The following is a 271,431-nucleotide window of genomic DNA, read 5'->3' as shown; positions in this document are numbered from 1 at the left end:
GTTTTGTCAATTTATAAAATGGCCGCCTGCGCGCATGCCGGAGTGCGTATATAGGCCAGTGCGCCCTCTAGTTATTGTATATAACTCTTTGGATTTGACTCGGTGTGCATTATTAATAATGAAGACAGAGATAGCCACAGTCTACAAACTGAGCAAGTCTTGTGTTAATTCAACTTGCAGAAAGCTATAATTCTTCTATTGAACATGTTGAATAAAACTAAGAGCAAGTTCGAGTGTGCACAATGGTTAACTAAAGGTTGACCATTGTGACTCGAACCCAGGCTGGTTGACCATTGGTTGACTACTGCGGTCGACCATTTGGAACCAGCCTCGAGCCCATGGTTTCTTCACTGGTCCCAACAGCATGTTCCATTCTAACATGTGTTAAGTGCAGAAGGGAACCAGCGACACTTTAGCGAAAAGGTGGAAGGTTGACTAGACTACCAACGAGTCGTTCGGGTGAGTACGTCACTGCGCATGTGCGTTGCTAGTCTGTGGTCGACAACTGGTGGACTAAATGTGCGCACTCGAAATTGCTCTAAATTGTCAGCTAAGATACGATTTCATATGTACCTGGTATCTGGCTTAGTTTTGCTAATTTTTTACACATACTGACCTGTATAGTTAAACTTTTGTTCATCTCATTAAATAATTGTGCGACAGATCATTGCAGTGTGTGCTGACCCAGAACCCCCCTTGAGTGTATTTGTTTATATTTTATTTCAAAGGCATTAAAAGTACTGGTAAGGAATTTTGCAGTTTGCAGTACCTGCTGCAAAAACAAAGGATTCAAATTGCCTCTTGCCTACGGGCAATTACAGTGGTCCAGTTGGTTTGACATTGCTCTAGAACTGCAAGGATTGTGGGTGCTAATCCCACCCTTGTAATATGCCTGTGTTTTTTTTGTCTTCACACAACTCTAAGCAAGTACTGTGTCTACAGTGCAAACACACATCTGTGTATTTGGGTAAAACCAAAATGAATATTCTTTATACCCGATGCAAATTTATTGGCTATGAGAAAACAAAACTGTTACTAAAGAGGGAGCCGTTTCTCACAATGTTTTATTCTATCAACAGCTCTCCATTGCTTGTTACCAAGTAAGTTTTTTATGCTAACAATTATTTTGAGTAATTAGGAATTTTCCAGTGTCTTTAAGATCAAAGATATTGTGTTGTCATGAGAACTCTTTTCAAGTTACAAGATTGAACAAAACAACGGGGGAAAATAAACAAAACCAGACATTTTTTTTCAAAGCAGTTTTCTTCAAATTTCTTTATTCTTCCACAATCATACACTTATAAACGCACTGATTTTCTTGAGTGCTAATTCTAATGTTTTGACAAGACCAAGGACCTGATCTTTACCCTGTATTTACACCGTTCTTAAATTGAACATAAATAACTTTAATTCATACTGAACTATATTCTAATTATATATTATTTGGAACGGTCTTTGCATCAAATGTTTTTTTTCATAATTTTTTTCAATAAAAAAGCAGTTTCAGTGTTATCAATTTAAAACCTTGTAGGGATGTGCGATAAAGGACCTAAAATCTTGTCTCCTACTCTTTTGTTCCCTTATTGTAAACCATTTCCAAGATCAGAACATCATGGTCTCTTATAACCCTGGAAACATTCTTCACCTGATGTAATTTGATTTATTTCTATACTTGTGTTCCTGAGAAAGATCAACCCGTTCATTTTCTTTGCACTTATTATTGTGATTGCATAATATTATTTTATTTTATTTATTTTTGTTTGTGAAGCGAAGGACTCACATAAAAGAGAACTTAATCACTGTACTGGCCAAGAATCCAATCATGAGAAGACAACACAGGAAGTTTCAGTTTTAGAAACCCCAGTTCATACTTCCAACCAATGCGAATGCGATAGGAATTTTGGCATCACAGAAATGTTTTCACTGTGAATGTTTCGCAGGAGTTGAGCTCATTTCAACTGAAGTGAATTATCCGTTGCGAAATTTGTGATGTCGAAATTCGTATTGCATTTGCATTCGAAGGAAGTATGTACCGGGCTTAATATTGATGGGAAAAAAAACTCATGCAGTCAGGTTTGGACTGAACACCAAATCCTTGTGACCCGGGGACGAATCGGGGTCCTAGAGGTACACATAGAAGCCGTGAGAGTACACAGACCCGACCGGACCCTGCATCTCGATTTACTTTCCCTTGTTCCTGCCGACAAAGGCATCCATAGCTCCCCAAACGTTGAAGAATTTCTCAATTTCCAAGAAGCAGTTGACTGGTAAAAATCTGAAAGATAAAGGCCGTCATCAGGAGAGAATGATTCAAACTCCTAAGCACACTTTGGGGAAAATTTCAATTTATTCATAAGATGCTGTTAAAAATCCTCCCATAATGGACACAATATCCAAACCATTTTCTCAAGACATTGGACACTATTGGTAATTACTAAAAATAACTGTTAGCATAAAAACCTAATTGGTAATGAGCAATGGAGAGCTGTTGATAGTATATAACACTGTGAGAAACGGCTCTCTCTGAAGTATCGAAGTATTTGAAGTAATTTCTCACTCAAATATATCTGAAAGCACACAAAATTGTGCAAGAATGTTTTTTTTTCTTTTTTCATTATTCTCTTACAACTTTAAAAAAACCAATGGAGCCAAAATACTCACAGAAAAACACATTATGCTGACTTGTAAATATTTTTATGACATTGGCCCCTGGTGGCAGCAAGACATCGATACTTACGGTTGCAATCCAAGAACGAAATACATCAGTCGAGGCAAGAACAAAACTTCCTGGTTGGTCTGCACAGCATGTAAGATGCGTTCAGCGACATATTCAGGTTCAAGGGATTGCATTATTATGTCATTGCTAAAAGAAAAAAAGAGGAAATGCTAGTGTTCAAATCAGAGCCCTCCATGAAGTGATTACTCTTTGCTATGGTGCGTCAAGGCTGAAACAGGTCTCTTGCGGTCTTTTATTGAGAGAGTTTGCAACAGCTTGCGATTTGTGTAAAATAGACAAACACAGGGTGCCAGAATATGAGAGTCTGCCCATTATGTTTTGCTGAATTAGCAAACAGAAGTGAATTCATGAATCCACTATTTTTGTTTTTTTATAACTAATTTGTTTGGAAAAATATCTGTATCCTGCCAGTACTTTTCATTCGTTATGATAAAAACCTAAGTTACTCAAATGGGGTAAAAATAAGTGGCATGATACAGAAACTTTGTCATTTGTTTTAATTAAAACAGTGTTAAGGAACAATGAAACTTACTCTACTTTGACCCCCTCAAACATCCCTGTGTTGATGAGGTAAGGATTGACGACCGTAAACTGAACATTATCCACTCCTTCCATCTTGACTTCTCGCATAGCAGCATTATGGATGTTGAGAGCAGCACTCTTACTGGCCGAGTAGTCTGCCATCTTGGGTAGACCTTGATAGGCAGCGACGCTAGCTAGGGTCACTACGTGGCCGTGGTTACGCTTCATCATGTCTGGAAGGAAGGCCTTCAGAGTCTAGATTCCGAAATACAAAGTTTAGGATTGATATAAGGATATAAGGAGTAGAGACAAGGTCTTGACCTGTGTACTAAAACCGGCCTTTTTAAACCAGCAGGGTCGTGTCCATGCAATAAAAGGCGAGGTCATTTACTGCACGGCCATTACCCTTCAAGGTTTGAAACAACTTTTATTGCCATTCAGAGATGCCCTTTTTGTTGTAATAGTGTGGGAAAATCTGTATAAATTCTCTGTGATTTTTCAAATCCTGTCGCGTTCTCGAGCTCCATTTTGCTAATGGTCAAAATGCACGTGAGGCTCAACGGTTGTGAACATGCAACCTCCAGATAAAATAAAATGTGTCGGCGCTCTACAACCTGAGCTATGTAGCCCTAATAGAAGTTTCAGTTTAGACCAGCTGTCGATTTCACCAAACTCTTCCTAACTTAGTGTTAAATAACCTTAGGACTTAGGACGAGTTAAGTTCGGTACACCATACTAGTTAGGATGCATTGAACCCATCCTAGGTTAGGACGAGTTACTTGTCCTAATTCGACATAGGATTAATCCTAGCATTTCGTGAAATCGGCTCCTGAAACCATCAGTAGGTACTTCTGTCATTAACAAATAAACTTCAGAAGGTTCCAAGGAAAATATCTAATAAACGGAACTCTGGAAGGTACATGTAGGCCTACTATACATACCGTGCTAACACACATCGGTGTATGGTTAAAACCAAAATTAATAAGATTACAGAAGATAAATATTTACCCAGACATGAGCCATGGCGTTCACTGCCATCGTCTTAGTGAATTGTTCTTCAGTCAAGTCTAATAGTGTCCGGCCAATGACGATACCAGCATTGTTGACCAGCATAGAAATTTCTCCTATATCTTGCTTGACCTTTGAAGAGAAGAATGGAAAGTTTATCAAAAAGAAACCATGTTTCACTTTTTTTTATTATGGATATGTTTACAAATAAATGCACCTAATAATAAATTAATAATAACTGAATGTAATAGCGTCTCACACAAATGTCCCGAAGTGCTTTGAACTAAAACAATTTTGGGCCGTCAACCCAAATCAACTCTCACCAGGGGCATGCTGCCACCTACTCTTGGAGCTAAAACAGGATTATCCCCTTTGAAGCCCGTATCAGTATGGGTATCATCTACTAGGAGCCTGGCCGGTAGAGCAACTACCTTCCCAACTTTTTTTACAAAGGGCACAAGTCAACCGGGATTCGAACCAATACTCTGCCGCTGACAACACCCTGGAGCTAATAGGTCCAGTGCCCTAGACCAGTCTATTTTTACTGCCGTCGATTTCACCAAACTCTTCCTAACTTAAGATTATTCTTAGGACTTCAGAGTTCAGTTCCGTATCCAAAGACGTGGGAGGCATTGAACCCATCCTAAGTTAGGACAGGTTACTCGTCCTAACTCGAGATAGGATTAATCCTAGTGTTTCTTGAAATCGGCTGCTTGCCCCTTTATCCTAGTAAGAATAACTGTGTTGTGCTTATTAGCTTATTTTTTGTACTGCAGCTTTATGAAACTGGGCTATGATTACTGACCTGCCTTGCAGCTTGCTTGACATCTTCATTCTTGGAGACATCTACTCTGTAGCAACTGACTTTCCCTCCTGCATCCTTGATCATTTGTGCAGTCTCTTGGTTGCCTTGGCGATTTACATCCCACAACACTAAAGTACTCCCTAAACAAAACATCAAACAAAATATACATTCAAGACCGAATCCTTGGCTGTGTACAATGAAGTTTCCCAAAGAAACAAAAACAAAGTAGCAATTAAAGGTAAATATATTGTGAGTCTGTTAATGCCATTGTGTCCCCCTGAACACACTGGCTAACGTTAACACATTATAACAAATTCATAGAGACATAATGTGGATTTGAATCCTGGCATGGTCAGTTCAAGTCAGTTGTGACACTTGTTTCCCTGAGCAAGGCACTTGCTCCAAGCCAAATTTCTGAAAAACGCGAGGTCAAACAAACCCGCGCGACAAAGGAATCGTGACGTCAGTGGCGGCTATTTGATGTGGAAAATAGCGCCCTCAGTTTGCCAAAGCTGGAGAACTGTGTTCAAACCCAATTAGGGGAAAATCGTCACTGGCGTCATAGGGGTCATTATAACAGTTTTGACTCTCGGCTGAAAAAGCCGCGCGGCCGGGTGAATTTTTGACTCGAGTTGTTGATTACTAAATGCATATTTTGAGAGTAAAATGGTTATTAACCGGTATCTACGATGTCTATTTGGCCACAAAAAGGTAATAGTTGAAATATTGAGATCATCCTTTATTGGCTGTTTAAGGAACATGGGCTTATCAATTGGCTCACGACAGCATTTTATGAACTGGTTAAAAACTTTGTTCAGTCAACATGTCAGAGAGACATTCATAGATAGTGGTCCAGTGGTTAGACTGCATGACTGACAAAGTCATTGTCAATTCTACACTTAGACAACAAACAAAACAACACCAGCACATGCATAGTTGCAATGATCGTAAACTTCCATCCTTCCTGTGACCGTCGGGAGGATGGAAGGTCACTACTCCTTAAACTATATGAAGTTTGTTCTTCCATCATCTCCAACAGCACAGTAACGGAACAAAGTTCTAAGTTTATGAGTAGAGGGTTACAGTCATCGCAACAACACCATGCTATACCTTTCTCAGAGAACTTGAGAGCCATGAGACGCCCAATACCGCTTCCAGCACCAGTCACAAGAACAACTTCACCCTCCAGAGATTTCTTCCGAGACGGAAGAAGCCACTTTATCCAAGACCAGACCAAAATGCCAAGGAGTTTCACAGTCAACCACAGGACACCTAGGACCACGTTCATGTTGGCTGATAGAGATGTAACCACTCAAGTTGGCTGGTTCTTAAAGATCTCTGCTACTCTAGGCTAGGACAGATTTGATCTGGAAAAGAAAGTATTCAGACCTTTTTGAAAAAGAAAACTATGCCTTCAGTATGGCGCCACCACTTTTTCACTAAATTTTACAAAAAGGGATATCTCATTGAGGTAAATTAGATACTATATTATTTCATATTTTTCATCGAATGAAAAAGTGGTGGCGCCATACAGAAACTTTTCTCATGGAAATAATGTGAGAAATGATCGTGTGTAGCATATTATAAATGCAAACACATCATGACTCTCTAGGCTTAACAAAATAGCATTCTGCAACAAAAGTTTTTTTTTTCTTAAACAGAGTTGCAGTTTTGCACATATTATATGTTCATTTCAACCTTTGGATAACTTTCCGTATGTTTTCACTCATTTTTAGAAAAAGGGATATCTCATTGAGGTAAATTAGATTATTTCATATCGAATGAAAAAGTGGTGGCGTCATACGGAAACTTTTCCGAGAATATAATTCTCACCGTAATGGCGTCCGCAACTCCGGCTGTCTACTGAGTTCCGACTGAACAGTTACATGTATGTGTGTCCTCAGTGGCATAAAGATGTGCACCCTTCCCTTTTGTCCGGTGTTTTTTATCGTAATCTTCATCGTACATCACAAAATCCCTCTGATAAAGACGTGAATGGCAGCGCGCAACGAAAACACATGATTGTGTGTGTTGAGTTGACCCCTAGGTAGAATGGCCATTTAAAACATGAATATTCATATGACCTTTGAGAAGCTCCCGGATGTATCTCCCTCTTTTACACACGGGCAAAATGGCGGAAGGGTATGGAAAGATTGTTATACTTATTAAATCCATCCTAATCTCAAGAATCGTTCAATTAATCGTGTATTTTAACATTTAATAAGAAAGATATAATAATGGACCTTTTAATTTATTTATATTTGTGGAATGTTGTTTAGGGAAATATACTTTTTGAGCAGGAAGAAGGGACACTTTAGCATTGGAGTTTACCACACTGCACCACAGCACACAAACGGGTCCATCATCGTTCCATTTGTCACGATGATTTTTTTTAGAGCTATCTGATAGAAAAACCTGATTCTTATGTTACCATCTTTACCAAGTTTTACATAAAAAATAAGTGTGTTCTTTCTATTAAATAAAGCTGTAAATTTGCCAATTGTCAAACGAAATATGTTGGATGTTTTGTTGTTAAAATTTAAATACAAATTACAAATTCTGTCTTCACAGTCAAAAAGTGGGTAATCCACGCATATGAAGAAGTTAATTTCGTCAGTCAGTATCGAAACGAACGGCGCAGAATGAACATGCTGGACATGTACATTGACTGTTAGTGTTTATGAATGGTTTTAGTTACTGAGAAATTATAGATGGGCCTACCGTGAAACTAACTGAGACTTGAGAGAGTAGGCCTATCGATTGTATTTGTTGGTAAGGTTTTTTTTCACAGAACAAGTCAACAGCACAATTCCTTTTGATTGATTTTGAAAATGTGACTTCTTTTTCTCAAGTTGATCATCATGATTATTCACAAATCATGCATTTTATTTGAAATATTGGAAAACTCTCTGTATCTTGTCAATGTCACCACTTTTTTGCTCATTTTTACAAAAAGGAATAGGCTATCTCAATCGCTTTCATTTTTAAGTGAATAAATTAAATATAATATAGGCCTACCATTACATTATTTTTATTTCATAGAATAAAAAAGTGGTTGGCCTAGCAAGATACAGAAAGTTGAAACTATGCTGCGCGGTAATCACATTCTATTTAAAATTACAACCTCGAACTTGCACAAAATAAAGAAAAGAACGATAAGCCTTTATGCATTGACGTCATCCAGCCGCCATCTTTGAGGTCAAACGGTGACGAAACAATCGAAACGCACATAGATTGGACAATGAACAACCTCCTTTTGACCTCAAGGCGAGGGCGCCGTACTGATATGATGTCATGTGCATCTGGTCTATAGTGTGTATTTTCATCTCATTTAAAAAAAAAAACTTCCGAGCCACATACTTTATTCTATTAATCAGAACCGGAAAACGCAAAGTTTTTGATATCTAAAAATTAAATGTTGAGACTTCATCATGTAGCGACAAGTAAATTTTTAAAAATAATAGTAAATAAAAGAAGAAATGTCTTTATTTTTGGGGGAAGATAAACAAACTGTAAGATCTAAAGATCTAAACCGTTTTGCTCTACCAAAAAAAAAAATTGTTTTTCTTTAAAAACTTAATTTAATATACTGGCCGTTATAGTACAATGTAGGCTTGATCCCCTGCAATGTAAAACAAGTTCGAATATGATGATTTATGTGTATGTCCTTGAACTTAAATATTGCATTTGTATTGTATTCCTTTACCACATTGAGTGTTGCTCCAGTTGGAGCCTATCCATTTTCTCATCAAAATCGCATGTTCTGGATTTCTTCTTAATCTTAGTTTTGGCTTACGTTAAAATTTTGGTTATTACACATGTGTTTGTTATTGTTTGTATTTAAGGCCATAGGCTTACATTTTAATTTTGGTTATTAAAAATGTGTTTGTTATTGTTTGTATTTAGGGCCATAGGCTTACGTTTTAATTTTGGTTATTAAACATGTGTTTGTTATTGTTTGTATTTAGGGCCATAGGCTTACATTTTAATTTTAGTTATTAAACATGTGTTTGTTATTGTTTTTATTTAGGGCCATAGGCTTACATTTTAATTTTAGTTATTAAACATGTGTTTGTTATTGTTTGTATTTAGGGCCATAGGCTTACATTTTAATTTTAGTTATTAAACATGTGTTTGTTATTGTTTGTATTTAGGGCCATAGGCTTACATTTTAATTTTGGTTATTAAACATGTGTTTGTTATTGTTTGTATTTAGGGCCATAGGCTTACATTTTAATTTTGTTAGTGCGCTTCATAACTTTTCATTAGTTGTATTATTATTTTCTTAACAGTGCTCCTACTAAGCTGCCCACTCAACCCGAGACCCTCTTGAAGAAGAGGAAGCGGGCCCAAACCGAGAAGGCACGGAGGGCCCAGATCAGGCTTCTCAAGAAAAAGGTAACTTTTCCTGTTATTTAAAGGGTTTGGGTACTTTTTGTATCACAAACACAAACAACAAAACACAAACTTGCATTAAACATGGTTTAACGATGAGGATGGTAAAAAGTTGTCCTTAAAAAATATTACTTGCTGAGGTGCTGTAGTTTTTGAGAAATGAGTAAAACAACTTCACTAAAATAATTGTTGTCTCAATGAGACGAAAATTATTTAAGGGTACATGTACATGTAAAAGGGATTCACCTATACTCTCATGAAAACACTTGCACTTTTTTCCCGACTTCTACAGATACATTATATTATTTACATCTCACTGTGATTAGGGATTCATGTCATGGCCAAGAACAGGCCTGTATGCTTCGTTTTTGAAGGGGCAAGAGCACCAAGGCATTTTCTCTTTGGCAAAGGGCACCCGATGAGGAAATTTAAAAATTTTTACTGGAGCATTTCAAGGGCACCAAGGCAATGGCAAGAGGCAATCAGGCCTGCAAGAACTTGATCTACGAAAGGTATCAAAACCCTTTAACACAATTTTGCATCCTGGCTACTATGGCAGGATATATCAACTACATAACTTAATTCAAAGATCCAATATGAAATTGTTGTATTTCACAAATCAAACTATAACTTCAATGTGGGAAATCAAGTGAATCAAATAAGTTGTTTTGTAACTTACAAATTTGCTTTTCACAGAGAAATGCTACCAAGAGAAAGACTATCTTCAAGCGTGCTGAGCAGTACGTCAAGGAGTACAGGAAGAAGGAACGTGACACCATCAGACTGAAGCGCATGGCCAGAAAGCATGACAACTTCTACGTTCCTGACGAGCCCAGACTCGGATTTGTCGTCAGAATCCGTGGGTGAGTAAAACTAAAATTAGGAGATGGGAGACTTTTCTTTTGCGATATGCTTCAATACTGCGATTGTTTCTTACATGTAAAATGAGAAAAACAAGTTTTGTTTAGTGAGTGCTTGATTCACACAATTTGACCTTCTGTGTAATATATATCAATAAAGATGTACACATTGAGTAAGTATATGCACCTTTATTTCCTTCACACCTTAGTATTAACGGTGTGAGCCCAAGAGTGCGTAAGATCCTTCAGCTTCTTCGTCTGCGCCAGATCCACAATGGAACCTTCATCCGTCTCAACAAGGCAACAATCCAGATGCTGCGTCTTGTAGAACCCTACATTGCCTGGGGGTAAGTAGCTTCAATTTATTGACCTAAAAGCAAAAGTTTGTTGACACTGTCATGCAAATAATGTATGCGTATAATAGTGCAATTGTGACGATGGACCCTTTTCATGAAATATTGCACAAAGCACGTGCACTAACATGCTTAACTGGCAAAAATGAGAGAACATCGCGCTGATTAGTATATGGGTAATGGGTGCGTGACGCAGACCTGTTGTGCATCTGCTCAGTGCACAACTCTATTGGGTATTGCCAACCAATAGGTTTGTACGCATGTTAATAGGAATTACAGCATGTTCATGGAAAGGGTCCATTGTTCCATGAGGTTAGATTTGGAATGTTCCATTTTGCCTAATTGTGGAACGGCTGACCGTGTATTTTTTTAACAATTCTACAAATCAGGTTGGAGCTTGGACATTTGTAATACAACCCAATGCAAGAACACAAAATCTTAAATTTTTATGGAGATAGCATCTTCTGGTTTTTATCAGCTAATGATATGAAGAAAGGATGCAAACATTGCCATCTCGAAGCTTGTTCAGCTGAGCTATAAATGGCTCTTTAATTTTTGTGGAAATTCTTACTCAAAATGTAAAGTTTCTAACAAGACTTGTGTAGTATTTTGTCTGCCAGAAAGGCTGTATAAATGTACAGGGTCTCTCTACAGGCAATTATCATTTAAAATGTTTTGTGTGATATGGCACAAAATGCCAGACTGATTGAAAGGGTAGTTTGTCGTAAACCTATTTTAGGACCTGGGGTCGATTTCACAAAGAGTTGGGACTAGTCCTAACTTGGGACTAGTCGTAGGAGATATGAAAAACCTAAGGCTAGTCCTAAGTTACTCGAGATAAGACTAGTCTTAACTCTTTGTGAAATCCACCCCTGGTTCCGGGGGCTAAAATTGAGTCCTCTAAATCGTGGATTAAGGCAGGCTCTGACACGTGACTAGACTGCAGCGCTATATAAAGTTACTGGAGATGACAAGTCAATTTGGGTGGCTGGAGTTGGGAGCCATTAGTTGGGTATTTTTACTCCTGTCATAAAAATGAGGTCATTGAAAAACACTTTGTATGTTTTTGCATTCTTGACTCGGGTACTCTTCGGTAATATTTTCCTGCAAGTTGAAATTTCAAGCCATTCCACTGCATTATCAACGCACAGCGCGTGACTTCCAATAAAGCACTGCAATGATGTTTCAGTGTCATCTGTGGTCGTCAGCGGAAGGAGATCAATCCCAAGTTATGCATCATGGGTGGGATGGGGGGATTTAATCATGTTCCCCTTAATCTCAATATGCATACCTACATACCAGGGGGCTATTTCATAACGCCTGCAAGCACAAAAAATTGCGAGGCACAGGCAAGTATTGCTTAACAGAAACAAATTAACAGCCGAGCAATTGTGAAGCAACATATACTGCTTGAAAAATGTTCTTTCCAAACACAAATTGCGTGGGACACCAGCCCTATTATCGCAATTTTAATGTAATTTGGGCTGGTACCCTGATTCTGCTAAGCAATACTACTCTGTGTTTAAAGCAAGTTTTTGTGCTTACAGGCTTTATGAAGTTGGGAATAGAGGCAAAAGACCCTTCCCATGAAATATGTAAATTGCACATAGCGCGTGCGCACTAACATTTTGGTTGGCAAAATGAGGGAACATCGCGCTGTTTTGTTCACGGCTAATGGGTGCATGACGCAGACGCGATTGCGCGCTTGCTAAGTGCACAACTCTATGGCGTTTGCCAACCAACAGGGTCTGTGCGCATGCGTGAATGTGATTAGCATATTTCATGGGAAGGGTCCATTGCCTCCATGCAGTGTCATTGGCCCTTGTTATCCTTCAACATGTAAACTTTTTCAGGCCTTGAAATACACTCTTGAATGAGCACAACAATTTAACTCTGGTAAAGGGGCAACTTCTAGGAGGATAATGTTAATTCGTATTAGAGCTTTGCAAAGGGCACAAAGCAAAATCACAGTGCAACACAGCAATTGCTGAGGGTGCGTATTTTGAGGCCGGTACATGCACCATACTCGTTGTTTTTTTGTGCAGTATCATCACAAATCAGTGTACAACTAAAATCAAACTGCTTTATTCCCAATAGACCAAATCGAGTAACCCCTTTGTTGCTACGAATAAAAGGTGTCCATAATGCACGACAGACCAAATGCACGTCTAAAAGCGTACATCAACGAAGTACACAGCATTCCTGGTTTGATCATAGTTCAAGAGTATTATGCTCTATATCTATGGGTTTGATTTCTATGACGCGTGCTCACACAGACTCCATGTTGTGGGACAGGTATTTGAATGGTAACACCATTACCGTCACGGTCAATCTGGAGTGCGTTTTGGCGATCCCAACCAAAGCCCAACCAACTCAACAAGTCGGTTACCGGTTAGTCTGAACAGCATCGTCACTGTGCTCAACCGAATACGCGAAAACGCTCAACCGATAACCAATGTTTCTGGTGGGGGTCGCCAAAATGCACTCCTGAGCGATTCGCAATAAGTTCACTCCATGTCCAGCGTTGCTCCAACCAGGCTTTGCAAATTTGTTGTCCTTTGGTATGTCGAGTTTGTTTCTGTGTGTCCTTGTATGGCACTTCACTACAAGCCTTGGCTTCTAGAAGATGTCTCCGTACTTATTTTGTCTGATATTTTTCACACTTATTTTGTCTGATATCAAATTCCCGCATTTGAATTGTTCAATTTTTCTTTTTTCAGGATAGTATTGCAATTAATGTGAGTTTGTTTTTTAATTTAATAGGTACCCCAATTTGAAGTCTGTGCGTGAGCTGATCTACAAGCGTGGATTCGGCAAAGTCCAGATGAGGCGTGTACCAATCACCTCAAACGACGTCGTTGAGGGAACACTAGGTATGTTCTAACTTCAATGATTTTGTTCATCCTTGACTGGTAACTTTTTCCTGGTTAGCAGAAAAATTGGGCGGCCATATTGCGTGTTAACCATGGATTTGCATTGTGATGTCATTTATTTGTGCGGTAAGCACTGGAAGGTTAGTATGCCTTTTCGTGTGCTTGCGGTTAGCAGCACAAAATCGGCTGCTAAGCAGCACTATTAAATTGGGCCCTGGTCGCTAGGACTATAAGAGGACAACAAAACAAAGAAATTCAAAAGAATGAAGAATTACCCTTTCAATTTCCCTTGTGGTTTACATTGATATCTCAACAAAATAGTTTTAAGAGACATGTCTTTTATCAACACACAGCTCGTGACTTCCAATAAAGCACCGCAATGATGTATCAGTGTCATCTGTGGTCGTTAGCGGAAGGAGATCAATCCCAAGTTATGCATCATGGGTGGGATGTGGGGATTTAATCATGTTCCCCTTAATCTCAATATGCATACCTACATACCAGCGCGCTATTTCATAATGCTGCTTGAGAACAAAAAGTACCTAAGCACAGCAACAATATGCTTAGTACAATTTAATTGTCTGGAAAACACTAAATCTTGAGTAACTATAACAATATTCGAAAATTACTCTTTAAAAATGCAACTTGTTAGGCAACTGAATTATTTTGTTATCAATTTTGTTATTTCAGGCAAGTGGGGCATCATCTGTGTCGAAGATCTCATCCACGAGATCTTCACCACAGGTCCCCGATTCAAGTACGCCAACAACTTCCTCTGGCCCTTCAAGCTCAGCAGTCCCCGTGGTGGCTACCGCAAGAAGGGAAACCACTACGTCGAGGGCGGTGACTACGGCAACAGAGAGGACAAGATCAATGACTTCATCCGTCACATGAATTGAGTCCGACTTTAAGAAGACCACAGGGAGAAGAGGAGGAGTTTCTCGGCACAATAGAGAGTGTCCATCTTGAAGCGTTCAAAGAAGGGTCACTGTTAGGCCGTGTCTGAATTGACAGTTGTGGCTGCGGCTTTTGCTAATGGTTCCAAAGTGATCCCATAGCAGCAGCCATAGCCACTTTATTCGGAGACGGCTTTTACTTTGAAGATACTAATGAAAATGCCTGTTTTCAATCACTATAAAATTAGTGACACAGTCAAATGTGATATAAATGTGGACAATACTGGTTCAGAAGCCCAATAAAAAAACCAACATCTTACTATAAATGGAAATGGATTGTGTTTTGTTTTATTTATTGTTTTCTTCGGTTTCTTTTGCATGTTTTTAGGTCTGATTTGGCACAGGTTTTTTCTAATGGTTAAAGAAAATGGTAGAGAAAATGTGCCATGTGTTAAATAAAATAAAGATGACTTTTTAGATGAAAACATCGGGTTGGAATGCTCAGTTGGTATAATCGGGAGGTCTTTGGTTCAAGACTTTTACATAATGGCAGGCCGATTTCACAAAGATCTAAGATTGATCGTAACTGCGAATCAATCGTAGGTGCTTAGTAAAACGTGATGTTTCAACACAAATCACTATGGTGAAACTGAAAATTTGTATAGGGATGAATTTTATTGCTTTGTGAAATCGGCTCCAGGTGTCAAATTTCCTTTGCCTATTGACCCCTTGCACGCGGGTCATACGCGGCGACTTGTGCCACGCTCACCATGTTCGTGGGCAAGTTAGGTTTACGTGTATTAACGCCGCGTCATGTAAAAACGCGCAGCATACTCTGCATGTAAAATAACCAGAATCTCAGACTTGAAATCAAGTCTATCTATATACTCGATGGTGAATCCAACATGGAATCCTCCCGTTTCATTACACGGCGTGAACCAACGTATAGGGGGACATCACTCAACGACATCAGGTGATTAGGATGGCCTCCAAATTCCTGTATCCTTTAACCTGAGCATGTTCTAACTCCCTCTACCATTTCCTCAGTTTTGATCCCTATTTTACTCGGTTCTAATTACATTTGAAGAATACCAGAGCTATTTGGTGTCAGCTGTAGCCTAATAATAAGTCTAGGAAAGTATTTTTTTTCCCCAAATGATGGTAATTAGTGAAGACGTATTGCGTTACCTTTTAAGGATATTTTGGCATTTCAGTTTGACCTTTAAACGGGTCATCATTTGTTTTGACATCTTAACCCTTGATTGTGTTTACATCTAACAGCTGTGCTGTTAACCCCCACCCACTCCCGCTTCCCGGAGAAAGATGGCGTGAAATAATAATTTGAATTGTTTACTGCTAAAGAACAATTTAATAAGGTCCGATAATACCAGGGCACCACATTTGGAGTTCGGTCCACAGTATATTAAATTATGGGGTTTTCCTACTTTAAAAAGTTGATATAAATTAAATGGTCATGTATCACCGTTTATTATTTTCAACACGGAACAAAGGGACATTCGAAAACCCCTTACCCACTGGTTCGGTCTCTGAGAGGTGCAAGATCAAAGTAAGTTGACCTCTTTAAGACCAAGGGGATCGCAGGAATTTACCTTGTGACAGGCCTCCCCGTTATAACCACAGAGGGAAAATGGCAGTGTCCGTGTTTTTAGAACCACACATGTCCGCGGTAACTGAGGTGCAATGCCAAAGTAAGTTGACCTTTTAGGCAGGGGACCAGGAACCCTATACCCTGGATGGCCCCCACTATTTTTCTACAACGGGAAAGTGACATTACCCGTTGAAGAACCATGTCCGCAGGTTCGCGGTATCAGAAGTGTGCAAGTAGGACGACCTTGTTTTAAGAATGAGGAGGGGACTGAATGATGTTACCTTGAGCCTGTCCCTGATCTCTTCCCATCCCAGGAGCCTGACCTTTAAGAAAGTTGCGTTTAGTCGGTGAACCTTTTTGAAGCCAAAGCTTCATAACTGCGTCGGCTAGCCTGTCAGAAGGTCTGTACATAACAAAATAGTATACGGTCCTACAATAATTATAAGCCGAAGCCCACGATGTATTGACAAAATTTCAAGTAAAATCATCATTGCACTTGAGCTAACGCTTTCTCGATGGTCTGACATTATACCAATTTATTGACCGACTGAACTTTTCCAGAAAAGTAAAACAACTCACAGGAAATGTTAATTCATCGGGATGCTTTCAAAAGACGCTTAAAGGCAAGTTAAGTATTGTTTTGGTCAACATAAGTTTGATCTGTTCCCTACCATTCAAAAAGTCAAAATTTTACCCTCCTAAAATGTGTTGACTATCACCCCACCAAAAAGTTAGAAGACTCGGTCGTTGGCACAGGTTCATATCCTCTGATATATTTATAGCTAGAAACCACCTGGGTATAATGTTCGAGCGCTCAATAATTCTGAACAGGGCTGTATTTCTTATTGATATCAGGAAGACTAAATTATCATGGTATACCTTGATAATTTAGTGCATGCATGCCTACTAAAGCCATCACAATGGATGGGTTGCAATACGCGTCATTGACCACCTTTTTGGATGTGTTTTACTCGTGAAAAGTGCAAGAGAGTTGCATTGCTTAGACATACTACTCTCTGGGCTTTAATTGGACTTCATCACTATGCCGTCATCTTAGGTCAAACTATAAGGAAATAAACGTCAAGACGAGTTCACGTTAGCCTGAACATCTCACGTCACACTTCAAGGCTCGTGAATTACGCCACAGAGTGGCCTAGGTCAATCCCCGTCCATAATCACCTTTCACCTACATTCATAATAATACGCAGACGGCCGAAAGTGCATCTGCCAAACGTCACCTTGGACCAATCAAACAGAAAACACAAGTCCAATGAAATCGCTGTCCACTGAAATCTGGTGGCACCATTTGACGTGGCGCCCACTACACTGACGTCAAAAAATGCATCATGAGGTCCGTGATATAGCAACATTTAGCTTGAAGAGATATTTGCTTGAGGAACCCTCCTTGCTAATCCGCAATGCCTGATAAAACACATACAAGTCGGACTTCTTAAGCCCGGTTTATACTCTCTGCAAATGCAAATGCGATACGAGTTTTGACATGACATGGCTGTTTTCACAGAAGTTCAACACAGTTCAATTGTTGCGAATTCGTTGCGCGGTGACGTCAAAATTCGGCATTCGCATGAAGTATTAACCGGACTTTAGTGTTGCTACCCCCACCCACCCAAACATAGGGTGCGTTCGTTTAGCTTCCCTGGGTTGACCCCGGTGTGTAACGTTTTTTTTCCCAGGACAAAAGTGTGCAGATAATTACCCACGTTCGTCCTAGAAAAAACCTGCCACACACCGGCGTCGAAATTGGATAAGACCACTGGTTCCTTCCCTTTCTTTATTGAGCCAAGCGGATCAAACCTCATCGCATTGACATTCGCAAAAAGTATGAACCGGGCTTTAACTTTGCTACACCCACCCACCCCTATATCTGCTCGCGGTTGTTTCAATTGGATGAGACCATTGTCTTGGGCCAATACTAATGAGACCACATGCTTGTGTTCATTCCCTTTCTTTATTAAACCAAGCAGATCAACGACCCTGCCCTTCTGTCCCTCCAAGGTCCATTTATCAAGAAATGCTAAGCCCTAGGTGTTGCAGTTGTCGATTGGCGGATATGGTTGGATTTAATGAAAGGACGCTCGAGCTCGTCTGCTCGTCCAAGATAATGGATCGGAGAAGCTCAACACAAGTTTACTGACCACTGTCATCGAGTGGGGGAATAAGCTAGCTCGATCCATGGGTAGGCCTATCCGTGGGTAGACTTTGCACAATGAAATATGTAGGGTCGAGAGACTCAGTTCACGACGGGCAGTAAAGTCTGCTCCTAACTCGTGAGTGAGAACAAAGAATTCTGATTCGTCAAATCAATTACTTTAGGTCTTTCAAAGAATTCTGATTCGTCAATTCAATGACTTTAGGTCTTTCATGAATCAGTGGAATATCGTGTGCGCTGTGTTTTTCAGGTAGTTGCACAAAGGAAAAGTTCTGATTCGTCAGGTAGTTGCACAAAGGAAAAGTTGTAGCATTTTAATTACTTTAAAAAGATATCTGCAATATTATTTTGTAAGAAACTACTTCAACCATCCAATCTACTTGTTTTATCCGCTGTTTAAAATAATTGTTAAAGCTATGAGTTGGATTTAATAGTAGGGCGCTGTTGATTGTCTGGTCATGCAAGATAACGGATCAGAGAAGCTTGAGATGCAAGTTTACTGACCAGTGTCATCGAGAGGTGGTAGGCCCTACGTTGGGTAGACTTGATGACAAGTCGTTAGGCGCTGCCTATTTGTCTTCCTTTCATGCAACAGTCACAGTGCGATTATACACATGCAACAGTCGTAGGTAGCGCGAGGCGACTCACACACACATACTGGGATCGAGGGTGTGTGTATCGTCCCCGCAGCTACACCGCGCTGTAACTACACACCGCGCTTAACAATTACCGTCTTGACTTCAAGACTGTGCGTGGGGTGACTTTGCGCAATGTGGGATCGAGTCTCTGTTCATGGGCAGTGAAGTCTGCTCCTTACCAGTTAGAACAAAGCACTCTGATTTATCAACTACACTCAGTCATGGGGGGTAGCTGTGTGTTGGTCAGGTAGTTACAGAAAAGTCAGAGTATGACTGATGTATCATAATTATTATGATATTATACAAGTTAAAATCAAAGTTATGACTCTGTATAAAATACGCAGTCATATAATGACTTGTATGCCTCATTGAATGGCATAAGTCATTATTTTTAGCCCATAGTATGATTTAGTATATATGTCATAATTATAATTTGTGCCAATTAAGTCATATATTAATAACAAAGTAAGGCATCATTTTGAGATATAAGTCATGAATATGACTTGTTCTTAGTCATAATTGTGACTTGTTCGAAATAAAAATGACATGTAGGCCTATTAAGTCAACAATGAGATGTCAGTCATAATTATGACTTATTTCCCTTTTCTAAAAGGCAGTGGACACTATTGGTAATATTACTCAAAATAATTATTAGCATAAAACTTTATATTGAGTAAGAGATGGGGAGAGGTTGATAGTATAAAACATTGTGAGTAACGGCTCCCTCTATGAAGTGACATAGTTTTCGAGAAAGGAGTTATTTTCCACGAATTTGATTTTGAGACCCCATATTTAGAATTTGAGGTCTCGAAATCAACCATCTAAAAGCACACAACTATGCTTGACAAGGGTTTTTTCTTTCATCGCTATATCTAGCAACTTCGACGACCAATTGAGCTCAAATTTTCACAGGTTTGTTATTTCATGCATATGTTGATATCCATCAAGTGAGAAGACTGATCTTTGAAAATTACCAATAGTAATGTCCAGTGTCTTTAACGCTCCGTAAAAACTGCCGAAAAGTTACCCAATTGATCACTTCAATTCATTTACAGCTTATTATATCCATACTTTAATACACTTCTTTGTAGAAATTCATTGAATCATCTCGTACACTATTTCTCGCATTCCCACGTGATAAGAATTTCAAAGGCACTGGACACTAATTTGTTATAATGTCAAATACCAGTATTCTCACGTATGGTGTATCACAATTTTATGCATATAAATAATAAACTTGTGAAAATTTTGACTCACTTTATTGGTCGTCGAAGTTAAAAGAGATTTATAAAAGAAAAATTAACCCTTGTTGCACCACTTCAGCTGAAGTCTTTTGTTATTAACTTAGTTAGTAAGAAATAACCTCTTTCAAAACTACCTTACTTCGTGGAGCCGTTTCTCACAATGTCCTATATGTTTATGCTCGTTTACAAAGTAATTGCTAACAATTATTTTGAGTAATTACCAATAGTGTTCGGTGCCTTTAAAACACTCAAATCCCAAAACATTTACTGACTCCCAAACGTCGACCACGAACTGACAGCAAAAACACCGGGCCCTCTATTCACCGACCTCCATGTGTCAGTTCAGATGACAGGAACGTAAGATGATGAAAATTTTGATATACAATATAAAGGAAACATACGTGAATACAGCCCTTAGGCGAACATGACGCTAACTAATGGAAACACCCGCATCAAAGCTCCCTCTGAACCGTTCTGAATGTATATGGAGAATAATAGGAGCTGCTCCATGGGAAATTAAAAAGGATATGTTTCGTTATAACTGGAACCCTTTTTAAAATCAATAGTTTACAAATTTTAGGTAAGGTCACTACTAATGTACATTCAAAAAAGGGGGGAGGGGAAAGGGACAGTTCATCAGCGCTTGCCCTGTTTTGCATTAGGTATACTCCCTTTTATTATTTTTGTATGTTAGTTTCGCTTTTTGGCCTTTGAGAAAAAGCCCATACCTGGGTCAAACGTGAGGGAATGAAACAAGTTTGAGTTTCACTAACATCCAGTGTGTTGCAATGAAATCACGAAAACATGTTTACGGTTGTGAGCATTGTTTCAGGTCAAAATGATTTCATAAAACAAGACTCGTTACATCTTGTTGAAGACGGATGTACCCACTGTTAATCTGACACTCTGTGGTGGATTGACAATCATACATTGGGCACCACACATGAATGATTACGTCAATTTTATTTGTAACTATAGCACAACTTTTGAACATTCACGTAAACCATTACGTGAACTTGGGACACGTCGCGAATAATGACATATTTACTTACGGGGATATTCCGTTGGCTGGGGCACAAATCGTGAATCATTGCGTACGTATTTAAGGAAGTTCGGTGTCCCGATAAAGCCGTTACAGGCAAACCATCTTAAACCTCTGTGCTCCTAAAGTGCAACACATTTTGCACACTATCTTAAGGAACCACACACACACATGGCGAGCCCGTATGTCCTAAATATGGGTTATCGCATACATACTATGGTTGGACATACATTAAGAAAGATCATTCAATTAGTTTGAATCTCTACTTTGTTAAAACTCATCGAGGTCCAGACTTTGATCTAGACACCGATTATAAACTAAAGCCCAAGTAAAGATGTTTTAGTCTGCGCTAGAACTGGGCCAATGAAGTGCAATCTCATTGGTACATTCTATCCTTAATTAGGCTGGTTTACTAAAATTATCCAATCCGGAATCTCCCAATTAAGATTGAATGTATTGCAGGAGACCTTTAAGCCACTATAGAAGCCCCTGGCACGGGTGAGTGGACGGGTTACCATCACACTGTAACGGTTTATCAACGATGGAGCCGATATAGGAAACTGTCAGTTCATCTAATTCGCAAAGCGGTATAGCTGGGTTTAATTAATTGACAGAATGTACAATCTTCTTTATTGCCATAACAATGCTTTAAAAAAAGACAAGTTAAAGTTTCAATTCCTACTGTTTTTCTAACTGCTGGTCCTCGCAAGACTCGAGTCTTAGGTTTAATAGTCTGTTATATTTCCTGATGTATTTTTCCTTTGTAAGTTATAACAATAATTTGTAAGTTATAACAATTTTAATAACCGTATATAAAGCACCAAATTGCCAAAGGATACAGGGCGATGAAAAAGAGAAACAAATATTTTGTTTAAATTTCCGAGTAACATTGGAATTGTATTTTTGTTGGAGGAGGCCTACAAGGGGAATAAATGGAGCTGTATATAGTTCCACACAAACGAACAAAAGTATAAATCGCCATTAAAATTGAATTTTATTAAGTAAAAAAATAATATACCTTTCAAAAATGCTTTCTGCAAATTTTTGTGGGTCTATTCGATTAAATGTGTACAAAATGCGGTTCTTGGTCTCGACATAGAGCATGGGTGTCTCGGTCACTGACTATTGTCTTAAACAACAACGCTAGCTCCCCCCCCCCCCCCGTCACACTCGAGTAACGCCCAGGTCAGAATTGACCCGGTTCCGGGTTCTGGCAGAAATAAATGCATTGTCAGGTTTTACCTAAAAGTTTTCCCGGTCATTTTCGGCAAAGAAACCGTCATGTTTCTTGCAAAATTAAAAGCTCATCAAATTCACAGGCACTGGTAGTTACTCGAAATAAGTGTTAGTATAAAAACTTACCTGGTGACGGAGCAATGGACTATGGGCTGTTGATATATAGAATAAAACACTGTGAGAAACAGCTTTAAAGTAGCGTACATTTTGAAGAAGAGATTCTTTCTCACTCAAATATTAAAAGACTTCAGGCCTAAAGCCCTTTTTTAGGCAAACAGAAGTGCAACAAGGGTGTTTTTCTTTCGTTATTCTCTTGCAACGTCGATGCCCAATTGGGCCAAAATTTTCACACAAGTTTGTTATTTAATATGCATAGACCTACCATAGGGTACACAAATGGGAATACTGGTCTAAAACAGTTACAGAACGTGTCCAGCAAGCCGTTTAATTCACCAAACTCTTCATGACTTAGGATTAATAATAGGAAGGACGAGTTTGTATGTTCCTCATTCATACGTTAGGACGCATTGACTTCATTTCAGCTAGAACGAGTTGTCCTAATTCGAGATTATAAAAAAAATTATTATGACTAATCCGAACATTTCGTAAAATCGGCTGCAGTGCCTAAAGTTTGAGGAGACATGGTCTTGGGGAAACCACGTCTTAAAATTTGATCAGGATCGCCGGTACATGGAAACGTCACTAGTACAATCCGCGTCTAACAGTCCTAAACCCACCTTTACCCTTTCATCAGTGAAGCCAGAAATACTCGGCAATGGATCAGTTGTGGAATTTGAGAAAGTTCAATTCAAGTTTGTTATTAAACCATGGTGGTAATCGTAAGAGATTCTGGGTGTGAAAGATCACGTCTCGCTCGATTTAGAAATGCCATCGTAAATTATCATATTATACATGTTTTATATATTAATTTACTTGAACACAGGCGGCCCACATGTGCGCGGCCCCAAGTTAAGTTACAGGAAAAAGTGTGGCAGGAATCTCTGTCGCGATCAGAGGAGCCGGGGTTCCATGCAGGTCTGGCGTCACTGGACAACCTTTACTCTCGCTCCCAGGCATTGTCAGGGGACCCTGTTTAAGCTTCGAAGTTGCAAAGAGATTGACAACAAGTGAACCTGAACATTTCCTGCGCATCAAAGTCTGTTTTTCGATGACATGCGTTTTCTGAACCATGGAAATTGTTGCTAACTACACAAACAGACCGACCACCAAATTTAAGTATACCGCTTTGTTTCGGGGGTGTTCGCTTGATATTTTAAGCACATTTTGCTTTTGTTTGTCCCCACTGTTGTGCCCCCACCCCCCCTCCCGCCATCTTGGTCTGGTTCATGCGTGCCTTATTGTCTGAATGGAGTGTTGATAGATATACGTTGTATTATTGACGGCGCCTTTCTGACACCATTTTGCTCGATAATTAGGCATCCCTTTCAAAATTGTTGAGACTATGAGCGGGCTCATATGCACCTTTAAATCTCACGTGCACATAATTCCCATTTCAACCTGAATCATCAACACTGAATCAATCCACAGAAATTACACATACAGAAACATAGCACCTTACGTGCTGAAAGGAAGCGTTTAGGTTTAAGGTTTAAGGTTTAAGGTTTCTGTAGTCTATAATGATGAGGAAGAACAGTCTTACAATCCAACAATGTTGTGATGTGTCAGTCACAAAGCAACACAGCCTAATATAAATACCCATATTAACGCATCCGGCGTGTTGAGATAAATTTAAGTTTCATTACATGAATTGGAATTCTCGAAGGTGACTGTGAGTGACTGCCAATATTTTTTAGCCAGAGAAAAGACACAGGCTGAGAGGCAATGTGTATGCCGATAAAGTGACTGAGAAACATGACAGCCAGGGCCAATTTTGGAATCCATTTTGAAGGACCTCAGAGATAACGGGTGCTTGATATAAGGTGACTGAAAAACTGCAATAGCCAGAGATAAGTGACTTGAAATCCTCTTTGAAAGACACTAGCGACAACGTGTGCTGAAGAGAGCCAGATTCAACTATGGACTCCATTTTGAAAAACACAGGAGAGAGATTGACAACGTGTGCTGATTAGCGAAGTAAACGACCAGGTTGACAGCTCCCTTTCTAAAATAGTACCTATATTAACGTATCCGGCGTGTTAAGATTTATTAAATGAATTGGAAGTCTCTAAGGTGACTGAGTGACTTCAATAGCCAGAGCCTGGATGTAGAGCTATAACCTGGAATCCATTTTGAAAGACGCAACGTGTGCAGATAATTAGCGAAGTTCACGAGCAGGTTACCGAACTATATTCTAGATGAACTGATGACCAGTAAAACAGAGATGACAGGCAAAACGGAAGGACCATGAGCCCCCTTTACTTACTGTATAAGGATGTTCACATAGTGGTCACACGGTCGAACTGTTTCCCCCTCCCATCACCTCATCATGCTGCGAGAGTTCGACCTCGCAGAGAGTTCAATCTCGCAGAGTGTCCATACAGACTAAAAGAGAGAGGAGGTTTATGAACACAGTGTTCAAACGGGACGCCCCCGGATCGAGGCCGTATCTTACTTGCGAATTAAAACCTCCCTCTGGAACAGCGCCAAATCATTGGTTCCAATCTATGTATAGAACAGCTCCAGGACACACTACACTACTACTAGAAGAAATCGAACAAAATGTGAAGTTTCTCCGAACTGCAAGCTGGACTTTGATTTTATAAACGGTAAAAGGGTAAGTGATATTTATTTTCTCGCAATAATGTTTGAATGTATAATTGGATTTCAGGCAATGCATGATATCAAATAATTGCCGATTTTTAAAATTTGTATTCAGTTTGTATTTCGCTTCTTTGTTGACTTGTAAACATAAGGCTAGACTTGTGACATTTTGGTTTTCACCTCTGACTTTATTTTGGGGGGATTTGCTGTTATCATTGTAGGACGTGAGCTTTCAACCGCGGAAGGAGAAATGATCGAGTGCAAGATGAACTTAAAGAAACCCTCGATCCAAATAAAAAATGTAATCTAAAAATACAATTAACTACCTCAGTAACAGTCGAAAAGCTCAACCATTCATTTGTTAAATGGAGAAAATTACAAGGCAACCTCTCTCATGGTGTAAGTCCAATTCATTGTTCTGCTCATTATGTGAAGCGTAACAGCCACACACATCCCACCCCCATAGTAAAACAATTGATTTAATTGAGTTGCCTGTTACTTTGTGTAAGCTTATTGACGTGACATATTGGAATGATGTTCAACATTTCTTGTCGGTTTATTTGCAACACTTAAAGGCAGTGGACACTATTGGTAATTGTCAAAGACTAGCCTTCACAGTTGGTGTATCTCAACATAAGCATAAAATAACAAACCTGGGAAAGTTTGAGCTCAAACGGTCATCGAACTTGCGAGATAATAATGAAAGAAAAAACACCAATGTCACACGAAGTTGTGTGCGTTTAGATGGTTGATTTCGAGACCTCAAGTTCTAAATCGGAGGTCTTGAAATCAAATTCGTGGAAAATTACTTCTTTCTCGAAAACTAGGGCACTTCAGAGGGAGCCGTTTCTCACAATGTTTTATACCATCAACCTCTCCCCATTACTCGTCACCAAGAAAGGTTTTATGCTTATAATTATTTTGAGTAATTACCAATAGTGTCCACTGCCTTTAAAGGAACTGGAAACGTTTGGTAATCGTCAAAGACCAGCATTTTCACTTGGTGTATCCAAACTTAGTATGCATAAAATAGCAAAACTGTGAAAATGTTGGTCATCGCATTTGCAAGAGAATAATATCAGAGTAAAGACAGAATAACACCCTTGTTGCACTTATGTGTGTGCTTTCAGATGCATAATAAAGGGCTTCAGCTGAAGTCTTTTACCATTTGAGTGAGAATTTACCTCTTTTTCCATAAACTATGCTGCTTGAGAGTTCAACCAAACAAACTGTAATAAAGGTTACAAAAAAATGCTCGTATACTTGCGTCATTCTTTACTTACACACGCAACCTTACCGGGTGAGGTCTAAAGTGAACAAAGAAACACGTTGTTGGGTCCTACTGTCCCATTATGTAATAACATCTATAGCCTATATACATTATGCGATGGATGTGAATTTTTCTTGCATGTTTTTTAATTTAAGCCAATAAAACCTGAGTATTGCAACTGCAGCAGAGTCAATCTCTGTAAGTATAGTTTTTGACTGGTATTCTGCTCATTACTGCTTAGCAGAAATTTATAGGCAATACTATTATCTGCATTGAAGCAGAGAATAGCTTAGAAAGCTGTTTAAAAGTAACTCTATGAAACTGAGCCCAGCTTGTTAAATTGCATACAGACGGATAACATTACTGACATTTTTAGCTCTCAAAATGGGGCAGACATAACGGAAATTTATAGGAGTGTTTGCCCTAATGTTATCAGAGGCAAAAGTCTGGTCTCACCCAGCCCCGGACAAGTCGTCGAGGAGAAATCCCTTGAGCTGGGGGGGGGGGGGGGGTCTGACTTCTTACAAGGGTTATAAATGGTCGGTGAGCCCTGTTTAGTTCAAGGATTTATCAATGCTTTGATTATAAGGAGTGACGGTGCTGTGTGTGTCAAGGACCGCCATGCAGTCATGTACTGTAACAACTCCTGGGTTTAGAATTGACCCGGATTATCGGTTGACCTGGATTCCCAGTAGCAAAGTAGCTAAGCACATTGAACAACTTTGTGCTTACCAGAACAGGGTTTCAAGCAAAAATACCATGTCACGTGTTCAATTTAGAACATTTGTGTCTTTTTGCGACGGAACATTCATATAAGAGAAATTTGAATGAGTCAAGTGTTCGGCCGGGCGAAGTGGCTATTAAATCCTAAATCTTAACAAACGTAAACATTCATACTAAAATATCCGACAACAGAAGCCCGGGTGTCTGTAAAATAAGCCCCCAAAAAATGGATCGATTTGAACAGAACCAAATGTTGGTTCCGTTCTGGTGTACTCTAATGAAATAAATGCTTCTGCCAGAGTTTATCTTATGCAGTCTGGCGACCACCTGACGGGGACATTAAGGCACTGGCCATAATTAATGTAGTATTCTCACTTTTGTATTCAGCATAATGCAGAAAATAACAAATCTGTGAAAACTCGAAGTTGCAAGATAAATTATTATGAAAAAAAACCTTCTTGAACAAATTGTGTGTGCTTTCAGATGCATAATACAAAACTTCAGCTGAAGTTTTATTTTTTTGAGTGAAAAAATACATCCTTTTCTTAAAAACTAAGCTAATTCAAACGCAACGGTTTCACACAAAGTTTACACTATCAACAGTTTTTCATTGGACGTTTGTGCTAACAATGTTTTAAGTAGTTTTACAAATAGCGTCTTGTGCCTTTAAGTTTAACTTTACAATATTTTAAGACATCGTCTGCTAAAACTATATGGTCATTAGGTACAACTGTGTATGAGTTTGACACAATTCCTATAATTATATATATATTAGCATATATTAATTTGTTGAGCTCCTAGTAATTGTGTGTGCTTTCAGATGCATAATACAAAACTTCAGCTGAAGTTTTATTTTTTTGAGTGAAAAAATACATCCTTTTCTTAAAAACTAAGCTAATTCAAACGCAACGGTTTCACACAAAGTTTACACTATCAACAGTTTTTCATTGGACGTTTGTGCTAACAATGTTTTAAGTAGTTTTACAAATAGCGTCTTGTGCCTTTAAGTTTAACTTTACAATATTTTAAGACATCGTCTGCTAAAACTATATGGTCATTAGGTACAACTGTGTATGAGTTTGACACAATTCCTATAATTATATATATATTAGCATATATTAATTTGTTGAGCTCCTAGTAATTGTGTGTGCTTTCAGATGCATAATACAAAACTTCAGCTGAAGTTTTATTTTTTTGAGTGAAAAAATACATCCTTTTCTTAAAAACTAAGCTAATTCAAACGCAACGGTTTCACACAAAGTTTACACTATCAACAGTTTTTCATTGGACGTTTGTGCTAACAATGTTTTAAGTAGTTTTACAAATAGCGTCTTGTGCCTTTAAGTTTAACTTTACAATATTTTAAGACATCGTCTGCTAAAACTATATGGTCATTAGGTACAACTGTGTATGAGTTTGACACAATTCCTATAATTATATATATATTAGCATATATTAATTTGTTGAGCTCCTAGTAATTGGGGTCCATTGATCAACAGAGGTCGTCAAAGTATTGTTTGGCATAAAGAAACATTAATCTTAAAGTCAAACAGAGATTTTCACGTGTATGTGAATTTTACATTAATGACATTTTGATCACTACAGAATATGAAATTTACATTTAGCCATAGTTAAGATAAGATAAGAACTTAATTATCATACACTGTGGAATTAAAACTAGCCTTGATTAAAACAGTAATAAACAGATATATTAAAATATTAATTAAGAGCAGTTCTGAGCATTCGACAGTGTGTACACTGCGAAATGACGAACAGAGGACATAATTTAAAAAAAGTTCAAATATAACAACAGTTATTTGCAATTTGTTTTCAACTTCTCTTTTTGCGATAGAAGCAGGGCTGCTGGGTCTATTTTTGATACATAAGGGCAAGGTCAACCTGCCTTAGAATATTATGAAAGTTCAATGCGTCAGGTGCATGATAGCATTTTCTCCATGATGATCACACCAAGACATGTAAAGGGTACACTTCAAATTTGATTTATTCATCTTGAAGGAGGTCGTTAGAGATGAACGCTATAAGCGAAAGCCAATTAACAGCCCCAACCAAATTCGAAAATCTGTTGATGTGTGTTTTCCCCTCAAGGACAAAGTTTCTCATGAGTACCAAATCTCATAACGGCAATACGGTAATAGGTTTGGTTTGAAGTTCTTAAACCTTTACGGTGTTTCTTCCTTTTGTTTCCTCTTTAGGACTTCCTTCAAGATGAATACATCACCTTTGAAGTGTTTCCTGACCCTCTTACTGGTAACAGAACTGACCATCACTACCACTGGTAACCAAGGTGAAAGGCATCTTGCAACGCGGTACAATCTCGGTGCAGAGTGCCAGTATATCCACTCTGAACTAAAGTACACATGCGCAGAGGGATCTGGTATCAGTGTTATTCCAGAGCCATGTTGTATACCACAAGTCCGACATTTTGAGATTGTTGGTAACACGATAGCGATCCTCAGAAAACGGGAGTTCAGTAGACACTTCTCAAACTTAAATACAATGGACCTGAGGGATAACATGATAAACCGTATCCACCAGGGTGCGTTCCATGGCATGACGAAACTGAAAACCTTGGACCTGAGTGAAAACGAGCTGACAACCCTGGATAATTGGAGTTTCAAGGGACTGACGTCACTTAAAACCCTAAATCTTGCCAATAACAAGATAACCAGTTTAAACCAGTTGGTTTTTAGTGGTCTACAAGGGCTAACGATGCTGAAACTCGACAACAACAGACTCAATGTTCTCGAGGAAGAGGTTTTCGAATCGCTGGGGAATCTTGTCGGCCTTCAGCTCAATGAGAATCAGATCAGTCACTTAGAAAGCGAAAGCTTTAGCGGACTTCGTCGACTTGAGACCCTGTCTTTGGCAAAGAATCGCATACAGGTTGTACCGGATATTCTGGATGAGATGCCATCGCTGAGAGAGTTGATTCTCAGCAATAATCCACTCGTATGCGACTGCCGAGTCATACCTCTGCGTAGGTGGTTGCTTACCTCCCGACACAACAACGGGCTGGATGATGGTGGGATCTTGTGTGCGTGGCCGCTGAGATTCAGGGGTAGGCATCTGTCCATGTTCAGTAGCAGGGCTCTGTGTCCACTGCCTCAACAACCACTCACATTGTCACCAAGGACTCGTTCCAGTATGACACAGAGACCCAGACCGGGCCAAGGGGTTTTCAACGCAGGTGACCGTTCCAGACCCGGGGAAGGAAGTTCCATACCCGGTGAAGAAGAACCGTACCATACCGTGAGCATGGATCAGTATCCAGCCGGGAAGACAACAGTGATCCCAACCGTCCCAACACACCGGCAGAAGGGATCCACCATCCCAAGTGTCGGCTTCCCAGCAACACTTACAGCACCAGCATCTGAGAAAACAGATTGGATGTTCTTCGACAACGTGCCGGATTCTCCAGACATTCTCCCTCCCCTTCCAACAAGTCAAATTTTTTTGCCACACAACCCAGCGATAACATTAACACCACAGTTGGGCGTTGGTTCAGGAGTGGCAACCCCGAATCCAAGACAGACTTTGCAACCTGGAGTGCCAGAGGGTAGACCTCCTGTAAATGAGCATCCACTGTTCCCAGGGAACGGTGCTGCACATCCATCAGGACCTGCTGTAGACGCACGCCCACATCACCCTTCTGCATCCCAGGGACCTCATCCGGGCAACCCAGTGGTACCTACATCTGTGTATCAGACAACAGGAAACCCAAATGTGACCTCGAATGACACCACCGGAACTACAATGTACCCAACTCTGCTTGATGTTGTACCTGGCAATTCAGATGCTACAATAACAATGCCACCGTCAGTAACCAGCAACAATTCCCATCAGTTCACAACAAGAGACGGTGGTTTGGGATCCGTTGATCCAATCAGTGGAGCTGGAGGCAGCTCTTCAAGTGCGGAATTACCTAACACCCCACCGATAACGTACGGCGTACCTGGTCAAAGTGTGGTGCTGCTTTGTGCTACCGATGAGCTGGTCTCAAAACCCCGCGTAAAATGGATGCGTCCTGACGGTGAGTTCATCACGGGCGTTAACAGCCGCTTCAGAGTCGATGAGGATGGATCACTATGGATTAAACCGGTACGGGAGAGCGATGTTGGGAGTTACCGATGCATCATCAGACACCGGGAGAGCTCTAGGGTCGTCCTAGTCCGCCTCAGGGCAGCTTGTCCGTGTTCACGCTCCGCATCAATGGATGAACAGTTCACGGAGGACTTGTTGTCTCCCGTGCCGTACCCGCTCCCGCCGTTCAAATGCTCCTGGACACCGTTGGTGATTGCGGTAGTGACCACCTTCCAAGGTACCATTGTTGCGTGCGCCATTTTGTTCTGCGTCTGGTATACTCGATGTTACCGTCGTCAAACCTTCAAGATTCGCATCGAGGACGCGGAGAAACGCGACAGCAAACGGCTACGGAATAGCGATATATCTGTTCTGAGACGCTGCTCGAACCCCACAATCTCAACCAGTCAGCTGTCATCAAGAACAACAAGCTACGATCAGGGATCTGCTCTTCAAGTAGACTGCAGCGCCCTCAACCCATCGTCTGACGAACGCACCAGCAACACTCTCAGCGACTATATGAACACATACGTCTGCCAACAGATGCGTCGACATCAGCTGCCGGTACCAGACTACGTTGACCTGGATCCGGACTCGAGGGATCTCGATGATACTTTATACTCCAGTCTCCAGCGGCGAGATTTTGGCAATCGTAGGCGGAGGTTCGTTACTGGGTGACAGTGTCAAGAACTGTCTTCGGACTTTGGATCGGTATTCCTCTTCTATGAGAAGACTGTGTCCCAACCTTGTTCCCAGTGGTGTACGATCTCTATGCGTCATTTTCTTTTCGTTCCCAGAATACATTGCTCGATCGTAAGAAACGTACATAGCCGGCGATTACTGCGCACTGCCTATGGTTGCGAGGCGCACTTTCGGTCGTCTGCAAAAAAAATTGTAGGTGAAAGGTGATTATGGACGGACATTGACCTAGGCTTGAGACCACTCTCTTGCGTAGTTTACGAGCCTCGAAGTTGGACGTCACATGTTCAGGCTACCAGACTTTAAGCATTTTAGTCTACATTAATAACCATATAGCCTTAGCATACATAAAGCTCATACGTGTCAGCATCGATGCAAGTCATGCGATCAGATTGTATTGACCATGAGTCAATTCAATACAGGGGCAAACAAAATAAGTACGGTTGATTAAATGGAAGCTGGCTCTTTCAAAACGATGGATTGCAATAGGCGTCAACGGCCGCCATCTTTGATGAATTGTGCACGCATGAAGAGCTGAGAGTCACTTGCAGTGCGTACACACGTGCACTTTTCCATTGTTTTGCACCAAAGATGGCGGTCGATGACGCGCATTGCAACCCATCTATAAGACAGTAAATTTATAATATTATTAACGTGCAATGAGGGTCATATAGTGAGTTGTTTACAAAAAACAGTGGCACCCCTGTATGACCATTTCACAAAAGTATTATACGATGATGTAGACGAAGTTTGATGTTACAATATGTCTCGCAGACGAAACTTAGTGATTATTGAAATGGAGCCAACATGACTGTGCATTTTCCTGACTTGTCGACACTGCGAGATAAAAATTTGTCTTGCAATTACTATACTTAAAGCAAGAACTGTGTGATAACAGCTGAACAAATTTGAAGGTGCGAAGGCTGCTATATCAATTCTTTGTAATAATTAGATTAAATCGATCGGTGCCTTTTACATAAATATTTATGAATTGGGATGTTAACCACTGAGAAAGGCGGGTTTTGACTACCATTTTCCAGTTGTTGCATATTAATATGTGCTTCTTTTGCATGCATGATTTGACATGGGTCTAGCTTTGCTAAAACGACTGACGGTACGTTGTATATCGAATGTTTAACAACCTTTTGACTGAACTATACTTTGAGTCAATATTGCTCAAACTAATAGATGTTAAATTTGCATCGGGGATAAAGAGCAATAATTTAGGTCTTTACCATAGAGCTTTTATATAGCTCTATGGTTTTTACCCATACACCCATGTGTGTAAGCACTGTATACACAGTACTTTCCCGAGTCCTGTGAAACAAAAATTTGACAAGCATATTACTCGGTGGGATTTGAACCCACCTGGCTACCGGGCAATCTCGGTAGTCTAGTTGGTAAGACACTACTCTGGAATTGCAAGGGTTATGGGTTCGAATCCCACCCGAGTAATATGCCTATGATATTTTTTCCACAGGACTCGGGAAAGTACTGAGTTTACAGTGCTAACAAACATCGGTGTATGGGTAAAAAAACAAAGTTAATGTGCTCAAACTGTTTACCAAAAATGACTGGTTTACTTAATATAAACTTGTTAACATATTACACCACTATAAAGCTTACACAGTACTTTCCCGAGTCCTGTGAAACAAAAATTTGACAAGCATATTACTCGGTGGGATTTGAACCCACCTGGCTACCGGGCAATCTCGGTAGTCTAGTTGGTAAGACACTACTCTGGAATTGCAAGGGTTATGGGTTCGAATCCCACCCGAGTAATATGCCTATGATATTTTTTCCACAGGACTCGGGAAAGTACTGAGTTTACAGTGCTAACAAACATCGGTGTATGGGTAAAAAAACAAAGTTAATGTGCTCAAACTGTTTACCAAAAATGACTGGTTTACTTAATATAAACTTGTTAACATATTACACCACTATAAAGCTTACATATATGCACAAAAGGGTTGCAATTCTAATCTTGAATGCCCTCACAAGATTTTGAGAAAGATATTGCGGCACTTTGTCGACTTTCATATCATTTTGTACTGTATCGCCCACCGTTGACCGATTTTCGGTGGCTCGAGTTAAAAGGGGTGACCTACAAATTAACTTCCCTTAAATGCCCTATACTCAGTGACTTAAATTGACTGTGAGCTGGGTTTGGAAATAAAATAGGTGGAAGGATATCCCACAATCTCACATTTCACTTAACTTTGAGGCGCACAAACTGTAGGAAGCAGCTGTAGCGTACAGCGGGCCCATCCGTTTTTGCCCAAACAGGGACCTAGAGGTGCGTATAGCCGTTTTTAAATTTACATAATTGTGTATTACCCTCACGCCTATGTGAAAAACACTGTGTAGAAAACCCATCCACACTTTTCCAGGAGAACTGTGAACAAATAAGTCCCATTGCATAACAATAATTCGGAGCTGGCTGCTAAGGTTGGAACCTGCCTCCGGCTATTATGCAAGCTCGGGTGGTCTGTAGTGAAACACCTGCCCAAGATTGACAAGGGCGTGGGTTCGAATCCAGATACGTGTGGATTTGTTTTCTAACAGGTCTGAGGAAAAACATACTTTACAGCAACAGTGCCAGTTCCGGTGCCCCCCCAAATATATTTATATAGGTTTTAAAGTTAGGACGATTTAGAATAACCGTTAATTTATGCTGACACGATGTAAACTGTATGAATAAGAAACAACATCAGTTTTATCATGATGAGAGTGTTTTGTATTATAATTAGTTGGAGTCGCAAGTGCAACAGTCCGTGAATTTCAATGATTTTTCTAATTTGAAGGAAAATGCGGGCATGCTTGTGAAATACTGATATTATTTTACTGTAGTCCCTGTTCTGAAATGTAGTTGTTCATGGGCCGAATCTGTAAGTGAAATAACTTGATGGTGGTGAAACACTATTAGGCAGTTGGTTTATGTTTTCTTTTTTGTAAACAATATAAAATGCAAATTTACTCTTCCGACCAGTTTGGATCAAATAAGAAAAGATAGTGAAAAGTGAAAACAAAAACCACATAAAAACACACTATGGAAAAAAAATAAAGTAAAATAAATAATAACAAAAACAATAAATAAATGCATACAAAATAAATGAAATGAGACAACAAAGTCGGCCTAAAATAGGCCTCCCGTTAAAAAATAAAATCAGATTCGAGCTGTTGAATTTGACGTGACATAAAAGGAAGTTTGATAAATTATCACATTAATTGTTTTCCCCCTCTGAGCGGGCATCGATAATTCGAGGGAATTCAATTGCTTAAACATTTTGTAGCAGCGAAACAGTCCTGAAATAAAGGAAACCTTTCAGTTGGTACAAAAAGTCCCATGCTAGAAAATAATTATTGTGATAAAACTAGCACATGTACGTTCATTACAAAAACGCGGGATGCGCAACAGAATATAATGTTATATATTAAAATCATAATTCGTTGAAATACTTATCATAGCCTAACCCACTTAAAGACACTTTTGGTAATTGTCAAAGACCAGTCTTCTTACTTGGTGTATCTCAACATATGCACGAATAACAAACCTGTAAAAATGTGAACTCATATGGAAGTCGAAGCTGCGAGATAATAATGGAAGTAAAAACAACACTTGCCATCACACGAAGTTGTGTGCTTTCAGATGCTTGATTTCGGGACCAATCTAATTCTGAGGTCTCGAAATCAAATTCGTGGAAAATTACTTCTTTCTCGAAAACTACGTCACTTCCGAGGGAGCCGTTTCTTACACTGTGTTATACTATCAACAGCTCTCCATTACACCTTACCAAGTAAGTTTTGATGCTAACAATAGTATTTCGTGTAATTACCAATAGTGTCCACTGCCTTTAAGGGAAGCTGTCATTTAATGAAACTATATAAGCAGAAGACGACACCTTGAATGGCGGTTCACACAGACTATGATTAACAATATTGTTCTTATTTATGACCATGAGAATTTCAACTTATGATCTTGTCATAGCACGCGATCCTTGTTAGGCGCACGTACACCCATGTGGGTGTGTTAGGGGGTACGAGAGATGAAGCCTAATTTAAAGGCACGTTGGTTGTCAAAGACCAGTCTTCTCACTTGGTTTATCGCAACATAATTATGCATAAAATAACAAGCCTGTACAAATTTCAGCTCATCGAAGTTTCAAGAAATACGAAAGAAAAAAAAAACCTTGTACAAATTAAATTTGTGTGTTTTCATGTAGAAATAAAAGGCTTCAGCTGAAAATATCTCTTTCTAAAAAATACGTTACATCAGAGTGAGTTGTTTCTCACAATGTGTTATACTATCAGCAGCTAACTCTCCATTGCTCGTTACCAAGTATTCTTTGAGTAGTTACCAAACGTTAACACTCGTGCCTTTTGAAGCTGGCAAAAATAGTCGTGTTCATGTTTTTGTGTGATCAACCATAATACATACAAATAATAGTGTGTGAAAGTTTGGTTTATTGAGTTGTGTTATGGGAGAAAATATTTAAAATATTCAGCAATTAATCACATTGTCCCATAATCTTTGGTTAATATAACAATGAAAATCAGCTGTTGTGCTTTTTTTTAATTTTTTTTTTATCGCATATTTTTCGCAAATACAACTTCATTTCAAAGTGAAACATTTCACCGAAAATTGGTTGTAGTCAATTAAATTCATAACATAAGTTTCTGGCTAAAATAATTAACCCATGACTCTTCAACCATGGAGGTGCTTCAACCCTGTATAATCAATAACACATTTTAAAGAAGTTCCTGTCGGCGTTTGGGCGTTGTGACGTCATATTAATGTCCAACCCAATATCAATCACGTACCCAAGAATGAGCGCAACCCCGCAAACTTTGCTTTGCCGTTAACTTAATGAGAGGGGACGACCAATACCCGATGAATATACTTAACTAGGCTGTACCCATTTTGTTGTTGCCTCGAATCGCGTCAGCTGTTCCGTTGAGTGATTGGTTAATCTCCGGTTGACGTCATCAGCTATCACCCCAGCCCTGTTATCACTCAACGGTCCATTGCGTGTAATGAAGGAACCGGTTTTGGGAATCCCCCTGGGGACGCCATAAATAGCTCGTGACGTAATCAGACCGGGATAGTGGTTTTCCAGGGAGTACTCGAGTATATTGACAAGCTTTTCAACTTACTACTGTCAGAAAACATGCAATCATATTTCCCCCAAATGGATTTGTGATTGTGTGATATATCTGGTATGTTTGATCATAATAATAAGTAATTGGTCTTTGCTCAATGGTTTTATGACATTGTGGTTTTGAGAAAGAGGTAATTTCTCACTCAAACAAGAAGGCTTCAGCCTTTTATTAGGCATCTGAAAGCACACAAATTTGTACAACAAGGTTTTTTTCTTCTTTCATTATTCTCCTGCAACTACAATAATAATGTTCACAGATTTGTCATTTTCTTCAATGTTGGGACACACCAACTAGGAATACTGGTCTTGGATAATAATTGATGACAAATAAAGGTGTCAAGTGACACAAATAAATAAATGAAAGAACAAATAAAGCACAAAACTACAGCCACACTTTTTTTTTACAAAGTTATTTATTACTATTGCTACTTTTTGTAATGAGCTGAAAAAACGAATATTTTCAAGTCATCTACCATCAGTCTCATACTGAAAATAAACGCATTTATTTTTATTCATGCAATATTTCCTATGCAGACTGAAAGAACTACGGTATAAAAATCACACAAATAAAAAAAAATAGCAAACACATTACAAGTAAAGATACAAATATTATAGTTAAATAGTGAGGACGGAACGTGCAAGGGATAACGTTTATAATTGCAAAAAATGTACATATAATATTTAATTAAAAAATGTTGAAGAAAAAACCTTATTCTACAAGTTTTGCATTAATGGAAACCCAATCATGGTTTGGAAAATACCTACTATTATTAACTTCAACGTATGGGGAGTGCATAACCTTAAGATTACAAATTTATGTGATGGAGATTTTCACATAACCTGTGAAAATTTGAGCTCAATTGGTCGTCAAAGTTGCGAGATATGAAGGAAATAAAAAACATCCTTGCCACACAAAGTTGTGTGCTTTCAGATGCTTGATTTCGAGACCTCAATTTCTAAACTTGAGGTCTCGAAATCAAATTCGTGAAAATCAGAGGGAGCCGTTTCTCACAATGTTTTATACTATCAACCTCTCCCCGTTGCTTATTACCAAGTGAGGTTTTATGCTAAGAATTATTCTGAGTAATTACCAATAGTGTCAACTGCCTTTAACTCCTACTCACAAATTAGACAGAAAACTGCTGAGTATTGCATAAAAATAGTAAACTGATGGAAAAAATTACAAGTTTAAAGACTAATAAATTTTTTTGAGAGAGAGTGAGCATTTGGACCAACTTTCCTTTTCTTTTATAAGCAGAGAAACAAACCTAAACGGCAAACTCTACAGTGTACCTGCCTAAGCAAAGGTACTGCCTTTTTATGTTATTTTATTTAAAAAAAGTAGTTTTGTTGATTTTATAAACAAAATATTGTGACAACTATTTGGTGTTAGCGACTTTGGAACAAAACACAAAAATGTATTAATTGGTTGGCACAAATCTGCCTTTTGTATTAAAACAATAACAACTCTACAACCCCGACTCTAATGTCCACTGCGTGTCTTATATTTGACCACACTTTGCATAAATGTAAACATTGTCACACCCATTTCAGATAGGCGTGCAGAACTAAATAGATTCGGAGCGACTCTAGGTCGACCCAAATAAATTTTGGTTTCAGACAGACAAACTTAACATAACATTTACATTGTCTCGGCTCGTCACAAGATCAGCGTCTGAAACTAAGGAGCTCCAGAGTTATCCAGATTGACTTCATCAGCTAATCCTTTGACTTCTAGCGCATCCAGTCGCTCCTAACTGATTTGAATGTCGAACCTTTCATGTACTTAATCCAGAATTTGGTTTGGGGCAACTCTAGAGCGCCTGTCTGAAACGGGTTTTACTTTAGTATTTCCAGTGCTACTCTGATTGATAAGGACATCTATTACAGTTGAATTAAAACGGAATTGATGTTTATAAATATTTGGGGAAGTCCCTTAATAATGTAGCTGTGTGTAGTAAGCTAAGATTCTTATTAAGACTGCTTATTTTTGTAAAATAAAGTTTTAAACATAGAGCTATAGTTAACAGATTCACTTAGCAGGAGGGGCAGTCAAGTTGATTAATTGGGAAAGTCCACCGCTAATAATGTAGCTGTGTGTAGATAGGTAAGATTTCCAGCTAATTAATGTTTCATAACCTTTTTAAACATAAGCCTCCGATTACTAGATTGGCTTAGCGTGAGGGGCAGTCAAGCTGTTTGCATGAACATTCCGTCACAATATCCACCGGCAGTGTCACTGTTTCTCCGTCCTCGCACATAAGCTCATAGTGGTCCACCTCGAACGCTTTGGGTCGACAGCACCCGCAGGAGCTATTCCAGAACTCGTTGCCATCGCTATCGAAACCACCGAAGGATGCGTGAGACTCACAGCGTCCTTGACATTGAGGGAGGAAGACCGGAGTAGGGGTTGAGCAGCCGTCTTTGCTGATGGTGATTGCATCCTCGGACATGATCGGTGAACATTTCTCGATGATATGAGATGGTGCAGCTGTGAGAAGGAAAGTTTAAGAAATAATCAGTCGAATGGTCACGCACACCAAATTCATGTTCTGGTGGCTGAGGCATGGGAGCATGGATTTGAAACCCGGTCATGACACCTGTGTCCTTGAGCAAAACCTTTACAACAACTTCTTCATGAGTTTCTTTTTGACTGATTTGTTATTGTTCATAAAACATGTGGAGAGCTTTTCAGTGTAAGAAAGTGCGCACTTGATGGATACTTACTTGTTATGACAACCTCTGGTGACGTCGATTCCACCGTAGTGACGACAGGCTCCGGCGTCGTGACGCATCCATTACTCACGCTCTTACAACACTTCACTCGAATGGAGTAATCAAAACAAAATGGTGGCAAGCCTGTCTGGTCGGCATGGAGACAGATGAGTCCCTCATCGGGGGTACAAACCAATTTCTGATGCGTCATGTTTGCGTGTAAGTTGTGGTCACTCTTGAGGGCGCACAGTATCTCTGTAGGCTCCTCACAGATATCGTAGTTATCGCGGAATGTCGAGATCAGTTCAAACTCTCCGATTGGGCCAACTTTGAATTCGTCGTCATCGAGCCATGGGCTCCATTCACAGACCTCTGTGTAGGTCGGCTTGCAAGCTGATGATAAAGATAAACACATCAATAAATAATGAATCTAAGTGACTAGCAAGACATGACAACTATAAGCATTATACATTTAAATTTTTGCCATTGTTTATTAGAAAAACCAACCCCTCTCCCCTCGCTTTTTCAGCGACAAGTTAACAAGTTATATCTCTTACGTGTTGTTGGTGCTTGGGTGGATGGGAGGGGACGTGTTGTGGGTTTCTTTGTAGTTGACTCCGCTTGGGAAGTGGTAGGCTCCTCAGCTATATATAGAAACAAGACATACATTTGGATTGAATATGGGTGATTGTCATAATAACATCATGTGCATTTCTACTTCTAGTTAATAAGCTGTGTTTCTGTGTAATGATATGTATTTTTTAATATTTTATATAATTATTGAGAGACGACGTCATGTAATTTCTAGTTTTGGATTCAATAAAGTTGTTGTAATCAGCACTGTGATGTTATTGAATTCTAAAACATAGTATTCAAACTCCCTCTAGCTAGATTAAAGATTAAGATTAAAAACATTTATTGTCATGATCAATTAGTAAAGGAGACCACAATACATACAAGAAAGGTATAGCAAAAATAGACACCAAGAATAAATTACAATTTACAGATATATACAAAATACAAAGATATAAAGATATGTGGAGCATGTTAAAAGTACAACATTTATAATAAGAGAAACAGGCAGTCTCGGATGGTCAAGTTGGTATGAAACAGCTCTAGAATTAGAAAGGTCATGGGTTCGAATCCAACCCGAGTAATATGCCTGTGATTTCTTTCACAGAACTCTGGAAAGAACTGAGTATACAGGGCAAACACCCATCGGTGTGTTCATGGTATATGGGTAAACCCCTGGGCCCAATTTCATAGAGCTGCTAAGCACAAACATTTGCTAAACATGAAATTTCTTCCTTGATAAAAACAGGATTACCAACCAAATTTCCGTTTGTTGCATGTTACTTTCTTACTGGTATACAGCTGTTGTTTGCTTGCCCTGAAAATCACGTGGAAATTTGGTTGGCATTCTTGTTTATATCAAGGGAGAAATTTCATGCCTATCAAATTGTTGTGCTCTGCAGCGCTGTGAAGTTGGGCCTTGAATGAATATTCTTTATCCCCCGAGGCAAATTTAACATCTTGTTATACCTGTAGTAACTTCATTTTCAGTGGTTGACTCACCAGTTGTTGATTCCTGAGGGAGTGTGGACTCAGAAAGAGTAGTTGATTCTTGAATTTCAGTGACCGTCCGCGTGGTTGACTCAGCTATTCTTCTTGTGGTGCTGGAAACCGGTTCTGTGGTCGGTTGAACCGTCGTGGGCGACACAGGTTTTGTGGTGTACACCGGCTCTGTTGTGAGAACAGGCTTTATCGTCGGAACGGCCGTTGTAGGCTGTGGTTTGGTTGTGGGTTTAGTCGTTGATTCAGCGGCGATAGTGGTGACCGGAGAACAGGGTACCGTCACGTCATGGCAACACTGTACACGGATCATGTAGTCGAAGCAAAATGGCGGGAAATCTGTCTGTTCCGAATGGAGGCATACCAGACCTTCTGTGACGTCGCAGGTCACTTCCTAGAGATTGCAAAGAGAGAAATAAGGAGCGTAAAAAACTTAAATCACAAAACTTAATGTACAGGACAAACAAACAAAGCAAAATCTACCTATACGATCTATGCAGGGCGGAGCAAGAACTTAGGTAAATCATAATTCAAAACTCATAGATGGGATGAAAAGAGGAGAGGCAATAGAATTTACATAAATATGGTTTCGTTTTTATTCTTGCCAATCCTGTATTACACCTTTAAAAGGAAGGTACTGGTGTACTTTTGTTAATCACGATTAAAATAACGGCACTAAAACATTACTTGGCTAGAAGTAAATCAGCTTAAAAAGCATTGAGATTAAAAGCATTTTAGGAATTATTCCACTTTGAAGTGATGTAAACAATTTGTGTGAGTTTTATTCAACACATTTCTCAAACACAACAGTACTTTAAGGAAGTAATACTTTAAGGGAAGCTTTCTTACATCAATATCTTGAAACCAGGTAAAGTGTAAAGTAAATCTGTGGACATTTGTGTTTGTGTCGTACAGAAAGTATGCACATAAATGTAATCCCTTTAATACTGTGGTTTTTACTACATGTGTTTTGATTCAACATATATTATATCTGTTTACTTGTACTTTTGTCATATTTTTTGATCTTATTTTTGACCCTTTAATGACTTTTCTATTTGTGGTTTAATGATAGTTGTTATTAATGGAAAGCACCTGGGAACATTTTTAATGGATTTTGATAAAAGGGTTTTACTATCATTATTACTAATATTATTATTATTAATAGTTTTATGGACTTTAGTTTTATGGCCTTACCTGACCGGTCTCATTGGAGTGAACTCCTGGCCGACTCTTCAAGACGCATTCTATCTTACTCGGCATGTCACAGATGTCATAATCCTCACGGTATGTTGAGATCAGCTCAAACTCTCCCATTGGTCCAACCTTGATGTCATCATCCAGCCACGGTGACCAATCACAAATGGTCTCCACAGTCTCAATACATTCTGGTGAAAAGAAGTGAAAAATCAATGGTTGCTGATTTTGCAAGGTTTTGGATTTGCTATTGTTTACACAGTTGTGCGGTTTTAATAGCGTTTGAGTGCAAGCTCCTTTTTTTAAGCGATAGTTATATTTTTAGTGTTGTCAGGGGTCTTGTTATACTTTGGTACAACTTTGACAGCCCCAGTACAAATTGAAATCATTGTGTATATGTTTGAATATTTATAATAAAATAAATATAAAATGTTAGGGCCTTTTTTTCCCTTTCTATACAAAATGGTCACCCGACATATTTTTTAAGATGACCGGCTGGGCTATTTTTCAAAAGTTGATGTTTTTGTCTGAGAGAAGTAATTTGGCATTAAAGGCAGTGGACACTATTGGTAATTACTCAAAATAACTATTAGCAAAAAACTTACTTGGTAACGAGTAATGGGGAGAGGTTGGTAGTATAAAACATTGTGAGAAACGGCTCCCTCTGAAGTGGAGTAGTTTTCAAGAAAGAAGTATTTTTCCACGAATTTGATTTCGAGACCTCAAGTTTAGAATTTGAGGTCTCGAAATCAAGCATCTGAAAGCACACAAATTCGTGTGACAAGGGTGTTTTTTTCTTTCATAGTTATCTCGCAACTCCGACGACCAATCGAGCTCAAATTTTCACAGGTTTGTTATTTTATGCATATGTTGAGATACAGCAGGTGAGAAGACTGGCCTATTTACCAATAGTGTCCACTGGCTTTAAAGCTTGCTAAAAATCAGAGGCTAGAGACAAGCTGTTTAGTTACCCGTAGTAGTGGACTGCAAGGTAGTGCTCTCCGCTGTCGTAGACTCCGGAGGCGTGGTCATTCTCTTAGTGGTAGGCAAGGGAGCTTCCGTACTACCACAAGGAATAAACACACTCTCACAGCACTCAAACCGCACGCTGTAGTCATAACACTCAAACGGCTGAATCTGTCCGTTGTTGAAATCTTGACAGACGAGACCAATATTCGGGAGACAGATGAGATCCTGACCGACCTCGCCGGCGCTGATGCTGTGGTTGGAGCTCAGCACGCACTCAATGTTTTCTGGGCTCTCGCAGATTTCTCCCGGATGGGCGTCTTGGAGGTCTCTGATGAGCTCGAACTCCCCGTGTACGCTGTCACTGTCATCGTAGAATGGGGTCCATTCGCAGCGGTATTCATGATGCGGGACACACACTGTTTGAAAGGATAATAATTGGGCATTCAATGAGAAAAATGAATCTCAACTTACACTGTTTGGCGTTCAAATTAATCAAGAAATCACAGGTAATTTAAATGATGTTGTTCACAAGGAAACAAGAAATGCAGTGTCTAGATGTTGATTTACTAATGTTAGTCTTTAGAAGCTACAACTGTACAATGTATATGAATCAAATGGATATGTGATATAATTTTTTTTGTTACAGATAATTATGACTGATATTATTATTTAGAAAAAATGAGATGTCATTAAAGGCGCTTGACACATTTGGTAATTGTCAAAGTATTGTCACAGCAAATTCTTTTTTTTTTATTGTATTCTCACTCGGTGTATCCTTACATAATATGCATGAAACAATAAGTATTTGATGGGTTTTGCACAATGGTCATCCAGGTTGTAAGAGAATAATAAAAGAAAACACCCTTGTTGCACAAATTAGTGAACTCTCATAGATGTCTAATAAAAGGGTTCAGGCCTGAAGTTTGTTAATATTTAAGTAAGAAATTATCTCTTTTTAAAAAACTAGGTTACTCTAGAGGAAGTCGTTTCTCACAGTATTTTACACAATCACCAGCCTTCCTTTGCTCCTACAAAGTACATGTAAGATTTTATGCTAATTTTATTTTGGGAGTAACTACCAATAGTGCCCGCCAATGCCTTTAAGGGAATAACTGATGTACTTTTGACTTTACACTTCAATGTAAATACTTGCCTGTGGTCTGTTGAACTTCCGTTGTAGATGGGACGGTAGTTGTTGGTGGGACAGTGGTGGTCTCCTGCTCAAGGGTGGTAGATTCCATCGTTGTGCTCTCAGCCGGAAGAGTTGACAACTCTGTCGTACTCTCTTCCGGTACGGTTGACGCAATTGTCGTGGAAGGAGACTCAGTGGAACCGCAGACTACCCGCTTCTGTTGGCAGCATTGGATGCGTATCGCGTAATCGAGACATACTTGAGCTTCAGAGTTGTAACACGTCAAACCCAGGTGCGTAGAGCAAAGAACATCCTGCGTGGTCATGTTGTAGGAGATGCTGTGATCTCTGGCGAGGACACACTCGATAGCTTCCGGGATTTGGCAGACGTCGTCGTAGAGACCGGAGTTGACGAAGTCTTGGATCAGCTCGAATTCGTAACTTGGATTGAGTGTTACGCCGCTTACGTCGTCATCAAGATACTGACTCCACTGGCAGGTCTTGTGGACCCCAGGGACACATTCTGCAAGGAAACCAACATTTAGGAGTTTATTAAGTAGACATTATGAAAAATGTGAGTATTTTAAAGGGGTAGATTGATAAGTTTGTGGTATTGACTAAGCCTGGGTGACTAGCTTGACTAGTGTCAACGTTGCAACTGTTGATTGCTAAGTTGAGTCGCGAGTACCATTTTTCGACTACTTGGTTAATTGTGTTGCCGAATCATGATACAAAATTAGTCGAGACTACCTACTTGGTGAACCAATCGAGTCTCTCACGACTAATCACAACAACATAATTTAGTTACATTACACAATCAGACATCAGTGAGACAATCCCTCAATCCTTTTAGCGTGAATTTTACTATATTCTACTATATTTACTGAAATAAAATTAAACATAGTAGCGACTAGTGAAAAAGTCGTGACTATTTGAGAACAACTAGTTGAGTAAAACTAAAATTGACTAGTAGCCCAGGCCTAGTACTGAAACTTTCACCAAGATAGGGTTTTCAACTTACCGGTTGTTCCGGGCAAAAGTTCCGTTGTGCTTTCGATGACTTCCGCAGTGGTCGGTGATTCCGTTGTTGATTCTACGGTAGTTGCTTCATCAGGAGTGCTTTCTGCTGTTGTGTACTCTACCGTTGTGACCCCGGTTGTTGACGCCTGAGTGGATTCTATCGTGGTGACCTCTTGTGTTGATTCAGCAGTAGTGGATTCTGGGGGAGTTGATTCGACAGTTGTGGACTCTGGCGGGGTAGACTCCACAGTTGTTGATTCTGGTGGAGTGGATTCCACAGTTGTTGATCTAGGTGGAGTTGACTTGATTGTTGTGGGTTCAGTTGGTGGAAGTGTTGTGGTTAACTTTGTAGTTGATGGTGGAGTGGATTCAACAGTTGTGGACTCTGGCTGAGTAGACTCAACTGTTGTGGACTCTGGCGGAGTGGACTCGACTGTTGTTGATTCTGGTGGAGTGGACTCGACAGTTGTTGATCTAGGTGGAGTTGACTTGATTGTTGTGGGTTCAGTTGGTGGAAGTGTTGTGGTTAACTTTGTAGTTGATGGTGAAGTGGATTCAACAGTTGTGGACTCTGGCTGAGTAGACTCAACTGTTGTAGACTCTGGCGGAGTGGACTCGACTGTTGTTGATTCTGGTGGAGTGGACTCGACAGTTGTAGGTTGTGGAGGAGTAGATTTTACTGTTGTTGGTTCAGGTTTTGTAGTGGGTGGTAGGGTGGATTTAACAGTAGTTGACTCCGGTTGGGTGGACTCGACAGTTGTTGACTCTGGTGGGGTTGACTCAACAGTTGTGGATTCCGGAACTGGTCGTGTTGTGGATGTTTTACGAGTTGTAGATTCAACGACTGTAGTTGCTGGAGGTTGAGTAGACTCAACTGTTGTGGACTCTGGTTGGGTGGATTCAACTGTAGTGGATTCTGGTGGAGTGGACTCCACAGTTGTTGACTCTGGTGGAGTGGATTCCACAGTTGTTGATCTAGGTGGAGTGGACTTGACTGTTGTGGGTTCAGTTGGTGGAAGTGTTGTGGTTGTTGGTATGGTGGATTTCACAGTCGTTGATTCTGGGGGAGTTGATTCAACTGTTGTTGATTCTGGCGGTGTGGACTCAACAGTTGTGGATTCCTTCGGAGGGGTGGGTGTGGTTGTTGGTGGAAGTGTTGTGGTTAACATTGTAGTTGGTGGTTGGGTGGATTTCACAGTCGTTGACTCAGGTGAAGTCGACTCAACAGTTGTGGACTCTGGTTGAGTGGATTCAACAGTCGTTGATTCTGGTACAGTAGACTCAACCGTTGTGGACTCTGGCGGAGACGTTGTGTACTTAGCTTCTTGAGTTGTTGGCGGTGGAGTAGTTGTAACTGTTGTTGATTCTGGTGGTGGTTGAGTCGTTGACTCTTTAGGAGTGGTTGCCTTAGTTGTGGGTTCTGGCTGAGTCGTTGGAACAGTAGTTGTTCTTACAGGCGTTGTAGGAATAACAGTAGCTACGGGTAAAACATGAAAACCTTTTGGTTAGTATGAAACTTTGGAATTAAAAAAGGATTTATGATCAAGATTTTGTAGAAGTAATCGAAGAAGAGGAGTTACCCTTTTCTTTCTTAAATGCAGAGATGCCAACATTGAATTGTAAAAAAGAGTAGCATCTCCCAAAAGTTAAGGGCGAGCGCAGCTTGGGCTCCCTAAACCGATCTTTCTATTACTCTCTACAATGCTAATTAGCTCATTTTCAGGCATTGTTGTGAAATAACAATTACCTCTGTATACACTAACAGAACAGCTACAAATCTTTATAATGGCCAGTGAAAAAAAAAAAAAAAAAAAAAAAAAAAAAAAAAATCCCTCATCTTCTGACTTTGTTTCAAAAATAAATGTAACATAACAAAGGGTAGCCTTACTTAAATGTTTTTGTTTTAATGATCAGAAATGCAACAACAAACTATTGGTAGAGAGAAGAAAAAAAAAAGGAAAAAAAAGAAGAAAAAAAAAACGTGTCCGGATTTAGGGCAAAAAATACGTGTCCGTATTTTGGGCATTGTCTGGACATCGGCGCTACAATTACTAGTAAGAAAACATGGAAACTGTCTAGCTTAGATCTCACAGGCCACTCAGTTGAAGGTATTTTTGTTCAGAAGGTCTCCTTTTTTGTCGCCATTATTTCATACTTTTTGTGCCAAGCTTCGCTAATTTATTCCTCCATGGATGAAGTACATGTACAGACAGCGTGGGCACAATAATAATGGATACGTGAGGAATGAGGTTACTGTGACACGTTAGCTCACACACAACCTCATTCCCCACGCACGTGTGCACTATTCCCCCATCGTGAAATAGAGATCAATGGGTACGAACTTGCAGCAATGCACTAGCGTAAAAATACTCATCCGGCCAGCCAGCGGGGGATCAGAGGGCACGCAACGACCATGTTCGAGTGAATTCGCCGCTATTATTCAACACTGCTTTCTAAAATTAAAAGTGTTTTTTCTTTTCTGTTACAATTATTTGGATATTTTTCTTAATTTTTATTTCCACTTAATAGTTGATTCGTTGTTTGCATGTATTGTACGATTGAATAAAATTATATTGGGCGGCTTGTTTAGCGTGTTTTATTGAGTATTATCGTAGCGTCGTAGTCACGGCTCGAAATCGTATTTGCTACGCCCAAATCGTGTATGTTGGTATCTCTGCAAATGTTTTAGGGAGGAATGCAGAATAACCAAGCGGTAACTGGGGGCTGAACATCTTGTTTCTACATGCTGTACCTAAGAAGACCTTTTGTCCCAAATACAACTTGACCTTCAGCATCGTTGGTTATGGTATATTTTCTGTATTCTACTTATTTGTTTGTTTTTTATTGCTTACTCTTTTTTTTTTTTTTTTTTGTCTGGTTCATCTTCTTGTACACAGATTCGCTCCTTTGTAATAGTGTTTTTTTTTAAGTTATTTTTTATACTTACGACATGGAATGCAATTTCCACTGCCGTCATCCATTGATCCTTCATTGCAGAAGCAGCCAGAGACAGGATCCTGGTCACATAGATGTGGTTCTTTGTCCCAGGGAAAGCAACTGGTGTAGATGTCATCCGGGCAAGTGCACTCTCTGTAGTGAAGCTCATCACTCATGCAGTCAAATGCTGATGAGGTTAAACAAGAACAGCTTGTATTTAAGTAGGATTTAATACTTGGCAGAAGACGATCAGACCATACTGATCAAAATGCGAACGGTTTTTTTCAGAACCACCCCAACTCATTTAGGGATAGTCATTAAACATGGTGTTACCCCAAACCTTTCCATATAGTCTGTATTTAATGTTAAGTTTTTAATTATTCATGCAAGTCGCCAGACACCTGAAGGCCACTTCATGGTGTGGGCTACAATCAACTTTTCTTTCAAGGGGCCGTTGCCACCTACTCCTTGGGCTGAAACAGGGTTACCCCCTTTACAGTCCATACGGATGTAGGCTTGGGTATCATCAATAGGAAGCCTGGCTGGTAGAGCAGAAAAGAAAGCACTCCGTCCCCAATTTCATGGCAAAGTAATAATTTTTTTCACCATCATAAAAATCAGGGCCCATTTCTTGGCTCTGCTTATGGTAAGCATAGAATCAACACTTGAGGACGCAAGGAATTCTGCGCTTACGTCAAGCGTATTTTACAGGTTTGCAGGGAATGTCGGCTCGTGCACTTGCGTACTCTCTGTTACATAAAATCGACACTTGAGGACGCAAGGAATTTTGGCTCGCCCACTTGCATACTCCCTGTTACAAGGCATTCTGCGCTTACACAGCTAGCGCAGAAATTTGGCGCTTGCCTTAAAAGCAGAGATTGCTGATCGTAAGTGCAGAATTTCGGCGTTAAGGAGAGCCATGAAATTTGACCCCAAAGTCTTGCTCTGTTTGTTTGACAATGGACAACACAAAGATGGCGACAACAATTTTTAGTGTCACATCACCTCGAAAACACTTTTAAGAACTTACGACAAAAGTCGTCTTCCCTCCAGTCCATGCAGACACCGTTTGCGGCACACTCGGTGACGTAGGCTTCAAAATCCCAGCAGTCTACTTGATTGGCAAAGCAGCCATTGTAAAGACAGTTCTTGTGAAACATCTCCGGATCTACCACATGGTGGCAGTCACTGAATAAATCTTCATACAATTTGTCGCACCTGTGGTTAAAAAAATTAAAAACATTTTGAAACTCTAAATCAATAATTCTGTTCATAAAACATTTAATTCATGATCTCTATTCTCTTAACAATGCTTTTGTGTGTTTGTATTTGATGTATGCCTTTACCAGTTAATGCATAATTGATATTTTCTTAAAAATGCTTTTGTGTGTGTTTATTGATTTAACTCGTTTATTGTTAATTTCAATTTCATTTAAAACTTGGTGTCAACCTTTTTTTAAAGTTTTTTTATTGCAATAAAATAAACAGTTTTGATTGCAGTTACAAAGACAAGCACACTAGGTTGTTTGCAATTATATTATAATATAAGTGTGAACAATGAATGTTAAATAACAAACAACGCTACAAAATCCACATGATTATATTCAAAAATATAAGAAGATAGGAAGATAGAAGTAACACCCCACACTAGTAGTGTAGTTAGTCGCAAGTAAACATCTAAGAATCCGGGTACTTATCTTCTATTTCTAGCATTAGTGCCAAATGCTATTGATATTCCTATCAAACAGTCTAGATTGTAGGATGGAGGAAAACATGCACCAATGCGCAATTTCATAATAATAATAATAATATTATTAATAATAATAATAATTTATTCATTAATTATGCGCAAGTTTCATAAAAAATATGCACAGATGCGCATTACAACAATATACAGATATTAACAATAATTTAAACAGATCTAAAAATGGTAATTACACTGAAAATTACGAGAACACAGAGCTGCTTAAGCATGATAACATTGCTAAGCACAAAAAAATTGTCTTACCAGGATAGGGTTTCCAGCCATACTATCATGTCACATGCACAACTTGTGACTGGCATCCTGCTCATTTCCTAGCAACGAACTATTAAGCAACATTTTCTGCTTAATCAACTCTTTGAAACAGACCGATCCATTTAGCTCTGCCCATAGCATATTGACCAATCACAACGCAAGGAAGGTCGACAAATAAGGTCTGACATGCGTGCGCGTATGCTTGGCGCGTGCGGCAGATTGTGCATAAAGGCATTGGAGAGGCTCACGTGTTCTTGCTCACACGTGCGTCGTGGGCGGAGCCTACTGGATCGGTGTATTGTGCCCAGCAGGCAAGGAAGGAGTTGTACTTACCATTCCACCACATCAGGGCCAGGTATGCACTCAGTAGGTTCAGCTTCATCACAGCCACACTCAGAAGGGATAGACGGCGGAGCAAGCCAATCACAGCAGGTGCCGTTCTCCTCGCAAGTTGGCTCGGGATTACCACAATTACCTGCAGGACGGAGACAGTATTTGATTGTAATTTTGGTTTTACCCATATACACACCGATGTGTGTAAGCACTCAGTACTTTCCCGGTACTTAAGCCTCGAGCATCTTCGTTTGATCGGCCATGCTCTTCGGAGACCTGAGGTGCCTCTCGCTACTTTCGTAAATCCACAAAACCAGCCATCTGAACCCTTTCAACAGGGTGGAAGCCTCCGCTGCACCTACATATCACAGCTTATAGACGACCTCAACGCCATCGGCCTACAACACGATCAAGCTGTTCAAGCTTCCCTGGATCGGCCTGGATGGCAGAGACGAATTTCTAACATTGGACAAACCCGTGGTCACAACGTCTCGAGCAGAGTTCGGCTCGAGTAGCGTCAACTATATATAAGCCTCGAGCAACATAGCTTTCTTTACATTCAGTGCTTTTCCAGGTATATCATCATTTGCTCTTTGCATATTACATCATATTTTCATTTTGGTTAATAAAGCGTTGCTGTTGTTGTTTGTTAGTTATTTTGTTCCTGTTCGTATGTCTTCTGTTTGTCCGTTTATCTTGTCTCTGTCTGACCACGAGCTGATTACTACAAGCCTCGCCTTATCGAACTGGCCTCCATACTGTTCATTTGCTTTGACTGTATAAACCAAATACTACTCTGTTTGCTGTTACCTTGTACATGCACTCTGTAATGCTGTGTGTTTGACAGTCTGGAAATATTAGTGAATTATTTATTTATTTATTTATTTCCTTTATTTACCCAGGGTAAGCCAAATCAGTAAAAAATAACTGGTTTCCATTTGGACCCTGCAAACAAACTAACATATTAAAAGCAAACATAAAATCGCGTGAGAAAAAATTACGATATAAAAATTACGTACAAAATATTTAAGAATGTTACGGAAAATTAAAAGCAATATTAACAAAAATAAGAAAAAACTAAAAAATATGATAAGAGTAAATTTTATAAACTGTCACAGAACTGAATTGAATTATTTTGATATCAGCAGGTAACTTACCGCATAGTCCCTCCGTATTATTATAGTAGATTACTTTAGGCACCTCAACCTTAAAGTAGTGTAGATCCACAGGGAGGTAGCGCACCTGTAGACCGATACTAGGTGCATCAAACAGCATGTACAGACCAGCTATCTCCACTGTGAAGGAGTCGAAGGTAAGCACTGGAGGGGTGTAGCGATCACCGTTTATAATCACCTCATATTCCTGATTGGTCAGAAAGGAAAATCAAAATTATTTCAAAATTTAAGTTCAGATAGATGGTCTGCATACTTGTACAATTCGAGGCAGAGGTCACCCTAAGCTGCGCTGGATAGACAATGTGACAAAGTGGAGTGGTAGAAGTGTAGGAGAGCTGAGAAGAGCAGCGATTGAAAGAAAACAGGTAATGGCAGGGACTCCAGGAGTGCGCCCCCCCATTACAATTTGAGGTTGAGGCGGCCACAAACGCAAGTCTTTGCCAAATGATGATGATGACGATGATGTATGATACATCTCCATACATTAGCTGAGCTTCTGTCTTCCCCAATTTCTCATTCCATGTTTTGGTGACCAGGTGACAAGCTGAGAAACAGGTTCTTTGGTGGTTCTGTATGAGTGCCCTGTGAGTCTCAGACAATGATGTTGTATTTTTTTGTTGTATTTTAGTGGATAGTTTTGGCTCAAGATGAACAAAAGCTTACCCCTAAGTCATTCTTCTCAGCGAGCATCCTGATCTGATGTCCATCGTAGATAACCTCCACCTCCCTTGGGCAGGTCGTCCCGGGGAAACTGTCACACTCTACGTTGTGTAGGAGGACAGTGAATTGGGGCGGGTTACTCTTGTCCTGGGCAAGGACGTAGGTACAGAGTCCCTGGTGGTCAAACTCCACACCGTTGAAGTCAAAGTAATGTGGATCACCATATCCCCAACAATCACCTGAATAAAAGAGAGACGGATTTTTATTTATTTATTTTTTGTTTGCTTTTGTTTTTGCTGTCATTTCTTTCATTTTGTTTTTGTCAGGCAGAGGAGAGAAGGAATTAAAGCCAGTATACACTTTCAGAACAGAACAAAAATTAAAAGTTCACAGATTTACAAATAACTTACTGTAATACATTACTGTAATACGTAATTTGCACAAAGTGTGTGCACACTAACATTTTGGTTGGCAAAAATGAGGGAACATCGCAGTGTTTTGTACACGGGTATTGGGTGCGTGAGGACGGGATTGTGTGTCTGCTTTTAGCACAAATCTGTGGTGTTTGCCAATCAACAGGGTCTGTGCATACATGTATGCGTGAATGTAATTAGCATGTTTCATAAAAGGGGTCCCTTGGGATTGAGACAGAAAGTAGTGATACTTACAGATTTCTGCAGGCGTTGTTGGCTGCGGTGGGTGTGTAGTGGTTGAGGCTCTGGTTGATGGAGGCAGGGTGGTGGGATTATGTTTGACGTGTGTTGTCATTGTTGGCTCCTATTATGTAAGGTAAGAAAAAGGTTATATTCAGTTAGCGGTAACACAATGTTTATAATCTACTTTGCTGAGAATATTGGTTCATAGTCATTACGAAAAATAACACTTTGAAATTGCAATCAATAATTTTTTGAGAGTTGGACTTTTTAAAGTCATTTAAAATTAATGTCTAGTACATGACTTGCTGATCACAAGTTACCGCTTACATGTGAATTCCTCAGACTATAGAGACAGTTGCTATATCAAATGGTTCGGGATAAGCTTTTGCATAGCAACCTCCAGATGAGCAAACCCTGGTGCCATTGTGTCATACCATTCAGAATTGTGTGTGGGTGTTCACCGTCTCTTACATAACTCGCAAAAAAAATGTCTCGACTCATGTGACTTAGAAACTGACTGTATAGTCTGAAGAATTCAAATTTAAGTGGTAACTTATGATCAAACATGTCATTGTACCGGACAATATTGAAATCTAACACGCAAATGGCTTATTTGTGGATGTATGGAAATACCTGGGATGTCGGCTGGACAGTGCTGGGCAAGAGGGTTGTTGGAACTTCTTTACACTCCTCCACGCATTCGTCGTTCTCTAGTATGGTGCCCGGTGGGCATGCGCATCCTTCTACACAGGTGTCTACGCACAGACCATTAGGGAGGGCAAAGGGGGTGTTCTCGCAAGAAGACTCGCAGACTGGGATGCAAGGCTCATAGGTCAGGCAACCCTCACACTGAATTGCTGTAATGGATCAGAATAAAAAATTAGCGATACAAAGGATAGTAGCACCTTGGACACTTTTAAAGACAGATTGCAATTGAAGTTGTTTCAAACAGCTTTTCTGTATTTTTTTTTTCTTTCCTGTGTTTCCCTTCTTCTTATTGTTCCCTCTTACCTCTGATGTTTTTTTTTCTTTTCATGCGCTTTAAGCACCTTATTGAGTTGACATCGTGCAATATATTAATATTAATATTATTATTACTATTAAGAACACCGGACTCAAGCTCTGGTGTTTCTGAACAGCAGAGTGTGGGTTTGAGTCCCAGTCAGTACACCTGTGTCCATATAAGCGAGACAGTTCACCATGATGCTTCGTATTTCAGAAGGGATGTAAAGCCTTTGGTCCTGTGTGTTGTGTATCGCACATAAAAGAACCAAGTGCACTTATCAAAAAGAGAAGGGGTTCGCCCCGGTATTCCTGGTTTGATTGGCAGCATATTGCCCCACAGCACCTTGGTAAACCATTACATGGTGCTATGTAAAAGGAGTGGGTCTCAGGAAAATACTGTATGTCACAGGGCATTGAGTGTCACTGAGTGACGGATATGAGTGCTATATGGAAGTGTCGTGGCCGAGCGGTTAAGAGAACCGAATTCAAACTCTGGTGTTTCTAATCAGCAGAGTGTGGGTTTGAATCCCCAGCCATGACACTTGTGTCCTTAAGCAAGACACTTAACCATTGCTTCGTCCTTCGGATGGGACGTAAAGCCGTTGGTCTCATGTGTTGTGTAACGCATGTAAAAGAACCCAGTGCAGTTATCGAAAAAGAGAAGGGGGTTCGCCCCGGTGTTCCTTGCTGTGGCTGCTTAATGCGCCGTAGCACCTTGTAAGCCCTTATAAAGTGCCAACTAATTGGGTCTCAAAATTCATCACTGCAATAATCTATCTTTCTGAAAGTTTGCATACACTCAGCGCCTTGAGTACCTTGTTTGGTAGATACGTGTCCTATATAAGACTTTGATATTATAAGAAGCCACTGTTATTGAATCCTTTGGTTTTGGAACTATTTTATTAGTTTAATCCTACATGTATACAACAATTTGTAAATGATTAAGTCAGTAATGTTTATATCGTTACACCTGGTACTTACGACAAAGTTCTTGCGACCTCCATTTGATGGGTACGCCAAACTCGTTGCACTTCTGTGCATAAGTGGCGATGGCGGTGCACATGCATTCACAGTCGCCTCCAGAATCACATCCACAGGAATCAAAGACGCACTTGTTGAAGTACGATGTAGGTGGGACATACTGGTGGCACCGTGCAAAGAGGTCAGAGTTAATGATGCTGCATCTCTTCTGGGCCCAGGTTTTTCGGTGTGGGTTCTCTACGCAGGGGTCCGTGATGGGACTTGGCTTGCCGCAGTAGTCATGCACCTGGATGAAGAGTTGGTTAGGAAAGGTAGTTAAAGGGAAGGTATACATTTGGTTATCACAACTGAACGGCAATAAACACTTTTGATTGGAAGCTTACAGCATCTTTCACTGGTCAAAAGCTTTTTGAGAAGCATCTCACTTTGAAATCAAGTGGTTATGTTAAAAGATATCAGTTTTTATGTCTCAATATTTGAATCTGTAAAACATTAATGCAGTAAAGCTTCTAATGTAAGATAGTGAATTCCTTTATGGGATTATTCATCCTACATGCATATAATCGCTCCAAATTTTCAGCAATATTTCAAATATGAGACTTTTTTGAAATGTTAGTTTGATTGTATACATTTACATTTATATGATTAAAGCAATCGAAACGATTCAAAAAACTATGTATACTTTGACTTTAATCAGTGCATTAATAATTCTCTTCGTGAAATGTAATAAAGGTATGATAGGATTCAGGCATGCAACTGCCCGTTGAAAAAAAAAGAGGAACATTTTCAAAGGCACAACGCAAGTGCGGAGCGAGGCAGCCGAAACGTCACCGTGGTCAAGTGGTTAGACTGTAGGACTTGCAATCACAAGGTTGTGAGTTCGAATCTCCCAGCCAACTGCTGATTTTCACAATGACTAGAATAAATATTGACATCTAGTTACTGAATCACAATTTCTTGATTTGTGCAATTCATGATCATAGACGTGAAACCAATGTTTGTATGAGAGAGATTGGCTGTTGCCAGCTTGGTGTTCATATCCCCTTGTGGGAGTTTGCCGAGTTCCCTGCATGGGAAGATCATCTAAACAAACAAACAAACAAACATGATACCCACAACGGTACCCTAGAAAATGTTGAGGTTTATTATGCTTTTAGGTGCATTGTTAGCATGTACTAGGCTTATTTTACATGATTGTAGGTGTACACTATTGTTGCCAGGCATATATTAGGCTAAAAAAAAACAAAAAACGCGGAATTCCGCGGAAGAGTTGCATGCCTGAGGATTGGAAGGGATAACAAATGAGAAAAAAAGAGACAAACTACTGCCCTCTTAGGCAGTCAATAATACTGTTCTTATATTTACCTTCCAGCTGTTACCGAAGTCATTAGGGTCAACAAGAGGAATACCACCCCCTGGGGGTAAGAAGTCATCCTCCTGCATGTCATTGTAGTTTCCACAAAGACCACCAACCTACACCAAAAAAAACAAGACACTTACAATGTATTGTGAGGCCGCAAAAAAAAAAAAAAAAAATGCCACATCATTCCTCTTAATTTTAATGGTACATGTACATTTTTTTTTATTTATTTGTCCTTTGGAATCAAAGCAACCAATCAGTGGAGGTATTTATTGAGTTGAATCTTTCCAGAAAATATTGCATTTAGTTTAAAAAATCTGTTAACACAATTGAATGTTTTGGTAACATCCCGCTGCCATGTCAATGGGAAACTTTTCTAGGGCCACCAAGGCCAACACCAGGGGAAATGAAGGCCATGCTTTCTTTTGACTGCGTGTACTTCCAGGCTTTGCATGTACTCTTTGCTTTGATTTCTCCAAGTTGAATATTTTCTACTTACACTGTTGAAGTGTTGACCGGTAACCTTCACTTCGATTCTTGTCGCTCGATCCCAGATGAGTGTCACTCCGATACGGGTGTGTACCAAGATATATAAGCCGGACTCAGTAATGGTGAATTCAGTCAGTCCACCGATACCAGTATCAACTTGAATTGGGCTACCACGGACTAGACGAACTTTCTCTTGTTCGGGACCGGTTCCTATACATTCAGGGATGAGATTTGACGAATTTTTAAAAATTCTGAAGAAAAAAAATGGCTTGTAGGCCCAGAATCTACAGCTCCGAAAGAATACAGATTTTGGGCTTCACCAGAAATACAAAACTACACCAAGGTTGTGTAGGTCTCGAGACTGGTTTTTGAACATTTGAATGGTCTCGCTTTGAGACCAGATTTTTGATTATGTAACACATGAAAGTAATTGGAAGGAGGTTAAGGAATGAGATTTGACAAAATGTTGAAACCCCTAATTCTAGATCCTGAACCTCCCATACGCTACAAATCAGGGGTACTATAAACTCCGTGCAATCACCAGAAATACAAAACTACAGGTTTGGACACAATGTGGACCGTCTCCTCCTTTTACCTCTCTCAAGAAAACTCTAAGACTCAAGCAGAATTCAGGAAAAACCACGTACAAGGTACTCAAGTATTGTTTGAAGCTTTGCATGGTGTGGAGAAATAAGAAGAAACAATAAATAACTAGTGAACTTGCGGGTACAACCATGTGTTGGCTCTGAAAAGAGCCGGTTTGGTCTCGACGTTTCGAACAGTATACTCTGCTCGTCTTCAGGAGAAAGGTACTGAAGGCACTGAGTATATACAAACTTTCAGGAAGATAGGCTATTGCAGTGATGAATGTTTATTTCTGATGTATATTTACCTATGGACATTGTGATAGCTTTAGTACAGGTCACACCACCGGATCCACATGGTACATTAGCAACCAGGATATGGAACTGCCTAGCCTCCGGATAGTGGCTGTTGGTAGCGAGGACATAGTCACATTCACCCTGGAAGTCGTACTTCTTCCCATCAAACGTCTGGTAGTGAGGGTCACCCCAGGCTATGCAGCTCCCTTTTAAAAAAAGAGATGAACAAGTTATTTAATTGATTTACTTGTCTACGGTTGCATGTGGCCACAGCTTCTGAAAATTTTAACCCAATTGGTTAGAGAATAATGAAAAAAAACAAAAACACCCTGGTTGCACAAGTATGTTTGCTTTCAGATGCCCAATACAATGCCAGCCGTCGATTTCACAAAACTCTTCCTAACTTAAGACTAATCTTAGGACTTAGGACGAGTCCCATCCCTGCACTGTAGCATGCGGACCTTAATATTAATCCTAAGTTAAGACGAGTTACTCGTCCTAACTCGAGATAAGACGAGTCCTAACTCTTTGTGAAATCGACCCCTGATGCAGTAAATAAAGAAACCAGAATATATAATGTCAAACGATTTGTAATTTACGTAACAAAATAAATCATCAAAGATCAACTTGGAAAAGAAAGTGGGCAGGCATGTAGCCTAAACGAACGAAAGTCTCTACATACCTTCACAATACTGATTGTCACATTTCATGTCTCCGTTCTCACAGGTGCTGTTTATGGGGGATTATTGACAAACAGAAAAAAAGAGATTTAATAATTTAATAAACAGAACGTTACGGGCAGAAAACAACTTGTAAAGTTTGCTTTTTTAAGTAGCCAACCGGGGGTCATAAACTCTGAGTTTAACTTCCAAGGAAATTTTAGTTTTAGATTTTAAACATGTACATGTATTGTCATAAATGTATCTTTCTGATGCATTATTGGTAGCAATCACAACCAGTGTAAAAGGCAAATAAAGTTATACTCAAACAAACTACAATAAATTATCACATTTAAAAAATGCATATTTCACATCTTAATCTTCTTAAGAAATATGCGCATTTTAAACAAGTCGTTTGCACAGTTTATAGTAGCCCACTTGGCAAGTTGAGAGGTGGTGTTTAATAGTCTGTAGCAGTGTTTACTAGGCAATGTACGCCAGGCTAGTGTTTAGAGCGGCTCTGATAAAGTGGATAGCACAGTTTATAGTAGCCAACAGGGCAAGTTGAGAGGTTGTGTTAACTAGTCTGTAGCAGTTTTTACCAGACAATGTATGCCGGGCTAGTGTTAAGGGCGAGCCCTGACGCCACCAATATTAATAATTTAATTCGTCCGCTTACCAAACTTCACACCCGCATTTCACTTCCTCATGAGGGGCATATACTTCTCCTTTGTAGTAGCACGGACACTCAGCGATGGCCGTACAGACGCCGTCGTGTAACACATATCCAGCGTTTGTGTCACACTCACAGGCAGGTTGGCATTCACCGTTAAACGGGGGAGGGTTGTGGAAGTTCTTGCATGTCGGCTGGCAGGCAAGAGGGAGGGAACACTCACTGTAGAACTGGTGTGGTGGGCAGGTGATTGGCGGGCAGGTGACATCATCACACTGCCAGGTACCACTGGTACAGGAGCTGCAGTGAGAAGTGGTTAAGTGAAAATGACAGAACTAAGTATACAGTGCTAACACACATTGAAGTATATAGGTAAATCCAAAATTAATATTCTTTATCCCGATGCAAGTTTAACATCAATTAAATTTTTAATTTGGTTCTTTACCAATACACCGAAAAAGAAAAAAAAAATAATATTCTTTATCCCCAATGCAAATTTAACATCTATTATATCAATTAAATTGTTGCAGTACCCGCTGCTAAAAAATAGGATTAGCTACTGGGCAATCTCAGAAGTCTAGTTGGTACGAAACTGCCCTAGAATTGCAACGGTCGGGGGTTCAAACCCCACCGAGTAAAATTACTGTAATTTTTTTTCACAGAGTCTACAGTGCTAACATTGGTGTATATGGGTAAAACCAAACTGAATATTCTTTATCCCCATGATGAAACTACTAAAAATGACAACTTTGCTTGTTTCATAAAAAGTTATGAAGGTATTGCATAATTCCTATGATGATGCCCATGCCTAAATCCTTCTGGACTGTGAAGGGGATAAACCCTGTTTCAGCTCTAGAAGTAGGTGGCAAAGTGTCCCTGGTAACTTAATTAGGGTCAACAGTCCAAATCGGATATGGGTCCAGGCCTCGAAATAACCCTAAGCACCCATAGCAATTGCCGTGGTGCCCTGTGCTTTTCACTGTGGTGCCCTGTGCAAGGTTCCTGTACAAATTTACATTTTCCTCATAGGTGAGGTGCCCCCTGTCAGAAAGAAATTGATGTGGCCCTTCAAGAGTGAAGTTCAAGGCCAACAGTCCGAAAGTGTAGCCCTCACCTTGTAAGGTCCAACCGGACTTGTTACATTAGTAATATCTAATAAGTTTTTTTTTAAACGCCTAGGCTGAAGAGCAAAAAATACTCACCATGTCCCACAACCCTCGTCGATGAGCTCGCCATTTGCAAACCATTCATGATTGTTCTCACACGGACACTGGGATTCAGGGATGCAGTTTCCCCCAGGCCCAAGCACCTTGCCGTTATCACAGTGGCATCCCTCAACGCAAACATCGCGACAGGTGGCACCGTTAGCAATCGCATGAATGGATTGGCAGGATGCGCCACAAGAGGGCGCACACTCTGAATAGGACATGCCATCAAAGTCACACGTGATATCTGCAACAGTCAAAACATACATTATTGTCAAACCACATACATTTCTGGAAATAAGTTCCTATTCAAGTTCATTTTGTGTAACCCATCATGTATACAATATAACGTGTAGAAGAAGTCCCAAGTTTTCATGCCCTTGTAAACATGTAGATTAAAAAAAAAACTACATACCACATTCTGAAATAGACTTCCTCCAATCCTTTAGTACAACACCCTTTTGTCTACAGTCGGAGGCGTACTGGCTGAACATAGGACAGTTGTCATCGTGTCCGTTGCCTTTACACACATCATAACGGCAATCCTCTACGTATGGAGCTGGGTCCAGAACTCTGTGACAAGCTGTAGTTGGAATAGTCGCAACAATTTAACGGTAATTTAATGGCTTGGTTCTAATTGAAAAACAATGTGAAATGTTTGATTGGGGAGGCCTTAGTTCATGTACCTACATGTATAGTCTCATTACTAGTGACATGAGAAGGGAAGAGTACACAACCAGCAGGGTGGATATGTGGGCATTACACATCTTTATTATTATTATTATTATTATTATTATTATTATTATTACTATCATTATTATTATTATTATTATTATCATTATTATTATTACTTTTATCAACACTGACTCACCTTGAAAAACCGGTTCATTGTATAGCTTGGAGCACTGCTCATTAGCGATGATTTGTCTCTGTGAGAACATGGCGCACACATCCTGTGGTTCCTCAATGGGGGGTAGATCGGGACAGGTATCCCCCGGGAAGGAGGCTTTCCAACTGTTCCCAAAAACTATGGGAGAGCTAACTCTCTCGCCTTCGATAATAAAAAATAAAAATAAAACATTAATTGAAATTGATCCCTGCTTTGACCTTCAGTAATTGAATCCAAGTTATTCAAACCTTAATCCGAGTTGGTCAAACATTATCCAAGCTAAACAGAATTTTAATACAAATTTTAATCCGAGCTAGTCAAACTTTAATCCAGGATAATCAAATTGTCATCCAAGTTAGACAAATTTTAATCCAAGCTAGTCAAGTTTGAATCCAGGAAAGTCAAGTTGTAATCAAAGTTAGTTCAATTTTAATCCGCGCTAGTCAAACTTGAATCCAAGATAATCAAATTTTCATCCAAGTTACACAAATTTTAATCAAAGTTAGTGAAACTTTAATCCAAGTTATTGAAATTTTAATCAAAGTTACTAAATTTGTTATTCGCATAAGTTAAACTAACCCTCGGGCGTCATGAAGTCATCGGCTTGGTGCTTGTTGAATGTTCCACACAAGCCGCAAGTTCTGTTAAACTTTGTTGGGGGAGCAACAACCTCTACACGGCTGTTTCCATCCCAACGGACGACCAAACCATTGCCGAGGGAGACCTTTATCAATCAATAAAGAAAATTGTTTATCTTAGAAGTAAACAGGAGTACTTGCATGGGAGAGTGTTATGAGTGGGAATGACCTGCGCACAGTAGTTGTACTGGCGTCATGCGATGTGATACACAAATTACGCACAGTGAATGCTGGTGGGTCATGCGATGTGATTACACACATTTAGATGGGTGAGTTGACGGCGTCTTTTTCAGAGTGAATAATGCAACTTGGAATAAGGTGAGAATACCAAAAAGACAAACTATTAACTTACCACTGTGATCAATGAGGTCGGCTTATCCACCATGATTCCATTCCCAACGTATGGCAGTGTATCAACATCCTCACCGTTGGCCGCAACGCGGTGGTTCTTAAACAGCGTGACGTACTCTTCGTTGTTTCTCACCGTTATTTTATTGGTGCACGTTGCGCCGTGGTGATGACACGGGGCGTTCTCAGCGATGACTTCAAATGTGTCCACGTCGTTCCAGCAGTCTTTGATGAGGTGGTACGCGCACTCGCCCATGAAGTCGTAGCGTTTGTCATCGAACGTCTTGTAGTGTGGGTCACCAGTAGCCCAGCACACAGCTTTAATCAAAGTAATTCATCAATGTTAAATGAACAAGTAATGTTTATTACTTTATTTAATTACACACCCAACAGCACCTGTCTTGTACACACAACACCTTGCATTGTGGGGCACCAGTGGCCCAGCAAACAGCTTCAATCAAAGTAATCAATGTTATAAAAAAGAAGCAATTTTTTGTTTTGTTTTACTTTATCACACATCCCGCAGCATAACTGGTGCTAACTTAACGCATGAATTAAATACTTACTCTCGCATACTTTATCTGTGCATGTCCATTTTCCACCATCACAAGTGCTAGGAGTAAAAAATGACAAATACAGAGTTTATTAAACTTTATCAGAGGGTGTAATAATAGTAGTCTGGGAAACACAATGGTTTTGCAAAATTATTATTATTATTACAATCTAGATGAGCCCTTTATAGACAACAAAAGTATAATAAAAATAATAATAAAAATAATAATAATAATAATAATAATAATAACAAATTCTTGTATGGTGCATTTCACAATAACTGCAACAATGCGCTTTACATTAGTGCCCTGGTCATAGGGCCAATAACATCCCTTTTAATGTATAGCTGTGTTTCTAAAAAAAAAAGATGGGATTTCAAGCCTTGGACCGATTTCAAAAAGAGCTAAGATTGACCTTCATAGCAAATCAATCGTAGTTGCTAAGTAAGTGTCATGTCACAATACAAACCACTATGGCGATACTGACAATTAGTCTTGCGATGGATTTTATTGCTTTGTGAAATCGAACCCTGATGTAAAACTAAATCTGAGAAACTTTACCACTGATTGCATCCGTCGGATATTGTTGATCCTGTCTCGTACTCGACCCCATTGCTAACACAGGGACAGTCGTCTTCTTTAACGCAGTGACCATCGCTGTTAAGGTAGCGGTCAGAGGGACACTGGCAGCCTTCGATACACCCCACAGATCTCTCTTCTTCACAGTCACCTACTGCTGAGCCACACATCTGGGTGCAGGTTGTACCGCAGGAATGATAGACGGTGTCCGCTGAGCATGTCCAGGCTTTAAATGCAAAGAAGAAGTATGGACAGATTTTAAAGGGTTTGTACAACACAAAAGCCCACAGATTTACATTGGAATGACAGACGATGTTGGCTAAGCAAGTCCAGGCTAAAGAGGACGAACGGAAAGATTTTCAAACGTGTTGACATTATTAAGACGTTTTGAGATAAAGTGGAGACAAGTTACACTAACAGATTTGGGTAACTTTGCCTGTAGACCTATACACCAAACAGTGCACTCCTATCTCCTATAGCATTCTCCTATAGGGTCTCCACCGGGAAATAGGGCCTCCAACGTATCTCAAAAAGGAATGGTAAAACTTCTAAGATCAGTATCGGCACTAATTTCTGAGATAACACACTAGATCATCGGACTCACAAGAAAACAGTGAAAAACTGTTAAGTTGGACTTGCAAGATGCTTTGGAACTCAAATTAAACAGCTAACGAATTAAAAATAAGTAGTAAGTTTTAGAAAAAAATGTGCTTGGAAAACACCAGGTTGCCGAATGACTTGTTGCCCATTGATTAGACAACTGGACTCTGGCCAGTGTTAAAGTAGATATTTTAAAGAAAGGAAATAGCATTAACACAGTATTATTACTTACGGCATAACTCATTTGATCTCCAGTCAAGTGTGACGCCATTATGTGAGCATTCTTGGGCGTACGCGGTCATACTGTTACAGGAACACTCCTCCTGTCCGTTCATACAGTTACACATGTCTCTCTGACAGGCCGTTATGTATGGTGTCACATCAATGACCTAGGAGTGAAAATAAATTACAAACAATGTGAATATTTCATTACGAGTTTTGTGTATTGAAAACCAATTCAAACATTCCATTGCATGGTTTGTGTATGGTGGGGTAGACCAGGGCTTGATTTCACAAAGCAATAACAGTTATTGTAAGAACAAATTGTCAGCATTACCTGACACAAATTGTCAGTGGTTTGACTTTTTATGATATCACACTTTACTTAGCAACTTTGTTTGATTAGCAGTTAAGATCAATCTTGTAACACATTGTAAATATCTAAGGGTTGGGGCCTAGCGTGTAGATAGCACTTAAATGGGATTTGAGGCATTGCATGGTGAGGTACCAATTGGTTTGCGGTAACACCATCCATGAGTGTATCTACTTGTCACTGAGCCACTTAAATAATTCCTTAAACCATCTCAGCTCTAGTGGGAGTATACAGCCTGTGCAACAAACATGCACTACTGAGCTAAATCAATCACAAGAACCATCTCTGCCCTCGAAGGTACCCATTTACCCCTGGGTGGAGAGAAGCAGATAATAGTTGAGTGTCTTGCTCAGGGACACAAGTGTCAAGATCGGGACAATCTTCTCCAGCATATTTCAACCCAAGGTGGCTCTGACAACTCGCTACGTAGATGGAGTAAAAACTTACCGAGTGACAACTTGTAAAACGAGCATCATCTTCTAGTGCTTTACAGGTAGCCTTGACAAAGTGGCCATGGTCAATAAAGTCTTTGTAGAAGTGAACGAGATGAGGCGGGATGAAGATCTGAGTGCAGAGGGTTGTAGGCGCTGGCACATCATCACAATCCTCGTCTGAATGTCATAAGAAAACGAGAAATTGAATAGATGGTCTGGGTATTTGCATTGCCTATAGCTACTAGGTAATCTCAGTTGTCTAGTCAGCAAGACACTGCTCTAGAATAGCAAAGGTCATGGGTTGAAATCCCACCCGAGTAATTTGCCTGTGATCTTTTGTTCACAGAGCTTGGGAAAGTTTTGAGTAGGTATACAGTGCTAAACAAACATTGGTGTATATTTGGTCAAACCAAAATAAGATTAGATTTGTTGATAGCTAATCCTTTAACTAAAAATGTATCCCCTTCCACCTCAACCCAAAATCTGACCACTGCTTTTGCTTTAAAAGGTCACTCTCTTAGGTATACAGAACATTCACATGACATGTCTACACAGAACAGTCTTGTGTCTACAGGACACTCTACAGAACAGTCTCAAGTCGTGCTACAGAACTGTCACCAGCCTCAGTATGGTAAACAGTAAGCCCAATGTAGGCCTAATATACAGTGATCCATTAAACAAATTTAAAATTAAGTTATCTCCTCTTTATAAGTAAATTACAATACCTTCTTTCCATGACAGACCAAAGTCATAGGCATTGTCATAAGTCCTGCCACCAGGTCCCTTGAACTCATCATCAGGGTTATCATTGTACACTCCACACAGTCCGCATGTATGCTGTCTCAGATCATCCGATGTGATGTAAACCGTCAGTGCTTCGTCTCCATCAAAAACAACCTTATACCCTAGACCGCTAGTCACCATGATGCTGTCTCCGACCCTCTCAATCACAAGACCATCTAAGGTTGTCGGTAGATCGAGGCTCGACGACCCGTGTCCGACAACGAGCCCTGGGCGTAGGTAGACCGGTGTTGTAGCATCGCCGTTTAGGATGACCACAGTTCTGTTGCACACGTTGCCCGATCCCGGGTTGAAACACTCAAAGTCGTTTTGGATTGAGACGCGGAAGGTGAACGATGTACAGTCCATGGCGAGGGTGTAACGACACGCACCGTGGAAGTTGTAGATTTTACCATCGAATGTTTTGAAGTGGGACTGCGACCACGCTGAACAGTGGGGAGCTATTGGGTTTCCAGGTTGATCTGATATTGCTGTATGAGGAAAAAGGGGAAATTTTTTTACCTGTGATCTGATACAGTACACTACATAAAGCCTGTAAGCACAAAAACTTGCTAAGCACAAAACAGTTTTGTTTGAAGCAGAAACTGGTTGCCAGGCAAAATTACATTATTATTTTTATTAAGTTTACAATGTTGCAACCCACTGGTGGTTGGGAGGAGGGTTACGTCATCGCAACTACAACAACTGCTTGCTAAGCAAAGAAATGTCAAGCAGAATTAACACAAGCCATGGTCAAGTGGCTAGACCGCAGGACATGCATTTGCAAACAAGGTTGGGGGTTCGAATCCCCAAGCTAACTGCTGATTTCACAATGACTAGAACCAATATTGTCGTCTAGTTACTTACTGTTCAAATCAAAACTTATTGATTTGTGCAATTCATAATCATACATAGCATTAAACCAATATTTGTATGAGAGAAATGCGACAGAAAAACAACAGTGAGTGAGTACCTAGCAGACAATTGCATTTTATGAAGATGTTTTTTTAATCTAAAAACTGATCAAAAAAGACAACACCAGCATTATGAATGTATATTGAGTGTACGTGGAAAGTTTTGGTTGTGTAGTAATACTAATAGTACGCAATGGAAACTTTAGAATAGTAAATTAGTTATTGATTGATGGCTAGGCTTAAACGCCATGTCAATGGTCGTAACACTTTCACCTATCCACGCTGAATTTTAAGAACGTATAGCGTTAAGGAGGCCCAAAATTTAAATATTAGTTCCCTATGGTTAACTATGATGAGGCTCGCGGGGGAAGCCTTGTTATTATACTCGTTTCTAGAAGTAGATTCAGCTAGCCTTGGCCACACAATTATTGACAGTGACACAAAAGCAGTCACTGTCATGTTATTTTTATTGTTGTTAGGTAATGCGATCGCCAGCTACGCCGTCGGCAGGAGGGTTAGTTACATGTACGTTATAATTTTGTACATGTTATACTTATCGCAACTAATTGTAATGTTATTGTTAGGATGTTTCCTGTTTCTGAATCAACTTACAAGTTACAGAGTAACTCTCTGACAGCATTTCTAATCATGATTTCAACGAGACTGCCATACTTTTCACAACTTTTCACAACTTTTAACATTATAGATAGGTTCTTGTTTACATTCTTCAATGAATATCGAGACTGTACACATCGAGAAAGGATACTATACCATGATGAATAAACCACTTGAGGGCGCTACATAAGTTTGAAAGACGCACACTCTTCCCATCCCACCAGCTTTAGCCCTGATGTACCTGCCAAAGCCACCGCCGCATGTGCCTTGAATACAGGCTAGTTTTCCGCCGGGAAAATGAAATTCCAAATCATTGTTTACTTCCGCAGCTTAGCCTAACAGCCACACAAACTTTCGGCTCCCAACCAGATGAAGCCCGGTAAGTTGCACCATGGTGGAGGAAGAAATTTCCTCAATGGTTGCACCATAAATAATTAGCTACATGTATAAAAGATGTTAATAGATGTTAAATTTTGCATCGGGGAAAAAAGTAGGCCTTGAACGTTTCTAAAGCGCTGGTCACACGACACCAATTAACTGGGGTCCCTTGCTTAATTTTTAGCATGGTTGTAATGTTTAAGAAGATTTTACAAGAGAACTTGTATACAAGAGAACTTGTATAGCAGAAAACGTTTCTTGTCCTTTTCACACACGAAGTATCAGCAAGGGACCCTTGCTAAATTTGCTCTCGTGTGAAGGGAAGGGGCTAAAAAAAGACTCCAAAGGTATTTGCAGCGAGTTAGCAATGCAACCGGTGACGTCAACTTGTGGAAAACCTTGATCGTGCAGTAGCTCTACACCAGACGCGCGTGTGACGTTTTGACTACAAATAATATGAGATCCGTTACGTCAAATCACCCATAAACATAGATCTAAAAAGGAGTTATCAAGAAAAGATAGCATAAAATAAAAACATCATAAAACATTTACAGCAGACCCTATAGACCTAAACCAAAATAGCTGACAAGCGCAACTTCAAAGATAAGTGGGGCAATGGCCAGCGCAACTTGCATGCCTAAGCTTCAATCACGCGTGCTCTGCATGATATTGCACCCACGCATTATTTCAAGTGTCTATCGATGATAAATAAAATAATAACAGGCCAAGTATGCAACCAATAATTGACAAACGCAGGTTCCAGTCAACCACAGCTCAACTTTAACCGAATCATCTCACAGGACTTATGGCCTACCGACCCACCTTGCCAAGAGTTATTTAGTGTAACAGCTTTTTAAACTTGCTATCGGAAAAACTTGGACGTCTAAAGAGCTTTCGGATTTGTTTTTCATGAAGAAGAGTAGAGTAAACTTTATGGAAACGGTGAGACCAAACCGGCTCTTTTAAATGTCAATACTCCCCCAACAAAGAAGAGAATTATTAAAATAACTGTTGTACCCGCAGGTTAGCATGAATTACGAATTAAAGTGTCCCTTTTCTCGACCAAAGTTCCGGACAGTTAACAAAAACTCAACATGTGACGTCATTCGTGGTCGTTTTTTATGTTCTCTATAGCAACGACATGGCTTGTTTTTTTCCCAATCTCGTTCAACAATAGACTTTAGTGATGATGACGTCAAAGTTTGTTTACCAACTTGCAGACGATTGGGAAAAGCATTGTCCGTGTAGAACTGCCAGAAATGCAGTTGGCCTACCCAAATACAGCACTTAAGTGTTGCACTAGAAACCATGACGTCAAAATGCCCCCCCCCCCCCCCCATTCCGAAACGGTCACCCCAAATGGTGAGGTAAACGAAGAGATATAATTTGCTGGGAGTTGTGCACAGCGCGTCACACGCGTGCGCGTTTCTATTAATTGTTCACCAACGATGGTGGCCAGTGCAATAATTGCACTGGCCACCATCGAATATCCAACATAAGATTTCGTGACTTGTTTTCGGATTTCTCAATTTAAGACAATACTTATTATTGTCTTAAATTGAGAAATCCGAAAACAAATCACGAAATTATCTTATGTTGGAAGAAAAAGAATATGATTGCATAAATAAATGTGGCCCAATAACGTTTCGACGACTCTGACCGTTTTTTTTATATAAATATAATTATTAACACCATGTGTGTACTTTTATTTTATTGTTTTTAACCAATAATTGCTCTGTTCCAATGTGCTAACCCAACCCTTAATTTATGTTTGACGCGGAGGGCAATACAATTTTAAACATAATTCTTATCACAATAAGCTTACGTTTCGTTTTGTAAAGCAGTTTGTGCAACGGCTCCTTATTATTTTCTTAATATAAAAGAAAAATGAAGAAGAAACAAGAGAAGGTAACGGAGGAACACCATAATTTTTTTCTTCGTTTCTGCGGGTGGGATTCTGGCTTATTATAGATTTGTTGCATGTCTGAAATGTCTACATACATTAATACAAATCTGGTTTAATACCTGAGAGTAAACCTTGTCGAGAAAAAATGTAACATTGAGTTCTGTCCATTATCAAAATAATAAATGACATTTTGATGAGCGTTTCCATTAAAACTATGGGAAATAATATGAAGTTTTGCAAAAAAAAATAAAAAAATGCTCAACCCTGCTGCGGGCATGCATCATTATTCTTAAAAGGGACACGGTGGTGGACTCATTTCAGCAACAACAAAATGTTAGTTGTACTCAATGTCACGGTTCGGGTTCCCTTCTCGTGGACTAACATACCCAAGCTTCTTAACAAACAATGAGTAGGGGTGGGGGGGGGGGGCACGATATAAGACATGTTCCTGTTTTCGTTTGTGCGGGGTGTGATTCTAGTTTGAGTATACGAGTAACTTACCCAAGCTTCTGTAGCTGATGGGGAGAGTGTCTCTCCTATATCGATGATGATGATCGTCATTCTCTCCACCAAGGTGGGCGCTCCTTCTATACACTGGTTGGATTACATCCCTCTTCATGTCTTCAGCTGAAACAAAGATTGAAATAATGGATCGTGAATCTTTTAATGATCCTCTACTTGAAATTATTATAAACCGTTGCCCGACGCCACAAGTTGACACCTTTCGAATCTAATCGAAGAAGATGCGTTTAAATTGAACGTTTTTTTAGAGCTCCCGTTTTCTGCAAACTTGCGGGGTATTTTCAACTAGTTCTGATGCTTTGTATTATTATTCTTTTTAGAATGTTTTACGTCCTAAGTTATTAAGCTGCGAATCCTGCGATATAGTAAGAAAGGCTCCGTTAAGCAAAACGTTTAAGTTAATTTCATTTTTTACGAAATAATGATACATTCAAATTTTACCGCGTGAATCACAAGATTTGGGGCAAATCGTTAAAATGTGTTTTTCGGGACCGCATCTTCTCGGCCAGTTGGTGGGGAACTGAGCTTCCTCCCCGGCCCAACAGTCTATTTCCCGGGGGCATTCGCATGCTAGCAGCCGATCCTTTCACACTTGGATCGTACCCCTGATCTTCCCCGGCAAATGGGCATACTCTGGAATAGGGGTAAGTGGTAAGGTGTCATGGCCGAGCGGTTAAGGGCACCGAATTCAAACTCTGGTGTTTCTGATCTGCAGCAGAGTGTCGGTTCGAATTCCCAGCCATGACACTTGTGCCCAGCCAGACACTTAAATATTGGTTCGTCCTTTGAATGGGACGTCAAGCCGTGGTCCCATGACAGTGAAACGAATGTAAAATAACCCAGTACACTTATCGAAAACAGAAGGGATTCGCCCGGTGTTCTTGGTTGTGGCTGCTTCATGGGCCTTAGCACCTTGTAAACCCCTATGAAGTGAGAAATAATTGGTTCTCGGAATTCATCACTGCAATAACCTATCTTTCTAAAAGTGTTGTTATATACTCAACGCCTTGAGTACCTTGTTTGGTAGATCGTGCGTTAAAGGCAGTGGACACTATTGGTAATTGTCAAAAACTAGCCTTCACTGTTGGTGTATCTCAACATATGCATAAAATAACAAACCTGTGAAAATTTGAGCTCAATCGGTTATCAAAGTTGCAAGATAATAATGAAAGAAGAAAACACCCTTGTCACACCAAGTTGTGTGCGTTTAGATGGTTGATTTCGAGAAGTTCTTAACTTGAGGTCTCGAAATCAAATTCGTGGAAAATTACTTCTTTCTCCAAAACTATGGCACTTCAGAGGGAGCTGTTTCTCACAATGTTTTATACCATCAACCTCTCCCCATTACTCGTCCCCAAGAAAGGTTTTATGCTAATAATTATTTTGAGTAATTACCAATAGTGTCCACTGCCTTTAAATGAGACTTCGATATCATCAAAAACCCGGGGTGTGTTCTCGAAACGTGCTACCGAATCCCGTGGCCATTGCCTGGCTGTGGGGTAAGTCCTCGCTAGGCTGTTTTCCACGGGATTTTCCAAGGATTTAGTGTACTCTTTGTTTTATATCTGACAACCCCCCCCCCCTCTCAAAGTTCCTGGGTCTAGAGGAAACACAAATTCTACTCTCTCTTTGGAATAAAAAGAGTGACTGACACATTGTTTTTGAATTGTTGTTGCGAGGGCCTTCGTAAGACTCGAGTAACTGATACTTGACTGACCAAAATTGTATCCAAATAATGGCAGCCCTAATAAAATTTTACTAATTTATCCGGAAATTAATCGCTTTTTATTTTGCGTATGTATATATTGACGACGTAATCAACTGCTAAATATTGTTAAGTGTTTTAGCCTTGGGTCATTGATTATTTTCGTCGTGGTCATGACAAAAAAAATCCTTTATTTATACGCATACCATGTTTGCCATAAAACCAGCCGATAAGAACGAACATACGTCAAGAACATCTGTCTGTGACGTCAAAAAAACAACCGGAAAATACGTCATTGTTATCGCCATTTTTAAGGCGCATGGTCCGGGTATGTCGTCGGTAGATAACTTTTAAGATTGATGTCAGTGGATGGCTCGAGATACCGGGTTGTCAAGTAATCGATGTGATTTTATTTGCAGTCAATATTAAACGGATTAAAAAAGAAGAAGATGTTTCGTAAGTTTACAGGTACAGATTATAACTAATTTGTTGATCTGTCGTCTGGCTTTGTTGGCAGAGAGCAGTTTCACGTAAACCCGGAAGTCTTGGGTTCGAATGCAAATCATTTACCTAGTGAGGACATGAATAACTAAAAACATTGAGGTTATAGATTCAAATGCTATCAGTTTGTCGTCTAGCTTTGTTGGTAAAGTTACTTCACCCTAACCCGGCTATAGGTCCTACATATTGGTATATCAGTAACAAACTGCGAAAACCAAACACACATAACACCTAATGTCGTAATTTACAAGGTGCTACGGCGGGGCATTCAGAAGCCTGACAGCTGGAAGAGCGGGCGAACCCTTCTCTTTTCGAAAAGTACACTGGTTTTTGTTTAAAGTGCGTTACACAATACACGGGACCAACGGCTTTACGTCCCATCCGAAGGACGAAGCAATGGTTCAGTGTCTTGCTTAATAACACAAGTGTCACGGCTGGGGATTCGAACCCACACTCTGCTGATCAGAAACTTCAGAGTTTGAATGCAGTGCTCTTAACCGCAGCTCGGCTATACGACAATTCCACAACTTTCAGCCAACCATAGCCTTGCACTCATGCACGTGTCATCAAAAATGGTGGTCAATGACGTCATAATTATGCCACCCTTCTATAGAGGGGGCGAGGCAGAGGTCTGGGGTGATTTACCCGGATCCCCTTGCGTAATATCAACAAGCGCTAATCCGGAATTACATGTATTTATCTCTTGATAGCAAACACTAAAAACGGATTAAAATTTCCCTTCTGGGCACCAGGATTACTGAGCATTGAGCAACATCATTTAATACATGACTTTTGTTTCTTTCTCCCCACCTAAGCGAATGCATTAATAGCTAAATCTCAAGTTCGAGTAGGAGAAATTCATCAAATGTTGATTCTTGTATAAAACATAATAAGTTGTTACTGAAAATATTGGTCGGGAAAATTAATTATATTAAAAATTAATAATGTTTATTTGTATATAATATAATTATAATTGTAAAAAACAAAAAAAAAAACAAAAAAACAACAACAACAACCAATTGGGGGTTGGGATAGAGGGAAGATATGACGGTGATGGTGTATTGGGGTAATATTTTTATATATAGTATGAAATGTTTAACTTAACGGGAAAAAACAAGTAATTTTACCTTCATTAAAAGATTCCGTGTAGCTCGGATAGTGCCAATGAGTCCTGAAAAAAAAAATCAAATCAGTTTTATTCACAAATTTAGTAGGCAGAAGAACAAAATGAGGTTAAGAGTGGCTCACAAACTTAGATATGAGTTGGACAACAGTTTATTATTTTGTTTTCCGAATATAATGCAAAGAATAAAACACTGAAAAGGGTTATTTTGGCGCTGTTTTTCTTAATAGCAACATTAAATGCAATGTCCGTACTTTATGTCACCTAACATTGCGCTATACAGTATATTTTTTCACGATTTTACATGTTGGTGCTTTAAAGGCACTCCCTCTGAAGTAACTTTTTGAGAAAGAAGTAATGTTCCACAAAATGAATTGGATTTAGAGAAGACTGGTCTTTGACAATTACCAAATGTGTCCAGTGTCTTAATGTTATAGCTTTCTTGTTGTAAAGAGCCTGAGAGCATTTTGCGCTATATATATATAAAAGTGTTTTATTAATGAAATTAACCTGTCTTTAAACTCAGATATGCCGTCGAAGTCACCAAAAATAGTGGGGATGTTTCGCTTTGGTCAGTCCTGTTTTGTTCTCACGAGATCAAAGCTATTAAAGGCAGTGGACAGGTATTGGTAATTACTCAAAGTAATTATCATCATAAAACCTTTCTTGATTACGATATGAGGAGAGGTTGATGGTATAATACATTGTGAGAAACAGCTCCCTCTGAAGTGACGCAGTTTTCGAGAAAGAAGTAATTTTAGACGAATTTGATTTCGATACCTCAAGTTTAGAATTTGAGGTCTCGAAATCAAGCATCAGAAAGCACACAACTTCGTGCGACAAGGGTGTTTTTCTTTCATTATTATCTCGCAAACTCGACGACCGATTGAGCTCAAATTTTCACAGGTTTGTTATTTTATGCATTATGTTGAGACACACCAAGTGAGAAGACTGGTCTTTGACAGTTACCAATAGTGTCCTCTGTCTGTAAACAGTGTGTAGCTCTCTGCTAAAAAAACATAGCGACCGAGGCAAACATAACAAGGACATTATAACCATCTTTACTACCATGTTATGTGCATAAATGTGCACATTGTTGTTTGCAACTTCAAGTGTATGGGCACACCCTTTAGAGCATGGTATGTTTGAAGAAGAATGCCACCCATCAGATCTGACAACGATTGATCAACTATTGTAAAGTGATAACATAGCCGTGAATGTAAATCAGTCTCAGTCATATCCAATTTTAATATGTCAACGTATTCATTGACAGATTACTATTACTGATTATATCGTATTGAATGATACGCTTAAAGGCCATGGGTACTATAGTAATTACTCAAAATATATTATTTGTTAACATAACCATACTTTGTAAAAAAAATAAAAAAGAAAGTAGTTTTTGATTAAGAAGTAATTTCTCACTAAAGTATATTAATTGAATTCGAGAGCTCAGCCTGAGGTCTCGAATTCAGGCATCTGAAAACACACAACTTGTGCGACGATGGCGTTTGTTCTTACATTGTTCTTACGCAACTGAGACGACTAATTGAGTTCACATTTTTCACAGATTTCTTATTTTATGCATATGTTGAGATATATACACCATGTGAAAAGACGGGTCTTTGACAACTACCAAAGGTATCGGGTGCCTTTAACAAAATACCGCGTTGAGGACGTGTTGTATGCAAAGTGCGTGTTGTATGGAACAATATAAAGCAATATTTAACAAGAAAGGTATGAAGGTATGTATTTATTACCAACAACCAACAAAAGGGTTATTGTCACCCAAGTAAGTGGGGGTATTGACAGAGCACTTATGATCCTCCCACGGATATTGCACTGGGTAAATATCAAAGGTTCACAGGGTGGAAGGGGTGCAGACTCATCTGAAAATGGGTATCTGTGGGTATAAATTTAAGGTATGTCACTTGAGTAAATTGTGATGGGTTCATCGGATGTATGATGTGCAGATTGTACTGTAGGTATTGATGGGTATAACTTGAGTGTTCGTCACTTGAAGTGTCACTTTGAAGATCTGGCTTTTGAGATAGGCCTACCGTTGGTTATAGTCTACTTTTGCAGGGATATTTTCTGGGAAAAATGTTCCTTGTCGAGGTTGAGCTGAGTTATTATTATATACTTATTGTTTTTTGTTTTCTCATAATAATTAAAAACTTAATAAAGGGATGTATAATAATAATAATGTCAATCGATAGGTCGCATTAATTCACCAATGATACTGTGTATTGAAAGAGTGTAGGAATTAAGAAAGGCGTTAAGGTAAACATTAATGTGAAATTGCAAGAAGAAAACAATTGTAAAGAAAATAGAAGAAAACAATATCACTACGACAGATTTGATCAGACAAATTGCAATCACTTTATATGGACCAGAAAGGGCTAAAACATGGTGGAAAAATTAAAGGCCTACTTTAATAGCCCCGAATCAAAATGATCGGACCTGCTTATTCAACAATATTTGCTTAAAGGGTCTATGTACTTTTTGTTGGACAAAAAAAACAAAATGACCACAGCTTTACACTAAACTTACACAGTGTGAAGATACTGATAGTAGATAGCTTCCCTGAAAATATTACTTGCTGAGGTGCTGTAGTTTTTGAGAAATTAATAACTACTGAAATGAGTATTGAGCTTTCGATGGGAATGTCATCATAAGACTTGGTCTTTGAATCTGTAATACTACCCATATCGGTTGGGCAGACCTTTGGAATAGTCTCAGTGACGACCGACATAAGGAAACATTTTACCCAATGATTGGGCGTGTCTAAAATGGGGGGGGGAGGAGGAGGTCACCACGAGGCATATTATAATTATGTGTGACAGGCCGATGATGTTCTCTGCTCGATTATGCTACTCTCACACTAAGGAGAATATGCTAGCGATGTGCTTACGAACGGAAATATTTAACAATCGCCCAAACTTCGCAACATTCGCCACAAATTCACTACGGTCACAAGTCATTCTCCACCTCCTTACGAAGATCGGTCACTTTATGTTGCTCTCACACGGCGAATATGCTAGCGAATATGCTATCGGAAGGACATATTTGACATCGCTCAAACTTCGCAGCATTCGCCGTGTCTTCGTAAGCGTTGGTAATACATTCGGAACGTTCACAAATTATTCCCCACCTCCTTACGTCGATCGCTCAATTTACAAACCGGTTTGATAGTTTCAGCGAATGTTGCGAAGACGGTCATTCGGCGTGATTTTCGTAAACATTGGTAACGTTGGTAAAGCGTGCGTAAGCGTTGGCAAACTTCGTAAAGGCAATGGCAAGCGTTGGTAAGCATTCGTAATATACTCGTGAGATATTGGTAAGGAGAGGGCAGACCGAGGACGATCGAGGGGTGAGACCGATACGAAAATATTCACTATCCAACCGCCATTTTGGACGAATTCTACGCGCAGTTCAAATATTCATGTCAAATATGTCCTTCCATTCGCCATTCTGTGAGAGCGGCAATACGAAGCGCTTCCGTACATTCAGCGAACGTTGTGAAGACGGTAATTTGCCGTCGATTTGCGTAAGCATGGTAAGCCATTGGTAAGCCATTGGTACTGTTGGTATTAAAAGCGTACGTATTATGCGTAAGATATTGGCAAGGAGAGGTTTAAGGATGACTGAGGGCATATTCACGATCAAATCGCAACTTTTGCGCGAATTCATCGCGAATTTCTAGCATTCTTATTCGCAAAATATTCGCCGAAGTGTGAGAGTAGCATTAAGATTTGACAAAACCATGGGGGACGTCACTAACAAATAACTAAGTATACAAGTATGAAGCTTTGCATGGTGTGAATCATAAAAATAAACTATAAGCAATAGGAAACTTGCGGATGTAGCCATGTAATATAAAATCAAGGAGAGTGTTGGCTCTAAAACGAGTCAGTTTGGTCTCAACGTTTTGAATAGTATATTTTTGAAAATTATATAATAAATTATCAAAAAGAAATTAAAGAAAACAGCAGAGGAAAGTAAAATGTAAAGCAGCATTACTTATAATGTCTTTGTTAGGTGATGATTTAATAGAAACTGATGGCCCCTAGAGTATTTATAGAGTAGATATGCTTTCCAAACAATACCCAATACATTTTATTCTGAATTCCAGTTTACTGCTGGATAAAGAACTTACGAAATACATCGTGGAAAACCGAATAGATGTGATAAACGCTTATGTAGGTCTCAGCCACTCAGCGTTTATAAATAAACTAACTTAGTAGCGGTAACATAGTCAAGCTAATCGTGGTTCAAGTCCAATACAAAAATTTAACGAGTTAATTCAAGAAACCTACCATCCATCCGTTACGGAGATAAAAGACACCGTGGTCCACAAGAACAAGAGGCCGTGTATAAGCCGGCACCCCCCGGCCAAAGCCATCGTGTAAACGCGGTGAAATTGACAAGCTCCCGGTCTTTTGGCAAACCATACGCTTCCGACGGAAGATGAGCACACCACTCACAATGAACGACTAAGACCGAATGGCTTGCCCCTTGGTATCCCAATATCAGCTTAAGGTTTCAGTAATAGATAAGGCCCTCCCTAAAAAATGTACTGCATGCAGGGTCCGGCAGGGTGCTTTACTAATTCATGGGACTATTCTATAAAACACAGAGGGCAAAGGTCTAAAGTTAACTACGAAAATAGGGGTTCGTTTGCTTAGATCTTTTCAGCAGGCCGCACCTCTAACTGGGTAAGTTCGGTATGATATACGGGGTGTAATTTACACAGATTTGAGGACCACTCAAGTTTTCCTAAGTTAACTTACGGCGCCTTTTTATTGACATAATCCCTGTAAATATGCTTTATGTAATTACGACGCATATCATGACAGCAACGTGAATATCCAGTTATTCACTTTAAAAACACTGAACCCTATTGATAATTTTTAGCACTTACTTGGTAACGATGGACAGCTGTTATAGCATAAAACATTTCGAGAAACAACTTCTTCTTACACGTAGTTTTTTAGAAAGACGTACTTAATATCTAAGCAAAAAGTGAATTGAAAAAGATAACGTAGCTGAATTCAAGGCATCTCAAAGCAATAACTTCTACAACCAATTGAGTCGAAATTCCCACAGGTTTGTTTATTTGATGCATACGTTGAGATACACCAAGTGAGAATACTAAAGACTTGTGAACTTTCAATGTCATGAAGTGTTAATTGTATGCCTTTGTGATCAATAAATCAAGTCGAAATCTGAAATTATATCTAGAAGTAATTGTAAACTTATAAAAAAATAAATTTAAAAAAATCCATTGCATTTTATTTTCTAACCAGCCAACTTTACTTTGCCTGTCAACGTGCCATTGACTCAATCCATAGTAACCATGTCACTGGGCAAACCATTGGTAAATGTCAGATCCGCTATGTACACTTGTGGTATCAGATTTCGTCTGATTTTTAGTGGGGGGATTAGACAACCATGAGATAACAAGAGAAGTTGTAAATATTAACTCAGCATCATCATTGGCGGTGTAGCTACCATGGAAGTCATTGAGGCGAATGCGAGGCTGGTACAGACCAAAGCGAGGGTGTGAACAGCCTAATTGCCATTGTAGGGAGCATATTTCTTTTACCATACCATCACACACTGAATTTCAACTAAGTAAACGAACAACAATATAAGGTATAGGTCTGCATTGGTGCACCTGACAAAATATGATGTGTAATCAACCATTATTATACAAAACATGTAATAACAAATCTGAGAGAAATTTGCGTAAAATACTTTGTGTAAGTCAGAGAAAAGAGTGAACAATTACACAACATTTTCACCATGATTTTATTCATTTTTTTCCACGAAACATTTTATTAAAATCCGAATATGACTTTATTAGAGGGAATTTTTAGGCAGAAAAATATCTTGTAGCAGTACAAACTTCATAGTAACGTAAACTTTCCATATCTGTGTCTTGTTTGGCCCGAGGTGATGCAGCGTATTCAATATCGTATTTGGTACATCGTAGCGTATTGAATTCACTGTATACGGGCTGCGAATCTTCGTATGAAATAAATTGCGAAGTCAAGGGCACAACCGACAACATCCGGGTTTTATAGACTGGTATCTTGCGTTAATCACGAGCCTCAAAGTGTGACGTCAGACGTTCGGGCTACGTTTAAACGTGCATTTTTAGTGTCTTTTAGTGGTTTATCTTATACATGTATTTATATTCATTGTCGTCTTATTTTATAATGTTCCTATGTACCCCGTGGTGGTGCAATTTGATGTATTTTTTTCTCTGCAATTTGTATCAATATTTTTACCTTGTAATGCCACATTATTCAGCTTCGTGCTGCCAGTTTTTTTTATTATGAAATTAATGAAAATGAAAATGAAAACTAGCCCGATAATCTGACGTCACACTTCGAACCGCGTTATTTGCGCCATGGATCTGTCATAGACCTTTATCACACTGTCACCATCTTGGCCATGTTCCCTGTTTCCATGTTAACATTCATTGCGCAAACATGGCACCAGACTATTATTTCGTCCAGCCCCAGTTGAGTTAACAATGAGTTGAAATTGATTAAAATCAAGATGGCCACACCGTCTGTAAGGTCTATAAACCCTCGTCCATGACCATCTTTGACCTAGCATGCTTTCAAATGGCATGCGTCAGCATTCATCTGGAGATTTGCAGTTAAACTCGACGTTCATTTGTAAACATATAAAGCCAACACATGGGCCTATATTATACCCTTTTCCTCACGGCTAAGGGCAAAGGGACCAGTACGTAGAAACGTGATCTGATTGTGAAAGCAAAGAGGGCGCTGACAATGTGAACAGCGCAGAGCCGTATAACAAGCAACATTAATGCGCCTAGCATTTTTGAAAATAACGTTTTGGCGGTCTTGAAATGTTTTGTTTTCAATTGTTGAAGTGTTGTTGAAGTAAAACAAGTAAATGAAAGAACGTACTAAATCCTACAAGAAATACACGCAGTATCTCGTAGAACTATAGTATTGGCCGAAACGTCTTTGTGGTGATTTAAACATCAAGTTCTACGGACAAACATTGGCGTGCATATTTTGACCGGTATAATAAGTGCATTTACCGACGAATCAGCAGTGATTCAAGTTATCAACTCTTGCAAGCTTAAAGCCAGTGGACACTATTGGTAAATGTCACAGACCAGTGTTCTCACTTGCTGCATCTCAACATATGCATAAAATAACAAACCTGTGAAAATTTGAGCTCGATTGGTCGTCGGAGCTGCGAGATAACTGTGAAAGAAAAATACACTCTTGTCACACGAAGTTGTGTGCTTTCAGATGCTTGATTTCGAGACCTCAAATTCTAAACTTAGTAAAAAAAAAAAAAATCGAGACCTCAGAATGAGATTTAGAGGCCCCGAATTCATTTACGCTGTCTTTGGATTCTAACGATTAGTTCAACGACTAGATTGTTTCAGGAAACATTTCTACCAGTATTTTTTTATATAATAATTTCAGTTATTCTACTTTCCAGTAATACATAGAACTATATACATTCTGGTATTTATTGAGAATAGTCTGAACTATAAACATAAAGCTATTTAACGAAGGAAAATAACCTCATCTTGAAAATATTACACCAATTCAAAAATCGACAACATCACAGATATTTTTATAAGGGTGAATGCAACATTGATAAAAAATTAGGAAAATAATTTGTTCAAACAAATCCACTGATATTTCTTGTCCATAAAAAAATATTGCCAATCCTCTATAAAGACTGTTTTTTTTATCTAATAAATTACCAAAGAAAAGAAAGTGTGTTCACAACAAGTATCAACCAAAAACACAACTTTATGACGTTGTACAAGGGTGAATTTAATGTAAATTTGTAAACATTTTTACAAACACTCGTAAAATTCTTTTTTTTTGATGTTTTTTTTAATTCAATTCCGTTAAAAGTTAGGCAATCCTCTAAAAACGGTTTGGATTATTTAAAGGCAGTGGACACTATTGGTAATTGTCAAAGACTAGCCTTCACAGTTGGTGTATTTTAACATATGCATAAAATAACAAACCTGTGAAAATTTGAGCTCAATCGGTCAAAGTTGCGAGATAATAATGAAAGAAGAAAACACCCTTGTCACACGAAGTTGTGTGCGTTTAGATGGTTGATTTCGAGACCTCAAGTCTCTTGAGGTCTCGAAATCAAATTCGTGGAAAATTACTTCTTTCTCCAAAACTATGGCACTTCAGAGGGAGCTGTTTCTCACAGTGTTTTATACCACCAACCTCTCCCCATTACTTGTCACCAAGAAAGGTTTTATGCTAATAATTATTTTGAGTAATTACCAATAGTGTCCACTGCCTTTAACATTAATATCAAAGAAAATAACGTTTTTTTATTGTTGTTTTTTAAGGGAATGTTGTTATTCATCTCTCAAAACTAATGACAATGTAAACTTTGTGTATGACGTTTACAGCAGCTTTCGACAATATCAAAGCATTCTGTAACCTCACATTGATGGTTTACCTACTTTGCACACAGATGTTTCCATCATTTTGTTATTATAAGCGTTAGTAAGGTGTGAACTGTGGATCGAAATCATTAATACATGGCTCAGTGAATTTCAAATCAACGTCAACCTTGGAGTGAAAAGTCACAAACCAGCTGGGCTGAGGTGGAGTTGTGATGTCATGGGTCACGGTAGAATCTGGCAGCCCTTTGACTGCCACTTCGAAGCGACCGTTATCGTAAGTAATCACGACTGGTACTCCGATAAAGTTTACGCTACTCTTAGTCTGCACGGTTGCCCAATCTTGAGAGGAAGAATTCCTTTTTAAGATGTAAACAGATGTAGTGCCCAGGTCTGCATAAAGTAATTAAAATTAATAATAATAGTAAATAATCGATTTTTATATATAGTGCTTTACCACAGCTCGAAGGGCGTCTCAAAGCGCTCCCACCATTATTACCCCCTGCCGTCGATTTCACCAAACTCTTCCTAACTTAGGATTAATCTTAGGACTTAGGATGAGTTAAGTTCCGTATCCAAAGACGTAGGACGCATTGAACCCGTCCTAAGTCAGGACGGGTTACTCGTCCTTACTCGAGATAGGATTAATCCTAGCGTTTCGTGAAATCGGCTTCTGGTCATATCATTGTTTAATAAAATTTAATGTCCAAAAGAAAAATAATAAGGGTCGTGAAGTAATTTGACACAGTTACAGGAACGCGTTGCCTTAGATCGGACTAGTTTGCTATAAAAAGCGTCTGTAACCGTTTGTTATAAAATGCATTTTGGTTGGAAAGATGTTTTAAAAGTAGAATACAACGATCCACACAAATTTGCCTCGAAATTGCGTGGTTTTCCTTTTACTTTGCGAACTAACGCGGTCGGCCATTGGAACACGTTGCCTTGGATCGGACGAGTTGGTCTATAAAAAGCGTTTGAAACAGTTTGTTATGAAATGCATATTGTTAGAAAGATGATTTAAAAGTAGAATATGATGATCCACACAAGTATCACTCAAAACTGTACGGTTTTCTTTTTAGGTCGCGAACTATCACGGTCGGCCATTTATGGGAGTCAACATTTTGACTCCCATAAATGGCCGACCGTGTTATTGGACGAGGTAAAACGAAAACCACGCAATTTCGAGGCATATTTGTGTAGATCACTGTTTTCTACTTGTACAACTTTCGAACCATATTAATTTGATAACAAACGGTTACAAAACGCTTTTTAAAGACCAACTCGACCGATCCAAGGCAACGTGTTCCTTTAATATGGGAGTCAACAATTTGACTCCCATAAATGGCCGACCGTGCTAGTCGACGAGGTAGAAGGAAAACCGTTCAATTTCGAGGCATGTTTGTGTAGATCTTTGTATTCTACTTTTAAAACATCTTTCTACCCATATGCATTTTATAATAAACGGTTGCAAACGCTTTTCAAAGACCAACTCGACCCAAGGCAATGTGTTCCTTTAATGGCCATTATAGCAAAAGCTGAAACTTGTTCGTTCTCCCAAAAAACCATTTCGTTCCTTCCACCGAAATATTAATTAACTAATATAGCCTACATAATCGTTCACCAAAGAGCAAGCTCGAGTTTGCACATTTCAGTCCACCCGTGACTGACCAATAAAATAAGTTAAAATAAATGTAATTAGATTAAATCAAATTAAATCAAATTAATTTCAGTTCAATTCACTTCAATTCAATTCAAATCAAATCAATTCAATTCAATTCAATTCAATTTAGTTCAATGTAGATTTGTTTTTCATGTTGACAATGACAGTTAAACATACAGTTTAAACGAATAACAATGAGTATAATTATGAACAGATGGATGCCGATTAATGCAACAATAAAATGTTTAGACGCACGAACGACTTGCTTGGAAGTCTACTAGTCAACCATCGGTACACGTCATTTAGCACTCCATTGCCTTCTGCGTTTTCGCTATAGAGTCACTCGTTCCTTAGCATGGATCAGGCTGTCGGGACCACAGCAAAAAAACATGGAACTCTCGAGCTAGGTCATGGCTGCCTGTTAAATAGGGTGTACCATCAACATTTATTTTGAGCGCACAGTGAAGTAGTTATATTTTTGTAGGGTGTGTCATCATATCTGTACTTACCCACTGTGTACAAAGCTTCATCAATACCAGGACCATTTGGAGAAAACATCACATATATATATACTCTAGTGTTGACTGTAAAATCTAGTTGTATTGGTGACGTCATCGGGAGCTGAAGCTCTGCTTTGCCCTTACCCCAATATGTAAATTGAGGAGGACAGAGTGAGGTTACACCAACTGTTGTTTCTGAAATAAAGGGACACTTATTTAAACTCCCGCGAGTCGAGAAATTGAAAATAAACCAGTCAAAGGGACAGGTACAAAAAATCGAAGAGCTAAACAAAACACGGAAATTATTTCGGTCTCTCGAAAAAAAATTAAGCTCATGGAAGAGTCAACTATTCCTCAAAAGAATACTTAGTTCCCAACTTCCCTCGATTTTTTTTTCTTCTACACGAAATGTTATTTCATATACCTTGAAACAATATTTTGAGGTAACGAAATAGTATTTCGAGGAAACAAAATGATTTCGAGGGACGGAAATCAGATTGTGAGGGTACGAGTTAACATTTCGTGGGGACGGAGAATAATTATGTCAAGGGAAAGAGATGAATTCAACTTGTTTAATTAAAGTCACCTGGAAATAGAATTTTTTTCTTTCAAACATAAGAGTATATGCTTACGAACAATAAAACAATTTTTTTAGTAATTGTTTGTCACGATTTATATGTTTAAAAAATATGTAAAGTTGTTTGGGGGGCTGACTCCGCCTACCCCTTTTGTGACGTCAATCGAGGCAGACTTTGCCTGCAATGCGTATAGTAAACACACGTGCAAAGTACATGTACGTCCAAGTCGTGAGTTGGTACATTTCAAAAAGTGTTTTTCTGCATTCAGCAGCAATACACCTGGTCGGCATTGCCGGAAAAAAATAAAATTGTTTTGAAACGTACAAACTCACGACTTGGTCCGTACATGTACTTTGCAACTGTGTTTACTCTACGCATTACAGGCAAAGTCTGCCTCGATTGACGTCACGAACAGCGCCCTCTCGGGTCGGGTCTACTCTTAAATTTGTAAATAACATAAGGACTGATATTTTAAAACCTTAGTTAAGTGTTTATTCACATTCCACTCATCAAACACATATATTAGTGACAAAAGCTTTATTTTGAAAAAAAAAACACTTCCAGGTGACTTTAATATTTCTTCGTTTTGGTTTTAACCCATATACACCGATGGGTATTAGCACTGTATACCTCCCTGAGTTATGTGAAAAAACAGGCATTACTTAGGTTGCATTCGAACCCACAACCTTTGCCAACCCAGAGCAGTGTCTTACCAACTAGACCACCGAGATTGCCCGGTAGATACCTATTCCTGTAGCGGGTACCTCGCTCAGGTTTCAATTGTTGTTAACATGAAGGAGATTCCCAGTCATTGGGTGCGTTCGTTTAGCTTCCCTGGGTCGACCCCGGTTTGCCCCAGTACGTTCGATGAGCTTTGACGGGGCTCACCCGGGTCAGCCCCCAGTGCCCTGCTTGTGGAGTGGGCCACTTGGGGGTAACCTAAGGTGCATGCCGTCACCACGAGGGGACGAGTGTGATCGTTCGATTAGCTCTTGTAAGGGGCTCACCGGAGTGAGCACTGCGGGGTCGACCCAGGGAAGGAATTCACAAGGCAAAAAAAGAAGAAGCGATGTTCAGAGATAAGGCCGAATTAAGCAACCTTCGTAAATCAAACACAGTCGTCCGGTTGTCAAACTTAAAAATAATTTTCGAATATTAAAAAAAAAAAAAAAAAAAAAAACACGCGTAATGGTGACCCCTTATACTTTTAATCTGTGTTCTTCTTTAAAAAAAAATACTTAAAGGCACTGTACACTATTGGTAATTACTCAAAATAATTGTTAACATAAAAGCTTTCTTGGTACCGAGCAATGGAGAGCTGCTGATAGTATAAAACATTGTTAGAAAGTGCTCCCTCTGAAGTGACATAGTTTTTGAGAAATAAAATAAAACAGAACTTCAGCTGATGAAGCCTTTTATTATGCATCTGAAAGCACACACATTAATTTTTTTGGCCAACATTGATCTCTTCCAAATTTGATAACCATTTGAGCCAATGTGTTCACAGGTTTGTTAGTTTATGCATGTTGGGATACACCGAGAATACTGATCTTTGACAATTACCAACTGCGTCCAGTGTCTTAAACACAAAACTGTTATCTACCAACCAATAATATTGTATTTCTTCCTGTAAATATCTGTCCCCTGCCATTTAATTGAAGACGAAGACAATAAAGACAGAATAACTTACCCTGTATGAGTGACTCTCTGCGACAGGTTGATCTGAAACTGGAGAATGCCCTTTTCTGCAAAGCCGACAAGTTTTCTCCATCAACTGCAGAGATCATTGTAGAACACATTTCTCCATTCAGGGGCAGGACGTAGAAAATCACGGCCAGAGTGAGTGCCAGAATAAGCGAAACAATATCACGCGAAATTTTCTTCACTATCAAATCCATGCTTGGTAAAGAAGTCACCCAAACCGAAGAGATAAAAAATGAGGAATACAAGCACGAGATGCGCTGGCGGTTTCTTACTCTGGTGTGCTGAGAACTACCTTTTCAGTTGTCTCGAAAAAGATCGCAGCTAGCCATATCAATATCAACTGTTATCATAATATACAATACACAGGTTTTAAATTGGAGTACTGCGCATGCGTGAACCTGTCCCGTCTTGGAAGGCGCGATCACAATTGTCAAAATGCCGGGCGATTTAATAATAATAATAATAATATTTATTCGGGCAATAACACTTACAAGCACATGTACATACATTAAAAATATCTAAGAAAATAAGTAAAACAACAGTGGGGTGCCCAGGAGAGCATAAAAGTTTAAAAAAATAACTGTCGCCAAAAGGCGTATGTCTCCTAAAACCCTAAAAAATACATTAAGGCAAGAGGGGGCATATAAAAAAGCACAGAAGATAATACAAATCACTAAACAATTTAAAAAGGCAAACAAGCATAGACATACACAGATAAACACACATAAAATGGTATACGTAAAAAAAGCAAGTCTATACATCAAAATGGTTAAAGAGCAATACAACAAAATTCCGATAAGGGGACACATATGTACACATTTGTACAGCAGGAATAGACAAACACGTGACTCTCCAGGCTAAACCGTGTTTTGTCATGTATTCTAGCATTGTAGACAATAATATGGACAACGCAAGAAGGTTGCGCATGCTGCTTGTGGGTGCAATTATTAGTTGCTGTGCATCATGTAGTCCTACATGGGCCTACATCAACATTTCACATTTTTGCTAGCTATCCGGCAAAATAACAAAAGTTACGGCTACTGATTGTAAATAAATATATTGTTGTTTAAAATAATACAATATACACAATTTTTTTTTAAACTAAAATCATGCAGCACATTTACATTGTATTTTTCTTCCTTAAAGACCTGCTTGAACGAAAATGTCAAGTCGTGAAGTTCGCTGAATTCTATTTAAAATGTTTTCAATGAATAAGGAAATCGAGTCATATGATTATAAATAGATTTTGATTGTGTACAAAAACAATCATTTCGAATACCCTTATCCAGCGGCGTAATCACTCTCAAAACGTCATAGTTTGGAGCTCCAATTTGTTAAGCCGCTTTATGCAGCGTGGAGGTATAACAAAGCAAACTCCCACAAATGACGTCTATCAATGGCGTTTTTAGTTTTTCAAAACCTTTAGGTTGGGGCCTGATTTTTTAATCGATAATTACGAAAAATTCAGAAGTGTACACATATCACAATTACATAAAAATGGTCAACAAGTGCATTATAAACAAGTTAAAATACCATTTCCGTTAAAAACATTCCGCTCGGGTAGCTGTTTAAACATGAACCATCAAGCTCCATTTAATGCGACCAATACTTGATAGCAATTTTATGGACCCATTTTATGGGGTCTCGAGACCTTTATACCACGACAGGTAAAAACCATAGGTTCAAATCCCACCCGAGTAATATGTATTTTGATTTGTTTTCCACACATAACTCGGGAATTCACTAAGTATTTAGTGCTAGGTAAAACCAAAACCAATATTATTTAACATCTTTTGCACATAAATCAGTTACAATCATGATTTTATAATTAGTCTAGTTGGACAAAGACATTTTCCGAAATTATAATATTTTACAATCAATGTGCCTCGTCAAAGAGGCCTTCAGAAAAATTGACGCTGGTTCGTGATTGCGTCTGTCACTAACGTAATATTTAAACTATTTCTTCACCCAGCAAAAGAAACCATAGAAACGTCTCCGACCATCCAAGGAAGGAAGAGTGGAGACTTGTTTTAGTCGCTTATATCTAACCTTCTCGGTGAAAGCATCAAGGTTGAACCTGACGTTTCATCTAATTGATAGGTTGAAAACCAGACAATAACCAGCAGAAACAACAACTAGTGCTGATTTAATAACAAAGGAAACCATGGACACGACCCTTCAATGCCAGGAAAGAAGAGTGGTGGTTTTGGGGCCGTTTATTTTAACCTTCTTGATGACAACGTCAGGGCAATGCGTGCTTGACGTTTCACCTAATGTATCGTTAAAACCTGTCAGTTACCAGCAGAAACAACTGATGATGTCGCTAACCTAAATGATTTCAGTTATTGTTTCGCAAAAAAATCCGTACAACCATGGTCACGTCTACGACCATGCCATGAAGGGAGAGAGTGGTTGTTGTGTTTTTTTCAAGCCGAGTATTATAACTTTCTCGGAGATATCATCAAGGTTGGACTTGACAGTTGGTATTTTTTAGGTTGAAAATCTGCCATTAAATTACCAGCAGAAACAAGTAACGATGAGAGACGCCGGGGCCGTCGAGGCTGACGCTTACTTAAATGATTTCCAATTTATTTGGAATGGAGAGCAGTAGTTACTGAACCACCTATTGTAACTTGCCTCTGTTTGTGTAAAGCGCATTTGGCTAAACACTGTTTAGACCCTGGCTTTAATGCAAGTATGAATGACAGTTTAAGGGAATACAAAAGACGCTGCTGTGGTTCAATTTTTGCGGGAAAAGATCAAATATTAAAAGCAGTTATCTTTTAGGCCTATTTGTTCCCTCCAAATGTTATTTTATTCCCTCAAAATATTATTCATTGTATCGAAACAGTATGTTTTTCCAATCGCGCATTCAGGTCATCACCGTGAATGACAGTCAACTCGCCCGCAGCAAAGTCGCCCCTGCAAAGTCGCCTAATACAAAGTCGCCCATAGCAAAGTCGCCCCCTCACTTAAAAAGTCGCCCCTCTCAAAGTGGCCCCTACAAAGTCGCTCAGACAGAGTCGCCCCCAACAAAGTCACCCCGTGTATGAGTAACGGTACAAAATCGTCTACCACTGTACCTTACGTTGTTCATTTTATCTGTAGTTCACCTTGACAAAAAAAAAAAAACGTATGATATCAACATAATGTTTTATTGCAATCAGTTTGTTTACGCCAATCAGTTTTGGCAGCGCTACCTTATACTTGCAGGAAACTATACAAGGACCAAATTACCTGGTTAATATAAGTTAGTTTATTTCTGCGACTGCGCCAGCTTCGGTTGGTTTCCTTTTTAATTTGTTTGTCTTAAGTAATTATGTGTTTGTTGTAAACTCAATGGAACAGCTCTTCATTTGTATATTGTTTTAAGATTGTTTTAAGCAATAAAGTTCCATTTGAAAAGTCAAAGTCTTTCTTTCTTTCTTTCTTTCTTTCTTTTTTTTTTTTGGGGGGGGGCATTTGTGTTTCTCTCCACTGATTTTCAGCAGCATCATTTGGCACTCTTACATTATTAAGTTGTTCGGACTGGACGTAAAGCTGTAGGTCCCGTGTGTTGTTATAAAACTGTCAATGCATGTAATTAACAGACCCTATTCTGGTAAACACTTATCACAAATAGAAGGGGTTTGCCTGGGTGTGTCTGGCAGTGATCTTCAATGATGAAGGTTGCACTAGAAAGGAAGAAAAGACGTGACCAGTTCATCAGTGATGCAGTTTCTCAATTATGTCAAGCCTCAATGAAATAATTCCAAGTTAAAACAAATAACAGGCAGATTAAAACCGAATCAACTCAACAAAGATAGTGAGATGCTTCATGCAGATACAATGCTACCACTCATCTAATGCTCAAAGTTAAGCAACATTCCTGACAGAATACATAAACAAACTGATTAAATAGTATGTGCTTTATTTACGATTATACAATATTGTGCCGAAATATTTATTACAATCAGAGTGAAAAATTTGTACTTAAATAACTTTGTAATTGAACCCATAATTTTCTGTAAAAAGAAAAAAAAAAAAAAAAACCCAGAAAATCAAACTGTCTTGAAGTGATTGCATTGTTTGATATCTCAAGATATTGGAGGAATGCTCAAGCAGGATTTGACGAATCTAGTTTATATTTATTTATTACGTACGTAATTAGGAAAACAAACTCATTGCATGATGCTATCGGACACCAATCAACTCTCCATTTTTAAGCAAATAATTATATTAAAATTCATCAATAAACCAGCTGCAGCTCTACCGGCTACCGAACTGGAATTGTACAGCTGTGGAATAGGGGTTAGAGCCACTATATTGTGAAATGAACCACGTGGTTTCCAGTTGGCTTTTTCTGTAGACTTGTACAATGGCTGTAAGATAAACCCTGGTTGTTTATTTGGATAAATAGAGTAGGGTATAAGGAACTCACAACATGAAGCTACATGGTCTTACACGCTAATTTAAATTTTACAGCAGAAAACATTCGGAGTTGTTTTATGGTGTCAATTGAAGTTATATAAAATTATTATAAACTCTACAAAGAGACAATGTGGGCTCATTTAAAAACACTTGTTTGTAAATGATTCTTGCCATTTGAAATAAGCTCACTTACACTGTCGAACAACATCTTTGAACACTTTCAATGGAAACAAAAACCCAATTTGTTTAATCCAGTTTTTCTCTCTGCGAAATATTTGATCATGCCGTTTGAGCCCGTTGTCTTAGAACTACCAACAAATTACTTTTACATAATTTTGATTATTGCAATATTATTGCTGAATAAATATACAAATATTGTACTAATTAATAAAGTAAGACTAATTGATAAATATATTTGTGGTGTTTAACTGGTCTGGACGCCTCTAGTTTGTCAAACACCAGCATTCTCACTTGATATGTCCCAACATTTGCAACAAATAACAAATCTGTGAACATAAGTTTGGACTAAGTTGGTCATTGAAGCTGAAAGATATAAATGTAAGAAAAACACACTTGTTAAAAAGATTTGAGTGCTTTCAGATGCCTAGATTGAATGAGAAATTACCTTTTTCTCAATGTTACTTCAGAGGGAGCAAATACTCACAATGTTTTTTGTTTGTTTATTACCAATTAAGTTTTTAGCTAACAATTATTTTAAGTAATTACCAAAACTGTCCAGTGCCTTTAACAAGGAAACAAACGTTCAGTTATGGAAACTACACGAATCCAGCAGTGGCAAGATCGCAGATATTTACAAAGGTAAACCTTGCATTATTACACAAATCAATTCACATACTGGTTAAAAGTCATTTTCCAATCCTATAAAGACAATTGTTGATTGTTTAGCAACAAATTATCGTACAAGAATGACAAATTAAGTGCAACATTGCTGGTTTTAACACAACCCATTGACGAGGTAACGTCGTTTGTTTCACCCGATAGTTGGTAACGTGAAAAAAGATAATCTCAATAATTCATTCTGATCTATAGACGATGTGACCTCTGACGTCACTCGACAACCATAAAATTATTCGCGCGCATACCGCCGGGCAAAACCTTTGTGTTTTGGCAGCCAACTAGAAAGTGTATGCAATCGTACCATGACTACGCGTCTTTTTGCCCGGCGAAACATGACGTATACAGTGTTTTGTCAACAGAGGGCGGTTTGAATGTAAACGTAGGTACATTAACTGACAATTTCACCAGTACAATAAGTGTCAAAACTACCGACTCATCAGCAGTGATTCAGGTTTTCAATACAGTATACAAATGTTGCACGCTGTGACGGGGTCCATGGCGTTTTGTCGAGGGGAAAATGGCACCCGAGGCGAAGCCGGAGTACCAGTTGCCCCCGAGGGTGTACTAAATCCATGGACCCCAAATCACAGCGTTCAACAATTGTTTTGATTACCTTGGTAACATGTATATTCCTCTTCTCAAAGTTCTGTTGTCATAATCAAACATTATTTACGACGTGTACATGCATAGTTTAATAAGCAGACAAACAGTTGTTCAAAATACGAAAAAAAAATATTCACTGTTCCCCCGAACCCGCGGCCGTTTCGTACTATGCTGTTAATCGACCAAAGCTGGGAACGATCAAGGTAATGTACACCGGTTAAAAACAAAACCCATACCCGCCGCGCTGTGCAGCCATGTTGCATTATGCAATTGTTGCACGCTGTGACGGGGTCCATGGCGTTTTGTATACTCGGGGGGGGGGGGAAATGGCACCCGAGGCGAAGTGCCATTTCCCCTCGAGGGTGTACAAAAGAAAAGATTGTCACTTTGCAACAAGTACGAGACGTGATAGCGGTTTCTTGTGTTTGTGTCTTTATATTTATATTTAGGTAGGTACGTTCTCAGTTGCCTCAAAAAACAGCGCGGTGCCCATATCACTCGTTATTGCAACAGACGGGTTATACAGTTCGTAGTTCGAAGAGTACGCGCGATACGCCCCGTTTGAAATTAACAGTTTTAAAATGGCGGCGGTTTGTACAGCAGGAATTGGCGAACGAATTTCTGGGTGAAAACGTCAAGGTTGGGCCTGGAAATTATTAAAATTAATTACACGTTTAAAACCTGCCCTTTACCAACAGAAAAAAACTAATTTTGAAAGGTGCCCGTGCACAAGCGGCAGCCGTCAACCAAATTGATTTCAATTATCTAAAGCAAGACCCTGTTATGGAATGACAAAAGAAACCATGGAAACGTTCCCACGTATTCTAACAGGTATGGGCTTGATTAATCAATTTACTTACGGGTTGAAGACTTTCCAGCAGAATCAACTTACTTCGAGAGGCTTGCCTTGGATATCACGCGACACTGGACACTTTTTAGTGGCAGTTACTAAAAATTGTTGTTATCATACAAATTAACGTATAGTACTAAGCAATGGCGAGCTGTTGAGATAATAATATAACACATTGTGATAAACGAGTCCCTCTGAAGTAAAGCAGTTTAAAAAAAAAAGATGTAATCTCCAGTTATATTAAAAGACTACAGGCCTGAAGTTTTTTATTAGGTATCCGAAAGCACAACAACTATACCAAAAATGGTAGTTTTCTGTCACTATTCTCTTGCATCTTCGATGAACAATTGTCATGAGTATATTTTCACAGACTTCTTATTTTATGTGGGATACGGTGTGGGTGAAACTGCAGGGCCTTTGACAACTAAGGTGTCAATACCAGTGGATGATGCAAGTAACATTAATTTCAATATCATTCATACCAGTGGATGATGCAAGTAACATTAATTTCAATATAATTAATTTAAGCTACATACATACCCATCCTAACAAATTACGGTTCGCCAAACAATACGTTAAAAAAAAAAAAAAAAAAACGGCCTCAGGGATCAGTGTCATAATCATAACTTAATTTGTGGGTACCAGTTATCGGAAAATTTTACTAATAATTAGACTGTTACTCTTAGTCCACCTTACCCCCCCCCCCCCCCCATACGTGCGTGCACTAAATTCAGGGGTGTCTTGGCCGGGCGGATAAGAGCACCAAACTCTGGTGTTTCTGTTAATAATAATAATAACAATAGTATACAGCACTTAGAGAGCGCACAGAATCTGACAAAGAAAAATGCCATTCAGCATAGAGTGGGTTCGAATTCCGGTCGTGACACTTGTGTCCCTGAGCAAGATACTTAACCACAATTGCTTCTCTCCACCCAGGGGTGAATGTGTACCTGTGAGGGCAGAGGTGGTTCTGGTGATTGATTTAGCTTACATTTAGCGGCACACTCCCCAATGATTATTATCATATTATGAAAATTCTAATGCAATATTTTGTAATAACTGGGAAAATACATTCTAATACTGAACTTGCATCCTTGTGGAGAAATGTTGTGTTCTTTTTATTGTACCTGTAGCTGTAATTTCCCCATAAACCTTGAACACAAAATTTCTTTTGGAGCATCCCAGTCTTTAGAATTCCCCTACGGTGTTCTCATATTTTCCTTTTTTTTTGGTCATTGTTCTCCAGAAGGTACCGACAATAAAAATAGCGACCTCTGTCGTCGTACCTTTGCACCCTTGAACCAGGAGCCATTCCAAACGTCGGCGTTTTTCCACGTACCGCATCTCTTTGGAACTCCCTGCCTGGTTCATGTTTCCCTCCATCCTACAATCTTAGACTCAAAGACAATGGACACTGGTAATTGTCAAAGACCGGTTTTCTCACTTGGTGTATCTCAATATTATGCATAAAATAACAAACCTATGAAAATTTGAGTTCAATCGGTCGTCGAAGTTGGGAGATAATAATGCAAAAAAAAACACCCTTGACACACGAAGTTGTGCGCTTTCAGATGCTTGAATCTGAATCTGAGGTCTTTAACTCAAATTCGTGGAGAATTACTCCTTTCTCTAAAACTACATTACTTCAGAGGGACAATGTTTTTTACTATCAACCTATCCCCATTATTTTGAGTAATTACCAATAGTGTCCACTGCCTTTAAGAGAAATATTAGTCCATACCTTCAGTTCCTCCCATACAAAATAATGGATCTTGCATAAAAAAAAACCCAGCAAAACTTTGTAGCCTTAATACTCACCCTCTTTGGGTTCGTACTCAAGGTATAGTTTTATCGACGTTATTAGGATGTAATGTTTTACCTCATTTCTTGGGAATTGTAGGCCTGCATGTGTGTAAAGCCTTTATTTAAAATTATAAGCCCTTTCTTAATGACCTTGTGCGGCTTTGGTTGATCCTTTCACATTTCATGTATTTAAACAGATATTCGTTCATTTATTTAACCACAGGATGACGATTATGGATTGTTCTTCATCCTCGAAAGCAGCTGTAGCGGTTGGCCGGGCATTTTTGGGCAAACTTAAACGAATTGTAGACATCTTTTCAGAATGTCCACGCCTTTCTGATTACCAAAACCAGTATTCTCACTCGATGTAGTGACATAATGCATTATGTTTTTCCTTTCATTAATCTATTTTGCAACTTGAATGACCAATGGAGTCCACCTTATAATTTGTTGCAAGAGTAAAAAAAAAAAAAAAAAACACCCTGTTCCTTGTTGCACGAATTAACTGTGTGTTTTCAGAAGCCTAATAAAAACTTTTCAGGCCTGAAGTATTTGAATATCTGGGGTGAGAATATTTTTTTGTCTCATTAAACTACGTATTTCGGAGAGAGCCAGTTTTCACAATGTTTTATATTATCTTGCTCCTGAATGAGTAAGATTTTATGCTAACATTTATTTTTGATTAGTGTCCAGTGCCTTTAAAAAGAAACAATAACACCGCGTTCTTAGTGCACGCCAGCCCTCTGGAATCTGATTTTTTTTTTGTATCGCCATTGATGATGGAAAGCAGACCAAGCATAAAAAGGGCGCCCCCATACATGCTGTTCAATCTAGGCGGATAATAATACCACGTATAGTCTCCTCCCGTGCATAATCCACAGCGCAACGTACCCCATCATTAAAACCCGACTGGAGGCAGAGTCTATACGTGCCTCTCATTTTGCCGATCGATTTCTTTGACAATAGGTCGTTGCTCTAAAGAAGACTGGTTATAGCATTGCCGGGCTGCAGCTGCACCATCCAGTGCTGTGCACAAATTCCTCATACCATAGAGATGCTCATACATTTATAGAGATGCAATGAACACGTACACATCGTATGAGCAATCGTAGAGGCAGGCATCACTGTACATGTACACGAAGGAACGAACAGCAAATGCACATGTTTAATGGATCCGTCGGTGTTGACAGCTGGCCGTAAGGGATGTGAGAGCTACAGCACACACTACATCATCATGGGTTTCACCACGATATCAGAAGACCTTCGCTTTGGATACTGAATTCCCAGGATTGATGTACTGGGCTTATATCCTATAGCACTGTAGCATGATGTATAGAACTGCAAATCAGACGCTTGCAATGGCACTGTGATGCTCTTCACTTCAAAGAAACCTTATTTTGTTCACAGTACCATTCAGTGAATGAAATACCTTTTAAGAAACTGCAGTTGTCACTGTTGTTGTAGAAGGATACATACAAGATGAGTTCAGGGGACTACAAGCAGGTAAAATCATTTAAATATTTGGTTCAGAATTGAGTAATATTTCTTTGTATATCGTTTATATTTTTTGGATGGAATTGAGGCAGGGAGCACAGCGGGTTCTCACGCAAAATCCGCACACCAGAATCACTGCACACCTGGTCTCAATTTCATAGGTGGGAAAAAAAAAATAGGAAACACGTTTTGTTAAAGGCAGTTGTTGACACTATTGGTGACTACTCAAAATAATTGTAAGTATAAAAACTTACTTGACAATGAGCAATGGAGAGCTGTTAATAGTAGGCCTATGAAACATGGTAGAAACGGCTCCCTCTGAAATAACGTAGTTGTTGAGAAAGAAGTATTTTTCGCACTGAAACATTTGATTTGATTTCGAGACCTCACCTGAGGTATTGAATTCAATCATCTGAAACCACACAACTTGTGCGACTAGTGTTTTTGTTCTTTCATTATTCTCTACCTCGTTACCTCGACGACAAACTGAGTTCAAAATTGCACAGGTTTGTTATTTTATGCATAAAATATGTTGAGATACACCAAGTGATAAGACTGATCCTTGTTGACAATGACAGGTTTATTGCGTACAGCCTGTAGGCCTATACGAAACTGCTAAGCACTGAGAAAACAATTGTATAACCGAAACTGAGTATTAAGGCATTGTACACGTTTGGTAATTGTCTAAGACCAGTCTTCTCACTTGGTGTATCCCACCATAAACATAAAATACCAAGCCTGTGAAAAATTGGGCTCAATCGGTCATCGAATTTGCGAGAAAATGATGGAAGAAAAAACACCCTTGTTGGACGAATTTGTGTGCTTTCAGATAGGACATTTTAGTGAGAAATTACCACTGTCTAAAAAACTACGTTACTTCAGAGGGAGTCTTTTCCCACAATGTTTTATACTATCAACAACTCTCCAATGCTCATTACCAAGTCAGTTGTTCAGTTAATATTTGTTTTGAGTAGTTACCAAACGTGTACCTTCCCTTTAACAAATATTCCGAAAACTAAAGGTTTATTATACTGTTGCAACTGGTGTCCCACTCATTTTTTTGTTAAGCAAGTTGAGCAATTGCTTAGCAGGGCTTTCTGCTGAGCAGCTTTGTGAAACTGGGCACAGGATACCAATACAAAAATGTACGTGTTACATGATAGTTTGGCTGGTAAACTTATTCTGGTAAGCATTTTTGTATGTATACTATTTTATATTTCCTTTTCACTTTTGTAACTCTGATCACCCCCGAATTTCATGTATTTAGTTCGTGCAGTTGTAATTGTAAAACTAGAATGAATGAATAGATAAATATATAAATAAATAAAAGCAATTGAGTACAACAGGTTGTATTACATAACACTACCTGTTTATAATTACAAATACGATTCGTAATTGGTTTGATATCGATTGATTAATTAGAGAACGCAATGTGCGTTAATGAAACTACTGGTTAAGTTCTTTTTTAATTGTTTGCTTTCGCAAAGTGGGTTGCGTTATACATTGGTTGTGCAGCACCACACAGTACTGAGCTAGCTGGATAATACAGGCACTGGGCGGATTTCACAAAGGTAGTCCTAACTTAGGACTAGTCCTAGGCAATGCTAAGAGATAGGACTAGTCCTAAGTTAGGACCAGTAACTCATCCTAACTTAGGACTGGTCCTATCTCTTAGCATTGCCTAGGACTAGTTCTAAGTTAGGACTACCTTTGTGAAATCCACCCCTGGACACATTAGTTTGTAATTATCAAAGACCAGTATTAGCACCTAGTTTATCACAACACATGCATACAATACCAAATCTGTGAACATTTTGACTCAATTGGTCATCGAAGTTGAAATCAATTATTTATTCGTGTGCTATCAGATACCTACCCAAAGCTTTAACTTTTATTTATTTATTTATTTATTTATTTTTTATTTAAGTGAGAATTACCTCGAAAAGCACACAGAACGAACGCTTTTGCGCACACGGTTTAAGAAAACCCATGCAAGTAACTGAAAACATATCCACATGCAAGGCATCAGTCCAAGGTAGGACTCAAACCGAGGTCCACATAAATGCAGGGAAATAATCTGAGCCAACCTGGGACCAATTTCACAGAGCTGCTAAGCACAAAATTTGCTTAACATGCAATTTCTTCGTTTGATGAAAACAGGATTACCAACCAAATTTCATTTGTTGCGTATTGCTTGCTACTGCATGGTATATTGAGCTGTCGTTTGCTTATCCTGAAAATCACGTGGAAATTTGGTTGGTAATCTTGTTTTTATCAAGGCAAAAATTCATGCTAAGCAAGTTGTTGTACTTAGCAGCTCTATGAAATTGGGCCCAGGTGTGGCAACTCTCTCAACACAGCTCAAGTCCGTTCCCTTTCACGTGATTAGGGAAATAGGAATCTCATTCCCATAGGCCACAAAGTAAAACCATAACAGAGTAAAGAGTTATTATTTCTTTTTTAACTGTCGATATCACATTTCTTGTAGCTCGAATAAAGGCATCAAATTATATTACATGCCACGAGGTCACCCGAGCGGAAAGAAATTGTACCGAGCTCGCCCACGCGTGTCTGCCCCCTCGCGCGCGCGCCGTATTGCCCGATGGGTGTGAAGCAGGTTTGTCAGCCCGGGTGAACCAAAGACCCTCACAGCGCCGTTCTACATTATTATGAACACCTGCGGGTTGTTAGAAGGCTCAATGAGTTTCACATTAGTACAGGCGAATGAATATTGGACGGAATTATGATTTATGAAAAATGAAAAAATAAAAATAAACTAAATTTTGGTGGCGGGCTTAGTGAGGCTATCATCAGCACACAGGGAAATTAAGGCAAAGATCCAAATTTCATTGAGCTGCTGAAGCACGAAAAGTAGCTTAGCTAAACGCAATTTTGCTAACCAGAATGAGCCGGTTTGAGACTGGTTTTCTGCTTATTTTTTTAGCAAATCTTTCCGCTTAAGCAGCTCTGTGGAGCTAAGCCAAGGGGCACCAGGCGAGGGCCCAATTACAATGAGTTACTGAAGCACAACAAGTGCTTACCAGAATGAGCCAGACAGTTTAATGAGACAGGTTTTCTGCTTGTTTTCCCTACACACAAACATTTCCGCTTAAGCAGCAGCCCTGTGAGGGCCCAATTTGCCACTGAAGCACTAAATTACAAGTAGCTCAGCACAACACAATTTTGCTTATCAGAATGATCCGGCCAGTCTAAGAGACCAAACAAAAAAGTCTTAAGCAAATATTTCCGCTTAAAGGAACTCTGTGGAGCTAAGCCCCAGGCAAAAAAGTCTCCCGAATTATTTTCTGAGAACAGTTTACGCTGCATGAGGAAATTCGTGAGTTCGACCATGTAGGACTGTGGTCAATTTCCGGTCCTCTGCTTACACGGTTTTGAGAGGTTCACCTTTAAAAAGTACACCTGTAGCTGTGGGCTAAACACGTGAATGGCTGCAGGCTCGTATTCAGAATTTTAAGTAGACGCATAATCATTATTTATTTTGTCAAATGCTTACCTACACATCTAGTCCACAAGTTTGGTCCTTGTTGGGCTGAAGTTTCGACAAATTCATCATATTAACAGTGCTAACGAAGTATTTTATTTGAACAAAACTCAATGCGCTTTACAATAGAAACCATACAAACACAAGTAAGATATTATTAACAAATTATTATAGACAAATCGGTAAAAAATTAAATAAATGCATTTGCGCTGTAACATATTTTCACTTGAACTTACCCGCCAATTTGGAATATCATTTCAGGGCCGTGGTAAATGCCATTCGTGACCAATACAAATCACCTACTTTCATGCATGGCTAATCAACAACAAGCTCTTGTTTTCGCTGCGAGTGTTTGCAAAAGTTGTACACAGCTCAACCCTTGCTATTTTTCGTTGCAAATTTGAACTCAAATTGTCATTTTCAAAGATCACGAGTAATTACGTTGAAAAGTTGTTTCCTCCAGAAGACGATCAGAGCATACTCATCGAAACGTCGAGTTGAAACCAACGTTTTTTTTCAGAACCACCTCAACTCATTAGTGATAGTCATTACATGGTGTTACCGCAAACCTTTCCATATTGTATTTCCACCATGCAAAGTTTCAAATCCTACTTAGTAATTAAGTTGTTGATCACCACCCAATACCCCGTGACAAATTAAATTGTTGATCAACTAACAACACCGTGAGAAAGAAGTACACGCCATCGAAGACGATTAAATTAAGATATGTAATCTAGCTATTTACTTCTGTCGGTCTCTCTTTATAGTTTCCAATTACACCCCTCTGACATTACAAGCTGATAATGGTTGGCTGCACATCGACGCTTGAGGGCTAATAATACACTACATTAATCATATTAATATTATCAAGGTCATTGGGGCATAGATTAAGAGGGTATTATTGATTTTAAGATTTATTACTTTGAGAAGCCTCGTTAAATTCTGCATTGCGTTTAAACCATATTCTTAACTATTACACAAAATAATGCACGTACGATTGTACACACATCGCGCTTATAATTTATATAACTTTTTTTAAACAGTAGTCGTTGAATTTGACAAGTTGTTCTTCAAATTATTGCATGGTATGATTGTTGAAGAAGGAGAAAAACAATAAAGATAGAACAAATATTTTCAGTTCAGACTGAATGCAAATTCTTAATTTGTAAAAAACTGTTTACACATCTGCTAACCAACAGCAACTCTTTCTAATTATAACATATTTTGGTGTTTCCTTTTGATATTTAATGTTACATAGTATTTTTGCTGCAAGCTGTTTTTATAAGTTTGTGGTACATTTAGGTTTAGTCTATACTTTTCGGTTCAGACACACTTTCGGGTTACTTTCTCAAAAGTTTATACTGATATTCACTCTAATCAACTCTAATCAATTGGAACTGGGAAAATCACTTGTTTCAATTAATTTGACTGAATTTCAGTCTAAAACTTTAAAAGAGATTAAGGTTTGTGCTACATTTTGGCTTGTGCTATGTCGGTATATGCTTGACTACTTTACACCGTGATCAAAAATGCACTATGGAATCACTTGTTATTTATCGAAATTCAACGTCTCAACTATTTTGCGTAAACACATTGCAGCCAAATACTAAATCAGACACTTAATACCCCTAATCACATGACGTCAAACACACATAATTCACTGCTCAATTCTGAGAAGCAACTATTATCCTCCCCACAATGTTGCAGATATTTTTAAACGAGCTTCCTGATCAGACGAGAAAAATACGAACAAACACAGGATTTGATTATGTGAACAACAATACTGTCTGAGACTTAGGCTCCGATCTTCCATCAGTAAATTCTCAAAGAGAATAAAAAAAAAACCGCTCGAGGTATTGAGATCAGTGCCCTGCAAACTGATACTGATGTTGTTGTTTTTAAAGCATATTTCTAAAGGCTAATTTTAACGGCACTTGACACCTTTGGTATTTATCAAAGACCAGTTTTCTTATTAAAGGCAGTGGACACGATTGGTAATTGTCAAAGACTAGCCTTCACAGTGAAAATTTGAGCTCGATCGGTCATCGAACTTGCGAGATAATAATGAAAGAAGAAAAAACACCATTGTCACACGAAGTTGTGTGCGTTTAGATGGTTGATTTCGAGACCTCAAATTCTAAATCTGAGGTCTCGAAATCAAATTCAGAGGGAGCCGTTTCTCACAATGTTTTATACCATCAACCTCTCCACATTACTCGTCACCAAGAAATGTTTTATGCTAATAATTATTTTGAGTAATTACCAATAGTGTCCACTGCCTTTAAGTGTATCCCAACATATGCATAAAAAAAAATCTGCGAAATGTCGACTCAATCGGTCTTGACGTTACAAGAGAATAATGAACGAGAAAACACCTTTGTTGCACAAATGCATCATGAAACGGCTTCAGGCCTGAAGTATTTTATTATTCGAGTGAGGGAGAAATTAAAAAACCTATACGTTACTTCTGAGGGGAGCCGTCTGTCAAAATATGTTTTTCCATCAACAGCTCTCCATCGCTCTTTTACCAAGTAAGTTTTTTTGATAACGATGTTTGAATAATAACCATTGTCCAGACCTTTAATCAAAATGTTTAGCATATAGTTAATCGCCCCCCCCCTTTTTTTAGACAAGCTTAAAGGCAGTGGACACTATTGGTAATTACTAAAAATAATTATCATCATAAAACCTTACTTGGTAACGAGTAATGGGGAGGGGTTGATAGTCGCCCATTTAAAGCCATTATACACTTTCGGTAAACAGTATTGGCCAAGTCCCACACTTCGTGTATCACAACTTATATTATATAAAACAACAAACCTGTGAAAATTTAGGCTCAATCGGTCATCGGAGTCGGGAGAAAATAACGGGAAAACCCACTCTTGTTTCCGCGCGTTTCGCCGTGTCATGACATGTGTTTAAAATAAATCCGTAATTCTCGCTAACGAGAATTTATATTGTTTTACCGTTTTCTCAAAAAGTAAAGCATTTCATGGACTAATATTTCAAGAGAAGTCTTTCACCATTACCTTCTATAAACCCTGTAAATTATTTGTAAATCTGTGAAAATTGTTTTTTTCTGCCGAAAGGGTCCAATGGCTTTAACGTCTTCTTAAACGAGCTTGCTTAATGACATTTGACCTTGTTGCCCTAGGTGACCATGATGATGGAGAATCCATCTTTTGATGGGTTTTCTGACGTACGAAGTGACAGGAGGACACACCATAGGATGAAACCATTCGTACTCGTCAGTCTTTTACTCTTGGCCGTAGTGGGCGTAGCTGTAGCATTGGCCGTTATTCTCACAGGTAAGCTCATTGATTAAGTACACTGGACGCAAATAGTTATTAGTCAGAATATTGTAAGCGTAAAAACTTACTTGGTAACGAGCAACTGAGCGTTGTTGATGGTATAAAACATTGTGATAAACGGCTCCCTCTGAAGTAACGTTGTTTTACAGAAAGAATTTCTCACTTAAATGTTAAAATACTTCAGCTGAAGCATTTTATTCAAACCCGAAAGCACACACATTTGTACAAGTGTTTTTTTTTTCCAGTTTTCAAAGATGTGTGTATGTGTTGGGACGCACCAAGTGAGAATACTGGTCTTTCAGAACCTTTAAAGACACATACAGATTGGTACGAATTAATCGAAAAGGGTTTCCCTTCAAACATCCCCATGCATTTGTTGGGGATACAACAGGTGAGAATACTGGTCTTTGAAAATATTATCAGGTGTCCTGTGCCTTTAATGACTGTATAAAGACATAATACAATTCATTAGCCGTTGGCCATATCTATGCGTAAAGAGTCGCACTGTCGTATAAGGGCTGCCACTCTAGTGTCGAGTCGCTCATAAATATACATATGCATACCTTACAGGTATTATTAGCATTGTAGGTACATGTATATGCCTCAACGTATCTTGAGATATATACATAGAAAAACAAAACTACGCAAAATATGTAACTGTCAAGAGCCATGCTCTTTACACAGTTCATGAAAGACACGATTAGTAAGCTGTCATGTATCGCCCATGGCAGGTTTGTTAAGTGGCGTCCGGAACCAGACTATGTTACGTATGTATAACACGTAACCTAATGCTCTGGACTAGTCCGGTAACTGTTTAAGGCACTGGACATGTTTGGAAACTGTCAAAAACCCAGCTTCATCACTTGCTGTATCCCAACATATGCAGGAAATAACAAAGCTGTGAAAAGTTTTACTCAATGTATTGGTCATCGACGTTGCAAGGAAATAATGAGAAAGAAAAACACCCTTGCTGTTTACATGTGTGCTTTCAGATGCCTATACAAAGCTTCGGGTCTGAAGTCTTTTAATATTTTGAGTGTAAAAATCATCACCTCTTCCTCAAAAAACAATTCAGTGGGAGCCGTTTATCACAATGTTTTATACTATCAACTGCCCCCCCCCCCATTACCAAGTAAGTTGTTATGCTAACAATTATTTTGAGTAATTACCCATAGTGTTCAGTGCCTTTAATGCAATTTGACACAGGCGATGCGAAGTGGAGTGGAGAGAGTATACCCGGGGAAAAGGTCAGGTGAATTTTGGAATAAGTTGGAACCTGAGCTTGTGAATTAAAATGTCACTGGTGAGAGATATTTATAACTGATTTTATCCGCATGACCAACGTGTACAATATACAAAGTAAATCCGTATCTGAAGTATACAGTCGGCAAAGCTTTCTTATTCAAATTTCATCAAACTAAACTTTTTAAGGATGGCAATGAAGACGTTTCAATCTTAGACGTGTGTGCGGCACCATAATGTAGCCTGGGCCCTAAATGTAGCCCGGACCTAAATGTATGGTGCCGCACAGACGTGTGAGGAAAACCCTTTATGGAAAACCCACTTAGACATGTGGGGACTGAAACCCCAATCCACATGCAAGGCTTCGGTCCGGGTAACGAACCAGGGTCCACAGAGGTAAAAGGTAGAGCGACGCTCTGATTCGGTTTTGTGTACACAACAAAATATGTCCAAATATTGGGAGAGCAAAGATACTCGAATACTTAGCTTTGATCTGAGCCAACACTCCCCTAAAAGAGATTCACCCAATGTGCTGGTACCTTTAAGGTATAATTTACCCTGATCAACACACTGAAACAACTTCAAACATCTCTTGAGACTTAACGGTGTTGATAAAGGTTGACTGATTCGAAATGGGGCATTCCTGTATGATGTTGTGTTTCGATGTTGGGGAATATTTACTTTTTTTGTAATGAGAAGTATGCAGGACTTTACTGCAACTGTTTTTGATTATTATTGAATGTTTTAATTTGCAGGAGACAAAGAGGAAGATATAGTCCCAGGTAAGATGACTTCTTAAAACAACTTGTTTAATTAACAGTTATTTCGGCATTAAGCTAGCGTTGATTTTGTTAAACAGGGAACACGCAGACAGTCATGCAGAGTTCTTGGATTGCATGATTACATTAAACACACTTTCCTAAATAATATTGTTTTTGTTCAAACATCCATCTCATGATTTCCATAAAAATGATTATCTATGTTATACTCATGGGTAAAAAATATTGATAATGGTGAAGAAAAAAACCCTTGCTCAAGAACATAAATGTCGCGACCAACCATGTCAAGATTCTTTTCTCTACCCTAGACCGCTTCAGCACGAAAACCCTCCAAACTTTCACTGTAAATAACTCGTTAATTCATTCTCGGTTCGATTTTTCCCCCCTAAACTCAACCCCACCACAGAGGCTGTGACAATACTCGGGAATCTGCACATTTCAAACCGCGATTATCACACGAAATACGCCGATAAAAAGTCCCATGAGTTTGCGAGGTTTGAACAGGAGGTTGTTGATGCTGTAAGTATTGTTTGTGTTTATGTAATGGGAGACTTTGGAACGCTAGGTGGCAGCAGACTTACCAGGTAAATTTCCATTGTTTACCTTGTTCTGAGCCTGCGCACATTATCGAGAACAATGGATTTTACCTGGTAAGTCTGCTGCCACCAAGCGTCTCAAAAGTCTTTTATTGTTCAGGCAATGAATTCGTTTGGTAATTGTCATAATTGCCACTGGGTGTCTTCCACGATGAATAACTTAACAAGTCTGTGAAACGATCGAACTGTTCCACAACCAAATGTAAACTTTCCCTTCAAAGGTAAAATACAGTATCGCTGAACTAAGTTCATACGTCAGTGTTTCAACTTTGTGTGACTCAACATACACATAAAACATCAAAATTGTGAACATTTATGAAGCGCTTTTAAAAATAGGCATCCATATCACAGAACCCTTCATTTTGTAGGATATTGTATAGGGCGCGTAAGAACTCTTTTTGTAATTATAACAGTCTTTGATGTTAATTAAAATCAAATTTCCATCGGATCGTTCACATAGCGTGTTTGAGATTAAATCTCGTCCAAAAGTTATGAGAATTGCAATCTGTGAGTTGAATGGCCGTTTGATCAAGCACTCATACGTTTGTAATGACTAATTTACGGACTGTATCATTCCCATGTTTCAATAAAACATTTATTACAATTAATACGGACTTGCATGAACAGGAAAAAGCACCATTGTCTGGCTTCTACAAGAGCTGTTGTATTCCTATCGATTACAAAAAGCATTGACGACCATTTGTATCAAAATGGTCGACATAAATTATATAGTATTAACAATTACCAGAAGGCAGTTAAAGGCAGTGGGCACTACTGTAAGTTACCCAAAACAATTATTTGAGACCTCAGATTTAGATTTTGAGGTCTCGAAATCAAGCATCTGAAAGCACACAACTTCGTGTGACCATGGTGCGACAAGGGTGTTTTTTTTCTGTCAATAATATCTCGCAACTTCGACGACCAATTGAGTTCAAACTTTCTCAGGTTTGTTATTTTATGCATATGTTGAGATATACCAAGTGAGAAGACTAGTCTTTGACAATTAACAATAATAATGATCAACAACAACCACCGCATTTCTATAGCCCCTAACACCTTCAAAAGAAAGTCTCTAAACATTAGTGTCCAATGTCTTTAATTTATCACAGGCTGTCGTAATTCTGAAGTTCATACTACAACATTTTGTTTGTCCCCCTGTGAACTGTCATCATCTAAATCACGAGAAATCACTGCACTCAACTAATTATTATTATTTTTCTGCCGAGTTAAATAATTACTAAAGCTGAGTTTATATTTTTTTATTTGAAGATGGACCGAGTCTACAACAAAAGTTTATTTAAAAACATTTACGTCAGAACGAGCGTCACGGAAATAAAGTAAGTATTCCAAATGTATTCTTCATATTGAAAAATTGTAAATTGTGTTTTTCGTCCTATACTTTTCGTGTACATGTTGCACATTATTAAAATTATAAGCCGTCCCCTACCCTTCAACCTATTTCTAAAGCGCCGTGTTTCACAGGTCAACTTGTGTACAGGATGGACACTTCGGCAGCACAGGGAGTTGTAAATATCTTACTGTCCCAATAAATTTATAGGAAATTTGATAAGTGAATGTTCTTTTTTCTTAGGAGATTGTCTCGTAAGCCACGGTCATTACCACACTCTTCAGTTCGTGTTTAGAAGTATAACTTAGAAAGGTATATGGGGAGAAACTTGTTAATGTAGTATATAATCGCCATCCCCCCCAAAAAATCCTGCATTTTTTTTTTAAGATTCCCTTTTTTTCCATCAATTTAGACGAAGACAACATTCCTCATTGAAAATCACTTTACGGCAGTGGCACTGATGTAAACAGAAGAAAACAGATACATATATATATATATACGGCACTCATGTTATGCTCATTGATACGGTTTTATTGTGAAATGCGCTATATAAAAACTTGTTCTAATAATTATAGGGGAAGGGGATGTAGACCCAGTAGAGCACAACAACTTAAATCGATATTCTAATAACTTCATATTTTCAGGAGAGGAAGTGTTATCGTTGACTTCTCCATTAACCTTGAAATCCCTCACGTCTTATTCGACATGAAGACATCTGAGACGAAGGAGGTTTCTGCTCTGGAGTATAACGAAGCCTACGTGCATCTCGTCAAGGCCATCGATGGAAATAAACTGGGCGATTTCAGCATTATTGAATTCAGCCTCTCGTTTGATTCGGGTAGGCACTAGTAATTAATTTAATTTGCTTTGCTTTATTACTAATTGTGGCATCGAAGCTTTTCATCGTATTCGTTTTCTTATTGTGACTTTCATGTATTTAATTGTTTCATGATTGTTATGCGCTTTGGTACATTGTATGGAGTAAGTGCATAATGAATCAATGCACTGTTTGTTTTATAATTATTATGGAAATGCAATATATCAACCGCTTCAGGTGATGCATCTGGTGTCACTCTCATCCAGGGTGTATATTATGGTACACTTCCAAATGTGTCCAGTTCATTTAATGCATGACTTGAGTTTCGTTAACAGTGACAGTGATATAACGGGACTCGAACCCACACACCGAAAGGCAAGAGATTGAGTCCGATGCCTTTCTATCCACTCGGCCATGACATGCCACCAAAATAGATTTACTAAAGCGTTGTAAAAGCCATTATATACTTTCGGTAAAAAAAAAGAAAAAAAAAAGTTCACAGATTTACAAATAATTTACAGGGTTTACAGAAGGTAATGGTGAAAGACTTCTCTTGAAATATTGTTCCATGAAATGCTCTACTTTTTGAGAAAACATTAAAACAATATCAATTCTCGTTAGCGAGAATTACGGATTTATTTGAAACACATGTCATGACACGGCGAAACGTGCGGAAACAGTGGTGGGTTTTCCTGTTATTTTCTCCCGACTCCGATGACCGATTGATCCTAAGTGTTTACAGGTTTGTTATTTTATATATAAGTTGTGATACACGAAGTGTAGGCCTTGGACAATACTGTTTAACGAAAGTGTCAGATGGCTTTAAGTACTATATTAATTGAACTGGGTCCACTTTTACAAGTTTTTATTTTTTCCTTCTTGTTGAATACACAGCCGGGACTCAAATCTCAAAACCAATACAAGAACAACCAGAGCTCGAGTCCGGTTCCCTTATCCACTCGGCCATACAAATGGGTTTATTAAAGCACATTTTAAATAATTAATTTTACATTTTGTCCCCATGTTTTCCTTTCTTTACATTTGAACTTACAGCCAGTTTGAGCTTCGTGCCAATTACCATGTCACCAGTTACGAGAACGTTGGATCCAAGTATATCATTTACAGAGGTATCAACACCTCAAGCTCTGGAAAAGGGTAGGTCGACTTGAATCATTTAATTGGACAGTTTTATTAAAGGAACACGTTGCCTTGGATCGGTCGAGTTGGTCTTTGAAAAGCGTCCTGTATTCGTTTGTTATAAAATCGATATGGTTAGAAAGATGTTGTAAAAGTAGAATACAATGATCTACACAAATATGCCTCGAAATTGCGTAGTTTTCGTTTTACCTCGTCGACAAACACGGTCGGCCATTTATGGGAGTCAAAACATTGACTCCCATAAATGGCCGACCTAGTTAGTTCGCGACGTAAAATGAAAACCGTGCAATTTTGAGTGATACTTGTGTGGATAATTATATTCTACTGTTAAAACATCTTTCTAACCATATCGATTTTATAACAAACGAATACAGGACGCTTTTCATAGACCAACTCGTCCAATCCAAGGCAACGTGTTCCTTTAACTACAAGATATTTAAAGGCAGTGGACACTATTGGTAATTACTCAAAATAATTATTGGCATAAAACCTTACTTGGTGACGAGTAATGGGGAGAGGTTGATGGTATACAACATTTTGAGAAAAGGCTCCCTCTGAAGTGCCATAGTTTTCGAGAAAGAAGTAATTTTCCACGAATTTGATTTTGAGACCTCAAATTTAGAACTTGAGGTCTCGAAATCAACCATCTAAACGCACACAACTTTATGTGACAAGGGTTATTTTTCTTTCATTATTATCTCGCAACTTTGATGACCGATTGAGCTCAAATTTTCACAGGTTTGTTATTGTATGCATAGGTTGAGAAACACAAACGGTGAAGGCTAGTCTTTGACAATAACCAATAGTGTCCACTGCCTTTAAAGGGAAGGCCCGTTTAGTAATCACACTAAACTGATGGCTATACAAACTAAGCCGAGATTCGATTACAGCAGCTTTCGATAGTATAAAGCGTTTTAAGAATCATTCCAATTCGAAGCAGTGGTGTTATTGGAAAATGTGTCTTGTATTTTCCAATGTTGAAATCTGAGAAACATTCCAGAAAATAGGTTTCTCAGATTGTGTTCTATGCGGATAAATCCCATGCATGGACACAACCGCTCTGGATTATCAACGATATCTCAAAACGCTACCACCTTTGGTAATGACATTTGTCAGCATTTAGTGCATTGTGTAATATCCATGAGTAAAACAGTCGAAGAGTTCTAAAATTAAAAGGTATACTTTGCCTTAACAATCAAACGGTTCAACAAACTAAAAGCATACGTTCCCTTTAAAGCAATTTTGTTTTTACGAAACCTGATTCTGAAGGATTTACAGCTTCAAATAACACGCCTATCTTTTTAATACCGCTTTTGAGCTTTTTATGTCTTCTTCTATGGTCACCTTGCCAGTTAGTTGTCAGAGGAGCGTTTAAATTCATGCAGCCTTCTGTCTTTCAAAGTTGCGTCAACAGTACTAAATTATTGTCTTAAAGGCACCGGACACCCTTTGGTAATTATTGTCAAAGACCAGTATTCTCACTTGGTTTATCTCAACATGCATACATTTTAAAACCTGTGAAAATCTCATCAGAGTTACAAGAGACCAATGAATGAGAATACACAATTGTTGCACTTGTGTGCTTTCAGATGCACAATAAAAGGCTTCGGCTGAAGTATTTTATTTTTGAGTGAGAAATTACCTCTTTCTCAAAACCTACGTAACTTTACATGGAGCCGTTTCTAATAATGTTTTATACTATCAACAGCTCTCCATTGCTTGTTACCAAGTAAGTTGTCAATTTGTTTGAGTAGTTACCAATAGTGTCCAGTGCCTTTAAAGTGGAATTTTCATATCTTGTCATTATTCAGATGCCTGTGATGATATCCCATGTTTAAATGGAGGTACGTGCGTCCCAGAGCCAGAAACACCGCCGTACTTCGCGTGCAAATGCCCCGAGGAATTCGACGGCAACACCTGCCAAAACCGTTAGTATTCCTCATGATTTATCTATTTCTCTCATATCAAATTTATTTTATTTGTGTTAAGACGTGCTCCTGGCTGTGCCATGGAGATCTTCGATGGAGGAACCAGTGAGCAGTTTCAACCAATATCAGGGCTGCCAATATGCATTTGGTACAATTTTGTGTTAAAACATCTGTCAGAAAATTGTATAAATCGACGGGTTGTTTGCTATTGTTCACATTTCGTCACAGAATTGAACCTAAAACGTAAAAAGCTGCCCGCTCTTGGACAAAAAAACGTCATAATTGGCCAGGATGCCGGGTCCAATGGTACTTGACAATTTCCCGGGTCATGCTGACCCCGAAACGGGTTAACCAAATGGGTTTTGACTCGGTTCTGCATTCTTTTACACAATTTTGGGTCCGTTTGAAGCACAATTCTGTTTTAACAGACAGAAGTTTCTGGTCCTATATCGGACCTGGCTTCGGGGTCATTTCCTTCCCCGGATTTGTTAAGGATTTCTTATTCTACGTAATAGGGCTCCTTCGTCTTAACGACGGGCCACGTGGTTCATAAAGGTTCGTGTTTCATGTCATTTTATTCCACATTTCATTTAGTCCATAATTTATGTATAAATACGCATTTTTTGACATATTTATACCCATGATTGAACAGTTTTGTATTGCTGTGAGTTCGTTATTGTTCTTGGACATTTTCAACATTTTTGCCAAAGATTGTTTTATTTATTTGTAAATATTTTAATAATTTCCCTCTCTTTGTATAATTTTTCCTTGGATGCGAAGTCCGTCTTTTTGAAATGTTTCAAATCCACGTTTCGAGTTGAAATGTTTTACAGGGTGGAGTGGTGTTATACATTAATATGGTAGCTGTGTGAAAAAAGGTCATGGAAATAAATTATATTCAGGACAAAATGGAAATATTTTGTAGTATTGACCTTAAGAACCACAACCAAAGATAGACATTATTATGGGGAAAAAAGTATACCTGTCGATTTCATAAGTGGTGCATAAGGATTAGCTAAGTGTATGTTCAGTAACATAATTGTGATTGTTAAGATTTGAAGGGTTTGATACAATGTTGTAAGCCAAGTTGTTGGCCAGCGCATGAATCCAATTCTCACTGTAAATGAAGGTGTATGAATGCAATAATTATAATTGACCTGTAGAGGTTCCAGCTTTATTGGTTGTCAAGTTTTTTTGAAAAACAAAACACTACAGCACCACAGCAAGCAATGTTTTAAGAAAAGTTCCTATCCACAGTTATCTTTAAACCGAGTAAAGTTAATTGTGAATCTATGGACGTTTGTGTTTTGTGTCGTGTAAACATAACCAAACTCTTTGAATCGATTTGAGACTGTATAGTAAAATGGGTAGTTATTTATAACACCTTATTAGTTGTCTGGTTAAAATATTAGTCATTCAATTTATCTGTCTACGTTTTCGCACGACAGATGGTATTCACACATTAAAATCCTTGATAGTAATATAGTTCGTTTTATAATTGAGATTAATCGCTAAATTAATGTACGTTTCTCTCTAACAGATTTGTTTTCGAGAAATGGTTTGCTTTTTTGAGAAATGTTTTTATTTTTTTTATTTTTTTCTCAACAAACAATACTAATTAATAGCTAATTTGCCGCGATAAGTCCCAGGCTAAAACTAAAAAAAAAACGGGGGAAATTGAATTACTCAAAACCTTTTTTGAAACTGAAGAAAAAGAGAACAAGAAAAAAAGTAAGATTTGTAAAACATTGATTTATCGAGAAAATAAACGTGTGACAACAAATGTTGTTCTTTATAACAACAACAATACATAATTATGTCTGTGTTCAGAATAATTTAACCCGAAAGGGTATACATATATAACGATACAAAGTATTCATTACGACTGTTTAAAGGCACTGGACAATTATCCTGGTAACTTTTTAACTTAATTGTTAGCATAACAACTTAATTGGTACGAGCAATATAACCCCTCTGAAGTAACGTAGTTTTTGAAAAAGTGGTAATTGAAGGCAGTGGACACTATTGGTAATTGTCAAAACTCAAAGACCAGTCTTCTCACTTGGTGTGTCTCAACATATGCATACACTGTAAAAACGCTGGGTAAAAATAATTGGGTAAACATTTTTTTACCAACGTTTGGTGAATATTGATCACTTTGTTGGTACAATTTGAAAATATTTAACCAACTCATATGCGTTGAGTTGGTCAACGCTTAAACTACCATTAGTTGGGTAACTGTATCTATTTATTGGGTAACTAGTTTAAGCCCAACTGAGATGGTTGATGCCACCCTAGATGTTGGGACTTTGGGGAAAATTGACACCATCTCTTGGTGAAAATATTTTGCCGTTATTTATTGACCAACAGATGGTCTACTGTTCTCCATCCTATTGGGTGAAATGCCTATAGGTTTAAATTACCCAACCGAGATGGTTGATGCCACCCTACTTGTTGGGACTGTGGAACAAATCTATACCATCTCTTGGTGAAAATAATTGGCCGTTATTTATTGACCAACGGATGATCTGTTGTTCTCCATCCTATTGGGTGAACTGTAGACTTAGGCCTACCCAACAACCGAGATGGTTAATGCATCCTTACTTGTTTGGGAGTGTGGAACAAACTTACACCATCTGTTGGTGAAAATGGCCGTTATTTATTGACCAACGGATCTCCATTCTATTGGGTGAACTGTCTGTTGGTTCATATAACCCAACCGAAATGGCCTCCCAAGTTGTTGGGATAGACTTACAACATTATTATGTGAGACTAAAATCTATAAGTAATATAATAATAATCAAAGCACTTATTATTAGCGTTCTTATGCAAAGGTATCGCAACGCTTTACATTAATGTATTATAATGATTGTGGTAATTACATTTTATAGTGCGGCCACGATAACTTGGATGTGTTCCAAAAAATAAGTAAATATCTTCTCTACGAGATGGGAAAATCTCGAATTTTTGCACTTTTTAAGTGTTTTTTTTAACCATCAGATTGGGAGACTGCAGTGGAAAATTCCAATGCCATCACACAGCGTGCCAAACAAAGCGCGCGACGCGCTTTGCCGCCGACTAGCTGGTGTTAAAAATAAAAGCAAAGCCGTACGTATAATGTACTTGTGTAGCACTAGTAGAATGGAGGCGGTCATGGTGGACAAGTCAGTTGGTGAGTTACTAGAATCATGGGGAGTAGGACATCTGTTGAATGTTTTTGAAGGTATGTATCAGCTGAAATCATAATCTAGTATTGAAATCTCAGGCTTACCGTAACACTAGCACTGGGCTTTTTCTGATATAACGTGTAATAAAGCCTGTCACAATCAGCCGCGTTTGCCCCAGTGTGTGCTACTACGGTGTAGTATGTAGGTATTCGTTACTGTGTAGAATGTGTAGAACGAAAGCAAGCATGATCTCCACACAGTGGGCAGTACAGTGCAGTGCCGCCATTGGATGATTCAGATAGTGAGTGTAACAATGTCAGACTGCCATAATGGCCATTCTCTGATGGGGAAAAAGTTAATTCAATCTGATAAGTGATATTGGTTTTATTCTTCTGTTCTGTTTTCCTTGATTTAACCACGGTTTATCACCCATCAGTCACTCAGGACAGGGTTCTTTTTGGTTTGTTTGGAGGAGGGGGTTGGGGTTGGTGGTGGGGACATTCCCCTTTATTTTCAAAATTAAATTGTCCAGTTCAGACAATTTTCATGAAATTTGGTACAACTGTGCCTTCCACCTTATTCTATATAAATCATTCATCCCTAACTTTTAGTGCTGTTGAACAAAATCTTAAGATGACCAATATTACTAATAATGAAATGTTACTCCAACTGTCCTAAGCGTTATAATAATATGGGCCAAGGTAAATTTTTTGCCCATTTCGTGTTGTAAAAAATAGTAATTTTGGGTAAAGTAATTTGGGTAAAGCAATTTTTACCAATTTTTGGTGAATATTGATAACTTTGTTGGTACAATTTTTTGAAAATATTTACCCAACTCATCTGCATTGAGTTGGTCAACTAAATTAAACTACCATTTGTTGGAAACTGTATTGGGTAACTAGTTTAAGCCCAACTGAGATGGTTGATGCCACTCTAGTTGTTGGGACTTTGGAGAAAATTTACACCATCTCTTGGTGAAAATAACTGGCCGTTATTTATTGACCAACAGATGGTCTACTGTTCTCCATCCTATTGGGTGAACTGTCTATAGGTTTACATTACCCAACCGAGATGGTTGATGCCACCCTAGTTGTTGGGACTTTGGGAAAAACTTACACCATCTCTTGGTAGAAATATTTTGCTATTATTTATTGACCAACGGATGGTCTGTTGTTATCCACTTTATAAGTAAAAAATATCAACCCAAGTTAGTGTATGTTCATAATTTTGTCCTACATAAGTAGGCCTATCTTTTTATGTAATTTTTGTACGTTTTGTGGCCAAATTACATACAACTTGGCAGATATGTTTGATTTGACAATTTAAACAAATGACTATCCAAACTGTTTTTCTTATTCAGGGGTCGGGGTAAAAATAATCTTTTCCCTTTTTTGTAAATAAAATATGTAGGCCCCTATGCCTATTTTCAGAGATTCAAAATTCACCAAGGCTACAGTTTGGGTTTACAAAAAAAATAAAAATGAAAATCCCATTTCTACACCCTTCCTAAACATGAAAAGTATTCCTTTCATACTTAATGTTAGTTGTTCCTAAATCAAAATCAAACTTAAGCAGTTCCTCGTCCCTACCTGCATCCCTTTTCATGTCCACATGGTGGATTTTTATTTTTTCAGTTTCTATTTTTTTTTAAATGTCTAAAAATGAACAATTCCACATTTGAAAACATCAAATTGAGCGAAACCTTTGATTTGGTCATGTTTCCAACAACACTGTAGCCAATGAAAGATGTAAATCAGGTGGTCAAAACATCTTGAAAAAAATAATCAAAATGGGTTTCTTCCTTCCTTTTGCCAAAAAACCTGGGACTAGAAAGTGTTTTGTAATTTTAAGTGCAGCAAACATTTTTAGTTCGTAAATTTGCTAAGAAAAACATTTATGTTCATTTTACAGAGAATCAGATAGACAAAGCAGCTTTGGAGTTGCTTGACGAGGCATCAATACAAGAACTGATACCAAAGATTGGCACCCGACTCAAATTTCTAAGAGGTTGGAGATCGGAAGTAAGTTGTGTCTAGCTATCTTCCATCCATTAACTGGTCGCTATAACATGGGTTTCACATGCTTTAGGTGTCTTATCACAATTGATGGAAACATTGAGATATTTTTCAGCCATCTAAAGTACATTCACAACATTTCTACAAACTCTCAAACAAAAATAGTTTGTAGCCAAGATGGTTGTGAGGAAACTTTCTCTTATTGTTCGTCCTTTAAGAGACACTTACAATCCAAGCATAAAGAGGGTATTTCACATGTAAATGAGCCTGATGAAGTCGATGATGCCATACCTGTTCATGTTTCTATGCCTGCAAGTACTAGTGAAAGTACAAACACCACCAATGACAGTGAGGATCAATAAAGTTGTGAATCAATCAAAAAAATAATGCGCTTGTCTATTGACACTTTTTCCATGTTTCACATTACAGTTGAGAAGAATAATTTAGCACTTCTAGTTCTGCCGGTACTACTTGGAGGAAGGGCTAAAGGCAAGTCTGGTGGACGGTGTGCTTTAGCACAGAGCTTGACATCTTTCATCCACCTCAAACCGGTAAATTGGATATAATTGAAGGTTTTCAACAGTTGCTAAAGTTAACAATTAATTTGTAAAGTGAAGCAAGGCAAGGCGATGCAAAGAAAGTTGAGCCATAGCACTAGCATAGCATAGCATAGCAGGCAAGGCAAAACAAAAATAGTATAAAGATCAAACATTTACGGATTAGTTTAAACCTAAACATTTACTAAAAGTATACAAAAGGTTCAAACTAGTACATATCCTCCTGGGTTTATTTTCACCTTAGAATTTTTTTTTTCTGTTTTGAGTAGAATGTTACGGCTTGTTCCAGTTGCATAAAACTAATGAACATGAACAAAATCACTGATAACACCGAAACCTTATTTTGCTGTTTTCTCAAAAATATGTTTAGCTAACTAGCTTGATAAAATATTCACTAAGTTATTGTGTGTTTCTTGAAAACTGGACTATTGGAATGAATATACTTCTCCAAAACCAATGATGTATCATACCTTTAAATATCAAATCAATAATTGTTAAACTGAAGTGTAAGTTGTGTCGCAACCTTCCTTAAAGATTCACAATAGATTAATTTAACTGCTTAAATAAATTTGGTTTTATATTTTCTTCAAGGTTACAACCAACATCGAGCAGTATCTGGGGAACATCAGTGAGAAGGACAAACCACAGCCCTACATACTTGGCCTCTTTACTGGGAACAAGTTGCTGCCAAGCCAGACATTTGTGGTAATTGAAAGGCGTGCAGTGGAGTCTTCTTCATTGCTTGATGCAGTAGACATTGCTTTTAAGGCGCATTATGTGCTAAATCTCAGTTATCAAGTGTCTGTTAAGGCAGTCTAGGAATTTTTGCAGTGTGTTGTTTACAACCTGCCAGGAACCGCTCGCCCAGCAGTGCGCGATATCAGAGCTTTTCTGATGAATCACACAAAAAATTCTGCTCAAAAGTAATGAAAAGCACTTCTTTGGTTTTCAAAGACTAATGGACGCCAAATTTCTGTAATTTTCAAGTTCCTTGTTCTCTAAAAATGTTCAGTTATCTCAGGAATAATTTATCAGGCTGATTTAAATCTAAACGTTTACCAACTTCAGTAGTCTGATGTTTTCAATCAGTTTTTTTTTTTAAGATTCAGGATCATTTAAGTTTCAGGATCTCATGACAAATATATAAGTTAAATTCATTACAAGTTTGTTTTCATTTTTTGTTTTTTATACATCAGTTTAAAAAAATAATGGACCCCAAATTTCTGTAGTCTTGTTCTCCAAAAATGTTACTGGTTCTATAAAGATGGGTATGATGTCGCAAAAGTTGGATTGCTCATATAAGCTTCAATTTGGTATTATACAAATAACATTGTTTGGAGGATTGTTAGATGATATTAGTTCCCCAAGGAAGTTGACAAACTACCAAGTACTTCATCAACTTCCAACCCATAAAAACATGTTATTATTATTTTTATTATACCTCATACATATTCAGTGACAATAACAACGTCGTGTTTATCACTACTGGTTCGAACATTCTTTAGCAAAACAACATTGTAAAAACTCATCCAATTCAGTCACTGTATACTGCTCCACAACTTTCACTTCAGTATTTGTTTAATACCAAAGTAGTGCAAGCTAACTTGAATTACTTTTTGAAATGATAAAGCATCTTTATTATCCTAGTAAGCCTATTTCCATAATTTATAACAAAATGCTTGGAAAATGCTTTTTTTTGCAAGTGTACATGGCCAAAAACACTAGCATTACTTCCTTTAGAGGATATGATAGTCTTTACAGTATGAGCATGCGCACTTGCCACATCCAATCTTTTTCACAAATATTAAATCATCTCAGGAATAATTTATCAGAATGATTTAAATTTAAAGTTTTACAAACTTCAATAATCTGCTGCAATTAGTTTGTTTCTGATGATGTACCAATCATTTGAGTGTAAGGATCTCATACCAGTATAATAGTTAATTGTTGTCATGTTTATCAAAAGAGTGTATCATTATAGTTTGTTTAAAAGGCAGATTTTCTGTGCTAGCAAAGTAAGTGAGAAATCCTTCATTACCTGAAGTGTGTACACGCACAAGTAGAATAGTCTTTGCTAACCCATAATTATGCTTACACAGGCATAGAATATTCGTCTAGTGTAATTGCCAGTATTTTGATTAATGACGGTAAGCAGTGTCATTAAATTGGGCTCTGTCTTCACAGTTAATCTAATCGATGGCATAAGATTCCTCATATATATGCAAGTAGTTTTAAACTGAACAGGTATGTTTTTACTCTTGCCTGCTTTGTTCGTTTGTACAGAGAAGGATTTTATCCAAATTGGTTTGGTGTTTAAGAGCTCGAGATTGACCATATATTTTGTTATCAAAGAAAGTTATTATGTATAATTTTGTTAAAAAATGTCATACAAGACTTATTAAAACTCTTGTAAATGATGGCTTTCATGTTTAACTGTCTCTATTCTGTTGCCCCCTTTTTGTAGGTAAGGTTTACAGACCAACGTTTGTCTTAGGTGCATCATAAATACCAATTAATGGATAACAATTTTACTTGTATGCTAAATTGATTGGTAAATAAATTACCAACAAGAAGTTATTGTTTGTCTATTCACGGGTACTACTGAAAATCAAAGATCATTTATTGGGAGAAAATATATAAAACACATTCAGTAACCATTTTACTAAGGCAATAATTACCATGAATTGGTTAAATTGGTTAAAACCATTTATTAGTAAAAGAGATTTAACCAACTATTGGATTAGTTTTCTAATTTACCAATACTTGGTGTAACTATATTTACCCAATGATTGTGTAATAATGCAAATATAACCAACTCTTGGGTGAATACAAAAAACCAACAAAGTAGTAAATTTATAACCATCTGTTGGTAACTTCGATTTAACCAACTAGTGGAGTTCATTTTAAAGACCAACAATGGTGTAATTACATTTACCCAATATTTGTGTAAGGCAAATGTAACCAACTTTTGGGTGAATAAAAACGACCAACAAAACAGTAAATTAAATTTAACCAACCAAAGACCAATTATTGGTGTAATTTAATTTACCCAATAATTTTGTAATACAAATGTTACCAATTCTTGGGTGAATCAAAACGACCAACAAAATGGTAAACTAAATTTAACCAACCAAATTTAACCAACCAAATTAAATTTACCAATGGTTGTGTAATTCAAATTTAACCAACTCTTGGGTGAATAAAATACAACCAACGAAATAGTGAATTAAATTTGACCAACTGCAGGGCAATTGTAAGTAACCAATTATTGGGATAAACTGTTTTTCCCAATTAATGTTAAACTGCAACACCCAACCTCGATGGGTAACCAAAGACCAATTGCGTGGGCAGTTGGTATGCTTCCCAACATTGGTCTATGGGTTGGTCTCTCATTGCCCAATTTTTTTAAGAGTGTAAAACCTGAGAAAATTTGAGCTCAATCGGTTATCGAACTTGCAAGATAATAATGAAATAAAAAATAACCCTTGTCACACGAAGTTGTGTGCGTTTAGACGGTTGATTTTGAGACCTCAAGTTCTAAATCTGAGGTCTCGAAATCAAATTCGTGAAAAATTACTTCTTTCTCGAAAACTATGTCACTTCAGAGAGAGCCGTTTCTCACAATGTTTTATACCATCAACCTCTCCCCATTACTCGTCACCAAGAATGGTTTTATGCTAATAATTATTTTGAGTAATTACCAATAGTGTCCACTGCCTTTAAGTGAGAATACTGGTCTTTGTCCAGTGTCTTTAAGTCATAAAAAGGAAGCTGCACCAACATCTAAGAAAAATTCAAAAGCTTTAAGATTCATCTGTCACATCTACTCACACTGAATACTTCATCGATAGGCTCTTCGATTACTCTCCTACAAAAACACAAAAGTACTTGTCACGTTACATAAAAACGGCGGGAAGTTCTCCATTCTTTTTAGTGCTTGAATCAACCCGCTTGTAAACGTTGACAACGCAGTACACTCTAATGGGTTCATAACATGTCATTCCCGTATTGGGTGACACCTTTTGGAAAGCTCTTCTTATGGTGTGTGTTATGTTATTGTTTTTATGTACCAAAGACCTAACATGCATTGATGCAACTTCCTTTCAGTGCAGCTACTTTAAAATGACCACCATGGTTCGCATTGGTTTAACAGACCATCTTAGAGTGGCACGTTGCCTTGGATCGGACGAGTTGGTCTATAAACATATAAAAGTTTGAGTTGGTCTATAAAATGCATTTATGTTAGAAAGATGTTGTAAAAGTAGAATACAATGATCTACATAAATTTGCCTCGAAATTACGGGATATTCCTTTTACTTAGCGAACTAACACGGCCGGCCATTAATGGATAGCCGACCGTGTTCTCGATGATGTAAAATGAAAAACGTGCAATTTCGAGGCATGTTTGTGTGGATCATTGTATTCTACTTTTACATCATCTTTTTACCCATTTGCATTTTATAACAAACGACGGTTACAAACGCTTTTTAAAGACCAACTCGTCCGATCCAAAGCAACGTGCTCCTTTAATTTATATCGATACAGAACATCAATAGTTCACCATTATGCTGCCAAAGTTACATGAACGTTTAATATGTAGGTGCCGCGGATTTACCAGACATGCTGTTTGAAATTGTGCATTGGTTGACGCAGGGGTGCAATGGCACAAATCTATGTGACTATTATACCGGTCATTGCTCTATGAATATACCATTTAAATTTTGCTTACAAAAATAGTGACCTTGTTCATTCCAGATTACTTCAGGCAGGCTAACCACACTGGACATAATAATAAAGGAAATTGTACATTCATTTTGTATCTTAATTACTGCATAAAATCAAAAGATCCAACAAAATCCACCCCATCCAGCTGAACTATGTTTTGAGATGTGCAACAATAACAAAGTTGCTATACAACCAGACAGGGCGATCTCCAGAAAAGATTAGTAATAATATTGATATCTTCTCTAAAGCCATTGGACACTTTCGGTAAACAGTATTGTCCAAGGCCCACACTTCGTGTATCACAACTTATATATAAAGCAACAAATCTGTGAAAATTTAGGCTCAATCGGTCATCAGAGTCGGGAGAAAATAACGGGAAAACCCACTCTTGTTTCCGCACGTTTCGCCGTGTCAGGACATGTGTTTAAAATAAATCCGTAATCCTCAATATCGAGAATTGATACTGTTTTAGTGTTTTCTCAAAAAGTAAAGCATTTCATGGAATAATATTTCAAGAGAAGTCTTTCACCATTACCTTCTGTAAACCCTGTAAATTATTTGTAAATCTGTGAACTTTTTCTGTACCGAAAGTGTATAATGGCTTTAATATTGAACCTACAGGCAATACAGCATCCGTGGCTCTGTGTTGAACATTGTGAATGTCAGAGATTTAAATTCCGTACCATAGTGTGATAATAATCACGTAGGCTCAACCTTTATTGTGTAGTACATTGGTATGTCGTATGGGGAAGAATAACACGAGCATAGAGGTTCTCCTGGTAGGCTATAGTTGAAAACGTTAATGCCCCACAGAGTTCTAACATGGGACACAGCGGTACAAATTATAACACTCTAAGGCCGTGTCCGCATCAACAGAAATGTATATCCCATCAGCTACAACCATGGAGCTAAAGCTCCATGGTTGTAGCTGCTTTATAAAGGTGTTATACTGAATTGGTTGAACTTGCAATAGTCGCAGACGGTGGTCATGTTTTGGGTGAAATAACAGACCTGTAAAATTAATGGGCTTGCATAGTCCGTCGTTTGAGTCAGTAGTGAAAACCAAGTGCAATTTTCAGCCAAAATCAGCTAATTGTAATTTTTTAATTATATATATATATATAATTATATTAACACGATGAACAAGCTCCAAACACTTTATAATGCAAAATGTGACTTGAAAAGAGAACGGGATAAATAACACAATAAAATCCATGAAACAAAAACGTGATATTTTACCAAAACAATTTAAGAAGACGTTTACTCCTTTGAGTTCTTATTTCGTAGTTTTTTTTTAAAAATGGTTTGGGTTGGGCTTAATCCTTTCCTTGGTTTCACTTTAATGGCATTACTCTCAATATGAACAAAGTCGATATCCACGAACGAGACATAATTTATTCAGTTACTATGGAAGGCAGCAGACTTCCTGATATTATTCTCGTAACGATGTAATCAACATCTATAAAATAACCAGAATTTTCACCGGGAAATATTGCCATATTGATTAGGCCATACAATGGACTAGACAGTTTATCGCATGAACAAAAACAAGCCTCTCATATGATGTGCCACGCCTTTATTATAAACACTCATTATAGTAAAATATGCTAGCGTGGACTTCCTACCGTTTTTTTTATTTTTTTTTATTTATTAATGCCATTGGAGTTGTGAATCATAATCTCTATCTTCTCAAACTGTTACCAATGTGGTTACAAATAAAGACACAATCTGCACCAATAGTTCACTATAGACTCCTCATGATAAAGTGATGTTATAAAAGGACAATAATATTTTAACATCGCAGCCACGGGTTTTGCACTGTACACTGTCAATTTCTAGCTTGAGCGGGAGACTAAGTTGCAATGCTTTTTAATAATCCCCCAACGGAGGAGGTACGCACTTACAGCGTTATAATAGTATAATGTATGGAATTCGGGTTTTCTTTCCCTTTTTGAAACAATCCCCCAAGAAGAAACATGTGCGTAACGGCAATATTAGAAACGTAGTCTCAACTCAAGACAGGAATTGGGATTATTACAGAACAAAACCCACTCTCTGCGGTGTAAATAAATGCAACCCGGTGACACATTAAACCGATACTAGACTATACATTATAGATGACCCCTTGTATCTGTGCATCGCTCATCGAGGTCACTGACTCGACTGGTCATAACTGGTCAACAGAGGGCGTTTGGAAGATAAACACCAACTGCATTATACTCGATACATTATTATTGTAAAAATGAGACATTGTTGTAGTTCAGGAACATGTCAGTACATGTGGTAAAAGTTCCCAAAGGAGTGCAATTGCATGAAGGATGTCTGGGTTAAAAAGATTCAGCCTCTACAACATCGATGATCCCAATTTGGAACACATTATTGTCATCGAAGTGATACATGTGTAAAGCATTATTCATAAATACCCCATACAGTTTATCTACTCCTATTGTTGGAGAGCGCGTCACGTGTGGTGTTTAAACGGTTGATAATGACCAGTGTTTATGACCGGCTGGCTTCTGCGTGTCAGGCTCAGGCCTGTATCACCCGGCAATACGACCCTGCCGGCTTTAAACGGCCGTGTAAGAACGCGTCGCTACCCTTTTATTCCCTTATTCAATATTTTGCTCTTTTGTTTTCTTTTTGTGAAGTTCTCAATGTAGTCAATGGTGTTAATTATTTCAACAACTCTCATGACCTTATTCGTATTGTACGATATTAACGTAATTTTGTAAATTTTAGATTCTGTTTTAATTCGGAAATTATGTTGAATATAATACAAAACGAAGGCGCTGGCAACAAATTGAAGCGAACAATGACGAAATCTAAATAATGTAATGGTTTTTGTACACGCACAGAGCTCTTCGGGCAGTTCTGAGCTCAGATCGCTCAAAATAAGATTTGTATCAATCTTAGGTCTAATCGGTGAGCATAGTGTGTTGTCACAGTACAAATCACCATGGTAACACTGATATCTAATCAAAGGATCGCAGTGCTACAACCTCGAGCCCTGGGTCCATATAGATCGTGCAAATCTCGCGCTTATCCGAACATGTTTGCAATTTGGTTCTTCGTGCGGTTCCAAATGTTCGAAATGCGACATTCCAGGCTATTTGTTTTGTCATAATTTTAAATTATATGCATTGATGGTTGCTAAAAACTGTTTACCTTGTTTGACGTAATTAGCCTAAGGTCTCAACATGTTTTTAAATTGCAAGTATTTACTTGAATATCATTACTAACAAGGTTTCTCCCGTTTAATCATTAATCTGTTTGTGGATCGTCACATAATCACGACTGCTGTGCTGTTCTTTTTCTTTCTCAAATTTACATATGTTTTTTAACTTTGTAAATTAGTGGATTTAGTATAATAATTGCACAACACGATCAAACCTTAGAATTGAACCGAAAACGGGTCCCATGGGACTTGACCAATTTTTGGGTCAGGGAACCTGGAATCTGTGGCAGAATAACCCAGAAATCGGTCAAGATGACGCAAAATCAAAAAGCTTTGCTAACCACTTTGTTGGTCAGGACAATCCGGCGAAGGGTCATCCTTCCCTGTACGCGGAATCCGGGTCAAGTTTAGCCCGTGAGTTTTTATAGAGTGTATTAAATAGTTTCCGTGTCCACGAAGTTTACTCTGTGTTTACATGACATACGTCTGTAGAGTTTAAAACCTTCGTCGTGGTAACTTGTTGTTTTCAAGAACAGTAGTATTTTGGACTTGAGGCTATGTATGGTGTTGGTTGGTTTGCGGTAACACAACTTGTGGATCTACTTTCCCGCTAGATTTTGTTCTTTAGAGAACTGTATTATTGCTTTATAATGTACTCGGCGGTATAGTTCTCCGAAGAACAAAATCTTCATCGCAAGTAGGTAATGTTACCGCAAACCAAATAAGAATACCAGTATTTTTCTGGCAGTTAACTCAAGACTTTAATTACTCTAGATCCACAGACACTGTGCGACGCACACCCTTGCCAACATAACAGCACTTGCATCGGTGGGCAGTACTATTACGAGTGTATCTGTGCACCGGGCTACGCAGGGCTGAGTTGTGAAACGAGTAAGGCCCTTGAAGTGTTTCAAATTAATTACCGGTCCAAAATTGTGCACGTCACGCGCCTTTCAGTGTTGGCACTGTTTGTTGCGCTTTGATCATTATGTAAAATGTCCTTAAACGTCAATCATACGATGCATGCGTTCATCTATTACAGTAAATGATGAAGTTTATTGGTTGTTAATTACGTCATCGATCCTTGACCTTGCACTGCCTTGCACACAACTTTCCGTACATCACTCTATCACTACGCTTACACCTCATTCACTAATCACGCATATTCAATTCAATTTAAGAATACATTTATTTCCACACTCTCATAAATATTGTGTCCATCCCATCTCGCTCTATCTTTGCTCGTCATTTTTGTTTCACATCATCTGTAATCTTTATTTGCCTTGCTTTAAACATGGTTAGGTCGAGGTATCTTACCTCACTTTTCACCTCTCGGACCCCGGTTCGGCTCACCGGTTTGAACCTTGCAAAAGCCCAGTGACTAAGCTCGCTTTTTGTTTAACGTCATTGGCTTCACAGCAATGAAATGTAATGAAATGAATGTTGATTGTCATGTTGTGTACGGGTGTTCTGTATTTGTATGTAGTTGATTAAAAATAATCACAGCAGCATTCAAGGTTACTTTCAGTCCAATGCTCCGTTGCACCAAGAGCTAAGATTTATCTTAAGATGTGTGTCGGTTTTAACTGCTAAGCAAAGTCCGATGACACAATACAAATCACTATGGAGATACTGACAACTCATCTTAAGTTGAATCTTACTGCTTTGTGAAATCCAGCCCTAGAGCAATACCATCTGCTCAGATTGTGAATCTATGGCTCTTTTCTAAACAACGGCTTCGGCACAGGATACGGCTCGGGCTAGCTTGGCCCCGCGATTGTTTTGACAGTCTACGCGTGCTTTGCGTATACGCGCTCTTGGTTTCAGACAAGAGAACGGAGCCTGAAGCCGAATCCAAAGCCGAAGCCGTGGATTGGAAAAGGGCATATTCTGCTTTTGATGACATGTTGTAAACTTGCTAAATACATTAGCCTTTGTATGTACATTGCAGCTATAAGTAAGATATCGCAAATTGATGTGTTTTGTGTTGTCCTGTGTACATGTATGCGTATTCAGACTATTGGCTCTGCAGTAGCCAACATTTTCCTCTTCAATTTCATAGTATTTTAAACTGGCGTTATGTTACAACAACGCAACCCCATGGGACTTTTTATAAGAACATGTTTTGTGGTCAACTGAAAACATTGTTAGGATGTCGCTTACTTCATATGGATCTTTCAAATTGTACCTTTTATTGTAAATTGTTGTCGTAGGTTAAATATTATTGTCAATATCTGAAATAAGGCGACATTAAGCAAACATTCGACAAAAGCTTCATAGTGTATGGATCAAATTCGAGCGAAGCTCACATACACTGAATGAAACATTAATAAAGAAGACCACTTAAAAGTTATGTAATTTATTTATTTTTCAATTTATTTACCTAACTGTTTCTTATGTATTGTATTGTATTTTGTGTATAAAATAACAAACACATTAATAACCCTTTTGTCGGGGGGGGGGGGTCCGGTTTAGGGGATACAACATTGCAGTCAAAGAAGTTATTCCTTATTTGCCAATCAAACTGATATTTTAAAAGAATATAATTTGATCAACATTTGCATATTTCGTTATTTACAGCCCAAATACCTCTTTGTGATACGACGCCTTGCCATCATGGCGGCACATGCTACGGTGATACGTACTTCTTCAACTGCGCATGCACCTCTGGATGGGGTGGCAAATACTGTGAAAACGGTAAACGTATACCCTTCAAGTTGTTTCTTTTGGATTTTACAACTTTTAGATTTTCGTTGAAACTGTGGCATTTTTAAGGCTCTGTTTATTATAGAAACATGTTTCTTCCACTTCTCAAAAATCTTATAAGACCCAATATAAAAATATAAATCAGATTGTGAACAATTTAACAGATGTTAATTTGCATCGGGATAGAGAATAACACTAATTTAGTTTTGTCTAAACATCGATATTTGAAAAACACTATTGCAAATAAAAAATATACTTTTCGGAGTCATGCACTCTACAATAACAACACACATATTATTCGGGTTGGATTCGAATCCACGCCCTTTGCCATTCTGGAACAGATGTCTTGCCACTTGACCGCCGAGATTGCCCGGTAGCTATGGTTCAGACACAATGCCAGGATTCAAACTACCTCAAACTCGGGTTATTACTTTGTATGCTGTGCTTCGGTGTACGGATAAAACCAAATAATGCTTATTATAATTTACTACCACCACCACTTTTTATTTCAAAGACTTTAAAGGATTTGGGTACTTTTTCAAAATGTCCATAGATTTACATTAAACTTACAGGGTTTGAAGATAATGATAGTGGAAAGCTTCCCTTCAAATATTACTTACTGAGGTGCTGTAGTTTTTAAAAAATGAGTAAAACAATGTCATGAAAATACGTTTGTTAATGATTAAAATAATTTTCGTCTCATGAGACGAAAATTATTTTCATGACATTGTTTAACTCATTTCCCAAAAACTACAGCACCTCAGCACGTAGTATTTTCAAGGAAGCTTTCTACTATCATTGTCTTCAAACTGTGTAAGTTTAGTGTAAATCTGTGAACATTGTGTTTTTTGTCCTACAAAAGTTACATAGACTCTTTAACTCATAAAAACGAAATATGTCATGTCATTGGCATGTTGTTGTTATTTATACAATATAAGAGTTACACTCTATAATTGGAAACACCAGTTTTTATTTGATTCTACACATGTTAGTTTGTTGGTAAATAATTACCATGACAGCTCGAATGAATGAACTTTCCCGAAAATCGATGAAGTGAAATCCGTTCTGACGACACAACGTCGAAACAAACAAAGAAATAAACAATTGTTTCACCAGGTGGCTGTTTTATGATACATTGATTTATAGAGTTCAATCATCCGCCTTTGTTTTGGTGACGTAAGTAACTTGCTCTCTCTTCTTGGAAACCATTATGCAAAATTCAGGTTTTCCTGGACATCAACTCATTCAATTTATCACTTGTTTAACTCAGTTTTGTTTAAAAAAAACAAGCGCCCCTTCCAATGCACCAGCACCTAACAGTCAAACAGAATAGTATACAAGTCTTAAGGTTGTAAAGGTACGTTTACTAATTGTCAAAGACCAGTTTTCTTACTTGGTGTATAACAAGTCTGTGAAAATTTTGACTCAATTGCTCATTAAAGTTGCAAGGGAATATTTAAAGGAAAAACACCCTTGCTTCACAAATTTGTGTGCCTTCAGTAAAAGCATTTTAAAATACTAAAGGTCTGAAGCCTTTAAATTTTGAGCAAATAATTCCCCTCTTCCTCAAAAACTACGTTACTTTAGAGGGAGCCATTTCTCATAATGTTTTATACTATCAACAGCTCTCCATTGCTCGTAACCAAATCAGGTTTTTGTTCATGCGAACAATTATTTGAGTAACTACCAATAGTGTCCAATGCCTTCGAGCATTTACTGGTCCAGTAAGATCATTCAAAGTCATTGGGTTGCAAACGTCATTCATTTTCGCAAAGGCCTAAAGCAAGAAGCTGTCAACCATTAAAATCACATCAAATAATCGGGCAGTAGAAATCCAACTGAAGAATTTTGAAAATGTAGTCCTGAGTAAAGGAAATAGAGTGACTGAAACAAACTTGAATGATTCGAAATCAAGAGTGCAAGCAACTCGAAATTTAATGCAATGAATTGAAAACACGTGCGTGTGTGCGGCACCATAATGTAACCCGAGCCCTAAATGTAGCCTGACCTAAATGTAGCCCCAAACATGTACCTCAATGTAGCCCGGACCTAAATGTAGCCCCAAACTTGTACCTAGATGTATCCCGGACCTAAATGCGTGCAAACTATTAAATTCAAGACCTACTATGAACAAGTATAAAGAAAACAACAACGATGCAAATTTATGTTAGAAGGTCTTCATGAATGCGTCATTTGAAGGACCAAATTCCTTCCTCAGTAGCGATCATCAGCTTCCCGAGCATTCATTGTACCAGATGGTCAATCCATATTACAGACGCCAAGTTCAGAGTTAAAGGCACTGGACACTATAAGTAATTATTCAAAATAATTGTTAGCATAAGAACTCACTTCAGAGTTCATAGTATACGATGTGAGAAACGGCTCCCTCTGAAGTAACGTAGTTTTTGAAAAAGAGGTAAATTCCAACTAAAATAATGTTTAAGACTTCAGGCATTTGAAGCCCCTTAATTAATATGCATCTGAAAGCACACAAAGTTTATTTCTTTCATTATTCTATTAAAACTTCGATGACCAATTGAGTCCAAATTTTAACAGGTTTGTTGTTTTATGCAAATGTTGGGATACACCAAGTGGGCCAAAGAGTACTAGTCTTTGACATTATCAAACGTGTCCAGCCAATTTCACGAAAAAAAAACTTGGATTATAAATCCTTTCTCGATTTAGGACAAGTATCTTGGCCAAACTGAGGATGAGTTCAAGAAGCCTAACGTCTTCCGATACGGAACCTAACTCATCCTAAGTCCTAAGTTTAATGGTAGGAAGACTAGTTTGGTGAAATCGACGGCAGTGCCTTTAAGCTTGTGTGTGCCAAGTCAGACAAGCCACGTAATCAACCTCAACCTCAAGCCCTGATGACAGTCGTTAGAAGAAGACTAGAGAAAAACAAAAGTCCAATCTGCATCTGAAGTATTCCTCTTGAAGTATCATGTTTCAATTGGCCATTCCCGTCTTGTCTCTTCTCCCCTACAGCCGTGTTGAGCAACCCGTGTAGTAGCAACCCCTGTCAACATGGTGGACTATGCGCATCGGGTAGCGTCCGTGACGAGGACTACTACACATGTATCTGCCCACCCAATTACGGAGGTCTTAACTGCGAAAACCAGATACCACGTAATATTGACATATTATGTATTTCCTGTTTCGAATTTAAAATGTAGTCTACAGCTGTGGTTATGAAAAATCAAGTAATTGTACGCTTCTATCTAAATTTCCTGGGTCGGAAATGAGCCGGATTCCGGTGTGGCGGTTTCAACTTTCCGCTGTGTTCAGTTTTCCGAATGACCAAAATACGGTAGCATTACGTCATGCGATGCCTGCGCACAGCAAGTGAAAGTAGTCCATTTTTAGTGCCGTATTGAGTCATCCGTTACCCTCCGGTAGCTGTCATGGCGGCGTCCACGAGTCGAGTACAACTAGCGGCAAACGCGTGGATCGTATGAGTTGTTTTTTATGCAAGCAGAGTGTGACTTGCCTAAAGTTGTACCCATGAATACATGTAAAGATGGGGCAAGAGATTATGTGACTACACAGAAAAGAATCGTAATTATAAACAATTTGGGGTCACTGCTGAGAGAACTACAGTACTCGCCAGGGTACTCGCGGCGGTATCTGACAGGTCACCCGGAAAACTGAACACGCCGGAAGGCTTAAACCGTTCGAACAACGTGCTGATATGTCCGACTACGTCACCCGGAAAACTGAACACGGCGGAAGACTGAAACCGCCACACCGGGTCAGGTCTGATCCTTTTTGGATCAGTATGACCCGACATGGTGTGTCAATGACCCGGTATCAAAGACAATTTTCCATTTTTGTAATCGTCTCTGGGTCAGCTAGGCCTACTGGGATCTGTACTCAGGGTTTTGACCCAATATATTTTAAAGTGACGCGGAAGTTTTAAGATTGTGCGTTTGGCCGTTAAATTATTATTATTTATGGGTTGTTATTTTTGTTATGTATCATTCAGTGAACGATTTAAAAACGGTTCATAATTCATACTCCATTTCTGTATCAATATTTGTTTTGCAAAATTGCTGGACGAAACCGTTCCCTGATATCGCTTTGTCAAAACCTTTTCTGAATCCTAAAACTTAAATGTCCACATTGTTATTTCAGCATGTGACAGTAGTCCGTGCCAACATGGCGGCACGTGTATCTCCCTGACGACCATCTCGTCCTACCAGTGCGCATGCCCAGGACAGTACTACGGAACCAACTGCGAAAGCCGTATGTATACTTTGTTTGATGATGGTTTAAATTATTACCCTTAAACACTGTAGGATATTTCATCGTTTTGTTCTAGATCATGTCTGTGATTTTCTGTCAGTTAATCCTGTCATGTTTTGTGTTGTCTTCATTTAAAGGCACTGGTCACCTTTGGTGATTGTATCACAACTTGGTGTCCAACATATTATATGCGTAAAATAACAAACCTGTAAACATTTGTACTCAATTGGTCATCGAATTTGCAAAAGAATAATGAAACTGCAAATGTGTGTGCTTTCAGATGCCCTAGAAAAGGGCCTCAGGTATGAAGTTTTTTTAACGTTTGAATGAGAAATTACCTTGTTCTCAAAAACAATATTATTTCAGAGGGAGCCGTTTCTCCCTATGTGTTATACTATCAACAACTCCTTATTGCTCGTTACCGGGAAAGTTGTTATGATGATGATGTGTTGAACAATTGCCAGCAGCTTCCAATGCCCTTGAAGTATATATGCTGTTACTTAACTTCCTTACTTTATACGAAATTGTATTTATAGTTTGGTTTTGTCATTCTGAGATTCGAGCGAAAATCATAAGTGAAAATAATAAGAAGTAGATAATTATGGCAAGATGAAAAAGTGCGTTGCCTTTTAGGGCTGTTTCTGTTTCTAACAGATTAACCCTGGGTTTTTCCGGTAATACTTGGCGAGTCTATCACGATGTGATTATAACATCTCCATTATATTTATTTGCCATGGAAACGTAGACGCCTCCAGGCAATCTATGTCATGATCCATCATGTATAAAACAGAGTAATGTGGTCTAACACTGGCTTAAGAGGCAGGTGTGCTCGTTCGTGTGCAAGATAACTCTAGCTTCGAGTTAGGAAACATAATCCGACAAGACGTCAATACTTGCCCTCTCAACTACTTAAAAGTGTTTAGCTCATTATTTTTCCAACCACCGGGAAAGAGGGAGGGAAGAGGGATGTTGCTAAGAGGCGGGAACTCTGCAGATGATATCAGAGTATTCTTAAAGGCACTGGACACTATTGGTAATTGTCAAAGACCAGTATTCTCACTTGGTGTATCCCAACATGCATAAAATAACTAACCTGTGTGAAAGTTTGGAATAACTAGTAATCGAAGTTGCAAGAGAACAATGAACGACAAAGACACCATTGTTGCACAATTAAGTTGTGTGCTTTCAGATGCATAATAAAAGGCTTCAGCTGAAGTATTTTATTATTCTAATGAGACATTACCTCTTTCTCAAAAACTATGTTTCTTCAGAGCTGTTTCTCACGATGCTTTATTACTATCAACAGCTCTCCTTTGCTCGTTATTAAGTAAGTTCATATGCTAGCAATTATTTTGGGTAATTACAAACAGTGTCCAGTGTCTTTAAGAGTATTTGGCTCGTTTGTCAACCACCTGGGAAGGGAAGCGAAGGGAAGGGAATGGAAGGGGAGGGATCGAGGATGTTGGTGAAAGGCAGCATTTTGTTCTCAGCGTTTGAGAGGCAATTAACATGCATGTTGCATGTTATGCCATGGGTGGTTGGTATCAGGTTGCAACAACCAATAATAACCATTTCCTCAATGGTGCTATTCGCTACAATGTTGACTGGTTATCATTTTAGTCAAATGCACTGTTTAAACCAATGGTAACTGCCAAAGACAAGTATTTTCACTTGGTGTATCCCAACATAAATAACAAATAATTATGTAAACATTTGGACTGATGCATTGTCCGGGTTATCTCTAGACTTGATTCAAGTCCCGTTCTCGTGCGAGAGGTCCCTAAGCATGTTGTGCCAACTATCAAATAGGTCGTATAGAAGTGCGTCCTCGTCGTCAATGTAGCTATTCCGTGGATGACGGCCGCGCAAAAGTTTTCTGACGTTAGGCGATGGGACCGAAAATAAAAGGGTATTGAGACTTGAGTCACGTCTAGGTTAACTCAGGCCCGGACATTTTAATGCTGGCCTATAGACGATGTGACCTCTGACGTCACACGAAAACCATAACATGATTCGCGCGCATACCGCCGGGCAAAACCTTTGTGTTTTGGCAGCCAGCTAGAAAGTGTATGCAATCTTACCATGACTACGTGTCTTTTTGCCCGGCGAAACATGACGTATACAGTGTTCTGTCAACAGAGGGCGGTTTAAATGTAAACATAGGTCACATTGCCTATAGGTCAGCCTCAAAATAATTATTATGTTCTGTTTTCCATTGCAGAGTGTATTGACATACCCATCCTGCAGTGCAGACCATTTGTCCCATACAACAAGACCATCTCACCCAATCCTTTCCAACTAGCCGGTGACACCGACGAGCTCCTTGCGTTCTTTGACCTATCCTACCAGTTCTTGACCCCTGCCTGCCACCCGGACGCTCAGCGGGTCCTCTGTACGATCTTCAACCCAATGTGCACGGACTCGGACCAGGCGTCGATACTGGACTATCACCTACCTTGCCGGTCTGTGTGCAGGGATGTCCATGACTCGTGCCTTGCTAACCTGCCCCAGCAGTTGCTCGAAGAATTCGAAGTCTTCGGTAACTTTTGTTTTTCGCTCCCGGAGTCGTTGGATGAGAGTGTGTGCTTCAAATCGTCGCAAGAGGGCGCCTCGTTATATGGTAGGTTGACCATAGACCTAACTCGCAAATACTCGGTACGTGCGCTGGAGTGCATTTTGGCGACCCCAACCTAAGCTAAACCGAGTCAACAAGTCGTTTACCAATTGGTCTGAACAGCATCGTCATTGCGCAACCGAACATGCTAAACCCTGGAGTGCGTTTTGGCGACCCCAACCAAAGCCAAACCGATTCAACAAGTCGTTTACCGGTTCCGCGCTCGACCGAACATGCGAAAACGCTCCACCGATGACAAATGTGGTTGGGGTCACCAAAACGCACTCCCGTAGGGGGAGGAGTTGAATGTGGTGCTTGCTGGTGTAGCTAGTGTTCAAGTTTGATCCCTAGCTAGACCAGCATGCACCTCATTCAACAGTTAGCGCTTGCGCAATGTGTATTCGCTAGAGGTAAAATATTATACCTTTGCGGTCGTAACAAACTTCATAACTGTTTGGGTTGAATCGGTCATCGGTTAATCCCTGGCCAATTTCCGAACAGTTAATGGTTGCAGCCGTGACAACGCACCCCTCATCGAAAATATTCGGTAAACGCGCGTAAGGAGTAGAATTAAGTTTGATAGCTAGCTTGACCAGCATGCATCTCATTAAAGAGTAAGCGCTTGCGCAACGGATGTTGGTGAAAAGGTCCATTTCAGTTTGTAGTATTCAAATCAATAACGTTGTTGGCGGCATTGTCTGCCAGCGGCCCCTGTCTATAATCGTTGGCGCCCTAAACGTATAGCCCCCATCCAGGGCACAACTTCATACGTAGGCAGAAAATGAATTGTTTGATGGCTTTTTGCTGAGCAAAAGTGTAAAACAATTGTACACGTTGCATAGTATTTTGACTGATAATCGTTCCCTGAAAAGCAAAATATGGTGGCTTAATAGCTACTTTTGTGTTTGCTCTATAAAAATTGGGCATGGACCCGGCCTGCTTACGCCCCAAAAGTAGCTAAGCACAACATATGTGCTGACCAGAATCTTGTATTGTGTTTTTCATTGTATATTAGGTTACCAGCATACATGCAATTTTTCATGTACCGTCTTCGACTGGTATCCTGCTCCTTTTTGCTTAGCAGAACATCACCAAACATAATGTCACGACCGGCACTCGAACCCACACTCTAAGCTGGTGTTCCTATCCGCTCGGCCACGACACGTCTTTAATACATATAAAATGCAACGTATGTCTAGTTAGTGGTTCAAAACGTAATGTCCCGTTGCATACAAACTTATTTGGTAACAAGCAATGGAGAGCTGTTAGTATAATGTCTCCCTCTAAAGTAACGTACTATTCGAGTTTTCAACTAACACTTTTTAATTTTTTTATTTGATTCTCACAATTAGATTTTAAGGGTTCCGAAATCAAGCATCTGAAAGCATACAACTGCTTGAGACATGGGTGTATTTGCTTCCATTAATATCTCGCAACTTCGGTGACCTTTTGAGTTCAAATTTTCACAGGCTTTTCATTTTGTGCATGTTGTTGAGATACACCAGGTTATAAGACTGGTGTTTGACAATTACCAAAAGTGTCCAGTGTCTTCAATATTTACATAATTATTAACCATCAGATCCAGCTGGTTGTCGGTCATCACCGTGTGAGAATGGCGGAGTTTGTCTGGAGCTGAACGGGGCGATTCAATGCCGCTGCCCCGTAGGGTACGGTGGGCAGAACTGCGCCTACGGTAAGGCACCCGTATTTAATACTGTGTAGAACTTTGGGGAAAACAAGTGTTCATTATAATAAAGGCAGTGGACACTATTGGTAATGACTCAAAATAATTATCAGCATAAAACCTCACTTGGTAACGAGTAATGGGGAGAGGTTGATAGTATAAAACATTGTGAGAGACGGCTCCCTATGAAGTGACATAGTTTTCGAGAAAGAAGAAATTTTCTACGAATTTGATTTCGAGACCTCAAGTTTAGAATTCGAGGTCTCGAAATCAAGCATACTATGAAAGCACACAACTTCGTGTGACAAGGGTGCTTTTTATTTCATTCATATCTCGCACTTCGACGACCAATTGAGCTCAAATTTTCACAGGTTTGTTATTTTGTGCATATGTTTAGATACACCAAGTGTTAGGACATCTTTGACAATTACCAATAGTGTCCATTGTCTTTAATATTTCACTCGACTTTTCTGAAGGTCCGTACCATGGAGTAGATTTCGGATTTTTTGAGACTTCCCTGAAAAGAATTGTCTTTTTTTTTAACCACTAGGCCTACCTGAGCCGAAGGTAGGCTGGTGTTAGATGCAATTTTGTCCGCCATGCAATACTGTACCTTCCGGACACTTTTGCATATGCAATCGTGTCCGGGGCTATGCAAAAACCGTCCGGTGAACATGTACATGACTGTATGGGCTGACACAACTGCACATGCAAATGTGTCCGGGCGGACACAATTGCATTATGCAGCAGTGTCCGGGCGGACACGATTGCATATGCAAAACCGTCCGGCGGACATTATTGCATATACAATAATGTCCTCCGGATAGTATTGCACAGAGACATAATTACATGCGACACCAGGACAACTACGCTTTATCAAAAAATCATTAGTTACTTCACTACCGTGGAGTGAGTTCTCGCTGGTCTTAAACCATTTAGCCATTGGACCGCCCAGCCACCTAAAGCGATACACTGTATTATGCGGTAGGAGGAAACCTCGCTATAGCTTTTGTTTGTAGAAAATAAGAAACATCAAAATAAAACTAGGTAGTCAATAGTATGCCTACGCATTGGTGAATCCATCTAGTTGTTTATAGATCATTATTCATTTTTCTCTTCACAGTTGACTTGACGAAGCTAATGATGATGAAATAATTTAGCACTTACCCAACAAAACGCTTATTAGTAAACACAAAGAAAACTGTATTTATCATTCATGGTGATATTGTCGAAAACTTATGCCTTCGCAAATAATCAGCATTGAGCCAGATAAAAGCCTTGACAAGCTATTGTATCCATTTTATCATTATACAAAAATAATCGCCATAAATATTACGGTTTTTTTTTTTATTGTTCCCCAATGAGGACTTGTACAAATATTACCGAAAGGGTAAAAGATTGTGCGTTTAATTATAAATAATAAGCCTTGGCTACCTTTAAAAAATTTGAATTACGATTTCAGTAAAGTTACTGCAAGAATCTTGAAAAGAAAAACAAAATTATTTCGGCAAACTCGGGCGGAACAGGGACTAGAGGGTTAAAAGCTAACTGTTGATTTCACTATATGTTGTTTTACAGAACTGCCCAATCCATGTTCACCGAATCCATGTTTGAACGGCGGTGAATGTAAAGTCGGCGTTGGTTCCCTGGTACCTCGGTTTACATGCGAGTGCCCCGTCGGATACCAACCGCCTTTTTGTGACTCCTAACCTTCGGAGGTAATTAGTGATCACTATTATTTTTTTATTTTTTATTAATTGTTTTTTTCGTCCACGCAGATGTGCTCATTTTCGGTATACCTTAATACAGACAAGGACTAATTAAAGTTGCAGACAGTTTTGATTTCAGGATGATATCTAATTGTGTTTTGAAAGCTTGAATGTTCAATTGTGACTTTAAACATTGTGGGTAAATGGCTTGTACACAGCGCTTGCACATTATTCTGGAGTTCGCAGGTTCAAAGTTATTTTATTTATATGTGCTCTGAAATACATAGTTTCATGGGTTTGAACCCCACAAACTCGTCCGTAGGGCTCGTGAACAACAACAACATTTCAAATAATTTATAGAAAAACGAATGAGTTTTAAACCGTCAGTTTGACGCAGCCAAAGCCGGAGCGAGATCCAGAACCCAAAGCCGAGTATTGGAATGGCCAAAAATCAAAGCTAAGTCTTTTATTTTTTATTTTTTAGATCAAAAACAATAATATTGGATTAAGGTAACGAGAGTATACAGCGCTTATACTATTGTCTTTTTGTTGTGGATTGGACAATTTAAAATTCTCTCATGTACACTTTAATTATGATGGACAATGATTTTTAAAAATTTGTGTTTATTGTTTTTGTTCCTCCATTGTGTTCATTTGTAATGTTTTGGATTGTCTGTGTTTTGTGTATTTGTGAGTATTTTCTATAATACTTTATATAATTATTGACAGACGGTGTCATGTATAGTTTCCAAAATTCGGAATAAAAAGGGAAACAAAGTCAACATAATTAAGTTGAGCAATAAGCTAATCCATAAAGCACTTTGTGTTTAATTTTTTCTATCAGAGTTTATAACGAGCTGCTTCCTTCCATGGTGCTGTTAATGGTATCGACATGGGGCGTCGTAGCCCCTTTGTTGTCCGATGACGTCACGACATCTCAACGCCAATTGCCTGCCTTTCTGTCACAATGTGTTTGCTTGTGTGCCCGTCCTGTGCTGCATGCCGACAAAATAGTCTGGTCCCATTTCGTTATCCGCAGGGATAGGGACAGGTGTATGTATACACACGCAGGCCTACGTCGGATTTAACGTCGAATCTACAGAATCACGAATGCCATGTGAAGCAATGCGTCAAAGGTGATTATGAACGTGGACCCAACGGCAGCTCTCTGGCGGAATTCACAAGCCTCGAAGTGTGACGTCATAGTTCAGGCTACTAACAAAATCTCTTGTATTTAAAGGGTCTGTGTACTTTTTGTAGGACAAAAATTACAGTGTCCACAAGTTTGTATATACTCAGCGCCTTGAGTACCTTGTTTGGTAGATACGTGCGCTATATAAGACTTCGTTATTATTATTATTATTATTTACTCTACACTTACTCAGTTTGAAGATAATGATAGTAGAAAGCTTCCCTGAAAATATTGGTTGCTGAGGTGCTGTAGTTTTGGGGAAATGAGTAAAACAATGTCATGAAAATAATTTTGGTGTCAGTGATCATGAGACGAAAATTAGCATGTACAATCGTGTTATCATGACATTGTTTTACTCATTTCTCAAAAACTACAGCACCTCAGCAAGTAATATTTTTAGGGAAGCTTTCTACTATCATTATCTTCAAACTGTGTAAGTTTAGTGTAAATCTGTGGGTATTGTGTTTTGTGTTACAAAAAGTACCCAAATCCTTTAAATGCCGTATTGTTTGACCGCGTAAGGGCGGTGGTTGATTATTGAAAGGTTTGCGGTAACACCATGTAAAGACAATCTCTAAAATGAGTTAATAATTTTGGGGGATAATCATCCTTACTCGCATATAATAGCTGAATTGCGAAGGACACGGCTACCTCGTGTTCGAGAAGCAGGCATGCGAGGGCGCTTTTGGCTACATCAACCCATTATTACCACGGAGCACGGCCAAAGATCTAAAGTGTTTGATTGTTTCCCGAGGGAGGAAAACCGGATGGTCTGAAAAACTCTCGTGGCACAGCAGAGAACCAACGCACAACTCAATTCACATATATGGCCCCGGCCGGGAATCGAACCGGGGTCACCCTGGCTTGACGCACAAGCCAACCATGCCTAATTGGTTCTGATTAGAATTGTTGGTTTCAACTCGACATTTCGATCAGTATACTCTGATCGTCTTCTGGAGAAGAGGAAAGACCATCAAGTCGAGCCTCTTAGAGGCATCAGTATGATTTGATGAATCAGTCCAGTCAAGGGTCGGTGTTAGTTGGTATTTTACATTGTACTAAAACATCCACAAAATTGATGATCGTCAAATCGTTTATAATTGTGTCAAAATCCGAGCCGTATTTAATATTTATTAATATAACGTGTGTACTATTATAATTACCTTTTAACATAATTGTTCAACTCTTGATGTATTCGTAATTAATGTAATAATTAGCCTTTCAGAACAATGGATTGCCTTTACTGTATTATTATTATTATTATTATTATTTCATTTTATCACAGCATGCAAAAGAAAGATCTCATTTTCCTTTGTGCCGGTAACTCCTCGAGCCGGGCTACGTCCCGTAGCCTTAGATCTCAAGGGTCTTTCTCAGGATCCTCGCTGTTCCCAAAAGCGCTGCCTTTTGTAATAGATCTACCCTCACATTTGTCCCTATTTCATCTAGATGTTTCCCCAGTGCTTTGGGAATGGTGCCAAGTGCTCCAACCACCACGGGGACTACTTTTACCTTTACCTGCCAAATCTTACGAAGTTCCCTGGCCAGGTCCTGGTACTTCTCGATCTTTTCCATCTCCTTCGAAGCTACCCTTATATCACCTGGCACCGCTATGTCAATGAGATGACACATCTTCTTCGTCTTATCTAATAGCACAACATCCGGACGCCTATGTTGTATAACATGATCGGTCTGAATGTTAAAGTCCCATAGGATCTTGACCTGGTCGTTCTCTACAACTTTCTCCGGAACATGGTCGTACCATTTCGCAAGTACTTTGACACCATACTTCTTACACAGATCCCAGTGAATCACCTTGGCCAGCTTGTCATGTCTTCCTTTGTACTCCGTCTGGGCCATCTTACTGCATTCGCTAATAATATGAAATACAGTCTCCTCTGCTTTATTGCACATTCTACACATAGGAGAGACGTTTGCTTTCTCTATCCTTGCCTTCATTACATTTGTCCTTAGAGACTGGTCTTGCGCCGCAGTAATCAAGCCCTCTGTTTCCTTCTTTAGTTCTCCACTCTTTAACCAATTCCATGACTTGCTGCTGGCCACTTCCTCAGTACACCTCAAGAACCGGCCATGAAGTGGTTTGTTCCTCCAATCCTGATGTCTTTCCTCCTTCCTTTCCCTCTTGTACTCTTTCGGCCCAACTTCGTCTGCCCTCGTGTACCTTTGTGCAACTTTCAACAAGCTCTCCTCGGTCCTCCTGACATGACAATGCAAGCTTCTGCGCTCGATGTTAACACTGTCCGCCACGCTAAGCAACCCCCTTCCGCCCTCTGACCTCGGAAGATAGAGTCTACTAACATTTGACCGCGGGTGTAGCATGCCATGCATGGTCATTAGTTTTCTTGTCCTCCTGTCAGTGACATCTAGATCTTCCTTAGTCCACTCGACAATACCCGCACTGTACCTCATCAAAGACACGGCCCATGTGTTAATCGCCTTAATCATGTTCCCCCCGTTTAGTTTAGACTTCAAACATTTCTTTACACGCCTGATGTATTCTGCCTTCAGCCTTACCTTTGATTCCTTGTGAAGGACATGGTCCGATTCAAGTACACCAAGATACCGATAACTCTCCTCCTCACCCAAAGCCCTCAACTGTGCACCATCTGGCAGAGCAATGCCATCGGAATGTACCCTCTTCCCCCTCTTCATGGTCATTGAAGCACATTTCTCCAGACCGAACTGCATCCCAATGTCATCACTGAAAATCCTGACGGTCTGCACCAAAGAGTCGATCTCGGCCTCATTCTTCGCAAACAACTTCAAATCGTCCATAAAAAGCAGATGGTTGATCTTACATCCGTCCTTCTTCATTACATAACCTGCACTCACCTTCCTTAGAATCATCGACAGGGGCATCATCGCAAGAACAAACAGCAGCGGAGACAGAGAGTCACCTTGGAAAATACCTCTTCTTATGCATACCTTGCCCAGATTATCATCGTTGGCTGTCAGATTTGTTCGCCACGTCTTCATGCTCTCACCTAAAAGACGTTTTACTGCATCAGCCACTCCAACCATATCCAGACATTCCATTATCCATGTGTGCGATACCATGTCATACGCCTTCTTGTAGTCAATCCACGCCATTGCCAAATTAGTCTTTCTGCTCCTGCAGTCCTTCAGTACAGCCTTATCGATGATAAGTTGATCCTTCGTACCTCTGGACCGCTTCTTACAGCCTTTCTGCTCCTCTGGAAACAACTGCTGGTCATCCATATGGCGATATAGGTCTTCTGCAATCATACTGGTCAAGAGTAATTATTATTATTATTATTATTATTATTATTATTATTATTATTATTATTATTATTATTATTATTATTATTATTATTATTATTATTATTATTATTATTATTATTATTATTATTATTATTATTATTATTATTATTATTATTATTATTATTATTATTATTATTATTATTATTATTATTATTATTAGACCGTATGCATTGACGTCACCATGCCGTCATCTTTGAGGCAAAAAGACGAGCGCACTGAATGGCCCAATGAGTAACCTTAGACCTTTCCATGGCAACGTCACAGCCCGGGTTTTGGCTAGCCGAGGTTCGAAAATTATGGAAATACACGGATACAAAACATAATCAGATATAAACCACAGTTGTTATCAATGACACACACACATTAGAAAAACAAGTGTTGAATTATTTGTAGGAAACAAAGTTACTCATCATTGGATGTATTTTAATTAATATCGAAAGTTTGCATTTTTTTTTTATTTGTGGTCCCAAATTATGTTCACACATTGGATAAGGTGCTTACATTATCCATCCACAGCCCACCCAACAAGCGCGGTTTACTTGTGAACTAAAATATAAAGGTCTGTTTCGACCTCTGGCCGAGTGCGCCCTGTTCAAATGACGTCATGTGTATAAGGTCTATATTGGGTGCGTTCGTTTAGCTCCCCTGGGTCTACCCCGGTGTGTGGAGGTTTTTTTTCCAGGACGGACTTGTGCAGATAATTACCCACGTTCGTCCTGGGGAAAAAACCCACCACACACCGGGGTAGACCCAGGGGAGCTAAACGAACGCACCCATTATTTATGACAAGTTGTGAATACTTACGAGAACAAAAAAATTGTTTGAACTTATCTTTGCATAGAATGTTCCTGTGTACAGCAATCATGTTTTCAGCCAATTTTAAATAATGCTATTTGCTGCTATACCCAGTTGATGTTTATGAACATGTACATGCGACCAAAGTTTTCAAAATAACTGTTCGAATACATGCAAGCTGCACATTCTATGGTGAGTTTCTTCGTAATGTTGATAGGCTATATGTCGTACTAATGCTAAGGTATACTATACAAACTCCCGGGTCAGAATTGATCCAACTTTCGGTCCCGGGGGGGGGGGGGGGGGCAGACTCATTTATGGGTCTGTTTGGCCAGGAATCCGTGTCAATGTGACCAGAAATTTGGTTAAAAGCGGGGATTTTGACTCGGACTCACATTGGCACGGATACCGGGTCAAACTGACCAAGAAATGGGTCTGGCTCCCTGGGACCCAAATCCGGGTAAATTCTGACCAGGGAGTTTTTTGTTTAGAGTGTACCGGCAGCAGGTTACGTTTGATGTTTGAAACACTGTGCACAAAATGTAAGCTCCTACAACAGTTTGTAACGGAGGCCAGTCAAGAGCAGGGCCCAAGCTGGGGATTGGAAACTGGGCAATAATTAAAGCTTAAAGTAGTCTGGTATTTTTTTATTCTGAGAACAAGGACATAAGGCCTATAAAACATTCAGGGAACGAGACCAATCTGGCGTCAGCATCTGTACCACCTAGACTATGTTAAAAAAGACAAAGGTGTCCGAACGGTAAATAAACAGTTCTTATTACTGAAATATTTGTTTTGGTAGCTATTATAATAGTTTTTTGGGCAATTCAAATATCTTTTACATTGTGAAGAAATCTTTGTATATATTATAACATTGTTAAAGTACAAACAAAAAATATTAAATCTGTAAATAGGTATGTACATCATATTAAATTGACTCTTATTGACACAATGCATTGATATGTATGTATGTATCTTTATTACGTATGAATAAAATGAGTAGTGTCCGATGGTTCAATAAAAAATAAGTAAAAGGTCTATGTTTTGGGGGAAAATTAAGAAAGTCTGACCCCAGGGGTTGATTACACAAGGGGTTAAGACTAGTCTTATCTCGAGTTAGAACGAGTTACTCGTCCTAACCTAGGAATACGCTAAACTTTTAATAACTTCTACATAATCATAGGACCAGTCCCATAGTATCTTTGTAAAATCGACCCCTGAACAACATCGTGCAATTTGTGAAATTATTAGGCGGGCAGAGAAAAACCTACTTAAAATCAAACAATGATGTTTGTACCATCACCACTCCCAAATAACACCTTTAACTTTCCTGTTCCTGTTTTTCGGCCTTTAGTCCTGTGGTTTTTTTACTTCTACGTACAAACAAAACCACCGTCTCCTTTTCTGAGTTATGATTACGTGTGTTAATTTACAAACATCTCCGAAGGAAATGAAGAACGGATATGCATCATTCACCGGGCTGGGTTGAGTTGCACCACGACTGCTCCCGGTGGTTAGAGCGCTTGGGCACGGTAGCATTCATCGGGTTTACACGGTGCTATACTTTAAAGGCACTGGACACCTTCGGTAATTTGTCAAAGACCAGTATTCTCACTTTAAATTATGCATACAATAACAAATCTGTGAACAGTTTGAACTTATAATGGTCGTCGAAGTTGCAATAGAGTTATGAAAGAAAACACATCCTTGTTGCACACATGTTTGCTTTCAGATGCCTAATATTTGAAGGCATCAGGCCTAAAGCCTTTTTAATATAAAGATGAGAGTTCATCTCTAACTATAGTTATTTCAGAGGAACCATTTTCACAATGTTTTACTATCAGTAGGTCTGCATTGTCCGTGTACCACTAAGTTGTTTGTGCTTCAAACACTTATTGAGTAATTACCAAGTGTCCAGTGGCTTTAAAGGGGTGTGACATTTTTGCTAACAAATATAAATTGCCACTTAATTAAAACAACACTGTCTTTTGCCATGCAACTTTTAGGACAGATTTCCTGTTGACTTTTAACTACATCGTCATCCGTTTTGTTGGTCAGTAATTAGAAGGGCAGATGACCGTCAATATTTGTATTTCAATTACGAAACTTAATGGTTGAACAGCCTGGAAAAACATATTATATACCTGTCATATTGGCATTGCTATAAATCAAGACAACTTGATGGACTTACAAAACTGATCATGACATATTGGTATACTGGCTGCCCATTCATTAACAGGCTTGCATAAACTAGTAAGTTACAATGTATTGCATGGAACCTCCATGCTTATTTACCTAACGAAACCCAACCAATAACCTTATGGACGAACCACACAAATATTGATGTTCAAAACCTATTTGTGTACAATTCAGCGTGAATCTATCCACTTCAGCAGCAGAAATATTGATCTTTTTAAAATTGCTTTATTTTGATTTCTGTGTCCCCTATCGACACACAGGTGATGGGTTCTGTCGTTAAGGTTAAAAGGTTCCACACTGGCGACTAACGTGTGACATCCATCAATTAGAAAGAATTGATTCGGGGAAGTTCAATTTAAAGGGAATGTTTTCGAATTATTATTAGGGTTAAAGGGACACTTAAATTGTTCTTCTAAAAACCGGTAAAGTCCATTCCAACCCCGTCTTTTAAAGGTTTTCCTTTGAAAGTAATTTTTTGTGACCGAAACATTGTCTGATGGGTGCATTTTTTAGGCTCCGTGAAACTCGTCATTGTCCATTTCGATGACTAAATATAAAATAGTTTGATGGCCCCTGAATTTTTGACTGACCCAGCTGAAGGTCAAAAACGCATCATAATATGGATGAGGATGACGCTTCGTGTTCTGAGGTCACTACGCAGGGTTAAAGGCACTGGATAGTAAAACACATTGTGAGAAACCACTCCCTCTGAAGTTACGTAGTTTTTGAGAAAGGGGTAGTTCCTCACTAACATAATAAAATACACGATTTTGTGCAACAAGCGTAGGGTGTTTCTTGCGATATTTCTTGCAACTTCGGTGACCAATTAGGTCAAAATTGTCATATAATTTTGTTATGCATAATGTTGGCCTACAGCTGCAGCAAGTGAGAATACTGGTCTTTGACAAATTACCAAAGTTGCCAGTCGCTGTGCCTTAAAGTAACTTTCTGGTTTCAAGGCGGCTGTGCAGCACAAAGAATGCCGCCGCCCCCCCTCCCAATTGGAAATGGTTAGTTATGGGTTCTCAGTCATGTTAACGAAAACAGCACGAATCGTTGGTGGTTATTGTTTCGTTTATTAGAATCATTTATAAGTCTTAAATAAGGTAAGTGACAGGGAAGTGATTAATTATGCTTAAAAATGAGACAAACATAGTTATGTAGATAATAAGGCCTATACTTGATCATAAAGATAAGCAAAGCAATAGGGTACTATACAGGATTGGTCTGACAAAATAGTTGCATGCAGTGTTCACGTGGTTGTGTGATCAACCATATTTACATGACTTAACAAACATGTGACAAATTGTGTTTATGTGTTTAGTCTGTTGGGTGACTCAGGAGAAAATACTGAAAAAACACACTCAACTTATTTTCAGCACTTGTTTTCTTAAGGTTCCCGGAAACAGTTTACATTTCAAAGAAATGTTTCTCTGGATTAGACTTCTGTAACATTTTAGACTAAACAATGATATTTGTTATCCTTACAAATCATGTATAATCTTTATATTCAGATTTGTTCAGTGTGGCATACTTTTTCATTGCAACAAACACAACACAATGTTGAAATTATTTCAGCTGTTTTGTTAACTTCGTATTTTATGAGAATACTGGTCTTTGACAATTACCAAAGGTGCCCGTGCCTTTAATCTTCGGACTTAGGACGAGCAAAGTTCCGTATCTGAAGACGTTAGGGCGCATTGAAGCCACCCTAAGTTATGACGAGTTACTCGTCCTACCTCGAGATAGGTTAATATTGACGTTTCGTGAAATCGGCTGCTGGGTCCAATAAGTTCTAGCTTATACACGAAGTGCAACTAACATATTGCGTGTGAATGGTTTAGTTTAAAGGCACTTGTGACAAGTGACGAGTACCTGGACTTCAGGGAAGCGATAACCTGTTGTCTGCCGAAGTCTGTCTATTCCTATTATTCGCTGCTGGGATCCGACGATACTTCTTTCTGTCCATGGAAGCTGTGACGTCATTGACAACGGTGGCGGCGCCCTGCATTTCCGGATCGGTGGACACGGCGACATCTGCAAGCGAATGAGGGCGTGCTCGCCCTGTAATATGATTCAGATTATCATACATTTTTTCTTGTAAAAAAAAAGGTGTTTATGTTTATGTTATGAATAATCCCGGTACATATTTTTTGCGAATGCGATACGAATTCTGACGTCACAAATTCGGAACACGTAGCTCACAATGGCTGAGCCCAAACAAAACATTCACTGCGAGAGCAGCTGTGGCGTCAAAAATCGCTACGCATTCGCTTTCGCCGGAAGGATGAACCGATACTTGACGGTATTTTTCAGTCGAGTGTCAAGAGTTGCCGAGTACTCAAATGTCCGAGAGTCACTCGAGGGGAAGCACTTCGACCATCGAGTAGGCCTTACGAGTACACAGGTGAACCGATCGTGAAGAGTACTGAGATTGGGACTCGTTCGTTTGATTGTAAACCCGTAAGGAAATCGCACGTTTTCTAAATACCTGACGGAGCTCAAACCCCAAAACCGTGTTTTCGTAAACGACCTACGTGTACATTTAAGGAGATTAATAAAGTGCCCTTTATTTCTAGAGAATGTTGAAAGAACTCCAAAGTAATTTATTGGAATATTGTTTCTGTCAAAGCTGCACCTTTTGTGGATGAATCTTCAATGTGTAACTGTGTCATTCTATAGTGCGTCACGTCTAGACAAAGTTTATTCTTGTCACTTCAATATGAGTCAGATACATTTACACTAGAAAACAAAAATAATATAGAAGGACAAAATCGTCAAACAGGCGCCGGTTTGCGTATAAAGGTTTGTTAACCTTTTAATTCTTAAAGATTCGGCTTGCAGAAAGGTTTCTGCAATTTTATTGAGTAGTGCTAGTTATGAAAAATAGTGTGTAGTTTATTTGAGTAGTGTTGGTTTTGAGAAGTCACACATATTGATATATTCAAATGGTATTACCCCAAACGTGATTAGTCCAACATGCAACGTTTTAAAGGCACTGTACACCTTACTTGGTGTGTCCCATCATAAGCATAAAATAACAAGCATGTGAAAATTTGGGCTCAATTGGTCATCGAAGTTGCAAGCAAATGATGAAAGAAAGAATACCCTTGTTTGACGAATTGTTGTGCTTTTAGATAGGGAATAAAAGACTTCTAGCCAGAAGTCTTTTATTATTTTAGTGAGAAATTGCCTCTTTCTCAAAAACTACGTTTTTTTAGAGGGAGTCGTTTCTCACAATGTTTTATACCGTCAACAGCTCTCCAATGCTCGTTACCAAGTCAGTTTTTAAGTTAATATTTGTTTTGAGTAATTACCAAACGTGTACATTTCCTTTAAATCCTAAAAGATTTGTTGTATACATACCTCGTAGATTATTGGGCCTTGTGCACAGCGGTCTGGAAAGAGCAAAATCGGCAGCTGAAGTATTAGTCCCCCTTGAAGAAAAAAAGGTAAATTCTAAAATTGAACCATGAAACTAAATAAATTTAGTTACTTGAAAGAATGTCATTGTTTTATATGATTTTATAGAGATAAGCAAAACACAACAACAACACCAAAATGATATAATTTACATTGTGTGAAGGAAAGAACTATAAAAAGCAGTGCGTTGTGTTGAGTTGTGGGCATAACTTGGTCCCTATTCTTGTTTTGCCTCTCTGGTTTTTGATCATGTGAATAATGAAAATCTTACTCGAAACGTCTCATGTGGTGCTGAGGTGATAATCATTTTAATAGTAGGGTGACTACCCCCCCCCCCCCACCAACCACCCCATTCATTTAACTATGGGGTTCGCACAACTCTGTTTAGCTGTTTAACGTTTTTGTTATACTTCTTCTGCCAGAAATCTTGCATTTTATAATCCACACCATTCAGTAATGTTTCATGTATTCTCTATTCGGTCAGTATTATGTAATGTAGAAAGTTTGCGGTCACATCATGTGTAAATGATTATCTTTTAAATGATTTGGGGTGGTTCTGGAAAGAAACATAAGTTTCAACTCCACGTTTCGATCAGTTTACTCTGATCGTCTTCTGAAAAAAAAAAAAAAAAAAAAAAAAAAAAAGTGTTTTTTTCATAAGGAACCTACCTATCGAACCACGTTGGCTTGACAGTCAGTTTAACTTGATCTGCTAGTTCTTTGATCATACTTGCAACCCGCTCGGCGTTGTATCCACGGACGGTTTTACCGTCTACTTCGATAATCTCATCTCCTATAAGAAACACATGTAAAAAAAAAAAAAAAACAATTGTTTGTTTTGGCCTAAGCTTGGTCCATACTTAGTGCGAATGCGTATTATATGCGATATGAATTGATAATTCGGAACATTCACATCAAATAAGCAGATGACTGACAGCTACGTTTTTGTTTTAAGAATTGGCAGAAATGATTCAAGAAGTATAAACAGCCTTTATAAACCCCGATAATTTAATTTGTTTGGCAAAAGCAGTACCACAACCCGTTTTGTTGTTGTATTTATATATGTTACTTCGCAAATAAAAAGTTTGAAAAGCTTTGGACGGGTGCTTTAATTCATAGAGACGTTTATACAGAACTCTAAATTCGTGTGCTTTCCTGAGCAGTTTGTAGACAGACAACTGTCAGCTAACTTTAATTCGTTGGTAACAAAGCCAACAAGCTGTTGTGCTTGGCCACATTTGTGCTTAGGCAGCTCTCTGAAAGGAGCCCAAGGTTGAATTTTTAGCTGTGTGATAAGCAAGTGTGATAACCACAGTTGACAAAACCTTGCGTACCAAACATTTTGTAACAGGCAGCCATTATTCGTAGAAGTTTTTATTGTCCTCTCTAAATGCAAAAGAGTGAAAAAGCACTCTTTGAAGAGCCATGAGGTACAACTCTTTTCCGAGTGGTCTTCCACTATTTTAGATAGTTTGCATCTTATTGATTTTTCACTCTATCTTGGAGTGAAACCACTCTGAAAGAGTGAAATAACCACCACTCTTCTTTTTTTTTGTAGAGCAATATGAGTGACAACTCGAAATGTAAAGAGTGGTGTACACTATTTTACATTTAGAGAGTTGCAAGTGGTGTCCCACTCATTTTTTGCTGAGGAAAGACAAAATTAAAGCAGTATTTTCTTTCTAACAGTTTGATGCTATAGTATAAAAATGTCCCAGATCTTTCCGAATCATGGTCTGGTACCCAGAGCGGCATACCTGGTCTAAGTGTTCCTTTCTTAGAAGCTGGTCCGTCAGAAAACACCCTGGCTATCACAATGGATTCTGCCTCGTTACGGATTGTGATTCCAATTCCTGAAACAAATAACAAAATCACACTACTGAATTGACTTAGGGGCCGTCTTTGATGTAGTCAGAGTGCACGGTTAAGTTGAAGTTAGATCCAGGGCCCACTTTCATAGAGCTGCTAAGCACAATAATTTGCTTAGCATTCAATTTCTTCCTTTATAAAAACAGGATTACCAACCGAATTTCCACGTGATTTTCAGGATAAGCAAACAACATCTGAATACCACGAGTACCAAGCAATATGCACCGAATGGAAATTCAGATGGTAATCTTGTTTCTATCAAGAAAGAAATTTCATGCTAAGCAAATTTGCCTGCTTAGCAGCTCTATGAAATTGGACCCAGGTCCTTAAGGAGATAGACACCTCCCATTCAGCTGCAGGCTTGATATAAATTGCCTCAGGAAATTCATTGATCCCATAGCCTTATGGGTACCCATTAAAGGGTTCAGATAATAACATAAGCAAATGTTGCCAAACTTGAACTTTAGCCTTTGGTTTAGTTGACCATCAATCCCCCAATCTCTAAGACATGGGAAAAGTAGATGCAATACTGAAGGTATAGGGTCTATAGAGGTGGCGCATGTAAACAAATAAAATTAAAATAATAATAATCGGAGTGAAACGTAGCTATCCCGTTTTTTTCCGGGGTTTATTCCTTCATTACCACAAGTATAGACACCGCACTTGTACCGAGCAGTTATTGAGTGTGACGTCATCGCAAATAAGTACATTATCTATTGAAAAATTACTTAATCATTTTACACTTGGCGCCCTGTAAAGGAACCCAATGGAAATAAATATAATTTTTTTTTTTTTTTTTGCTTGTTTGTTTGTTTGGGGGGGGGGGGGGTGGGGGGTATTTTTGGATTGTGCAGTATTTCTATCTCGTCTACTATTTTGTTTATCTTATTTCATTGTCTTCTCTCCTGTTATTTTGTTTGTATTTGTTTGCATTGTTCTTACTGTATTTTCAAAATAATTTAATCAATTAATCAATCATGCTTTAAGTAACTTTCAAACAAAAAATAATGTTCGTGCCACTCACCGTCACCATAATCTGGATCCTTAGTGAAAGACAGCCTTCTATGGTTGTGTTTACGGTATTTATTAGCAACCACCGATGTCCTAGTCTTCAGCTCTTTCATGAAGTCATGCCGACTCTTCCTCTCAGCCACAGCCAGTTGAATCTGCGTCAGCCAATCCCTCTGCCCAAAACTAGCCCTTAGGTCGAACACTCCCTGCTTAGTGCAAATAGTGAAGTGAATATGTTTCCGTCCCTTGTCGATATTTGACATGGATGAGATTTCATCCAGTGGTAGTCTGTACATGGTGTTCCTTTTCTCGGAGCGTTCCGTGGTGACCCTTCCACGGCTAGCGTCCCGCCGTGGATCGGCGCGGAAGATGGTCAGGGTATCGTTGGTGAGGACGCAGAATCGCGATCTCCACGTGTAGATCACACCATGTGACTCCTTGTCCAGAACCCCTTCCTTCAGTACGGTCATGCCAGCATCTGAAGTAGATCGAGTCAGTGTGTCCTGATCTCCGATGACGGGGAGGACACTTACACCACCAATGCGAGTCGAACACATTATTCCAAACCGGCCCTAAATCTCAAAGATTTGACTCAAAATACACGCCAATTATCTTTACACGAATAAGTTTCAACAGTTCAAAGGAATGGACTCGTGAAACAGCAATTACAAACAGCCACAGCTGAAGTCAATTACACCTATTAGAAATGTAATCCTTCTACCAGTATTCAGCAGTTAAAAATAATGTATGCTCAAAACAGCAACTACGATCATGCACAACTGAAGTGTACTCAAACCACTGAAACTATTAAAATCAAAGTAATAAATCCTCAACGAACCGTTCCAGATGGGTGCTAGTCGCAAACACTGTGCCCAGAACCAAGTTCCTAATGACAGGCAAACGTAGACTAACGCAATACGGTTCGGGTGTAACTAGTAAACCTTATCATATTCAAGCAGCCACAGTTCAGAATTTAACTCAGGAAAAATCTCACTGTGGTTCTTTCCTATGATAAGTAGCGACTTATAGTATTTGCTGAACGCCACAAAATCAAGCCGAGAGCAAAACAGTGTCCGATGCGGAAAACCAAAGAGTAAAATCCGTTGCTAAAGTGTTATAGTAAGCCTCATCCGCACGATTGAGAGAAAGTGGTTTTCCTTTTAGAGAAGAACTGAGAACCAACTAATGAACTCTTCAAGTAGCAGTCCTGTTTTCGTCTATCAAGCACACAGTAAAACCCACAACAGGATCTAACGATTACCGGAGAATTACTCCTGAAAGACGTCAACCCTGTACCGTTAGCAGGAGCATTTTGACGGCAGGGTGGGTGGGGAAGTCTTGCTAATCAGGAATGTCCCCAGCAGATCTTTCAGCTCGAGTCTATGACTAATCCACTAGACCAATCGGTAAGGGACGAATCATTACCCACTTCCTGTTAGTTTGTGTGACCCCCAACCCTTGACTGATCCTTGCCAATAAACACATGTTGTAGGATTAAGCCCCTTTCACACGAGAGCAATTTAGCAAGAGTCCCTTGCTCAATTGTAGCATGGTTGTAAAACTTTACAAAATCTACTCTGTGTGAAAGGACAACAATTTGTTCTACTGTCATGTCTCTTGCAGAATATTGTCAAACAGGGCTAATTTTACAACCATACCAACATTAAGCAAGGGACCCCAGTGAAATCGCTGTAGTGTGAATAGCACTTTAACTATAATACTCTATCGGTTTACCAGAGGGGTTCTATACTCTGGTGTTACCAATTCAAAAGATTGAATTTGCCGCCATCTTGGTGAATAGTGCACGTGTTAGAGGCTATTGGCTGGGTCGTCCACTTTTCCATCGTTTTACATCAACGATGGTGGCCATTGACGTCATGTGCAATCCTTACCCCCTCCCCTTTCTACACCTCCATCGGAGAGTGTTTTGAAGTTTGAATCGCATTGTTCAAAGGGTTAACACACTATGTAAGATTGGCACTACAAATAACACAATAGTATACACATATTATTGACTGGCAATGAGGTATAACTAGTGTGACCTATTTTCCTGAGGCCGGAGGCCGCTTGAAATTGGCCCCTCTTCTGGTAACTCACAGGTCCGGGGGGGGGGGTAGACGTACACTTATTACCGAGTTATGCCAGTCAATATGTGTGTTATAACACACAGCTCGGTCTTAAAAATATGGAATAATACGTAACTCAATCTGGAAATGAAAGAAAGTGTTGTAGTTGCTGTCCACGGTTCAAGTCAAGAGAGGCCGCTGTAACCGGGCACTTTTTTCAAAGACTAGTGCCCGCTCGAGAACTAGTTCCCGCGAAACACGCGCGCGCGATCACTAGACTAATTAGTTCATCCCACGTGACCGTGTTTCAGCCAACCATAACACAGAACAAGCATAACCTACGAAATAAACCATGGTTGAAAATCACTTTTTAAATGAATTTGAATGAAATGCTTAAAAAATAACAATACACAACAACAACAACTTATTTTGATCCCGCAAGTTAGAAATCCAGTGTTCGAAACCAATGAAAATATATGACGGGATTTTTCACTAGTTTTGTTGGTGGATCCAATAACAAACTAAGCTAAAACTTTAACAGGTTTGTTAATCCATGTATAGCTGGGACATAACACACAAGGTATGGATACCGACTGGTCTTTTATATAATGTGCTTTGTAAACAAGTCTCACCGCTCGAAGCGGAGATAAAGCGACTTAAAGGCAGTGGACACTAATGGTAGTTACTCAAAATAATTATTGGCATAACAACTTTCTTGATAACAAGTAATGGATAGCTGTTGATATTATTAAACATTGTGAAAAACGGCTCCCTCTAAAGTTACGTAGTTTTCTCGAGAAAGAAGTAATTTTCCATTAATTTGATTTCGAGACCCCCGAATTAGATTTCGAGGGATCGACATCAAGCATCTGCAAGCACACAACCTCGCCTGACAAGGGTGTTCTCTCGCAACTTCGATGAGCAATGGGAGACTTTGGAACACTAACTCCTTTAGTGAGACCCAACAATAGCAGAGTTAAATGATATGATAGTTTTGAGTTTATAGAGCTTCTTAAAGGCAGTGGACACTATTGGTAATTGTCAAAGACTAGCCTTCACAGTTGGTGTATCTCAACATATGCATAAAATAATAAACCTGTGAAAATTTGAGCTCAATCGGTCAACGAACTTGCGAGATAATAATGAAAAAAATACAAAAAACACCCATGTCACACGAATTTGTGTGCGTTTAGATGGTTGATTTCGAGACCTCAAGTTCAAAATTATCAAGAATCAGGCCTCGTTGGGATTAAACCACTATTTGAAAACCTCTTCACCACACTTTGATTCCCTTAGTTATTGATATCCTAGACTAGCCTAATCCATAAATTGATATAAGGAGGGCATGTCCCAAATAATGTTGTTTTGAGGGGCTGATTTGTCTTCCCTTCATTTATTCAACTGTTTCTCAAATTGGAAAGCAATGGGGAGTTACAGAAGTTGATGTCATAGACTAGCACTAATCGATATAACATAAGGGCTGCCAGGTCAAATATTGATGTCATTAAACCATTATAGACAGTATTTCAAAAATTTCAACTGTTTCACTGCAGGGGGGCTTTAACTCCGGGCTTCGAACCATTTTTTCCGTATTGTTATTGTTTAACTTCATGTATTTTCTTGTACCTTTATTATTGCACAAATGGAAACAAAACAACCAAACTACTACACACCAAAACAAACCAACAAACTAACACACAAATAACCCCAACAAACTTCCCAAACAACCAAACAAACAAACAAACAAACAAACAGACAAACAAAAAATAAAAAATAGAGAACCAATAATAACACAAACAACCAACAACAAACACTACAAAAAATAAACGAACAAACTCGCAAATTTACAGCTCCACCCCATATTGCCACTCCAACTTGATACAAGTACACCCCAGAGCCAAATGCAGCTATTCCGCAGCCACAAGATACAACCCCAAAGATAACTTGGAGAACACCCAGACACATCCCGCAACCATGGGGATATTTAGAGTTAATCGCCATCTTGCTTCGGACGAAAGTATCTTATCTCCACCCGACGCTTCGGTAACACAATTTTGACTATGGAAATAGAATTGGCTGTTACAATTATGCTTACCAACCAAAAGGACCACGAATGCAAAATAAACAGTTAAAAGCCTGACGTTTTGAGCCTGGGCAAGTCTTTCTCGAAGGCCAAAGAGAAAGACTCTGCTAGGGTTGAAACGCCAGGCTATAATTTTTTTTTTTTTTTTTAAATGCTTTAAAAGGGTACAATCGAGTATTTCAGTGTCAAAGCTTTGGAATGAACGGAGATCGATTCAGCCACAACTGGCTAATAATTTGCTTTTCCCGACTAGAGTTTGACATCATTTTTGTTCAGCTATTTAGTTGGGTCTCACTAAAGGAGTTTGTGTTTGATAATTTTTTTCCCCATTTTTGGTTGGCAGAGAAAACAAAAAATAACATAAAATGGTAAATGAAATATAAAAATATGTCCTGTGTAAGCCCCCCCCCCCAATAAAGTTTAAACAATAAAATAATAACTAAATAAATATCTGACTTAGGCTGACTAACTAAATAATTATCTGACTAATAAACTAAATAAATAAATCAAATTTTATCAACCTAAGAAATAAAACAAGTATAACACGATAAAACATCTTTATAGAATATCCCTCAAAAGTAAGCATGAGATCAAAAGTGCCGCCCGGGTTTTTGTTTAATAACGATTGTTGCCTTTTCATTAAACGAATGGATACCCTATGTAACGTAGTGTCAACACTGACAATGTCAATTACTTTCCCAAACACATAACAAGAACCGATAAATAATGATATCACATCAAACAATTAATGAAAGGTGGGGACACTGATAAGCTTTGATAGTTGCGGCTGTGACATGTGCGAAGGCTGCAACCACATGAATATAAAGTAAGACTAATTGGAATTATCAACCTGCATGTGTTGTCATCTAATTTGAATTATCAATTTGACAGTAAGCTTAAATAATATTGGGAGTTTTTAACGCAAAAACCTCTTACCTTGTTGGATGTGCAACGAAAAAAGAAAAAAAAAAAAAACACTTTCAAAACTTCACTTCATTGCAGATTTTCCTGATTTATGTGAAATTAAAGTTCACGTTACATTGGTGCCAAGCGAAAACAAACAAACAAACTGACATGGTGTCAGCAGAATTGATTAAATTTCGTTTACGTATAAACAGTAGCTACTAATTAATTTGTGTCTAAATGAATCATTGTGTGTTTGGGCACATAAGCATGAAGCTTATTTAAAACATAATGTGATCTCAACACCTGGCGAATGAAATAACATACATTTTCACGTTAAAGAAACATTACAGAATTGGCAAGGGAAAACAACTCCTCTAAGACCACAGATTTACCTAAAACTTCAAAAGTCTAATGATGATCTAAATGATAGTAGAACAAAATCCTTGACATATTTTTGCCTGAAATGTCATATTTGATGAGGAATAAGTAAAGATAATTTCCCGTTTTGAGTTTATCGCTTTGTTTTAATCGATGTCATGAAAAATGTCACTGACATTGTTTTTTTTTATAAACTACTTTCTCGTGACCCAGATGGCTGATCGATCTCAAACTTCTACAGGTTTGCCAGTGTACGTATACATGGTGGATTACATGAAGTGCTTACACTATTGGGAACCGATCAATATAAAAACTAGACATAGCAAAGGTAAAGAACTGTGTACATATTTGTTATTTTTTCGTTTGTCCATTGATGGTTTATTTAAACAAAAATTACAACAAAAAAATCACGGCATTTGCTTTATTGCAAGTAATTTAACCAAAAAAAAGAAAACAACTTGCATAATTTATTTATTATTATTTTTTTTTTTAAAAGCTCTGTTGTTTTCCTAACAATCTACTGCGTCTGCATCTACATTTTTATTTTTCATTTAAAGTTATACCCGGCTAATTTGCACAACAACACAACAGGACACTTTCGTAAACAAATTTAAGGTATTTTGTGTTTGTCAAAATAATAACAACAGAGGGAACATAACACAAAACAAATTTATGCCAAACATAATGACACTTTATTACTTTTGATTTAAAATACATACAAATTGTAACAAATAATGTAAAAGTTTTATCGGTGGGTCCGTGTCAGTTTGTTATTCGTCGTAAATGTTTTCATTGTTAGGCCACGTTTATACTCCCCGCGTGTAATTCTTGCGAATGTCCTTGCGTCATAATGTGAGACTTTGAAACGCTAGGTGGCAGCAGACTCGCCAGGTAAATCTTCATTGTTTACGTAGATCTGAGCAATCACACAGCCGAGAACAAGAGTTATACCAGGGCCCAACTTCAAAGAGCTGCTTGAGCACAACATGTAGCTAAGCACATTAAAGTAATGCTTACCAGAACAGGGTTACCAGTCAAAATACTATGTCGCATGCACCATTTGTGACGGATATCCTGCTCGTTTCTGCTCAGCAGAAAATTTGTCGGCCACATTTCCTGCTTAAGCAGCTCTATAAAGTTGGGTCATGAGGGCCGATGTCACAATGAACTAATATTCATAGTATTGAACTGCAAATCAATTGTAGTTGCTAAGTAAAGTATGATGTCACCAAAACAAATCACTACGGTGATACTGAAAACTGGTCTTGTGATGAATTGTTATGCTTTGTGAAGTCTGCTGCCACCTAGCGTGGGTAAAATTCGTCAGATTTTTGCGTCACCATCGGTGTAAAAAAAAAAAAAAAGTGAGTAACTCAGTAGTTGTTCATATCAGGTGTATTGGGCAGAGGCCTTTCGTTTGGCATAGATACGTTTTCGAAGACACCGTCATATGATGGATTGACGTAGACTGGTGGAGCACTCGCCAACCCATCTGGTTTCTGGCTGTAGCCTTAAAAAATGAAGAAGACACAAATGAAAACAATCAATTAATTATAATAATATTCAGCATTCATGTAGCACTTTAAACAGAAGGGCGTTTAAAGCCAGTGGACACTATTGGTAATTGTCAAAGACCAGTCTTCTCACTTGCTGTATCTCAACATATGCATAAAATAATATAACAAACCTGTGAAAATTTGAGGTCGATTGGTTGTCGGAGTTGCGAGAGTTGTGTGCTTTTAGATGCTTGATTTCGGGACCTCAAGTTCTAAACTTGAGGTCTCGAAATCAAATTCGTGGAAAATTACTTCTTTCTCGAAAACTACTTCAATTCATAAATGGCCAACCGTGATTGTCGACGAGGTAAAAGAAAAAACACGCAATTTTGAGTGATACTTGTGTGGATCATTATATTCTACTTTAAAAAATATCTTTCTAATCATATGCATTCTATAACAAATGGTTTCAAACGCTTTCAAAGACCAACTCGACCGATCCAAGGCAACGTGTTCCTTTAAGACCTGAGTGACCGGGCCTTAAGAGTTGACATACCTGGCATCGGTTGCTGGTATTGCGGCTGAACGGCTTGAACCTGTTAACAAAAACAAAATGAAAATTTCAATGATTTTCTAATCAATGGAATCATGAGTTTACGAATCATGAGGCAACGTAATGAGTTACGGGAAAAAAAGTAAACCATTGGTGTGTTAACGCTCGTAATTAACATCATCAGTTAATCAACATTTAGTCTATTGAAAAACTCATCTCACGTCATCATTTCACTGTAGCATTGTCGCCCCGGATCCCCTGCTAGTAGCGCGTACTTTATTGAAGCAACGTGGCGTTTAATAAGTTTTAACCACATACGACAGTTGTATGTATCTTACCACGACTGTTTGAAGTGGTGGCGGAGGTCCTCCACCGCAGCAGCAGCTGCAAGATGCACAGGCAGATGCCATTGCCATGATCCATTCGAAGAAACCCAACGAGAGGGCGATGGAACTCACGATCAAACTATCAATCTAAACAAATAAATAGAAAATGTTTTATTTTCAACCTTAGCAGTGGACACTATTGGTAATTACTCAAAATAATTATCGGCATAAAACCTCACTTGGTAACGAGTAATGGGGAGAGCTTGATAGTATAAGACATTGTGAGAAACGTCTCCCACTGCAGTGACTTAGTTTTCGAGAAAGAGGTAATTTTCAACGAATTTGATTTCGAGACCTCAAGTTTAGCAAGTTTAGAATTTGAGGTCCCGAAATCAAGCATCTGAAAGCACACAACTTCGTGTGACAAAGGTGTTTTTTCTTTCATAGTTATTTCGCAACTGACCAATCGAGTTCAAATTTTCACATTTATTTTTTTTTTTTTTGCATGTTGAGATACAGCAAGTGAGAAGACTGGTCTTTGACAATTACCAAAAGTGTCCACTGTCTTTAGTATAAAAGTTGTTGGAATACAGTGTAATACAATTGAAATTCAAAGATAGAACTCAGGATCAAGCTGTACATTTATTAAAATAAATGAAGAGGTTTTATTTGCAACCTATCAAATGGTTGGAGTACAATTTAAAGGCAGTGGACACTATTGGTAATTACTCAAAATAATTATCGTAATAAAACCCTTCTTGACTACGAGTACTGGGGAGAGGTTGATAGTATAAAACATTGTGAGAAACAGCTCCCTCTGAAGTGACGTAGTTTCCGAGAAAGAAGTAAATTTTCCATTAACTTGATTTCGAGAACTCAAGTTTAGAATTTGAGGTCTCAAAATCAAGCACCAGAAAGCACACAACTTCGTGTGACAAGGGTGTTTTTTCTTTCATTATTATCTCGCAACTTCGACGACCGATTGAGCTCAAATTTTCACAGGTTTGTTATTTTATGCATATGTTGAGATATACCAACTGTGAAGACTAGTCTTTGACAATTACCAATAGTGTCCAGGGTCTTTAATACAATTGAATACAAAGTAAACAAAACATAATCGGTGTTCATTGGTGAAACCAAAAAGTTAATAGAATGTTGGTTGGTATAACCAGTTTCAATCCAGCAAGATTTGTCTGTGCTTAAGTTTGTTTTTCTTACTTTAAAGGGAGAGTACACGTTCAGTAATTGTCAAAGACCAATCTTCTCACTTGGTGTATCCCATCATAACCAAAAAACAGCAAGCCTGGGAATTTGTTTGCACAATTGGTCATCGAAGTTGCGAGAAAATTATGAAAGAAAAAACACCCTTGTTGGACGGATTTGTCTGCTTTCAGATAAGAATAAAAGACTTCTAGCTAGAAGTCTTTTATTATATTAGTGAGAAATTACCTCTTTCTCAAACACTACGTGAATTCAGAGGGAGTTGTTTCCCACAATGTTTTATACTACCAACAGCTCTCAAATGCTCGTTACCAAGTTAATATTTGTTTTGAGTAATTACCAAACGTCTACCTTCCCTTTAAGTCTTTATGAAAATGGACCCTGCTCTTGGCATGATGAACATTTACTGAACCAAATGTTTTCATAAGCTCACCGCTACATCCGGGCAGAAGCCGTAGTAATAACATATATCGGCAACATACACAGTGGTATAGCAATAGAAACTCATCTGACCCATTGCCACAAACACGCTTATGATTGACATGACGTAATATCCAGTCACCTGGGTGGAGAAAAGAGTACAATACAATTATAATTGTATAATACGAACGAGTTTGATAACTTCAATTGATCAATATCACAGTGGTTTGTGATGATAAACACGAAAAAAGGAAAAAAAAAAAAAAAAAAAAAAAAAAAAAAAAAAAAAAGCTGAATATACCTTTATCATACTGCCTCCGTCTTGGCATAGTTCCTCGTATCGATAACAATAATGAATGCTAATAATCATCTTGCAATAAGGAGCCAGACTAAACAACGTTGTTAACTTTATACTAGAAGCATTTGGGGTATCAGCTAGCTCTCGAGAAAATACCACATATTATTTTTACAAAGTGTTGGACAAGGTTTAATCCCAACGAGGCCTGGTTCTTGATAATTTTTTCGTCTCGGTAAAATTATCAAGAACCAGGCCTCGGCGGGTTAAAGCAATAGTTGAAAACCGATTCAACACACTTTGATACCCATTCATAAATACCTTTTCGTTCAAAAAACATCAACACTTTTTGGTCAAAAAGTAAAATAAATGCAAACATTATAATTGTTCAATGATTTCTTACAACACAATTCAACACCCCTCGCGCTATGAAATGGTAAGGCCCTCTGGTAAACAACTCCTTAATATAAGGGAATGTTGTGCGCGTCGCGCGTATCGCGTGATGCGGCACAACTGTTTCAGCCGTTGCTCTCGGCCAATAGGAATGAAGAAACTATCTTATAAGCACAGGTGCAGGATCGCGTGTCACGCCCATGTTTCAACACTTTTTACTGGTCATAAACAAAGGTTTATACACACCCACGTGACGCGCTCTCCACCAATAGGAATAGCAAAACTGTCTGAGGTATTTATGAATCATGGTTTAATACCAATATAATAGCATTTAACATTGGTTGTAAGGGAAACCTTCATCAAATAAATGCTGCCCTCAAGCGTCGTTTCCTTACCGTGCAGTTATTTCTGGATCCAGAACATACTCCAAGTAAACCAGTCACAGTGTAAAACTGAAAAGAAGAACCCATTATAATTTATAATCATAATAGTAATGATAAAGTAAAACGTGAATTGAACTACAGAAGCTATCCTTATTTGTATTTAAAAACAACAGTTTCATATGATAATTATGTTAATTATAGTATTTCTGGTAATTGTCTTTTCTATTAGCTGATAAGAACACCAGACTCAAGCTCTGGTGTTTCTGATCAGCAGAGTGTGGGTTCAAGTCCCTGTTTGGACACTTGCGTCCTAAGCTTTGTATACTATTGTTGCTGCGACCTTCTTGTGGGACGTAAAACCATTGGTCCCGTGTGTAGTGTAATGCACGTAGCAAAGAATAAGTGCACGTATCGGAAAGAGAAGGGGGTTCGGTCCGGAGTTTGTGGTTACACGATTCTTTCATGGAATAATATGTTTTATCTTCAAAACGTTTAGCTCTATGCGTTCTATTATTGCCTAATCTTTAAATAACGTTGTCGGAAGAAAAGCGTCTTGAAAAATGAACTTGTGTCAAAGTTGATTTTTAAGTATTCCCTCGCTCCTAATCCATTGCCTGCTCTCGAGAACAAACACTTAACTACACTACGACCCAATATGTACTTACATTGCCCCCTCTTCTACACATCGGTTATTCAACAACTATCTCGTAGATTATTAACAAACTATTAATTAAAGCTCGTCTTTATAATAGTCAACACTTGGCTGCATTAACTGACAGTTGAAGGTTTTGAAGCGATGACTAGATTTTGTTTGGCACATTAACTAATGATAGTAAAAAATTATTTTGACAAATATATATTTTTACTTAGTCTTAACCCGGGGGAAGTCCAATGTTAATTATTTTTACAATGGAAGAAAATAAATTCGGATTTAACACTATTAGAGCATTAAAGATCACAGATTTATATACAAAATAAGGAGGTCTAATAATGATGACAGTTGAACAAATCTCTTTAAATATTTCTGTCTGAAATTTCATATTTGATGTAAAATAAATACCAACAATTTCCCGCTGGGTTTATCGGGGTTTTTTTCTCTTTTTTTTTGGTCATCGATGTCATGCAACATTTTGTTTGCATGACATCGATTAAATGTTCACTATTTTCTCTTGGCCAAGACGGATGATCGATCTCAAATTTTTTCAGGTATTTCAGTTTATGGTGGATTACATTAAGTGCTTACACTGCCAGCAACCGTTCTGTTAGCAGCACACAAAATATGTAATGATTCCTTTAAGTAAATTGATTGAGTATACTTACTGCTATTCCAGCCCATATTCCTACAGCATATTCAAACAAGTAATGACCCAAGACAATTGCAGCGATACCGCATCCACATGATCCGAGCCCGAATATAATGTGGAAGACACCGAGGCACACCCCACATGGTGCTGGGTAGTTGTAGTTGGTCGGCATCTCCAAGTACACTGTTAAATGAAATGAGAAAAAAAATTACATTATATAGGCTACGGGTATGGATACTTGACCCTTCAAAAAAAAAAAAAAAAATACATCCCCCCCAAAAAATAAAAAAACACACGAAAACAAACAAACACACACACACACACACACAAACAAAAACAGGCACCGGGCACTTTTGTTTATTACTCAAAATTGTGTTTAGCATCAACGCTTACTTGGAAATGATTAATTGAGACCTGTCGATAATAATATATAGCATTTTTTGTTTGAGAAATGGCTCCCTCTGAACTAACATAATTTTTGAGAAAAAAGGTAATATTTCTCTCTCAAATATAGGTTTTCTTGGTCAATTTTGGCAAATGAGCAGCCAATTTAACCATCAAGCTATTCTATTTCGCGCAAAATCGAATGCTACTGAAAAGGGTTATTCTATTTCGTTTTATGATTAGTCAAAATGTAATGTTGCGTCATTCGAAAAAAAAACATTCAATTTAAGAAATCATCAAAGCAGCATTCAAATTCGAAAACGCTTCTTTGGGCGTGTGTGTCACAATAAAATAATGACGATACGCTAAATCGAACAGAGTTCTAATGAAATTTGACTCGACTCAAAACGAAATTAAGTATACGAATTCTGAATTTGGAACGCATGCCAAATGGAGAGGCAAAACAGCTTTAATTCGAACGCTTGAAAATGAAATTGGCTGCTCAATTGTCGAATTTGACCGAGAAAACCTATAATAAACTACTTCAGGCTTGAAGCATTTTATTAGAGGCATTCTTTGCAACTTCAATGATCATAACTGAGTCTGAATTACTGGTCTTGGACAATCCAAAGGTGTCCAGTGCCTTTAAAGGTTTAGTTTGGTCGTGTGTAAAGTCAATTTTACCAATCAGTCTTCCTATGTTGGGCCTCATACTCTTATTCAAATTAACACTGTTATTTTTTAAATACATTGTAAAAGACCAGTCTTCTCACTTGGTGTATCTCAACGTATACAATATCAAACCTGTGAAAATTTGAATTCAAGTAGTCGTCGAAGTTGCGAAAGAATAATGGAAGAATAAACACCCTTGTTGTACAAGTTGAGTGCTTTCAGATGCCCGAATTCGAGACCACAGCTGAGGTCTCGAATTCATTTAAAATATTTTATTGAGACATTACTTCTTTCTCAAAAAACTATCAGAGGGAGCTGTTTCTTACGTTGTTTTTATACCATTAACAGCTCTCCGTTGCTCGTTACCAAGTAAGTTTCTATGCACACAATAACTTTGAGTAATTACCAATAGTGTCCAGTGTCTCTAAGATGACCAGACATGGATGTACAACATATAAATGTATTGGAAGATTTACCTTTATTCACGGAAGAAGACAAGTAAGTCCTTTGCTTGCAGGTATGACAATGGGTTTGGCTCACATCCGCCACACTCTTAACAAAATGTTTGGAGATTATTTTCCCATTCGTCATGGCATTTATCTCGGATTGGGGTTTTAAACCATTGCGTGTTGTTTGCTAAAGAGATTATATTAATCAGGGTATGGGCAAGAATCATAAGACTTAAAGTTTATTATTAACTAAAACCAATTAATCCCATGTCGACTGGTGTCCTCATTCACGACTAGTACACTTATTCCATACTTGGGTACCAGCTTAGCTCATCAGTTGACCATGCCCACAATATAAATAATCATTAAGTCTTATGTACATACGGATGTCAAAAGTTTAATATATATTATGACACAATAATATGATTGTGTTGATGCCACTATAGTCGATTTCACGATCGAAACGCTAGGAGTAATCCTATCTCGAGTTAGTACGAAACTCATCCTAAACGTCAACGGATACGGAACTTAACTCGCCCTAGGTCCTATTGAAGATTGATCCTAGTTAGGATAGTTAGGAAGAGTTTGGTGAAATCGACGGCTGGTCACCTTTGGTAGTTGTCAAAGACCAGTGAACTCACTTGGTTCATCCCGATATTTATTTTTATAAAATAACAAATCTGTGAAAATTTGGACTCAATTGGTCATCTAAGTTGCAGGAGAACAATACGAAAACAAACACCGTTGTTGCACGATTGTGTGTGCTTTCAGATGCAATGCCTAATGAGAGGCTTCAGGCCTAAAGTCTATTAACTGAGTATAAATTTACTACTTTTTCAAAACTACGTACGTTACTTCAGAGGGAGCCGTTTCTCACAATGTTTTATGCTATCAACCGCTCTCCGTTGCTATTAACCAATTACGTTTATTCTAAAAAAACTATTTTAAGTAATTTCAAATAGTTTCCAGTGCTTTTAACTATGGTTGAATCTTTGAGCTTGTGGATGATAATAACTATAGGCGGACCTTAACAAGAGCACAAATAAAGCAAGGTCTATGATATGTTGCAATAATAAATAGTTTTTTGGAGATGGCTTAATATTAAATTTTTATCTAACCAGAAACCAGGAAACAATACCACGTTCAAATATTAAATAGGGGAGGAAATAACGAGAACCAAGTTAGGTTGGGTATATGCAGTTTAGCACATTATAGCCACATTTTTTTTTTTAAACCGCACACTATCTTTATGTAACCCTGAAAGGCTTGTCTGTTTAACCAGTGCATCACACCTTTCTTATTGTATATTGGTAGCCGAGACAAAGGACGACCACTTAACGACCGTAGGAAAGAATAAGTGTGACATACAAGCTATGGAAAGGATGACGATATGGGTAAAAAAGAAGGACAGGGGGACAATTTAGGACCAAAGAAAGAAATCAAGAGTACAGTACTCTCTAAATGTAAAAGAGTGAAACAGCACTCTTTTTTAAGAGCCATAAATGAGGGACAGCTCGATATGTAAAGAGTGGTGTTTTTCACTCTTCTACATTTAGAGAGTATATTCTAAAAACCATTAAATCAACGAACTGGCGTTGGGCAGGTTACCTCTAGCAAGGATGTATCAACAATCAATGGACTCGTTTAGAAAACGAGCAGGACAAGAATTGCGACAGTAATAATAATAATAGTAATAATAATAATAATATCGGTATTTATATAGCGCCTTTAACAAGTGACTTCACTATCTTCTGACAAAACAGAAGATAGAGACATACACTAAGAATGATAGGATTTGCTTGCAAAGTGATTTGAGTAGAGTGAAATAATTGAGAATTTGTTAAAAAGAGTTTTCTCCTGGAGTAGATTTAAACAGGCATGACAGAAATAAATACAAATTTATTTAGCGTTATGTTAGACTATTATTATTTAAAGGCAGTGGACACTATTGGTAATTGTCAAAGATTAGCCTTCACAGTTGGTGTATCTCAACATATGCATAAAATAACAAACCTGTGACAATTTGAGCTCAATCGGTCATCGAAGTTGCGAGATAATAATGAAAGAAAAATAACCCTTGTCACACGAAGTTGTGTGCGTTTAGATGGTTGATTTCGAGACCTCAAGTTCTAAATCTGAGGTCTTGAAATCAAATTCGTGGAAAATTACTTTTTTCGTGAAAACTATGGCACTTCAGAGGGAGCCGTTTCTCACAATGTTTTATACCATCAACCTCTCCCCATTACTCGTCACAAAGAAAGGTTTTATGCCAATAATTATTTTGAGTAATATACAAATAATATTGACTTATTCGAGTGCTTGGTTAAAACTATGACTCCCGAGGTGATCCCCGGGAGCGTTCTATTTTCCCGAGGCGAAGCCGAGGGAAAATAGAACGCTACGGGGATCACAGAGGGATTCATAGTTTTTAACCATTACACGAGTAAAAGCAGTCAATATTTGTTTTATAACACCCCAAACGTTTCTAAATACTGTACTATTATTATTATTAAGTTACAGACCTGAATGCTACAATCCACGGACGACGCGAATACAGATTGCAAACACTTTTACTGTGCTGCGTGTAGTGTCGTGCAATCCGAAATGGTTACAGACTATTTATTTGTTATCCTCGTACACGCAACGGACGTCTGGGTACTGCACGCCGTGTGCTAGTCTTCGGACTAGCGCATGGCAAACCGACGCACTATCACACAGCCGTCGTCTAGCAAAACTAAGACATGTCATGTGACGCGCTCTGAACCAATGAGCAGGCAGAATACTTGCAAGGGGTGTTATAATTACCAAAAGTGTCCACTGCCTTTAATACCAACTGCAAATAAATGATATCAGTTTTGTCAATTTTATCCTTTGAAAACCGCCATGTAGGATATGAAGTGCGCCCTCAGTGCTCAATTTCCCCACCGCAGCAGTTGTGTGATGAGCGACTTTCTCGAATATCCGTTTGGCATTCGGCAGGGAGGGGGTTTGGGGCATTTGATTTTCTGTTGGCGATTCTCCACATTAATTTTGTAGGTAGCATTGGCTATTGCAATGCTCCTATTGTTGTCGAGGGGGGGGGGTTCTGTTTATAGTCCAGTGATTATTGTTGTGCGTGTTTCAAAATATCTGTAGCTAAGAATGAAGGATTCGTTGATTTATTGATCTATTTATGTATTAGTTTGTTTAATTCTTGAGAGAGGGGGGGGGGGGCTAAATCGTCTTATTGACGAAGAAGCGTCTTCAGACTATACTCTGACCTCTCTCAGCCATTGTTGTATCAGTGACTGTACATCAGCTATTATTCATAGAATTACATGTTACAAATTCATGCATGGGGATAATGAGAAGTCAACAATGTGTATTATAAAATTCGTAGATGTTTTAGTAGATTCGGATGTCGTTGGTTCGAATCCCACTTAATTCTTTGTTCAACCCCAACAATCGTTTTAGTGGAATGTTAGATTTGTATCGGGGGATACATAATTCATTCATTTTTGTTTTGACCAATATACACCGATGTGTGTTAGCACAGTATACTCATTGCTAACACACATCGGTGTATATATGGGTAAAAACCAAAATGAATATTGTAGATGTTTATACACGTATTGTGAAAGGTGTGGGGATGCAAATTATTAATAGCATATGAAAGAGTTAGGATCAATGCCACAACCTTCATATGGACACAATATTCGTCTTTCTACAATAAAGAGCAAGCTCCGCTGGAGGCAACACAGCAAGTGGTGTGTGGGCGGGGACAAACAAAAAGCCTGGTTTCGCGCGTGAAAACCAGGTCACGCACAGTGGTGATACCATACCATGACATTCATTTTCCATTTTGTATGCGCTTGTAAATAATAAACAGGTCTGATGTTTGATAATGTTTTAAATTTGTTTCCACTTTTGTCTGCACTGTGGAATCTTTTTTTATGTCGGGTATTTTTCGGTAAACTTAGAATTTTAGCCTTTTAGTTTGTATTGTTTTTACTGTTAGGCGCATTGAGGAATGCATCTTATGAAGGCTGTTTGTAGCTATTATTATTTTGTACAGAAATAGCTGGCTTGGCTATACAGATCTACATTTCCGTATTAAATCCTTTATTCATAAGAAAATCAACAAAAAGAGACGAACTGCTCTTTCTTGGACATGAGGCAACACAGCAAGTGTGTGGGTGAGAACATAGAAAGCCACATTTCACGCTAGATCACCCTGATATAGGAACAAACCAGGTCAGGCACACTGGTGGTATAGTTTGTAAGAACTAAAAGGCTAGCTAGAGATCTTATATTTTAGTAAACCACCGAAATACGAATCCGTTCGCGTGCAACTGCCGGATTATTTGGCATTTCTTCAGGGTCGACACCTTACCTCTGGCCATTCGCTAGAGCCCTCATTGGTTATGCACGGTAAACTAGTCTTGAGAAGTAAGTCGCAAAGCCTTGTCAGCGAAGTCCCTCATCCTTTTTTTCTTTTCTTTTAGGACGCAACCTTGCTTCTGTTGGTAATTATTTTACATTAAATTAAAGGCAGTGGAGACTATTGGTAATTGTCAAAGACTAGCCTTCACAGTTGGTGCGCTCAACATATGCATAAAATAACAAACCTGTGAAAATTTGAGCTCAATCGGTCATCGAAGTTGCGAGATAATAATGAAGGAAAAACAACCCTTGTCACACGAAGTTGTGTGCGTTTAGATGGTTGATTTCGAGACCTCAAGTTCTAAATATGAGGTCTCGAAATCAAATTCGTGAAAAATTACTTCTTTCTCGAAAACTATGGCACTTCAGAGGGAGCCGTTTCTCACAATGTTTTATACCATCAACCTCTCCACATTACTCGTCACCAAGAAAGGTTTTATGTCAATAATTATTTCGAGTAATTACAAATAGTGTCCACTGCCTTTAACAAGAAAAGTAACACAAAAAAAAAAAACCCTCATCCTCCTCTTTTTTGAAAATCCCGGACGATCAACTGTTTTTGTTTACTAGGCCTTAAAGGCGGAAATACCCCCCTTTTCCCTCGGCGGTATCACAGCAAGAAGGAATGTGTGGGTGAAAGCGAATAATAAAGCTATGATATTTCACGCTAGAACACCAGAACCAGGTCAAGCACACTCCCCCTGGTGGTATAATTTATTTGGTGGAGAAAATAGAGAGGCTTTCTGCAGATCCAAAGTGATTTTACTGGCGATATAACACAGTAGACAATAACCACTTTTGAAGCCACGTGTTGGAAATCTTTAGATTAAAAAATCTCTTATTATTCAAGAACTAGTACAAAATGCTCACTGGCAGACAATCAGTCTACCTACATGGTTTACAAAACCAATTAAACACTGTACGGTGTCGCATGCAATGTCCTCTGTGCAATACTATCCGGAGCACATTGTTGCATATGCAATAATGTCCGCCCGGACGGTACTCCATATGCAATCGTGTCCGCCAGGACACATTTGCATATGCAGATGTGTCCGCCCCCGTGCAAAAACGTCCGTGCAGTTAATTAAACGTCCTTGGTCGACGGAACACGTTCGCCATTTTTTTTACAAGCTAAGTGCATGTCATGAATGACGTGGGAAATATTCGGCCGTTGGGTATTTGCTACAATCATACGTGAATATTCATGCCGAATATACATGTTCGTAGGTTCAGTGCATGCACGCTCGCTTACTCGCGCACATACATGTTCAGTCATGTCCGCCGGACGGTTTTTGCTTAGCCCCGGACATGATTGCATATGCAAAAGTGTCAGGAGCGGACAGTATTGCATGGCGGACTCAATTGCATCTGACAGCGGCAACATAAAACAAGACAGCGACAGTGCCCGAGGGAAGTGGGTAGCGCCCTCAATTTTCCAAAATGAGTAACGGTACTTTGACTGAATTATAGTTCATTTGAAAGGGCAGGGGACTTATCATCCTCAGCTGGTATCCGATGATGGAACTCACTAGTATACATTCGCAACATCAACACATGACTCTAGACTCCCAAGTGTAAATATAAACGCATATTTGTTGTCTGTCTTCTCGCCATTAAATTTACACTTTCGTAGCCACCTTTAGCAGCCCGTGGTAATGAAGAGCGGTAATGAATTAAAATGGTAAACGGGAAATTTGAAAGGGTGCAATTTAAACTAAAATGCTTGCATGTTCCAACCAATTGAGTTATTTCAATGATATAAACGATAGTTATATCATCGCATGCGAATAATTTGGGCGAACAATCGATGTAAATTTAGACTCGTACACTAGGCAGACGCACCATCGCTTATGCGTCACTAGTCTTGGTATAATACGTCACTATCTCATACTCGTAACGTATTGTAACGTAGCGTAAGGCACGCGTAAAGGCCGGTTCATACCATGGTTCATACTCGCTGCGACTGCGTGCACGCACCCGTCAATTCGAAATTGGATTTAGCGTTTATACTTCATCCAAATAAAAAAGAGGGTTTTTGCCATCACCGCGCAATGCATTTTAACGACTTGTCCGCATGTCTATATTAATTTTGTACAATACAACACAAAGGGGAAATTCCCCGCCCATGGTATGCATTTGAAACGACTTGTCCACAAGTCTAAATTATTTTTAAACAATACAACACAAAGGGGAAATTCCCAGCCTCTGCCCGTTCCACATTTCTCATAACACGCCAATTAAGACAGAACCTACACGCCCCCGGTAACTAATTGTGTTCGGCAGGCCAACTCAGCAAGGCCAGCAGATGGGTCATACCATCGCCTCCGATCGTTGCCTTGGTCACGCTATTTTTTCCGTGAACAGTGGACCCAATAATCGCTGTTGTCGGTTTGGAGGCAAGTCTCGTTATTACGCGTTCGTGATGAGCGTAGTATCGTCTGCTTGATGTAGCAGTCGTCGTATGTGGAAATTGGTATACGCGGTCATTTTTTATTAACAAACAAACATGGAGACGTTTATAGTTTCATCTCAAACACACGCTTTGATGGTTTGTGAATACAACTGGGTTTTATTAGTGGACTCGACTAAACAGGGAAGGAATTAGGTTTGTGTTCCTGGCTGGATGATTACAGCGTGTTGGATAGAATTGGATAGTGTTTCTACATTGGTGACTGCTCTGCTGTTGTGAGACATGCGACTCTACGTATTCTAGGTAAGACCGCTTACACACAGTACATGCAATTCGACATAACGCTGCTAGAAATTGTATGTGAGACCACATATATAGAGTATGCCTTTAGACATTTTAAAGCCAGCTTGCTTATGCATTCATTTGTAATGGTCTTTGAATCTTAACAGACACCATATTTGGGTATGAGACCGATACACAGTATGCAATTCGACTTTCTAGGACAACCGCATACATAGGCCCCTACCATAATTATGCACATAGCGAAAGGTATGCCATAATATACATGATTTTGTTCTAAGACCACATACATGTTATGTAGCATGGAGGTAGAAATACCTACATGCACATGCCATTGGACATTTAAACCACCTTGCTTATGCATTTCATTGTAATGGTCTTTGAATCTTAAAGGCAGTGGACACTATTGGTAATTACTCAAAATAATTATTAGCACACAACCTTACTTGGTAAAGAGTAATGGGGAGAGGTTGGTATAGTATAAAACATTGTGAGAAACGGCTCCCTCTGAAGTGGAGTAGTTTTCGAGAAAGAAGTAATTTTTTACGAATTTGATTTTGAGACCTCAGATTTAGAATTAGAGGTCTCGAAATCAAGCATCTGAAAGCACACAACTCCGTGTGACAAGGGTGTTTTTTCTTTCATTATTATCTCGCAACTTCGACGACCGATTGAGCTCAATCAGAGGTTTGTTATTTTATGCATGTGTTGAGATACGGCAAGTGGGAAGACTGGTCTTTGAAAATTGCCAATAGTGTCCGGTGTCTTTAACAGAAACCACAGGGTATGAGATCGAAGCATCTTGTTATGTCCATGGTTAATACGGATACATTTACAGCATGCAATTCGAAATTCTAGGAAAACTGCATACATACAGTTTGCAATATACATTAAAGGTTCTAAGACCACATACATGTAGCATGAAGGTCGAAATACCTACCAATAATGCACATGCCATTTGATATTTCATTTTATTTCATTTCATTTTATTTGCCAGCAAACATGAAAAAACACAAACATGTATTAAAAAATTGCACATCAAAGATTTACAAGAAAAAGCAATACAATGGCAATAAAAAGAGAACAGCTAAAAATATGCAAAAACACTAGCAAATTACTGAGAAACCTGGTCTGGCCGCGGGCAGATATAAGGATTATGTAGGAAACACCTCCAGTGGGGGTGGAACACAAAACACTACAGACGAAACAAAAGACAAGAACCCTGGCAGGGAAAGCCAATAGCGACAAAAAGTCACTTTCAAAGTGGCTGACTTTTTGGTTCGGGACAATAACTAAAACTAACAAGACACACCCTCCACAGGAGGAATACGTATTACCCACCAGCCAAGCCAGGCAACTCATATATAAAAGACAAGCAAGAAAAAACAAAAAGCATTAAAAAAAAAAAAAAAAAAAAAAAATTAAATGTGGACCTGCCAGCTGATTTCTATTTGAACCACCTTGCTTATGCATTCATTTTAATGGTCTTTTAATTTTACAAGATACAACATTGGGGTATGAGATCGAAGCATCTTGTAATGTGCATGGGAGAACCGTATCAATACGGATACATTAAACCGAGGAGTTTACCATGATTCAACAATCTGTGAACCCATTAGTGGTTTTAATTATGACATGTTGACTTCTCATTCATGGACAAATGTGTTCGTGTTTCACCGGAGAGAATTATTTATATGTACTAAGCATTTCATACAATTAAAACAATAGTGGGGGTGGGTGATATCAAATCATCATTACGAATTAAAATTAAATTGTCCACATCAAGCGTTTCTCATTTCAAAAGTCACACATACCAAACATTAATATCAACAAAACAACATAAAATAAATTTAGATAAATAAAAATACAACTGTATAAAATAATATATCAATTTGATCATATCCAACAGCTTAAAAATCAAATGCTCTGGTTCAAATTCTCTGTATTTCAGATTCCATCGAATACAAAACAAATGGTTAAAGCCTATGTAAAACAGTTCCAATGCAAATTTTATAAAATAATATTACAACAACATTCAAACAAATTAAAATTTTTGTTTAATCAAGCCCAAATTAAATGCTTCAAATCAACTGGCCTTTTTGAGGTTTTTCGAACTCCAGTTTTCCCGCAAATAATCTTCTTTTAAAAAAGATAAGACATTATTTTGGAGAGCAAAACTTATTTTGGCAGGACATAAGTCAAGTCAAATTCAACGTAAGTATGACGCCAGTGCCGTTTTGTTTTATGTTATTTTGTTCACCATAATAAAACGAAAGTCTAATAATAATAAAAAGGTCACCTGCCAGTCGAATTGTCTTTGTTCAACCCCAAATCTTTTAAAATTTACCTAGAAGCCAGTTTCCCGTGTGGTTTATAATTATTATTTGGATAACATAAATTGTCAATATTTTACAGCAAAAACGTTGAACATCTCTAAAAGCTGCGGCTCTTGCTCTTTCTCTCTATTTATTATTCTTTCATCATGATGCGTGCAGGGATGCACAAGATTATTATGAAATGCTGGAAAATTTACCGAACCCGAGTGCCGCAATACCTTTGTTATTATACTGGACACCTTTGGTAAATGTCAAAGACCAGTAATCTCACTTCGTGTAGCCAGAAAAATGCGTAAAATAACACAACCGTAAATAATGGACAAAATTGGTCATCGAAGTTGCTAGAGAATAATGATCGAAAAACACCCTTGATGGTGTGCTTTCAGATTCATGATAAAAATCCTATAGCTGAATGAAGTCTTTAACTATTATTGGTTGAGAAATTACGCTTTTCTCAAAAACTATGTTGCGTATAGAGAGCCGTTTCTCACAATGTTTGTTATTATCAACATATCTCCTTTGCTCGTTACCAAGGAAGTTTCATATTAGTAATTGTATATTTGAGTAATAACTATTTTGAGTAATTACCAATAGTGCCCGTGCCTTTAATATGCCATTTTATAAACCACATGGGAAACTGACTGGGCAAATTTGAGATGATTTTGGGTTGAACAAAGAAAATGACAGAGAGAAGCCATACAAATGAACACATAAATTGAGAAAATAGGGAAACCGCCAGCATAATTATGGCTATAGATAGCTCAATTGGTAGAACAACGGCATGTTAATTTAGAGGTCGTTGATTCGAGGCCCACTCTGTAGTCAAATTGTAACGAGCAATGGCGAGCTGTAACTGTTGATAGTATAAAACATCGTGAGAAACGGCTCCTCTGAAGTAACGTATAGTTTTTGAGAAAGAAGTGTAATTTCCTACTTAGTTAACTTCAGGCCTGAAGCCTTTTTAGGCATCTGAAAGCACACGATTTTGTATTATTTCTGTTTTATTAAGACCTTTTTCACGTGACGTCACCCTATAACTATCGTTACTTCTATTTCATTTAAGGGGTCTAAAAGCAAGATCTGTTGGTTTCGATCTACCCTTCTGGGTTTCCTTTGGCAATGCATTAACCCAATGTTTTATAATATAAACAGTTATCCATTGCTCATTACCAATAGAGCAATTACCAATAGTGTCGAGTGCCTTTAAGGCCAACTTGTGCTTTTCTGACAATCTCCTTTAACATGACCTTCTTGACATAAAATAAAGAAGAAAAGGAAGCATAATAAAACATGGGATGTTAATTGCTTTGAAGACATGGTTCAACAACGTCGGATAGATCGGATACAACTTTTTTTTTTCTGACACGATTTGGTATAAAACAGTATTGTCAAAGTATGGTTCGTGTCTGACATACTGGGGCTTGCGCATCTGATGACAAAATAATATATTACACTAGTCGGTCTAACCTGATTTCAACTCATGATCAAACAACTGGGCCAAGATCGCAAGCAAGTAAGGATTGCTTTACACAAAATAATGCTCTGCAAAATGATTGAAAAGCAAATAGTTCTACTCATTGACAACAATTCCTGTTTAGCAAAATCAAGTAGAAACCTAGTCACAGACCATCATATTTTAACTTATGAAGGACAACCTCAATTTTAATTATAATATTACAAAAAGAAATTGGGAGGCAATTTTTTGTTGGCTTTGCTGATTTTGCTCATCTGAAAGACAAAGCAATTAATTACAGTTAGTAGTCGGCCTAACCTTTTATCCAACTCATTCTCAGACAACTGGGCCAAGATCGCAAGCAAGTACGGATTACTCGTTGATACTACAATTTATGTTTAGCAAAATCAAGTAGAAACCTAGATAGTCACAGACAATTATCTTTTAACTTGGAAAGGTCAACTACATTCTTAGTGCAGTATTACTAATATTTTCTGGCAAGCATAATCATTTTGGCTTTGATCAAACAAAGGCCAAGATCGCAAGCAAGTAAGGATAATTGCTTTTAGCAAAATAATGCGCGGCAAACAATGATTGAAAAGCAAACGGTCCTACTTATTAGTGTATGAACATTTTTAATGGGGGAAAAAAAAAAAACCCTTAAGACAGTACACACATTATCTTGGGGCTGATAACCTTAAATAGTGTATTATTCGTAATAATAGTATTTAATATATGTGTACCCGCTGCCAAAATATTGGATTCGAACTGCCTCTAGCTACCGGGTAATCTCATTGGTCTATTTGGTAAGACACTGTTCTAGAGTTGAACAGGTCGTGGGTTCAAACCCCACCAAGTAACATGCTTGTGATGTTGTTTTCACTGAGCTCTGGCAAGTTCTGGTTAACAGTGCTAAAACACATCGGTTTATACAGGTAAACAACAATTAATATTACTATTATTACTATTGCAAGCAGTAATGTGCCGCATATAGATACCTGCAATAGCCTTCTTTACGGACTACCGGACACTCATATTGCCAGATTACAACGTATACAACATTCAGCGGCCAGACTTATCACCAGAACTCGCACTCGGGAATCCATCACACCCATTCTTAAGGATCTACATTGGCTACCAATACGGGCTAGAATTGATTTTAAAGTTTTGGTTCTGACTCATCAATGTATCCATGGTATTGCCTCTGTTTATCTTCAAAGCTTACTTCAGGAGTACAAAACAACCAGGAATCTACGATCTTCAAATAAATCCCTTCTGACCCCCCCCCCCCCCCAGTTATCAAAACCAAGTCGTACGGTTCCCGCTCTTTCCAATATGCAGCAGTTCAGTTATGGAACAGTCTTCCAGAGGTTGTCAAACAGGCTGAGACACAGAACAATTAAAAACCCGGTTAAAAACATATATGTTTACTTTATACAATAATTGTTGATTTCCTTTTACATCATATAGGGACCTCACGGTGATATGCGCTATATAAGAATGGTTTTATTATTATTATTATTATTATTAGAAGAGTTGTTTACTTTGCTAATTTTTTTCTTTAACGAAATGTTGCCATGGGATCGATTTCACGAAGAGTTGGGACTATACTCATGTCTAAATTTAAAATAAGTCCTAACTGTAGATTAGTCTGAACTCTTTGTGAACCCCCCCCCCCATGTTGCACAAACCAAGCGAGAGCTCGACGAAACGCTCTTGCATAATGACCCTTTATGATCAAATTTTCATACTATTATAATATTTCTATTCAACCCATCTTCCTGTTGCAATCAACCGTGAACCATTTCGTCAGTCACGTTTCACTGTCTCCAAAGAACAAAAGACAGTTTTATTCTATGTCATAGGCCTTTGTAAGATAAGGCGGACACAAATGACCACATACATGTATTAGGTTTGGATAGATTTATTAAAATCAAGTTTTGAAATGCGAAGAAAATAAAAAGATCGAACCCCCTATGATCACCGTACCGAAAAATGGCGACACAAAATTTTCAGCCCGATCTATTAAATACATGCAATTTTTCTTACACAAACAAACACGTTACTTGCATTAGTACATATAGATCTACATATAATTATATAGGATCAAATAACCGAAGGGTTAAACAAAACAAAGTCATGCTTGTGTTTTCATTATTTTGTATATAACTTATATATATATACTTTTTATGGGGGGGGGGAGGGACATCTGACCAACATTTCACTGCTTTAGCTTGCCTTCACCATTTCCCAGTTGCCTGACGACATTATTTCATTTTCCAACTCCATAGTCACCCTTTGCCAGTCACAGTTTTTGGTTATGTTACACACTCTTCCTGTGTGATTTACCTAAATGTTCAACTCAAGGCTGTCAAAATTCTAAATTGAATCATCAATTTGTGAATCATGAAATTGAATTTGCTTGTGTGATATACGCGCATGACGTTGTCCAAAGTAACATCCGTCAAAAATTTCTAACGACGTTACGACGGCATTGTATAACTCAACTCATAACAAACTCCGTTTCCATCAATTATGACTGACTGCCGGAATATAAAAGGCTGATGCTCTTCTTGTAACGTCACCGTAACGTTGCCATTTGGTAGTTGTCAAAGACCAGTCTTTTCACTTGCTGTATCTCAAGATATACATAAAATAACAAACCTGTGATAATTTGAGCACAATCACACAACATCTTCGGTAAACAGTATTGTCCAAAGGCACATATTTCGTGTATCACAACTTATATATAACATAACAAAGCGGTAAAAATAAAGGCTAAATCGGGCATCGGAGTCGGAAGAAAATAACGGGAAACCCCACCCTTGTTTCCGCACGTTTCGCCGTGTCATGACATGTGTTTAAAACAAATCCGTTATTCTCGATATCTAGAAGTGATAATTGTTTTAATGTTTTCTCAAAAAGTAAATCATTTCATGGAATAATATTTCAAGGGAAGTCTTTCACCATTACCTTCTGTAAACCCTATAAATTATTTGTCAACATGTGAACTTTTAGTTCGTTGTTCTTTTAGAAAGTGTCCAATGGCTTTAAGCCGAATTTGCAAGTCAGATATTAATGAAAGAAAAAAACACCCTTGTCACACGAAGTTGTGTGCTTTCAGATGCTTGATTTCGAGCACTCAAAATTTTAACGTTGAGGTCTCGAAATCCAGTTCGTGAAAAGTACTGTTTTTATACTATCAACCTCTCCCCATTACGCGTCACCAAGTAAAGTCTTATGTTAATAATTATTTTTGAGTAATTACCAACAGTGTCCACTGCCTTTAAAGGGTCTATGTAACTTTTGTAGGACAAAAAACACAATGTCTACAGATTTACACTAAACTTACACAGTTTGAAGGTACTGATAGTAGAAAGCTTCCCTGGAAATATTACGTGCCAAGGTGCTGTAGTTTTTGGGAAATGGGTAAAACAATGTCATGAAAATAATTTTCGTCTCATGAGACGAAAATTATTTTAATAATTTACAAACGTATTTTTATGATTTTTTTTTACTCATTTCTCAACAACTAAAGCACCTCAATAAGTAATATTTGAAGGGAAGCTTTCCACCATCATTATCTTCAAACCCTGTAAGTTTAATGTAAATCCATGGACATTTAAAAAAAGTACCCAAATCCTTTAAAGGCACTGGACATTCCAAATGATTGTTAGCATAACAACTTACTTGGAAACGAGCAACGGAGAAATGCTGGTAGTGCAACATATTGTGAGAGACAGCTCCCTCTGATGCAACGTATAGTTTTTGAGAAAGGGGTAATTTCGTACTCAATTTAAAAGGCTTCGGGTCTAAAGCCTTTTATTATGCATCTGAAAGTGCACAAAATTAGTGCAACAATGGTGTTTTTTTTTCTTCATTCATAACCCATCACCAGAATTTTGGTCTTTGACAATAATATACCAAACGTGTCCAGTACCTTTAACCGTCAACTATAACTGACTGCCCGCAAATAAAAAGCTGAACCGGTCTTAGATATTCAAACATCTCTGGTTGCCGTTAGCAAGATATAATTTAAGATGCAGCATTTCTGGAATGTGAGACTTGAGAGCAAATTTACTCTTGTCCGGATCATAAATGAAATCATGAGCTGAAGACACGAATCGCTGTTTGGTTTACATTAAAGGGGTGCACACGTTACAAGCCATCTTTGTTTGGAAAGTCCACTGAATTTGTTTCGTCCTTTCTCTCTACTTGCTCTTACCAGTTTTAGCTTTTTGAACAATGTCTAATTATTTTGTTAAAGTCAGTGGACAATATACTGGTTATTACTCGAAATAATTATTAGCATAAAACCCTACTTGGTGACGAGTTAGGAGGAGAAGCTGATATTATAAAACATTGTGAGAAACGGCTCCCTCTGAAGTGACGTAGTTTTCTAGAAAGAAGTAATTTTCCACGAATTTGATTTAGAGAATAATAATTTGAGGTCTCCAAATCAAGCATCTGAAAGCACACGACTTCTTGAAACAAGAAGAAGGGTGTTTTTCTGTTTATTATCTCGCAATTTTGACGACCAATTGAGCTCCAATTTACACAGGTCTGTTATTTTATGCACTATGTTGAGTTACACTTAGTGAGAAGACATGGTCTTTGACAATTACCAATAGTGTTTAGCGTATTTTCCCCCTTTTCTTTCTCTTTTCTTGTTCAAAGATTTTCTAATTATTTTGATAAGCGCTTTATGGAATGGGTGAAACTTTAATTAGTAAATTAGTATTATTATGTCTTTTACTCAGTTTCAAGGGGCTGATTTGCTTCGGTTTGGGTACATCGATTTGGAACGAATTGTTGGAACGAATAATAAAAGGCTGCAACTTCGAGGGGTACATTTTGTGTTAAAGATGTTAACAATTATGCAGTTACTTTACATAAATAATGTGCGTTTCGTGTGCTTGTTTCTATGTGTGCCCCCCTCCCCCTTTGTGTGTGGGGGTCTTGTTGATTTGTTTTGAAATAACTGTGTGGTTCAATCGATAACACTGTATAATCTATTATACATACGATTCCAATTCGGTTAGAAAAATGCCCATAATACTGTAAATAAATACATACAAAATCATAAATTAGATTGAGAAAACAAGGTAGAACATTAAACAGCAAACATTAAACACACTGGACACTATAAGTAATATTGTCAAAGACCAGTATTCTCACTAATTCTGAGGTCTCGAAATAAAACTAAAATAATATTTAAGTGGAAAATTACTTCTTTCTCGAAAACTTCGCCACTTCAGGGGGAGCCGTATCTCACAATGTGTAACACTATCAACAGCTCTACGTTACTCGTTGCAAGTAAAGGTTTATGCTAATAATTATTTTGAGTAGTTACCAATAGTGTTCACTGCATTTAAATCAGAAAAACATTAGTACACCAGGCCTCAAATTTCCCGATTTTTAGGGCAAGGCCACTTTGGCCTTGAATTTGTCAAATTTTGAAAGGGCACCAAGGCCATGGGGTAGGGCACCAAGGCCAACTTAAAATTTCAAAAAGGGCATCAAGGCCATAAAAAATAAAGATCATGAAACAATTTCTGTTCAGGTCCATGAAGGCTATTTTAATGAACCATTTCATTACTTTTGCTTTCCTTTAACAAAAAAACATCAAGTATTTTTAAATGTATTTAATTTTATTGATTAATGGGAAGTAAAAGTATGCATCCATTTTTTGTTGCGATGGCCAGACGTAAACAATGAACTGTCACTTAACTGTGTGCAGCGGAGATTTTGTTGCGACGGCCCGGACGTAAACAATGAGCTGTCACTTGACTGTGTGCAGAGCGGAGATTTATTCAACGGACATACATGTACATGTACCATACATGTACATGTACCTTCATGTACATGTACATGATGCGTGATTTACGTAACATGGCCCACGTGCACAAACATGTACGAGTACCAGTGAACAAGCACAATACCAGTGGAATAGGCGGACGCCCAACCTCGAATGGAACCGAAATTGTGATTAGCTGGTACCCATCATGGACAACCTTACGTGGGTACGCGTATTGCAAGATGAGTACCAGTGCGATTGTTCTCAAATGGTCGTTGCAAGTACATCCGGCCCGTGTATAAACTTCGAGTACACAATGTCTATAATATGGATATGGATGGATGCACGTCTGTCGTTCGTTAGTTCTGCATCGTGCACACACACACATGCACTGCATGGATATGCTGCCGTCCGTTTAAATTCCGTGTGATGAGCATTCAACCGACCGCGCTCTGTGTGCGTGTATTAATATAGAATGTACGTATGTAAGTGTGTGATTTTATGTGCACACAGACGGATGGTGGTGTATCAAAACATAAATTTTGATCTCAAAAAGGGCACGGCGGCCATCAGAGAAAAAGGGCACGGCCTTTTTGGCCGCGAAAATGTCCGATTTTCTCGGGGCACCACGGCCAGTAAGCAGGGCACCGGCGGCCATGGCCCTCGTGGCCGCCGGGAAATTTGAGGCCTGGTACACACTAAAACTTTAGCGGTTATACATAATCATATAAGATGTGAAACATGTAAAAAATAACATAAAAATCTTGAACAGTGTGCCAATAAACTCAAATAATTTCACAGTTTCTTTAAATCCCGCAGGGTAAACAGATCAGGTTACCCCTCCCTACTACCCCGTCTTAAGAAAGTCTCTCATGAAAGGAAATGCAACCCTGTGACACAATGCTCTCTTGCTCTTATTCTCACAAGCATGAAATTATCTAACTGGGTCACCTTTAAGAAGAAAAAAAGGAATAAAAAAAGACGAACGAAGAGGAAAGAAGGGCAAGGGGAAACAAATATGATAATGTTTGATCAAGCGAGATGTCACAAAGTACAAACACCTAAATTCCTCGGATAATGTTATGAAATTGCACTATAATGTTCTTTAGATTGTGCATGACGTGTGCGTATTACACGAACACGATGCATTTACTAGAACTACGACTATATCACAATCATATCTGCTCCTTTATGTTTATGTCAAATCGAACGAAGACTCCAACCTATTTGTTTGTTTTAACTTTAAATTATATTAATAACAACTGTTTAAGAAAAAACCCATATCAAGTTTAAGACAGTGGCCACTATTGGTAATTGTCAAAGACAAGTCTTCTCACTTGGTGTATCTCAACATATGCATAAAATAACAAACCAGTGAAAATTTGAGCCCAATCGGGCGTCGAAGTTGCGAGGTTATAATGAAAGAAAAAAACACCCTTGTCACACGAAGTTGTGTGCTTTCATATGCTTGATTTCGAGACCTCAAATTCTAAAATTGAGGTCTCGAAAAAAAAAATTGTGGAAAATTACTTCTTTCTCGAAAAACTGCGTCACTTCAGAGGGAGCTGTTTCTCACAATGTTTTATACCATCAACATCTCCCCATTACTCGTAATCAAGAAAGATTTTATGATGATAATTACTTTGAGTAATTACCGATAGTGTCCACTGCCTTTAATAGAAAAGAAACACAATTTCAATATTGACACACTTAATAATAAAAATAACATTGAACCACAAACACTTGGTTGCATTTTCTGTCCTATCAAGTTTTACTGAGCTCTGTCAGTTGTAAATATGTGGCCTTATTACTTCTCAGAAATGTATTGCGAAATGGAGCAAGTATTATGTACCACGTGAATAATACTGTACCAGTTGAACTCGGTTTAACCTTTTTTGCCATAGCATGTACTGTTTCTTTAGTTGTTTGTCAGTGATAATGCATGTTTGACTAGAGAGCAAAAACAAATAATTACAGGGATATACAAAAGAACCCAATCCTTCAAGTACGCCTGAATTTGTGCGAAAAACGTCAGCTGAGAAAATTCGATTAATATTATTATTATTATTATTATTTTTTTTTTTTTACAAATTGCCTGTGCATGGAATGATGTAACGACAAGTTACATGAGAAAAGGGTTTGGCAATTAATGAGAAAAAAATTGAGTCTCAAGACAACTGAGGTGTGAAAGTTCGAGCGGTATTTTTTTGCCATTCGTTTGTCATCAAAGGGAGGTTGAATTCTTCATGGGAATAGTAAAAACATATCCGTCGTGTAATTCTATAAAAACAAATGTAACAGCAATGCCACGCTTGTTTTTGTCAGGAGAAATTGCTTACGACCATTTTGTTATCGGAATAACAAAAAGGCTTTTTTATTTTTGTGAAATAATTTTTTTATTTTTTTGTCAAGTACAATCTGTGCTTGGGTGCTGAATTCGAACCCAGTGAAAACCACGCTTTACTTGAAGCTTGATGACAAGTCGTTAGCGCTGCCTATAGCTGTTACAAACACACATTCTGACGTTCACGCAACAGTCACAGTTGCACATAGCGCGTGCGCACAAACGTTTTGGTTGGCAAATTAATGAGGGAACATCGCGCTTTTTGTACACGGCTAATGGTTGCGTGACGCAGACGCGATTGCGCGTCTGCTTAGTGCACAACTCTATGGCGCTTGCCAACCAACAGGGTCTGTACGCATGCGTGAATGTGATTAGCATACTTCATGGGAAGGGTCCATTATACATTCATGCAACGGACGTATATGTAGCGTGGCAGCTCATACCACTGATGACACATACACATACTGGGATCGAGGATGTGCGTACCGTCCCCGTAACTACACCGCACTTAACAATTACCGACTTGATTTCAAGACTACTTTACTTGTGGCATGTCGTTGCCGAGGTAGCCCAATATAGTGTGCTGTCAGCACTCAGCAGACTGGGGGCTCGAATCCCGGTCGTGGCACTTAACCCTTTAGCAAGGGGAAGGTAGTACATTCTCTTCTAAGAACCAGGGTCCCGTGGACTATACCAATGCCTATATCCTTACAGACTGTGAAGGGGGAACCCTGTTTCAGTGAAGGGGTAACCCTGTTTCAGCCACAGGAGTAGATGGCCACTAGCTCCCCTGTTGACAGCTGGTTCGGGTCGACAGCCCAAATCAGTGACTTTTGGCCCTCACCTTCAAGTGCCGTCATAACAAATTTAAACCTAGTTAACATTTAGAAGAAAAAAAGTACTACCTGAACCCCACAAATCGCAATCAAATCAATGCAGAACATTCAGTGGATTTTGACACCACATGGCTGTTTTTTGAACACAGGTTAACTGTTGCAAATTGTTCGTTGCGGAGTTGAGACGTCAAAATTCGTAATCGCATTCGAAGGAAGTAAGAACAGGGCTTTACCCAATAATGAGACTATTTGCATGCAGAAGTAATCAGTAATAAAACACAGCCGTTGTTGTCTGAGTGATAGGTCGAACAAGGAAGGCAGTGCTAGCACTTAAAGACTATTAATTACATGTTATATTATGATGAAGTGGTTGATGCTTCGAGAGCTCGTTTTAGATTCCATTCAATAATGTATAGTCTTTAAGTGACACCTTTCTTCCTTGTTTTCATATACACACAACCATTTCAACGTACGTTATTGTAAAACGTGATGGAATAAGTCAACATCTTTTGTTATTAATCATTTTTTTTTTTGTTCTTAAAGACAGTGGACACTATTGGTAATTGTCAAAGACTAGCCTTCACAGTTGGTGTATCTCAAATTCTCAACATATGCATAAAATAACAAACCTGTGAAAATTTGAGCTCAATCGGTCATCGAACTTGCAAGATAATAATGAAAGAAGAAACCACGCTTTGTCACACGAAGTCAAATCAAATTCGTGGAAAATTGCTTCTTTCTCAAAAATTACTTTATTTTAGAGGGTGCTGTTTCTCACAATGTTTTACACTACCAACTTCTCCCAATAATCTTAATCAATAAAGGTTTTATGCTAATAATTATTTTGAGTAATTACCAATAGTGTCCACTGCCTTTAAAGGAACGTTACAAAATTTGTTTGAAAACAAAATTGTGAAGATCAGAGATTTACATCAAACTTACACGGTCTAAAGATGATTATTTAATTTTCCTTTATGTTTAATAATAATAATACTAGAGATTTATATTGCGTTATTTCCCCAAGAATGATCAGCCGCGCATTAGATAAAGAATTATTTAAAAGCAACACATACAAAGTACTGACAACAATAAATACATACTATAGGTTTTCTCGGTCAAATTCGGCAAATGAGCAGTCAATTTCATTTTCATGCGTTCGAATTAAAGCTGTTTTGCCTCTCCAGTTGTTACTGCGTTTCAAATTCAGAATCTGGCCATTCAATTTCGTTTTGGGTCGTGTCAAATTCCTTTAGCACTATGTTCAATTTAGCGTAGCGTCATTCTTTTTCGTGACACACACACCTCAAGAAGCGTCTGTGAATTTGAATGCTGCTTTGATGAATTGTTAAATTGAATGATTATTTTGTTAATTCGAATGACGCAACATTACATTTGACTAATCCCAAAATGAAATCGAATGACCCTTTTGAGTAGCATTCGATTTTGCGCAAAATAGAATTGCTTGGTGGTTAAATTGGCTGCTCATTTTCCGAAATTGACCGAGAAAACCTATACTAGAAAAAGTCTTCACTGGTCGTTTTACAAAAGAAAGTATCGACGTATTGAATGTGTTGAATGTCAGATGGTATAGTTTGACTTGTTTGTACTTTGCCTTGTAACCTGTGAATATCAGATTTCAAACACTATTCATTTTGTTCTCTTTAAAGGATCTATGTTACTTTTGTAGGACAAAAAAAACACGATGTCCACAGATTTACACTAAACTTACTCAGTTTGAAGATAATGATAGTAGAAAGCTTCCCTGAAAATACTACGTGCTGAGGTGCTGTAGTTTTTGGGAAATGAGTAAAACAATGTCATGAAAATTATTTTAATCATTTACAAACGTATTTTCATGACATTGTTTTACTCATTTCTCAAAAACTACAGCACCTCAGTAAGTATGATTTGAAGGGAAACTTTCCACTATCATTATCTTCAAACCCTGTAAGTTTAATGTAAATCTATGGACATTTTGAAAAAGTACCCAAATCCTTTAAATGCATTTAGTCTGTAACTGAATCTGAAAAATATGCCGGGAGATATTGGAATGAATTATTTTTTGCTCACATTGATGTGAATCACGATCAGGAATAATGTTCTTAACACTCTTTATCAGAGCCAAACAAGAAGGTGATGAATAAATGCCAGTTTTAGATTTGCAGGAAAAAAAAGTAGAAGAAAAAAAAACATGTCAGATAGGGACTGAAGACCCCATCCTAATAGTGTCCTGGACCCAATTTCATAAAGCGTGTAACCACAAAAAAAATGCTTAGCATGAAATTTAATTCTGGATAATAACAGGATAACCAACCAAAATGCCACGAGATTTTCAGGATAAATACAAAAACTGCTGAATACCAGTATCGAGCAAAATATGCAATAAATGGAAATTTGGATGGTAATCCAGTTTTGTATCAAGGAAGAAATTTCATGCTAAGCTAGTTTTTGTGCTTACAGGCTTTATGAAACTGGGCCCTGGTATGATTCGAACCGGGTCTAAGAGGTGAAAGGTGAGGTACGATCAACTACGCCAACCTAAGAGTCGTTACACTGCCAAACCATAGATGCCTGATCGGGTGTTGTATTTCTGACATATGCTTTTGTACACATTATGATTTTCAATTATTACGATTGTAAGAGAAAACTGCTGTCGGAGCTTCTGTGTTGTCAGAAATTGATCAAAGTACCGCTCGTGGGCACATCTGTCGGTTAGAACGTACACGATGGCATTGGACGAGTTAGATTTGAATAATGTCTGGTACCATGACTTGCTTGGGCAAGTTACCGTTTACATTAGAAATCCTCAGACTAAAGATGATTCGGGGGCTAGTTTTTATTTTATTTTATTTATGTATTTAGTTGTTAGGATGGGGCTGGCTTACTGTAATATCAAAACTGTTTTAACAATTGAAAACAAAACAAAGGTCTACTCATAAAATGTATGTTTTCTTTGTCGGCCCCTAATATTTAACATATACTAATTATAAAAGAACTACACTTGTTGATTCAAATCAGTCGAAACCGTATATTAATCTATATTCTCTGTCTTTAATTCCTTTTCAAGGCACGGCATTGACGCTGAGATTGATTGTCTGACACCACGCCGTGTCAACGAGCCGTTCCACCCATCGGGGGTCTCCATCACGTCCCGGTGATTAATCATACCCTCGTTAGATGGGCGTCGAAACGAACACATCAAGATGATCAAAAATGTGTTATGGAGAAGCCAGTCTATCAAATAATTTCTCTGATCTGAACTCAATCAGTGAAGCTGAATTCTCTACGTCAATGAATGTTTTCACTTGATAGGTGCTTTCAGACTTGGATCCCCCTACCTGCCACGCAGCAAACTAGCTAGCTTTTACCCGCACCAACAACCGTCGTCCCTAGCGGTTAGTCCGATCGGAGCGGTTGCTAAGGTCCCCAGCGCTTGCAGTTTTTTAATTGCAATTAGCAGTTCGGTGTGAGTCGCTTGGGACTAGAATTAGACGGCCAGCCTGTTCAACAGGGACCACACGAAAGTGTAGTCGCTTAATGAGGGAAAACATTGAGAGATAAACGCACGAGTGGGAATATTTCTGAAGTAAAAAAAAACAAAAAAAAAACGTTTCTTTATTGTTAGTGAAATTCGAATCTTAGCTTTACGTCGATTGTGCTACATCAGGAATTGATACACATCAATATTAAACGTGAAAACTAAAATAATGTAGTTGGAGAAACGTAATTTTCAACCCTAATTTGTACTTGACACGTACACCTGGTGTCTGCCACTGCATCTGATGGTTTGAAAACTTGACTTTTTGTTTACAGAAAGAAATTTGCTCATTTTGCAATAACCAGGAATATTTATTGTTTCCAAAGACGAGCATGCTCAAGAAAATCAAACCTGTTGATGCATCAGTTATCGACTCTTGAAAAAAAACTCAATGTAAATTGAATTGATAGAGCCGTAGCGATAGTGCCGCGTGTACCTCTATTGATTTGTGATCACTCCACTACAGAACATCACTCAGCATTACATACAAAGTCGAGCTCAGGTGAGTGAGAAAACTACAACAGTGGCTTGACTGCCTGCATCACCGGAGAAAGTGTTCGCGCCACTCTCCTTTTTACACTTCAATATGATGGCTCTAAAACATTGAACTGTGTTTAGATACAACGCAAGAAATGTGTTTGCACCACTCTCGTCTACAACCCACGATGTTCGCTATAAAACATTGATTCAGAGTGAGGATTCACCGCGAACTGAGCGTCACCATGAAAGGCAAAAGCTCGTACGGGAGAGACACCCCAATCATGTCGCGGGAGCTAGAGTCCGGACCTGACCTAGAAATGAGAACCACAGACGTGGAATTCGCCAAGATGAAGAGGAACCAGCGACGGAAAAGTAAAACCTCAGCGTTCAATGCCGCGTACCAGAGATGCTTACCAAAATGTTGCCAGTACCAGTTTAAATCCACCTCAATGGAGACAACATATCAGACTTATTTCACCAGGCAGAGGCGGGACGCCTTGCCTGTTTTAGCGGGGTTTGCTCTGCTGTTTGACGTCGTGGTCATCGCCATGTACGCCTATAAGAACATAACAGAAGCCATGGCGATTATGGTGATAACGGCCATCGCCAACGTGATGATATTCGCACTCTGCCAGTACAGACTCATCTCAGATTGGACCCTTGTCCACATCATGCCCTATGTGGTCTGGATTGTCCTAACGGCTCAGTGCATAGTGGACACTATTTTGTACTATGATCCGCTCTCCCCTAGCGATGGGGTGGGGTGGCAGGTTTTCTTTATATTTGCTTCGTTCGTCATGCTGCCGGTGAGGCTTCGCATTATACTGTTCCTTAGTATCGTCAATGTTACTGTCAATTGTGTCATCGTGATTCTACGTTCTAAAATTCACACCGAAACCCTCGCCTTACAGGTAAGTACAACTTTATATTTATATACTTTATAAATAATTTTTATTTCTATAGCGCATATATATCCTGTGCTCAGGCACTTAACAACAGGTCTAAGTTATCAATCAAATAGACTAATCGATTGTAATCGACTAGTCTATAACAATACTATTCTCACAAAAATCAATAACTACTAGACACAGACAAGACACGATAGATAAGTTGCACGGAAAGATACAAAACGAGTACTAATATTTTAAGAATGAAAAACAATGAATAAAATGTAAATATTTTACAAGGAAATCATGAAGCAACATTTAAATTGTCACAACGTGAATATGCAACTTTATAGTAACAGAGCAGTCGAGTTGATGTAAATAGGTGGATCGAGCATGACGTCATTGACCGCCATCTTTGTTTTAACGTGCATTGTGAGAGTTAAACACGGGTGAACTCTTCCATTGTTTATCATCAATTATGGCGGTCGTGTGCAATCCAATTATTGGCAAACGTCACAACTAAAATGTCTCGAACAATTAATATCTTGCTCAGATTGAATATCATTAGAAAAGCAAGGATACCAGAAGAACGTTTGCAAGGCACATTAATGTCGGCTCATAGAGCTGTCAAATGGGCTGTTGCCATGATCAAATCTAGGACCAAGTTCGGGTGGCGACCAGACTCGACTAGACCGACTAGACTAACCAGAAACAATAGAGCAAAGGAAGATTGACTGGCGACCATGCATGGGCCCAATTGCATAGAGTTGCTAAGCATAAAAATTTGCTTAACATGAAATTTCTTCCTTGATGAAAACAGGATTACCAATATAATTTCAACGTGATTTTCAGGATAATCAAACAACAGCTGAATACCAGTACCAAGCAATATGCAACAAACATAAATTTGGTTGGTAATCCTTTTTTAATCATTAAATAAATTTCATGCTAAGCGCTTTGTTGTGCTTAGCAGCTCTATGAATCTGGGCCATGTTCGATATAATCAATTCGAGTGCTACGGCACAGTTTATGGTCAAGTCTAGTCGCACTTGCCCAAGACTATCTCTCCACGGAGTTATAAACTCACACCCAGTTACGCACTCGCACCTCTTCTGATCCTCCGCATCAAGTCTATAAACGATGGGCTCTATTTTTTATGATAAAATCCCAGCATTACGTCACACGTTGAAACAGCGCCCTCATTGAGGTCAAAGAAAGACCTGTCATTGGCTGAGAGTTAGGCGCAGTTTGAATTTCAAACGGCTTAACTGTGTACGGCTTCCATACCAGCATCCGACTTAGTATATAGTTGAAATAGAAAATAAACTTTTTAATTTCATATTTCCCTTTTACTGAATAAAATTAATGAATTAAAATTAAAATTTCCTGAAATAAAGCAGATAACTTCAATAACTGATTGATTAGTACATTCGGATAAAATTACATGCCAAAAAGACATACAAAACAACATGAGAAAATACAATGAAATTTGCGCATATGAATATATTACCAAATAATTGAAAATAATTATGCAGTCACAATACGCAATATAATAGTAAGATGCAGTTCTTGTAGAGTTATTATGAGCCCGACTCTATCTACTTTCTCAAGCAGCTCTAACCTACAACATAAAAAAGAAAAAGAAAATACATCCTTGTGGAGCTTTCTTCTGTTATTTTCTGTTGTCCCTGCACTTTCCAGTTTCCAATAGACTTGGTAAAACAGTTTTAGCGGAGCATCCCATGCAGTCTCTAGAAGCCCCATTTTAATTTCTGTTGTTTTTCCATCTTTTGTTTTGTTATTGGTCCCCAAAAGGTGTCTGAAAATCATAGAGTTATATAATAAGAACTAGAGGGCGCACGAGTATATGCTTCGTGCACAAACGCCACGGGACCGCAAGATGACAAGCGCGTTATTCTGCACGCGCGTTGAATATGAAATACACGTTTGAGGTTTTTTTTATTGAACGCTCACGCGATGCTGTTTATTCAACTTACTAAATGGCCGCACAAACACACGCTGTGAGATAGCTGTTTTGTCAACTTAGAAAATGGCCGCCTGCTCGCATACCGGGGCGCGTATATAGGCCAGTGCGCGCTCTAGTTCTTATATATAACTCTACGCTGAAAATGCACAACATACGCGCGTGGTCAAAGACCCATCCGTCAGCTTCCATACCACTTTGAATGGTTGTGTTGTTTGGAGTCAGGCAGGTCTTCGAGGCTACTGGTTCGTCAAATACACGTCAGCATTTTGATTACTAGTTTTAATCATTTATTTATGTGAAGGGAATGTACACGTTTGGTAACATTGTCAAAGACCAGTCTTCTCACTTGGTGTATTCCATCATGTGCATAAAATAACAAGCCTGTGAACATTTGGGCTCAATCGGTCATCGAAGTTGCAAGAAACTGATGAAAGAAAAAACACCCTTGTTGGACAAATTTGTGTGCTTTCAGATAGGAATAAAAGACTTCTAGCTAGATGTCCTTTATTATTTTAGTGAGAAATTACCTCTTTCTCAAAAACTACATTACTTCAGAGGGAGTCGTTTCCCACAATGTTTTATACTATCAAGAGCTCTCCAACATGTTTGTTACCAAGTCGTTTTTAAGTTAATATTTGTTTTGAGTAATATTACCAAACGTGATTATACTAACCAATGGCAGTCTTTCTCAAAATGATTCAGTACGAACTGTTCAAATTAAAATGGCCCGAAGGCCCATTTTCTGGTCAATGCAATGCTTAGTCACGTACACTGTTTTACTAGTTCATGAGGAACTAATGAACTGCTAGGGTTCCTTTCTTGTCCTAGGTTTGGGATGTAATTAAATTTGCTACAACCGTTTCCGTTTGAAATGGCCGCGTTATTAAAGGGAAAGTTGACCTGGATTGTGCGATTTTGGCTGAAATCGTACGCTATAAAAGAGCTGTGCTTGGACAGATGAATTATAAAGTAGAATAATGATCCGCATAAAATGCTTAAAAACAATTTATTTTTCTTCGTGAACGAACATGGTCCGCCATTTTCTTGAGCCAAATGTTTTGACTTCACAAAATGGCGGAGAGTGTTAGTTTGTTTGGAAATAGTTGCATTCAAACTTTGCATAGATATAGGATGTTTCTGTGAACTTTTTTTTCCAGAGGCAAACATGTTACACTTCAAACATAAATCAATTTCGCTAGCACTGATGGTTGAAAAGATCAGTAAAAACTAATATTAACCAAACGTGGTGTATGCACCTGCTTCATAGCCACACGCACCTAAAACAAAAACACATGGTCACCTATTCATAAAGTACATACACCTTCGTCGATCAGGACACACACCGATGAAGCTAATCAAAGCATAAAGGAGAAAACCATAGTTTGCACTTGTTACTGTACACACACTTTGAACATCAAAACATATTTGTGTGTAATAAAAATAATTCTGACAGAATTAACACTACCCAAGCAAATATATTGATTCTATCGCCATCTAAAGTTCCACATAATAAAATATAGTGTTTTTATTACACCCTTAAGGCCTTCGTTACTGTTATCAACATTTTCAAAAGGATTATCAAAGCCATATTGTTTTAAATGCATTACTAAAAATAAAATACAAACTAATTAATCAACTGACGCGAAACTCACGTCTGTCTGCCGGCAAGTAAGAGACGATAAATTGATTAATGTACACGAAGCGAAAACAAACTGGGCAAAACAAACTGAGTACATCATGGCACAAAAGTGTAATTTGTCGCAGTTGGGTGTTTAATCGGCGAGAAACTCGACAGACTTGTTGGTGAGTGTGTGATAAAACGATGACTGCACTTTTTGGCTGAGTTATTAATTGTGTTGACGTTGCATGTTTGGGAAACTAATTGCTATAACGAGACTGCGCGTTAAAGGCAGTGGACACTATTGGTAATTACTCAAAAATAATAATTGGCACAAAACCTTACCTGGTATTCGAGTAATGCGGAGCTGTTGATAGTATAACACATTGTGAGAAACGGCTCCCTCTGAAGTAACGTAGTTTTCGAGAAAGAAGCAATTTTCCACGAATTTTTAATTAGAGACCTCATAATTACATATTGAGGTCTTGAAATCGAGCATCTGAAAGCACACAACTTCGTGTGGCAAGGGTGTCTTTTCTTCCGTGTTTATCTGCAACTTCGACGACCAACTGAGTTCAACATTTTTACAGGTTTACTATTTTATGCATAAATTATGTTGAGATACACCAAGTGAGAAGACTGTTCTTTGACAACTACCAATAGTGTGATTTGAACTTACGACCTCTGTGTTAAAGGCAGTGGACACTATTGGTAATTACTCAAAATAATTATCATCATAAAACATGTCTTGATTACGAGTAATGGGGAGAGGTTGACGGTATAAAACATTGTGAGAAACAGCTCCCTCTGAAGTGACGTAGTTTCGAGAGAAAACAAATAATTTCCCACGAATTTGATTTCGAGACGACAAATTTAGAAATTGAAGTTTCGAAATCAAGCACCAGAAAGCACACAACTTTGTGTGACAAGGGTATTTTTCTTCTTTCATTATTATCTCGCAAATTGGACGACCGATTGAGCTCAAATTTTCACAGGTCTGTCTTTAACGTGTCGGCGCTCTGCGAACTCGGCTATCTTGCCCCAAACCAGCGCTCTCTCCATGTTGCAATTATTTGTGTCCCTAGAGTCAGTTTCCCTTTGGTGTATCATTTGATATTGTTTCAACATTATCTGATGATTTTATCAACCTTGTCACGTCATGCGGACGAGTCGTTTAGATCGTCTGGAAGGTAATTGTGCGGTCTTTATTTGTAAACTGTGCACCTGCGACGTTTATAAAACAATATCGTTTATTGTTTCCATCACTTCGGAATCAAACAATAATGATTTTTGTACTAAAATTATTGAAAAGGTGAACATTATTGCCTGACACTTTGAAGAACTCAATTTGACAAATTGACTCATTCAACTGTGAAGTTAATATTGCTGTCAGGTGCTGCAGCAGCATCGATCACCAACAGACAGTGCAACAATGCAATTGACATATCGTGGGGGAATGTGTTGCTATTGATGATAGAGGCTTGGATTTTAACACACGGTTAAATAATAGCACTGTAATTACTTTGGTATAATAACAACAAATGTATACAAAAATTACCATGCTGGAAGAATCGTGCATGGCCGAGCGGTTTGAACAATCACACTACATCGGTAAACAGTATTGTCAAAAGGCCCACACTTCATGTATGACAACTATTATTTTATAATATAACAAATCTGTGAAAATTTAGGCAAAATCGGTCATCGGATTCGGGAGGAAATAACGGGAAAACCCACCCTTGTTTCCGCACATTTCGCCGTGTCGTGGTGACATTGTTATGTTTAAACAAAATATGCTATTCTCGATATCGAGAACTGATCCTGTTTTAATGTTTTCTCAAAAAGCAAAGCATTTCATGGAATAATAGTTCAAGAGAAGTCTTTCACCATTACCTTCTATAAACGCTGTAAGCTATTTGTAAATCTGTGAAGTTTTAATATTTGTTCCGTTCAGAAAGTGTCCAATGGGTATAATAGCACCGAATTCACATTCTGGTATGTCCGATCTAAGTTATTTGCTCTGATCTAAGTTATTTTTTGATATTTTTGTTGCCGTTTTTTTTTTTTTTTTTTTTTTTTAATGTGTCTATGTATTTCTCTGTCTCTCATGTGTCTATCAAGAAGCTTCTGAATGCGCTGTTTGTTTAAATACTCTCTGGTGGAAACTTTTCCGCTGCTGTTTTTTTTTTTATTTTTTTATAAGTGACATTGCAGGGTGTTTATCCGTAAAATCTGTCCTTTACATGCAACGATCTGCAGAGTTGTGTCCTAAAGTCATCACGATCGACAAGTTCCCTATTTCGCTTTGTACAGTTTCAAAGGTCGCATCAGGGCATGTTTAAATGTTGGACCGGATGCTAACTGGCGAACTTCATGAGTTAAGACAGCATTTGTCGCAGATATGGCTTTTTTATGGACCCCTTTTAACCAAGGCCCGGTCGTGACATTTGTATCCTTAAAGGCAGTGGACACTGTTGGTAATTACTCAACATAATTATTAACATAAAACCTTTCTTGGTGACGAGTAATGGGGAGAGGATGATGGTATAAAACATAGTAACGTAGTTTTCCAGAGAGAAGTAATTTTGCACTAATTGGATTTTGAGACCTCATATTTAGAACTTGAGGTCTCGAAGTCAACCATTCGTGACAAGGGTGTTTTTTCTTTTATTATCTCGCAAGTTCGATGACCGATTGAGCTCAAATTTTCACATGTTGGTTATTTTGTGCATATTATGCTGAGATACACCAACTGTGGAGGCTAGTCTTTGACAGTTACCAATAGTGTCTAGTGGCTTTAAGCAAGATACCTATCAACGATGATTGCTTCGTAGAGTTTGGGAAGTGAGTTACCAGCCATACTCACATCCACATGACCTGTATCGAACTGGAAAAATAGTTGATTGTAGCCCACACCTTGAAGTGGCCTCCTCGCCTTGTGTGTCTAGCGACTTGCATACACAAATCACAATTTCATAAAGCAATGTAAGCAACAAAATCTTCTTGCTAAGCACAGGCAAATCCTGCTTAGCAGAAACAGGTTACCACGTAACATTAATTTTATACGAATGCCACCGGTCCCCCACTATTTTTTTACTCAGCGGAATAAATTGATTAAGAGCATTTTGCAATAAATAGCTTTACGAAATTTGGCATAGCATTTTTTTCTTGTTTTCCCTTTTTTCTTTTTGTGGGGGTGGGGGTGGGGGTGGTGATACCTTTAAAATAAGAAAAAGTATTACGAAACAAACATAAATAAATAAAAAATACATAAAAACCTACAGTCACGAGAATGAAACATTTTAGCCTTCTATAAAGAATTTCCTAAGGGTTGAAACATCAGGCCATTGACAATTTTTTTATTTTTTTTTATTTTTTTTTTTTTTACACAAAAATGTGGTATAAAATTACAACTCAATATTATGAAATGACCCACACATGTTGGGATTGCAAAACATCCCTCAAGGGTTTGCAATGAAGCCCCGGTGCTTGCGGCTCCGATTGACGGGGAAGGACTTCAAAAGGAAGGCGAATGAGAGACTGAAGGATCATGTTCAAAACCTCTCCTTAAAGGCAGTGGACACTATTGGTAATTACTCAAAATAAATGTTTTAGCTTAAAAACTTACCTAAAGTAACAAGCAATTGAGATCTGTTGATAGTGTAAAACATTGTGAGAAAAAGGCTCCCTCTGAAGTAACTTAGTTTTTGAGAAAGGAGTAAGTTCTCAATCAAATATTAAAATACTTCAGTGCTGAAGCCTTTTATTATGTATCTGAAAGCAAACAAATTTGGCACCAGTTGTGTTTTTCTTTCGCTATTCTCTTGTAAACTTCGATGACCAATTGAGCCCAATTATTGTGTACATTTGTTATTTTATGCGTATGTTGGGATACACCAAGTGAATACTGGTCTTTAACAATTACCAACAGTGTCATTTGGCCTTTAAAAGCTTCTTCAAGGCGGGCATCCTCTGCAATTAGGCGTCGAGAAAGCAAGACGTGTAGTCTTAGCAATGACTTCCTTTAATTGACCTCCACGTCTGATATACACGTCTCGTCTAATGAGCTTTATGACATTCAACGTTATCATTAAAGGGTCTGGATTGGAAAACAAAATAGCTTACAGCCGAGCAACTTTGTTGAGAAATGCACCTTTATGTTTGTATTTTGGGCCTAGATTAGTGTTTCTCTTAAGTTGTGTGTGTGCAGGACTCGGGACGTTGTTTTAAAAGTACACTGTGCTTATCACACATCGGCGCAGGGTAAAATACTGAATTATATTATTTTGTTATCATCATTGGAAATATTTTGTTTACTAAAAACATGATCTTTACTAGAAACACTTCACTTTCAAGGGATCCAGTTCACATGCTTTACAGTCACTGGGAATGGGGTAATTTGTGTAACACTAAACACAAATTCATTGGATTTACACTTAACTGACACAGTTTGAAGATAATGATAGTAAAATGCTTCCCTTAATATATTGCTTGCTGAGATGCTGTAGTTTCTGAGAAGTGAGTAAAACAAGTCACGAAAATAGTTTTCATGCCAAAGCTGAGACGAAAGTTATTTTCGTGACTTGTTTTACTACTTTTTCAAAAACTACACCACCTCACAAAGTAATATTTCAACAAAAGCTTTCAACTAGTGTCTTTATCTTCAAAAGGTGTTATTTTAAGGGAAATCTGCGCACATTGTGTTTTGTGTTACAAAAGGTACCCAAATCCTTTAACGAGACATATTATTTTGGAGAAAGCGTTGTCAAATACATTGTTGGGCGATGGGTGAGATATGGGCGGGGCGGGGGGGGGGGGAGGCTGGGGGGGGGGGGGGCTGCGCCGTTGCGCCCCTGCCCCACAACCGTTTACAGTAATCCATGTTCCATGCATAATTGATTACGTTATGTAGAAACGAAAGACACATTTTCAAGGTTGGTTTGAAACAGAGATGTCGCTTGCTTGAAATCGTTATGGGCTATTTGACGAATCGATCCGTTATTTAATTATTTATACTGTTCGCAGCTCTTTTGGGGACGGTGGTGTTCCTTTGGCTGCCCCCCCCCCCCCTTCTCTTCAAACGTGACACATTCATGCATGGCAAAACAACTTTTGCACTGATATATATATATATTTTGTTTTTTTCGCAGCTCTTTTGGGGACGGTGGGGTTCCTTTGGCTGCCCCCCCCCCCCCTTCTCTTCAAACGTGACACATTCATGCATGGCAAAACAACTTTTTACACTGATATATATATATATATATATATTTTTTTTTTTTTCAAACAGAATAATTCAATTGTGTTACAAGAAAACCTTTCGAGGTTGTAAGGAAACAGAAATGCCGCTTGTTTGAATGGTTTAGGCTATTTATTGTATCGATCCATAATGTTATAATACCCTTTTTTTCTCTAAAGATCGAATTTGGAGACGAGGTGTTTCAGGGGCTGCAGTAATTTACTTTCCCAAAATGAAGTTATGTTGTAAGAAACTCTTTCAAGTTTGTCAGAAGACAGAAATGCATTGTGCTTGATTGGTTTGTATATCTGATTGTTTAATTTAAGACGAGAACTCCCGTGTAATACCATTCCTTAGAAGCTGCCGAAAGCACACATCTCAAGGTCACCTGTTAAAAAGTTCAAGAACTGTGCGCGATCTACGTATTTAAAAGCACAATACACCTTTGGTCACCAGCATTCTCACTTAGTATATGAAAACATTATGCATAATATAACAAACTCTTGACTCAATAGGTCAAGAGAATGGTAAACAAAAATACCCCCTTGTACAATTACTTTCAGATGTATATAATAGCATACTACAGCTGAAGTATTACATTATTTGAAGGAAAAATTACTTCTTGTTCATAGATTTTTGCTCCTTCAGAGGGAGTCGTTTCTCACAGTGATTTTGTTTTACTATCAACAGCTCTCCATTGCTCGTTACCAAGTAAATTTCAACGCTAGTAATTTTTTTGAGTAATTACTAATAGTGTCTTTCAACTGCTACCATTTAATATATGTTGTCCAATCCACATAATATTATTGTTTTGAATGTTAAGCCTTTTTCAAAACGTCGCATCTACATGACAAATTTACAACTTTATTATAGGATATCAGAGAATGCAATGTTTAATATTGACACTGACGTCACATGCAGACAATGACGTCACACGCAGAAAATGACCCACTGTGAAAATGAGGTAAATCGTGAATTTGTATACCACAGAACCAGCAGTAACATGTCAAGTTAAGATGATAATGAATGAAAATTTAGATGACACGGAAGCGGAACTTCACGTATGAAATAATAAGTTAATTCCCGGCAGGTATATGAATACACGTACAATTGTGTTGTACAAACCAAAGTTGACAGCCTGATTTCTTTAAGCCATGCCAGTTTTTTAATGATCCTTCTTAAAGGCTTAGCCCCAAACAATGTAGAACCATTGCAGTATACCATAGATGTCAAATTTTCATCGGGGGTAGGCCTAACGATTATTAATTTAGTTTCGTACCCATACACCGATATGTGTGTATATGACTGCATATTCAGTACTTTCCCGAGTTCGTTGAAACAATTTCACATGCTTATTACTTAATTTGTATTTTAAAGGGTGTATGTACATTTTGTAGAAAAAAAAAACATGCCCACAGATTTAAACTAAACTTACATAGTTTGAAGATATTGATAGTAGAAAGCTTCCCTGAAAATATTAGGTGCTGTAGTTTTTGAGAAATGAGTAAAACAATGTCATGAAAAAAGAAATTGTCTCATGAGACGAAAATGATTTCAAGCATTTACAGACGTATTTTCATGACATTGTTTTATTCATTTCTCAAAACTACAGCATCTGTGTAAGTATTATTTGAAGGGAAGCTTTCCACTATCATTATCTTCAAACCCCAAAAGTTTAATGTAAATCTATGGACATTTTAAAAAGTACCCAAAACCTGGGTCCAGGCTCTGTATAGGCCTAAGCCTGTGCTTTTTCCTGGTGCCCTCCTCTTATTACCCTTTGTTCTGTTTTCTTGTATGTTTTATGATTAATTATTGTGATATTTGGACATAAAAAAAAAGTAAAAAAAAAATCGGATTACACCAATAAATAAATCAGAAAACCCCGCAAAAACACATTAAAGAAAAAACAAGCCACTATATTTATGTGTAACATGGTCAGGAAAAAGCTGAACAGCATTAATACTTATACTACAAAACATCTGAGGTTGCCTCTGAATAAATTCCGGTCTTGATCGAAAGCTAAGGCCATCTACCCTTACTCATTAAGTATAATCATGGAGGTAGGGTATAATAAGGTCATTGTATAGTTTATCTTCACGTACAGCCAGCTCCAGCTCATTTGCATATTAAGAATCATGACGTCAGACCCTGCTTTCAGCGATGCAGTCAACAATGGTGTGGTTATTAGAATCGTGACTAGTGGTTCATATCTGGAAAAAGTGAAAAGCTAATCATAGCTGCTAAATAGCAAATAACATTAAAACAAATTAAATAAATAAACAATTAGAACTAATCAACAACTTTAAGAAACGATACAAAATTAACAAACAAATCAATAAATGAAAGAATCAATCAAATATAAGTTATGAATGAATTGATACAAATACTTGGCAGCAACATTCACAAAATGGGGACTTTACCAACGTGTGGCCTTATCTTTGAAACGATTTTGTTTTCTCTCTGTTCGAGAGATTAGCAGATTGAAAAAAGAACGCGTAATAGCATTGTGTTGCAGTTGTGGACATTCCTTTGCTCTAATCAATCACTGAAGGCAAATCATGTTTTCAAAACTGGCGAGAACCCTTTGTGGGCGTGTTTAAGTCCACATAGTGTTCCAAACCCTGTTTTATGTGGACCATATTGTTTTCAGGTCCACATTTCTTGTGGAATTCATATCAAAAATATATGGAAAGGTTTGCGGTAACACCATGTTATAATGACTATCTCTAATGAGTTGGGGTGGTTCCGTATCAAAATTATTCAACGGACTATGCACCAAATACAAGTAACATGCAGAACCATTTGTATATACATGATGGATGCAAATTATGGATATGGACAGTTCTAACTACGTTTTACCATTAGCATTTTGTTCTTGCGATATTATACTAATAAGAAGCTTGTCATTTTCCCGAATCTACGGTTCTAGCCATGTTAGCAATATTTCAAAATAGGGTCATGGCAAATCGTAAAATAATAAAAAAAAAAAATAAAAAAACACTTATCTGTATAAAGAATGTAGCAGCAGATGAGTATTAAAGCAATCGAACATCTTCGGTAAACAGTATTGTCCAAAGGCCCACACTTCGTGTATCACAACTTATATATAAAATAACAAACCTGTGAAAATTTAGGCTCAATCGGTCACCGGAGTCGGGAGAAAATAACGGGAAACCCCACCCTTGTTTCCGCACGTTTCGCCTTGTCATGAAATGTGTTTAAAATAAATCTGTTGTTCTCGATATCGAGAGTTAATAATCGTTTTAATGTTTTCTCAAAGAGTAAAGAATTTCATGGAATAATATTTCAAGTGAAGTCTTTCATCATTACCTTCTGTAAACCCTTTAGGTTATTTATCAATCTGTGTGGACTTTTAATTTTTGTTCTGTTCAGAATGTGTCCAATATTTGGCTTTAACAACAAACATTGACAATTACCCGCTGCCAAAACATAGGATTCGAACTGCCTCTAGCTGCCGGGTAACCTCGGTAGTCTAGTTGGTAAGACACTGCTCTAGAATTGCAAGGGTCGTGGGTTCGACTCCCACCCGAGTAACATGCCTGTGATATTTGTTCACAGGACTCGGGAAAGTACTGAGTATACAGTGCTAACACACATCGGTGTATGGGTAAAAACCAAAATTAATAAACATTGACAATAACCACATCGGAAACACCAACATTAACAATAGCTGCAACAGAAACTATTTTTTTTTCCCAGAAACTCTATAAATATTGCTATATATATTTGTACATGCGTAGTCATATCAACAATGACAAATGTGGAGCAATTTAGAGGTTGACCCGTTTCTAAAAGCAATATGTGTCCCTGCTAAATAAATTAAGTACAAATGGAGGTTGCCACTATTCATATTGACGCGAATAACGGCACTGGAAACCTTTGATAATGTCAAAGACAAGTCTTCTCACTTGGTGTATCCCAACAAATGCATAAAATAACAACCTTGTGAACATTTTGACACAGTTGGTCAGATCACAGTTTCATCAGAAAACCGAAAGAAGAAAAAAAACACCTTTGTTGCATAAATTGTGTATGCGTTCATATGCGTAAAAAGGCTTCAGGCATGCAGTCTTTTAATATTAAACTGAGTGAGAAATTACCTCTTTCTCAAACACTAACGTTACTTCAGACGGACCTGTTTCTCTCAATGTGTTATACCATCAACAGCTCTACATTGCTCGTTACCAAGTAAATGTGTATGCTAACAATTTTTTTTGAGTAGTTACAATTAGTGTCCATTGCTTTTAAAAACACATTCAAGATAAATCTTTTACAGAATATTTACAGGCACACCGGTGTATGGGTTAAACCAAATTTAATATTATTTATCCCAGATGCAAATTTCAATATATTAAACCTTCAAAATGGGCCAAGACGTTCGATCAAGTATGTCAGAACCTCGATCTCATTGTTGGTTTTCTTAAAATATTCCTGAATATTTCTGTTGTCGTAATTACTGTCCTTCCGGTTGCGGCAGACGGTGCAGACAGAGCGCTCATTGAATATTATTTGGACTAATGACGCAGGTTAACTTAATCAACAGCAAGTGGTTGCTCTCCCATGTATTGTTATCAATAATATCGATTAGATATCCAGGAGAATATGATCTGAAGGCTGATATTAATTATGTCTTACCATGGGAACAGAATATAACATGCAAATTATAATAGAAATTACAATTCCTCGCGTTCAGACCCACTGACGTAAAGCAAGCCCCTGTTGACGTGGTTACTGTAATATCACAGAAGCCATTTTGTTGTCCTTACGTTGACGTGGTTACTGTAATATCACAGAAGCCATTTTGTTGTCCTTACACGCAAATTTGGCCTCCACGTTGGGAAACAGTATTAGGACCAACCGTTGCCAGGACAACGGCTGATCAACAGGTTTTACCTGATCTTTCGTTGTCATGGAGACTGAAGAATTGGTATGAGTTGCTAGGGATGTTGAAAAGTCCACCATTGACAGCATGTTGTTAGTGGTGGTGGCTTTTACACTAGGGAACAGGTTAATGCCTTGCCGTATAGGTTTTTCGCAATAAACAACTATGGTATGAAGTCTCTGGTGTTTAGGCCGAGTAAAAAAAAGAAACATGTTTAGCGTCCGGGTTTCTAAAAAAAAAGGAAGGAGGAGGGGCTTTTTATGTTTTATTTTTTTTTTCAAGACGGCCGCCATTCTTTGTTAAAATTTCAAATATTTATTGATTTTTCTACTGCTGAAACACACAATACTTAAATGAACATTTTGGTCAAGACATTCAGACAAGACATTCAGATTGTTTTAGCTGAGATCGTTTAAAATAACCCTTAAACCAAAAAAATCATAAAGAAAATGTTTTAAAAAAAATGTGCATACAAAAATAAAAAGAAAAAACAAGAAAAAAGGAGGCGGCCTGTAAAAAGGAAGCGGGCGGGGACGCTAAATATGTTTCTTTTTTTACTTGACCTTAACTGTATTCTCGAAACAAGAGTTGAGCCATTTTTAGAGAAGGCCAGTGGTTTCGAGACAAAGGGGAAACGATGTGTTTTTGGTAATACACAATATCTGAAGTTGTACCAGATTGCCAAAATGTTTTTATAAAAAATATAGACTACATTAATATTTAGTAGTGCCTAACCGGTGTAGTGATTGGTGCTTTGCTGTTGTTTTGTGTCGTTGTCGTTTCTGCTGCTGTGTTGCAGCTGTTGTTGTCGTTGTCGTTGCCGTTCTTGTTGTTGTTGTTGTTGTTGTCGCTGTCGCTGTCGCTGTCGTTGTCGTTGTCGTTGTCGTTGTCGTTGTCGGTGTCGTTGTCGTCGTTGTTGCTGTTGCTGTTGCTGATGCATTGTTTGAAATTAAGGTGCAGTGAATCCAACCACTTAATCACAAGGTGACGAGCTTATTGTCACCCCGAAAAAAATTGAATTCCCAAAATAATGTGAAAATAAAATGTAAGTAAATTATAACGAAGGAATAATCTATACTCGTCAGCGATGAAAGTAGATCAAATAAATAGCTATGACCGTTATAAATCCTTTTCCAGTAATTTCGTAGAAACAAAAAGAAGAAGAAAAACAAAACTGTGATAAATTACATATAACTAAATGTTTACTTTTACCGAACCAAAGTCCTTCTGCTCGTAATCACTGTACTTGATCCAAACTTTACTTTATTTGTGTGCATGTGCCGATGGAAGCTAGCAGCTGCGTAACACATTAGTTACGTCATTAATGGATACATGTGTACATTTTGTAAATCGTGTATGCAATACTTAAAATGGATGTCAAAAGTCTAGTCATGGGGCTATTAGAGAGTAATGCTCGGCCGATTCTTTAAATAGCTTACTTATGTTCCTGACCATCAAAACGAGACTAACCAAAATGTCAGCCACAGTTTCAGTGCAACTATAAAAATTAAGCATTAATATTGGATGCGCATTGTTCATTTTATACAGAAGGCTGATTTGTGATGTTGTTAAGGGAAGGGCCCTTCAACTTTACGGGTTTAACAGGGCTTACACATGTCTTTGCATGAATACGACAAACCGATCTTTTATTTCTAAATGAAGTCGTATTATTTTCTCACCAAATGTATGCGTCCCTTTGTGACCAAATGATAGTTGTGTAAATATAACGTTATTTTGTAATTCCTGTAATGAGCAGCATACTTTGTGGAGGTTTTTAATGTGTTAGTGGAACAATAAGTTGTGCATTGTGCTTGTTTTGAGAATATAAAAAGAAGCTGTATAACTTAAAAGCAACAGGAGACCCACAAAAAACGCACATACTCTACCTGAAGGCTATACTCGTTGGTTTATAATGTAATAAACGGATGGGCCTGTAAATTGGCAGTGGACACTATTGGTAACTACTCAACATAATTATTTTCATAAACCTTACTTGATAACGAGTAATGGGGAGAGGTTGGTAGTATAAAACATTGTGAGAAACGGCTCCCTTTGAAGTGGGTAATGGAAGTGGGTAATGGAAAAATATTCCACGAATTTGAATTCGAGACCGCAGATTTAGGACTTGAGGTCTCGAAATCAAGCATCTGAAAGCACACAAATTCGTGTGACAAGGGTGTTTTTCTTGCATTATTATCTCGCAGTCGATGACCGATTAAGCTCAATTTTTCACAGGTTTGTTTTTGTAGGCATATGTTAAGATGCAGAGACTGGTCTTTGACAATAACCCATAGTAGCCATAGCAAGTGTCTTTGATTACCGTTGCATGGTTGCTCATTAGATATTTCAGAGCTCATAACATACAGTAATTGCACGACCCACTCTCCATACCCGTGACACTGGCCTCTGTGTTTATACAAGTTATATTATTATATTATTATTATAATGAATAGGGTAGATGGCCTTAGCTTTCGATCCAATCCGGACCTTCTTCAGAGGCATAAAACAAGTACAAACAAATACATATCCATTTATAGAAAAAGAGAGGGGGAAAGGGATTAAGGAAAGGATCCAGAAAGAAGCGGGAAAATAACAGCCAATCAAAGTTCCTATTTCAGAAACAATATTGGTGGCTATTCTTATTCTTATTCTTTATTTGGCCAATAAACAATTACAAATACAAGCAGACAGTATGTCAAATAGGTAATTATAAGTACATGTACAAAAGTAAACACAAAGCAAGAAAAACAATAAGGGCACAGGAAATTATAAAACAACCCTAATGTGATGGCCAGGATCAACAAAAGTATAATTAAACACTGTAGCTCGAAAGCCTGTTAATCCAGTCACATAGGGAAGCAAACACACTATATAAAATACTCTCTTTGGAAAATAATAATAATTTGAAATAAATACATGTACTAATATAAATCTGTTTACACAGAGCACAAATTAAAATAACAACCCAAAACCAGAAATTAGACAAGCAAATAGCAAATAAATAAATAAACAAATAAATAGTTAATTAAAACAAATAAATAAAAAGTATTAACAAATGAATGAATAAATAATTAGAAAAGTACATGTTAAAAAGAGATAAAGCAACAAATAATTCAATAAAGGGATGGATTTAACAAAAAATAGGTCAATCAACGAAAAAGTTAATCAAGCAATCACCTTTTCCACTTAAACTCTTACATCAATAAACAGATGATTAAATATGAATAAAGCAATAAAAACAACAAAACAACAAAACAACAACGAAAATTCAATATATGGCTAAAAAAATAGGTGAATCAGTAAATGAATAAATAACAACACACGCAACGGAAATGAGCTCTTTTCAACATAAATATATCCAAAAAAATAAATAATGGATTAATAAATATAAATAAATAAATATAAATAGATAAATATAAATATATCAAACAATCAAACAATCAATTAATAAAGAACCAATGGGAGTGAAGTGGCGAGGACAAAGGATGTTTAGAATGAAAGGGAGGGTTACTGGACCATAAAAGTGGTAAAAGTATTGTTCGACAACAATGCAGGGAGACATGAAAGGGTAGGATTAGAGAGCAAGTTGCATCATGATGCAACTAACAATGGTCAATTAATAAGAATAGCAAGATCAGCAAGATCAAAGGTATGATGATTTTAAAAATAGGTATGAGGGACCTGTGGAAAAAAAGGGGGGGGGGTTACTTACATCAGATAGTTACAGTGATGAATTTATAAAAACAACTTTAAACTAGGTTAATTTATACTTTATGTACAGAATATATACATCATATAAGTTCTTAGGCAGAAGTGAAGTGGAGGGTAATGAGAAGTTATTTAACAAGCCCAAAGGGTTTGACTGTCTTGAGTTGGTGAATCCAGTGTGATTCTCTATTCTTGCGGTGTGTGTCATCACCATTGCACGCTTCAATCACCAGAAGTTCAACATCAATGACACTATGATTGGGGCTGTTGAAGTGGATAGAGACTGGGTACGGTTTCTTAGTCTTTATGGAAGAGACATGATTCGCAAAGCGAAGACTAAGTTTGGTCTTAGTCTCTCCCACATATTGTAGCCCACATCTCTTACATGATATGACATAGACTACATTAGACGTGCTGCATTCAGAGTCGGTCTTGATGTTGTATGAAGAGCCAGTGGTATGACTCTTCACCTTAAGTGAGGGCTTAATGTGCAGACACGTTTTGCATTTGGAACGGGTACATTTGTGACAGCCCAGTATATCTGTCGGGGGTTGTGTTTGGACTGTACCTGGGGGAAGTTTGGCCCTGACTAGTATGTCACCAAGGTTCTTAGGGCGGCGGAATGCAACCTAGGGAACCTCAGTGATTGCTGAGTGTAACCTGCTGGAGGAGTGAAGTATAGGCATGTTATTATTGAGAATTGAGGGAAGTTTGGGTAGTTTGGGGTGGAAGGTGGTGACCAAAGCAACTCTATTGGTAGGAGCTTTTTTAGCTCCCGTGTTAGTCAACAGAGTATGACGAGGTACGTTGAGAGCCCTGTTGATAGCAAGTTGGACCCTACGTTCGCTGTGTCCCCTAGATACAAGGTGTCTATTATATTATTATTATTATATTATTAGATTATATCTATTGACCAAACCAACAGCGGACGAGCCGCCAATTACAGGAAAGGATACAACAAAAAAATTAAAAAAATATTCTTATAAAAACAATCTTAAATGTACAAAGTTAACAATTAAAATAGAATCATCTTAGGAAAGAAAATTAAAGCATACATTGAAGATTAAGTAAAATAAAATAGTGAACAGAAACAGACCACCATGAACGACTGTGAAAATATATTTAAAATAAATTTTAAAAGCAAAAGCCTACATTAAATTATAAACAGAATAAACGATAAAAAGACAAGGAAAAAAAAAAAAAAAAAAAAAACACGAACACATCACAAGAACCATGGATACTATTATATGTGGAGGAAATCCTTGACAAAAAGCCACGCTTTGTCACATTTTTTTTCTTTCGCTTACCCTCTTCCCACGCCCTCATATTGGTTATCCTTTGACCCATCTCACACCAGGGAAAACCAAAGACATAATGGTTTTGAGCAAAACGCAGATAAATTACATTCCGACAATTACTTTACCGGGTTGAACTTGAACATGCGACCTCCAAATTACATACATATCATACAACTAAAAATTTATAAAGCGCCTTTACATTAAAATCAAAGAGCAAAACCAATGTAACTATAACTTAACATGCAGGCGCTTTACAAGTGAGCTGCATAACTCTTTCATGTAGGCTTCCATTTATTTTGTCATTACTTTTTTTTTTTTCATTATGTATTGTCCAATGTTCATTTTTCAATAATTATTGTTCAAGGTGCCATTCAGTCGCCATTTAATCATTCAAAATCGAGAATCCTGATTGAAAATATGTTCTTATAGGTTATGCGCAAAAGTCATTATCAATGTTTTGGCTACAAGTTTCTTATACTTTAAGGTGGTTAAAAGTTGACTTCAAAAGCGCGCAGAGCTTTTGTGAGAAACTTGACTTCTGGGCACCTCAATTAATAGCGGCTACAGACGTGGGGTGAGACGGGTTTTGGAAACGAACAGTGGTGTAAAGATGTTTTATACAGTTCACCTGTTGTGTGTGATTCGAATAAAGAAAACAAAACTACATTTGGAAACTGTAATTAATTTCGCAAGACATCTCAATGAAAGAAATATTGAGCATTTCAATAAAAGCATGATCTGAGTTATGTTATATACTTTTCAGGTATGTCGTTCTTCGTATTTTCTTTATATTCTAATTCTCGATTTTGTTTGCCCTTAGACAAACAACATCACATATTGTTTTGTAGAGTATGAGAACGTTCACCAGTACGCATTAGGTGATGGGCTCTTGTACTCAATAAAATGCTACTATTTTTGTCTAAGGACCAAATATCATGTCTGACTTTTGTAAAGCAATGTTTGATTAATGATGTATAATGTACCCAGTCTGCGCCTCGGTCTTTAGTTCCCATGAAGTATATGGACATGTGATTTGCCTGCACCGCAAGTACATGTTAGGATGTCACTTTTTACTCAATCAAATGTCCCTACTTGTTTCCAAGGACCAAATATCATGCCCACTGATGTAGAATTCTTATGAAGTATGGACATAATCATTTTGGTTTTTACCCATCCACCGATGTGTGTTAGCACTGTATACCCGAGTCATGTGAAAAACATATCACAGGCATGTTCCTCGGGTGGGATTCAAACGCACGACCATTGAAATTCTAGAGCAGTGTCTTACCAACTAGACTACCGAGGTTGCCCGGTAGCTAGAGGCAGTTCGAATCCTCTGTTTTGGCAGCGGGTACCGCAACGGTTATGAAAGATGTTAAATTTGCATGTTAAATTTATTTGTATGGGCATGTGATTTATAAGTAAAAACAGCAGTAAACTTGCAAGTATGCAATCCCATGTGTAATTCGAGACCGGACGGTCTCGACGTTTTTAACAGTATATTTTACTCGTCTTGAACAAATACATGAGTTTGAAATGAATCTTGCACATCCATGAGTAAACAGATGCAGAAGAAAATTTTACACAATAATTTAATAGTAAAGTCGTGACAACCTGACCCATTTAAAAGCATTGCTACAATTTGCAGTCGGTATTGAATTAGTTGAGTCCAAATTCGTCTAGTTGATTTTCGTTGGCAAGTTGTAATTTATTATAATGATCACATAATGAAATAATGTGCAGGGCTTGGATGAAATTAAATATCACAAAAAAGTGCAACATCATCTTGTAACCGTTCAAGAATCTGTGTACTTGTTGTAACACAACACGCAATGTCCACATATTTACATTAATTTACACCGTTTGAAGATAATGATAGTAGAAAGCTTACCTTCAAATATTACTTCTTGAGGTTATAGTCTTTGAGAAGGTGGTAAAACAATGTCACGTTATTCATGCTAGAATAATTGTTGTCCCCTGAGACGAATTGTTTTTGTGTGACTTGTATTACTCGTAAAAATGCAGCACCTCAGCAAGTAGTATTTAAAGGGGGGCTTCATACCATCAAAATCTTCAAATTAATGTAACTCTGTGGACATTGTATTTTGTGTCCTACAAAAAGAACACAATCCCTTTAATGCCTTGTCACACGAGGCTAGCTTCGCAGGCAACTCGGAGTCAACCAAGCAAGCTATGCAAGCTATAGGACCACTTTGGTAGCATATGATAAATTTGTCGATCCCAAAGAAGTGAACATTCAAAATGGATTCTCTTCATGGATGTTGCCTGTGAATTGAAAGAGTCTTGCGGCCTAGCGAAGTTGAATGATCTTAATTTGAATAGTTATTGCTGAACTGGCGAATGCTAATGCAACGTTGCAATACATTTCAAACGAAATTTATTGAGCAGGGTGGTTAACATTGTTGGGTTATTTGACGGGGAAATCTATACAATTTTTGTCAATTTAAACTTTTAAATTTCTTTATTCTTTTTTTCACTGAAGGATTATTAAAAATCTCACTGTAACCCAAAACTAAATTGAGTAATACAGGGAAACCATCATTTATGCGCATAAACAATTTTAAATAATGAAATCATGAACAAAGTTGTGAAAATAACTTTGCTTCGGCAGTAATATTTGTTTGTTTACATAAAAATGGAAAGGACTGTTGGGGTATCTTTGTGTCATACACACATATTAATATGATTGAACACTTTAATTACAAATACAAATTACAAAAAAATCAGAAAGTTGCCAAGAAAACAATAGTTATGCTTCGACATTAAGACATTAACGATTAATTGTAAAACCTTTGGCAGGCTTACCACCTTTTCAAAATACATTTTTGCGTAAAAGAAATGTGGAGAAGTCTTTCACCATCGTTTCAAATTTATTGTACCTAATAAATTTTGAAGGAACATTACATAATTGATTTTTTTCCTAACAATACACTATATGCAATTGGGATATTGATGTATATTTTTGTCTTGTTTTCATTCTACCGGTTTTGTTTCTTTACAGCTTGCTGCGAACTTATTGCTCTACGCATGCTCCATGCTCATCGGATGTATCTTGTTTTTAATGGCGGATAGGAAGCAGAGAAAGGCATTCATTGAAACCAAAGCCGCCTTAGAAATCAAACTGACTCTACAGGAACAGAGCACACAACAGGTAAGTTCTCAAAAGACAATTTTAGAAACCCCTTCCGTTGTACGGTTAGCATTTAAAGGCACTTGACACTCATTACTCAACACAATTGTTGGTAAACGAGCAACGATAAGAGCTGTAGATAGTATAACACATTGTGAGAAACGGCCCCCTTTGAAGTAAGCTATAGTTTTCGATAAAGAGGTTACCTTGTCTATAGGGTTTCCTGAGAGGCCTGTGAGATATACTGATGGTTTTTATCCATTCTTCGTTTTCAATGAAACTATCAAATTAATATGTAAATAGTACTCCTATCCCATTCCCTTGAAATATAAACTTTCATCAGTCTCCTGACGATGACTAGAGCAAGCTAGTCGACACGTCCGTCCAATATACGATATCATAATAATTAAGCCATATACGTGCTTTTACAATGGGAACTATATCCATGCATGATGAAGAGGTCAGCCAGCGGTCTCAGCAAAGACTCTACATTTACCTCAAACGGGAAAGTAATTTCCCCAGGCATTTGTTCCTCTCCTTTCATTTTTTTTATTTTATTTATTAATTTAAGCCAAATCTTAATATTTCAGGGAGTCTTGTTCGTTTAGAGCTGATTTCTTGTAATAATAATTGCCTTTCTTGTTTGTATTAAAAGACCGGAAATTAAAAACAGCGCTGACCAAAATTTTTTCATATTTTAACAGTAAACGTGTACGTGTCAAGGGGGACCTTTGTTTAATTATTTTTATGTTATTTTATCGGGACACGTTGTCTTGGATCGGGCGAGTTGGTCTATGAGAGACGTTTAAAACCGTTTGTCATGAAAGGGATATGGTTAGAAAATACGTTTAAAGAGTATAATGTTACGATCCAGACAAATGTTGCCTCGAAATTGCACGGTTTAATCTTACACGTCGTAAACTAACACTGCGCTCCGATTTGTGGAGGCAAATTTCTGACAAAATGGCCGACCGTGTTAGTAAGCCAACTAGTAAGAAAAACCGTGCAATGTTGAGGCATTTTGCGGATTATTAAATTCTTCTTTTAAAATATCTTTCTAACCACAAGCATTCTTTAACAATTTGTTTCGAATGCTTAGACCAACTCGTCCGATCCTAGGCATTGTGTCTTGTCATTATCATTGGTTCATACGCCTACATACGATAACATAATGTCTGGAGACCGCCTCTCTACGATGAAGTGGAATAAATCAATAACGCCTCATCACTTTTTGCACGATTCGGCTGCTTTCGAGTTTGTGTATTATTTGTTATAGATTACAGGGTCATTATTATTTTAAAGATGAACCCGTTTCATTTGCTCTGATATTATTTGTCTCATACCATCCGCCACCAAGGTTTTCCGTGTCACCACTCCCATCCTCACTTTAATTTTAAGACAAAACATCACCATGGTGAATATTACATTTTTTTTTTAAGCTCAAATATGATGATTTCAATGTTGATAAAGTATAATTAGCGGTTTCAAATTGCTTACCAACCAAAAAAATATACATACTAGTATAATTGCAAATGAAAACAAGTAATTGTTTCACTTCGAACAAATCTTAATTAAGGTAGCTGCAGGAATCAAAAGTATAGTCAAAATTGTTAGCACTATAATATTAAATGTGAGTAGTTATTTATATGCAATAATTTTACAGTATTAATAGCACAAAGTATAGTATTATTTAGAAGTTGTAATGGCTTAGTTTTTTTCTGCAAATCGGGTTTGGTTTGCATTATTGTTTTTTTTACAAGATTATTCGTAACTAAATACTTATTTTGTGTTTTAGATTTTTTACTAAACAAGAATGTGACTTGAACGGGACATATGAATTTCGGGCGGAGAGCTTTGCTTTGGGTTATTGAACGCTTTTGTTCTGAAATTGCTGATGTAATTTATCACGGTTGGAATTTGCTTTATATTTTGTTTTACGCATTTTGTTTCCCATTTCTCCAATTTGTTGTTTCCTTTTTTATAGCCTATTAGTCTCCTTGAATTAGTTTTATCTCTGCCAGGTAAATAAATAAATTGCGTGACTAGAGAGAAAACCATTTCTAATCTTCATCAGCAAATCCACACTAACCTTCATTTTAAGAAAATAAGCCTCTGTTAAAGCCATCGAATTCAAACTTTGGTGTTTCTGATCAGCAGAGTTTTGGTTCGAGTCTTAGTCATGACACCTGCGTCCGCAAGACACTTATTAACGATGATGTTGCGTCCTTCGGATGGGACGTGTCTTGTGTAACGCACGTAAAAGAAACACAATGCACTGCTTATCGGGGAGGGGGTGAGGGGGGGGGGGTTCGCCCCGTTGTTTCTGGTTTGATTGGTGTTTCTGGTTTGATTGGCTGCATATTGCGCCGCAGCCCTTAGCTGTAAAACATTATACATTGTGCTCTGTGCAATGAGTACGTCTCGTAATTTAAAGGTGCTACAGGTGTCTCATTAATCATAACCTTACCAAAAAACACCTGCTTTTAAGCGTGTTAACATCGCATCAGTGCCTTGAGCACCCCTAGTGCATACGTGAGCTGTATAGACAATTTTCTCTATAATAAAAACAAAAATAATTTTAAGTATTATAAACCGCACTCATCTACCAACAAGGTACTCAGGGCGCTTAGTAGATATCAATTTTTTTTTTTTATAGAAACCAAACAATGCAGCACATGATAATGTTTATAGTAGGTGCTAACGGCGCATTCGGCTGGCAGGATCGGATTTATAAGTTTGTAATAATACTTGTAAATGGCGGCTCTCCGTGGTTGGATATCAATGATGAATGGATAAAATTGAAATATAATAAACACCGTGGCGAACCCATGAAATTCTCTTTTCGATAAGTGCACTAGGTTATTTTATGTTTGTTACACAACACACGGGACCAACGGCTGGGCGTACTTCACTGATAATGTGCTTACACTTAAACATGCTGCTATTTTCTATATCTGTAGGAAGAGTTGCTTCTCTCGGTGCTACCTAAGCACGTAGCAGATGATATGATGAAGGACATTGGTACGGTCAATAAAGGACAATTCAACAGGATTTACATCAAGAGACACGAGAATGTCAGGTTAGTTTAATTGACGCAAAGTAGCTGTAAACGTTAATTATCTTTTTGTGTTAACCCTTTTTTAACCGTGTGCACACTGACTTTGAAAAGTTCGAAAAATATCTTTGACTTAAACTATTTCCATTATCTTTGTGCCAAACGACGTTGGTCACATTTACAATTTTTTTTCAAAATCCATAAGCTTAAACTGTTTATGTGACGTCACTTTGTTGATACGAAAATGTAAATATTTTTTACGAATCTACAGTTAACTGTACATTCATAACGAACCTACAGTTACCTGTAGAGTAGTCACAAACTAAAGTGATAGTTCAACTTGAAATGACTGTATTTACAAGTTGAAAGATAACATGATGTGTTATTCGTAACGAATATACAGATAATTGTAGATTCGATCTATATACAGTTAAAGGGAAAGGTACGTTTGATAATTACTCAATACAAATACTAACTTGAAAACTGACTTGGTAACAAGCATTGGAGAGATGTTGATAGTATAAAACGTTGTGGGAAATGTCTCCCTCTGAAGTAATGTAGATTTTGAGAAAGAGGTTATTTCTCACTAAAAAAATTAAAAAACTTCTAGCTAGAAGTATTTTATTCCTATCTGAAAGCGCACAAATACGTCCAATAGGGGTGTTTTTTCTTTCATCGTCTTCTCGAAACTTCGATGACCGATTGAGCCCAAATTTTCACAGGCTTGTTATTTTATGCATATGATGGGATACACGAAGTGAGAAGACTGGTCTATGACAATTAACAAAGGTGTACCTTCCCTTTAAGTGTAGATTCGTAAATCTAAACTGTCATCAATAGAGTGACGTCACAGAAACAGTTTAATTTGACATCATCATCCTATTCCATTTTAACACCTCAGTTTTTGCAGTAAACTGACATAGGAGGAAGGTCGTTGACTGCAAGAGTGTAGATTCGTAAGACAAAAAAGTAGATTCGTAACGAATCTACAGTTCAGTGTACGTTCGTAAAAAAAATCTACACTTTCGTCAACAGTGTGACGTCACACGAAACAGTTTGAATGTGAACGACATTTGGAGGAAGGTCGTTGACTGCTAGGGTTGTAGACTCGTACACGTGGTACAAAAGTAAATTCCTTACGAATCTACAGTTCAGTGTACATTCGTACAAATAATTAATTTACACGTTCATCAAAAGAGTGACTTCACAGAAAGGACCTCAACATGTGACTACAGTAACCTACATGGTTCACGTTTTACACCTTATTTGATGTAGTTGAGGAAGTTCGTTGACTGCTCGATATGAATAAATTGTTGTTATCTGTTCTTATACTTCTTACACTCGCACACGCACAACAAAAAATGTTTAAACAATAGTATTGCTTTGTATGGCTTTGTTCCTTTGTATGGCTAGTTCTTTGTGTATTTTTGATCATTTTCACAACCTAAATTAAGTTGAATGCTAGCTGTCGCGTGACTTTTTGTTTGAGTACGGATGCTCTCTAATGCAATTTTGCCTTTATTGGTGCGCGTGTTTGGATAAACACAACTGCAGGAAAATTGATTTGTGTTAAAATTGATTATATCTGCCTATGACATTATACTCTGGCGTGTGTTTCGGAAACAGTATAGACTCATATTATAGAGAGATTTATAGTTTTGGAATCATGTTGTGGGGATGCTTATAATAATATACAGATATATGGGGGTTGGAAGACCGTTCCGTACTAGCCATTTTGAAATATGGTTGAATTACACTTTATAGGTTTAAAGGCAGTGGACACTATTGGTAATTGTCAAAGACTAGCCTTCACAGTTGGTGTATCTCAACATGTGCATAAAATAAAAAACCTGTAAAAATTCGAGCTCAATCGGTCATCAAACTTGCGATATAATAATGAAAGAAAAAAGCACCCTTGTCACACGTAGTTGTGTGCGTTTAGATGGTTGATTTCGAGACCTCAAGTTCTAAACCTGAGGTCTCGAAATCAAATTCGTGGAAAATTACTTCTTTTTCGAAAACTATGGCACTTCAGAGGGAGCTTTTTCTCACAATGTTTTATACCATCAACCTCTCCCCATTACTTGTCACCAAGAAAGGTTTTATGCTAATAAATATTGTTAGTAATTACCAATAGTGTCCACTGCCTTTAAAGGCAGTGGACACTATTGGCATTTGGCAATTCCTCAAAATAATTATTAGCATGAAACCTCACTTGGTAACGAGTAATGGGGAGAGGATGATAGTACAAAACATTGTGAGAATCGGCTCCCTCTGAAGTAACGTAGTTTTCGAGAAATAAGTAATTTTCCACGAATATGATTTCGATACCTCATTAGTAGATTTTGAGGTCCCGAAATCAAGCATCTGAAAGCACACAACTTCGTACGACAAGGTTGTTTTTTTCTTGCATTATTATCGCAACGACCGATTGAGCTCAAATTTTCACAAGTTTGTTAATGTATGTATATGTTGAGATACACCAAGTGAGGAGAGTGGTCTTTGACAATTTCCATGAGTGTCCACACACAGAGAAAAGATTACACAACTTGTGTAAAATATTACCTGTTTTAGATGTAGTGGGCGAACACCATAACTATTAGGTAAAACTTTACCCAACAGGCGTTGGGTAATATCTTGCTTAATAGCTGTGTAAAAGTTTACATAAATATTGGGTAGTTTTCTTTACTGAATTGTTGGGTAAACCCACTCATGTAAAATATTACTTAATTGTGACGTAAGACTTTACCGCTTTACAATGTAAATAGTTGTGTAAAACTTTACATCAATATTGGGTATTGTTTTTACTGAATTGCTGGGTATAAATCCACTCATGTAAAAAAATTACCTTATTTTGAAGTATAGATTTTACCGATTTTTAATGTAAACTGTGTGCCTTTAAAACTGGTAATAATATACACAATGCTTGTGTTGAATACTAGCAAAGTGTTATTTCATGGAGTTTAGGGCTGTAATAAATGGACACATCATAAATACTGAGACTTGGCGACTACAACATGAATTTCAATCTGAATTTCAATTTTGTAATACAAATTTAATGGTAATAACATTAACAATCCAAAACATCACATGTGCAAAATGGGGTGTTCTGTATGTTTCATAATCAGTCAACAATTTCAGTGAATTTAAAAAATTACAAAAAATCTACCTAATTGGCAAGGTCAGAATAAATACTTCCAGGCTAACACAGCTTAAACTGTAAGGTTGTTCCATAAATCAAAACTATCACAACTATCACATCTCTGATGATTTTGATACTTTATTGCAAACAATTTGTGCAAGAACTTCTTTAACTACAATGCTTCTGGAATGGTCAAATTACATTAATTGGCAAGGTCAGAATAAATACTTCCAGGCTAACACAGCTTAAAGAAGAACTCCAAGGTCAAATTCAATTTTGGGTTTGAACAATTTGTATGGGGAATTATTGGTTTATCCTAATTGTCGCTAAGCAATCAAAAAGGCGTTGAATTTGACATTTTGACAAATTTGACAAAACTAGAAGGGTATTGAATACAAATTTGAATTTGACCTTTGAGTTCCTATTTAAACTGTAAGGTTGTTCCATAAATCCAAACTATCACAACTATCACATCTCTTATGATTTTGATACGTATTTGCAAACATTTTGTGCAAGAACTTTCACTGCACCACCCGAGTTTCTGAAAACCAATTTTTCAAGATTCTTGCAGTAAACAACTGGAATCGTAGTTCAATTTTTAACAGATAGCTTAATATTTATGCACAATTTTTTACCCTTTTGGTAATGTTTGTATAAAAGTACAAGCTCCCATTGGGAACAATAATCGGCTCTCGAATATTTTTGTGTAATGTTAAAAATCCTTAGTGATGAATAAATACAGTTTCCGTTGTGCTTACTAATTGGTATGAGCTAAATTATTTCATTGAAGCTAATGACGATGAAATAATTTAGCTCATACCAATTAGTAAACACAAAGGAAACTGTATTTATTCATCATTAATATTGATATTGTCGAAAACTAACGCCTTCGCATTTAATTAGTTTGAGCATTGAGTCAGATAAAAGCCTTGAAAAGCTATTGTGTCCATTTTATCCTTACAAAAACATATTCGAGAGCCGATTATTGTTCCCAATGGGAGCTTGCACTTTTATACAAACATTACCGAAAGGGTAAAAAATTGTGCATAAATATTAAGCTATCTGTTAAAAATTGAACTACGATTCCAGTTGTTTACTGCAAGAATCTTGAAAAATTTGTTTTCAGAAACTCGGGCGGTGCAGGGACTAGAGGGTTAACTACAATGCTTCTGGAATGGTCAAATTACCTTAATTGGCAAGGTCAGAATAAATACTTCCAGGCTAACACAGCTTAAAGAAGAACTCCAAGGTCAAATTCAATTTTGGGTTTGAACAATTTGTATGGGGAATTATTGGTTTATCCTAATTGTCGCTAAGCAATCAAAACGGCGTTGAATTTGACATTTTGACAAATTTGACGAAACTGGAAGGGTGTTGAATACAAATTTGAATTTGACCTTTGAGTTCCTATTTAAACTGTAAGGTTGTTCCATAAATCCAAACTATCACAACTATCACATCTCTTATGATTTTGATACGTATTTGCAAACATTTTGTGCAAGAACTTCTTTAACTACAATGCTTATGGAATGGTCAACATTAATCAGATGCATCATGAGATGAACAGTAAGCCCTGAACTCTCGAATAGTGCTGCTCTTCACACTGCCTTTGAGTTCAAACACAACCAATTCAATGAACTCCCAAACGCCAGAACACTTCTCCTGGTAGCTCAAGTCGAAGACAAAATGTGTTTTGAAACACACATCCAGTGCTTTCACAAGGGATGACTGTTCAAATGCATTTGCTCAAAAATTACGAACACTTGCTGTGGAGCCAGTGCAGACCCACCTAGTATCAGCATGGTTGCGATCTGGTGTCCCTGTTGATGTCTTTCAAATACTGGTCCAAACTTGTGTTTTCCTGCATAAAGGGGAATAATATTATAAACACAATAGGTTAAATTTCAATGGGGGTGCAGTACAAATTGTATGACACGTGTATATTGTCTGTAATGAACTTAAAGTATTGTAATAATTACAATTAAACCAATTTTGCTGTAAAATAATGATTTAATCTGATTGTCTTAAGGATGGGGTACACACAATGTCAGATTAAATCATTATTTTATATCAATAGTGGTTTAATTATCATATTACAACACTTATAGATCAATAGAGACAATGTTCCAGTACTGCAATGTATGTGCAATACAATTTGTACATGATGTACATGCACATAAATTTAAAAAAGTACAAATAAAAATTGAAATAAAATAAAATAAATAAACAAATACGTAGGGGCTTAACAAATAAACAAATCAACAAAAGGTTCAATGATGGAGACTTGCAGTTCTGGAATAAGGTGATAGGATCCCAGGAGGAGAGATAATTTTGGTGCTATATATGCAATCCCACATAACAGTAGGCTACCTGAAAACTTTGATTTTTCTTGATCTTTATCTGATTTTTCTTTTTGTTCTTTTTCTTTCTTCTTCTTTTTTTTGTGTGGGGGGGGGGGGTGAGATTTCTTGAATAATTCCTTTAACAGGTTAAAATAAACAGAATTTGCATTTTAAGTCAATTGTATCATTTGTCAGTATCTTGTAAAGACAAAATGTTGAAAAGTTATTTGATTGTTCTTCTGAACAAATGAGAGATTAAAGTTAGCCCAATCATTGGCCTGATGCACCGTGGCTGTATGCAGTGGTGAAGCTTTAACACAGTGGCGATGTACATGTGTACAATGGTCTCCAACGATGCATGTTGTACGTGTATTGTGTGCACAATACGGGGACCATTGATCAGACCTACGTATGTATTTGTGATATTCAAGTCACTGTTCAAAAGTTTTGTCAGTCAAAATATGACGTTCAACTGTCCCTTTATCTGTGCTAACGAGTCGTTTATAGTCTATCACTACAGATAATAACATCAACACAGAAATCTGTTATAGTACTTACCGTCAAACGTCTCAACTAAATGAGGGAAGTTTCACTCAAGAAGTTTTTCCTTCATGAGATCCATTTCGTTACGTTGTGTGTGGTTACACTGTGGAACACAGAGCGCGACCCCAGCAGACAAGTCACACGCTGCGTATTTTGCACAATACTTGAGTAAAATATCGTGGTTTACTAAACACCATGTAAACTTTTACAACCAGTTCAGTAAGATTTGCATAATATGTGTTTAAAGTTGCTAAGTTATGTAAACTATTAGTTTTACTAACTATTTGAGTAGTTTTTTATTTACACAAACATCTTGTTTAAATTTTTCATTAATTTTTACTTATGTTACGTATTTTTTTACTTAACACATTTAACATAACTTTTTTTTACCATTCTTTTTCTGAGTGCAGTGTCTTTAAATGAGACATTTTATTAAGTACACGACGAATTGTGTTTTTAAAGCTGTTTCAAAACATAAAGCTAATAACCAAAGTACTTATAAAGTGCATCACACAAGTATTGATGCACTTAAAACCAAATAATAAATGAAACAATTTAACAATTAAACAAGCGTGCAATTTTTAAGCAGCGATTTTAAATACAGTTTGGGTTCTTGACGTAATGTGTTAGTGCGTTCAATAGAGAAGTTCAAGAAAAATTCATGAATGACCAGTGTCCATGATGCTTAGTCCCTCGGATGGGACGTGGAGCCGCTGGTCCCGTACGTTGTTACTGGTGTAACGAGCATCAATGTTGAGCAAGACATTCTATGCCATGATAGTTTCAGACTTCATCAGCACATATTATCATGTTTTGTCTGATCAAACTTACCTTGTGAAATTAAATACCAATTTAATATGGGGTCCTTGGCCTCTACCAGGGCAGGTGCTTCGACATCGATTACATAGTTGATCAATCTTCTTGGGGGAAAATACCAGCAATCAAGTGATACAAAAAAAGCTTGTGCAAACAGGGACTCACACGACGCAATATATACTGGCCTTGCCCACTCCTTTGCTAAAGCACCTGCTATTTTGCTAAGTCTTGCATTTCAGATTATTTTCCGGAGCACTGAGTTGGAAATAGCAATACTAACTGCCGCTTGATATGATAAAACAATATTGAAGCAGTCGCGGTTTCACCTATAACAAATTCAATACAGCAACTTATATTTATTTAGACGTTCAAACACATTTTTTCAGATGAACATTGCTAGTAAAACAACAATGAAATTGTCTTTGTGTCCCTTAATAAACAAACTCAATAAATAGGATGACTTTGTGTTGAAAATGGAAAAAAAAGTAGATAATTGGCCTAAAAAACTATCTCAGATTACAAAATCGTAAAAGAGACAAACATTTTTATAGCTTCGAAGTTTTCAGAAGACTTTTCTTATGTAAAGGCTAACGGTAACAACACTTCGGATCATTGAGGCAAACTCTCGTCTGAAGCATAAGTAGATATTTAAACAATTATCTAAGATTACAACATTGTAAAAAAATAACCAGCAATTTTAATATCCTCGAAATTGGTTTGAAGACATGTCTTGTGTGAAGGCTGACAGTGGCAACACTTCGGATTTACCGTGCAAACTCGCGTCTGGAATTATTCAAGAACCATCGCTAACACCTCAACAAATTCTAATAAAAAAAAAATTCAGGCAGAAAACAAGTTTGAACAATAATTTGAACAATTATCTAAGATTACAAAATTTTAAAAAGGGACAAACTAATATTAATAGCGACGAAGTTGTTGGAGGATGGTTCTTGTTTTCATGGTTGACAGTGACAACACGTCGGATCATCGAAGAAAACTCTCGTCCGAAATTATTCAATAAGTACCTCTCACGTCCTATCGCTCACACCTCACAAACTTCTCAAAATTAAATTCCCAGGCAGGGAGTGAGTAATAATAACAGTAGATGGGTGTCGAGGCATTGCATGGTGAGCTATCAATGTATATTCAGATTGCGGTAACACCAAGTGTAGTGTTCTGGTACTTTGCTGTTATATTGGTTTGTTCTTCGAGAACTTGTCTTGCTGTTTATTATACTACTGCGGAGTAGATTTCGACATTTCGGAGACTGCTAAATGTTTGAGAACTCTCATAATTTATGGGAGGTAGGCAATCGGCTTCTACAATCGATTTCTACTTTTGCTTAGGGGAGATTCTTGTTATGAACTTCACTGCCGCGGAGTAAACTCTAGCTTGTTATAGATTAGTTCTTTGAGAACTTGATAGTATTCTACTATGGCAGAGTACATTTCGGTATGTACGAGACTTTTGAGTTGGAACTGTTCTGTTTTCCGGAATAAAATAGGCCTTGGAACTTCCCGTCATTAACTTCACTGCCGCGGAGTGAGTCTCCGGTCTCCGGTAATCGTCAGGCGACTGATTAGTGTTTTAGATGTTGGTCTCTTTAAAGAGATATAAATGATCCAGTAAAGTCACAATATGAATTAGCAGTATCACATAGGACTGATCCGACAAAGTGAGAAGTGATCCCTTAGCAATATGATGCACCTTTGTGAATCCACGACTTCGGCTTTGGATTCGGCGTCAGGCTCCGTTCTTTCGTCGTCTGAAGCCCTAAACACGTGCGCACTATTGTCAAAACAACCGAGGGTCCAAGCTAGCCGCAGAGTGGAATCTGGAACCGCAGCCGTGGTTTCGAAAATGCCCTATGTTTTAAATTTGTTCATGTTTGCATGATCTGCAAGGATTGGAGGACGGGGTTTTGGGTCTCATAATTACCCACCTGAGGTGAAAACCAACCCTGTCTGGATTGGAGGACGGGATTTTGGGTCTCATAATTACCCACCTGACGTGCAAACCAACCCTGTCTGAATTGTTTTCTTGTACCTGGCCATTGTGCGTCGGAAGCTTGATTTCCCCAAACGCTCATTATTCAACGCTGGTAAATTGAAGTCAGAGCGAGCAATAGGATGTTTGATAATCACATCCGAATCCCATACCTCGCGAGGTATCCATACTGCCTTCGAATGCGATTATGATACAAATTTTGACGTAGCAGCTCTAGTTTCGCTGTGAATATTTTGCAGAAGTTGAACATAAGTCAAATAATATTCCGAAATATTCATTTCAAATATCTGACGGTTTTAGAAAAATAGAAAATTGGCTTTCTATTGGTATATATTATTTGGGAATAAATCAAAATTGCATTCTCCCCAGACAAAAAACACACATGAATAACTCCGTCGAAAAGGTCACCAGGAAGAGCAAAAGCCAACAACAAGCTAAGACTAAAAATAGCAATCTACAAAAAAAAAAAAAAAAAAAAAACACTCATGTACGGAGCCGTAGGTCTAAACCTAATTAAAGGGTAATTTCTCAAAATAATTGTTAGTGAGGACCTGTTGATAGATAAACATTTGTGAGAAACGGCTCCTTCTCTGATGTAAAGTAGTTTTGAGTTTGGAAAGTTCCCAAATAAAGACTCCAGCAGGCCTGAAGCCTTTTTGAGGCATCTGAAAGCACATTCATTTGTGCAAAACAATAGTGTTTTTCCTGCACTATTCTCTTGAAACTTCGACGACCAATCGAGTCAAATATTTTGTTATTTTTTGTGGTGGTATGTTGGAATACACCTAGTAAAGAGTACTGGTATTTGACAATTACAAAAGGTGTCCAGTGCCTTTAAGAGATAACATTGCATTAACTTCCATATTACTAAGTGTGGGGTGGGGCAGAGGGGGGGGGGCTGCAGTCAGCGACTGCTCGATAGACGTAGTTTTATTTGACTTGTTCACAATTGTTTTGTTCAGGCTACAGTCCAAAGCCTTAATCAATAGTTTGCGTTTACCGTCCAGGCTTATGTTTTGCTATGCGCATAGTGCCGTGCACTTCCATGGTTAATTTATGTATTTTTTGTATGAAATTTGCATCGGGCTCAAAGACAATTAAATTTGGTTTTACCCATTTCCCCTGTGAGAAGAAACACAAAATAAAAAGTTAAAAATGCTCTAGAATTGCAAAGATCGTGGGTTCAAATGCCACCCGAATATTATACAAAATATGCCTTTGCTTTGATTTGTTTTCACAGAGCCCGGGTAATTACTGATGTAGGCCTATAACAAAAAAATGGGTACAAACCAAAACTAATATTAGTTTGTCTTAGTTGTAAAATTATGTTTTAGTGCATTTTTGCAATTTATGCATTCTCGGTTTAACGGTTTTTTTTAAGACCCAACCAAGCTTAACATTTTCTTCGGAAACCTAAACAAATTAATGTCCCATGCAGATCCGCCTGTTTGTATAGTTTACTAATTGATTGATTCATACGTGTAGAGTGCCTCACCATATTCCACTGTAGGAACTCAGTCACTGTCGTTCGCCTAGTGGTTTCTCGCTCTTATTAAAAATGTATTTGATGATATTGGGTCGACCGTGAGCAAACAGGTATGAGAAAACCACACGTGGTGTGCGAATATTGCTTCATATTATGGGTGTTAAAGACAGTGGTTATTGTCAAAGACCAGTCTTCTCACTTGTTGTATCTCAACACATGCAACACAAATAACAGAACCTGTGGACATTTTAGCTCAATTGGTCGTCGAAGTTGCGAGAAAATAATGAAAGAAAAACACCCGTGTCACACGAAGTTGTGTGCTTTCAAATGCTTAATTTCGAGACCTTAAAATCTATATCTGAGGTCTCGAAATCAAATTCGTGGAAAATAACTTCTTTGTCGAAAAGTACGTTTCTCACAATCTGTCATACTATAAACAGCTCCCCATTACTCGTAACCAAGTTAGGTTTTATACTAATAATTATTTTGAGTAATTACCAGTAATGTCCATTGCCTTTAAGAGAGCTTTGCGTTAACACCATGTGGATGTCTCTTTTTGGGTAGTGATGGTTCTACAAAGAACCGGTGGTTAACGACTCAACGTTTCGATGCTCCGATCGTCTTCGAATTCAGCATTCTCCCGAAGACGATCAGATCATTAAATCATACTTATCGAAACGATGAGTTCGTTAACCAGAGGTTCTTTTTAGAACCAACACTACTCAAAAAGATATAACATGGTTTTACCGCAAACCTCTCTTGTACTTCCATAATGCAACGTTTCAAACCTTACTTAGAACGGGTATTAACGTCGCCTCTCTAGTTTTGATGTCTCTAGTTTTGTCGTGAAATGCTAAGCATTTTACGAACAACTGTAATGTAGAACAAAATTTTGGGCTCAGCGGGGTGTTTTTTGAGGAGCATTTAGTTCTAAGAAGAATAAACAATTTTTTTTTAGAACCAAAATTTGCTGAAGAGTTGTTTTACGTGGTTGTACCTAAAGTTTTTTTTTATTGTTTTATATTTTTTTTTTACTTAGTAAAAAGTTGTTCTTATGGTCCACCCAAAATGAAAAACATAATTTCGATAGCATTTTGTTTTGGCCTAAGTTTTATTGAGTAAATTGTGTGTATAGCATACTCAACGTATATAGTTAGCTAGTGCAAAATGAGTCTCTACTGACTTGATATGCGTATAATAAGCAGAGGTAACCATGTTTCAGTCCCAAGAGTAGGTGGCAAGGTGTCCCGGCTGTGTTGCATTTGATTTGGGTGGATAGCCTAAATCAGTTTAGTGAAGCCCTCACCTTGAAGCGGCCGTCTGGCCTTGTTAAAGGCGATCTCTCAAAAAAAATATATTAAAGTAAAATAAAAGCACAGAGACATGCCAAGAGAGTGAAGCAACACAGAGTTGTGTTTAAATAAATTAGTATAATTATTGTGTTTGTTTTTGTGGTTGTTATGTTGGATATTGTCAATTAATAATTTGCTCACTATTTTTTAAAGGCCCTGGACACTATTGGTAGTTACTCAAAGTAATTATAGGCATGCAAACTTACTTGGGAACGAACAATGGAGAGCTGGTGAAGTAAACGTAGTTTTCGAAAAGAGGCAACAATGAAATACTTCAGCTATATAAGCCTTTTATGCACATGAAAACACATAATGTAATGCAACAAACAACATGTTTTTTTTTCTATTTCATTATTCTCTTGCGATGACAAATTGAATCCATATTTTCACATATTTGTTATAAGTGTATATCTGGATATACCAAGTGAGAAGACTGGTCTTTGACAATTACCAAATGTGTCCAGTGCCTTTAATCGAGATTGAGAAGGTAATATTTGTCACATTGTTTAATTTAATCTCAAAAAGCTTGAAAGTAGACCCTGTCGTAGATGCCTGGTTTCTGCAGAGTATTACATCGCCATTCTCCATTTGCTGTGCAGAAACCTTCTCAACGGTAAACATCATTTAATTAATGGGACACTATCTAAAAGCTTTTAAAAGCATCCCTCGAGTCTTACGAGACAAATACATCAAACGTGACCGTGATTATGTTTAGTCGAAGTACGCGAGCTTTATGCGCGGATATACATTTAAACACTCCATAATCATACATAAATGTAGCCTAAAGACCAACTTTAGTAAAGGTGTAAGGCCGGGACTAAGTTAATGTGCACGGTATGGATTGTATTAAGGATATGTGTGCCTAATTTCATAGAGCTGTTAGGCAAATCATATCGCTTAACAATGTCTGCTAAGCAGAATTGAGCAGGATAACAGTCACACACTTTACATGTGACTTGCAACGTTGACGGGTAACCTTATTCTGGTAGGAAAATGTACTGTGCTATTTAGTTTGGGTGCTTAAGCAGCTCAATGAAAGTAGGCCCTAGCCCCAATATCGTATACATAGCACAAACGTAGCTAAGCACAGTTACTTGTGCTAAATTACATGTACCATTTTGTGACTGGTATCCTTGCTAATATTGGTATATAAGCAAACGATTGTCAATCATGTTTTCGATGTATTAGAATGTTTCATGACACACCAATGTTTGAAGCTGGTCCATGTATAGTATACACATAATGAATGTTTATGAGTGCAATGGTGCGAATATGTTCATGAGTTGAAAGATGGTATACACATAATGAATGTTTATGAGTGCAATGGTGCGAATATGTTCATGAGTTGAAAGATGGAATGTTCTATTCAACGAGGCGGAGCCGAGTTGAATGGAACATTCCAGCTTTCAACGAATGAACATATTCGCACCATTGCACGAATGAAAAACATTCATTATTTGTTTTATATAACATCCAAGTAGAACTTTGTCATTTTGATTGAAAGAAACAACTTTTAAAACAAACAATTTTAACTGTAGAAGCCGAATGCTAGTAATTTTACTATGCCTTCTTGCAGTAACACCTGCTGCGTTACCAAAGACACGCGCACGCAGTGATGTTTTTACTCAGCTTTTTCGTTCCATCCGAAAAGTACCATTGCACGCTGGCAGCGTGCCAGCGTGCAATGGTACTTTTCGGATGGAACGAAAAAGCACGGCGAGTGACTCAGCGTGCAATGGTACTTTTATTTGCTATCACGTGACGGACAATCCTCCAATCAAATGGCAAGGATCTGCTTGGGTGTTATATTCAACGAGGCGGAGCCGAGTTGAATGGAACATTCCAGCTTTCAACGAATGAACATATTCGCACCATTGCACGAATGAAAAACATTCATTATTTGTTTTATATAACATCCAAGTAGATCTTTGTCATTTTTATTGAAAGATACAACTTTCAAAACAAACAATTTCAACTGTAGAAGCCGAATGCTAGTAATTTTACTATGCCTTCTTGCAGTAACACCTGCTGCGTTACCAAAGACACGCGCACGCAGTGATGTTTTTACTCAGCTTTTTCGTTCCATCCGAAAAGTACCATTGCACGCTGCCAGCGTGCAATGGTACTTTTCGGATGGAACGAAAAAGCACGGTGAGTGACTCAGCGTGCAATGGTACTTTTATTTGCTATCACGTGACAGACAATCCTCCAATCAAATGGCAAGGATCGGCTTGGGTGTTATATAACATCTTTTAACCACAGCCTAGATTCCGGTTCCCGTTAATTTTAGAGGCACGGAACATGTTCACTGTGGGTGCGTTCGTTAAGCTCCCCTGGGTCTACCCCGGTGTGTGGCTGTTTTTTTTTCCCAGGACGAACGTGGGTATAGGATTTGCAAAAAGTTGGGTCCATATTAATAGTATTGCTTTTCGGCTAGAAGCTGTGCCAAGCAACACATTCTGTATCATCATCATTGGGTGCGTTCGATTAGCTTTCCTGGGTCTACCCCGCGGTGCTCACTCGGGTGAGCCCCTGACAAGAGCTAAACGAACGACCACTCACCGCTCTCGTAGTGACGTCATGCACGCCCCAAGTGACCCACTCCAGAAGCAGGGCACTGGGGGCTGACCCGGGTGAGCCCTTGGAACGACGTAAAAGCTATTCGAACGCACCGGGGGCAGTCCAGGGTCGACCCAGGAAAGCAAAACGAACGCACCCAATGGCGCCCCATGCTGGTATTTTAACACCGTGATTGTTGTTGGTAGGTCACGGTGGTTAATGCCAGAGTCCTGCAGCTACAGGGTGTCCAAATTGTTGCTGCAGGACGCCCTCTTGGATCTTTTGTCATGTTAAGGCTCCCATAGTAAAACTTGACCCATCTCTTGTCTGCTCACTCTCAGTCTCCTTCGGAGTAAGGCATGCGATTTTTTCGGGATGTTTCCGTAGGTGTGATGATTGTTTTGTTTCGTGGTTTTGCCAAGGGATGTTTAATGCTGTTCGTGACAACCGTGTTCTGTATAGTAGTACACAATTTGTGTAAAACGCTCGGTGAGTTTCGGCTGTAAATTTATACAAAACAACAGTGTTGGCCTAGACTCTATACTGGTAGTCATCATCGTGTTGACTTAACGAGTGTGTCCATCTGTCTCTATCAAGCTAAGTGCTAGAAAGAGATAGACCACTTAAAACAATTCCAGCCTCCATGGTGGATCTGTTTAGGTCATGCTGGGACTATACCTCTATCACCAGGGGCGTCAGGTTTCTAAGAAGGACACCATATCCAGATATAGGTTTATTCAATTTGGAACCAAGTTTCCGCATTCTGCGTAATCGAATATAGAAATCCAGTTTATGTAGTGTGTCTGATGTAGTGGACTATGAATATTCTTCTAGTGTAATATAACTAAGTTTATTAAAGGGCTTTTTGTTTTGAACCGACCATACGGCGGGTTACTGGCCCCAGCAAAACGGTGGGCTACTGGCCCCACCAAACGGCGGGCTACTGGCCCCAGCAAACGGCGGGCTACTGGCCCCACCAAACGGTGGGCTACTGGTCCCACCAAACGGCGGGCTACTGGTCCCACCAAACGGTGGGCTACTGGCCCCACCAAACGGTGGGCTACTGGCCCCACCAAACGGCGGGCTACTGGTCCCACCAAACGGCGGGCTACTGGCCCCACCAAACGGCGGGCTACTGGCCCCACCAAACGGTGGGCTACTGGTCCCACCAAACGGCGGGCTACTGGTCCGACCAAACGGTGGGCTACTGGCCCCACCAAACGGCGGGCTACTGGTCCCACCAAACGGTGGGCTACTGGCCCCACCAAACGGTGGGCTACTGGGACCACCAAACGGCGGGCTACTGGCCCCAGCAAAACGGTGGGTTACTGGCCCCAGCAAAACGGCGGGCTACTGGTCCCACCAAACGGTGGGCTACTGGTCCACCAAACGGCGGGCTACTGGTCCCACCAAACGGTGGGCTACTGGTCCCACCAAACGACGGGCTACTGGTCCCACCAAACGGCGGGCTACTGGCCCCACCAAACGGCGGGCTACTGGTCCCACCAAACGGTGGGCTACTGGCCCCACCAAACGGTGGGCTACTGGTCCCACCAAACGGTGGGCTACTGGCCCCACCAAACGGTGGGCTACTGGCCCCACCAAACGGCGGGCTACTGGCCCCACCAAACGGCGGGCTACTGGCCCCACCAAACGGTGGGCTACTGGTCCCACCAAACGGTGGGCTACTGGCCCCACCAAACGGTGGGCTACTGGCCCCACCGAACGGTGGGCTACTGGCCCCACCGAACGGTGGGCTACTGGCCCCACCAAACGGCGGGCTACAGGTCCCACCATACGGTGGGCTACAGGTCCCACCAAACGGTGGGCTACTGGTCCCACCAAACGGTGGGCTACTGGCCCCACCAAACGGTGGGCTACTGGCCCCACCAAACGGTGGGCTACTGGCCCCACCAAACGGTGGGCTACTGGCCCCACCAAACGGTGGGCTACTGGTCCCACCAAACGGCGGGCTACTGGTCCCACCAAACGGTGTGCTACTGGCCCCACCAAACGGTGGGCTACTGGTCCCACCACACGGCGGGCTACTGGTCCAACCAAACGGCGGGCTACTGGCCCCACCAAACGGTGGGCTACTGGCCCCACCAAACGGTGGGCTACTGGTCCCACCAAACGGTGGGCTACTGGCCCCACCAAACGGTGGGCTACTGGCCCCACCAAACGGCGGGCTACTGGCCCCACCAAACGGTGGGCTACAGGTCCCACCATACGGCAGGGATAGATCACGCATGAAGTGGTTTAGAACTCATTTTGCGAGGCTTTTTATCAGGCAAATGTGCCGCACAGATGGTTCTTGAAATCTTTTACGGCATTTCAGTTTTGAGAATACTCACGAACCATTAGTACGGTCTGCTTTATTTTATTCTATTGTTATCTTTATCCCATTGCTTAAAAGAAAAAAAAGAAAATATATATATATATTCGACCCTGCCCAGAAGTGTTTTCCTTTAAAGACACTGGACACCTTCGGTAATATTTTCATAGACCAGTCTTCTTACTACGTGAATCTCAACATATGAACCAAATAATAAACCTGTGAACATTTGATCTCAACTAGTCGTCGTCTTGGGTCTCGAAATCAAATTCAAGTGAGAAACTACTCCTTGCCCCCCAAAAACGCAACTCTAGAGGGAGCCGTTTCTCACACTGTTTTATTTTATAAACAGCTCCCCATTTCTCGTTACCAAGTGAGTTGCTAAAAAAAATTTGAGCATTTACCAATAGTATCCAGTGCCCTTATGCAGCTCTATGAAATTGAGTCCTGTCATGGTTATCAAAAATCTGCTAAGCATGAAATTTGATCCTTGATAAAAACAGGATAACCAGCCAAATTTCCACGTGATTTTCAGGATAAGCAAACAACATCTGAATACCAGTAACAAGCAATATGCAACAAATGGAAATTTAGTCGATAATCCTGTTTTTTTTTAAGAAAGAAATTTCATGCTAAGCAAATTTTGGTGCTTAGCAGCTCTATGAATTTCGGCCCTGCACGGACGGCTTGATTACAAAATCGTGTTTTGTAACCTTGCACTTGTATGCAGATGAAACTTACATACGCAGACTTAATAGCAATTGAAACCCCTTGCACGACCGGAAACAATTAATTTTGAACAAATTGTATAGCACTATTATGTCCGTTCGAAGGATTATACGGGTAAATATCCCAAGGCAAGATCGTTAAGAGATGTAATTATCTCTGAAATCCATTATTCATTTGGCAAAATCCTTCAAATACTTTTTTTTTTCTTACTTGATTTTTATTTTGTTTTATTTTTTTTGAGATGAAAATGTTGACGTCATTTTAAATTGACTTTGGAATTACATACAGCACACCGGTAGTTAGTTACTGTTTAATTTCGTCAGTGTCCTATTTTTTATATATAAAAAAGTATGGTTTTGCGGTGACACAATGTCAAATCTCTTAAGTAAGTTGTGCTGGCTCGGAGACGAGCCGGTTTGTACTGATCAACGTTTCGATCATTTTGTTTTGGCCGTCTTCTGGAGAGGAGCACACTGATCGAAACCGGCTCTTTTTAGGGCCACCACTTCTCACAACGAGATTTTACATGGTGTCACCGGAAATCTTAATACTTAGTATTTTCCTCCATGCATAACTCAAAAACTAGCTTTCACAGTTCTCGGTGCATCTCAACATTATGCAAACATTAACAAACCTGTTAAAATTTGAGCTCAATCGGTCGTCGACGTTGCGAGATAATAATGAAAGAAAAAACACCCGTGTCACAAGGGTTATTCCGAGACCTCAAGTTCTAAATCTGAGGTCTCGAAATCAAATTCGTTGAAAAATACTTCATTCTCGAAAACTACATTACATTACAGAGGGAGTCATTTCTCACAATGTTTTATACTATCATCCTCTCCCTATTACTCTCTACCAGGAAAGGTTTTATGCTAATAATTAATTTGAGTAATTACCAACAGAGTCCACTGCCTTTAACGTTTGTCTGTCCATAGCTAAGGAAACAAAAGCATATCGCTTAACCTAGTTATACCTAATGCTGTATTGAAATTGCTGCTTAGTGGTGAACCATTGTGTACCTAATACATCATACATCATACTATAATTATTGCGTTTGTAATTTCGAGATAAATGTGCTTAATTGTATCGTATGACAGCATTGCGAAATATGTTCCTGGATGAATAAGTCTTATCTTAAATTCAAATAATTGTGATATTACTGTTCATTTTCTCTTTGGTGTAGTAACAACACGGTATAAGTTGTAACACTTCTTTTCAGCATTGCTCCGTGTTTAACCAAGTGTCGAACGTAACCAAGCACAGTTTGGAAAATGTCTCAATACTTACAACGCCTTTTTTGTATACTCCCACAGTATTCTCTTTGCTGATATAGTTGGATTCACGGCTATGTCTTCAAAGATGTCAGCCAAGGAGCTGGTTAAGACGCTGAATGCCTTGTTTGCAAACTTCGACAAGTTAGCCGAGGTAAGAGTTCTTTGGCAATCTGGAATGCGTAAGAGTGCCGGCCCTTCATTGGTTGCTAATAAAGCAAAAAGAAGTGCAAGAAGCTATTGCTAGAATGATTCTCGACATGGACTTTTTCAATTTATGAGTGTGTTCGTGTGTGTGATTTGTTTTTGTTCTGTGCAGAGTGAAAACCTTTTCAAAAAGATTGCCTGTTCAACAACACAACCATACCCTGGCATGTATGCTTTGTTTTTGAAAGAGCAACGGCATTAAGACATAATTGTCGTTGGTAGGGCAACCTATGAGGAATGTAAATTTATACTGGAGCATTTCAAGGGCACCAAGGCAATGACCAGGGGGCATGGGGGCGATCGCATTTGTTGCCTCCGTGAGTCTCATTTCTGAGTTCTACATGCTGGGGTCGAAAAAGTGAATGCGAAAAATACAGCTGATGTTTGCCGTCTATTCGAAAGCGAGATTCAGTGCAGTCTTTTGACATGTTTTTCTTTTTATTTGAATCATTCTGGGATACAGTCAAACAAATACCCCCTTCAAAAATGCATTTTTTATTTCATATTTTTTGTTTTCGTTATGTCTGGAGCAAAAGAGATTGGATTTCTATAGGCCCATTAAAAGGGCAAATCCTTTTTATCATTCGTCATGAGCGCGAGCATTGACCCTTTATACTTTCCTATGATGGAGAGGCTTCGTATGGGAGGGTAACAACGGAGAAATACTCAAGGGAAGATTGGATGGATGGGAGAAGCGGAAGGAAGGAACAAGCAAAGGATGAAAATGAATTGTATATGACATTTTGTGATCCATTGGCTTGATACATTGAGAACCTACAGTGCACAGCCATCTGCATCTGTCTGTCACACTGCGTCACGGTTGATATCTCAACACATTTGGTTATTAAAGGGTTCGGGTACTTTTTCAAAATGTCCACAGGTTTACATAAAACTTACAGGGTTTGAAGATCATGATAGTGGAAAGCTTCCCTTCAAATATTACTTCCTGAGGTGCTGTAGTTTTTGTGAAATTAGTAAAACAATGTCATAAAAATACGTTTGTAAATTAATGCTTAAAATAATTTTCGTCTCATGAGACGAAAATTATTTCCATGAAATTTTTTACTCATTTCCCCAAAACAACAGCACCTCATCACGTAATAATTTATTTGAAGTGAAACTTTCTAGTATCATTATCTTCAAACTGTGTAAGTTTAGTGTAAATCTGTGGACAGTGTGTTTTTTGTTCTACAAAAAGTACATACACGTGATTATTGTCTTGCTTGGATATATTTTCCACTATACTTTGAAATGGAATTTCCAAATGTTTGTTTTGTCGAATACGTCTACATTTATAAAGGATAAAAACAGTCAAGCTCCTCCAAGAGCCAATGTCAGTATCTCCTTTAAATTGAATTTACTCAGACTAAGCAGACAATGGAGGAATGCACAACGGAAGATTGATGGGGATGGGATAGCGGGAAGCGGAAGGAACGAACGAGCAAATGATGCAAATAACGTTCGTCCTGGAAAAAAAACCGCCACACACCGGGGTCGACCCGGGGAAGCTAAACGAACGCACCCAGTATTTTCCTGCAAGGTGTGAACTACATTTGAATAGTGACATCTACTCATTTTGCATAGCAAAGCAAGGTGCTATGGCGCAATATACAGCCAGTCGGACAAGGAACACCGGAGCGATGGCGAACCCCTTTTCTTTTCGATAAGTGCACTCACTGTTCTTTAACGTGCGTTACACAATACACGATAAGTGCACTGGGTTATTTTACGCGCGGTACACAATACACTGGACCAACATCTCTACGTCCCAGACGAAGGACGAAACAATGGTTAAGTGTCTTGCTTAAGGACACAGGTGTCCCGACTGCTGGGACTCGAACTCACACTCTGCTGATCAGAAACACTAGAGACACTTCAACAGTTGTTGATAACCCAGGTCGAAAACCATGGAAAGCCAAAAATGAAAAAACAAAAGAGATGGTAACAGTTTGTAACAGTTTGTAACATTATCACTCAAAAATAGTGTCGGGTTTGTTTTGGGGGTTTGTGTTTTTACTGTTAGAGATTTATTTTCTTTGCCAACCGAGTTTTGTAACAATGTCATACAATTATTCAAAAATAGTGTTATGTTTCTTGGGTATGTGTATTCTTGTGAGAGATTTATACTTCTAATTAAAATTAGTTCAAATGAAAAGAAAAAACAAAATTGTATAATCTTTAAATAGGTACATGTAATATGCTTTGCAAGCAGCTGTACAAGATAGAACAAAAGTCTGTATCGGAAGTGTCTATATTTCACCAGGAGCACTATGACCTGACATTGTCTCCCGAGGCCCTAAAGCGGGCCCTGAACCACACAGCGTAAATGATACAACTCCCATTATCTCCCCACCCCACATTTTAAGACGAATTGACGCCCATGGCTGCCTTGTAGGGTAATAAGAGGTTTGTTTCACATCCAATTAATCGGGATTGCTGTAGAAAACGATGCAATTAAAGGGTACACATTTGAACAATACAAGGCTAAATAGCCATTTTAAGGCAAAAACAGGCTCCCGTCATTTCATACTAAGGGAGGTCGGATTTTCCTAATATTGTATACAACCTCAAGGCTACCTATGACCCACCTACAATCAAACCAAATTTCAGCCAAATCCGTTGACCCACACCTTATGACGGTCTGCATGGTCCTCTCGTGGACATGCACTTGTAACTGCGTAGACATGTCACTCCGGGTTTTCGGCGATATCTTAAAAAAAAATAAAAAAAAAAAAACATTTTGAAATTTAGTTTCCACAGTTTTGTTTGTTTGCTGTATACGTGTACATGTATACATAATAAAAAGGTCAGGCTCTTACAGGACCCACCGAACTTTTCATTTAAAGGGAAGGTACACGTTTGGTTATTACTCAAAACAAATATCAACTTAAAAACTGGCTTGTGACGAGCATTGGAGAGCTGTTGATAGTATCACACATTGTGAGAAAAGGCTCCCTCTGAAGTAGCATAGATTTTGAGAAAGAGCTAATTTCTCACTAAAATAATAAAGGAGTTCTAGCTAGAAGTGTTTTATTCCTATCTGAAACCACACAAATTCGTCCAACATTGGTGTTTTTCTCTCATCATTTTCACGTAATTTAGCTCAAATTTTCACATGCTTGTTATTGTATGCTTATGTAGGGATACACCATGTGAGAATACTGGTCTTTGACATTTACCAATAGTGTCCAGTGTCTTTAAATTGAATTTACTCAGACTAAGCAGACAGTTGCTACGTGCCATGGTACGGGTTCGGGACAAGCTTTTGTGTTGTCAAGAGACAGCGAACACCCAAACACAATTTCGAATGAAATTAAGTGACACAATGGTCCCAGGGTTTAGATGGAGGTTGCTATACAAAAAGCCTTTTTTTTTTTTTTTTTAATCAACTGTCTCTATAGTGAGAGGAATTCAAATTAAACGTGTGATTATATAAAGCTGGACGTTGTGTGTACCAGACAGTATACTCAAATATTATTCGCAAATGGCTTATTGCTACACAAAAGGTTGCAACGAGCCACTTGACTTATCAAATGTCCCTATAGTCTGAATATTTCAAATTCAACTTATGAACGAAAAAGACTTCAAGCCAAATTTGATAACAATCGTACCAACGTTGTTGCAAAGGTCATGCGCTTCACTAATTTTGAAATGTTTGGTCGTCTGGAGTATTTTTGTATTTTTGTATTATGTATTTTGAATATAGATGAACAGAACCACTATGACAATAATATTTATATATGTAGCTTGTTGGTTAATTTTTCGACACTTTTGCTTTTGTTATTAAGCCTATTGTCGATAGCTTTTCCTTGACTGTCTAGTACTTTTAAGGTGTTTTTTTACGACACAAAACACAATGTCCACAGTTATTTGCATTAAACTGCGGTTTAAATTTAAAGATGGTAGAAGTATTCCCCGAAACAGTTCATTGCAGAGGTGCTGTTATTTTTGAGATACGATTACACAACATATCACGAAATTAATTTTCATCTGAGGAGACACACATGATTTTAGCATGTAGGCTTACGAAGGATTTACGCGACTTTCCTAAAAACATTGCTCTGTTATTTCCACATTTTATTTTCGCAAACACTTGACAACCTTGGAAACTGAAACTTATACACTTCGTTATTCACATTAACTGGAGATCCATGCATTGCCAAACACTTTATCTACCAAAAGATAACAAAACATTTTTGGAGATTGTCAAAAAAACGAACAATTAAACACAACAAATATATTTTTGTTTTGCTCTTATTTTGTTTCTTTTTGCAGAAGCACCACCAGTTACGGATCAAGATTCTTGGCGATTGTTACTACTGCATATGCGGAGTGCCAGAACAGCGAGCTGATCACGCTGCTTGCTGCGTACAGATGGGTCTAGATATGGTGGTTGCAATAGCGTGAGTTATAAATCAATGCTTCGTTTATGGTTAAAGGATTCGAGTACTGTTTCAAAATGTCCACAGATTTACATTAAACAGATTTACATAATAGGGGAAAGCTTCCCTTTAAATATTACCAACTGAGGTTGTGTAGTTTTTGAGAAATGAGTAAAACAAGTCTCAAAATAATTTTCGTCTCAGGAAGATGAAAATTAATTTAGCATGAAAAATCCCATTAACCAGTTATAATGTTATACAAAAACCATAGCATAACTGGTTAATACGTTTTTACATGCTAATCCACTGAGACGAAAATTATTTGTTTTACTCATTTCTCAAAAACTACAGCACCTCAGTTAGTATAATTTCAAGGGAAGCTTTCTACTATCATAATCTTCGAACTGTTTAAGTTTGATGTATTTCTGTGGACATTGTGTTTTGTGTTGGAAAGGTACATAAAGACCCTAGCCAGTGGACACTGGTAATTGGTAATTGTCAAGGACCAGTCTTCTCACTTGCTGTATCTCAACATATGCATAAAATAACAAACCAGTGAAAATTTGAGCTCGATTAGTCGTCGGAGTTGCGAGATAACTATGATAGAAAAAACACCCTTTCACACGAAGTTGGGTGCTTTCAGATGCTTGATTTTGGGACCTCAAATTCTAAACTTGAGGTCTCGAAATCAAATTCGTTGAAAATTACTTCTTTATTGAAAACTATACTTCACCTCAGAGGGAGCCGTTTCTCACAATGTGTTATACTACCAACCTCTCCCCATTACTCGTTACCAAGTAAGGTTTATGCTAATAGTTATTTTAAGTAATTACCAATAGTGTCCACTGCCTTTAATGTTATTCGTTAAATTATTAGAGTGGAAAAATCAGCCTAGACGAGGCCATTATGACGATAGTGTAAACTTCATTTCGAATGGTAAACAAGTTTGATGGTCGACGACAGTGAAGGGCTTTTCAGTGTTGTCGAATAATTTGATGTTTTGGAAGATCATGATATTCAGATTTAGCTATGGAGGTTTCGTTCGAAGAAGCTACACCATCCCTATAACATGTTTAATAGTGGGCACATCATGCTGATGATAATGGTGATCGTGATTCCATTGATTGCAATGATTTGTATGCGGTGGCTTTAGTTATCGGGGATAAAGAATATTAATTTTGTTTTTTACCCATATTACACCGATGTGTGTTAGCACTGTATACTCGGTACTTCCCCGAGTTCTGTGAAGAAAAATAAAATCACAGGCATATTCGGTTGGGAGTCGAACCCATGACCCCCCGCAGTTCTAAAGCATTGTCATACCAACTAGACCACCGAGACTTCCCGGTAGCTAGAGGCAGTTCAAATCCTATGTTTTAACAGCGAGTGTACTGCAACCGATTTGATGTTAGGAAGAAGCTTCCGTCAATGACCTCGTCTAGACTGGATTGTCTCAAACTATAGAACCTTGAAATATAAATAATGTGAAATTTCTTTCCACAACCTATGTTATGATTCATACGGAAATCATTCAATGGATTGCAGATTCAATACACTCGGATGTATCGGGAAACCACGTATAACGCTCCCGACTTCGAAGTTCCCCCTTGATATTTGAATTTTTATTTCACTATATCAAAACACGTCTTCCCCTATTCTCCCGATAGCCAGTCATGACCGACTTAATTTGATCACCGGGAGAGTACGTCTGTATAGTGCGGCGTGATTCAATATTGAGCAAGGAGACATCAACGAATTCGCGGTCTGATAGAACCGATATCCGTCATTCCTTATTAAGTTATTACTGTTATGCTGTCCTTGCTGCTTGTTATAGCGCTGTGATTGTTATTCAATGAAGTTTGAAGGGCTATTTTCGCGCAGTGATTTTATTTGATGTACTTGTTTGGCTGATTTTCATGGATGTTTTAATCTGATTTTTGACTTTATTTATGTGGATGGGAATTTGCATCGGGGATACAGAATATTAATTTCGGTTTTACCCCAAATACACCGATGTGTGTTGGTACTGTTTTACTTATCAGTACCTTCTCGAGCTCTGTGAAAAACAACACACAGGCATATTAATCGGGTGGGATTCGAACCAAAGACATTTGCAAGAAGCCATTTTGCAAGTTAGATTTTAATAATGCCTGGTACGATGACTTGCTTAGTCACCGTACCGCTTACATTTGAATTCCTAGACTATAAAAAAAAAACGATTGTTTTGTCAATGGTTCGGGGCAAGCTTTTGTACAGCAACCTCCAGATGAGCAAACCCTTGTACCATTGTGCCATACGCGTTCTTTCAGACTGGTGTTTGGGTGTTTACCGTCTCTTACGTAACTAAGCAAAAGCTTGCCCCGATTCAGGTGACTTGGCAACTGTCTCTTTAGTGTGATGAATTCAAAGTTTAAGTGTTACCTTGTGATCGAGCACGTCAATGTACCAGACGATATTCAAATCTAATACAAGAATGGTTTATTCTAGAGCAGCGTCTTACCATCTATTTATTTCGTGCTTACTTTTACAGGGCTGTTAGGGAGAAGACACAGTCTGGCGTGGATATGCGAGTCGGGATCCACACCGGAGCCGTACTAGCCGGGGTCATGGGTCAGCAGAGATGGCAGTTTGATGTTTGGAGCACTGCGGTTGTGCTGGCGAATAACATGGAATCTGGCGGCATACCGGGGTAATTATGCCTGATGTATTCATGTATTCATTACTTTATTTACATATATTCATGAATAGTTTTGGAGTGTAAGGGCCTTGTCACACGAGGCAACTTCTTCCCAACATGCAATCGGTTATCCATTATTCGATCCCGAATCGGTATTGTTTCTTTTCGTTGCCGTGGTATAATTGTTATGGAGTTCAAATAATGGAATGATGTGCAACAGTTGGAGGGAAGGGCCTTAAATATCTGAAATGAAATCATACTCTCTTAATGTAAAAAAGCGAAACATCAGCACTCTTTGAAGAGCCATATGAAGGGCAACTTTTTTTCGGGTGGTCTTCCACTCTTTTAAATTGAAGTTTGCATCCTTTTGAGTGATTTTTTACTATGTCCTGGAGTAAAACCCCTCTAAAAGAGTGAAATAACCACCACCCTGTTTGAAGAGCCATATGAGGGACAGCTCGAAATGTAAAGAGAGGTGTTTTTCACTATTTTACATTTTAGAGAGTATGTCTTGCATCTTGCATCTTGCATTGTTGTACTCTCCCATAAGCATTGCTGTTGTCCTGGAGAGGGTGGGTTGCAATTTCCATTAGTGCTCTGTGCTTGTGCTTTCAAGATAGTGCTTATAAGATGGTGATAATGTCAATTTGTCCTACGAGGGATTGTTAGCTCCATCCATCTTATAGCTGGCAGTGCTTCTCTTTGAAACCCGTTCAGATTGGTTGCAGTGACTGCAGCCACTGGTAGCCTGTTCCAAATCCTAACAGCTCTTGGGAAAGGGCTGTAGAGGTAGCAGTCAACTCTGACGAATGGTTGCCTGTAGGTGTGGCTATGTTGATTTGTCTGGTTGTGTCGGCTTGATCGTCTGTTCTCTAGGATGATGTTTGGAGGAATAGTTATATTTATTTGGCCATGTAGTATCTTGTAGAGGATTTCGACCTGATGAAGGAGACGTCTGTCATGCAGGGTGTCCCATCCCAGCAATGTCAGCATGTCAGACACACTTGATTCTTGGTGGTAGTTCTTCATGACAAAACGTGCTGCTTGTCACAAAAATGTGCAACTTGTACTCGTTAAGGTATCGTCACCCGAGGCAACTTGTACATGCAACCAGTTGCATTGCATGCTATGGGACCATTGTTGTAGAACATGAGTCATTTTTTTAAATACCCATTCAATTTATAAGAACGTTCATAATTTTATGAATGGAGTCTCTTCTAGGAGATTGCCTTGAACTGGTTGCCTTGTATGCCACCTGTGACTTGTCCCTTTATTTCCAATCAGTAAAACATTCCAATTTATTTTCTACTGAGTGTCGTAGCTTTGTCAGCTGTACGCATTTTACACTGATTAAAGCAATTGTACACTTTCGGAACAGAAACAAAATTAAATTTCACAGATTTACAAATAACAGGTAACTTAGAGGGTAATGGTAAAAGACTTCTCTTGAAATATTATTACATGAAATGCTTTATTCTCGATATCGAGAACTACGGATTTATTTTAAACACATGTCATGACAGGGCGAAACGTGCGGATCCGGTGACCAATTGAGCCTAAATTTTCACAGGTTTGTTATTTTATATATATATAAGTTGTGATACACGTGGGCCTTAGACAATACTGTTACCCGAAAGTGCCTGGTGCTTTAAGCTCGATCGGCACCAATAATGTTGTTACAGTTTTACCGAAATTGACCCTCCATTAAAACGCAGAACTCAAAAGACGCAGCAATTTTAAGAACGATTAGCACGTCTTCGTGCGCTGCAATACAAACAAAAAACGGATACTTGAATCCTTGGTTTGCTATATTGTCCCCATAGATATTATAATTTTCAAAAGAACTTACTATTAGCCAAACTTTTTCGGATTAGAGAATAGTATTTTTATATTTGCGTAAGGTTTAATGTCATTGTTGAGTAACAATGTTCGTATTTGAACAAACTCTTAAGTACCGAAATAATCTACTCCAATCCTAAAGAGCTTTTTTTATAGCTTTTGTTGCCATTTACGCTAAGTGCTCACGAATCTCTTTTAGCATGAAATCATAAAGGCCAATCTACGATATGTCCATCCAATAGAAAACATTATTGTCTAATCATCTAATATTTACCCTGGCTATTTTTTTTTTTTATGTTTTCAAATTTTCGAACGTAAATCATGAAAGGGCCCGTCCAAAAGGTAAAATACAAAAAGAAAAAAAAAGAAAGAAAAAAAAAAAAAACAAAAAAAAAATGTACTCAATGCGAATTGCCCTCCCAGACTAAGCCAACAAATGGCATAAAATGTATACAAACTTGAAAATAAAGAAAAGGGTTTCGGAATAAACTTGCCCCTTGGAAGCTGAAAATCAAATTGAGAAAAGGGGATATTGTATGCTGATAAAGATTGTAAACTTCCTTTTTACTTGCACCAAAGGTCTATTGGTCAGGTGAAGGCTCCGGGGTGTGTGGGTGGGGGAGGGTGGGGTGGACTTACGCCTGATGAGCGGGGGTAACATTGTGTACATGTATAAGGAGGAAGTTGGTCTTCAGAGGGGACAGAACAGAAACTTCCCCTTAGGAGCTGGAGGTCAAAATGTAAAATGGGAGATCCTCTCCTGATACTAAGGCTGGCTTTTGCTTGCGCATTATGTATATTAAAGGGAAGGTACACTATTGGTAATTGTCAAAGACAAGTGTTTTCACTTAGTGTATCTCAACAAATGCATAAAATAACAAACCTGTGAAAATTTTAGCTCAATTGGTCATCGGAGTTGGGAGAAAATGATGGAAGAAAAAAACACTCTTGTTGGACGAATTTTGTGTGCTTTCAGATGGGAATAAAGGACTTTTAGTGAGAAATTACCTATATTTCAAGGGAGGGAGCCGTTTCTCACAACGTTTTATACTATCAACAGCTCTCCAATGCGCGTTACCAAGTCAGTTGTTAAGTTAATTTTTGGTTTGAGTAATTACCAAAAGTGTACCTTCCCTTTAAAAAGGCGGCTGGTTCAAGACTATAAATACAAAATAAAAAAAAATAAAAAAAATAAAAAAATCAATGACTGCAAGGATACAGAGGAAACTTCCAGCTGATGAGCTTGAGGTAAAATTGGAAAAAAATATATAAAAAAATATCAAATTATGGCTTTTGCTTGTGCAATATAATACAGAAGGCTGTGGGAAGATTAAGAGTTAATACTAAGAGGAGCAGAGGAGCTGGAGGCCAAATTAAAAAATAAGGGAGACGGTTTTCTGATGGACACGTTGTCAATTTTGCCCTAATTGCTTGCACAGTATTACAAAAAAATAATTATATTCATCAGGGGAAAAATATATAGTCAATTGCACTGTTGGTGTGGGACGGGGCATAGGAAACGGAAGAAACTTCCCCTATGGTGCTGGAGGTCAAATTGAAAAATTAGATGGTCTTTTGAAGTAAAGGTTGACATTTGGCTTCTGTGTGCGCAGTATTGAAAAGGCTTGTTCCGGTGGAAGATCCAGAGTCAATTGCAGAGGGGTGGCTTAAACAAAATAAAAGGAAATTACCTTCGAGGAGCTGAATATCAAAAATGTGAAGTAATTTATATAGTATTCTGCCTTAACAGTTAACTTGTCTATTGTTGGGTGCTCAGAATAATACAAGGGATGTCTCCTGGGTAAGATTCAAAGTCAGTTGTCGGTAGGTTGGAGGGGTGGGGCGTGAGGAAAGAGAAGAAAGTCCCCCCGCCCCCCTTATACAATCAGATTGAAAAGGAAGACGTACTTTTGATACTAACGTTCATTTTGATTTTGCGTGCCCTGTACCTGTTTGCGTAAGAAATGGATGGCCGGTATTAAGGGGAAAGTTAAGAGTTCATTGTAGGTTGAGGGGGGGGGGGTGCCATCTGATCAAGATTTAATAATAGGATCTTCGTCAATTTGTAGGGGAACAGGCAAACCAGACGTAGAAACGAAGTGTTATTTTAAATTTAGATTGTGTATTCCTGTATCGGCACGCCTGTTCATCCATGCAGAACGGTTAGTTTGAAGGTTAACAGAATTCAGAATACGAAATCCAAACTTAATAGTTACGGGGCAAGATTACTAATGGGATGAAATTCTATATCCAGTGTGGTTTTTCCTTCGTTTTATTTCGCTCGTTTGTTCTCCATCTTGCTAAATCAGTTCTTGTCCAAAAAGCTCCTGGCATTTGTGAGGTGGGGGGGAGGGGGAAGCAAACCTTTATGATCAAGTTTTCTCAAGGAGAAGATGAATTAAACAGTACAGGCTTTATTTTGAAGGGAAACATAGCCAATGTAATACACAACGCGAAAACTGTATATATAATTATATATTTTTCTTCTTTTCTTATTGTGTTCAGAAAAGCAGCATACCACCAGATAAGGTTCCAAGGATAGATATGAATACGGATTTAGATTGAGTCCTATATATAGGAATATTGTTCAATTGGCAATTATAGAATGGTAGTTTTCTCATCCCGCTTCGTCCAATAAGCTAGAATTCAATTAAAAAATCCAATTGAAAGGTCAATATCTATTCTTGGTTTGGGTTTGTATTCTTGTTTAACATGTACAGTTCTATAGTTTTATTTTATTTTGTCGAATAATTTTTAATTTCTGAAAAGAACCGTTGGTTTCAACTCGACGTCCCATGCTCTGATCGTCTTCACATATTTAGTCACACCACTTGGGAAAACTGATCGAAACGTCGAGTTGAAACCAACTGTTCTTTTCAGAATCACCCCCAGCTCATTATAGATAGTTATTACATGGTGTTACCGCAAACCTTTCTATATCGTATTTCCACCATGCAAAGTATCTGTATCTGTATCTGTATTGGTCTCCGTACAAACACCTGTTGAGGTTGTCGTCGTACGTCGGGTAGGGGTCTAAACGCAACGCAGCTTGACAAACCATTAGTTGTTAAATACAAATCCTACTTAATATTTGTTTCATAAATATATGTAAAAATTGTTTTTGTCGCTTACAGCCGTGTACATATCTCCCAGGACACATATCAATGTCTGAGCGGTGAATTTGATATAGAGCCCGGTGAGGGAGAAACACGTAATGACTATATAAAGGACAGAGGGATCAAGACCTATCTGATTAAAGTCAACAAGGACGTTGCCCAGGTAATTAATATTTTAACTTGTTTGTTTCATGGTGGCGCCATTATTCAAACGATTTTCTTGTATGTGCTTCTCAAGTTGACACTGTATCAAGCTGGTGTTTCCTCATGAAGACAATTTCTTTACAATGTGGCCTACACATCAGTATTTCGTTGAAAACCCTAACCATACCTTTATAGGCTCTGGACACTCATAGTGGTAAGTTCTCAAAATAATTGTGGGCATAACAAACTTAGTTGGTAACGAGCAATAAAGAGCTGCTGATAGTAAAACACACTGTGAGAAACGGCTTCCCCATATTCGTTTGCAACTTCGATGACCGATTGAGTCAAAAGGTCCAAAGTTCTTCTTTTTTTCTTCTATTTTTTATGCAAGTCGCCAGACACAAAGACCCGAAGGCCACTTCAAGGTGTGGGCTACATGTATTTTTTTTCCAGAGGCCGTTGCCACCTACTCCTAGGGCTGAAACAGGGTCACCCCCCCCCCCCTTTTTACAGTCCATGCGGATGTAGGCTTGGGTATCATCAATCAAAATCTGCTATTTTATGCATGATGTTGGGAGACACTAAGTGGGAGTTTTAGTCTCTGACAAAATACCAAACGTGTCCCTGCCTTAAAGGTCTCCGATACAAAATGCTGGTCAAACTTGCAAAAAAAAAAAAAAAAACGACAGTCGCCAAATGCACACATAAAACACGACACAATACAGACAGCAAATTAAGTCTACTCTGCAGAACTGTCCAAGCCAGGCCATAAAATGAGGATTTAAGTCTACTATAAAAGACAGTTTTGTTGCCATGACTCCTCTTCTCATCAATGCAATGGCGTGCCTCCTCTGATGAAACTATCGCTTAATCAGTTGACTCTCCCTTTTAAGACCAGACAGGTTACTTTAAATAACAACTTAAGGTGTGCGTTTTATTAAGGTTTGCATAGCCGATATGGAACAGCTCTGATTAACCCAGATAGGGATAAAACACTACATGAAACCACGGATGTAGAATTATAATTCTACCTCCACGGTGAAACCTCACACTTATTGCTTCAGGACGGGTAGAGTGAATAGAGCATGATTAATTCTGACAAATGTTCGAAGCTGACAGGCTTATAGCAATGGTGTGGTAAAGTATACACTTCATTTCCATTAGTGTTATTACCAGGGTCCATTTTCATAAAGCTGTTAACTACACAATACTGCTTGAGACGAAAATGAGTGTGACATCGGTTGTAATAATGTACAGTTACAGGGAACGTACACGTTTGGTAATTACTCAAAACAAATATTAACTTCAAAACTGACTCGGTAACGATTATTTGAGAGCTGTTGATAGTATAAAACATTGTGGAAAACGACTCCCTCTGAAGTAACGTAGTTTTTGAGAAAGAGGTAATTTCTCACTAAAAAATATAAAAATAAAAAACTTCCAGCTAGAAGTCTTTTATTCCTAACTGAAAGCACAAAAGTTCGTCCAACAAAGGTGCTAGTTCTTTCATCATTTTCTCGCAACTTCGATGACCGATTGAGCCAAAATTTTTACAGGCTTGTTATTTTATGCATATGTTATAATACACCAAGTAAGAATACTGGTCTTTGAGAACTACCAAACGTGTATATAGTGCATTCAATGGAATTTTAGATGATAAGCAGTTTCTGTTGGAATTTGTTTTGTTCTGTCATGAGCAAGTTTGTATGCTTACACGCTTTATGAAATTGGGCCCATGTGTGAAAACTAATAATAATGGCAAACACAAAAATGTATTTTAAAGAGAATAGGGCCCGGAACTCGCAGACTTTTTGTTCCAAACATAGGCTTGGGTTTCTAGCTCTGCTTCCGGCTCCATCATTCTAGAACAATGTACATTAAGCATGGTGTTTCGAAAAAGAGCCATTACAAGTCTGCACCCGCCAAAAAGGCCAAGACAAACCAAGAAATTCACGTTATAAATTCGTGAGTTGTCAATGTCGCCATAGTGTGGACTTAAAATATTCTCAATCACATACTGAATACGTAAAGCTTGCCTATCTTCTGGGAATTAAGTGTGGTCCACAGAGGCATTTAAAGGCAGTGGACACTATTGGTAATCACTCAAAATATATATTATCATAAAACCTTTCTTTGTAACGAGTAATGGGGCGAGGTGGATAGTATAAAACATTGTGAGAAACAGCTCCCTCTGAAGTGACATAGTTTTCGAGAAAGAAGTAATTTTCCACGAATTTGATTCCGAGACCTCAGATTTGGACTCGGAGGTCTCGAAATCAAGCATCTGAAGGCAAACAACTTCGTGTGACAAGGGTGTTTGTTCGTTCATTATTATCTCGCAACTTTGACGACCCATTGAGCTCAAATGTTCACAGGTTTGTTATTTTGTGCATATGTTGAGATACAGCAAGTGAGAAGACTGATCTTTGACAATTACCAATAAACCATGTTTAAAAGGGGCTTGATACAAAGGATATATGATTTGTTTTTACCCGGTAAACATCAACCCTAGCCAAAACACAAAAATTACCAGCTAAAACTTGATGTATGAGTCTTCATTGGTATTCCTGATGAATGCTAATGTTGTTTACATGATTTTATGCAAAATAGTTTTTGAAATGGTATCACACTTGAGTCACACTGCGCCACTAACTTTGCTACCGCTTGTGAAAATCTTGTGCTTGAATGAGTTCTTAGCCATACATCTGTCTCGACAGCCCGCTTCTTGAACCGAGATGTGATATCTTCAGTGTGTTATAGTTAAGTTGTTCAATTGAACGGAAATTTAAAGAAAATCCATCTTTGTAAGAGAAAGATATTGATTTTCCTCCCACTTTGTCTTGAATTTGTTGGGTCGGTGATTTATTTCCAGGCGACACTCCATACAAAGTGTTTTTCACACAAGTTGGTTTATGTATCACTATCAGTTGGTTTACCATTAGGGGCTGCAAGGTCATGTTAAGTTTTATTAGGTACTCGTTTTCCCAATAGATATAGTCCTATTTATAGTGTGAACAAAGTTCCAAGTCTCTATAACCTCACGTTAAAATTGTTTTTATGTAAATCTTAAGGCACTGGACACGTTTGCTAAAAATGTCAAAGATCAGTATTCTCACTTGGTGTATCTCAACATTTGCATACAAGAACAAACATGTGAACATTTTGGCTCAATTTATTGGTCGTCGAAGTTGCGAGAGAATAATGGAAGGAAAAACACCCTTGTTGCACAAGTGTTTTTTCGGATGCCTTGAACTCGAGACCTCACAGCTGAATTCGAGACCTCACAGCTGAGGTATCATATTCAAGTGGGACATTACCTCTTTCTCAAAAACTACGTTACTTCAGGGGGGGGGGGCCGTTCCTAACAATGTTTTGATTACTATCAAAAGCTTTCCATTGCTTGTTACCAAGTAAGTTTTTATTTAAAAAAAAGTATTTTGAGTAAATAGCAATATAGTGTCCACTGTATTTAAGAGCAAAACTTGAAATACATTAACGGACGTCAACATAACCTAATTAGGTTTGTACAATCCAAAGAAGAATCTTGCGCCAGCCTGATGGTCAAAATTCAATGCATATTTGATTTGGTATCATCAACATTTAGGAATGAACTGACATTTTTTTCGTAGTACTCTCTAAATGCAAAAGAGGGAAAAGGTGTCGTAAGGAACCTGTTAGAACAAAATAGCTACACTGATTTCGATCTTGGTGCCCCTCTTTAATATTTCAGAACTGTAATGTACGGCTTTGAGTTGTTTACCTAGCTACAAATGTGTTTAATTTACAGAAATCCGCAGCCTTCAATTCCATTCTCCTATCCGACGATTGTTCTACGACTAAAAAATCCACAACTGACAACGGAGACGAAAAGGTAAAAGCAATAAGCTGTATTTTTGTATTTTCTCCATACGTCGCGAACGAACACGGCACGCCAATTTGTGGAGTCGAATTGTTTGACTCAAAAAGGTCCGCCCTTGTTACTTCGCCGAGTAAAAAGAGAACCATGCAATTTCGAGGCGTATTTATGTGAATCATTATAGTATTAAACTTTTAAAGTATCTTTTAAACCATAATGCACGTTATGACAAACGGTTACAAACGTATTTGGTATAGACCAACTCGCTTTTAAGAATGATAACCATACTCTCACTTCTAGTATTTTTTGTTGTCTTGTTATATAACGTTTTGCTACTTTTTATCTTTCTTGTGCTTTTTAAATTGCCGTTTCTTTATTTTAGTGTTGCTTTTTAAACCAATGTTTTTATTCGTGTTAAGTGCATTGAGGCCTGGCATAAGGCTCTTCATAAATTCTCTGTTATTAGTATTATTGTTTAACGTATTTCTTCCCTTTAATAAAGACATCGCAAACTGCAAGCCTCGCTTGTTATACAGCCGATGAAACACTTTGCGTGCACGCTTAGCCTAAAGTAAACCATCCGAAATTGGACTATTAATTAAGCCAGGTTCTATCGTGTACGTACTGTATACCATGATGCCACTCTCGTCTCCACCCCCCCCCCCACACTCCCCCGACGTCTCCTTAATTACGGCCGGTAATGGATTTACTACACGCATCGAAAGCTTGGTTTAATTTGACTCGTGATCAGAATTGACAGGGGGCACTTTGTAAAGAGTAGGGAGATGTGGATATTAGCAGACATAATTATCTATGTATAGTGAAAAGAAAGAGGCCTTGGTTAGTCTCCTGAATAAGGGGTTAGTGTTTTTCGGATGCTCTGTTTGTCTGTGTTTGTCTGTTGTTGTAGTTGTTGTTGTTGTTGCTGCTGCTGTTGCTGCTGCTGCTGCCGCCGCTGCTGCCGCCGCTGCCGCCGCCGTCGCCGTCGCCGTCGCCGTCATCCCGTCGTCGTCATCCCGTCGTCGTCATCCCGTCGTCGTCGTCGTTGTTGTTGTTGTTGTTGTTGTTGTTGTTGTTGTTGTTGTTGTTGTTGTTGTTGTTGTTGTTGTTGTTGTTGTTGTTGTTGTTGTTGTTGTTGTTGTTGTTGTTGTTGTTGTTGTCGCTTTCGCTGTCGATGTCAGTGACGTTGTCATTTTCGCCGTCGCTTTATTCTTGTTGTCACTATCACTGTCGAGGTCGCTCTTGCTGTCGATGTCAGTGACGTTGTCATTGTGTTGTCGCTGTCGCTATAATCGTGTTGTCACTGTCAATGTCGCTGGCGATATCGTTATTGCTGTTGTTGTCCAGTGTAAGCATGCAGAGACATGAAAATGAGCTCTGCTCTCATTATTATCGTCATGATGACAGATTACTGTTTTCCCGAACCCGGAGTGGATTAAAACTACCAACCATGATTATAAAGGCTGATGTTTATGTATTTGATTGTTCTATAATGATTAATAGTGTATGATAATTCATCCGGGAAATGAAAGGTAAATACGTGATGCCAAACACCTGCCTTGGTAATAGAAACCGGTTAAATATTACTCGGCCTTCTGCTAATGTATGTACTCGTATCTCCCGCACCTCCTTAACCACTTGGCCACGACCTCGAATTAAGTTTCCTCAAATACCTGTCTACGTAAAATGCTTTTATAAGTAATACAAAAAGCTGCTGACGTAACAAATCACAAATATTTGCCTTAAATTGTTTTTCAGGAGATGCAAGTAATTGTGGTTATTTTTGTTCAAAATGTGATTATGAGCAGAATGTAATCAGCCGATAAGTTTGTATAGTCTAGAGATATGTAAATTAATTACCTGGCATGCAAAAGAGCAACACAACAGAGTAAGGATGTGTCAACTGCCTCTCGATTAAAATGACACCTCGGCTCAAGCTGTGCATGGTGTTTCTGACCATAAGCAAGACCACGATGATTTCCCCTTCGAATTGGACGTTAAGTCGTCGGTCCCGTGTGTTGTTTCACCCCGGTGTTCGTAGTATAATTGGCAGTATATTGCGCCACAGCACATTGTATACCATTACATTGTCACGCTATGTTAAAGGAGCTGGGGTTGATTTCACAAAGAGTTAGGACTAGTCCTAGGAGATATGGAAAACGTATGGCTGGTCCTAAGTTATAGGACTAGTCTTAACTCTTTGTGAAATCCACTCCAGGTCTTATAATTCAAACGTAGACACATACCTTGCAGGAAAATACTTTCTGTTGAAGCGCTATTATAAAGGAAGCCACTTTTATTAGTAAATCAATTTTAATATTTGTCTTTGATTCTGTCTCGTAGGAGGACAATGTCAATGGTAAGGCTGTGAAATTTGAGGACAACAACCATGAAGAAACGACAGAGGAAGGCATTACTCATCGGAAACTATACGAAGCCATCATTGAGAGAGAAAACGATGCGTAAGTATCTACGCAACTATTTACGTTAAACGTATCAATCTAGAAAACAATGTTTATATTTCCAGCACATTTCTAAGCATAAGTTTGTTTTACATAAATAACCTTCAACATGTTTATATTAATGTGTGTTTGAACGCTACAAACCACTGGGCCCAATTTCATGACTCTGTTTACCGCCGAATTCTGCGCTTACGATCACGATTATCCGCTTACGTGCAAGCGCAGAATTTCTGCCCTAGCCTTGTAAGCGTAGAATGCCTAGTAACGTGGAGTACGCACGCGCAGAAGCCAAAATACGCCGCTAACCTGTGAAATACGCTTGCCGTAAGCACATAAGTACCTGCTTCCGTAAGCGCCGATTCTGTGCTTACGGTAAGCAGAGCCATGAAATTGGGCCAGGTTTCAAATGACATCCGTGTAAATCTGACGGGGGTGAGGCATTTTTTATATTTTTTGTTTTAATGCAAGCACAGGCCGTCCAGGAGGGGCAAAAGATGTTGTTGTGTCATCAAAAAAGATGTGCCCTCCCAGACCTAGCTCATAAATAGGTCGACATTTGTATACTATACATTACACACTCTTAAATTGTTGTGAAAAATAAAACAAAAGATGGCAAGTAAAAGCAATACACAAACGATGGATTCATATAAAAACGACCAAATTAAAACTAAGGCCCCTACTTGTCAAATGGTTCTAGGACATCTATACTTTAGTAAGCCATTTTGAGAAATGGTGGACACAATAACAACACTTTAAGGTTTGGGTTGATTTGTCTGACACCCAAACTACACAGTGTGCACCTATAGTGTCCACTATATCTCAAAAAGGCTAATGGACAGTGACGCGTATAATAATTTAGACATAGCTATATAGCTGTAGCCGCCGATTCGGACGCAGCCTCTTTCAAGTCGAGTCCATTTAATTAGATTCAATGCTTTCAGATTGCTATTCTTTATTCATACACCACCTGCGGATATAGGAAGTGAAGCTATTACAATACGAGGGTCGTGGGCTGTGACACTATTATTTTTTATAAAAACCCAACTGTGAACGGCCTCCAGTCAGCACTGGACACTATTGGTAATTACTCAAAGAAATTTCAGCATATTAACTGACTTGGTAACAAGCAATGGAGACCTGGTGATAGTATAAAACTTTATAAAAAAAACCTGATCCTTATACTATGTAGTTTTTGAGAAAGAGGTAGATTTTACTCAAATATTTAAAGAGTCAGGACTGAAGCTTATTTAGGCATCTAAAAGCACACTAATCTCTTTAAACTTCTATGACCAAACGAGTCCATATTTTCACAAAATACTGGTCTTTGACAGTTGCCAAAGGTTTCCAGTGTCTTTAATTGAAGCTCAACATTGCTTTTGTTTTATTCTACCGATACAGAGCCAACGCAAGTGGCATGCAGCGTTTGACTCTCCGGTTTCGAGACAAGACACTCGAAGACACTTTCCACCGGGAGAAGGAGCGCCAGAGCCCGGTAGGCATCTGGTGCGCTGTGCTGGTCATGTTCTTTAGTTTCTGCGTACAGCTAGCTGTTCTACCGAGGTGAGGTTCAAATCGTTTGAAGTTTTCATACATTAAATTAGACATTCGGGGAAATGGATTGAATTTTGACCTGCACAATCTGCAGCTTCTCAATAGTTTGTAGGGCATGTGTGTTGGAGTTGAAGAAAGCAATTTGTAACATTTCAATGTTTTGCTACAGACTAAAACTTACAAACTTCGACGTAGTATTATGGGATCCCTTAGCCACTAAACGCAATGTGAGGACATTACCCGCCAGACCAATACACATTCGCTGTAATGTTAAACAGCGCCACCAATCGATATGTGCGAGCCTTTTTTGCTGCAGACTAGTAAAACTAAAAGTACGTAGTTTGTAAGAGAAGAACTGTTACCGTGATTCCAGGAAGCTTTTCAATAAACCCGATTCGAAACTCACACCCAAACTGGATTGTTTACTCAGTCCCCACCAGATTGCGTGGGTAGTCGAAACGTCAACGAGACGTTCCGGAAGTTTTTTGTCGCTGTGTTCTATTAAATCAAGTTAATTTTGTAAAGTAGAGAATGGCTTTGTGTTTTACATCTCATCAAAGAAAGAGTGTTTGGGATGCACTGGTTTCAAGCTCAAACACAAAGGATATGATTCACTGATGGCACATTCACCAATCAATATACATTTTTTTTAAGACAGAGGCTGTCTTCAGCCATACGATGGGAAAGATGTTGTAATGTCTATCCGAACGTTTCGCAAAATAGATTAACAAAACGCTTCTGCGCTCTATGCAACAAGGTACAATGGCAAGCAGAATGTCCGGTGTGGCAGGAGATTCTGTCCCCCACAAGCCGAACTGTGTACGAACTACTTCTTGCTCCGTCTTTTGAAACATCCTCCTCCAGCCCATGTTAATTTTCCACACGGGGGAAATAATCCCCGGCGGACAGTTCCCTGGGACACTGACCAAATTGTGGCAGCAATACTCGATTAGGGGGACATTGTTTTAAATATACAAGAACAGAGTAGCAATTGGAGGTAATAACTTCCGAGCTCGATATAGACAACCAACTCGCATAGAAGCACTATCTGTCAAATGCCTGAAATTCACCTCTTCCGACTGACCATTATAGTGGAAATGTCAACTCCAAGGGCGTGACAAATTGATACCTTGGGCAAAGTCGTAGGTCCGTCATCTCTGGAGCGAGAGAGAGAGACAGAAGTTTACTTTTGTTTGCGTTAATTAAAGGTTACTGGCATATCGTTCCACCACGCTCTTGATATCGGTATCCATTGAACCGTGGGGGCATGGTTGAGCGGATCAATTGATGTGAACACTGAGTCGTCGTCGGTTTGTGTAATTGAGATTGTTTTAACCATGTAGAAATGTTATTTCAGTAGACTCTTCTCGGATTGTGTAATTATGTCGGGGGTTATTCTTCATGCGGGAAGAGTAACTGCTCCGCAAACGTACTTCGAAAATGACGTTCACATTGTAGATTGATTTATGTATGCAATCTATAAGGTTCAGTGAAGCAATCGAGCAAAACAGTAATACTTTGCAAAAAATTAGCAATGCATACACAATTATGCTCAGCCCAAACAAGGTAAACAACAAAAGGACAAAGTCACAAAATATTCTGCTGATTATTTGCTAACAAGTTTGTCTTGTTCATTTTGTGTTCCATAGAACATCCGTAAGTGTCATCACCTTCAGTGTGGGCATCTTTCTCCTCGTACTCATCGCAGGCGTTTCAATGGCAACTAACTTCCAAAACCGCTACCCGGATTCGATGATCCGGTTCGCCAGCTGGATGGAGACCACGTACCTTGCGAGGACGCTGATGGTCACGTGTGTTGTGTTAATCGTTGCGTCATCGGACGTCGTAGACATGGTAAGAAAACTTTTTTCTTGGACTTTTCATGTACTTAATTCAGAATTTGGTTCGGCGCGACTCTCGAGCGCCTGTCTGAATCGGGTATTGCATACTCTTCCTTGTTTGTGTATGTTTGTTTAAAGGTAGTGGACACTATTGGCAATTACTCAAAATAAGTATTAGCATAAAACCTTTCTTGATTACAAGTAATGGGGAGAGGTTGATAATATAAAACATTGTGAGAAACGGCTCCCTCTGAAGTGACATAGTTTTCAAAAAAGTAATAATTTTCCACGAATTTTATTTCGAGACCTCAAGTTTAGAATTTGAGGTCTCGAAATCAAGCATCTGAAAGCACAAAGCTTTGTGTGACAGGGGTGTTTTTTCTTTCATTGTTATCTCGTAGTTTCGACGACCGATTGAGCTCAAATGTGCACAGGTTTGTTATTCTATGCATACCTTGAGATACACAAAGTGAGAAGACTGGTCTTTGACAATTACCAACAGTGTCTTTAACAATATCCATTATTGTATTCAACAGGCAATGTGTGAACTTCCAACAGCAAATATCACCACGCCCGATGCACAGGACCCGACTTGTATATATATTCGCTACTACACATACACAGGAATACTGGCATTGGTAAGTGACTCTTTCATTGGCCAACAGTCAAACTACTGCTGCCTTGTGTAACAATTCATACCAACTTGGTGTCACAGGTTAAAAAGCAAAATATGTAAATTTTAAATCGGTTTAACGTATTTGTAGAGCTGCACAAATTATAGTCGTAGACAACATTAATGTTGTGTATGATCAACCATACGTGAAATAATAAACCTGTGAATTTTTTAGCTGAATCCGTTTTATGGGTCAGGAGAAAATGTTTTTAAAAAAACATGCAAAACTTTCATTATTTTAACATATTATTTTCCTTTGTTCTTCGTGTTTTTTATATTTTTTTTAAAGTTTGTTTTTACTTATGTTAGTACTCGTTGTTTTAACAGGTTGCTATAACCGTCATGGTGCAAGTGACACAGTTCATCAAGATGTTGTTAATCATGACAATTGGCTTGGTCTACACGTTAATGAATCTCTTCTTTTACCAGGATATTTTTGTTACGTATGACTTCTATCAAACAGAAAAAACAGAGAGGTAGGTTCCTTCTTCTTTTTCCTCTTATTCTGTTTGTTTTATGCGAGATCTCCCAAAAGAAGGCTAAGAGGTGCTTCTCTTACAAGGAGAAAACTGAAGTTTGGAAATGATATTAATCGTGAAAGGGAAAGTCTATGTGTTTGGTAACCACTCCCATTGTACAAACAGTTCGGGAAGAAGCGCAGAGTGGACATTTTAGAAATTGCTCAAAACAGAAGTGTAGTTTATTAATTTTGGTTTTTACCCATACACCGATGTGTGTCAGCACTGTATACTCAGTACTCTCTCGAGTCTTGTAAAAAAAATATCACAGGCATGTTACTCGGGTGGGGACTCGAACCCATGACCCTTGCAATTCTAGAGCAGTGTCTTACCAACTAGACTACCGAGGTTGCCCGGTAGCTAGAGGCAGTTCGAATCCTATGGTTTTTTTGGCAGCGGGTACCGGAACGATATAAGATGTGTTAAATCTCTCTATAACATCTCTTAGAACTGTAGTTATTTTAACTAATAGGTTCCTAACGCCTTATGCTATCACCTACGAATTCTGCGCAGTATACGAACCTATTTTGATGGTATTCAGATAAATATTTTTGATTAATTTTTGATTTTAGTATTGCATTAGCAGCCGGTCAGGCAGATCCAATGCCTCGGATAGCAAGTCGATATATCATCAGTTATCAGCTTCTAGCGGCTGGGGCTGCACTCATTTTCTACAACAGATTCGTGAGTAATTATTTGTTTATTTGTGTATGCAAGTCGCAAGGTACACAGGGTCTGAAGGCCACTTACTCCTTGGGCTCCACTTACTCCTTGGGCTCCACTTACTCCTTGGGCTCCACTTACTCCTTGGGCTCCACTTACTCCTTGGGCCCCACTTACTCCTTGGGCTCCACTTACTCCTTGGGCTCCACTTACTCCTTGGGCTCCACTTACTCCTTGGGCTCCACTTACTCCTTGGGCTCCACTTACTCCTTGGGCTCCACTTACTCCTTGGGCTCCACTTACTCCTTGGGCTCCACTTACTCCTTGGGCTCCACTTACTCCTTGGGCTCCACTTACTCCTTGGGCTCCACTTACTCCTTGGGCTCCACTTACTCCTTGGGCTCCACTTACTCCTTGGGCTCCACTTACTCCTTGGGCTCCACTTACTCCTTGGGCTCCACTTACTCCTTGGGCTCCACTTACTCCTTGGGCTCCACTTACTCCTTGGGCTCCACTTACTCCTTGGGCTCCACTTACTCCTTGGGCTCCACTTACTCCTTGGGCTCCACTTACATCTTGGGCTCCACTTACTCCTTGGGCTCCACTTACATCTTGGGCTCCACTTACTCCTTGGGCTCCACTTACTCCTTGGGCTCCACTTACTCCTTGGGCTCCACTTACATCTTGGGCTCCACTTACTCCTTGGGCTCCACTTACTCCTTGGGCTCCACTTACTCCTTGGGCTCCACTTACTCCTTGGGCTCCACTTACTCCTTGGGCTCCACTTACTCCTTGGGCTCCACTTACTCCTTGGGCTCCACTTACTCCTTGGGCTCCACTTACTCCTTGGGCTCCACTTACTCCTTGGGCTCCACTTACTCCTTGGGCTCCACTTACTCCTTGGGCTCCACTTACTCCTTGGGCTCCACTTACTCCTTGGGCTCCACTTACTCCTTGGGCTCCACTTACTCCTTGGGCTCCACTTACTCCTTGGGCTCCACTTACTCCTTGGGCTCCACTTACTCCTTGGGCTCCACTTACTCCTTGGGCTCCACTTACTCCTTGGGCTCCACTTACATCCTTGGGCTCCACTTACTCCTTGGGCTCCACTTACTCCTTGGGCTCCACTTACTCCTTGGGCTCCACTTACTCCTTGGGCTCCACTTACTCCTTGGGCTCCACTTACTCCTTGGGCTCCACTTACTCCTTGGGCTCCACTTACTCCTTGGGCTCCACTTACTCCTTGGGCTCCACTTACTCCTTGGGCTCCACTTACTCCTTGGGCTCCACTTACTCCTTGGGCTCCACTTACTCCTTGGGCTCCACTTACTCCTTGGGCTCCACTTACTCCTTGGGCTCCACTTACTCCTTGGGCTCCACTTACTCCTTGGGCTCCACTTACTCCTTGGGCTCCACTTACTCCTTGGGCTCCACTTACTCCTTGGGCTCCACTTACTCCTTGGGCTCCACTTACATCCTTGGGCTCCACTTACTCCTTGGGCTCCACTTACTCCTTGGGCTCCACTTACTCCTTGGGCTCCACTTACTCCTTGGGCTCCACTTACTCCTTGGGCTCCACTTACTCCTTGGGCTCCACTTACTCCTTGGGCTCCACTTACTCCTTGGGCTCCACTTACTCCTTGGGCTCCACTTACTCCTTGGGCTCCACTTACTCCTTGGGCTCCACTTACATCTTGGGCTCCACTTACTCCTTGGGCTCCACTTACTCCTTGGGCTCCACTTACTCCTTGGGCTCCACTTACTCCTTGGGCTCCACTTACTCCTTGGGCTCCACTTACTCCTTGGGCTCCACTTACTCCTTGGGCTCCACTTACTCCTTGGGCTCCACTTACTCCTTGGGCTCCACTTACTCCTTGGGCTCCACTTACTCCTTGGGCTCCACTTACTCCTTGGGCTCCACTTACTCCTTGGGCTCCACTTACTCCTTGGGCTCCACTTACTCCTTGGGCTCCACTTACTCCTTGGGCTCCACTTACTCCTTGGGCTCCACTTACTCCTTGGGCTCCACTTACTCCTTGGGCTCCACTTACTCCTTGGGCTCCACTTACTCCTTGGGCTCCACTTACTCCTTGGGCTCCACTTACTCCTTGGGCTCCACTTACTCCTTGGGCTCCACTTACTCCTTGGGCTCCACTTACTCCTTGGGCTCCACTTACTCCTTGGGCTCCACTTACTCCTTGGGCTCCACTTACTCCTTGGGCTCCACTTACTCCTTGGGCTCCACTTACTCCTTGGGCTCCACTTACTCCTTGGGCTCCACTTACTCCTTGGGCTCCACTTACTCCTTGGGCTCCACTTACCTCCTTGGGCTCCACTTACTCCTTGGGCTCCACTTACTCCTTGGGCTCCACTTACTCCTTGGGCTCCACTTACTCCTTGGGCTCCACTTACTCCTTGGGCTCCACTTACTCCTTGGGCTCCACTTACTCCTTGGGCTCCACTTACATCTTGGGCTCCACTTACTCCTTGGGCTCCACTTACTCCTTGGGCTCCACTTACTCCTTGGGCTCCACTTACTCCTTGGGCTCCACTTACTCCTTGGGCTCCACTTACTCCTTGGGCTCCACTTACTCCTTGGGCTCCACTTACTCCTTGGGCCCCACTTACTCCTTGGGCTCCACTTACTCCTTGGGCTCCACTTACTCCTTGGGCTGAAACAATCCATAAAGGCCTATAGCTTGGGTATCATCCATCAGGTAGAGCAGAAAACACTTCTTGTTCTTAATGGTCTCATATTGAGCACAGTCGTGTACATAAAGGTATTGGGTTGTTATTAAATGTTGAAGTAATCGATTATTTATTGACAATTTCTGTTTTACCCTTACACTGATGTGTGTAAGCACTATACACTCAGTATTTTTTTTTTCGAATGCTCTGAAACCAAAGTGAATATTCTTTATCCCCGATGCAAATTTAACATAATATTATATTAAAAGACACTGAACACTATTGGCAATTGTCACTTGGTGTATCTGAACTCAACATAACAAGCCTAATGACAATTTGAGCTCAATCGGTTGTTGAAGTTGCGGGACAATAATGAAAGAAAAGTACACCCTTGTCACACGAAGTTGTGTGCTTTCACATGCTTGATTTCGACACCTTAAATCTAATTATGAAATTCGTGGAAAATTACTTCTTTCTCGAAAACTATTTTAAATTATTACCAATAGTGTCCTACTGCCTTTAATATTCTCTATCCCCGGACTATTTATCGATTATTGTTGATAAACATTTATATATTGATTTCATTCTTTTTTTGTTACAGTTGGAAAGTACAAACAGACTTTTGTTTTATTGGAAGCATGAAGCGAGGAAACAAAAGGAGGAAGTTGGCAAATTACGAATTCGGAATGAGGCACTGGTGTTGAACATCATGCCCGCCCATGTTGCGAAGCACTTCTTACAGAGCAAACGGAAGGACGAGGTGAGCAATTACGTATGACCCATTTGGGAATAATGTCCAAAAAAAAAAATACTAAACAGCGGTACTCATTAAAAAAAAAGTATCAATCTTTATCTTGATGTTCACATTTTTATTTATACATCGAGTGGTCGCCGTATATTTGTGCTAGATTTTCTCAATTTTTTCAGATTACACCAAATTCAAACTCATTTACTATTGGAAACTAAACATTTAAAGAGAGGGCATACCATTGGAAATTACTCCAAACAATTCGCAATCAAAAAAACCTACTTCTTAATAAGAAGCTCTGCAGCTGTTGAAAATGTGTAACATTTTGAGGAAAAAAAACCTTCACAGGAATGTGGCTTTAAAGAGATACACGGTTTCAAAATCATTTCAATCTGAGAAACGAATTCCAATTACGGATTGTTCTTCTTGTATGGACATAATATGGTATCTCAAAAACGCTACCTCCTTTGAAAAATCATTTTTAAAATTAAATTGAATTAAAACAATCGAACGGTACACAACAAAGCAACTGATTCATTCCCTGACTGTTTTTAAGTAAACCAACAGTTAATACTAAAACATTTAAAATTAGATGTTTTCTTCTACTTTTTTTTGTCAGTAGTCGACAAATTAATAGAGAAACACGATAAAATGAGAGTCCAACAACAAGAATGATTCAAAAAAGATAATCATTTCATATTTTTGTCCAGGACTTGTACGCTCAGGATTATCCGGAAGTTGGCGTCATGTTCGCGTCGATCCCAAACTTCTCTGATTTCTACAGCGAGGATGCGATTAACAACCAAGGAACTGAATGTCTACGGTTCCTCAATGAAATCATCAGTGATTTTGACACAGTAAGTGGCGGAGTTCCTTAAAGCACTCGATGATGTCATGGTATTGATTTGAACAGTTGTTAACGTGTGCACACTCAGCGCCCTCCAACATGTTCTTTTTTTTTCAAAAGCTATACATGCTCTCTCCCAGATACAGTTGTAGCTGCCATGTAATTGTCCTGTCCTTGTGCCTTCTTAAAGGGAAGGTACACGTTTGGTAATTACTCAAAACAAATATTAACTTAGAAACTAACTTAGTAACGAGCATTGGAGAGCTGTTGACAGTATAACACATTGTGGGAAACGACTCCCTCTGAAGTAACGTAGTTTTGAGAATGAGGTAATTTCTCACTAAAATATTAAAATACTTCTAGCTAGAAGTATTTTATTAGTATGTGTAAGCACACGAATTCGTTCAACAAGGGTGTTTTTTCTTTCATCATTTTCTCGCAACTTCGACGACCAATTGAGCCCAATTTTTCACAGGCTTGTTATTTTATGCTTATGATGGGATACACCAAGTGAGAACACTGGTCTGTGACAATTACCAAACGTGTACCTTCCCTTTAAACCTTTTGTACATTCGATCAAGTCAGTCAAAAGGCATATAGTGCAACAACCAACGATTCCATTTTAGTGATATTGTATCTACAATTAGATAGGCTTAATGCAATGTGTTGGTGTGCTGTGATTGGTATCGTTGAAGTTGATTCTTTGGGGACATCTCAAGATTCTGTTGCAATCTATTTCCATGAGAAAATAGAATTAGCTGTTGCAAACTGCTTACCAACCCCAAAAACACGTTAATATTGCCTGACTTTGCGACCCTAGAAGAGTCTTTCTCTGTTTACTTTTACATGTATCTTTATTGTTTTCTGATCATATTTTGTGGATCTTATTTTTGGACCTTTTAATTATTTAGTTTTTGTGGTTAACATTTTGAAAGTTGCTTTGTTGTAAAGCGCCTGGGAGCATTTTTAATGGATTTGGCGCTATATAAATGTTTTGTATTAATATTTTTTGTATTTTTCTTGAATGCTAAATGATAACTCCACAAACTTGAACAGGTAACCAGAAGCAGTAAAAGTGGAAAGACATGAATAGAGGGAGATAGAGAGAGAGGGGATGGTTGGGGGGAGAGTAAAATAAATCAACGAAACAAGCAAGGGGTTTAACCATGAATGAGAGGACAGAGGGGGGCACAAAAAGATGGATACACAAATGAAAATATCAACATGGAAACTGATTTTCACTGAAACTTACTGGCGCATTATTTCTCTCTTAATTATAGCTATTAAAAGCCGTGCGGTTTCGAAGCATCTGTAAGATCAAGACGATAAGTAGCACATACATGGCATCATCGGGTATGGTAGCAGAGCCAGAGAAGATTATCTACGAAGGGGAACAAGAAAGATGGCAACACCTCGCTGACCTGGTAGAGTTTGGGTTCGCTCTCAGGGACACACTGGAGACCATCAACCAACAGTCATTCAACCACTTCATCATGAAAATAGGTCAGTTATTTAATATGGATTTTAAAGTACATGTAAAAGTCATCTAACACCGGTCGGCCAAGACGCTTTTACTTATTGTATAAGGATTATACATTTCTGGTAACAAAACCAAATATGCCTCATAGATTAACCTAATGAATATTGCTCACAGGACTGATGAAACGGTAAACAATGGTGCTTGCTTTGTGAACCAGCAAGAACACTGTTATTATGACTACTCAAGTGTTCTGAATTATTTTATACGTTCACCAATCATACGGCTTAAAGACCTGCTTGAACGAAAATGTCAAGTCGTGAACTTTGCTGAATTCCACTTAAAATGTTTTCGATGAATAAGGAAATCGTTTTCAATTGTGTAAAAAACAATCATTTTGTATGCCCTTATCCACAGCTTTTCAAAATTACATTAAAATGGTGAACAAGTAAAAATACAATTTCTGTTGAAAACATTCCGCTCAGGTAGCTGTTTAATATCCCATCCGAAGTGCAAACAAATTAAATGGTAAAGTATCGTACTCATTGATACAAGTATCAGGACTGGAACTCAAACCAACACGCTGCGGATCAGAAACACCCAAGCTTCGTGTCCGGTGCTCTTAACGCTCGAAACGACACACCACAGTAGCGTTTGGTGGAATGTATTTCTTGTGCAAATGTAAAACAAATGAAAGCTGACAACTTGATTGTGTCAAAGAATGTTTTGCTAGCAACAAAGTTGCTGGCAGTACACGCACTTTATGTAATCCACCATATACATAAACTGACAAACCTGTAGAAGTTTGAGATCCATCGGCCATCTGGGTCACGAGAGCATAATGAAAAACTTACTACAACTTTTGCTTTGCATCGATGCCAAAACAAAAATGAATAAAACGCTCACTGAGCGATAAACTCCAAACGCGAAATTAGATTATTTATTTCTCATCAAATATATGGAATTTCAGACAAAAATATTTCAAGGGATGTGTTCTACTATCATCGTGATTAGACCGTGTAAGTTTTATGTAAATCTGTGATCTGAACGATTGTTTTGTCTTACCAATTCTGTAACGTTCCTTTAAAATGTATATCTTTCGGATCAAATCGGCCACAAAATGGACCATCTCGCCATAGCTCTTACATGTAGTTTTGGTTGGTAAGCAGTTTACAACATGATAAACGATGGTAATTATGCAGTTTGCTAGTAACACTTGATAAACATTGATTAATTAACTCATTGCCTACTCCAGGTATCAATCATGGCCCAGTGCTTGCTGGAGTTATCGGTGCAAGGAAACCACATTATGATATCTGGGGTAATACAGTCAACGTGGCAAGCCGTATGGAAAGCACAGGCAAGCCAGGAAACATACAGGTAATCCCCGTTGTTAAATGTTTCTGTTTTTATAATGTTTAGTATAAATATTTTTATCCGTCCTGTAAGTGGCGCTTGCACTGTTGGAGTCGTATAAAATAAAATGAAGTAAAATAAAACAAAATAAACTAATTTTGATAAAATCTGGGCCCAATTTCATAGAGCTGTTTCAGTACAAAAAATAGCTAAAAGCACAACATAATTATGCTTATCATAACAAGGTTACCAGCCAAACTACCATGTCATAAATGATGTACAATTTCTGACTGGTATCCTGCTCGTTTCTGCTAAGCAGCACAATTTTAAGCATTATTTTCTGATTGGCAGCTTAATGAAATTGGACCCTACTCCAAGCTAATACGAAAATTCACTTTTTCGAATACTCGTAGGGCTGAAAAACGGTTAACCCTTCACAGTCTGTAAGGATGAAGGCATATGGAGATCATCCACTAGAAGCCGTTACTGACACTTACCAAGTTCCTTTAAAGCAGTTGTAACATGGCTTTAATTTATTTCTCGATTACAGGTTATTGAAGAAACGATGAAAGTACTGAAGAGATTTGGATTTAAGTTTCAACAGCGAGGCTACGTCAAAGTCAAAGGGAAGGGTGACCTATTGACCTTTTACCTCATTGGGAAACATGAGAAAGATGACGTACTGCCAAATATGGTCATATAAAAACGTTTATGTTAACCTCTTTTCCACGGTCAATGAACTATCGACCCCTCACTAGCGCCACACCGTAGACCTGAAAGGCACCGGCTGTGATATCGAGTACCTAGGAAGCAAGGTTGATATTCTGTAAACATTCCAATAGAGTACTATTTATGACGTCATGTTTGGGAGATGAGTTAAACGAGATGCTTTTAGTTTGTTTTATATTGCGAAAGTTGCAAAGTGTGCGATTGAGAATTATCATGGCGTATTTTAATTGTTTTTGTCTAGATACTACAATACAAGGGCGTCAGTGTTTTGTCTTTTGTATTATAGGTATTTTATTGTACAGAACAAGTTTAAATTATTTGTTGTAAGGGCTCGTGCAAGTTAACTGTCCTTGAAACCCCTTAAATGTGCCGATACAAAAGTGTTAACAAAACGAAGGAATTACAACTACTTTTTAAGCTTTAACGTCAATATTATGATTATTATTATTATTTTACTTTATTTTGTTATCCAAGCCGCAAACCTTTGTTAGCAAGAGTACAGGCAGCCTTGATATTCATGCGAATAACTGGCAATATACCAGACAACTTATAGGTTTAACGCAGGATTGTTAAAGATGAAAACAACATTGTTAATTATTTTTACTCTGGAAGCTTGTTGATTTTATGAAGTTTATATTAGAAATTATATTCATTAAATTACTAGGTTTGGACTTTAACCTGTCACCTTCGGATTTACGTCAGTTTGTAGAGTGCCGGCATGTTAATCCAGACGTCACAGGTTTCAAGTCTCGCTCAAGTACATTTGTCTTTAGTCAACCTGAATTTGTGTAGATGTTAAATGGTTGTACCAAGGTGTACGCCTTTTCCCATTCCAGAGGGATGGAGGCTGTACACACCTTGATTTGTTCAACTACACACACCCTCGCAATGGAGCTATAGGCTGTATAGCAAGTTGTATATGAATCAATCACAATACCAGGTTGAATATTAACCAATTCAAAACCCCTTGGTGTTTGTTACATTATTTTTGGTTATTCAATACTAGACAACACAATAAAATAACTCAGTTATCCGGAACGCTGACCTTAACTGGGTAAAATATTAATCCCAAACTGTTTATACAAAGTTCAAAGTATCTGTATAAAGTATATTAAATATTTATTGTATTATATTTATGTATATTGAGTAAAATTGTTTGCAATAATATCCCACTGTGCAATTCCTAACAATATTGATATATTATTAGCTGTCGTTAACCTATTGCATTGTTGTGTATGACACAAAACAAATTGGAGTGCCGTGATAGTTCAAGACGTATAGGCAAACCACGCAATTTTGAGGCATATTTGTTTGGATCATTATAATCTACTTTTATGACATCTTTCTCACCATATGCATTTCATAGCAAACGGTTACAAACGCTTTTCATAGACCAACTCGACCGATCCAAGGGTGCCCTCAAGTACTGGTCAAAATGTAGATAGGCCATTAAGCTGGTCCCCTGTTCTTATCAATATTGATCTTAAGTGGAGAATAGGCGACTTTCCAACGCTAGGTGGCAGCAGACATACCGGGTAAATTTCCATTGTTTACGTAGTTCTGAACATGCGCATAATTCTGAGAACAATGGATTTACCCGGTAAGTCTGCTGCCATCTATCGTCCTAGAAAGTCTCCTATTGGACACGCAGAGGCACTTTAAAATAGGGGGCATTGTGGTATTAGCGCACAGCTTGCGAACCTCTTTATTGGAATAACATTAAGAATGTTTGCATTTCGGGGGAAAATAATGTCAAACAATAATGTTGAACGCTAGACAAGATCTTGTACATTTACCAAAAACAGTCAACTAGGAAGGCTTGAATAAAAAACTATAAATATGTATTTTTTTAAGAGTGTATCAATATAGCACTAATTGCTTTACAGGCAAAGTATGCCTTTGTTTTGCTAGAACCATTCGATTGTTTTAATCCTACAAACAATTAAGTAAACTAACCTGTAAAAAATTCATTTCAAAATGTATAGCGTTTTTTAGATGTTACCGAAAATCTTGAGCAGTGTGGCCAGGCAGGACATTTTTTTTTTTTTAAGAAATGTTTTCTCATGTTCCAAAATTTTTTTGAATTCCCTCTGTAATACATGTTATGGTGATGATCTGTTGGGGTAATCACCAAAGGATAAACCCTCCCTTTAAGTTTACTTGGAACCAATAACGACGAACCGTTGTTGTAAACAAAATGTGTAATGATTACTCATTACCGAAACATACTATAATGTGTAAAGCTGTATAAAACAATTATGCAACATTGTTCACATAGATTCTTATAAATGTTGGATTTCAGTAATTTTCTAAAGAGTGCCTTGTTATTAACTAATATTATGACACTGCATTTTAGTGGTTCGGTCTACGTTCGCCTTGGTTGTGTAGAGATTGTAACAATAATGTGTGCTATACTATATCTTCGAATGGATTTGACAATATGTTTAGTAGAATAAATATGCAATTTTAAAAGATAAACCAAATTGTATTGAATAAGAGTTCAACCAAACTTTGTTCGTCAATGATGTCAACTTTGATTTTCGAATTTTGAATCGAAAACAATACAATTATATTTTACATTATTAGCTTTTGCATTTATTTTAAATTATCAGCTGTTGCATAAACATCTGATACCAATAGTGGGTTTTCAATCAACATTCAAGAAATGACGTCACCATTTTGTTTTGCAACTATTATGTACAGTAGGCCTTTTTCAAACGTCGGTTAAGACTCCATCTCCGGCTTCTGGCTTTTGGGAACACCGTATTGAAATGTACACTGCTCCAAAAGTGAATATGGAGCCCAAGGAACTCACGACAGGGTTTGCGAAAAGGCCCTTATTTGAACAATGGAAATGAAGTTGGTTGTTTGTGCTATTTGTTTACTCTTGCCTTTACAACAACTAGCCGTTTTGAGGTACGGTGGCCACTGTATGAGTGTTCTGGTTAGTTTGGGTTCATAAAGACAAATTGAACCCAACCCAACAGTGTCATAGTATTGTTTCCAACATATCTCAAAATGGCTTGTGGCAGTGTGTGTGTTATATTACATATATGCGTGTAACGTATAGTTTAAAATGCACCAAGCATCGATCCTTGTGGAACCCATTCAGGTTCTTTACTTGGATATCAGGGTTTGGGATATAATTTTAATAACACAAATAATAACATTTATAATGCGCACATATCCACCCTAAAGGATGCTCAAGGTGCTTAACAAGGTAGCTATATTTAACATATGAGAGTAGTTACAGAAAAAGCAAGTACGTTAACATAATTAAATGCAATTAAACATCGAATAACAACAAAATAAGTTAGACGATAGGTTTTCAAGTTTGTTTGTTTTGAAAACATTTTGCTCTGGAGACATGTTGATGGCTGACAGCTACAGATTACACCAATGACAATGGCATTACTTTACAGTGCCTTAAATTATGTCAAAGTGTGTGCAAATCGGACCAGGCTGGTTTGTTATGTTGCTGATGTATGTCGTTCCAAACTGCTCACTTTAAGTTGTACATTTTGTTCAATCAAAATTCAGGATATATTCTGTATTCAAATAAAACATTTAATTTGCGGAATGCAATACCTGTGAATGATGTCAATGTTGATCAAGGAATCTATTGTGTCCTTGTGGGTTGTTTATTTTCGTTGGTTTAGTTGTAAGTGCCACAGGGGTAAGCACTGCAGATTTATCGATTTCTCGCCCTCAAAAAAATGAAAAGAAAACAAAATACATGGGGGTAAATCCAGCAGATTTAAAAGACAAAAAAATCACAATGAGTAAGTCAAGCAGATATAATATCTATTTTCGGCCCAAAATCGAAAAAAAAATCACAAGGGTTAAGTCAAGAATATTTTCGGCCAAAAATCAAAAGGGATAAGAACAGCAGATATATCAATTTTCGGCCAAAAATAACAAGGGGTAGACCAGTGGATTTATAAATTTTTTGCCAAAAATCGAAAAAATCACAGCAGGGGTAAGATCAGCAGATTTATCAATTGTTTGCAAAGTCCAGCAGATTTCGGCGCCCTTGACTGGCATTTTCTTTGTCAGATTATGTGCGCTTTATAAGTGCTGTATATTTTAAGTTTTTGTCAAAACAAATCGAAAACATCACAAAGGGTAAGGTCAGCAGATTTATCAATTTCCGGCCGAAAATAAAAAAAATCATAAGGGGTAAGTCAAGCAGATTTATCAATTTTATAATCGAAAAAGTCACAAGGGGTAAGTCCAGCAGATTTAACAATTTTTGGCAAAAAAATCGAAAGAATCACAAAGGGTAAGTCCAGCAGATTTATTAATTTTCGGCAAAAAATCACAAGGGGTAATTCAAGCAGATTCATAAATTTTAAAATCGAAAGAATCACAAAGGGTATGTTCAGCTAGCAGATTTATCAATTTTCTGCCAAAAAACGAAAAAAATCACAAGGGGTTAATACCAGCAGATTTATCAATTTTCGTCAAAAAAACAAAAAAAAACCACAGGGGGTTAGTCCAGCAGATTTATCAATTTTCTGCCAAAAATCGAAAAAATCACAAGCTTGCAGATTTAAACAATTTCGGCAAAAAATCGAAAAAATCACAAAGGGTAAGTCCAGCAGATTTATTAATTTCGGTCAATAATCACAGGGGTTAGTCCAGCAGTTTTATCAATTGTCGGCCAAAAATTGAAAAAATCATAAGGGACCAATTTTCGTCAAAAAGCTAAAAATTCACAAAGGGTAAGTCCAGCAGATTTATAAATTTTTTGCCAAAAATCGAAAAAATCACAGCAGGGGTAAGATCAGCAGATTTATCAATTGTTTGCAAAGTCCAGCAGATTTCGGCGCCCTTGACTGGCATTTTCTTTGTCAGATTATGTGCGCTTTATAAGTCCTGTATATTTTAAGTTTTTGTCAAAACAAATCGAAAACATCACAAAGGGTAAGGTCAGCAGATTTATCAATTTCCGGCCGAAAATAAAAAAAAATCATAAGGGGTAAGTCAAGCAGATTTATCAATTTTATAATCGAAAAAGTCACAAGGGGTAAGTCCAGCAGATTTAACAATTTTTGGCAAAAAAATGGAAAGAATCACAAAGGGTAAGTCCAGCAGATTTATTAATTTTCGGCAAAAAATCACAAGGGGTAATTCAAGCAGATTCATGAATTTTAAAATCGAAAGAATCACAAAGGGTAAGTCCAGCAAGTTTCGGCAAAAAAAATCGAAAAAATCACACAGGGTTAGATCAGCAGATTTATAAATTTTCGGCCGAAATTTGAAAAAATCACAAGGGGTAAGTCCAGCAGATTTAACAATTTTTTGGCAAAAAAATCGAAAGAATCGCAAGGGGTAAGTCCAGCAGATTTATTAATTTTCGGCAAAAAATCACAAGGGGTAATTCAAGCAGATTCATAAATTTTAAAATCGAAAGAATCACAAAGGGTATGTCCAGCTAGCAGATTTATCAATTTTCTGCCAAAAAACGAAAAAAATCACAAGGGGTTAATACCAGCAGATTTATCAATTTTCGTCAAAAAAAACAAAAAAAAACCACAAGGGGTTAGTCCAGCAGATTTATCAATTTTCTGCAAAAAATCGAAAAAATCACAAGCTTGCAGATTTAAACAATTTCGGCAAAAAATCGAAAAAATCACAAAGGGTAAGTCCAGCAGATTTATTAATTTCGGTCAAAAATCACAGGGGTTAGTCCAGCAGTTTTATCAATTGTCGGCCAAAAATTGAAAAAATCATAAGGGACCAATTTTCGTCAAAAAGCTAAAAATTCACAAAGGGTAAGTCCAGCTGATTTATTAGTTTTTGGCAAAAAATCACAAAAATCACAGAGGGTTAATCCAGCAGTTTCTAATAAATGGCCGAAAGTTTCAAAAATCAGAAGGGGTAAGTCAAACAGATTTATCAATTTTCGGCAAAAATCTAAAAAATCACAAAGGTTTGGTCCAGCGGCTTTATCAGTTTTTGGCAAAAAAAATAAAAATCACAAGGGGTAAGTCTAGCTAGCAGATTTATAAATGTTCTGCCAAAAATACGAAAAAAATCACAAGGGATTAATACCAGCAGATTTATCAATTTTCGTCAAAAAAACAAAAAAAAAAACACAGAGGGTTAGTCCAGCAGATTTATCAATTTTCTGCCAAAAATCGAAAAAATCACAAGCTTGCAGATTTCAACAATTTCGGCAAAAAGTCGAAAAAATTACAAAGGGTAAGTCCAGCAGATTTATTAATTTCGGTCAAA

General features: G+C 38.4%; 8 protein-coding genes and 1 long non-coding RNA gene across 11 annotated transcripts; 4 read left to right on the top strand and 5 right to left on the bottom strand.

Moving 5' to 3' along the window:
* Positions 1–1,106: 1,106 nt before the first annotated feature.
* On the bottom strand, positions 1,107–7,100 carry LOC117300679 (epidermal retinol dehydrogenase 2-like). Its single transcript, XM_033784405.1, has 7 exons — positions 6,906–7,100; positions 6,183–6,439; positions 5,073–5,212; positions 4,268–4,399; positions 3,270–3,514; positions 2,738–2,863; positions 1,107–2,275 (listed from the first exon to the last, which is right to left on the bottom strand). The coding sequence occupies exons 2-7, from the start codon at positions 6,358–6,360 to the stop codon at positions 2,182–2,184; spliced, it is 915 nt and encodes a 304-aa protein (XP_033640296.1). The 5' UTR covers positions 6,361–6,439; positions 6,906–7,100; the 3' UTR covers positions 1,107–2,181.
* Positions 7,101–7,134: 34 nt separating this feature from the next.
* On the top strand, positions 7,135–14,781 carry LOC117300680 (60S ribosomal protein L7-like). Its single transcript, XM_033784406.1, has 6 exons — positions 7,135–7,214; positions 9,365–9,470; positions 10,164–10,330; positions 10,537–10,674; positions 13,444–13,553; positions 14,244–14,781. Exons 1-6 carry the CDS (start codon positions 7,174–7,176, stop codon positions 14,450–14,452), a joined length of 771 nt encoding a protein of 256 aa, XP_033640297.1. The 5' UTR covers positions 7,135–7,173; the 3' UTR covers positions 14,453–14,781.
* A 23,510-nt stretch (positions 14,782–38,291) lies between these two features.
* LOC117300897 (mucin-5AC-like) lies at positions 38,292–67,697 on the bottom strand. The gene is made up of 32 exons (XM_033784758.1): positions 67,631–67,697; positions 66,050–66,595; positions 65,338–65,501; positions 64,531–64,687; positions 63,681–63,924; positions 63,135–63,181; positions 62,573–62,886; positions 62,162–62,306; positions 61,565–61,744; positions 61,109–61,276; positions 60,691–60,940; positions 59,495–59,788; positions 58,839–58,885; positions 58,168–58,362; positions 57,286–57,485; positions 56,792–56,899; positions 55,427–55,712; positions 54,074–54,297; positions 53,453–53,561; positions 52,788–53,023; positions 52,107–52,311; positions 50,950–51,091; positions 49,630–49,817; positions 48,610–48,786; positions 45,664–47,139; positions 44,665–45,165; positions 43,514–43,927; positions 42,543–42,733; positions 41,319–41,742; positions 40,334–40,420; positions 39,789–40,169; positions 38,292–39,552 (listed from the first exon to the last, which is right to left on the bottom strand). The coding sequence occupies exons 1-32, from the start codon at positions 67,656–67,658 to the stop codon at positions 39,236–39,238; spliced, it is 8,445 nt and encodes a 2,814-aa protein (XP_033640649.1). The 5' UTR covers positions 67,659–67,697; the 3' UTR covers positions 38,292–39,235.
* Positions 67,698–82,103: 14,406 nt separating this feature from the next.
* Positions 82,104–86,908, bottom strand: LOC117300584. The gene is made up of 3 exons (XM_033784246.1): positions 86,640–86,908; positions 84,381–84,566; positions 82,104–82,604 (listed from the first exon to the last, which is right to left on the bottom strand). Exons 1-3 carry the CDS (start codon positions 86,845–86,847, stop codon positions 82,312–82,314), a joined length of 687 nt encoding a protein of 228 aa, XP_033640137.1. The 5' UTR covers positions 86,848–86,908; the 3' UTR covers positions 82,104–82,311.
* Positions 86,909–96,143: 9,235 nt separating this feature from the next.
* Positions 96,144–149,171, top strand: LOC117300971 (neurogenic locus notch homolog protein 1-like). 3 transcript variants are annotated; one of them, XM_033784842.1, is made up of 16 exons: positions 96,144–96,680; positions 103,328–103,481; positions 105,482–105,508; positions 105,912–106,024; positions 107,371–107,438; positions 108,094–108,287; positions 109,320–109,421; positions 111,236–111,352; positions 125,766–125,882; positions 127,572–127,688; positions 130,689–130,829; positions 131,835–131,945; positions 134,167–134,565; positions 136,139–136,252; positions 137,822–137,961; positions 148,815–149,171. In XM_033784842.1, the coding sequence occupies exons 1-15, from the start codon at positions 96,657–96,659 to the stop codon at positions 137,950–137,952; spliced, it is 1,929 nt and encodes a 642-aa protein (XP_033640733.1). In that variant the 5' UTR covers positions 96,144–96,656; the 3' UTR covers positions 137,953–137,961; positions 148,815–149,171. The 3 variants fall into 3 exon arrangements, with proteins under 3 accessions (XP_033640733.1, XP_033640732.1, XP_033640734.1); XM_033784841.1 differs by lacking the exon at positions 148,815–149,171 and adding an exon at positions 138,797–139,258; XM_033784843.1 differs by lacking the exons at positions 125,766–125,882; positions 148,815–149,171 and adding an exon at positions 138,797–139,258 and having other exon boundaries at positions 96,145–96,680.
* On the top strand, positions 113,486–119,508 carry LOC117300973. Its single transcript, XR_004520250.1, has 4 exons — positions 113,486–114,575; positions 116,431–116,540; positions 116,964–117,085; positions 117,683–119,508. It is a non-coding gene; the product is annotated as an uncharacterized LOC117300973 (long non-coding RNA).
* LOC117300972 lies at positions 147,022–152,301 on the bottom strand. The gene is made up of 5 exons (XM_033784845.1): positions 151,758–152,301; positions 150,622–150,717; positions 149,534–149,657; positions 148,808–148,878; positions 147,022–147,505 (listed from the first exon to the last, which is right to left on the bottom strand). Exons 1-5 carry the CDS (start codon positions 152,299–152,301, stop codon positions 147,324–147,326), a joined length of 1,017 nt encoding a protein of 338 aa, XP_033640736.1. The 3' UTR covers positions 147,022–147,323.
* Positions 152,302–158,550: 6,249 nt separating this feature from the next.
* LOC117301120 lies at positions 158,551–163,740 on the bottom strand. The gene is made up of 6 exons (XM_033785008.1): positions 163,585–163,740; positions 162,277–162,333; positions 161,207–161,335; positions 159,565–159,699; positions 159,230–159,269; positions 158,551–158,687 (listed from the first exon to the last, which is right to left on the bottom strand). Exons 1-6 carry the CDS (start codon positions 163,738–163,740, stop codon positions 158,551–158,553), a joined length of 654 nt encoding a protein of 217 aa, XP_033640899.1.
* An 8,061-nt stretch (positions 163,741–171,801) lies between these two features.
* Positions 171,802–265,988, top strand: LOC117300756 (adenylate cyclase type 3-like). Its single transcript, XM_033784539.1, has 20 exons — positions 171,802–172,208; positions 188,039–189,900; positions 211,652–211,801; positions 214,741–214,859; positions 233,460–233,571; positions 237,900–238,027; positions 240,537–240,695; positions 245,657–245,801; positions 249,570–249,653; positions 251,982–252,100; positions 253,499–253,660; positions 255,301–255,505; positions 256,029–256,130; positions 256,493–256,641; positions 257,256–257,367; positions 260,636–260,794; positions 261,493–261,639; positions 262,910–263,132; positions 264,362–264,486; positions 265,013–265,988. Exons 2-20 carry the CDS (start codon positions 189,232–189,234, stop codon positions 265,163–265,165), a joined length of 3,222 nt encoding a protein of 1,073 aa, XP_033640430.1. The 5' UTR covers positions 171,802–172,208; positions 188,039–189,231; the 3' UTR covers positions 265,166–265,988.
* Positions 265,989–271,431: the final 5,443 nt, after the last annotated feature.

The sequence above is a fragment of the Asterias rubens genome, chromosome 16 (genome assembly GCF_902459465.1).
Source record: "Asterias rubens chromosome 16, eAstRub1.3, whole genome shotgun sequence".
NCBI lineage: Eukaryota > Metazoa > Echinodermata > Asteroidea > Forcipulatida > Asteriidae > Asterias > Asterias rubens.
The sequence above is the reverse complement of the archived record's forward strand: the minus strand, read 5'-3'. Positions and strand labels throughout refer to the sequence as shown.

What these genes read in the sequence shown, in the direction of transcription:
- LOC117300679 (XM_033784405.1), bottom strand. Translation starts at nt 6,360, where the DNA reads ATGAACGTGGTCCTAGGTGTCCTGTGGTTGACTGTGAAACTCCTTGGC. An exon ending in TCAAGCAAGCTGCAAGGCAG is followed by an intron (nt 4,400 to 5,072) that starts GTCAGTAATCAT and finishes TTCTCTTCAAAG; the next exon opens with GTCAAGCAAGATATAGGAGA. An exon ending in ACGCCATGGCTCATGTCTGG is followed by an intron (nt 3,515 to 4,267) that starts GTAAATATTTAT and finishes TTCGGAATCTAG; the next exon opens with ACTCTGAAGGCCTTCCTTCC.
- LOC117300680 (XM_033784406.1), top strand. Translation starts at nt 7,174, where the DNA reads ATGTATCTCCCTCTTTTACACACGGGCAAAATGGCGGAAGG. An exon ending in GAACCCTACATTGCCTGGGG is followed by an intron (nt 10,675 to 13,443) that starts GTAAGTAGCTTC and finishes TTAATTTAATAG; the next exon opens with GTACCCCAATTTGAAGTCTG. An exon ending in CGTCGTTGAGGGAACACTAG is followed by an intron (nt 13,554 to 14,243) that starts GTATGTTCTAAC and finishes TTGTTATTTCAG; the next exon opens with GCAAGTGGGGCATCATCTGT.
- LOC117300897 (XM_033784758.1), bottom strand. Translation starts at nt 67,658, where the DNA reads ATGCTGTCAGAGAGTTACTCTGTAACTT. An exon ending in GAGGTCGCAAGAACTTTGTC is followed by an intron (nt 54,298 to 55,426) that starts GTAAGTACCAGG and finishes GATCCATTACAG; the next exon opens with CAATTCAGTGTGAGGGTTGC. An exon ending in GAGGGAAGACGACTTTTGTC is followed by an intron (nt 48,787 to 49,629) that starts GTAAGTTCTTAA and finishes TAACCTCATCAG; the next exon opens with CATTTGACTGCATGAGTGAT.
- LOC117300584 (XM_033784246.1), bottom strand. Translation starts at nt 86,847, where the DNA reads ATGGATTTGATAGTGAAGAAAATTTCGCGTGATATTGTTTCGCTTATT. An exon ending in CAGAGAGTCACTCATACAGG is followed by an intron (nt 84,567 to 86,639) that starts GTAAGTTATTCT and finishes CCTTTATTTCAG; the next exon opens with AAACAACAGTTGGTGTAACC. An exon ending in TGAAGCTTTGTACACAGTGG is followed by an intron (nt 82,605 to 84,380) that starts GTAAGTACAGAT and finishes TACTTTATGCAG; the next exon opens with ACCTGGGCACTACATCTGTT.
- LOC117300971 (XM_033784842.1), top strand. Translation starts at nt 96,657, where the DNA reads ATGAGTTCAGGGGACTACAAGCAG. An exon ending in ATTGGCCGTTATTCTCACAG is followed by an intron (nt 103,482 to 105,481) that starts GTAAGCTCATTG and finishes TTTAATTTGCAG; the next exon opens with GAGACAAAGAGGAAGATATA. An exon ending in AGAGGGCGCCTCGTTATATG is followed by an intron (nt 134,566 to 136,138) that starts GTAGGTTGACCA and finishes ATTAACCATCAG; the next exon opens with ATCCAGCTGGTTGTCGGTCA.
- LOC117300972 (XM_033784845.1), bottom strand. Translation starts at nt 152,301, where the DNA reads ATGTGTTCGACTCGCATTGGTGGTGTAAGTGTCCTCCCCGTCATCGGA. An exon ending in GGATCCAGATTATGGTGACG is followed by an intron (nt 150,718 to 151,757) that starts GTGAGTGGCACG and finishes TATTTGTTTCAG; the next exon opens with GAATTGGAATCACAATCCGT. An exon ending in AAGGCCCAATAATCTACGAG is followed by an intron (nt 147,506 to 148,807) that starts GTATGTATACAA and finishes ATCATATTACAG; the next exon opens with GGCGAGCACGCCCTCATTCG.
- LOC117301120 (XM_033785008.1), bottom strand. Translation starts at nt 163,740, where the DNA reads ATGCCGACCAACTACAACTACCCAGCACCATGTGGGGTGTGCCTCGGT. An exon ending in GATCCAGAAATAACTGCACG is followed by an intron (nt 161,336 to 162,276) that starts GTAAGGAAACGA and finishes TTCTCCACCCAG; the next exon opens with GTGACTGGATATTACGTCAT. An exon ending in ATACCAGCAACCGATGCCAG is followed by an intron (nt 158,688 to 159,229) that starts GTATGTCAACTC and finishes TCATTTTTTAAG; the next exon opens with GCTACAGCCAGAAACCAGAT.
- LOC117300756 (XM_033784539.1), top strand. Translation starts at nt 189,232, where the DNA reads ATGAAAGGCAAAAGCTCGTACGGGAGAGACACCCCAATCATGTCGCGG. An exon ending in CAAACAGAAAAAACAGAGAG is followed by an intron (nt 256,642 to 257,255) that starts GTAGGTTCCTTC and finishes TTTTGATTTTAG; the next exon opens with TATTGCATTAGCAGCCGGTC. An exon ending in GCAAGCCAGGAAACATACAG is followed by an intron (nt 264,487 to 265,012) that starts GTAATCCCCGTT and finishes TCTCGATTACAG; the next exon opens with GTTATTGAAGAAACGATGAA.